The sequence below is a fragment of the Equus caballus genome, chromosome 6 (assembly GCF_041296265.1).
Source record: "Equus caballus isolate H_3958 breed thoroughbred chromosome 6, TB-T2T, whole genome shotgun sequence".
NCBI lineage: Eukaryota > Metazoa > Chordata > Mammalia > Perissodactyla > Equidae > Equus > Equus caballus.
This window is the reverse complement of record NC_091689.1, coordinates 86,831,216-87,100,988: the sequence shown is the minus strand read 5'-3', so window position 1 is coordinate 87,100,988 and position 269,773 is coordinate 86,831,216. Positions and strand designations below refer to the sequence as shown.

Genomic DNA, 269,773 nt, shown 5'->3' with positions numbered 1-269,773 from the left:
TCATCTGTAAAATGAAGATGATTGTACAGTACCTGTCGCTTGGGACCATTGTGAGACTCAGAGTATAATAATGCTGTGAAAGCCTTTTATAAACCAGAGCGCACTAAGAAGCGTGTTAATTTTATTTTTGTACAAATGATTTCCTTTCTTTTTTCTATTATTTTTTTGGGTTGGAGTCCTCAAAAGGGGCTCATTGGTTCAAAGGGTGTGACCTGGGATAATCTGTTGTTTCAAAATTCATTCATTCAGCAAATATGTACTACATGCACACTGTATGCCAAGCCCTATTCTAGGCAGTGAGGAATGCGGAAAAAACAGAATACAGTGAAACCTTGACCTCGTGGGACCTTCCTTCTGTTGGGTTGGTTTATGACTTTTATTATATGAATAGTAGATAAGTGAATGATTCCTAAGTGCCAGTCAGAGGAACAATACTATTTAAAATAATGATATTTTTATCTGTCTGAAGTGAAATGAGAAAAATAAGGACAGTGTACGCAGTTTTCCATAAAGACTTGTTTACGCACCTTAAAGGAAAGGACATAGCTGAGATTCTATCATATATACCTTTTTTTAGTGTTAAACTGTTTCTTTTATGAAACAACAGTGTTAATAGATGTTAGTGGGGTTTTAGAAAAGTGTTTTATTTTTAATATCCCTATTTTTTATATCTTTACCAGTCAAGATAAGATGGTTTCCCTAGTTTGGGGGGACATATACTGGTACATGAAATCATAAAGCATGGGAACCACTGACTTTTACTTCAATTTTTATTATCTATCACTGTTTACAATGTGCTTTCATGTAACTTAATTGGATTCTCACAATACAATAACCGTATAAGGGAGGTGGCGTAGCTATCTGTCTGTTCAGGTCTGCCAAGAAGCGGACACTGAGATGGAGTTAGGGGTACAAGACGCTTATTGAGTAGTGTGCCTGTGGTAGATTAAGGGGGCAGCAGGATTGGGGGCAAGGAGAGCCTCAGACCACAAGGCAGGTCTGAGAGTCTCAGCCAACCCAGTGGGAAATTCTGATGCAAGGACTGCCTGGTAGAGGAGACCTTGTTGGACAGAAATGGCTAGGCCCTAGGCCCCTGTGCTTAGTCATTCGCTGGGGAGCTGCCCGAGAAGAGCAGGGCTGAGGTGGCTCCTGGAGGTACTGTCAGCTAACTGCATTCTTTGCAGCTGAATGGCACTCTCTTTCTCTCTTTTTTTTTCAATTATTTTATTGAGATCATCTTGGTTTATAACACTGTGTAATTTCAGGTGTATATTATTATATATCAGTTTCTGTATAGAGCGGGCTCCTGTATGGCTGCCACAGTATCCTTTCCCTTATCTTTCAGATGAGGAAGCCAGGTCTGACTTTGTGAAGGACAGATGGGTAGACAATGAAGCCAGGACTCTGACCCCACCCTCTGACCATTGTACTGTTCTTTCTGTTGCACCAAGTTGCATTTAACAGTTTTTACTGAATCTCTCCCATATGAAGGAAATTCAGTGCATTCAGAAATGCATAAGACAACATTTAGTAGAAGAGAAAAGATGTATTCTGGATAATTATACTGTAAAAAAGTGGTTCAGTTCAGGAAGAGGAAGTACATATGGAGTGATACGTTCAGTCAGATCCTGTCCTGCTGTGGGCTGTTTGGGAAAGCTTCATGGAGGAGTGGCACTTGAGCTGGATCTTGAAAGTCAGATAGGCTTAAAACTTTTGGAGTTAAGGGAGGGTGGACCTTCCAGAAGGAGGGAATAAACTGAGCAAAGGTTTGGAGAGCGTGAGGGGGCTCTATGTCTTGGGACTCTAATCTTCCTGGGTGGTGAGACTAGATAGCCAGAGGAGGCAGCCAAGCCATGGATCTAAGAAGAAGTGGTGGGTTGGATGGGTATGTATGATGTCGATGTAAAACAAGTAATCAGATTATCAGTGGTCTAGGAGAGGAAGGTGAGGCCAGACAGACTAGGTGAGTAGCTTCTAGTTAACTGAAAGAAAAGAGATGAACTGTAAGTTTTCTGTCCCTGGCTGATTTTTTTAAATAGTGTGTTTCCACCAGAGAGAGCAGAAACTCTTTTATTCCTGTTCTAATGAATAGGCCCAAGACTGCCAGCTTGCCTCATGACCCCTGGCCTGGGAGCTTTACAAAGTAAATCATCTGACCCACTTCTTCCCCTCTTTTGCCTGTTGCTCTCTGGTTTGGTCAAAATTGCAGGAGATTAGAACCTGAAGTCCTAGGTCTCTTACATAATCTCCCTTCTCACGTCTGCAAGGACGGCTCCTTGCCCATCTCCTTGCCCCTCCCCATCTTCCTTTGGTAACCAGGTAGCAGGTAGCTGTTACCACCTGTTATTTTTTCCTTTCAAGTAAAGCGATATGTTGAAAGCAGAGGTTTGAGTACTCTGCTGGGGCCAGTTTTACAAATATTGAATCTTTAGTCAGAATTGGTCCACGATGGAGGAGGCAAGATATGGGAAAGGGCAGCTGGGAGGACTATATGAGGTTATCTGTATGGGAGCCTTCCAGATGTGGCTTTGTCACTGCTGTTAGAAGAAGATCATTTCACACCTTTTAGTGCCAGAATGTCATGCTGTGTCTGGTTTTGAGGAGGACATGCTGACTCCGCATCTTTATAGACAGCTCTGCTGTCTGTTTTTGTCAGCTTCCTAGGCTGCCACTTGGAGAGAGCCGACAGGGAAGCGCTTAAATCTGTGTGTGTGTGTGTGTGTGTGTGTGCGCGTGTGCGCGCCTGTGTGTCTATGTATGTGTGAAAAAGCTGGATTTATCCTTGAGGAGAGTCAGAGATCTCACACACAGCACCTACCTCTCGGGAGCCCAGGGCTCGGGGTCTGCAGGTACCCTGAGAGAGGGCAGCAAGGGGAAGTCTTCTTGGTCATTCAATCAGTGTTTTGCCGGCACACTCCTGTTGGTCAGACAGCGGATTAGCACTGGGCGAGGGTAGAGGGATAGGCAGCCTCGAGAAGTAGACCAGTTACATAAATGCAGGAAGATAACATCAGGCATTAAAGCGTAGTTCTGTGGACACTGCCCATTTCTTGTCGGGGAACAGGGGTGGAGTCGGGGGCTAGAGGTAGGGGTGGAACAGGGAAAGGTCTTTTTAGAGGAAGCTGCCAAGGGCTGAGAGCAGTGTGGCTGAATGTGCTAAGGGGACGAGATTCATGGATATTCCCGATTTTCCACAGGAGCAGGGTAATGAATGTAATGTGTTTGTGTGTGTCTGTGTTATTAGTGTCAGGTTCTGAGACATCCAGGATTCTGGATCTGTGCCTACTTGCTTATCTGATGACGGTTCAGGGATCTTAATAAAAAGGAGCATGCTTCAGAATAAGGAAGATGGTTCCTCCGGGGAGAGTGACAGGGAGTGTAACTAGGTCCTGTTTACTGCTTTTTCTCGCCCATTCTGTTAGATGCTGGCTTCTACTAAGATTACCCAAATTTAAGAGTAACTTTGGGGAGGAGAGAGAAGGAACTTTCTCTCCGCATCCTTGGAGCCTCAGAAGCCTCAGGGCCCTAGGCTTTGTCAGATCCTAGGTGGAACCACTGATGCTCAGAGCTGGGTTTTCTTAATTCCTGTGGCACATAAGAGCTGTGACAGTGTGTGAGGCGGGGCCTGGGTCTGGCAGTTTTAAGGAGAGGGGAGCTCATTCTCTGCTGCCTCCAAAAGGCTGCAGAACTCTCTGAGTGCGAAAGTCTCAGGGTTGATGCCTTTCTCTAACCAACCTTGCTTCCTACTAGGTTATCTTGACTCTGAAACAGACTGTTTCTGCAGCTTCAGACCCAAGTTAGAGATGGGGCAGGTTCTTAATTCTTAGGCTTGGAGCCTCTTTGGTTTTGATCAGGTAGAAACCTTAAATCTTTCGCTGGGCCTGGGAACAGAACTTTTGATTGTGACAAAAGTGAGGCATTCGAGGGTGTTGTTCAGAATACCCTGAGCATTAGGGCCCAGTCCTGTTCCCCTCTCCCTTTGCTGAAGAGGACCCTGCACATGTTATCTTTCCCTGTCTGCAGGCCGCGTCATTTCCGTCTCCACCTAGCTTCTCCCTCTCTTGGCTGGCCCACTGATGTATGGACTTGTACATGATGAATTGTGAACTTCTAGCCACATGTAGTGCCCTTGGGTACTTGGAAGGAGACACTTACCACAAGGAACCAGATTGCTTAGGTGAGTACCTTTTTGAGGAAACAGGTTAAAAACTCGCTTGAGTTGAGGAGGTCTGTTGAATTTCTCAAGCCATGGGTATGACAAGCATGTGGGCCTGGTTGGAGCATCTTCCAGGGTTCTCTGTAAGTGTTTACTCTGTCCCTGAAGAGAGTGTGAAGGATTTGATCCGCTACTTGAGGCATGAGGATGAGACGCGAGATGTGCGGCAGCAGCTGGGGGCAGCGCAGATCCTGCAGAGTGACCTTCTTCCCATCCTTATCCAGCACCGCCAGGACCAGCCTCTCTTTGATGCTGTGATCAGGTCAATTCCCCAGCCTTTTAACCTTTACCCTGTGCCAGCCATTGTTTGAGCTGAAGATTTTGGTGTTTGTGCCTGGTGAGGAAACGTAACAACTTCTCCCTCCTTTACTGTCTCCCAGGCTGATGGTGAACTTGACACAACCAGCCTTGCTCTGTTTTGGCAGTGTGCCCAAGGAGCCTAGCTTTCGGCACCATTTTCTGCAGGTGCTTTCTTACTTGCAGGCCTACAAAGAGGTGAGTTTTCCTTCAGAGTCCCTGGGGCAGAATTTGGAGGTAGTAGGGAAGGAGAGGGTGGATGCTACTTCAGGTCCATTCCCCTACTTTGTAGGCCTTTGCCAGTGAGAAGGCTTTTGGAGTCCTCAGTGAAACCTTGTATAAGCTGCTGCAGCTGGTGAGTGAGTCCCCACCTCACAGGATCCCACGGGACCCTTAGTGCCTTCCTCCTCCTCTGGGCAGAGCCCTGGGCTGGGCGTTGTCGGGACACACTGAGTTTTTAGATATGGTCCCAGTCCTAGTGGATACGTAGTCTGGTCCATTGTCTCTGGCTGCCTCAGGACTGCTGGAACTCTTTCTTTCCTTTCTTTTTAATCCTGACCCTTGTCTGTGCCTCTGTCCTCCAGCCAGAGGAGATGCTGCCTGCCTTCCACAGGGAGTCTCTTCCTCTAACTCTCCTTCTTCTGACTAGGGCTGGGAAGAACGGCAGGAGGAGGACAACTTGCTGATTGAGCGGATCCTGCTGCTTATCAGAAATATTCTCCATGTCCCAGCTGACCTTGATCAGGAGAAGGTGAGAGGGTCTTGAGTTGTCTGAGTTCCTTTGCTTGGTTAGGCTGAGCTGCCCTTTTTTGCTTTTCTGTCCTCTTACAAGTCTGGGGGGAGGAGCCTTGGTCAAGGAATGAGTTGGAGAACCTCAAGGCAGGGCAGTGGAGCTGACTGACCTCCTCTTCTCCCCTCACCTCACACTGCTCAGAGGATTGATGATGACGCCAGTGTCCATGACCAGCTTCTCTGGGCCATTCACCTCAGTGGCCTGGATGACCTGCTCCTCTTCCTGGCCAGCTCGTCTGCTGAGCAGCAGTGGAGCCTGCATGTGCTAGAGATTGTCTCCCTTATGTTTCGTGACCAGGTGAGACCCTGCCCTGTTGCCCTGATCCCCTCATCCATGTAGTTTTCTGCTATTGGGCCAGAATTGCTCTTGTAATAGTGGCTGACTTATGTGGGGAGAGGTGGGTAACAGGTAAAGTAGCCGTGTCTTGAGTGTGGGGTCCCATCAACAGTCCTATTTCGTTCACTCTTTCCGTCCTCAGTAAGAGTGAACTCAGGGGGCCTGCCCTGTGGTGGAGTGATTGGATTCGTGTGCTCTGCTTTGGCGGCTCGGGGTTCGCCAATTTGGATGCTGGGCACAGACCTACACACTGCTCGTTGGGCCATGCTGTGGCAGCGTCCCACATAGAAGAACTAGAATGACCTACAACTAAGATATACAACTATGTACTGGGGCTTTGGGGAAAAAAGAGGAAGATTGGCAACAGATGTTAGCTCAGGGCCAATCTTCCTCGCCCCCAAAAAAACAAAAACAGAATGAACTCAGAATAAGGAATGACTGTCCTTCTGACTCTTCCCTCTTTGTTCTGAATCTAGAACCCTGAGCAGCTGGCAGGAGTAGGACAGGGACGCTTGGCTCAGGAGCGGAACACAGATGTGGCAGAACTGGAGGCGTTGCGCCAGCGAGAGATGGCAGAAAAGAAGACTCGAGCCCTTCAGCGAGGCAATAGGTGAGTGGCAGGGTGCTACTCTACCCGTGTTCCCATTCCATCACTGGAATTCTGAGGGCTTGGGGCAAATTCTAAGACAGTGGTGACCGGAGAGCATTTTGCAGTTACAACACACTCTTGCGTGCTGATGAAAGAGAACAGGGATAAAGCTTCCAGAGAATTGAGGAATCACCCTGGACCTTTTTTTTTGCTGCAGGCATTCTCGATTTGGGGGCTCCTACATTGTCCAGGGGTTGAAATCCATTGGGGAGAGGGACCTCATCTTTCACAAAGGTCTCCACAATGTGAGTGTGCTCCCATCGGGGTGGGAACATTGTAGAGTTGGGGGCCGGAGAAGGGTAAGCATCTCCGGGGGTAAAGCGTCTGTTTTGGGACTTAGAAAGTTGGAGACGGTAGGAGAAATAGAGCCTCTGGCGTTGTCTTCACTATATCTTCACTCAGTTCCAGAGGGAGAGAACCTTCTAAGAGTTTCTTCTGAGAACAGTGTAGCACCAGGGGTGCGGAAAGAGCTGCACGGGGAGGGTGGTGGTTGGGAGTAATTCTAATCCTCCAACCCACACCCCCAGCTCCAAAACTACAGTTCAGATTTGGGAAAGCAGCCCCGAAGGGTGCCTAAACGTCGCCAGGCTGCCCGGGAGCTGTCCATTCAGCGCCGCTCCGCCCTCAACGTGAGACTCTTCCTCAGAGACTTCTGCTCTGAGTTCCTGGAGAACTGTTATAACCGGCTCATGGGCTCGGTGAAGGTGAGAGCCTAGGAAGGAGGGAAGAGAGAGGTGATGGGGAGAGCAGTGGGTGAGAGGGCACCCTGGGAGGAGCCTATGGGAGGCTGAGCCTGGAGTGTGGACTAGTAGGTTGGAGGTGTGTAGGCCACCCCTGAGAGATGGTGAAGATGTCAGGAGGGAGTGGGTTATTCACACAGTTAAAAAAGGCTCTAGCCAAATTGCCCTAGAGGAAGGGGAAAGAAATGTGAAGAGACGTGGGGAGAACAAGAGAAGGTTGGAAATTATGGGTCCTAGAATGTTGTTATAGATTGTCCAGGGTCTACCCCATCATCACAGGACAGGAGAAAGTTGGAAGCCCTGGGGTCATGGTCTTTTTTTCCTGGACATTAGGATCACCTGCTTCGGGAGAAGGCTCAGCAGCACGATGAGACCTACTACATGTGGGCCTTGGCTTTCTTCATGGCTTTCAACCGAGCGGCCTCCTTCCGGCCAGGCCTGGTTTCTGAGACCCTCAGTGTCCGTACCTTCCACTTCATTGAGCAGAACCTCACCAACTACTATGAGATGATGCTGACTGACCGCAAGGAAGCTGCCTCCTGGGCACGCCGGTGAGTGGGATGAGAATTGGGGTCAAAGTGGGCATCTTGGCCAGGCGGGGAATCTGAAGGCCTGCATTCTGGGTGGTATTTTCTTTTCTGTTTCAGGGTTACAGTGGTCAGGCTAGGGAGCAAGGACTCCCTGGGTCATTCTGTTTTTGATGGCACTGTTTTGGGGTGGGTAGGGGTGGTACTGTTTCTATGAGCCAGTCTCCTAAGTTGTCCTCCATTTTACCCCTTTCCCTCATCTCTCAGGATGCACCTGGCCCTGAAGGCCTATCAGGAGCTGCTGGCCACAGTGAATGAGATGGACATGTCCCCAGATGAGGCTGTGAGGGAGAGTAGCCGCATCATCAAGAGTGAGCCCTGGCCTGCTCTCTGATCCTGGCTTTCCCCATCCCTTGACCAGAGTCTCCCTCTTCCCAGTCCCTACTCCATCCATCTCTCCTTTTCCCAAACCTTCCAGACCAGTTCTTCCATTCCTTTCTACTCCTCATTCCCAGACAACATATTCTATGTGATGGAGTACCGAGAACTGTTCCTGGCGCTCTTCCGAAAGTTTGATGAGAGGTGGCAGCCCCGCTCTTTCCTTCGTGACCTGGTGGAGACCACCCATCTCTTCCTCAAGATGTTGGAGCGGTTCTCTCGGAACCGTGGGAACCTGGTAGTGCAGGTACTGGGTGCCCCAGGGTGTGGAAAGAGTTGTGAGGGCAGGGGGAAGTTTAGGGGACTCTCGCCTCACAGTGTCTGCAGCTTAAGCTGATCTGTTAGAACTTCTCTGAACTAGAGGGCACGAGGTTTGTCAGTGTTGCCAGTGTGAGTCTTCTGTTGTTTCCTTCTCCCATTAGGTTAATGCGAGATCTGCCATAAATACCTTACATTATTCAGGAAACATTTATTGCACACCTATGTGCTAAGCACATAAACTCTGGGGATTGATAACTTTAGAGTTGAGCAATTATGCTGTGATATTTCCTGGTACTTTAGAAGCATTGTAGTGAGATGGAAAGAGCCTTAGATTAAAAGTCAGACAGTCTGGGATCTTGTCCTGTATTAGTTACGTTAGACTAGCTCAAGCTGCACATGTCAGTCTCCAGATCCCTAAAGGTAGGATTGTACTATGAGCCTGAAATGAAATAATAGTGTCTAGGACAAGAAGAAAATCGCAAGGAATTTGTATCCTGAAGACCCAGGGATTCTGCTTTTTAAAAATTTTCCTATAATCCTATTTGCTACAGCTTAAATTGGGTCAGAACTAGACTTGGAAGGGGCAGTAGTACCAATGAGACTTTGCTAAAAGATATTTTTACACTCAGGGCTCTATTATCAGAAATAAAAGGTGCTATCATTTATTGAGTATTTACTATGTATCAGGCGCTGTGCTAAGGTTTTCATGTAATCCTCACAGCAGTACTTGGGCAGACGCACAGAGTGGTTACCAACGTGTCCAAGGTCTTCCTAGTAAGTGGCTAGTGTCAATACTTAAATCCAGATCTGGTTGACTCCGAAGCTCATGCCCCTAACCTTCAGTGTGTTTAATTAAAAGTTCCTTGAATAGAGCATGAAGCTGAGGGCATCCAGACAATTGCCCATACCAAAGGCTGGTTCCCAGCTGTGACCTGGGGGAGCAAGGTTGGGGTGTTAATTCTCCTTCTCCTGCTTTTCAGGAGGAAAATTATAGGTTACATTTACATAGTGCTTTGCATTTTCCTGTAGAATTTCTTCACCTTGTAGCAAATGTGTTCATTCTATAGACTTCTGCTTAAGATATCACTGCTTTGGGGAAATCTCTGACCCCAAGAAATGAGTTAAGTGCTGTTCCTATGTTTTGCCGTGGCATTTTATGCTTAGCTATATTCTAGATCTTGGCCCTGCTGTAATTTACCTGTCTACTTACCTGTCTCCCCCACTAGACAGCAAGCTCCTCAATGGCCAGGAAATATGCTGTTCACTGTTGTTTCCTCATTGCTTGGGAGTGGCACATCGTGGTCACTCTGTGACTGTTTAATTAACTCAGACATCTAATTAATTAATTAATAGAGAAGACATTGGTAGGAGAAAGGCCTCCTTAGCTCTCCTGCTATCCTAACAGTTCTTTCTCTATAGAACAAACGAAAGAAGAGAAAGAAGAAAAAGAAGGTCCTAGACCAGCCCGTTGCTTCTGGTAATGTCCCCTCTAGCCCAGAGGAACTGGAGGCTGTGTGGCCATCCCTGGCTGAGCAGCTACAATGCTGTGCCCAGGTAGGTAGTTGCAGAAACCCTATGTTTCTCGAGGGTAGTGCTCTGGGTAGGCTGTCTGGGTTTCCCTCCTCTCTGTTCCCATAGCCTTAATCCCTCTCTAGGATCCTGAGCTCAGTTTGGACTCCATGGTTCCCTTTGATGCGGCCTCAGAGGTGCCAGTGGAAGAGCAGCGGGCAGAAGCCATGGTGCGGATCCAAGACTGTCTCCTGGGTGGCCAAGCCCCACAGGCCCTGACCCTCCTTAGGTCTGCCCGGTAAGAACCCTGCCCGCCCATCCTCCTGGATCCAGCTTCTAGGCCTTTGGGGGCTGGAGGAGCTTTCACTGTGATTCAGGGTTCTTGATCTTCAAGAGAGAGAAGTCCCACCAGGAGTGCTGGGGCTCTGTACTGTGTACTGAGTTCTGGGGAGTTTTGATTGGTGTATTGGTGTTTTGTTGTTTGTTTTTGTTTTATTTTTGAGAAATATCAAAAAGCACAATTAATTGGAGAGAAAAATAAGGATAATTCTATGAGTCAAAGACAGCCATTATTAACTTTTTGATGAGTTATCGTCCAGATTTTTTTCCCCTCTGTGTTATATATATAGACATGTCATATACACCCTTTTACAAAAACGAAATATTGCACATACTGACTTATAGTGTTATTTCACTTCTTGATATATTGTCAGCATCATTTCTCATCAGATGTATTTCTTTACTAGTTAATGGATTTAAAACACCATTGTATAACTATGTACATTTATTCAGCCAAATGTCTATTTAGATTTTTCCATTTTGTTCTTGTATGATTTTCATTGCAATGTGGCTTATGAGGGAACATTTTCTAGAGTCTTTGTTTCATCTCTGAGGTAACAGTTTGCATTCACTTTTCAGTTGACAAATGGAATGTCTAAATTCCTTTTCCCACTTCAAATTATAACTCACATTTTCTCTGGTTAAAGCCTTTTTCTCTCTGTGCTCCAGGGAGGTGTGGCCAGAAGGAGATGTATTTGGCTCTCAGGACATTTCCCCAGAGGAAGAGATCCAGCTGCTGAGACAAATCCTCTGCGCCCCACTTCCCCGTGAGTCTCCATCTCCTTCGCATCTCTGTCCTTCCAGCTCTTCTCTGCTACCAGCCTCCCAGACACCGAGTAACCCTCACTCTTTCTATAGGGCAGCAGGGGCCAGAGGAACGCGGGGCAGAGGAAGAAGAGGAAGAAGAAGAGGAGGAAGAGGAAGAGTTGGAAATGGTCCAGGTGTCAGAGAAAGAATTTAATTTCCTGGACTACCTGAAACGGTGCGGGCCGTGAGGACTGAGTTGGTCCCAGAGTGTACGTTGTGGGGCTGTGAGGATGAGCAGCGACTTTCTTGTGCTGACATCCTCTCCTTCCCTCTCTGTTGGGGGCAGCTTTGCAAGCTCAACCGTCATCCGAGCCTATGTGCTGCTGCTGCGGAACTACCAGCAGAACAGCGCCCACACCAACCACTGCGTTGTCAAGATGCTGCACCGGCTGGCCCATGACCTCAAAATGGAAGCCCTGCTCTTCCAGCTCTCACTCTTCTGCCTCTTCAATCGTCTGCTTAGTGACCCTGCCTCTGGGGCCTACAAAGTGAGGAGACACCAAGGACTGGGGTCCTCAGGTGTGGGGGAGTCCTGGGCTAAAAGGATAGTCTTCAGGAGATGAACGGCACTGGGTGATGTCAGGGCTGAGAGATGAGAGAACGGTGAGGAAGGGGACAGGCAAATTGGGGGACTGCATGGGGAAGGATGGAAGAGCGACTGAGCGAGGAGGGCACAGCTGGGAACAGGTGTGAGGAAATACGTAGGGGGCCAGGTTTATGAATACATTTAGGCCAGCGGCCTCACAGCAGCCTCCCTCTCCCACAGGAACTAGTGACTTTTGCCAAATACATCCTGGGCAAGTTCTTTGCATTGGCTGCAGTCAACCAAAAAGCCTTTGTAGAGCTGCTGTTCTGGAAGAACACAGCTGTGGTTCGAGAGATGACTGAGGGCTATGGCTCCCTGGATGGCGGGTGAGCTTGATGATGGGGAAGGGCGGGCCATAGGGGTGAGTGACAGTCACAGAGTGTCAAAGCTGCAAGAGCTTGCAGATCAGTTAGTCTAACCTTCCTTTCCCTTTCACGGGTGAGAAAACAAGCCCCAAAGGTGAAATGCTTTACCTAAGGTCACCCAAGAGGACCTGGGACTAGAGCCTGTCTCCTGTCTGCCCTAGTTTCTTTCTCTTTCACCAGCCTTCACGGGGGGGTCAGTTGGGAGTGGGGTGGGCCCCCAAGGGAGAGTCTGTATGTGCCCTGTCCCAAAATGTGCTGGGAAACCATATGGATTCATAGAAATTTGTCCTCTTTCCCTTAGTGTCTCAGCTCCTCTCCTTTCATACTTCTCTCTTTTTTCTGTAATACTCTCAGACTCTGCAGTGTCAGGTTCCATAGGCCCAACCTAGAAAACCTCTTAGTCTGACTTTTGGGTTCTTAAGTAGAAGGAGAGTGGGGGAAGGAAGCACACCTTAGGCCTCTCCTAGCCGGTTCCTTTGAGGTACCTACATCATCCTCGTTCCTTTTAGAACTGACCGGAGAGGGCCTTTGGTCTCCTCTTTTTGGGCCAACAACCTACATGCTCCTCTTTCCCTTTCCGCATTTAGATCTTCTAGTCGCAGACCCCCTGTGTGGAGCCCAGAAGAGGAGGCCCAGCTTCAGGAACTGTACCTCGCCCATAAGGATGTGGAAGGTATGAGGCCTTGAGATCAACAGAGTTGATGAGGAGGGCAGCCTGAGCTCTGGGACCTCTCTTCACTGCCTCGCCGCTCCTCCACCTCAGGTCAGGATGTGGTGGACGCCATCTTGGCACACCTGAATGCTGCCCCTCGGACACGCAAGCACATCGTCCACCACCTGGTGCGGCTGGGACTGGCTGACAGCGTCAAGGACTTCCAGAGGTAGAGAGGCACATGCTCTGGAGGGAGCCGAGACGGAGGACCCTCTGTGCACTCCCTGGGCCCCCTCTTCCACTGACACCTCCCTAAACAGGAAAGGAACCCATATCGTACTGTGGACAGAAGATCAGGAGCTGGAGCTGCGGCGGCTCTTTGAGGAGTTCCAGGACTCAGATGGTAAGTGAGGTGGAGGCTCAGGGAATCTGAGATGAGAGCCAAGCTGTCCATTTCTTTTCCCCCCACCTCCTGCTCCCAAGGAAGGCATATCCCATCCCTTCTGTCCACTGACCATATTTCTGGTGTCATTTTTGAGTGAATTGAGCTGGCCTCTTTCCAAAGACCTCTGATTTCCTTTACGAATGCCTCTCCCCCACTGCTCATGGGTATTCACACTTTGCTTCTCTATAGATGTCCTGGGTCATATCATGAAGAATATCACAGCCAAACGCTCACGGGCCCGAATAGTGGATAAACTGCTGGCTCTGGGGCTGGTGGCCGAACGGCGGGAGCTATACAAGAAGCGCCGGAAGAAGTTGGCACCCTCGAGCTTGGTAATAATCTTATCCTGGCTCTGCCAGTATGGGCCCCTCCTCTGGAAGTGCTCCTTAGAAGTAGGCCACCCAGCGTTCTTCCTGCTTCAGGCTGTTCTGATGAGGTCCCCCCGGTGGGGCGGTCAGGAGCCGGAGGACTCCACTCAGTTCCTCATGTTGCCTACTCTTTTATTTCCCACCCCAATGAATTTTAGCCTGATGGAGAGAAGTCCCTAAAGGATTTTTGCCAGGAAGATCTGGAAGAAGAGGAAAACCTGCCAGAGGAAGAGAGTGAAGAGGATGAAGAGAGAGAGGAGGGCTCAGAAACAGAACAAGCCCAGGGAAGCTCCGTCCTTTCAACTGCAAACCTTGGGCAAAGCCTGCATCAGGAAGGTGAGCGTGTGGGCTGGCGGAGATGTCTCAGGTGGAAGAGTTGGGCACGTGGGACAATCATAAGTTTCCCTCCTTCCCTTAGGCTTTTCCACTCCGCTCCTGTGGCTCCAGAACTGCCTGATTCGAGTAGCAGATGATCGGAAAGAGGATGGTGAGTGGAAAAATGATAGTTTCCGGAGGACTGGGGCACTGGAGGCTGCTGGAGACCTGGTTGTGGGATAAGGACCAGCTCTTTCTTCACCATATGGCTATTAAACCTGTCCTAGGCTGCTCCCAGGCAGTTCCATTGGTGCCGCTGACAGAAGAAAATGAAGAAGCAATGGAAAATGAGCAGTTTCAGCAGCTATTGCGCAAGCTAGGCGTCCGGCCTCCTGCCTCTGGGCAGGTAAATAAAAACACCAGTTACAGTGTCAGCTGGGGCATGTTGGTGCTGTTTCAAAACACGTCTCCTCCTCCTCATTGCAGTTGCCCTCTCTGTCCTCATTTCCTGTCACCTCTGACCAACACTCCTGCGGCAGACGTCCTGCTGGTCCTCCTCTCTCCCGTCTCCCCTTCCCCTACATCCATCTTCCACACTGCCCCCTGAGTGTCCTTTCTAAAACAGTGTTGATTACATCACTCCCCTGTCCAGGGCACTTGGTGGTTCCCCACTGTTTGTAGGACAGAGTCCACAGCCTCCGAGTGGCATGCCGGGCCCCTGGCCAACCTTTGCAGCCTCATGGCCACACCAGCACACACTGCCCTTACACTGTAGGCATCTGGGACTGCTCTCCATCCTCCGCACAGTAGACCTTTTCACACCTCCAAACAGTTGGCCATGCCAGTCCCTCTACTGGAAGGCTCCATGCACACACATCACCCATCTTCCTGATGAACCTCCACCCAGTCTTCAGGAGTCAGTTCAGTTGTCACCTCCTCAGAGAAGCAGTCCCTACCACTCTTTCATCCCCTAAGCAAAAGTAACTACGTTGGCAACTGGGACTTGTTCATTCCCTTGATATTGCCCCAGTCCTCTGGCGTTACAGCACAGTGGTTCTCCCATTGGACTATGAGTTCTTTGAGAGCAGAGATCATATCTGATTCACCTTTAGATCCCCAGGATCCATTCGTTTATTTAATTAGCAACTGTATTTACAAGGAACCTCTTACTGTAGCAGGCACTGTGCTAGCCATTAGGAATATATGTTGGATAAGTAAGCAGTAAGTAGATTTCACAACCCTTGTGGATATTCACCAACTTATTCATATTTATTCAATAAATAATATCAAACTCTGGTGAACCTGAGGCTAGCCCTTTCCCATTACTCTCATTTTCAACTTCTTTGCCCCTGTAGGAAACCTTCTGGCGAATTCCCGCCAAGCTGAGTCCCACCCAGCTCCGGAGGATGGCAGCTTCTTTGAGTCAACCAGAGGAAGAGGAAAAGCTGCAGCCAGGGATAGAACCTGAAGTCCCTGGAGAGCAAGGGGCTGAGGAGGAGCACCACAAGGAACATCGAGCACAAGCCCTGAGGGCCCTCCTGTTAGCCCGAAAAAAGAAAGCAGGCCTGGTGTCCCCAGAGGGTAATGGCAGGAGTGCTTATCTATTGAGTATTTACTGTGTGCCAGCCATGTTGATCTAGAGGGCTGATAGAGTGTTTTGGGAATCTGAGGGCCTGTTTCCCTAATTTATGCCTCTTATGGTCATTTCAGAGGAAGAGACTCCTGGTGAGAAAGAGCAGCTGAAAGTGGCACCCAAGAAGCGACAGCTGCTGGACAGCGATGAGGAACAGGAAGAAGAGGAGAGCAGGAGCAAAGGTAGGGAGCCTGATGGGACCTGCCATTTCTTCTAACCTCTAGCACTCTTCTTGTTGATCCTGAAGATAAAGGCTCCCACCGTCCTTCCCGCTTAACATATTTAGATATTCTCTCTCTTCTCCGCCCGTCATTCCCATAGCACCAGAGTTGGGAGCTCCAAGAATCCAAAAGAAGAAACGGTTTCAGATTGAGGATGAAGATGAGAATGACTGAAGAGCCGGAAGCCTGGGGGTAGAGACAGACATGTTTTTAGGTCATGAGTTTAAATCAGAGTAGGGAGGTTTCACACAGGACCCAGAAAATCCTCTTAACTGGACAGAAGCCGCAGAGTCCTGGGCCTCCCCATGGATTTGGGGTCCAGGAAGTTCAGGCAACAGTGTTGGACTCCTCTACAGTCACTTCTTGCTTCAGTAGCTCTCTGGTGACTTACTCCTCTTCTTCTAGGAACCATTTCTTTGGGTTATTCGCATGCCTTAGCAAATGAGAGGAGTGAGTGAAATATAGAAGGCACTTTGAACCCCTCTTACTGGTCTGTTCTTTTTGGCTTTCTGATGGAGTTGGGTCACAGTATCAGATGAGGAGCTTCATGGCATGATGCATGGGGGTGTTGCACCATTTTTAAAAGGCACCAGATGCTCCCATCCTCATTTTCTTTCCTGTGATCACCCCCTAGACACCAGATTGAGCCCAATTCCTGCAGTTGAGGTAGGGTTGGGATGCAATACTCTCCAGATGAGGAATGTATGTGGTGTTGAATTAAACATGTAAAATTACAAGTCACCAGTGTTGATCTTTCTTGCTGTCTCTCTACATACCTCAGCCTTCTACCTGCTACGTTCTTGAAAGAAGAACTTTTAGGGTTAAAAGAGAACATCAGCCTTCCTTTTTCTCTTGCTTTCCTTATAGAAGACACAGAAAAACATTCGCCCCTCAAGATCCTTTGTCTAGGATAAATCTTTAGGGTGACAAGAGTATGCAGCAGGAAGCAGCAGGAGCCACAAAGGGAGAAAAAAGCCAGTTTGTCAGCATGGGACAGAGGGGAGGACAAGTCTGGGCAAGAAAGAGATGGATAAATATTGTCCCTCCGTTTTCTTGGAAACCATCAGCTTTCCGGCTCCCTTGTGTTTCCAGCTGAGGGAGAGTGAAAGTGAGATTCAAAAAACAGCCATTCAGATCAGGGAGAGCCCGAGGTAAAGGATGTGTTTGGACTGTCTTAAGTCTCTGACTTCATTTTTTTTCCTCCCACGGCCTCGTAAGGTAGATGTGAAGCTATATCCAGGGTGAGTGAAGTTTCCAAGGGCTAAGACACCTCCTGGCTCTGACCAGTCTTGGTGTTTCTTCGTCTGTAGCCTTTCCCCACTCCCCAACCTGAGCACTGCTTTTTTTTTTTAATTGAGGTAACATTGGTTTTATAATATTATGTAAGTTTCAGATGCCCAACATTATATTTCAACATCTGTATACACTACAGCATACTTACCACCAGAAGTGTAGTCTCCATCCGTCACCACACAGTTGACCCCATTTACCCATTTTGCCTGCCCCCTGCCCCCGTCCCCTCTGGTAACTACCAATCTGTTGTCTGTTTCTATGAGTTTGTTTTGTTTGTTCGTTTGTTTTGTTTTTATATTCCACATATGAGTGAAATTATATGGTGTTTGTCTTTCTCCGTCAGACTTATTTCATTTAGCATAATACCCTCAGGGTCCATCCATGTTGTCACAAATGGCAAGATTTTATCTTTTTTTATGGCTGAGTAGTATGCCATTGTGTATGTGTGTACATGCCATATCTTTATCCATTTATTTGTCAATGGACACTTAGATTGTTTCCATATCTCAGCTATTGTGAAATGGTACAATGAACATAGGGGTGCATTTATCTTTTTGAATTAGTATTTTTGTATTCTTTAGATAAATGCTCAGAAGTGGAATAGCTGGATCCACTTCTATGCCTAATTTTTTTAGGAATCTCCATACTGTTTTCCATAGTGGCTGCGCCAATTTATATTCCCACCAACAATGTACGAGGGTTCCCTTTTCTCCACGTCTTCTCCAACACTTGTTATGTCTTGTCTTTTTGATAATAGCCTTTTGATAACAGGCATGAGGTGATATCTCTTGTGGTTTAGTTTGCATTTCCCTTAGTGATGCTGAACATCTTTTCATTAGCCTGTTGGCCATTGGTATGTCTTCTGTGGAAAAATGTTTATTCAGATCCTCTACCCATTTTTAAATTAGATTGTTTTCTTGTTGTTGAGTTGTATGAATTCTTTATATATTCTGGATATTAACCTCCATCAGATATATGATTTACAAACCATCTTCTCCCATGGTTTCCTTTGCTGTGTAGAAGCTTTTTAGTTTGGTGTAGTTCCATTTGTTTATTTTTGCTTTTGTTTCCCTTGCCTAAGGAGGCATATCCAAAAAGATATCGCTAAGATTGATGTCAAAGAGTGTATTGCCTATGTTTTCTTCTAGGAGTTTTATGGTCTTACCTTCAAGTCTTTAATCCATTTTGAGTTAATGTTTGTGTATGGTGTAAGACAGTGGTCTAGTTTCACTCTTGCATGTGGCTGTCCAGTTTTCCCATTACCGTTTTATCGAAGAGACTTTCCTTTCACTATTGTATGTTCTTGGCTCCTTTATTGAAAATTAGCTGTCTGTAGATGTGTGGGGTTATTTTTGGGCTCTTAAGTGTGTTCCATTGGTTTGTGTGTCTGTTTTTCTGCTGATACCATACTGTTTTGGTTACTGTAGCTTTTTAGTATAGTTTGGGGTCAGGAAATGTGGTATCCCCGGCTTTGTTCTTTTTTCTCTGGATTGCTTTGGCTATTAAAGGTCTTTTGTGGTTTCATACAAATTTTAGGATTCTTTTTCTTTTTTTTTTTTTTTAAAGATTTTATTTTTCCTTTTTCTCCCCAAAGCTCTCCGGTACATAGTTGTGTATTTTTAGTTGTGGGTCCTTCTAGTTGTGGCTTGTGGGACGCCGCCTCAGCATGGCTTGATGAGCGGTGCCATGTCCGCGCCCAGGATCTGAACTGGTGAAACCCTGGGCCACTGAAGCGGAGTGCGCAAACTTAACCACTCGACCACGGGGCCAGCCCCCAAATTTTAGCATTCTTTGTTCTATTTCTGTGAAAAATGCCATTGGGTTTTGATAGTGATTGTCTTGAATCTGTAGATTGTTTTATGTAATATGGGCGTTTTAACAATGTTAATTCTTCCAATCCATGAGCATGGAATATTTTTCCATTTCTTTATATCTTCAGTTTCTTTCAGTAATGTCTTATGGGTTTTCAACGTATAGGTCTTTTACCACCTTGGTTAAATTTATCCCTAGTTGTTTTATTCTTTTTGTTGTGATTGTAAATGGGATTGTTTTCTTAATTTCTCTTTCTGATAGTTCATTGTTAGTGTGTAGAAACTACAGTAAAGAAAATTGATTTTCAGGGCCAGCCAGTGGTGCAGCGGTTAAGTTCGCATGTTCCACTTCTCGGCGGCCCACGGTTCGCCAGTTCAGATCCCGGGTGCAGACATGGCACCACCTGTCAAGGTATGCTGTGGCAGGCGTCCCATGTATAAAGTAGAGGAAGATGGGGATGGATGTTAACTCAGGGCCAGGCTTCCTCATCAAAAAGAGGAGGATGGCAGCAGATGTTAGCTCAGGGCTAATCTTCCTCAAAAAAAAGAAAGAAAGAAAAACTGATTTTCTACCCTGCAGCTTTGCTACCTTAGTTTATTATTACTAATTGTTTTTTAGTAGAGTCTTTAGGGTTTTCTATATAAAATCATGTCATCCGCAAATAGTGGCAGCTTTACTTCCTCCTTTCCAGTTTGGATGCCTTTTATTTCTTTTTCTTGCCTGATTGCTCTGGCTAGTTGAATAAAAGTGCTGTTGAATAAAAGTGGGAAGAGAGGGTCATCATGTCTTGTTCCTGATCTTAGAGGAAGTTTTCAGTTTTTCAGCACTGAGTATGATGGTAACTGTGGCTTTGTCACATATAGCCTTTGTTATGTTGAAGTACTTTCCTTCTGTGCCTATCTTATTGAGAGTTTTTATCATAAATGGATGTCCAATCTTGTCACATGCTTTTTCTGCATCTATTGAGATGATTGTATGATTTTTATTCTTTGTTAATACATTAACTACATGTATTCTTTGCTAATACATTAACTATGATAACTATAGTGTATCACATTGATTGATTGGCTGGTGTTGAACCATCCTTGCATCCCTGGAATAAATCCCGCTTGATCATTGTCTATGATCCTTTTAATGTATTGTATGCAATTTGCTAATATTTTGTTGAGAATTTTTGCGTCTATGTTCATCAGGGATATTGGGCTGTAGTTTCTTGTATGTGTGTTGTCCTTGTCTGGTTTTGGTGTCAGGGTAATGTTGCCCTTATAAATTGAATTAGGAAGCATTCCCTCCTCTTCAAATTTTTGGAAGAGTTTGAGAAGGATAGGTATTAAATCTTCTTTGGATGTTTGCTAGAATTCACCAGTGAAACCATCTGGTCCTGGACTTTTGTTTTTTGGGAAGCTTTTGATTACTGTTTCAATGTCCTTACTAGTGGTTAATCAAGTCAGATTTTCTGTTTCTTTTTTGGTTCTTTTTTAGAGTTTCCATAACTTTGGGAAAGTAATCCTTCTATTCATTAATTTATTCCTGAGTTCCTTGAACTGTCTTTCTGAGTTTTCTTGTAGCTTGTTGAGTTTCTTCGTGACAGCTCTTTTGAATCCTCTATCACTTAGATGACAGTCTTCTGTGACTCTAAGTTTGGTTTCTAGAGAGTTGTCATTTTCTTTTGGTGATACTGTGTTACAGTAGTTTTTCACCCAGGTTCTTGGGTGATTGATGAGTTGTTCCTGTGCTGGTGCATTTGTGGTAGTGAACCCCTTTCTTATTTAGGTAAGACTTTGTTTACTTTGATTGTAATGATTCAGCAGCTTGGTAATTAGAGGCCTTTCTTTTGTTTTCCAGTAGTTGACTCTATAGCACAAGTTTTTGGTTTCTCTTACCTGAGCTGTCTCTGGTTTTATTTGAGAGCCAGTACTTTCCAGCCTCCACTGTCTCTGCCAGAGGTGGTGTCAGTGCCCTCATTGTCACTGCTTGTGCCTCCAGTGATTCTGGTGCCTTGTTGCTGCTGATGTTACTGTGGTCACAGGTGTCGTCACGACAGTCACCTGGATGGTGAGCATCTCTGCTGCTTCCAGGGTTGCCTGGGTTGCAGGCCTCACCACCACTATGGGGTTGGGGGCGAGGGCTGATGGTGAGACCCAGGGTCCCTCTGCTGCATCTGGGGTTGTCAGAATCACAGGTGCTGCCACTGTGGCTGGGGGGTCAGATTGCCGGTGCCACTGTGGGTGGCAGGTCAGGACTGCTGGTGCCACTGTGGCTGGGGGGGCCTGAGGTTGCTGGTTCTGCTGCTGCTTCTGCCTCGTTCCCTGTGGCCTCGGGTGCTGCTTCTGCTACTGGGTTTTCTGGGGGTGTTGGCACCGCTGCTGCAGGGGCATCAGGTTCGTGGGTGTTGCCTCTGCTGCCACATAAGCTGGGGTCACAGGTGCCACTGCTGCCTCCACAGGGGAGTGGGTACCTGGGTTGTGGGCACTGCCACAGTTCCTGGAGCTTCCAGTCATGGGCGCTCTTGTTCCTGGAGCCTCAGGTCGCAGGTACCACCTTTGCTGTCACAGGCACTGGGGTCTTGGATGCTGCCCCTGCTGCTGGGAGGGTCAGAATCACAGACTCTGCCACCACTGCCAGGAGAGGTGGAGGAGGCTGGGTCATGGGCCCTGCTGTGGTTCCTGGAGTCTTTGGTCACTGGTGCTGCCATAGATCCTAGAGCCTCTAGTCGCGGGCACTACAGTGGTTCCTGGAGCCTCTGGTCACAGAAACCTCAGCAGTTCCTAGAACATCTGGTCACAAGTGCTGCCTTGGTTCCTGATGCCTCTGGTCCGGGAGCCACACTGCTGCTCCCCTGCTTCTACCGCCTCCACTAGGTCCAGTCCACCCCCCTTCGGGTATATAGATGTATGGATCTCTCAGGCATCCTGGTGTACTGTGCAGAGGATAATTTGTTGGGCTATGGATGTCCTATGGTTGCAACTTAAAGAGGAGAGACAAAGGGAACAACTCACGCTGCCATGACGCTGACGTCACCTGAGCACTTCTGCTTTCCAGCAGGGTTCTTCCTGCTGACTCATCGTGAGCTGGGCTGTGCTGCTCCTTTGCTCTCTTGCTGTCCCCTGTGGCCGTGTTTCCAAGACATGCCCTGAAAGGAGTCCTGATCATCCAGTCCTCTTTGAAACTTCCAGTCTCAATTTCTTCTGCCAGTTTCTTTTATTACATACAGACCATTTACTGTGATTAGGTACAAGAAGTATTGCTGTCCTGTGCCATTTATTTACCCTGTACAAAAATTTTTAAATGAGAAAAACAGTAAAAAGCTATTTTTACATATTTGAGTCACAGCCAACAGATTTCTTCTCACTCTAGGTCTCCCTGGGTCTCTGTCTGAACTCGGGTGGGGATGTGGGAGGGGTAGATATTGTTGAAAGAAAAAAATCTCATGCTATTGGAGAGTGTCTGATAACTGGACAAGCTCTGATTGGTCAGTACATGTGTCTGTTCAGGTCCTCCAGGAAAAAGAGACCTAAGTGGATTTATAAATGCAAGAGATTTATTGGGGGAAATGCCTTTGAAGGATAAAGGAGAGATGGAACAGGTGTGAATTGGGAGTGCCTATAGACCATTATGATGGTCAGACACCTATGAAAGGAGAAAGGGAAAAACTGCAGTGCTCTCAGAAAACCTTGGCCAGGCTGATTCAGAGCCCCAAGCAAAAATTACCTGATTGAAGAGTCCCACATCTGCAGACACGAGCTGGCCCTAGCACTCTCCACCAGTCATTGGCTCAGAGCAACCTGGAAAGAGTGATGTTGGTGTGGACACTGCAGAAGATCCTAAAGAGTGGAATCCTAAGGCTGTCGGTTGAACAGACATTTCAGTGCATGTTCTCTTCAAGGGAGATCTGAGCAGAATGCCCAAGTACAAACATGTAATTGTTTGCCACAGTCATGCCCCTTACTGATCATAGAGACAAGCCGCCACTCCCTTTGTTCCCCTCCAATGAGACAGTACTGGCAGTGGAACAGCCTGCTGGGAAGGCTCACATCTCACTAAGTGGTGATTTGGGGCTCTCATATTTAGAAGAAAGTGAAGTGGAGGAAGTCCCTGGTGACCTGGGAATGGAGAGGCCAAGTGAGATCAGTTGGGTTCCATTTCCCATTTCATGCGCTCTAACCTAAAAGGAACAGAAGCCTGGAGGTGATGGATGAATGAAACAGGAAACAGTTTCTTTTCTTTTCTTTTCTTTTTTTTTTTTTTTTTTTAAAGATTGGTACCTGAGCCAACAACTGTTGCCAATCTTCCTTTTTTTTTTTTCCTTCTTTTTCTCCTCAAATCCCCCCAGTACATAGTTGTATATTTTAGTTGTGGGTCCTTCTAGTTGTGGCATGTGGGATGCCACCTCAGCAGGCCTGACGAGCAGTGCCATGTCCATCCCCAAGATCCAAACCAGCAAAACCCTGGGCCACCAAAGTGGAGCATGCAAACTCAACCACTCAGCCACGGGTCGGGCCCCTGGAACAGTTTGTTTTCTAACTCCCACTTCAGCAATAGTCAGATCCTTTATTGCTACATGTTGTACCTTATGGCTGCCATTTCATATGGAACCCATACAAAGGCCCTGATGTCCTTTCTCTTGTCCTTGGTCCCAGTCACCCTCGGCAGACTCCTGGTTCTGCCAGACCTGGCTCCTAAAGTTCCTGCCTGGCTTCATCCACATGGCCTCTCTACCCGGGATCTAATAGGCTTGTCACTGAGGGAAGCCCTGGAGAAGGCTGACTACCAAACTGAAGCCTGGCCCTGCAGCTGCAGCTCTACAGGCTGGCATGTGTGAAAGCCACATAGGCCCATACCCACCAGCCCCAAGGACTCTGGAATGGCAGCAGAACAGGGAGGCGAGTGCCACATGGTACCTTGACCTCTGTTCTGCAGGTGTTGGACAACATTCAGTCAGACTCAGGGAAAGCCGGGTGTGTCCTCCCCACTGAGGACAGGAGCAGCCTGAGCATAACAAGATCCAGTTGTTCCCAGGAGGGGGACCCTACTATAAACTGGGCACAGCTTTGTTCTAGTTGTATATTTTAGTTGTGGGTTGTTCTAAGTTGTAGCATGTGGGACACCGCCTCAGGGCGGCCCAACGAATGGTGTCATGTCTGCCCCTAGGATCCGAAACTGGGCTGCTGAAGTGGAGCGCGCAAACTTAACCACTCGGCCATGGGGCCAGCCCCTGTCTATAGAGTTTTTAAGTATATCTTTTCATATATATTTTTTAGTGGTTGCTCTATCTATTACATTATATATACAAAACCTATCACAATCTACTGGTGCTATCATTTTACCAGTTTGAATAAAATATAGAAATCTTGCTTCCATTTAGGTCCCTTTCCTTTCTTCCTTTATACTATTTGTTTTCTATTTGTCCCCTCTCTTTTTTGTTCCCCTTTCTTTTTCTTCCTACTTTTGGTTTGAGTATTTTTTATGATTCCATCTTATCTCCTTTGTTGGCTTATTAGCTATAACTCATTGCTTTATCATTTTAGTGTTGTTTTAAGGTTTGTAGTGTACATCTTTAACTTATCATGGTATACCTTCATGTGATGTTACATAACTTCATGTACAGTCTAAGAAACTTATCGTAGTCTACTTCTCTTTTCCTCCCTCCCAGCCTTTGTGCAATTGTTGTCGTACATTTTACATCTACATATATTGTGAAACTTATACTACATTATTTTCCCCTAAATAGTCAATACTCTCTTAAAGGGAAAAAACCTGTATATTTACTCATATAATTATCATTTTTTGTATTCTTCATTCCTTTGCATACATCCATATTGCCAGTGGAAGTCATTTTCCTTCTGCCTAAAGACTGCTATTAACATTTGTTATAGTGCAGGTCTGCTGGTGATAATTCTTTCAGATTTTGAATGTCTTTTTTTTTTAGATAAAATTCACCATTTTAGCCATTTTATTTTATTTTATTCTATTTTTTAAGATTGGCACCTGAGCTAACATCTGTTGCCAATCTTTCTTTTTTTCTTTCTTCTTCTTCTTCTCCTCAAAGCCCCCCAGTACATAGTTGTATATTCTAGCTGTAGGTCCATCTGGCTCTGCTCTGTGGGACACTGCCTCAGCATGGCCTGATGATCGGTGCCATGTCTGCGCCTAGGATCCGAACCAGCGAAACCCTGGGCTGCCGAGCGGAGCCCGTGAACTTAACCACTTGGCCACGGGGCTGGCCCATATTTTAGCCATTTTAAAGTGCACAGTTCAGTGACTTTTGGTGTATGCACAATGGTGTGCAACCATCACACTATCAAATTCCAGAACATTTTCATCACCCCAAAAAAAACCCCATACTCATTATTTCGAATAGTCTTTCACTCACTTCCTGAGTTCTTTTTTGCCCCATCCAGCTACTAGCTGCTCCTGATGGCTGAGAGAGAGCTCTTGGGGCTGAGGTTAGGATTCCAGGAAACTAACTGATTCTTGCTCGCTTAAATTCCACCACCCAGGTTCATAGGTCAAATAAAGTTGTTTTAACTGCTGCTGCTGCTGAAGGAGCTTAAGAGAATGAGCCACATACTACATTGGTTCTACCCCTAAAGTACGTTTCCTCATTGCTGACATAGGTTCTTTTTTTTTTTTTTTTTGAGGAAGATTAGCCCTGAGCTAACATCTGCTGCCAATCCTCCTCTTTTTGCTGAGGAAGACTGGCCCTGAGCTAACATCCGTGCCCATCTTCCTCTACTTTATATGTGGGACGCCTACCACAGCATGGTCTGCCAAGCGGTGCCATGTCCGCACCCGGAATCCAAACCGGTGAACCCTGGGCCACCGAAGTGGAACGTGTGAACTTAACCACTGTGCCACTGGGCCAGCCCCAGACATAGATTCTTAACATACCTAGCCCTCTAAAGTTTCTCCCCCAGTTCCCTCTTCCCTTTAATTCATTTTCCATGTTGCCTGCAAAATTTCTTTCTAAAATACGGTTCTGATCATGTCATTGCCCTGCTCAAGAGCATTTGATGGTTTCCTATTTCAGTCAGGACCCATTCCCTGGCCCCAAACTTAAAAGGAACAGAGACTTGGAATTGATGGATGAGCTGTCCTCTAACTGAGCCCTGGGTTCCTTCAGACCACAGCCCAAGGGAAACAGTTTTGAGTGTTGTCTTCCATTCTAGCATAGTCTGATTCAGCTAGGCACCACCTGAGACACATCATGACCTGCTTCATCACTGCTTCTTCCTGCACCCTGTGGTTGTCATTTCATGTGGAGCCCAGAAAAAGCCATTGGTGCCTTTTTCCTCATCTCTGAGGATCTGGTCACCCTCTGCAAACTCTTGGTTCTGCCAGATGGTGCTCCCAAAGTTCTTGCTTGGCCTCACCCATTTTATCCTCTTCCAAGGATCCTGATAGACTCGTCACTGAGGGTTTCCCTGGAGCAGGCTGACCCCCAGCCTGATTCCTAGACCCTGCAGCTTCATCTTTATAGGATGGGGCATGTGAAAGCCATGCAGGTACAAGGTGCCACACGGACAGCAGCACAGGGATGGGCTTCCCAGGGGATGCTGTGGTCTCTGTTCTACAATTAGGCAGGGTTCATCCTGATCCAGGGAAAGCAAGGTGTACCTTCTCTACCCCAGACTGTTGACAGGAATAAGAGCATACAATGTGGTCCACCTATTGCCAGGAGTGGGAGTCTACTACAAACTTGGGCATCGCTTTGTGCTCTGCTGCTCAGAACTACTCCAGTAAACCCAAGGAATGAGGCTGAGATGGGGCCATGGACCTGGGCTATGGCCTTCTGATGATCATGCCAAGGTTGTCAGGGGGACCCATGGGCCACCAGTGAGCTCTGCACTTGAACCTGCAGTGAAGGCTGAGGTTCAGCAGCTGATCCAGTGTTACTGTGACAAAAAAAGGCAAACACCCCTCTGTCTGAGGTCATGGAGGAGGGCTCGGGAGGCATCATAGATGTGAATCGCCCAGGGGTGACAAACAACAACCACAGCCTCAAGGGCAAGACTTCTAAAGAAGTGAACTCAGCTCCCTCCTCACTGTGGGCCTTATTCAAGGGCCATGACTTAGATACTGTTCCTAGGAGTCTTGCGCTTTATATAAAGGGGTTATGCACAGAAGGAATATGTACTAGTTCTTGACAAACTGTATGTGTGGTGTTCAAAATCCAACTAAACGTCTAGTCCAATATCCGTAAAGTAGGCGGTACTTAAAAACTGAACAATTAAAAATGATCACCAACTCTCTTGTCCTAATCCTCAGATATGAAATGGAATATTCAACTGTGATTATGTCAGCCTGCAATTATCCATGCTGGTGAAGAGAATCTTCTCACCCAAAAAAAAAAGATTTTTCCCTTCATAATAAAATCATGTGACTCCTTAAATCACATATATGCTTGCTTTATTCTGTTAGGCACTGGCTCATACAATTTGTTTAGATTTCCCAAAGATCAGATGGCCCTCGAAGCAAGAACGTTGCATAGTTCAGCAGTCTTTCATAGATATGCTAGTCCACACGTTGAAAATCAGAGATGACATAAATCTTACCAGTCCTTGTTGAAATTCCAAATGGCCGGGATGAGGATGATCCTCTGATTAAGGTGGGGAAGAGGGACCTGGGGGTGTATTAAAATAGAGTCAATCACAATCTGAGGGGTTTTAGGACTTCTTCCACAATTTTTAAACCACTGCTATCCTACAGAATTTGGTGGGTTGATGAAAACGTTCTATATATCTGTGCTGTCCAATATGGCGCACGCTAGCCCCATGTGTCTACTGACACGTGAAATGTGGATGTCGCAACTGAGGAGCTGCATTTTTGTCCTTCCATGTTTCAAATTATTATTCATAGTTTTTATTCTCAGTATCACATGATAATGTCTCTAGGTGATACGGACTGAATTGTGTCCCCTCCCAAATTAATAGGCTGAAGCCTTAACCCCCAGTGTGACTGTATTTGGAGAGACAGTCTTTAAGGAGGTAACTAAGATTAAATGAGGTCGTAAGAGTAGGATCCTAATCCAATGGGACTGGTGTCCTTATAAGAAGTGGAAGAGACACCAGGAGTGCATACGCACAGAGGAAAGGCCATATGAGGGCATAGCAAGAAGGCAGCCATCTGCAAGCCAAGGAGAGAGGTCTCAGGACTAACCAACACCTTGATCTTGGACTTCTCGCCTCCAGACTGTAAGAAACAAATTCCTGTTGTTTAAACCACCCAGTCTGTGGTATTGTGTTATGGCAGCCCTGGCAGACGAATACATTAAGTATGAGTCTTTTTTCATCAATTTTCTGCTATCCTGTGAGTCCACTCAATCTGAGAATTTTTTCTTCTTCATTCTAAAAAACCTCTTATAACTAAAGAAGTAATTTTCTCACTTCCTTTTGCTAGTTTTTTTAAATTGTGGTAAAACACGTAACGTCAAATTTACCATCATAACCATTTCTAAGTGTGCAGTTCAGGAGGGTTAAGTGCATTCATGTTGCGCAACCCATTTCCAGAACTTTATCATCCTGCAAAACTGAAACTTTATACTCGTTAAACCATAGCTCCCCCTTTCTCCCTCCCCTCAGCCCCTGGCAACCACCCTTCTACTTTCTGTTTCTCTGAATTTGACTACTCTAGATTCTGCCTCCAAATTGTTCCTTGTCACCTCTCTGAGCAAGGCTTCCGCAGCAGCTGCCCTGCTAGTCTTCCTTGCTCTAATCTCCTCCTCCTCTACGTCCATCTTCCACGCTGCCCGCTGAGTTATCATTCTAAAACATGACGTTGATTGTATCACTTCCCTGTCCCAGCCACTTGCTGCTTCCCCACTGTTTGCAGGACAGAGTGCATGGCCTCTGAGTGGCATGCCTGGCCTTGGCCAAGCTTTGCAGCGTCATGGCCACACCACACACACACCTCCTATATCATAGTCATCCTCATCTTGGACCACTTTCCATCCTCCAAAAGCAGGCTTTCTCATGCCCCTAATCAGCTGATCATGTCAGTCCCTCTACTGGAAGGCTCCAACCACACACACACACCCCACCTGTCTTCCTGATGAACCTCTACCTTCAAGAGTCAGCTCAGTTGTCACCTCTTTTGAAAAGCTGTCCTGGTTACTCTTTGAACCTCTGGAGAAAATTTGGCAGCTGGCCTCTGTTCATTCCACTGCTATAGCACCAATCCTATGGCATTATAGCACATTTGGTACTCTTCCCACTAAACTGCAAGCTCCTAAATAGCATGGGTCCTGCCTTGTTCACATTTAGATCTTCAGGATCCATTCAGCCCAGCCCCAGCGCCACCTGTGCTTTGTCACCTTTAACAGTGTAATAGCTATGATCAAACTTGAGTGTACATCAAAATCACCTGTAGGGCTTGTTCAAACACAAGTTTTAACCCATCCTCAGAGTATCTGATTCAGCAGGTCTGGGTGGGGTAGTACCCTCTTAAAATCCTTTTTGTTTCCGTAAAATAAGTAGTAATGTCCCCACTTTCATTTCCTTTTCTTTTTAAATTGAGTTATAATTGACAAATAACATTATATTAGTTTCAGGTGTACAATGTAATGATTTGATATTTGTGTATATAGTGAAATGATCACCACAAGTCTAGTTAACATCCATCCCTACACATTGTTACAAAATTTTTTTCTTGTGATGAGAACTTTCAAGATTTGCTCTCTTAGCAACTTTCAAATATACAATACAGTATTATTAACTACAATCACCATGATGTATGTTACTTCCCCAGGGCTTTCTTATTTTATAACTGGAAATTTGTACCTTTTGACCCCCTTCACCCATTTTATCCATCCCCACCCCTTGCCTCTGGCAACCATCAACCTGTTCTGTGTATCTATGAATTTGGTTTTTTTTTTTAAGATTCTACATGTAATCTGTCTGTCTGACTTATTCAAGTTGGCATAAAGCCCTCAATGTCCATCCATGTTGTTGCAAATGGCAAGATTTCATTCTTGTTATGGCTGAATAATATTCCATTGTGTGTATGTGCCACAATTTCTTTATCCATTTATCCACCAATGGACACCTAGTTTGCTTCTGTGTCTTGGCTATTGTAAATAACACTGCAATGAACATGGGGATGCATATATCTTTTCCAGTTAGAATTTTCTTTCCTTTGGATAACTACCCAGAAGTGGAATTGCTGGATCACACGGAAATTCTATTTTTAATTTTTCTTTTTTTTCAGGGGAAGATTCACCCTAAACTAACATCTGCTGCCAGTCTTCCTCCTTTTTTCTTCCTTCCTCCAACCAAAGCCCCAGTGCATAGTTGTGTAAAGTTGTAAGTTCTTCTGGTTCTTCTATGTGAGCCACTGCCACTGCATGGCTACTGACAGACAAGTGGTGTGGTTCCATGCCTGAGAAGCGAACTCGAGCCTCTGAAGCGGAGCGTGCTGAACTTTAACTGCTAGGCCATTGGGGCTGGCTATATTTTTAACTTTTTGATGAACCTCCACACTGTTTTCCATAGTGGCGTCACTAATTTACATTCCCAACAACAATGCATAAGGGTTCTCTTTTCTCTACATCCTGCCAACACTTATTCTTTCTTGTCTTTTTGATAATGGCCGTTCTAACAGTTATGAGCTGATATCTCACTGTGGTTTTGATTTGCATTTCTGTGATGAATAGTGATGTTGAGCACTTTTTCATGTACCTGTTGGCTATCTGTATATCTTCTTTGGAAAAATGTCTATTCAGATCCTCTGTCCATTTTTAAATTGTGTTGTTTGTGTTTTTGCTATTGACTATATGAGTTCTTTATATATTTTGGATATTAACCCCTCATCAGATATATGATTTGCAAATGTTTTCTCCTGTTCGGTAGGTTGCCTTTTCATTTTGTTGATGGTTTCCTTTGCTGTGCATCTCACTTTCCTTTCTGATGTTAGTAATCTGAGTCTTTCCTTTTTTTTTTCGTCAGTGTAGCTACAGGTTTGTCAATTTTGTTGATCTTTTTAAAGAACCAGTTTTGGATTCATTGATTTTATCTATTGCTTTTTTATTCTTTATTTTATTTATTTCTGCTCTAATCTTTATTATCTCCTTCCTTATGCTAGTTTTGGGTTTAGTTTGTTCTTCTTTAATGTTTTTGACAATGGTTTGTGGTTTTTAGTGTACAAGTTTTGTACTACTTTGGTTAAATTTATTCCTAAGTATTTGATTCTTTTTGATACTATTGTAAATGGAATTATTTTCTGAATTTAATTTTCAAATTATTCATTACAAATGTATACAAATAATTGATTTTGTATATTGATCTTGTATTCTACAACCTTGCTGAGCTCATTTATTTTAATAATCTTTTGTGGATTCTTTGAGATTTCCTATATACAAGAGCATGTTATCTGCAAATTGAGATCGTTTACTTCTTCATTTCTAATATGGATGCCTTTTATTTTATTTTCTTGCTTAATTACCGTGTCTAGAACCTGCAGTACAATGTTGAATAAAAGTGGCAAAAGTGAGCATCCTTATCTTCTTCCTTCTTTTAGGAATTTTATGTGTTTTTTAAACACCATTTTAACTGGAATTGCTTTTCTAAGTTAACTTTTTAATGTGTCCTCCTAGGATACGGAAATATAATTTATTTGTTTATATTAACGCTTTATCCTGTCACCTTCTGAAATTCACTTATGAGTTCTTGTAGTTTTTAAAAAAAAAATTTGAGGGACCAGCCCCGTGGCCAAGTGATTAAGTTCACGTGCTCCACTGCAGGTGGCCCAGTGTTTTGTCAGTTCAAATCCTGGATGTGGACATGGCACTGCTCGTCAAGCCACGCTGAGGCGGCGTCCCACATGCCACAACTCGAAGAACCCACAACTAAGAACACACAACTATGTACCGGGGGCTTTGGGGAGAAAAAGGAAAAAAATAAAATAAAATCTTAAAAGAAAAAAAAATTTGACTCCTTAGGATTTTTTACATAAACAAGCATGTTGTTTTTTTAATATAGTTCTACTTCTTCCTTTCTAGCTTTATGCCATTAATTTTTTATTCTTTCCTCATTACACTAGTTAGGACTTTGTGTACAATGCTGAAAAAGTGGTAAGAGTAGATATTCTTGCTCTTTGATAGGTCTTAGGAGAAAAGGATTAAATATTTTACCCTTTGCTACATTGTTACACAGAAACCATAGAGTCCTAGGGATTCCCCAAGGATTTAGGGTCTAGTAATTTCAGGTAGTGTCGGACCCCTTTGCACGCAGCTCTCACTTCTTCCAGTTTTGATAGTGTACCCTTACAGACCTCCTCCTCTTCTTTCTTCTGTCTTTGCTCTTAGTTCTCAGGGGCCACTGCTGGGAACTGAGGGAGGTGAAAGAAATAGAGGGAAGGACTGTGGGCCCCTTTCTCTGGCCTGTTCCCTTTGGCTGTCTATCAGAGGTGAGTGATAGCACCGAGGAAACTTTTTGCTGTAATGATATGTAGGAATTTGTACCAGTTTTAGAAGGCATCAGATACTGTCTTCCCCTAATTTTTGGACTAGAGTTACCCCTAAACCCCAAATGAAGTCCAGTTCCTGGAGTTTTGGTTAGATTTGGAAGAGATACTATCCAGCTGATGAACGTTTTATTTGTGTTTTGCACTGGAAATGGAAAAGTGAGAAGAAGTTGGGGCTGGCCCAGTGGCATCACGGTTAAGTTCGCGAGCTTCACTTCAGCGGCCTGGGATTCACATGTTCGGATCCTGGGCACAGACCTAGCACCACTTGTCAAGCCACACTGTGGCAGCATCCCACACAAAATGGAGGAAGATTGGCACAGATGTTAGCTCAGCAACAATCTTCCTCAAGCAAAAAGAGGAAGATTGGCAACAGATGTTACCTCGGGGCCTATCTTCCTCACAAAAAAAAAAAGAAAAGAAAAGAAAAGTGAGAAAGTAAAAGTTGCTCTGATTTGGTTTGACCTTCCAATCTGTCCAGTTTCCCTGCACCTCCACCCAATGTATTCTTTTAATAAGAACTGTTTTTTTTTTTTAAAGATTTTTTTATTTTTTCCTTTTTTTCTCCCCAAAGCCACCTGATACATAGTTGTATATTTTTAGTTGTGGGTCCTTCTAGTTGTAGCATGTGGGATGCCGCCTCAGCATGGCTTGATGAGTGGTGCCATGTCTGTGCCCAGGATCTGAACTGGTGAAACCCTGGGCCGCCAAAGTGGAGCACGCAAACTTAACCACTGGGCCACGGGGCTGGCCCTAGAAGAACTGTTTTAATAAGGAGAACTCTGGGGAAGATCCCTTCCCAGAGATCATCAGCCTTGCTGCCTTCCCCCTTCTCCCCCTCAGAAGGTACAGAGGAACTTCTCTTCATCTCATGTATAGGTCTAGGGACAATAGGGATATGGGGCAAGACCAACAGGGCCGAAGAAAGAAAGGCCTATTTGTCAGTATGGGGCAAAGGTGAGGAGGACAAAGTCTGAGGTGGAAAGAGACACATAAATATTTGCAAATGCTATGTCCTTCACTGTTTTGCAAGTCATTGGCATTCTGGATTTCTCATGATTCTGCCTGGAGTAAGGGAGAAGGTGGGGTAAAAAAAAGAAATCAAAACAGTCATCAGGTCATGAAGATACCAAAGCAAAGGAGATAATTGGACCATTTTGTTTCTTCCTCAAAACACTGAGGATCTCCCACAGCGTTTAAGAGTGGGAGTGAGGTATGTCCAGGGTGACTGAAGTTTCCAAGGGCTAAGACACTTCCTAGCTCTGCCCAGTCTTGGCGTTGCTTCATCCCAAGCCTTTCCACACTTCCGAACCTGAGCACTGCTTCTTTCCAACAGGCCTGTTCCTGCTGACCCACCATGAGCCAGGCTGTGCTACTCCTTTGCTGTGTCTTGTCCTCAGTGGCTGCCTTTCCAAGAAATGCCCAGAAAGGGGTGCTGACCTTCCAGCCCTCTTTCACAGAAACTGGGCATCCTCTGAACACATTCTCCAACCAGATCCCTCTCCCAGACCCCAGGACCTGCCAAGATCTCCTGCACACAGCCCCTCCTTAGCCCCTCTGCCTGAGTACCTATCCACCTTGGTTCTGGAAGTGGCCCTGGAGGAGGCTGGCTGCCCAACTGAGGCCCACATTCTGCAACTTGAGCTTGTGAGGATGGGAGGAAAGGACACCACCAAAACCCTCATCCATGAGAGTAAAAAGCACATCGAGGAAGAAGGTGTCAGCAATACTAAGGTCATTCTGAGGGATCTGGGGGGACCCGCAGGGGAGCTTGGATAAATCCAACACTCAGCTACTCACTCTGAGGGATGTATTGATGGTGGCAAACATACCCACTGGGGTGGCTGGTCTACCGCTGAGTGCAGATAGTGATTGAGTTTGCTGAGAAGCCATCTCCCATGTCACTGGTGATACAATTCAAAGCTTTTGCTGTCAAGTTGAGAGGTTCTCAGTGTCTATGGATGATGACAATATTATTTATCAAATGTCCCACGATTATTTTGAAGTGCTTTACAAGAAATTGATTCAGGAATTTGTCCAGGTTTACTTCAGATATTCAATGTCACCTAGGCGACAAGTCTCTTTTCCCAGGACTGTGTTCAAGGATGGGACACAATAAGTAGTTAGAAATACTGGAGACTACTTAGGACAGATGTATGTTCTTTATCTCATCCCAGTGCTAAAACCCACATGTGACTAGTGTTAGCCTTGCCCCTCTCCACTTAGTAGCTCTCAGTCTCTGTTTATTCTTCCATTTTCCCTTTTTTCTTGTCTTTTTTTCAGTTATCGTATACTGTACATATAATATGTACTAAGCACGAGAGACATTTTAACCTTTTTCCCATTCATCTACCCTGTACTAAATGCCCAACCAAATGCCGTAGCTTGCTAATATTTTTAAACTGAAAAGAGAAATAAAATAAGAGAGAATCATAGGCATCTAACCCCTTCTGATTCTGGGTCTCCTGGCTCCTATTATAAGCTAGAGTGGGAATGTGGCAAGGACCTCTAGGAAATGCGAAAGCACAGGGACTTAGGTATTGAGGTCGAATGTGTGGCAAGGGGACAAGGTTTGAGCAGCCAGTACAAGTGGACAAATATTTGCAGAGATTACGTCTCTTACTGATCATAGGAGAAAGCAATTAACTTTTCTTTGTGGGACAGAGAAGTGGGCAGAACTTCAGGAGCAGGATCGAGGAACTACCAAGCCTATTGAGGCAGTCTCCCTTCTCACCTGGACTGTGTGGTAATTTGGGGCCCCCTATAAATGGGTGGAAATAAGGCAGAGGAAGTTTCTGATGACCTGAAAATGGAGGAAGACAAGTGGAAACAATCGGGTTGCATTTACTGTTAGGCGTTTATCTAAAAAGAACCAGAAGCCTGGAGGTGATGGATGGGGTGTGCCCTGAGTCCTGGGCTCCTCCTGGACCACAGGCCTTAGGGGCATGGTTTGTGTGTTTCTGGTTTCTCCCCTCTCCAGGGCACTCTGTTCCAGATATGCGTGGCCTCAGACTCATGATACCAGTTGAGCTGCTCGTTTGCTACCTCCTGCTAGGCCCTGCTCATGCTGCTCCACATGGAAACCAGACAAATGTCCTGAGGCTCCTTCCCTCAGCTTCGGGATCCTGGCCATCTTCCTCAGACCCTTTGTCCTGCCAGACCCTGCTCCCAAAGTCCCTGCCTGGCTTCACCCACATGGCCCCTCTACCCAAGTTCCTCATAGGCCTCTCACTGATGATCGCCTTGGAGGAAGCTGGTTGCCAGGCTGATGTACGGGCCCTGCAGCTTCAGCTCGTCCGCGAGGGCGGTGTAAACGCTACACAGATCCTCATCAGACATCTTCAAGGGCTGGAGAAAGGAAGAAGCACAGGGAGGGCGGTGTCAGCGGATGCCCTGGTCTCTGCTCTGCAGCTGTTGGCCAGGGAGCAGCCAGGCCAAGAGAGGGCCCGGCGCTCCCTCCCCAACAAGGACTGTGAACACGAGCAGGAGCAAAGTGTGCACAATATAGTTCAGCTGTTGCCAGGAGTTGGAACCTTCTACAACCTGGGCACAGCTTTGTATTACGCTGCTCAGAACTGCTCCGACAAGGCCAAGGAACGAGGTCAAGATGGGGTCATAGATCTGGGTTATGACCTTCTAACGACCATGGCTGGACTGTCAGGAGGGCCCACAGGACTAGCGATCAGTGCTGCACTTAAACCTGCAGTGAAGGCCGGAGTTCAACGCTTGATCCAGTATTACAATGAAAAACAGGCAAACACTCCTTTGCCAGAGACCAGCGAGGAGCGCTTGAGGGGCACCTCAGGTGTGGGTGACCTGGAAGAAACAACTACCATGACCCCTTTGGTGTCAGAAGTAGTAACTCCAACTCCTTACTGGGGGTGGGCTGTACATACAACAAGCAGTGGTTTAAGACTCTGGGATGCGAGTCTTGGGATGTAAAAGAAGGTAGTAAACACAGAGTGAATAAATCTAATATTCTGACAAGCTGTATGTGGTTGTTCAAAAATCCAAATCTCTGATTTGTTATCAAGGAGGAAGGCAGTGCTGGAAAATGTAGGAATTTTAAAGTTTGGGGTTTGGAGTCAGAGGATTTGGTTTTGAATCTATGCTTCACTTGTTAGAACCTCAATGATCACTGACTAATAACTTCTTTCTCTAAGCTCAGTTTTTTAAATTTCTAAAGTGAGGATAATGATTTTCACTTCAATGGGTTTTGTGAAAATTAAAAACGACGGAATGAACCTAAAATGCTTCGCATGGTACCATCAGTAAATAGTTATTATTTTTTTATTACTTCAGCCCTCCCCTTCCTATCCCAAAGTCTCGAAATTCTGGTCCCACCTCTTCCTCCCTTAGTGCCTCCAGGATCCCAAGCCAGTCTCGATTCAGAAGCCGTGGTGCAAGTTCTCGGAAATCAGCTGTTGCAGTCCCCGGCTATTCCGTTAATAGGATTCCTCCCTCCGCAAATATGGGGCGGGGCTTACTTGAGCTTTCTCACCAATCGCTGGAGCTGGAGGCGTGGTTTCGGCTCCGCTTGTCCCGCCCCGCGCGGTGGGGAGGGGCTATAGGACTGCCAATGAACTCACGGCCTGGTGAGGGTCGGCCGCTCACTGAAGTCTGCTCCAAGGGGCGGGCCCGAGGGCGGACCGAAGCCGGGGGTGGGGCTGGAGGTCCTGGTCCCGAGCTCCTGCTGGGAACCGGAAGCCTGGACGAGAACCTCCAGAGCGAGCTGGGCTGGACACCCTAACCAGGTACGGCCCTGCGAGCGCGCGCGGGGGTGCGGGTGGGGGCGCGAGTTCCTCTCTGGGAAGGGCAGCAGGCCCTGGAGGGTGCGCTCCGGAAGGGTCAGCCTCTGTCCCCAGGTTGAAATAAGAGCTGTCGCCTGCTGCATCCTGATCTCCCCATCCTGTCCAGCCTAGCTTCCCAACATCCCCCTCTCAAAACTCCCCTGGCAGCCTCCAAAACCTAGAACCTGGCGTTGTTGCATAGATTCAGTGTCTTAGCCAGCACTTTAATTTCTGGGCTAATTTTGATCCGCACAAAAATACAATGTCTAAAGATAGATAGGGTTTATCATCCTTACTTGTTATGTTAAAAAGTGTAAGGTACAGAACGGTGAAACGATTTGCGTAAGGTCACATACAAAATGCAGTTCATTTCATGAAAGCTTATTGAGCACAAAATATATGCCTAAGAGAGTGGGGGATAAGTGGTCAAAAACTTAAGTGTTACAGCCCTTAGCTTTAGTGTTTGCAATCCATTTGGGAAGACCAGGGTTTGTTTCATATTTAAACCTCAGGGTTTACTTGCCACCTTGCTCTTTTAATACCAGCCCATTAGTTCCTTGAGAACTGGGGCCTTGTCATTTGTTTTTAAAAAGCAATACACGTACATAGTTAGAAAAGTCAAGCACTACTAAAAGGATTAAAATGGACAATAAGGTGCCCGATCCCTTCCTTCCCCTCCTCCTACCTCCCGCAGGTAGAAAGGCAGCTCAGTGATTATTCATACTGATAAAAATAATCTCTTCCACCTCAAACATGTTTCTTTGATTTGTCATAAAATCATGTGACCTCTTTTAGACCACAGATGTGTGCCTTTATTCTTTTCTGTTAGGCTCAGGCAGCAGCAAGAATGTGTTTTAATTTCCTCAACTGACAGATGGCAGTGGGTGGGGAAAGGAAGGGAGAGAGAGTCTCTGCCCAGCCAGCTTGGTGACAAGGAAAAACCAGTCTTGAGTGAAATTTCTGGGTCTCTCCAAAGTTGATAATCCACCTGAAGAATCAGAGACTGACAAAGATAATAAAAGTGTCACAATCTTAGAGATTGAGCGACTCCTTGCACAGTATATAAATATTTTCTAGAATGGAGCTCCTCCTTCCTACATGGAGAGCAGTGTGTAGAGTGTACCTTAACTCCAAGGAAGTTTCAGCCCCTGATAAAGCTTTGGGGCCAGCAGGGATCATGCTGAAATAAATACTTGTAACCCACACTGATCTTTAAATGTTCCAGCAAAAACCAATACAAATACAAACAAATAAATTTAAAATAAATTCATTGGGGGAGATAGATGAAATAAAGATGGTGGAAGTATCATCAATGTTTGTTTAAGCTGGATGATGGGTACATGGATGATCCTTGTACTATTCATTCTGCTTTGGTATGTGTTTGAAAATTACCATTAAATAAAAAGGGCTCAGATATTGGAGCTCTTAAATAGTGCTCCCTGAAAGAATATGCACCAAACTGATAATATTGGTTGCTTCTGGAGAGGAGGGGAAGGGAGCAAGATCGGGAGTGGAGTCAATCTAGACTTTAATTTTTGTTTGTATTTTTTCTTACCTGTATAATTAAAAAATTTTTAATTTGTAATAATAAAAAATCATGAGACTGTGGATGATTTAGTCCAGCAAAATTTCCAATTGAGAACCTGCATCCTTCAGACTCAGACCCCAAATGGCGCAATGGGAGATGCTACAGAATCTCGACAGCCCATTTCAGGATCAACTGTACGAGCTCTACTCAAATATCCTCCTGCCAATGGACATTCGACAGCACTTGGCTGTCTGGATTGAAGACCAGAACTGGTGAGGCCTTCGGGGAGTTGCGGGGGATGAGGAAAGTGGTTTCTTTCTTCTGAGCCCCCAGGATCCTGGAGACACCAAGGGCTGGGAGGGGTTGGAAGGCCTGAACACAGTAGCCAACCTGCAGAGATGCTAATCCTTGTTATTCCCGGTTCCCAGGAAAGAAGCTGTACTGGGCAACGATGATTCCAAGGCTAACATGCTATTCTTCCATTTCTTGGACCAACTGACCTCTGAGTGTGGCCGCTGCAGCCAGGACCCTGAGTGCTTGTTGCTACGGCACAAGTTGCGAAAATTCTATCGGGACATTCAGGTACTGGGAATAACAAAGTAGGAATGGGAACTGAGTGTAGAGCAGTACAGTTTAGGGTATGGAACAGGACCTGGAGGTGCGAGGGACAGAGGCAGACCTGGGGAAAGGAGGACAGAGTCTGGACTTGAAGGATTGCTATCAGAGAGAAGGGCAGAGTCTAGATGACCCTGTTAGGAAGTGGCTAGGGTTTGGGGTACCAGTGGTGAAAAGGGGAAGGGCCCTGAAGGAGGGGGAAGTACTGGGGTCACTGGTGGGGAGGGTCTGGGATGGTAGTTCATTGAAGGCAGTTTAATTCAATCAATCCTTTCTCTTTTCCTACTTACAGGCCTTTCCCCAGGGCCCTACCCAATTGGCTGAGATGATCTTTAATCTTCTTCTGGAAGAAAAAAGAATTCTGATCCAGGCTCAGAAGGCTCAGTTGGTAAGAACAATTTGGTGATGATGTTGAAAACTCCTGGAGTAGAGAGGGACCATGGAAAGGACTCGGGAAATTCGTCTCAAACAAGATCCCCTCACATCCTGTGGGATAATTTCAGGCCTGGATTTCAGAGATGAAAGAAAGGTCAAGAGTTGAAATGTGCTCAGAGCCTCTTATTTCAGGAGCAAGAAGAGCCAGCCCTTGAAGCACCTGTGGAGAGCCAGCAGCATGAGATTGAATCCCGGATCCTGGAATTAAGGGCTATGATGGAGGTGGGTTGATGTGGCAAGAGTCAGGATGGGCAGGGCTCAGCCTGCCTCCTCCCGTGAAAGCAGCCTCATCTGGGTCTCATCCCATCTACAGAAGCTGGTGAAATCTATCAGCCAACTGAAAGACCAGCAGGATGTCTTCCTTTTCCGATATAATACCTCAGGTAGGAAGCACATTGAGGGGTGGGAGAAAGACAGGTGATGCTGGGAGGTATGGGTGGAAGAGAGCAGAAGGGAAGGGCACCAGTAAGCAGTAATTACCTTTGGCTACACCTCACTGGCTCCAGTCCCGCTGCAATGCAAAGGTGGAAGTGCCAGTGTATGTCGTGGAGGTCATCCGGAGGGGTGGCTGAGGGGCAGTAGTGAATGTTGGAGGAGATGCACGGCAAACTGCCTTAGCAGACTGAATGGGCTTCTGGTTCAAGCATGACCATTCAGACTTCACGTGAGGGCCCAGAGGTGCCTATGCTTCCTTGATTTTCCTTCCTCTCCCTTCCAAATCCCCCATCCTGACTCTGACTGAGGTCTGGTCAGGAAGGGAAGGGGCCCTGTCTGAGCACTTGTCTTACCCCTGCCCCTGCCATCCAGTGAAGACACCCTCTTCGGACCCCCGTCAGATCAGACAGCAGCAGCTTCTACAGGAAACTCTCAATGAACTGGACAAAAGGAGAAAGGTGGGAGGCAGAGGACACAGGGAGTGGGCAGCAGGGAACTGGGGACAATGAGGGATCTGGGAGCCCTGGCCTCTTAGCCTTGACTTCTTTGTTTCTTCATCCCCAGTTGGATGGTGGAGGGTGATGGTGAGAGGTGTTCACACTCACTTTGTGTCTTTCCCAGGAGGTGCTGGATGACTCCAAAGCACTTCTGGGCCGATTAACTACCCTAGTCGAGCTACTGCTGCCCAAGTTGGAGGAGTGGAAAGTCCAGCAGCAGAAGGCCTGCATTGGAGGCCCCATGCACGGAGGATTGGAACAACTGGAGAATTGGTGAGAGCACCTCCCCACCCTCATGCTGGCCCAGCCCTAGCCCTAGCCACCCTGCTGTGCTTTGTAAGGTGTAATGCCCTATATATGGCAAGAGGTATTGCTCTCCTTAACCTCTGCTCCCCAGAATGATCCCAGCTCCCTCGTCTGACTGCAGCTACCCTCTGCTCTTCATTGTCACCACCCAGGGAGCCCAGAGCCCAGTCTTTGCTTTGGTGAAAGTAATGGATTAATCCACAGTCTAGTTTCTCCTTTTTTAATCACTCGAGAAATATATTTTCTACTTTTTTTTTTTAGTGCAATGAATATAATGCCAGGAAAAAAAAAAAAAAAGGAAAGAAAATTACCTATTACTTTACTACTCAGATGTAGCTACTATAATATTATTAAACAAAAATTGAATCATACTGTTCAAACTATTTTAGACCTGTGGGTTTGTTTTTTTTGTTAACTTAGCAGTATATTATAGTATGTACCCATGTTACTTTTAATGGCTGCATCATAGTTCCCTATATGGAGGTAACATAATTTAATGGTCTCCTATATTTGGACATTTAGGTTGTTCTTAATTTCTTGCTATTTTTTTCCAGTAAACTCTTTATTTTATATTAATTTTATTGTGGTGTAGAAAAAAATAACTAATGTGTCTTTCAACATACTTGAAAAATACCTACTGTTTTAAGTGTTTTCTCATGAGAAAATTCATTATAATTTAAACTATTAAAAATATACCACAGGGCTGGCCCAGTAGCACAGTGGTTAAGTTCACACATTCCAGCTTGGCAGCCCAGGGTTCACCAGTTCGGATCCCAGGTATGGACCTACACACCGCTTATCAAGTCATGCTGTGGCAGGTGTCCCACATATAAAGTAGAGATGCTAGCTCAGGGCCAGTCCTCCTCAGCAAAAAGAGGAGAATTGGCAGCAGGTGTTAGCTCAGGGCTAATCTTCCTAAAAAAAAATATATATATATATATATATATATATACCACAACTGTTCAGGTAAATTGAAAACAGGTGTATAGGGCTTAGGGTACAGGATCAGGATTTATATTGCAGTTGCAAACGTATCCATCATCTTGTATAGGGGTTGACAAACCATGCCTGTGAATGATTTCTTGCTATTTTAAACAGTGCTGCAGTAAATAATCTCATAGCCACATCTTCATTTACATCCTTAATTCTTTCTATGATGTAAGGTGCCAGGAGTGGTATTTCTAGGTTAAAGTATATACCTTTTTTTGGTGGTGGTGGTGGTGTTATTGTGTTGATCCTCTGTTTCATTGTTAGTTTTTTTGTTTTTATTTATTTATTTATTTATTTTTTCTGAGGAAGATTAGCCCTGAGCTAACATCTACTACCAAATCCTCCTCTTTTTGTGAGGAAGACTGGCTCTGAGCTAACATCCATGCCCATTTTCCTCTACTTTATACGTGGGATGCCTGCCACAGCATGGCTTGTCAAGTGGTGCCATGTCTATACCCAGGATCCGAACCAGCAAACCCCGGGCTGCCAAAGCAGAACATGTGAACTTAACTGCTGCGCCACTGGGCCAGCCCTTCTTTCATTGTTTTTAATAGAAGGAGCTTTATTGCTTTTTCTGATTATAAATGTATACCAATTGAAAAAATTGCAGACAACTTAAAAGAGAAAAGAAAGCAAAAATCATCCACCTACATAATCTGATCATGTAGTGATACCCACTGTTAGGGCTTTTGAATAGATTTTTCCAGATTTTCCCTATGGGTATACACAAGTATACATCTATTTTAAATAGAAGTCAGATCATATCATATGTGTACTGTCTTGTAACTTTTTAAAATTTAATAATTTTGGACATTTTTTCATGTTAAAATTTGAGCCTGTAACTTTTTTTTTCCTGAAGAAGATTCACCCTGAGCTAACACCTGTTGCCAATCTTCTTCTTTTTGCTTGAGGAAGATTCGCCTGGAGCTAACATCCTTGCTGATCTTCCTCTACTTTGTATGTGGGTCACTGCCACAGCATAGCTGACAAGTTGTGTAGGTCCACACCCGGGAACCACACTGGAGAACCTGGGCTGCCAAAGTGGAGCATGCCATACTTATGCAATAGGCCGTGGGGCCAGCCTCCTATATCATTATTTTTAATGGTTGCATCGTATTCCATAATGTTAATGTGCCATAATTTATATACCCAATACTAATTGTTTCTAATTTTTCTATTACAAATAACAAAGCTGTGAACTTCTTCATACATTTGTCTGATTATTTCCATAAGATATATCTTAGAAATGGAATACTGCAAAATGTATGCTCATTTTTTGAGGCTTTTAAAAAAATAGTTCCAAACTGCCATCCCAATCTGTTTGCTTATACGTAGTGTGTGATTGTTTTCCTCTCACTACTTTGCCTATTATTATTATTTTGTATTATGGAGATAGTAAAGGATAGGAGTTAAAAGTACTGCCTGTACAGCCGGACTGCCTGGGCTCACATCCAACTTCATCCCTTACTAGTTTTATGACCTTGAGCAAGTTGCTTAACCTTTCTGTGCATCAGTTTTATGATCTGTAAAATGGGCATAATAATAGTACCTACCTCATAGGGTTGTTGTAAGGATTAAATGCATTAATAGGTGTAAGCACTTAGAATAAATTGTATATATCAAGCATCATATGAAAGTTCGCTTTATTACGTTAATAGATCTTTTACCAGCTTTATATGTGAAAGTAGCTTTGATTTTCATTTTTTGGATTGTGAATCATGTTGAATATCTTTCATATGCTTCCTGGATTCTTTTTTTTTGTCCCAATCAGTTCCTGACCGTCCGCATAGTTAAAGGAGAGCTCTCGGAGCCTGATTCTCTCTCCCTCGGATTCTGTCACCCAGGTTCACAGCTGGAGCAAAGCTGTTGTTTCACCTGCGGCAGCTGCTGAAGGAGCTGAAGGGACTGAGCCACCTGGTTAGCTATCAGGAAGATCCTCTGCACAAAGGGGTGGACCTGCAGAAGGCCCAGGTCACAGAGTTGCTACAGTGTCTGCTCCACAGGTCTAGAGGCCCGGGAGGGACCTCTGGGGAGGGCAGAGGGAAAGAACAAGGGGAGCCATTCTTCCAGATAGTGAGCTCTGTATTCTCTCCATCTCTCCCTAGAGCCTTTGTGGTAGAAACCCAGCCCTGCATGCCCCAAACTCCCCATCGACCCCTCATCCTCAAGACTGGGAGCAAGTTCACTGTCCGAACAAGGTTGGCATTTCAGAACTCATGCCTGCTTCCTTTTTCCAGCCCTGATGCTGTTCACTTTCTGACTTTACACCTTTTCCCACTCTTGGCTGTCTCTTTTCTTTTCCCCTCAATCCACCTACCTCTTCTAATCTCTTCCCTTATCTTTGTCAACATCTGGTCTGTCCAGGAGATTGAGATTGACCACTTTCCCCTATCCACCTCCCTTCCCCGCAGGCTGCTGGTGAGACTCCAGGAAGGCAATGAGTCACTGACTGCAGAAGTCTCCATTGACAGGTAAGATCGCCGGGCAGGTGAAGGGTGGGACCAAGGGGTACCCAGGACATGGGTTAGTGGGTCAGAGGAGATACCTACTCTTCACAATGGAGCCCTGGGGCTGTGTTCTTCCCCCTTCGACTCCTGACTCATAGAAATAATAACTCATCCCTTTTCTTGATTACTTCCTATGTGATAGGCGCTCGTCAAGTACTCATTTCATTGTTATAGGAACCCCATGAGTTAGGTATTATCAATGCACCATTCAAAGGAGGAAACAAGCTCAGAGAGATTATGTGCCTTGTGCAAGGCTGCGTAGCTAGTGAGCTGCAGATTTGTGTTTGAACCCAGGTCTGTCTGATCCCAAAGACAAATTAAACTTCTACACTGTTTTGCTTCACAGTGATTTGTTTTTAATATTTCTTTTCAGGAATCCTCCTCAAACACAAGGGTAGGTGCCTGACGAGGATGCTGCAAACGTTTATTCACTGTGTGATCTGACAACCGCACATGTGGCAGCCCTGATGGGGGCACAAACAAGGATGAGGTTGGCTTGGGTGGTGTATGGACAAAGGGAGAAGGGGAGGTCTGAAATCAAGTGGAACTTTTGTTGTTTTCCTGCTGAGTTTTTAGAATAACTCTGCTCCCGTCCTCCATATATCTTCTTCCTCCTGGAATAGCTTCCGGAAGTTCAACATTCTGACCTCAAGCCAGAAAACTTTGACCCCTGAGAAAGGGCAGAGTCAAGGCTTGATTTGGGACTTCAGCTACCTGGTGAGAAGAGTTCATAGCTTAAGCTTCTAGTCCAACAGAACAGGGGCTGGGGGAAGTTCCCAGGCTTTGGGAAGTGTGGAGGGCAAAACAGGGCTTCCAGGAACTCTGGAGTCCCTACTCTGGCATTCTCTCTCCTTCTCCTTCATTCACAGAGTCTGGTGGAGCAACGTTCCTGTTCAGGAAAGGGCAGCAATAAGGTGAGGCGTGGACAGAGATTGGGGGGCAGGAGGAACTTGCCAAAGGGCCCTCTGATCGCTGTGTCTTTGGCTGCCAGGGGCTGCTGGGTGTGACAGAGGAACTGCATATTATCAGCTTCACGGTCAGATACGCCTACCAGGGTCTGAAGCAGGAACTGAAAGTGAGTGAAAATGAAGGGCAGGGAGAGATGAAGCAGATTTGGGAGAAGGCATAAGGGGGGGCTTAACCAGAAGCCTCTCAGCGTGGGAGACTACCCCTTGCTCCTACCAAATGTCTGCAGCTAGGAACATATCCCTTCTTGGTGACTCCTGTCTTCTCCCCAGACGGACTGCCTCCCTGTGGTGATTATTTCTAACATGAACCAACTCTCAATTGCCTGGGCCTCGGTTCTCTGGTTCAATCTGCTCAGCTCAAACCCCCAGGTAGGAGGAGGGGCCCACAGGTGAAGGGAGGCGAGGAGGGGTATAGCAGCTTGGTGTGAGGGCGCTGCTTCTGAGCCACCTGCCTTCCTCCCCCCCTGCAGAATCAGCAGTTCTTTTCCAGTCCCCCCAAGGCCCCCTGGAGCTTGCTGGGCCCTGCTCTCAGTTGGCAGTTCCTCTCCTACGTCGGCCGAGGCCTCGACCAGGACCAGCTGAGCATGCTGAGGAACAAGCTGTTTGGTACTGACCTCCTTCTTTTCTCTCAGCCTTGCCCTAGCCTTAGTCTGCCCTGGCCCTCCATCCTTTCTACCCCAGGCCCCCGGCCTTGCCTCCTTCCATCATCTGAACTGTCTTTCTGCCCACAGGGCAGAACTGTAAGACTGAGGATGCGTCATTGTCCTGGGCTGACTTCACTAAGGTAACTCCTTGCATCCTGTGCACCTAGATCCTAGCCCCCAGTCCAAACACTAGCCTTTCTGCATCGCTCCTTCCCCACACCAGGGCCAACTCCACATCTCTTCCTGCCTTTCCATTCCTCCTTCAGCGAGAGAGCCCCCCTGGCAAGCTGCCGTTCTGGACATGGCTTGACAAAATTCTGGACCTGGTACATGACCACCTGAAGGATCTCTGGAATGATGGGTGAGGCCTTGGTCAGCCTCGCTCTTCCTACCCCCATCCCCACCCCCAGGCCCAGCTGCCTTTCTGGGCTTGAGAGTGGACTCTGTGCGCCCTCATGTGGCAAACGGGGAGAGCGAGCAAACACTGGTGCAAGGTCACACCCCTTCACATTTGCAAGAATACTCGTCACCACTATTAGTCAAGCATCTAGCATGTTCCAGAGCCTACTGGGTGCTCTTTATGAGTTCTCTCATGTAATCCTTACACCCATGCTAAGTGGTAGACGTTGCCACCCTCAAGTGAGGAAACTAAGGCTCAGAGAAGTTAAAGCATGTACCTAAGGTAGTCAAGCATCTAGCATGTTCCAGAGCCTACTGGGTGCTCTTTATGAGTTCTCTCATGTAATCCTTACACCCATGCTAAGTGGTGGACGTTGCCACCCTCAAGTGAGGAAACTAAGGCTCAGAGAAGTTAAAGCATGTACCTAAGGGACAGAGGTGGGATTCGAACCCAGTCCTGTCAGACCCCAAGCCTATGCCTTTCCACCACACTGCCTACCCATGTGCACAGCACTTGGTCTTTTATAAGGTGCTTATCACCTCTGTGACCTCACTGAATCCTGATACCACTTCTAACCCTGGGAGCTGGATATTGTCAGTAAAGTGAAGTGACTTGGCCAAGATGGAACAGTTTGGAAGGGGCAGAGCCAAAACCCGGTGCGTTCTCTCTACCTAAGGGAGGCAGGAGAGCCTCACAGCTGCTTTCATTCTCCAGCCGCATCATGGGCTTTGTGAGCCGGAGCCAGGAGCGCCGGCTGCTGAAGAAGACTGTCTCTGGCACCTTTCTCCTGCGCTTCAGTGAAACATCGGAAGGGGGCATTACCTGCTCCTGGGTGGAACACCAGGATGATGGTCAGCTGCTCTGCCCTGCTGTTCCCACAGCCTCTCCTTCCTGCCCCTCTGCCTGCCGTTGGCTTCCCTGGCTCTGTCCTGAATCCCTCAGCAGGTTTGGGGGTGGACAGCCAAAGTGGGGAGCTCCCAGGCCCAGCCTCTTCCCTCAAGCCTGCCCGTTCCTACATCCTCTCTCCAGATAAGGTGCTCATCTACTCTGTGCAGCCCTTCACCAAGGAGGTGCTGCAGTCACTCCCCCTGACCAAAATCATCCGCCACTACCAGCTGCTCACTGAGGAGAACATCCCCGAGAACCCACTGTGCTTCCTCTACCCCCGAATCCCCCGAGATGAGGCTTTTGGGCGCTACTACCAGGAGACAGGTGAGAATCACTGACATACTTCACTGGCAGATTGCAGGGATTCTCAGGCATCCACAAATCCAACTTCTTCCTTCCAAACGTGGGAAACATACCCAGAGAAGTTAAGGCATCTGTCCATGGACACTGCTAGTTAGTAGGGGGATATGCCTGTCAGGACCATCTGCAGTAGGGGATCTTTGGGCTGTGTGTCCAATCCACTGACCTTCCCCTGGTCCTGTGTGTGCCCCCTACAGTTAATCTTGAGGAACAGAGGAAATACCTGAAACATAGGCTCATTATGGTCTCTAACAGGTGAGCTCTGAACTGTTTGCCCAACTCCCTAACCCTTTTTAGCCGATATAATGACCCGACCCTGCCCATTTCCAGTCACTCTGGCCTTTTCTCCTACTGAGCCACACTCTCTCGCCCTCCAGGATTTTTCCTGCTCTTCTAGTCTCTCTCTCTTCTATTTTTCTGCTGCCATCCTTAAGTTGTCTCCACAGGGGTTCCCTCATAATAATAGTCATAATCGCTGATGTTAATGGACATCTACTTGATGCTAAGCATGGTACTGGATTTTCTTAGAACATTTTTTTCATTTAATCCTTATGAGAACCCATCTGAGTAGGGTATAGTAACAGCCACATGTAATGGTTCATTATGTGCCAGGCACTGAGCTAAATGCTTTGTGTTTGTTTTATTTGTTGAATCTTCAAAATAGTCCTGGGAGGCAGACACTATTTTTACTATTTTCAGCTGAGGAAACTGAGGCTTATGTCTAAAGTATATGGCTAATAAATGATCCAGGTCTGTCGGATTCCAAAGCCCTGCTTTGAACCATCCCACTGCCTCTCAAATATTATTAGGTATTGTTGTTCCCGTTTTACAGATGATAAATCTGAGGTTCAGAGAGGTTAGGTAACTTACCTGACATCACCTGGCTAGTAAATGATAGGATTCAAACTCTGGCAAGCCTGAATCCAAAGCCCGTGCTCTTAAGCGCTCTGCTCTGTTGCCTTCTTAGACTAGAGAGACAGGCTCTGCTTGCTCTGCCATTCCCCACTTCACCTGAACAACTCCCTGCCCCTTTGTCTGCACTGGGGTATCCAGACAGGTGGATGAGCTGCAACAACTGCCGGAGTTTAAGCTGGACCCAGACATGGAGTCATCAGAGCTGGACCAAGGGCTGGCACCAGGGCCCGCGCCAGAGCTAGGCCTGGGATTAGAGCAACTGCTGGAGGCAGGGCTGGATCTGGAGCCCATGCTGGACTCCACACTAGCCGCAGTATCAGGAGTGCCAGAGCCAAACCTGGGACCAGAGCTGAAGCTGGAGCCTATTCTAGAGCGTATTTCACAGTCTGAGCCCGAGCCTGATTTGCCCCATGATCTGATGCACTTGAACACTGAGGAAATGGAAAGTAAGTGATAAGGTGGGGCTGGGGAAGAGGGGACACACTGCCTTCCCCACCTCTCCTTCCTCACCCATTACAGAAAAGGCCGAGCTCTAAGTTCCTCACTGGAGAGAGGCTCATTTCCTTGTGGTTCCTTCTATTAGGAAATGGATGTACCTCCCTCTGCCCTGCCTAAGTGCCCCCTCAGGCCTGTCTGGGCCTCTGCTGCCATCCTCCCTCACTCTCCCTGATGGGTTGGGAATTCCTTTCCTAAGATCAGGGCCTGACTTCCTTCTCTGGACTACCTAGTTTTCAGAAACAGTACGAAGATTGAAGAAATCATGCCAAATGGTGACCCGCTGTTGGCTGGCCAGAACACCGAGGATGAGGCGTACATCTTCCACCCCAGCCATTTCTACACGGAAGGGCCCTTGATTCCTTCTGACTACTAGGAACTACATTTCCTCTGTTCCTTCCATATCTTTTGCCTCTCCTACCCCTCAAGTCATGATGTTGCTCTCCAAGGATGGGAAGTCAGGCATGGGGCCCTTCTAAGTTGGGTTAACCCCAGGATTTGGAGTGAGAGCTAAAACCATAATATGGGTAAGGAAGGGGTGCCAGTGAAGCAGAACAAGTGTCGACCCTGGCTCTAACTAGGATCCTGTAGGCTGCCTGCTGTGCTGGGTGGTGTAGAGGTTGGGGGCAGGCCAGGACAGTTGGGATGTACTTTGAGAGCTCAGGGCAGTGGCTTCTTTCCAGTATAAAAGGATTTCAACATTTTAATAGCTGGTAGGGCTAACCTGGTGCCCACCAGCATTGGCCCTCGGTGAGGAACAGAGATACGTGCTAGGACTCCATGTCTCTCTTCTGGTCCCTCCTGTCTAGGATAACCTTTTCCTTTCTTCTTCCCCTCACTCCTGCCTCAAGTCCTAAATTTCTTCTTTTCCCACTGGGACTGAGGGCGTTCTGCCCCAGCCCACCATGTGAAGTTCCCCTCTGCAGAAGGGAATAGGAGGCAGACCTCCTCGCCTTACCAATCTCCTCCCCTGCCCCCCAAGCTGGCCACACCCATTCCTCCCCTGAAAGTGAGCCTGCCAATCAAATGTGCCTGTGAGGCTTTGTACAATAACTTATTCTGCCTAGTCTTCACTTCCCCAACTCTTAGAAGACGAATCACTCCTGGGGCCAGGGATGGTAGTAGGGTTGCTGGGAATTTAGGAATTGTTTTTTATAGTCTTGGATAGAATTTTGTATTTTTACAGATGAAGAGAAGCCCTGGGGCTTAGATATTTGTCTATTAAGATATCATCCCCTTTCTTTTGTACAGTATATTGTTTACCTGAAAGGAGGGTTTCTATTCCTTGAGCATAGACCTGGGCAAAGACCAAGTTCCTGGAACTAAAACCCTGAAAGTTTATCATGGGGCTCTGAACAACTTCACACCTTAGCCATTGCCAGAGAACCCCAGGACAACTGCCCTTGCTGTAAGATATGCTTCTAGTATAACTTGAGATGTGAATTCAAGTGAGGTCCTCTACATGTGGCTGTTTCCTGCCTGGTACATCAGAGGAACAGTTCTGGGCAGAAAGAGGCCCTTCTGAGCAGAAGTGGCTAATAAACTTTGTGCTGACCTGGAAATGCTTCCTCTCTGAACTTCTTTACTTCTCTGCTTACAAAGACTAATGTCCTTGGAGACACCAGCAGGCCACGTAGGATTGAAGCCAGCAAATCGTGGCCTGTCTTCCATCCACCCCAATAGGCCCCTCTTGTCATGTTTCTTTTTACCTCCCTGTTGAGAGCAGCTTTTCCTGTCACTTAGATTTTCCAGGGGGAGCTGTGAGCTATAAGTTGGGGGGAGGGTGAGTAGTTATATAACTAGCCCACTGTCACTCACCTGGTTGGTGGCAAAACCAAGATATAAACCTGGGTCCATCTAACTCCAAAGCCCATGCTTTTTTGATCTTGTGACTCTGGAGAAAAGGAAGGGGAATAGTCACTAGCCCCTTCCCCTGCTTGCTTTCAAAGGCAGCTTAACTCCCCTTGGGTAACCAAATCCCCCACTGAAGGGGCCCACAGATGTCCGTTAAAGGAGAATCCCATTAGTTTGTGAGATTTACCTCCATCTTTCTGGAATGCCCTTTGTGCCCAAAACAGCTCTGACTTTCGATCCTTCAGTGATCGGGACTCCTGTCTTTGGCCAAATACACTCTTGGCCAAGAAAGAAAGGAAGGAGGCACTGGGTCAGGGAGCAAGAGAGGGGCCTCACTTAGGGGCCCCACTTCCTAATCTCAACCCCTTGTAGTCCCATTCAACTTGTTTAGCCATACAGCGATTAAGACCAAAAAGATCCCAGTTACTCTGCACACCAGGGGGTGGTGAGGAAATGTCCCTCTGCACTGTAGCCCTGCAGAGCAGAAGGATGCACATTGTAGTCCCTTGGCCCTATTTTTCCATTCTATTCCTTTTTCCCAACCAAGCCTAGAAATTAGACTCAGATATCCACATAAATAAGTATTTATTGAAAAAGTGCATAATTCAGTATAAATATAATAAATAATCCTCCTCCCCAAACTGCTGCCATGAGGATAAATAATCCCAAATTTTCCCATCCCATCTAATAAATACTCAACCTTTTGCTAGGTCAGCATCAGAAGTCAGTCAGTACTGGTAATTTTTCAACATATGCAAGTCCCATTAGAATTAATGGACAAATTAACTTGTTGGCTCGTAGGTGCCTGGGCTGATAGATTCATCTTAGCATTGCTGAGCCATAGATGTGGGTGCCATCCTTAAAGCTGCTGGCTTTAAGGGGTCAGGGTTGCTGCTCCATGGGCAAAGACCCGGGCAGCTACAGCCACAAAGGCCTGGAGGCTGCGAAGGATCTTGGGGCGGAGAAGGAGGCGCTGCCACGGCTGGCTGGGACTGGGGCTTGGAATCTGCTCAGTCTCCCAGTGGTGACCCTCAGGCTGCAAAGACACAGGACACAATCAGAGAGGACTCTAGATCCTTCACCCCTAGTCCCTGTCTCTGATCCCTGCAAGCCCCCATCCTCCAGGCCCCTAGTTCATACCTGCAAGAGTTGCCTGAGGCCCAGGAGGGAGGCGTGAAGCTGGTCCACAGGGCCATTGGGGAGTAGAGAAGGCTCCCCTGTGAAAATGTCTGAGCCCAGCAGCTTCTCGTAAAAAACCAGGCCCTGGTGGATCCTTTGCAAGCAGGGCTGGGGAGAGAAGAAAGCCGTGAAAGAAAATGGATACCCTCTTCCTACTCCATTCACTGAAGACCCACCCAGTTCTTTGCCATTCTTAGATGCTGCCATGGTCTGAATGGTTGTGTCCCCACAAAATTCCTATGTTGAAATCCTAACCCCCAATGTGATCCTATTAGGAGGTGGGATCTTTGGGGGTGATTAGGTCATGAGGGTGGGGCCCTCGTGAATGAGATAGGTGCTCTTATAAAAGAGATCCACAGAGCTCCCTAGCCCCTTCTGACACCTGAGGATACAATGAGAAGTCTGCAGCTGGGAAGAGGGCCCTCACCCAACACGCTGGCACCCTCATCTCAGACTTCCAGCTTCTAGAACTGTGAGAAATAAATTTCTGTTGTTTATAAGCTGTCCATTCTATGGCAGGCCAAACGGACAAGGACAGATACAACTTTTACTAATTTACCATGGTGCCTAGCTATATCTCCAGCCCCTATTTCCAGCCTCATCTTAGTACCTGACTGTTGTCCCTGAGTCCTTCAGGATCACAGCCATCCTCGCACTGGATATGGGGGACATCATTTGTAGTCTCAGCATCTCCCTCTTCTCTTGGTAGATCCTGGAATGGAGCAGGGGGTAGGAAGAGTGAAGAAATAAGATAAATACTTTTGAACCCCACCTGGACCCTCAAGCCCATGACACTCCCAGGAACCCCACTCTCCTGTCCTCTCTCACTCCCTGATGGCCTTCAACCCTCCAGCTTCCACCAAGGCCAAAGGCTTCCAGTGCAGCCTTGGAGGGCTTGGATAGAGTCCTGCTTGGTCCCAGAGGCTGCCACTCACCACATGTCCCATTGGTGGATGTGCACTCCAGGCCAGCGTACAGAGCTTCTGTGAGAGCTGCTGGCACTGAGCCCAGGCAGGGCTACTGCCTCCAGGCACAGCCCGGGCCTGAGCAGTCCGGGGCCACAGGAGCAGCAGCAGCAGCAACACAGCTCTGCTCCCCAGCATCTTGCTGCCTGCTTCTCAAACCTGGCTGGCTCTGTGCCTTGCACCAGTCAGTCCCTGTGGAATCTCTGCCCACTTCCCCTTGCTCTCAGCCTGATTCTGTTCTGTGAGCTCTGGTTTGGTTCCTTCTGTTGTTCACCTCCAGTTTCTCAGCTGCTTCCTGTTGTTTTTCTCCCTTGTCTCTGAGTCTCTTTTTAAGGTCCCTGCATTGTAAGACACGCCCTTTATACCAGCAGGTGACTCACAGCAGGTGGGATTCCCCTCCCTACATCATCCCCCTCCGTGGGGAGCCCAGGTATGCAGCCTCAGTTCCAGGGGAAATGAGTCGTGTGGTTGCTGTGGCTGGAGGCCTGGGATGGGACAGTATGTGTAATGCTCTCCAGGAATGGCTGTGGAAGGGGGTGGGGGTGGGAGTAATGAATATTTAAATGATCTTAGTCTCAAGTTCCTTCCTCTTTAACCTTTCCCTCATCTTTTTGCCTCTCAAAGCTAGCCCCCCACCCCAGTTTCCTCACCTCTTCCTGCCTGAGGAAACACCAAAACAGAAGCATCCATTTATCTCCCAATAGGATAGCAGACTCAGTTTGGAAAGAAGTTTGATTCTCACCTGATGCCTTCTATCTAAGAATAAGGGGGCTTCTTTTTTCCACTGGGAACAGTGTCATTTTCACCGGGAGAGAATGGTCTCAAAGGCACTTTGTGAACAGGGAAGCCATACAAGTGCTGTGTAAAGTATTATTGCTCCCCCACTTCAGGCCTCTCTGTGGACACTAGGAAGGCTGTTGGAGGGAGACAGTTGTTGCTAAGAATCATCTGATTCCTCAACCTTAGTGGCCCAGAGTTTCAAAGGCTCTGTGGAATGCAGGTGATGGTTCTTTTGAGACAGTTTAAGCAAGGGCTAGAAATCCAATTTACATATTCCAGTACCCAACCCCTACCCCATGGCTAGGAAGTCCAGGTAGTCAAAGGTGCACAGTGTCAGTGACCCCAGCCGGTCCTTCAGCCTGTTGCATCCACGGGTAAAATCCACTGACACTGATTTCATCACCCTCCCTGATGCAACATCCAGTGAAACAACTGAGAGTGTGAGGTTGGGTGTGGGAGTGGAGGGTGGTCCAAATCCGGGACTGCCCCAACCCCAGTGGAGGGTCCCAGAACAATGTGGACGTCAGAATGAGGCCATGGGTGACCACACAGATGGCTCCCAAAGCCTCCCCAAGGGGTTGACTTTTCTTCTGAGAAAATGACCCTTGATAGAGGTCTTCCTTCCCTTAGAACTCTTCACAGCTGCCCAATGAAACTTCTGATTCAAATACTATGACTCCGTGATAAATCCACCCTTTGGATAAAACATTTCCAGCATCGGAGAGGTTATCTCAGTTTGAGTGAGAAATGGTTTGCCTCTCCCTACATATGGACTCAAATGGAACAAGGAACTGGGGGAGCGGGCGGGCAGGGGAGCTCACCTCAGTTGTGTATAATGTCTCCTATGCTCTTCCCACTTCTGGTCCCCATCTGGGAGTCCTAAATGATAGGAGTTGACAGGTGAAAAGGAGGAGGAGGAAGTGGAGCCCTGGGGGATGGGATGAGAGGGACAAGGGTGAGCTGGAGACACGAGGCTCTGCCGCTTTGTTTCACTTCCTGGTGCTTCAGGAGTTGAATCGGAAGCAAGATTGGTGGGGTGATTGTGGGACTGCTGTGTGGCAGGAACTACTTCCAGGACTAGATCTGCCCTGATGCTGCAAGGAGCCCTTGATGTCAGCAGGGCCTCAACCGTTATGCAAATCATGTTCACAAGACACTCCCAGGCAGGCCTTTCCTGTTGGATGTCCAGACTCCAAATGCAGTTGAAGTTCCCCCAGATGGTTAATAATGATGGCTAATATATATCCAACTCTCACTTTATGCCAAGTACTTGGTCTAAGCACTTTTCATGTATTAACCCATCTAATTCTCACAACAACCCAGTGAGGTAGGTACTATTTTTGGCCCCACATTTTCAGAGGAGGATACTGAGGTGCAGAGAAGTAACTTGCCCAAGATCAGAGAGCTACTAACTGGCCAGAATACCAGTGCAGACCATCTGGCTTCAGATCCTGCATTTTCAATCATTCCATTATATTGGACACTGTGAGAAGACAGAGCATCTTTATAAAGTAGCTCTTTTAGCCCAGGTATCTCTGGGTAGCTGAAGCCCTGTAATTCTCATGGGTCTATAAAGTCTATCTCAATTTGAGACCTCAATATGGAAATTTCTCAAAGTATAGGTAACCATCTAGATGCCTCAGCACCCATCTTTTTGCAAGATTTCAAATCTAGGGCCCTGTGAAGTCAGATTAGTTTGAGAGACTCTCTGAGTTGAGGTGTTTTTCTCTCGGACTATGACCTCTGGCTGAGTCCTGGAAGTCTAAATCCTGAGGTCTTTTTATGAAGGCCTATTTAACATCCTTCACTGAGAGAGAAATGCTTTAAGACTGTATCCTCTGTGAGGAATTCCTTCCACCAGAGAGGCCCGCTGTGTGGCCTTTAGAAACTGAGCTAAAGTGCCCCAAGAAATTTCACAACCTGGCCCCATTCCAAAGCAGTTCAAGCTCAGAGTCAGGCCCCAAGAATCCCTCTGAATAACTGCTGACGCTAAATCTAACAGTTTGAGGAAGGCAAATGTCTTAATTTGCCGTGCTCATGCCCCTCTGAGAGGTAATGTCCAGTTCCAAGAGGCAGGGGAATTTGATGGCTGAAGGGTCCTGTTCCCTGGGAATATTGCCGGGGCCTCTGGGGTGGGAATCATCACAGATGGGAGTTTCAGATGGACGCCTTTAGAATCCTAGAATATGCAGCTACTGAGGCGACTTAGGAGCCTGCCTCCCGCTTCCTTTTTTTCTCTCCCATATCTGGAAATGATAGGAAATGCCAGCGAGTTTCGGGGGCAACAGGGGCGGAGGTGGCGGAGTAGCTCACAAGAGCACCGCGGGAAGAGGGGGTGGACCGAGCCATGCCGGGAATACCCAACAGTCGAGTCCCAGTGCTTTGCCCTGGGTGCTCCTTATTCTACAGTTTCTAAAGTTACAGAGAGCACAAAATTCTGTTTCCAAGTCTGGCGCTCTCTAATTTTGTTCACAGAAGCCTTAAAAGAGAAGCGGTTACTCTTCACCACGCCAAAGGTTCAGGGTCTAACTGCATTTGTCCTCATCGGCGTTCCGTAACCCTTGCTTTCGCCCAGCCCCTGCGTCACACGTCTTCCCGCGGAGCCGGCCGTAGCTGGCTCCTTCTGATTGGCTGTGGTGAGCCCCAAACCCTTCCTGATTGGAAGCTGCGACTGGGCGCCCGCTGTTCTTTCCGCCGTAGGGTTAGGTTGAGCCTGAGGCGCGGGGGAGAATTGGGGAAACTGGAATTTCCCGCGGAGCTGACGGCGTTTGCTCTCCCCCTACTCGTTTTAATTCCACGCGCTCCAAAATATCCGCCATGGAGAAATCTTGGTAATGACCCAATCCCCGTAAGCATCCCAGGAACACATCTGACCCCTGCCCTAATCCCTCCCCTCCCGGCCGCAGGGGGAGAATTCTGGGTAATTGATTTCTCTGGTTCCCCCAGAGAATTCTGGGTAACTAGCCATTTCCATCACATCCCTCTACCCCCGCCCCAATTGTGGGTAACTGGCCATTCTTATTTCCCCTTAGAGAATCCTGGGTAACGTTGCGGAGGATTCTGGGAAACTGACTTCTCTTGTTCTCACCTACAAACCCCCCACCCCCACTCCTAATTTTGGGAAACAAGCACCTTAGGCCCCTCTACCTAACTCCTACCCCCGCACTTGCTGCTCCTTCCACTGATAGTTCTGGGATGAACCAGGCAAGTGAGCAGGCCTTAAGGGAGGTTAGATAGTGGGATGGTGGGGAGTACAGAGGGCCTAGAGGAGAAAAGGAAGGGACAACACTTTTCTACCCCACTGCCCATCCCTTTCCTGCCTGTTTCATCCCCTGCTTGGCGTTCTCTCATCTTCTCCTTGCCTCATCTCCCTCCTGCCGGTATAACCTAGAACACACTAAATACAAGTACCCCTGACTCAGCTCCCTCTTTCCCTTTGCAGGCCAGGATGTCCATTGTAGGCCCACTGGTGCCGTCCTGCTGAAGTTTGGGTCAGGCATCTAAAGGGGCTGTGGCAAGGCAGGGTGTGACACAGGTCTAATCTGCTGCCATCGTCATCATGAACTTTGAGGGTCTGGACCCTGGACTAGCAGAGTATGCCCCGGCCATGCATTCTGCCTTGGACCCTGTCCTGGATGCCCACCTGAACCCAAGTCTACTACAGAATGTGGAGCTGGACCCGGAGGGAGTGGCCTTGGAGGCGCTTCCTGTCCAGGAGTCAGTGCATATAATGGAAGGTGTCTACTCTGAATTGCACAGTGTGGTGGCTGAAGTGGGTGTGCCTGTCTCCGTCTCCCACTTTGACTTGCACGAGGAGATGCTGTGGGTGGGAAGCCATGGGGTAAGAACTGTACCCCTTTGTAAGGCCTGAAAGAAGATGTTGGAGGTCTTTTATCTGGTTTTAGCCCAAGGACAGCTATTTCTCAGGGAGCCTGAACTGAGTTGAGGTGATGAGAGTTAGCTGGGTCACTAAGTCAAACCAAGAGGAGGGGAGTGGAGGAAGAAAATGGGAGTCATAGGGTCCAGGGATGAGTTGCATAGGTGTTCTTTTTTTCAGAAGGCATCCCGTTTCTACTACAGTTTGCCCATTCATGCTTTGTTTAATCTTGATAACTGTACCCATTAGGTAGTCTGTAGCCATCCAAATCCAGTCTTTAATGCCCTCTTCTCTTTTCCATTTTTATAATTATAGAATGTTTAATGCATGTTTTTGCATATCTTACATGGAATAATTTTGTCTTCTTTGGCTGATTTTAACCTCTCTGAGAGCAGTTATCAATGTTAATTTTTTAAAATGTGTATCCATATTGCCAGTATGCTAGGAAACTGGAAGCTTTTGTAAGAAATAACATGCCATTCTGGTTTTACTAATTTACCTTTGATAGTACATGACTTGTTTCTCTGTTAGAAAGTGAATTTTTTTGATAATACATTCATTGAGTAGGCAGTGTCTACTGCCATGCTAGGCCCAGGAATAAAACTGACTAAACATAATCCTTGCCCTCAAAGACTTCACAGGACAACGAGGAAAAAAGACATATAAACCGGTAATTTCATGGTATGTTAGAAGAAACTAAACTCTTTAACTTATTAATTGTGAATTTAGGTTATAAACTACTAAGTGCCAGTGTGAAAATATGTACTGGGTGCTGATGAACATGGAGGAGGGTCAGAGGGCCTCAAGAAGGAAGTGACACCTGAACTGAGTCTTGAGAGATGAGTAGGAGTCAGGTAAAGAATAGGGAACAATGCTGTGTTGGCAAAAGCAACAGGATAAACAGATTCCCAAGATGTTACATAGCTTGGTGATTGGAGAGTGCAGGAACTACAAGCAATTAGGACTGGAAGCTGAAGCTGAAGCGTTAGACATTTCTTCATTCAACCAGTGTTTTTCGAGCACCTGCCAGGTGCCAGACCTTGCTCTGTGTTCTAGGTTTGTAATAAGCATTAAAAAAGGCAGCAAAAATACATTTATAATATACCAGGTGTTACCTTAAAAAAATCAGGTAGAATAAGGGGGTTGAGGTAATGAAGGCTGGGAGCTGTTGTTATTTTAGATAGTTGTTCAGGGAAGGTCTCTCTGATAAAGTCACACTTGAGTAGAGACCTGGATGCAGGCCAAGGTGTCCATTCCTTTTTTTTTTTTTTTTGAGGAAGATTAGCCCTGAGCTAATATCTGCTGCCAATCCTCCTCTTTTTGCTGACGAAGACTGGCCCTGAGCTAACATCTGTGCCCATCTTCCTCTACTTTATATGTGGGATGCCTCCCACAGCATGGCTTGCCAAGCGGTGCCATGTCCACACCCGGGATGCAAACTGGCAAACCCCAGGCTGCCGAAGCGGAACATGGGCACTTAACTGCTGTGCCACCAGGGCAGCCCCCAAGATGTCCATTCTAAAAGGGAGGGAAGGATCTGTGCAGATATCTGGGAGAAGAACATTCTAGAAAAATCTCATATGCTACATTAAAAGAGCTTAGACTTGATCCTTCAGGCCACTGAAGATTTTTATCCACAGTGACAAGGTCCAGTTTGCATCTTAGGTGGAGTGCTGAGGTAGCATTATAGAGTTTGATTTAAGGGGGACAGGGCAGGACTCAGTGAGATCAGTTTGTAGGCTATTGTAGTAGTTCACATAAAATAGGAAGGCTTGAATGAAGCCCTGTAGATATGTGTACATGAGAACACATTTGAGAAACATTTAGGAAGTAAAATAAACAAGACTTAAGTTGACTACCGGTAACTTAGTCCACTGGGTAGATCATGGTATCATAGGGAATACAGTTAAGAAGAATTGAAACGGAGTAAAAATGGTGAATTTAATTTAGGATGTAATGAGTTTGAGGTTCTCATGGGATGTCTAAGGAGAGATGTTTAGTAGGTGTTTGGATGTGTTAGTCTGAAGCTTGAGCTAGTGTTCTGGGCTAAGGAAAGAAATTAGGATTCATCAGCTTTAGGATGAATGATTAAAACCTTAAGAGTGGATAAGACTGCCTAGGAAGACCAGCAGCGTGAGAAGATAGTGGGCTGGGAATAGCCATGTGTCAAGAGTGGTCAGAAGGGGAGCACATAAGGAGAAAGTATGAGCTCAGAGTCAGGAGAGAAACCAGGAGTGAATGATGTCATAGGAGCCAGGGGTGGAATGAGTTTCGCATTCTCTCTATTCCAGCCTGTGACCCACAGGACACATTTCCCAGATGTCTAGTAGAGATTAAGACTTGACTGTGGAACATAAGAAAGCCAGCTGGCCAGTGAAGGACTGGACCCACTTTTTTTTTTTTTTTGAGGAAGATTAGCCCAGAGCTAACTACTGGCAATCCTTTTTTTTCTGAGGAAGGCTGGCCCTGAGCTAACATCTGTGCCCATCTTCCTCTACTTTATACGTGGAATGCCTACCACAGCATGGCTTGCCAAGCAGTGCCATGTCTGCACCCGGGATCCAAACCGGCGAACCCTGGGCCGCCGAGAAGCAGAACATGCGAACTTAACTGCTGTGCTACCGGGCTGGCCCATGGACCCACATTCTTGATCTTCTGAACACAGTTCTAACCAACTGAGCCATTAGTTATTCAGCAGGGTCATTGTGAGGATAAAATGAGGTAGAATTTACAAAAATACTTTGTAAAGCATTAAACAAACTTGAGATAGTATTATCACTGTCTTTATCACTAATATTGGTCCCTGACCTTATGCCTTAGTTGCTGCTAGCCAGAAAGGCCAGGCAAGAAGGGGAAAAGCTGAGCAACATCCAGTTCCTGACTTGCATCTGGGATGGCCCTGCCCCTCCACTCAGGGTGTATCTCATCTTTTTGCTCCCTACAGGGCCATGCCACTTCATTTTTTGGTCCAGCCTTGGAGCGCTACTCATCCTTTCAGGTCAATGGCAGTGATGACATTCGGCAGATCCAGAGCCTGGAGAATGGTATTCTTTTTCTCACCAAGAACAACCTCAAGTATATGGCCCGTGGGGGCCTCATTATATTTGATTACCTGTAAGTGGCTTCTCAGCTCTGGACTGGGAAAGAGGGTCCCTCATAGGGTGGGAAGGCTAAAGGATTGGAAGTTTTTTGAGACCCCAGCCCCTTAGCCTCTCCTCTCCCCCGCAGGCTGGATGAGAGTGAGGATATGCACAGTCTTCTGCTGACTGACAGCAGCACTCTGCTCGTTGGTGGGCTACAGAACCACATATTGGAGATTGACCTTAACACTGTCCAGGAGACTCAGAAGGTACAAGCCTCGGGCAGGAAAAACCCAGGCAGGGCCTGAGGTTATGGGGGGGTAAGGATATACCTGGGCTGGGAACATGCCTGACTGGAACGTGCGTGTGACCTTTCTGTTCCTTTAGTCTGTGGGAAGAATCATTCTCACCGGTTTTTTCTGCTTCCCTCCCCAGTATGCAGTCGAGACACCTGGAGTCACCATCATGAGACAGACAAATCGCTTCTTCTTCTGTGGTCATACATCTGGCAAGGTGGCTAAGTTCCATTTTTCCTCCCACCACGGGACCCTGTCTCACTGATGTGTGATTGCGCTCTGCTATTTCCTCAATTCTGAGGCTGGAGTTGGAGGGATGGGAGGAGTGAGTTGAGTTCCTCCTCAGCCGTGTTATGCTATGAGATTACTTTTCAACCTGATGTTTTCTGTTGTAACTAGGTACCTTAGAGACAAAAAAGTAAACAAGAGTTCTCTTTGGGGTCCCTTCCAGCTCTGGGCTTCTCTTTTTGCCTTTTCTGTGCTTTAATTGCCCATATCCTGGAGTGTTAGTTCTTTTGGTAGCAGACTCACAGGGTTAGGTAGGTGGCAGGTACTCTTCCTAATAACAGTGTTGGCAGATAACCAAGTTATCTCTTCTTCAGGTTTCCCTGCGAGACCTCCGTACTTTTAAGGTGGAGCATGAGTTTGATGCTTTCTCAGGGAGTCTGTCAGATTTTGATGTACATGGCAACCTGTTGGCTGCCTGCGGCTTCTCCAGCCGCCTCACCGGCCTGGCCTGCGACCGTTTCCTCAAGGTGTATGATCTGCGCATGATGCGTGCCATCACACCACTTCAAGTACATGTGGATCCTGCCTTCTTGCGCTTCATCCCTACATATACTTCTCGTCTTGCTATCATCTCTCAGTCAGGTATGAAGGGGATGGAGGATGGGGTAGGAGGGGCAGATGAGGGAAGGGAAACTAGGCGCCAGAAGGTGTATACTCCCAGGAATCTGTTGGGGGGGAAAAGTAACCTTTCAGTGAGGGCTCAGATTCTCTCTTAGGTTTGGTCAGAGATTAGATCTTCTGTTTTCTCCCTGGGTGTGAACAACACAGAAAAAGATAAAGGTGGAGCAGGCAGTACAACTTCAGAACTGCCCTTTGCTGGGTAGGAGACCTACCTGGGGTTTTTAGAAAGGCATCAGATGGTGTTCTCTCCATCTCTAGGCATGGATTTGGAGCCCGTCTTTCCTTGATACCAGGCTAAGAGGGTTGGAAGGGCATAAAAGGACGGCTCCCTTTCAACTTCCAGGGCTCACTGGGCTTCCTCTTCCCTCCTAGGGCAGTGCCAGTTTTGTGAGCCCACAGGCCTGGCCAACCCAGCAGACATCTTTCATGTGAATCCTGTGGGGCCTCTGCTAATGACATTTGATGTGTCAGCCAGCAAGCAGGCCCTGGCCTTTGGGGATTCTGAGGGCTGTGTGCACCTCTGGACTGATTCCCCTGAGCCTTCCTTTAACCCCTACTCCCGTGAGACTGAGTTTGCTTTGCCCTGTCTCGTGGACTCACTGCCTCCTCTGGACTGGAGCCAGGACTTGCTGCCTCTTTCCCTCATCCCTGTCCCACTCACCACCGACACACTTCTCTCTGACTGGCCTGCTGCCAACTCCGCTCCAGCTCCCAGGTTGTACCTCCCATCTGGGCCAAGAGGAGGGAGGGGGAAAGGGCCAAGATGCCAGGATTCTCTGCGGGCCCTGTCATTATTCTATGTCTGTCCTGATTTTTGTCTCCCTTCAGTATTCTCTTTTTTTCTGACCTCTTGGGGAGTTGGGATTGGATGGGCAGACACAACAGCCTTCAAGCCCCTAGAACTAAATCAAATTGCAGGCGAGCACCCCCTGTGGATGCAGAGATTCTGCGCACCATGAAGAAAGTGGGCTTCATTGGCTATGCCCCCAACCCCCGCACCAGGCTGCGCAATCAGGTATGTTCAGAGGGGAGAGGGTCAGCCCCCACCCCAAACCATTGGCATTTCTCCTGGCTCGTTCCTTCACTAGCCTTCAGTAGTTTTTGTTTTCAGTTAGTCAGTAAAGGTTTTTTCCAGGCCTCCTTAGTTGAAGATACTATGCTAGGTGTTAGGGAGGATTCAGAGACATAGAAGATAGGGTCCTTGCTCTTAAGAAGTTTAATGTTTGGTTGGTGAAGATAAGACCTGTCCATAACAGAAATTATTTATTTTCTATTATTAAATGCTAAAGGAATGTTAGAAGCATTCAGTGGCAGAGCTGTTTGGAGGGAAAATGTTACTCTGGGCTGGAGTGATTGGGGGAGGCACACTGAAAGGGGTGGATATTGAGCTGGAAAGGGGGAGTATATTCAAGATGAGAGATCAGTGTTAGCAAAGGTCTCAGGAAGCATGACTGCAAAAGAAGTGTCTGACGGGGACTATGATTCTGTCAGTCTGGCTGGAGGGGCTGTTAGCACTGGGAAATAGTGAGAGATTAAGGTTGGAAAAGGCCCTGTTCTGAAACCTCGAAAGCCAGTGTATAGTAGAAGTGATGCACTGAAGGGGCATTCTGGGATGGTTAGTTAGGTAGCGGTATGCTGGACAGAGTGTGTGTGGAAGCCACCACAGTTGTCCAGCTGTGATAAGGTAGGGTGACACCCATGCGAATAAAAAGGAAGGAGTGGATGCTGGAAACCCTATGAAATTAGAAGGTTCAGGACTTGCTGGCTGTTTCAGTGTTGGGATAAAGGTAGGGGAAAACCAAAGAGGATTAAGGCATCCAACAAGTTTACCTCTTTTTTTAAAATTCTAGATTCCTTACCGACTCAAGGAGTCAGACAGTGAATTTGACAGCTTCAGCCAGGTCACTGAGTCACCAATAGGGCGGGAAGAGGAGCCACATCTCCACATGGTCTCTAAGAAATACCGCAAGGTGCTGGGGGATACCAGCGGGAGCCCTCTGGGATATGGGGAAAGGTTCCGGGGAAGGTGGTCATATGAGAGAGAATTGAAGGACTCAGGAGGGAGGTTTTGGAGAACGTTATAACTACTGCAGAGATTTAGGGGACTCCGAGGCTGTCTTCATCTTGCTCAGACTATTTCTGCGTCAGGTGACCATCAAATACTCGAAGCTGGGGCTGGAGGACTTTGACTTCAAACACTACAATAAGACCCTGTTTGCTGGATTAGAGCCCCACATCCCCAATGCCTACTGTAACTGCATGATCCAGGTAAGCGTAGGTGTTCCTGCGACTTGGACGTGTTCCAGGTTTCTCCAACAAGCCCACTTTACCCTGGCCTCCTACCATTCTTTCTTGCCCCACAGTCTTCACGTCTCCTCTCTGAGCTCCACTTCAGTGGACTCCTGCTTTTTATTCTCCACTGGTTCACTTAAGCTTCCCTTCTCTCTTCCTCCCTGTACCAGTTGCCTGCCTCACTTTTCCTGCTCTTCCCTCCAGGTGCTCTACTTCCTGGAGCCTGTGCGCTGTCTAATCCAGAACCACCTTTGCCAAAAGGAGTTTTGCCTAGCATGTGAGCTGGGCTTCCTCTTCCACATGTTGGATCTCTCCCGAGGTGACCCCTGTCAGGTCAGTACCTGGAGACCTGGGACAATAAAAGGGGAAGGGAGGTGGACTGTAGGCAGGGACATCACTGTGCAAATGGCCACAAAAGAGAAAAATAACCCCTTTCCACAACACGCTTTCTGGATTCCAGGGCAGTAATTTTCTTCGGGCATTCCGCACCATTCCTGAGGCCTCAGCCCTTGGTCTGATCCTGGCTGACTCAGATGAGGCTTCAGGCAAGGGCAACCTGGCCAGGCTCATTCAGAGGTGGAATCGCTTCATTCTCACTCAGCTGCATCAGGATATGCAAGAGCTGGAAGTACCCCAGGCTTATCGAGGTGCTGGAGGCAGGTATGGAATCGGGACAGGAATAGTGAAAGCCACCATGACAGGCCCCTCTGTGACTTAAAGGATCTTCTGACTCCCTCAGTGTGCATGTGTCACCCTCTCCACTCTTAGCAGCTTTTGCTCTTCGGGGGACTCTGTCATTGGGCAGCTGTTCAGCTGTGAGATGGAGAACTGCAGCCTCTGCCGCTGTGGCAGTGAGACCGTGCGAGCCTCATCCACCCTGCTCTTCACGCTCTCCTACCCTGAGGGTAGCAACAGTGGTATACCCTGCAGCTGGGTTGGGAAGGCTCCCCCAAATGTCCTGTAACATCAAGGAGAGGGTGTTGGGGGGCTAAGGGTGGGTATAAGGGAGAACCTGGAGTGAAGCATCTAGTTTCCCCTCAGATAAAACTGGGAAGAACTGTGACTTTGCTCAGGTGCTGAAGCGAAGCATCTGCCTGGAGCAGAATACACAGGCCTGGTGTGACAACTGTGAAAAGTACCAGCCCACGGTGAGTGGGCTCTTGCACTGGACTCGAGTACTGCCGTGTGGGGGACTCAGCCATGGTCTCATGTGGGGCTGGCTGTGTCAGCACTGCCATCCAGGGCTCTATAGGGAATGGGAAGAATCCCAACTTGAGGATGCAGGTCCAGGTTTCACAGTTCCTGTCCAAGTTTCTCTCCCTGTAGCCCCCTGCCATTCCTTGTTTGTTTTATCTTCTCAGATTCAGACCCGCAACATCCGCCATCTGCCAGATATTCTTGTCATCAATTGTGAGGTGAACAGCCTGAAAGAAGCTGATTTCTGGAGAGTGCAGGCTGAGGTAAAGACCGGGGCTGGAAACAGGGCGTTAGGAGTACTTTCTAGTTTTCTCCCTCTTCTAACTTCCATATGTGATTATTCATGTTCCTGGGGAATTGGATATTTTCCCCTTTGTGTTCAGGTTGCCTTCAAGATGGCAATAAAGAAGCGTGGTGGGGAAATCTCCAAGAATAAAGAGTTTGCTTTGGCTGATTGGTAGGTACTGTCTTGGGAACGGTCAAAGGATTGAACTACCCAGTGGCTCCTCTTGTCACTGGCTAGATCTCCTCAGAACAAATTTCCGATTCTCCTGTCCTGATAGGAAGGAACTAGGGAGTCCAGAGGGCATGCTGATGTGTCCCTCCATTGAGGAGTTGAAGAATGTCTGGCTTCCTTTCTCCATTCGCATGAAGATGACCAAGAACAAAGGGCTGGATGTTTGCAATTGGACTGATGGGGATGAGATGCAGGTTGTTGAAAAACTGGGAAAAGGAAGGGGAATAAGGGAGAGAAGGTTGGGGCAGAAGCAGGACAGGGGGAAGGCGGAAGTTAGTATAGGGAAAAGAAAAGGATTAAGGCCTAGTATTTACTAGTTGTGGGCTCTTCCAGAGTGACTCAGTTCAGTGTTGGGAGCCATAGATGGGTTAGGATGGAGATAACCCACCCTGGTCCCCTATCCCCATACCCCAAACTCCCTGTCCTCTGTCCCCATTCCCCATCCTTCCCCATCCTTAAACTTAGCTTAGCAGCCTGGGTACCCCCCTCACAGTGGGGCCCAGCCAGGGCAGAGGAGGAGCATGGTGTCTATGTGTATGACCTGATGGCTACTGTGGTACACATCCTGGACTCACGCACAGGGGGCAGCCTGGTGGCTCACATTAAAGTCGGAGAGACCTACCACCAGCGCAAGGAGGTGAGTGAGGTAATACAGGGCATGGATGCTGCTAGTGGTGGCCATGATGGAGTCCCAGATCTGTCCTTATCTTGAGTCTGAGCCAGAGTGGTCCAGCCATCACTTTGGCATCAGTCTTTCTCTATTATCTCCACAGGGCGTTACCCACCAGCAGTGGTATCTCTTCAATGACTTTCTTATTGAACCTATTGATAAGGTTAGTTGTAACACATTCCATTCTTTCATCTCCCCCTTTACTGAGCATCCTCATCCTCAGTGCCCTAGAGAATGCCAGGCAGATTTAGGAGGGAAGGATGGGTCCTCAAGAATAAAAAGCATTAGTAAAACTAAAAGTAGTGCCTGAGTCTTGTCTTCTGTCTGACTTGGAGAAAAGGAAAAAGAGACATATACATAGGCCATTAAGTGCTTTTTCTTTTATAGCATGAAGCTGTGCAGTTTGACATGAATTGGAAAGTGCCTGCTATCCTTTATTACATCAAAAGGAATCTTAATTCCAAATACAACCTAAACAGTAAGTGGTACAGAGTAGAACCAAGGGTGTGGGCAGTTGAGACTGGTCTTCATGAAGAGATCTGGGAAATAGCTTGTTAAGATTAGGATCGGTAACCAGTGTTAATATTTTCAGATATACTAAAGAGATTCCTCCTCATCAGGCCTTAAATCTAGAAGGTGGAGATCCTGAGGGTGTAGTGGGGAAGAGGTGATGGGGGAAGTCTGATCAAAGTGGCTAAGGGTATGATTTTGAGTCTAATCATCCTTATCTCCAAGTGAAGATCTTCTTTTGGAGATGAGCTCCTTATTAAGTCCCTTTTTGGTGCCTTTAAACCATAGTTTCTCTGCAACTTTATTTTTCTGGATTTTCTAAGCTAAAGTCCGAAGTGGAAATCTCATTCTTTCCTCTCTTGACTCTCGTTTTTTCCTAGAACATCTCTTTTTTTTATTTTTTGGGTTTTTTAAAGATTTTTTATTTTCCTTTTTCTCCCCAAAGCCCCCTGATACATAGTTGTGCATTTTTAGTTGTGGGTCCTTCTGGTTGTGGCATGTGGGATGCCACCTCATCGTGGCCTAAGTGGTGCCATGTCCATGCCCAGGATCCCAACCAGCAAAACCCTGGGCTGCTGCAGTAGAGTGCATGAACTTAACCACTTGGCCACGGGGCTGGCCCCCCTAGAATATCTCTTGATAATTTTATGATTTGACCTTTCCATCTACCTACTCTGTTCATTAGACATGATCTTTTTACTCACATGCTTTGATTATTGAAGAATCATTGCGTAGCCCGGTCTCTCGTCAGCCACCTTGGGCTTCCCTCCCCTAGTCACTTCCTATCCCCAGCCATCTGTCTTCTGGATTCTCCTTCCAGTCAAGAATCCTATTGAGGCAAGTGTTCTGCTAGCTGAAGCCTCACTAGCACGGAAGCAGCGGAAAACACATACTACCTTCATTCCACTGATGTTGAATGAGATGCCACAGGTCGGGGACCTGGTGGGCCTGGATGCTGAGTTTGTCACCCTTAATGAGGTAACCCAGATCAAAGTGCGGGGTGTTGGGACAGAACTCTGGGGATATTAGGAGTCATAAACATTTCTCTGATTTCCTTATTAACTCTTCTCGTGTAGGAGGAAGCAGAGTTGCGCAGTGATGGCACTAAGTCTACCATCAAACCAAGCCAGATGTCAGTAGCGAGGATTACCTGTGTTCGGGGCCAGGGACCCAATGAGGGTATCCCCTTCATTGATGACTACATCTCAACCCAGGAGCAGGTATTAGGCTATGGAGGTGCAAGTGAGACAGACTCTGTGCTTATTAGAGTGCTCTAGAACCCAGGGAAGAGTAGTGGGGGGAGACTCTGCACCTTGCTTTCTAGACAACTTGTCCTTTTCTCTATCCCTAGGTGGTAGATTACTTGACTCAATACTCGGGGATAAAGCCAGGAGACCTCGATGCCAAGATTTCCTCTAAGCACCTCACAACTCTCAAGTCTACCTACTTAAAGCTTCGTTTTCTTATAGACATTGGAGTCAAGTTTGTGGGTCATGGTCTGCAGAAGGACTTCCGGGTCATCAACCTCATGGTTTGGGCAATACTCTGTTAAGAGTCTTCTTTGAGCATGGGCCCCCAGGGTATACATTGTGCTTTGGAGAATGGGAAATTATGGATCCCCTACCTTCAGTTTCCCCTCTTTTATCCCTGCCAGGTGCCCAAGGATCAAGTCCTTGACACTGTCTATTTGTTTCACATGCCCCGAAAACGAATGATTTCCCTGCGATTCCTTGCTTGGTACTTTCTGGGTGAGTTGCTCCACCTTGTAGGCCCTTATGGTACTCATTAAGAGCAGGAAAAAGTGTTGGAGGGGCCAAGGGGAGTAGAAAGGACCCTGAGTTAGTGGTGAGAGTTACTGATGGACTTAATTAGTTTCAATATCCCTTCTGTACACTAGGGATGGTGTTTGGCTCTTTCCCTTAAGGGCAGCCAGGTTTTTTACTGTTGTTTATTGGGAGTTTAGGATGTGAGTAGGGGATATGTTCTTACCTCCCTTTGCTAGGTTCCAAACTATTCCACCTCTACTTCCCCCAGACCTGAAGATTCAAGGGGAGACCCATGACAGTATTGAGGATGCCCGCACAGCCCTTCAGCTCTACCGAAAGTATCTGGAGCTGAGCAAAAATGGCACTGAGCCTGAGTCCTTCCACAAAGTGCTCAAGGGTCTTTACGAGAAGGGCCGAAAGATGGACTGGAAGGTGCCTGAGCCTGAGGGCCAGACAAGTCCCAAAAGTAAGGCCTGGGATGGGACAAAGGAAACTGGACTGGGTGGGTTTTGATTGCAATGTGAAGATTATACCCACCATAATAACAATGATGATGGTGATGTTAACAGTGGTACTACCCCTACCTTATATATGTAGAGCATTTAACAGTTTACAAAGCACTTAATCCTCCCAACATTCAGTGAAATAGATTTTATTATTGAAACTCTCCATTAGTCCTAACTTCCTCTTGCCCAATTCTAAAACATTTGGGGCAAGTCTGTGCCCTCTTTTCTCTTGCATTTTTCCTTCATAAGAAGTATCCCAGGGGCTGGCCCCATGGCCAAGTGGTTGAGTTCATGTGCTTCTCTTCGGCGGCCCAGGGTTCTGCTGGTTCAGATCCTGGGCACAGACATGGCACCACTCATCAAGCCATGCTGAGGCGGCATCCCACATGCCACAACCAGAGGCACTCACAACTGGAATATACAACTACGTACTGGTGGGCTTTGGGGGGAAGAAGAAAAACAAGAAGATTGGCAACAGTTGTTAGCTCAGGTGCCAGTCTTTAAAAAAAAAGACAAGAAGTATCCCAGGTGCGTTTTCTGCACTGATCTAAAGAGTCAATGCTCTTGGTTTTGTCTCTGACAGGTGCAGCTGTCTTCTCCTCAGTGCTGGCGCTCTGACCTCACCCTCTCCCAACGAATTGCTCCCTCTCCTTTCAGTGTTCTGTGGCCCAAGAACTGGGAGATGGCTTCCCAAGTTGGCTACACCCTGTCCACTTCCAGAATTGGACCTGCTCAGGGTCTACAGATGGTGCTATTAATAGAACTGGAATGCAGCAGAATTGTTGCATAGGATCTAGGAGCCAGATTCCTTTTTCAATCTTTGCAAAATAGTGGGCCAAAAGAAGAGTCTAGAATGGACCCAGATGGCAAGTAATTGGTATTCTTAATAAATATCCTGGGTAATTAATATTCAGGCAGAGAAGCTCCTGGAATCAAAACTCTCAGTTCCTAGTTGGCTAAGGACTGAACTCCTGCACAGTGACAGGATACAACAGGCGCTCAAGACTTAGCTCAAGTCTCTGACTGCTTGAGGGATGCCTGGAGGGGCCAACATGTATAGTCTTGGTGGCTCTAGCAAACCAGTGTTGCCAACACCATCATTGCCAAAAGGGCCTTTGGGTCCTAGACAAAGCTTGGCTGCTAGCTTCACTCCTGCTGACAGCTGAGAAGCATCTGTCTTCCATCCACTTTCCTGTCCCAAGTTTTGTTTTCTTGTTATTTTTTAAAATTTTGTTTTAAAATGCATGTTTTATAAAATAAAAACAAAACTATTATTGGCTGTCATCTGTCTCCTTTGAGACCTGCGAGTGTGGGGTTCTCTCACTTTGGCCCTCTTCTCCTTTCTTTGTGTTGGCTCTGTTACAACTCGAAAAAACCAAGGCTTTCAAATTCCCACCTAGAAATGAAGATAAAGCTCAGGAGTCTCAAGTTAAGGATATTGGAATAGTATAATTATTTCTTTCCTGGACAATATGAGGTCTTTGCTGTGGCTGCCTGGTACCTAAGGTGGGACTGTTAAAAGATGTACAGTATGGTTTCCCCGTTACTTGTGTAAAAGGGGAGTTGGGGAAGCTGACAAACTACAGGTCCCAGGATATCTTAAGACCTGTAGCTATTAACAAAGGACCTGTGTGGTACTGCGGTGCTTCCTGGGATATGTAGTTTCCTGGGAATCGAAAGCTGGGTTTCTCACTGGCGGGCAGCGCACCTTTCTTTTTGAAGGTTCTAGCCCGCCTAGACTGACACTCGCGCCCGCCTGACCTCCTTCATACACCATACCCGGCTCTGTCCTTGCTTCAGGCCACTCCTATTCTTCGGCTGACCCCTGGTGGTCACGTGGAGCAGCTCGCCACGCAAGTTTGGGTCCTTCTGCGATCCACCGGGGTCCTCACTGCCTGGGAGCCGCTCCTAAAGCTGCCTGTTCCCGCGAGAGTTTGGAGGGGCGGGTTTGGGGTCGGTCTCTGGCGTGGGGCTTGCACCGCAGCGCATCGGAGCTCTGCTTGGGCTCCCAGTTAAGGTGCAGGGAGCTGGGTCAGGCGGTCGCCGGGGCACCCCGTGTCTGGAAAGCGCCGGAGCGCTCTCTGGAGAAGCCCGGACAGCCCCGCTCCCCCAGCCAGGTGCTAGGGTCGGGAGCTGAAAGTGAGAGTCCGGCCGTCTTCCAGCGCCTGGGCCACGGCGGCGGCCCTGGGAGCAGAGGTGGGACGGATGCGAGTGGCGCTGAGGGTCGGGGATGGACTGGACTGGCGGGGTCCTTAGAAAGGGGCCTGGTCCTCATGGGAGATAGTTTGTAGGCCGGAGGTGGGAATGCAGTGATCTTCCGTGCTGGGTCCAAACAGGCACTAGTATTGAGTGCTATCTTCGCCGGCCGGCCACCTCGCTGCCTCCTGGCCTGAATCGGCTGCTCTCGTTCCCAGCAGCTCCTCTGTGCCTGTCGTGCTCGCTTAATCGCCAGCCCATTCCATGGCTGCCCTGTGAGTCCTAGGCAGCCAAGGCTGAAGTACCAACATGTAGGGCCTCACCTGTCGACGTAGTGGCTGGGGCTGAGCCCCAAGTCCCCAGCTCGCGCTCTCACCCACTGCCCGGGAAATCCGGGTCTTCAAGCGCCGGAACAGAGGCGCTCCTTTGTGTCCCTGCCATTTCCTGGAAAGTAGAGCCAGAGTCACAGTGGGGCCTTTGTAGGCCTTGGGATGAGGGATGGGTTGCCGGGAGGCGGCGTCGGCAGAATGGAGCCAGCTCCTCACACCTATGATTTATTTCAACCTAAACCCAGGTGGAGCAACCCCATTACGCTAAAGATGAAAGGCTGGGGTTGGCTGGCCCTGCTTCTGGGGGCCCTGCTGGTAACTGCCTGGGCTCGGAGAAGCCAGGATCTACACTGTGGAGGTAAAGGCACAATGAGAAGAAGTGGGAGGAAGGAGGGTGGGGAAGATAGAGCCTTGGAAGGGCATGAGATCCAAGGCCTGGGAGAAGGATGAATGGAAATTCCCTGGCTTGATTCCTTTCTCCCCCGACCTCCCCTTCTCTTCCCTTGCACCAGCTTGCAGGGCTCTGGTGGATGAACTAGAGTGGGAGATTGCCCAAGTGGATCCCAAGAAGACCATTCAGATGGGTTCTTTCCGAATCAATCCAGATGGCAGCCAGTCAGTAGTGGAGGTATCTGTTACTGTTCCCCCAAATAAAGTAGCCCACTCTGACGTTGAATGAGAACTCAACTAAGAAGGACCTTGGTGTAATAGAAATGAAGAAAACATTGACCCAGAGAGGTATCTAAAAGATTGGGCTGTCTCATTTGGAAGAGACTAGAGGCTTATACCCTATGCACTTGCTTCCTGGCTCCAAACCTTAATACTTTGTTTCTGCTGTAGAAGTTGTTAGCAAACAGAGAACCCTGATCAACCCCCTTCTCCACATCCTTAATCCACGTGACTCAGGTTTTCACTATGACAGTATGGTACACATACGAACATTCATTCAAAACAGATGAGCTTACCCTTGTATTTAGGAAACTTTAGTTGCAAACATAACACATGTACTCAAAGCTGTACGTGGTAAACAATATCTAAAGAAATGTTAAGGTTATGATGCTTCGTGAAATACTTTAACAGTTGTTAGCCTCAAAGCCTACACTTCCTCTCTGATGCTCTCCTGTTGAGGGCAGATATTAGTCTCATTTTAATACAAGAAAATAAAATCATCTTACCTCCATAAAAATTAAGAGAATTCAAAGGAAAGGAACACATAGTTGACTAGGATTAATCGAAGAGGTCTCTGTTTATCTATAATATGGAGTTAATGACACCTTTTTTATTTCTTAGGCTTATATTATGAGGTCAAATAAGATCATATATTTGAGAGCACTTTGGAACTATACAAATAAATCATACTGTTTTTAATTAGGGAAGGCTTTTTAGAATAGGTTCGTTCAGCTAGATTTGAAAGGCAAAGTAAGGATATAAATTACTAATGTTCAGAGGTAGAAGAGTGTGACCTAAGGCTGAGGACATTTCTAGGTGCCTTATGCTCGCTCAGAGGCCCACCTCACTGAGCTGCTAGAGGAGGTATGTGACCGGATGAAGGAGTATGGGGAACAGATTGACCCTTCCACCCACCGAAAGAACTATGTACGTGTAGTGGGCCGGAATGGAGAATCCAGTGAACTGGACCTGCAGGGCATCCGAATTGATTCAGACATCAGCGGCACCCTCAAGTTTGCGGTGAGCTACGGGAGTGGGTGGCTGGTTTGCAGAAATTAGGAGAGCTATTGGAGAGCCCAAGTGGAAAGCTGGGTTACTGTCCCTGTCCTCCTCTCTCGAGGCAGAGGCAAGAGGCCTCTTCTTGCTGCCCTCTCACATGTTTCTCCCTTGGGTTGACAGTGTGAGAGCATTGTGGAGGAATACGAGGATGAACTCATTGAATTCTTTTCCCGAGAGGCTGACAACGTTAAAGACAAACTTTGTAGTAAGCGAACAGGTAAATTACTCCCACTTTACTTCCTGTCCTCACAGCCCTGTGGAACCTGGCACATTCCTTAGTACGTACCTGCCGCGCCCCCCACCCCCCGCCCCATCCTCTAATATTAGCTCAAGAGTTGGCTTCCGTTACCCATGGCTTACTAGACTTGGGTTGTTCCTCTCTATTCTCTTCCTGTCATCTTGCAGAATTTCTGGCTCCCTCACTTGAAATACAGGTGAGAGGATAGTGGGAATGTTTTGTCATTTAAAAGTATATGCTCTGAAAAATGGTGTGTGTGCCAGTTTGGTTGGGGGTATTTTCTTCCTTGGGGCATATATCCATATGAGAGTGGCAGTTTCCTTCCAGCTGTTCTGTGCTTTTGCAGATCTGTGTGACCATGCCTTGCACATATCCCATGATGAGCTGTGAGCCACTGGAGCGGCCCAGACTGACAGGCTTGATGGATCACCCCCAGGAGGGGAAGAGAGTGGCAATGTCTTTTATATTATGTTTTTACTGAAATGAACTGAAAAAAATGAAACCAAAAGTATGAACTGTGTTGTCTTTTCATGCCCAGAATCAGCCCTTACATTAGGCTTGAAGATAGGGGATTCCAGACAGGAAAGAAATGGGAAGGGAAGGAAGAGCTTTGGGAATGGTGTAGCACTAAGGGAGGAGGAGCCTAAAACTTTCATTCTTGTGCTGTCTGAGATTCCTGCTGGACTTATAAACTCCATAAGCACTTCTTCAGTGCCTACTCAATACAATGTGTTTAAAGTCTATTGTGGAGAGAAGAGGAACCTCTATGAATAAGCAAGGGAACATAAAAGTGTGGTAGGATAGGATTCTAGAAATTAGTGTATTCATACTGATGAAACATAAAGTAAGATAGAGCTTGATCTTGAAGGAAATAATGAACATACATTACTCCCTCCCCGCCCTTCCAGATGGAGGGATCAGCAAGAGCAGACAGGAAGAGGAAAATGGATGTGATCAACTCAGCTGAAAAGTAAGGGCTTTATCACTTTATCAGATAGGGAGAGATAAGGTAAGGAATGTTATTTAATGAAAGGCCTTGCTTGCTGTCCTAAGCTTTAGATTTGATGCCAACAGCAACACTAAAGTATACCTTTCTCGGCTCCATCACTAGCCATTGTCGATCTGGACTAAAGTCTGTCCCTACTTCCTATATGTAGAGATTCTGTACTAGGTATAGGGCTGAAAACCTAAAAGATACTTTCTTTGGGGAGCTTCTTAAACTGATCCTGAGGTGTGGCTGTCTCAGGGTTTGGAATGGAATGTTTCTGTCCCAGGGAAAGAACACCTGAATAAAGATTTCAAAGACTTTTTAAATTAAGCATTTTAGACTCTAAAGGGATCTTGGAGGCCTAGTTCACCTCTGCCCATTTTTTTTTTTTTTTAATATTGGCACCTGAGCTAACAACTGTTGTCAATCTATTTTTTTTTCTGCTTTTTCTCCCAAAATCCCCCTACTACATAGTTGTATATTTTTTAGTTGTGGGTCCTTCTAGTTGTGGCATGTGGGATGCTGCCTCAGCATGGCCTAATTAACGGCGCCATGTCCACGCCCAGCATCCGAACCAGCGAAACCCTGGGCTGTTGAAGCGGAATGCGCGAACTTAACCACTCAGCCACAGGGCCGGCCCACCTGCACATCTCTTAATTCACATCACAGGTTACCACAAGGAATCTATGAATTTATCTGAACCCTTGTGGAGGCTCACTCTAACAAATTATTGTCCCAGTATTTGGTAGAGCATATACTCAACCTTGCATATCTGCTTACACGGTAAGATTTACATGCCTTCTAAATGAGTTTATCAATAAAATGTTAGAACTTAAAGAAACATTGCCAAAGAGTGTTAAATGAGATCTGGATGTGACTAGGAAAATTTATTATGGGAAAATCTAGTCCTTTGAAAATAAGTTTTAGAGGATTTTTGCTGTTAAAAAGGATTCAGAGCAGGGATAGGATTCCTTTAAATATAGGACAAGGAAGAATAGCAAGTGAAAGGGAACTAGTATATACTGAATACTCATATAATAAGCACAAACACCTCCTTATTTAATCTTTACAACTCCAGGAAATAGATGTCACTCCCACTTTACAGATGAAGAAACTAGGCTCAAAGAGGTGGTGGTAGTCAACGGGGAGCCAAGACTTCAGCCCTAGTGGTCACCTTATCCCTAGGCCAGTGGTCTTTCTGCTATGTCTCACTCCCCGGAGTGGAGCCTCCGTGTAGTCCCTAGTGACTGTGTTAAGTAACACTTTTATTTGTTTGAAAACTGCCTCCAAGTTTGAACATATGCCCTCTGATTCTAATAATCTGTAGTGAAAAAGTATTATATTCTCTTTTCAGCCATTTTTCCAGACTGATTATTGTTTGTAAGAAGCCCATTCTACCCTGGTCATTTTAGGTGTTAAATGTTTGTCTCTCCACCTTTATGTATTCTGAGAGGATCACTGTTTATCATGTATTTCAGCTATGGATGTACAAAGGTTCACAGATGAGTAAGACTATATAGTTCCTTATTTTTTAAAATATGTGTACGTATAGCAACATATTGATCAGATGTGCCCAGGAGACAGTTAACAATGACTCAAAAGTCCCCTTCCTGAGTTGCAGCTAATAATTCATAGTCATCACCATATAAATAATACAGCTTAGTAGTTAAGATACAGCTTCTGGAGTGAGGCCAACCTGGGTATGAATTCTAGCAATGCCAATTACAAACTATAGCCCTGAGCCTTGGTTTCCTCCTTTGTGGAGACAATAATATTACCTACATCCCTTAGAGTTGTTGTGAGGATTAATTAACATGATGCATGTACCACATTTAGGTAGTATCTGGAAATAGTAAGTATTCAATAAATTTTAGCTATTACTCATTAAATACAGGAGTTTGGTTTACTGATATAGACAGTTTAGGCTGCATTCTCCCACTTATCTTAGGCCACCAGGGGGCACCATTGCCTCTGTCCATTTTAAAGAGGTCCTCCCAAGGTCAAGATGACCTTAATGCTCGGCCTTCTTTCCCATGCTCCCTCCAGTTCTCAGGAATTTAGTTGTATTTTGACGTAGAGCTCACTTGGCTGCTTTATTCATGTCAATCCTCCCTTAACTTTCCTCCCACCTCCCAGGTCCCATCCATGTTCAGAAACAGACTAAGCCAGCTCCTGGGAGATACCATTTAGTCCCTTTGATCCCTGGGCTTTCCCATTGGCCTGATAGCAGTGGATCAGGAGTGAACAACTAAACAAGTCCACAAAGTCCTGGTGATGCTACGCTCCAAGACACTGTGTCAAGGGGCTTAGAGCATTACTGTTCTCCATCTTCCTTCCAACCACTAGAGCTCCAAAATAGGTTACCCTTATGGCCACTCAATAATTATCCCTTTGGTAGCCTCACCCTGAGAATGCCTCCTCTCTCTTGGGGCACTGGAGTTCAGTCCTCTGGTATGCTGCCTAGTCTCTGTGGATCATTAACCAGAGAGAAGAAACCAGGTCAGACTATTCTAGGGTTACAAGGAAATCCTCTGTGAGACGCTAAATTGGGAGCAAATATTGACCAGTGGAGCTTTGAAGTCACAGAGGAGGTAGTGAGGTCAGTGCTCCTCTGGGGGACTGCTTGGTTTCTCTTCATGAAGTTCTTTCATAAGACCTACCTATCTGATCCCCAAGCCAGAGGAGCATTGATTGGTAGTTGTGAAGCTGGGTATGAGCAAACTTGGGAAGAGAAATGCTGTTTTTCTTTCTCTTTTTCCAAGTCTAAGCTATAAACTAGGTTTCTTGACAAACTAGGTTATCTAAACCTGGCTTAGAGGGTACTGAGACCTCTGAACTTGATGTCACTGCTATGTGAGGAGATAAATGGACTTCATTTGGGGCTTGGGGTTTGTAGATAAGGCACCCTGGTCCTTGGGTCAGTCCCCCTCTGCCCTTGGGTCATTGACAGTGATAAGCTTAGGAAGGCAGAAAGGTCCTGAGGTCTTGTCTACCCAGAGGAGTCAGTCAACAGTGGTGTGGAAGATCACTTTAGTGCCCTGGTTCATTTCATGGTCGCTGGGGAGCACAGGATAAGCGTGTATAGTAAATAGCAAGTAGGAGAAGGCGTCCAGAGGCCCTATGGCAGCGACAGGAGTGATGTGACAAAAAAGGAGGGTGCCTAATGCCTGATTTTGGATGAAGGGTTAGTCTGCAGTCCTGATCTCATGCCTAGATGTGGGGTGGGCTGGCTATATGGGGTTACGTGAGACTAATGCCTAGGACTCAGAGGCTCTGGCCTGCGCTGTAAACCTTCATGTTAAGGGGAGTGGTTGGAAGACTTGGAAGGCGGAACTGACAGCCCACAAAGAGCACTGGATATTCAGGCTCCTGCCTTTCCTTTCTTTCTCCACATATTGGGGGCTGTTAGTATCTATAATATCGTGGCCTCTGGTGACCTCAAATGATCTACACCAAGCAACTAACTCTGGCATCATAGCTTGTGTCCACATAATGTCACCTCTATGGCCATTAAATCATTGACCAAAGACATTCTTCAAGAAAGCATGCCAAGGTGGTAGGAGGAGTGGGCAATGATCAGTTGCCGTGATAGTATATTAAGGGATTGACTTCCGAGGACGTTCAAAGGTCGAAGTCCTTAGGGCTTTTTCTCTAATATTCACGTCAGAACTAACTCCAAATGTGTTAAGGGCAAGGGAAAAAGCCTAAGAAGGAAGTTAACTGAGTTCTCAGGCACATACTTAGCCACCTACACGCTACCCCCCCGCCCATCCAGCCGTAATTAGCCTGACGCAGGCGGCCCAATCCTGCCCACCACAACTCCTGTCAACGGCTCAGGTCCCGCCCCCCTCCACACCGGACCAATGGCGGAGCCCGGGGCCGGTGCCCTGAGAGGGGCGGGAGCGGGCTCGGGGTGGTAGGCGGGGACTCGCTGAGGACCCCGGGCTGGGCGCCGCCGCCGGTTCGTCTCCCCTTTCCCTCAGCCGCCTCCTTTCAACCTTGTCCACCGGTCGGCGCGGCCTCTAGTGCGGCCGCAGCGGCTCCCGTTCCTGCCGCAGCGCTCTCCCCTTCTTCCCTCCCCACCAGATCCCCGAGTTTGCCCGACATGGCTTTACTCACTGCGGCCGCCCGGCTCTTCGGAGCCAAGGTGAGCAACTACAGGAGGGAGCGCGCCGTCCCAGGGTGGGGCTGAGGCGACTGCAGGCCCTCCGCCGGGGTCTCCCTCCCCTCCCCATACACGCCCCGGCGCGCCTTAAAGGGGCCCTGCGCTTGGCTGGCCGCCGGCCCTGCGTGGAGCTCCGGGCCATGTGCTGCGCTGGCCTTCCAGCCCCGCGGGTGAAGTGAGCGCCGCCCGGCCCGGCACGCGGGCTTGAGCGGGAGGTATGGCCGGACCATACTGTCACCCTGCACGTGTAGGGTGGAAGTGTAGGGGGTGCGTGTCCCTGCAAGAAGGAGGAGCCGCCAGTGGAGAACATCGGTGCCGTGTTCCCCTGGAGTTGGGGAAAGAGCCTGTTTGGAGGAGGGGGCGGGGGTGAGAGGAGTGGCAGGGGTGAACAGATGTGCTCGCTGTCCCTGGGCCAGAGCTGGAGCGGTGCCTGATTTCGGCTTCTGCTTTGTAGGGAAGGCCTTGTCAGTTCCTCAACTGCCCGTTTCCATTTCTCCAGCCCAATTATTTAAGCCTTTAGTGACCAAGCCGTAGCATTTCCTGCTAAAGGACTGGGACTCAGGTGCTCTTTGTCCTTGGGACTCTTGTACTCATTCTTTGTATATAGGAGGAGCTTGGGTGGGGGGGGAGCGCTTCTGTAAAACCTGCATGATTGTAACGTATAATTGGAGAAAGAATCAGAAAGATTGTTCCTCCAAACTAAGTGAAGATACTGGGCAGGAGATAGTAATGCCGAGGTCACATGACCAATCCCACTACTCTCTCGCCAGGGTTTTGCTGTTGCTCTTCTACTCTTCTCAGGAGAGTTTGCTCTCATTCCTTTGCTTGACTTTTGTTGCCATTATGGTTCCTAGGAATGTTGTTGCAGGGGATGGTGCTTTCAATTTCAAAATGCCAGTACTTTTGTCTCTGGGTAACTTGGCCCTTTAAACAGAGAGACTCGCGCTGAGGGAGTCCCATCCTCTAATCCACGCAGGGACAGTCCCACAAGTGACCTTGATTCCTTCGAAGAATTTATACTCTCTTCTGCAGACAGATTAAAGTTGCCAACACCTGAAGGAAAGGAGTCTTAGAATGGTGTTGGCTTGTTGTGCATTATCTTGCATGGTTGGCAAATAAGGTGAAACCTGTAGGATTGACGCTGGAGTTCTTCCAGGCACCCAGCAGCAAGGTGGACGCTGATCATTGGGGAGATACTTGTCTTACTTGACTGTTGCTTCTCCTGCTGCCAGGGAACAGGGTAAGGAAGCCTCTTGGGAAATGAAGCAAGTTCTAGATAGTGTTTTGGCCGAATAGGGGACACTATAATTAGCTCATTCCAGAGTTACTAACCCAGACCGGATAGTCTAACCCTACAGTGTATTTGAAAAAGCCTTTAAAATTTACCTTTTGAATTTATTTTGTCTCTTAAGCCTCCAGGGAAGCTCAGAAAGCTTTTGGGGTGACAGGGCCATGTAATTGTATCATTATTATTTTCTTTAGTTTCCTGTTAGAGATGGATCTGAGGATCTCAGAAACGTGTAAAATGGAAGCCATTAGAAAGCTTTTGACTCTTAAAACTAGCAAAGCCCAACAGACTCAGGAGTAGAAATTTCCTGAGATCTACGCAGTATGACCAGGATACCAAGAAGTCTTTCAGTTTGTCAGCATTGTTAGCACCTACCTGAGCTTTCCAGATTAGCTTGCAGCTTAATTGGTACTCGATTTTACTTTTGCTATTCAGGTAGGCTTTAGAAGGCAAAAATAGTCTTCTAACCTGGGAGAATTGACCCCTACCACTTTGATTCTCAAGGTCAGATGTAGTTTCACTTTTCTGAGGCGAGATTTTTTTTAACCTTGCTAGGAGACACAAATATTAGTCATTGTTCTGTTCCACCCTACCTACTGTCAGGAAATTTAAATGAACACCTAAATTGGAGTGAGAGACTAATTCAGATCCTTGAAATTGTTTAACTGAATTCATGCTAAGCAATGGCATTAGTATTAGCTGTGGGTGCCTTAGTTTTGTGATGTAAATACTGTCTTTTCACAGGTGATCTGGGTTTGATTTTGGGCTGAGAATTGGAGTAGGGCCACCAATTCACTTCTGGACTCTTGACACCAGTGTAATTAACCAATCCTAGTTACTTCTTGTACCGTTGAGAATTGCTTCTCCAAGCTAGGATGTTTGATAACTTTGAGTAAATCAATTCAAAAGCGTTTCTAGATTATTTCTAGACTTTTTGAAGACATTTAAATTAATACCTATGATTCCTTTACAGTAGACCTACACCACTGCACAACATCTCTTGTATAAATCCTAGTCTGAAATTGCTTTCAACAAACCCAAGTCTGGGGCCAGCCCGGTGGTGCAGCGGTTAAGTGCGCACATTCCGCTTCTCGGCGGCCTGGGCTTCACCAGTTCAGATCCCAGGTGCAGACATGGCACCACCTGGCAAAAGCCACGCTGTGGTAGGCGTCCCATATGTAAAGTAGAGGAAGATGGGCACAGATGTTAGCTCAGGGCCAGTCTTCCTCAGCAAAAAGAGGAGGATTGGCAGTAGTTAGCTCAGGGCTAATCTTCCTCAAAAAGAAAAAAAAAAACCAAGTCAGTTTTATCCAATGAAATGTTAGTTAGCCTTAAAGCTCAAAACTTTTACAGGCAAGCGCTTAAATCTCTGTGCCTTCACTTTGAATCTCAGCCTACCCAAAGTAATGACAATTCCTTGATGCTTACTAGATGGACCAAAGATGGAAAGTGCAGAGTAAAGCCTCATCACATGCTAGTGGTGAGATGGTTGCATTTGTTCTTCCTGGTAGGCTTTGGTTTGGTGGCAGGTGAATGCATGGGTGTGGGGAGGCGAGGTGAGCAGTGGTGAAATAGATAATCAGAGAAGGGAAGGCTGGCATTCCTGGTTCTTAGAAGGCAGAAGGAGGCAGAAGGCAGGAAACCAGACTTGGTGGATCTCTCTAAAGCCACACAGTAGTTCATTTTGCCCTGTTTCTGTACTTAATATGATAGTGTTGAGTAGGATGTGAAATTTAAAACAGTAGTAAGGCAACTTTAGGAATAGATCTTTCTTAGGATCTGATTATCTTTCAGTTCTTCCCTCAACTGCCCAAATTCTTTAGGTCCTTGTATTTCTTTTAACATGCTATCATTTTTAAAAGTCTGTAAGTTTGCAGTGGGCGTGATCACCTGGGATACTTGTTCACATTGCACATTCGTGAAGCACGTTCGTGAACTGCCTTCAGATTCTGATTCAGCAAAGAGGGGATGGGATTTGGAAACTTCTATTCAAGTACTTCAGTTGACTGATGATGTTCCGTGGTCCCCTTCTGTTGGACTAGTAAAGCCATATGCAGGCCTTTTTGTTTGCAACTTTATGGAATGTATATATGAAACTTGAGTATTTAGGTATTTTTTTTGCAATTGGTGATTATTTTAAAAATTTACTTCAAAAGTGACTATTCTAAACAATAGTCCATTTTAGGCTATTTTCTCTAGGTTTGTCTTCCTAGGCCTTTTTTCAAATGCCTTGGGAAAAGTTTTTTGTAAATCCCTGGAGCAAGCTGTTAGGAGCTAAAACTTGTAGGAACTAGTAGAATTGGGGGAACAGTTCCTAGTTCCTGAGAAAGTAGTAGGGTGCCAGATCTTATATACTTTATTCACAATCTCTGCTTAGTGTGCACATGATAAGTAGGTGTTCAGCAAATATTAAAGAACAGTAAGGATTTCTACTGAAAGGTTAATTAGGACTCTTGATTCTTTTCTAAGGCTGAATTGGTGTCTTTTGCTGTCTTCCTCAATGAATGCTCAGTGAACCTTTAGCGGAGAGTATGTTAGCAAATGACAGTTAGGTAGAATTAAGGAAACTCCTGTGCATATGAAGGAGGTCAAAGTATGAAATCTGAAGATTACTCTGCTCAGTCTATTAAGTAGCCTGACGAGTAGTGCAGGCCAACTTCTGAAATCACCATTGTGAAACACAGATGTTAAATGACTTCAGTTCTCTGACCTGGTTCTGGGGAGAGAGGGGCCTTTGTCCTATGTGTGTTCTTTTTCCCTTAATGCAAGTTGTTCCTTTTGCACTGGAAGCCTTTGTAGCACAAGATTTTTCCTACCAATTATTAGTGCATTATATTTGCTTCATCAACTAAGCTAGTTCTGCTGGCTTGGCAAGCTCTGATCTTTTGCTGATGAAGGAAAGGGCTCTAAAATCAGGAGCATCTCTTTCAAGCTTTTAATGTTGGAGATCCTGGATATGTGGCAGGACATGTTCTGAATATGCTTACAGTGGAGGATCAAAGAAAATTTGGCTTTTTCTCTGTAAAGTGAGAGTCCTGGGTGTGGACCAGTGATGATAATAGGCTAAGAGGAGTAAGAGAGAAATAACCACATTATTGAGTAAGTGCTTATCCAGATAGGGTTATGATGTTCCCAGAATTTGTGGGGAGAAGGGAGTAGTTTTAGTTGATTTCTGGTAAGTGATTTGGCTAATACCCTATTCCAGAAATACCGTAAGTATTATAGACAAGCCTGGCAGAATTTCTTGCATGTAATATTACTCCTTTTCCTTCCTTGGCCCTTTAGGTTCTTTTAATTATATTTTTCCATCCTAGCACATTTGAGAGCTACAACCCACTTCTATCAATAATAGCAAACTTACTAGAAGAGTTCTTGCCCGAGGTGGCAGCATATGAGGTTTGAAAAAGCCTCTTAGAGATCGTGATGCCCCCGCCCTGTAGGGACTCCCAGCTGTCACACGTGAGCCAGGGCCTTGTCTTTGGAAGCAGTTCTCCATCTCTCCCCGTGAAGGAGCTGACCTATTAAGTGCGGTGACTCCCTGACTGACCTGGCAGCTGCTGTTCAGTAGGGTGACTCTATGCGAGGCATGCAACCAGAAGCCAAAAGCCTGGTTGCCACACCTCCAGAATTGGGGGAGGAGCTAGGAAGTGAAAGTTCAGGGATGACTCAGGTTTGTAATCTGCCTGTCCCATCAGTGAGTATAGCCTGAATGTACTGTACAAAACTAGTCAGCACCTTTCTTTGGCAGCCAGGGGGCAGATGAAATGAGATGTGTAGCCTTGGGTGTGACAGTCCTCCAGTATCTCCTACCTAGAGCCATTTGCTCTGCTGGTGGAGATCATGGTTGTTAGCTAAATTTGTTTCCTCTCTCTGAGACTCCTCTCCTTGTGGTCAGGAGGCCCTTATAAAGGAAATTGGGGCTTTATTTCCTGTTCTACAGCTAGAGGGAATTATCCGTTCACCCCTTCCTCGTGCTTGACTGCCTCTTTCCTGGGATCCAATTCCAGGAGACAGTTGTGACACTTGAAGTGGTAGGTAACAGGCCAACACATTTCTGTTTATTGGACTCAGCTGGCAGAAGGCACTGTTCTAGATGCTTACATGCAAATTATTTTATATAGTCTACTTGTCTGCTTGAATTTGGCATTATTTTTACCAATTTAGAGATGTGAAAACTCAGACTTATAAGTTAGGTCATATAGTGAAAGTATCACAGCGGGATAGCGGCAGGACTGGATTTAGGACTAGATCCTTGATAACTCCACATTTCATGCTCTATGTTCTACACTTCTGCTCCCTTGCTTAACACTTTAGACAGTGGGTGTTTCTCAAACTTCATTGCTCATATGGATCACCTAGTAAGCTTGTTAAACTGCAGATTTGGATTGAGAAGGTCTGAGGTGAGGCCCAAATTCTGCATTTCTAACAAGCTCCAAGTAATGCTAATGATGCTGGCCAGGCAGTCATATTTTAAATAACAAGGCTTTCAAGTACCTTTATGTATGTCCTTATTAGAGCCTTAGAATCAGACTTTGAGCTAAGTAGCTTGAGTGTTATCCTAAATATGGAGAAGGAAAGAAAAACAGAGTCTTAGTTGTTTTGTTTTGGATGTCTCAGTTGTTTAGTAATGGAGCTGGGGCTAGACCCCAGATTTCTTTTCCTAATTCCAAGTCATGTGCCCTGTCTTCTACATCATTAGATAAAGTTGTCCTAACTTAAATTTTTCCTATTCTAGCCTTTTGAGTGGTCATATCAATGAATTGCTACCTTTAAAATCCTTCTGATTTCTTTAGTTTTCTTCCAGCTGCAGGGTTAGCTAAAAATATAATTAAACCTGACACTAAAGAGTACAAGAAAGTGGCCATGCTATTTATTTTTATATATTTATTATATAACAAATACAAAGCACTTGCTATGTGCCAGATATGGCCTTAAGTGCTTTGCAAATATTGACTTAATCCTCATAGCACTTCTTTGAGGCAGGTACCATTATTGTTCCTGTTTTACAGATAAGGAAACTGAGGTGCAGAAAGGTTAAATGACTTGGCTAGGGGTCACACAGCCAATGAATGACAGAGAAGTGTAGTATAAACAGAATATACTAGCTTGATTCTATAGCTACATGACCAAGCTCTCCACAAACTAGCATTGCTTTGCGAATTGGAGATCTGGCTAAGAAGTGTTGCTGACGGAGATTAGGGACAGTGGAGATCAGCTCTCTTTAAGTTACTCCTTAGGCTCCTCATTAAATGGCAAAGATGCTGTCTACAAAGGAAACTAAGACTTTCCTGATGGTGGAAGTAGGGTGCCCTAACCATTCTGGTGAAGTAGGATTCATAGAAACAGATCTGAGAAATGACTGTAACTGAGCAGCAGGCATGACTCATGATTCCTTTGACGTTGCATTCTTACAGCCTTGTTGAGTGACGTTCCACTCTTTTCTTTCTGATCCCCCCCGTTTTTTTTTTAATTATAAATGAAGTAAAAGGAGAGTGCTGCTCATTGATTCTAGCAGTTCTCTCTCACAAGGGGAAAAAAACTTTTTCATTTTATGTTCATACTGGTGGAAGAAACACCTCCAACCTGAAGGAATTTCTATTTTCATCTTAACATCTGGGCTCTCATTCTATCTGTTAAGCTTGGATAGATTTTTTTGGCCTGAGATTTAACCTTAAGCTATTCTTCTTGTAATCTTTCCTCTTGCCAATGAAGCAGCCAGCCATTATAGAACCTTAAGCTTGGTTAGAAGTGGAAAAAGTATCATTATGGAGCGATTTCAACTTCTTTCCTCTCTCAGATGATGTGCTCCCCTGTAGTCTCTTTAAAAACAAAGCCACTGGTGGCCTAGTGGTTAAGTTAGGTGTGCTCCATTTTGGCAGCTTGGATTTGGTTCCCAGGCTTGGACCTACACCACTCAACCAGTCATCTGTCAGTGGGCATACTGTGGCAGTGGCTCACATACACAAAGACGAAGATTGGCAGCAGATGTTAGCTCGGTGAATCTTCCTCAGCAAAATACATACATACGTATATACATACATACATACAAAAAGAGGAAGATTGGCAGCAGATGTTAGCTCAGGATGAATCTTCCTCGGTAAAATAAATAAATAAATACATACATACAAAACAAAAACACCGCAACAACCACCTACCCACAATTAAAAGGTCTACTGCAGGACCAATGTGGTCTCTGTGAGATGGGTCCTCTGTAGCAGGGGATCTGTGGGACCATGGAGCATGGAATAGCTTGAACATGGCTAGCTCTGTAGAACAATAGTTTGAACTTAGTCACAAGTTTTCCCTTGTCCACTTTTTGGTGACTAGTAAGAAAAGGCAAAGTTATTTCTTGAGTGCTGAATCCTGCTTCCATTCGCCCCACGTAGGGTGAAGAGGCTAAGGTCTGTTTGTGCTGCCTGCTTCTTGCCCAAATGGCCCTCAGTCCTCAGTAAGCTAGATGAGACTTTAGGAAGTTAATGAAAGGAGTTACAGACAGCCCTGGTTAACAAGTTGAGGTGTTCCTCCTTTGCTTTAGGGACATATTAGCTTGCCTCATGCTCTCTGAATTTAGCTTTAGATTGATTCTTTTTAAAATAAACTTTTATGAAGGATCTCTTCCCTTTTCACTCCTCCTCTCTGCCCTAACAGAAAGAGGCGTACTAAATTCTAAAAAGCCTCAGATGCTAATAAACTCTGACCCTAGGCATTTAGCGTTTTGGAATTTATATAGTACCTCAGGTTCAAGTGATTTTCAGTGTAACCAGACACAGTGCAGTAATTACTAGAAAAGGTGTCTAGCCTTTTGGCAAAAGGAGGAAAGGTGTAGACTTGCTCTGGGATTTGTTTATTTGTACATGTGCGCATGTGTGTGTGTAATCTTTTTAGTTTGCAAGTGCTTTCACATTCATTCTAATTTAATTATCACAAGACAACTCTGAGATGTGTGGTAGGTACTAACACCATTTTCTACATGAGGAAACAGGCTTTACTTTGATGATCTCATTTTATCTTCAAAATAATTTGGTGCAGAAAAGTTAATCCTATCTAAGCCCTTATAGTTAGTGGCATAAATGGTCATTTTTTCAAGAGGCAGTGTTGAACTTTTTGTTGCGACTCAACATCTTCTCAGAAAGTAGGTTTTTTTGGAGAAAAAAGACCTTTCTCTTAAACATAGAAAACATAGGCTAGCTACACTATTTCTCTTTGTGAGGAGGGATAGCTTTCTTGAATCTCAGACTTATCTTTCTGGATAATTTTCTTCCTGAAGTATATCTTTAAAAATTCCTTTGGTATAGGTGTGTAGGTGATAAACTCTCAGCTTTTATCTGAAATGTCTTTATTTCACCCCTTTTTTAAAGATTTTTTCCTCGCCTGGGTATACAACTCTAAACTTAATAATTATTTTCTCTCATCACTTTGAAGATGATTTTCCAGTTTTCTAGTTTCCATTGCTGTTGAGTAGTCCTCTGTCAGTTGTTATTTTGTAAATATTCTGTCTTCCTGTGCTTTTTCCAGGAGTGTGAAGTAGTGTTGTAAAAGGCTGCCTCTGCCTGTGGGCTCTTCTAGCCTGGAGAGCTGGGGAGATCTTACTAGCAGGGTTAAGTGACCTTTTCTCTCTGCCTATAACAAAGCCCAGCCCTGGAACCCAGAGGGTAGGAAAGAGTCTTTCTTCAGGCAATGCTGATGAAGCTATGGATGCAAGAAGCAGAGTTAAACCTGCTGCTGCTTCTAGGCTGGTAATTCCTTCCAAGCTGCTCAGGGCCTTTTGTAGCTTTCTTATGTCAAACTGTCACTAGAAGCTAGGATGAAGAGTGAGAGGTTGGGTCGCTGTAATTGCTTCTTGTTAATACATAGGAGGGAGGAGTAACTATTGCCTAAGGTTTTGTGTTTTCTTTACAGAATGCATCCTGTCTTGTTCTTGCTGCCCGTCATGCCAGCACTTCCTCCACGGTAAAGTTTGGAAAAAAGAACTGAGGATCATTGAGGCAGCCTGACCCTGGGATTGGGGTGGGAGTGGGGGGTTGGCTAACCCCCAGTCTTTCATCATTATCTTGAGTATCTCCTGGAGGTGTCTTTGTTGTTATAACTATTATTATTACTACTATTTTAAGAAATGATTTACTCAATAGTGTAGTGAAGTAGAAATATCAAATATTTTTGCCTAATCTTTGTTTTTTTTTTTAAATTTTTAAATTCTAAAATACATATAACATAAAATTTACCATTTTAATCATTTTTAAGTATATAGTTTAGTGGCTGTAAGTACATTCACATCATTGTGCAACCATCACCGCTATCCATTTCCAGAACTTTTTCATCTTCCCAAATTGAAAATCTGTACCCATTAAACAATAACTCCCGCATTCCCCTCTCCCTCTGCCTAATTCTTTTACCCTCATCTGTACAGAGTAGCTGACCATACTTCGCTGGCAGATAGAGAAAGCCAAATTCTAAAAAACAGACTTAACATACCTACTTTGCAGGAAATCTAATCATCATTTTGACCATCACTTAGCCTCTCTACTTCTCTTTTTAGAATTTGAAAGACATATTGGCTGACCTGATACCTAAGGAGCAGGCCAGAATTAAGACCTTCAGGCAGCAACATGGCAACACTGTGGTGGGCCAAATCACTGTGGACATGGTAAGGGTTGTAGAGTTTGGGCTGGAAGAAGTAGCCCTGTAATGTGCTTCAACAAAAGTCTCTTTCTCTTCACTGACTATTTGAAACCATTGTGTCCCGTACAAGGAAATGTTGCAGCTTATGGTGTTCACTAGAAATTAGACTATTCTTGGGGGCAGGCCCCATGGCCAAGTGGTTAAGTTTGTGCGATCTGCTTTGGTGGCCCAGGGTTTCACCAGTTGAGATCCTGGGTGAGGACTTAGCACCATTCATCAAGCCATGCTGAGGCAGCGTCCCACATAGCAGAACTAGAAGGACCTACAACTAGAATATACAACCATGTACTAGGGGGCTTTGGGGAGGAGGAGAAGAAGAAAAAAAAAAAGAAATTAGACTATTCTTTTCTACAAATTTAATAGTTGAGCCTAACCTAATTCACTGATGGGAGGGTTGAATGAAGTTTCTATTCCTCTTCCTAACCTGTCAGCCTTTGGGTCTAGGGCTCTCTGTCTTTGAGTTGATGCTGTGTCGACTCTCCAGTTAAACCATAGTTCTAGCAGGGCCTCGGGAACAGCTTTAGGGTGGCTTCTTCTCAGCCCTAAGAGTCTGAGCAGCTCGAATGATAATTCCATAGCAGTGTTTAGCCATTGGTCTCTATCTCTGTTCCCTGTAATAGATCCCATTCTATTGTAGGGAATGAGGGCGTAAGAGTGGGCAGGAGAAAAAAATAAAATACAGTAAGAAAAGAAAGCAAACAGTAATCTTTCTTTTTTTTTTTTAAGATTTTATTTTTTCTTTTTCTCCCCAAAGCCCCCCAGTACATAGTTGTATATTTTAGTTGTGGGTCCTTCTAGTTCATGTGGGATGCTGCCTCAGCATGGCCTGATGAGCGCTGCCATATCCGCGCCCAGGATCCCAAGTGGCGAAACCCTGGGCTGCCAAAGCAGAGCGTTCGAACTTAACCACGCAGCCACAGGGCCGGCCTCAAAAAACTTAATCTTTCTTCTTCTTTTTTTTTTTTTTTAAGATTTTATTTTTTCCTTTTTCTCCCCAAAGCCCCCCGGTACATAGTTGTATATTCTTATTCTTCGTTGTGGGTCATTCTAGTTGTGGCATGTGGGACGCTGCCTCAGCGTGGTTTGATGAGCAGTGCCAGGTCCATGTCCAGGATTTGAACCAACGAAACACTGGGCCGCCTGCAGCGGAGCGCGCGAACTTAACCACTCGGCCACGGGGGCCAGCCCCAAGGAACTTAATCTTAAAGATAGTGATTTATCAACTTAAAAATTTCATTTCCAACCTTACCAGTCTTCCTTGAAAAGTTCCATTCTATAGTAAATTTAGCTCCTCAGAAATCTTCCCCCAAATGAAGTCTTGGAAGTCAGAGATTAAATTTCCTCTCCCAGATCCCATGAAGCACTAACAAACTCTAGCCTGAATTATTCTGATTACTGGTTGCGTTCTCGTCTTTTCTTTAGATGTATGGTGGCATGAGGGGCATGAAGGGATTGGTATATGAAACATCAGTTCTTGACCCTGATGAGGTAAGAAACCATTATGTCAAGCACTAATAATCAGAGTTTACTGACTATTGTGCACACCATGGATTAGACCAGGGAGGGTAAGGAGAGCAAAATGAAGCACGTACCTTCATATTTTGGAAGGTGGAAAATAGGTACATATGGAATAACTGAAGAACAAGTTTACCTTTTTAATATATCAACTAGTAAAACTGAAAATACAGTGCAGAAGTAAATTACGTTAGGATTTAAGCTTTAAAAGTTCTTTTCTAACTTTTTGAAGATAAGAGTGGGACCAGTCAGTTATGTGACTTTCAGGCTAGTAAACTTAAATATTGTAATTCTTACTCTTCTTCCTCAAGGGCATCCGTTTCCGAGGCTACAGTATCCCTGAATGCCAGAAACTGCTGCCCAAGGCTAAGGGTGGAGAAGAACCCCTGCCGGAGGGCTTATTTTGGCTGCTGGTAACTGGACAAATCCCAAAGGAGGAACAGGTAAGGCAGAGGATGTTAGGCAAAGAAGGAGGGTAATGAGAAGGACGTTCTCTAATCTCAGACACTTAATCCTGACCTGGCTGTGGGGGGCAGTTTATAGAGATGTGCAGTCAGGGCAAGGAATCAGAGCAGAGTTCTGCTGTCTAAGTGGATGGGGTTGAATTCTCTTGCATTTTCTTTACTCAGATATCACTGTCTTTTTATTTCTCTTCTTTTTCCTTGCCTAGTGTTCTTAGCAGTGTCTCCCTTTCCACAGGTATCTTGGCTCTCAAAAGAATGGGCAAAGAGGGCAGCTCTGCCTTCCCACGTGGTCACCATGCTGGACAACTTTCCCACCAATCTACACCCCATGTCTCAGCTCAGTGCAGCCGTTACAGCCCTCAACAGTGAAAGTAACTTTGCCCGAGCATATGCACAGGGTATCAACCGAGCCAAGTACTGGGAGGTAGGAAGTTTTGTTGTGGTGATTGATATGTCTTGGAGATTTAAAGCACTTAAGACTGAAGGAAGAAAAAGAAATGTGGAATCTTTAGTAAAATTACTTTTCTGAGTTATGCCAGAAACTTATTTAACAAATTTTTATTGTAGGCTTGCTTTTTGTCAGTTGTTGAGATTACAAAGATAAATGAAGCATTCTTTCTATCACTAAGGTTATTGGTTTGGTTAGGGTGATGTACGTGTAAAAAAGAAACTACAATTCAGTAATCTTGCTATAATAGAGATATGTACACAGGGCTGTTAGAACATTGAAAAGGATGTGAGTTAACTGCAGGGTCCCTTAGGAAGATTTCACAGAATAGTCTCACTCTAGCCCCAAAGGGTCCCTTCTCCTCTTCTTCTTCATATAAGGAGAACCTTAAGAAGTTGGGTGAATGGCAGCTAAGGCAACTCTAGAATCTAGGAGGACTAATGCCAGTCAGCTACAGTTCTGGACTAGCCCATTCAAGAAACCTATCTGGAATGGAAGGGTGGTTAGTATCCTGGAAGTAGAATCTAAAAACAATTGAGCTTTATTTTCTTAAAATGAAATGTGACCTTAATAGGCTCAACTCTGTGGTTGGAATATGAGAGACTGTTGTGGCTTGTCCCAGTGCACAGTGCATAATTCCTTCCGTCCTCTCTAATACTCCACATACTCACAAACACTGGGTAAAGTACAAGTTATCGGGCTAATTTTACAGGAGGGCATCTCATTTTCTTTTGTTTCTTATTCAAGACAGGTAGTATAAGAAGAGAAAAGTTGCTTTTTGCAAAGCAGTTACACTAAGTGATTTTTGACCAGGAGAAGGCCCCCAAAGAGTTCACTATGATGCAAGGCACAGACTAGCGTGACCCACTGGTCTGATGAAATACCCTTGGGATTTTGGCAAATCCTGCTTCATTTGGTTGGTCAATATTTATTCAATGCCAACTGTGTGTAGAGAATTGTGTTTGTTGTTAGGGGAAAAAAAAGGAAAGGAGAGTTTGCCATTAATATTAGTCTGGTTAGCATTGAGGAGGAAGATAGAGAAATGATTCAAATATACACATTCACAAGCACTTGAAGCATTTATAAAGCCTCACATCAGCAGGCTCAGAAGATCCTAAAACCTGAATCTATTGCTTTTCATTTTCTTTTTAAATGCATTCAAGTAACTGATATCTCTGTGGGTTACCATAACAGGAAAGGTTAGATCAAGAACAACAGTTCTGGGGCTGGCCCTGTGGCCAAGTTGGTTGGGTTCGCACACTCCGCTTTGGCGGCCCGGGGTTTCGCCAGTTCGGATTCTGGGCACGGACATGGCACCACTCATCAAGCCATGCTGAGGCAACATCCCACATGCCACAGCTAGAAGGACCCACAACTAAAAATATACAACTATGTACCAGGGGGTTTTGGGGAGAAAAAGGAAAAATAAAATCTTATATAAAAAAAAAAGAACAACAGTTCTACTTTAAGTGAGGAAGATTGGCCTTCAGCTAACATCTGTTGCCAATCTTCCTCTTCTTTTTTTTCCTTTTTGAGGAAGAAAAAGATGTTAGCCTTGAGCTAACATCTGCTGCCAATCCTCCCCCTTTTACTGAGGAACACTGCCCCTGAGCTAACATCCATGCCCATCTTCCTCCACTTTACATGTGAGATGCCTCCCACAGCATGGCTTGCCAAGTGGTGCCATGTCTGCACCCAGGATCCGAACCGGCAAACCGCCAGCCGCCAAAGCAGAAGGTGAGAACTTAACTGCTGCACCACCAGGCCGGCCCCAGTTCTTCTATTTTAAAACTTGTCTTTTATGGGGGCCGGCCCCATGGCCGAGTGGTTAAGTTGGCGCGCTCCGCTTCAGTGGCCAGGGTTTCGCTCGTTCAGATCCTGGGCGAGGACATGGCACCGCTCATCAAACCATGCTGAGGCAACATCCCACATGCCACAACTAGAAGGACCCACTACTAAAAATATAGAACTGTGTACCAAGGGGCTTTGGGGAGAAAAAGGAAAAATAAAATCTTTAAAACTTGTCTTTTAGAAATTGACCACTCAGAAGTGCTTGTTACTACTTACAATGCTGTTGTCTTGACTGTCATGAGGGGGGAGAAAACAGCTTCTTCATACTTTACAAGAGATGCCTGTGAGATATTTCCCAGCCATCCAAACATGCTGCATTGCTCCACACTGTCCTTCATTGAATCACTAAAATGAATCTTGTACTCTTCTACTTGCAGTTGCCTCCGTTTCAGTGTACAGCCATTGACTGATTGTTCTGCCATCATCTCTATGTGAGATGTATTTGTCAGCCTTAGGATTTATGTCTAATAAGTTCACACTGCATAAAAATTAGCACCAATAACTGCTTTAGTTTGGTGGAGCTTGATGCTCTTTTGTTACCACATCTTGTAACTTTCTCAAAGATCACACATGCTATTTCAGTTCACTTCTCTTAATGTGATTAATGTGACTATGGGCTACTTAAGAATTACATAACAGCATTCAGCTGGTTATTTCTGTTTAAAAAATTTAATGTTAAGAAGTTTATATGTGATCTAAGTCTTTACTAGAATCATCCGTTCATACTGTTTTTCTACATATACCTCAAGAGGATGATCTTCTGCCTACAGCATTTCTTCCATAACAGTTTACATGACTTTAGATAAATAGTATCATCTCTTGAGTTGAAAGAGTTAGATCTCCTTCTGATTGACTTAACTTCACTCATAACTGGGAGATTACTACGATGCAACCTGCTGTTTAATTGTGAAGTAGCCTTAAGATGTTGTTGAATTGAGTAAACTTTGAGAAGTAGCTGACAGATCACGTTTTGCTAGTAATGCCACCTTTAATAAGGCCTATACACAGTACATGTAGGTTTTGAAGCTGTTTATAATAAAATCATCATCTCAACACTTAACTCTTGAAAATGTGCTTAATATTACATGCTTTGTATTCATTATCTGATTTAATCCTCAGAACAACCCTATGAGTTAGATGTTATTTATTCCCATTTTACCAAACAGGAAAACTGAGGATTAAAAAAATTAAGTAGCTTGCCCAAGGTCATGCAGTTAGTAAGTGGTAGGGACCAGATTCAGACTTGAGTTTGCTTCACTCTAAGGTCTTTTCACCAGTAATACTGGCTGTCTTCTTAATAATAATGGATAATTAAATACTTGGCCAGAATTTTACTAGCAATAGAGATGCTGGCTCACAGTGTTGATTACGGTCAGTTTTGTTACTTTTATTACAGACAGCTGTGATGGTGGCATGTCTTAATGTCTTTTTTCCAAGCCTTTATAGATGAAGAATGAGTTGGTACCAGTATCTAATAGCACCTGAGTCTTAGCTTATTAAAGAAATAGGAGTTCTCTGTCAGTTTTTGGTTTTGATTTTTTTAATCTCTTCTTGACTATAGCATTGACCACTACAAAAAGGAAGGTAAGGATCCCACACTGTCATACCTGGTCTGATAGTTGTTGCTTTATGAACTTCATCCTCAGTGGTAGGAGTTGAAACAGTCTCCTTTTTGTAGTTTCTTTATGATGTGGCCATTCATAATTTCCAAATGATTTTGAAAGTTAGTATATACTCCACAGACACCAGTTTGCCTAGCCTGGGCTCCTGTTCTTGGCATTCTGCTAATGAATCCAGGTCCCTTAGGACTGCATATCCTTGATGTAGGCTTTTGCAAGTAACCTACTTCCTTAGGGTATGTGAATCTGCAAGGAGGTATAGTTAATAGTATGATTATCATGTAAATAGTCTGAGAATTTGCAAGTCTTGGCTAAGTATTTCTTGCTTCAAGTAGCTTTTTAATTTTGTCAGTATTTTCATTGAATCCTGGTGGCATTGACAAAATTCGCTGAGTACTTAAGTAATCAATGACTTCATTAGGGGTATAGATTTTGCTCTTTGTTCCAGCAGAACTACTGAAACCTCGTGACTTCCTGCAGGAACATTTGGCCAGTTAGCTTGATAGGACAGCACTATGTAATATCAGTGAGCAAGTATTTAAGTTATTATTTAAAAACCCCACTAAAACCCTGTCCCTTCCATAAATTTAGGAACTTAAAATCCCTTTGTGAAGATAAAATTGAGATGTAAAAGTTGAGCAAGGTATTACCATCACAAAAAGACAACCAGATATTATGTTTCTCTTAATAAATGAACACAGTGCTTGCTATTTATCAAATAATCTTGCTAAAAAAATTGAATTTGAATCTGTTCAAGCCTCTAGATCTAATGATCAGCTTGTAGGAAATACAGTGGACAGAGGAACATATTAAATGATATCACAGGTAGATAACCAGCAAAATCTAAACTGTGGGAAATTCTACAGAACAAATGATCTGATTTTCCACAAATAAGTTGCAAAGTAAAAAATGGAGAGCATAAGAAGCAACTTAAATTGAATAAAAAAGACGTTAGAGACATCTCAGACAATTGCACTGTGGCTTATTTTCAGTCCTGAATCAAACAAATGAGGTGGAGGGGGGCTTTGTATACTGAGTAGATATTTAATGATATTGAGGATTTGTTAAATTTTTTTTCAGTGGGATAATGGTTTGTGATTTTGTTTATGAAGGACATTTATCTTTTAGAGGCACATGCTTAAAATATTTACATGTTGAAATATATGGTATCTGGGATTACTCAAAATAATTTGGGAGATGAGAGGGGAAAGTAAGGATATAGATGAAACAGGAGTGGCCATGAGTTACTACTTGTTTAAGCTAGATGATACTTATTAGCTGAGTAGATAACCTTGTACAAGCTACTGAACCTGACCAAGCCCCAGTTTCTTCATTTGTAAAATAAAGGATATGTTACCTTACAGGATTGTTGTAAGAAAAGGAAAAAAGTGCAAATAACATATCTAGCATAGTACCTGTTATATAGTAAGTGCTTAAAAAATGGAAGCTTTTGTTATTAACTAACAATTGAATGCCACTGTTTGACCTTTGGCACATATGGTGAATTTTCTTTAAAAGGTGGAATATAGAATTATTGAAACCTAGTGTCTTAGCACATTCGTTGAGTACAAAGTCATGTGGTAGGAAAGATCATGATTAAATATATAAGGGTTCAAAATCTGACTCTGGCATTTAGCTGAATGCTCTGAACTTCACTTCCCTCATCTGCAAAAAAGAGGGCAGTGTATACTTTGTAGAGTGGTAAAAATTGGGAATAAGCTTTAATGTGCATGAGATAGTATGTGTAAATCACTCAGCGCAGTGCCTGGGTCATAACAGCTATTCAGTTAAATGGTTCTTGTTGTTATACTCCATATATAACCACCCAACATATTATCATCAACTCAAATAGCTCAATCCGTGGAGGATAAATGGTATTCCTGCCTAATTCTTCTTTGTTGATAATTCCTTTTCTTTTTTTTCTCCATTTGCCTCTTCTCCCCATCAGTTGATTTATGAAGACTGTATGGATCTGATTGCAAAGCTGCCTTGTGTTGCAGCAAAGATCTACCGGAATCTCTACCGGGAAGGCAGCAGTATTGGGGCCATTGATTCTAAGCTGGATTGGTCCCACAATTTCACCAACATGTTAGGCTATACTGAGGCTCAGTTCACCGAGCTCATGCGCTTGTACCTCACCATCCACAGGTGAGCTAGACCCAGCAACCATAGCCACCAGTTGCCTGGATTGGTGGGAAACTTTAAGAAAAGCTCCTTAACATTCTCATATTCTGGGAATAGGCAGTAGGCAGTAAGGAGATGAAAAAACAGCATAAGGGATGATACAAGGCAAGAAAGGGGTGTAGTAAAGAAGGTCAAGAGATCTAGGAAAATCACCATAACCATGCTAATAACAAAATAGTGCTTCCAACTGGGAAAAGGTACCAGCTGTTCACATTAGGTGGTTCTTCCGCTTTCCAGGAGCTCCCTCTTCTGGCCATTGCTATGAAAGCTGGAATGAGTCAGGGAGCTTGGCAAACAGGCGTCATCAACCAGTAACCTCTCCAGCTCTGTAGATTAGTGAACAAAGGCTGTTAATAAAATTGGGACATCTCTTACAAGAACTTATGTATAACTGTCTGGCTATAGGCTGGTGTGAGCCAATAACTAGACTAGTATGTGACAAATAAGAGAACAGCAAGGTCTGTATTTCCATAATCTGCCCCTTTTTTCTCGTCTTCCTCTTGGCCTTGATTCTCCTTTCTTACTTCTACACAGTGACCATGAGGGTGGCAACGTAAGTGCCCATACCAGCCACTTGGTGGGCAGTGCCCTTTCGGATCCCTACTTGTCCTTTGCAGCAGCCATGAATGGGCTGGCAGGGCCCCTCCATGGGCTGGCAAATCAGGTAAGACTTCTTTTTCTTTTCCTGCTCCATGTTTTTCTTACTCCCATGCTTTGTTTCTGAACTTGGTGTTCTCGAGAATCCTGGCATATGCATTGACACTCTTTTATTCCCCAAACCTTACCCGTAGGAAGTGCTTGTTTGGCTGACACAGCTACAGAAGGAAGTTGGCAAAGATGTGTCAGATGAGAAATTACGAGACTACATCTGGAACACACTAAACTCAGGACGGGTAAGCAGAGATGCGTAGCAACTAGGGAAGAAGGCAAGACCCAAGTTCTGCAATTTGGAAGAATTAGGGGAAAAAAGAATGAGAGCGGTCCCTAAATTAGAGAAGGAGATATTTTTTTTCCCTCCATTGTCTACCCGGAAGAATTTAGAAAGACAAGAATTTCTACCTGAAAATACAACTGGCTTTTTTCCCTTCACTCTTTGCAGGTTGTCCCAGGCTATGGCCATGCAGTACTAAGGAAGACTGATCCACGATATACCTGTCAGAGAGAGTTTGCTCTGAAACACCTGCCTCATGACCCCATGTTTAAGCTGGTTGCTCAGCTTTACAAAATTGTGCCCAATGTCCTCCTAGAGCAGGGCAAGGCCAAGAATCCTTGGCCCAATGTAGATGCTCACAGTGGGGTGCTGCTCCAGGTAAGTCCTCCCTTCCCTGCTTTCCCTCTAGTTTGTACCAAACCCTACTGTTCTCTGCCATGCACAGAATCAACCCACTAGTCAGAGCAGGACTCTTATGCCTCCTTCCTTACTCTTTTGATAAAGTTGCCTATGGTCGGGGGAGGCGCGGGCAGGAGGAAGAGGGTGCTCTCTTTTCCGAATCCCAATTGCTATACTTTTCCCAGTGTCATTTCTATTTAAGACCGACTGGATTAAGGTTTCTATCACCCTGAACTTGTACATGCTACTACCTCTGGGCCTTTAACAAAACTTTTTTCTCTTTTACCTTATAGTACTACGGCATGACGGAGATGAATTACTACACAGTGCTGTTTGGGGTGTCGCGGGCACTGGGTGTACTAGCACAGCTCATCTGGAGCCGAGCCCTAGGCTTCCCTCTAGAGAGGCCCAAGTCCATGAGTACAGATGGTCTGATGAAGTTTGTGGACTCTAAGTCAGGGTAAAACTGGAGACTGGGGGGAAACTAACTACCAGAAAGTAAGGGAGCTTAAAAAATGTACACTTTTGTTTTGTTTCAGGGGCTTTTAAAGACTTAAGATTAAACTGTATCTGAGGCACTGATAATAAGTTTGAGGTTAAAATATAAATTAAGACTTTAAAAGATGAAAAGTGACCCTTCTTCCCTAACCAGCACCTTTCCCCTGCCTGGTATCAACTGCCCATCAACTGAGGATGACCAGGACTAATGCATGTGGTATGGGTTAGGTTTGGCCCCCCTGCCATCTCTAGAGTAAGAATCTGGCTCCTCTTTCCCTGGGTCAAAGCTGCTTGCAGAGAATCTTCAGTTACTTCAGAGCTTTTGGTTCTACTCTGCCCAGCCCTCAATGGGCCAGCAAACCAGGACTCTGCCCCTTCTATTTCCATAGGAATCATGTTGGATTGTCGGCTGTACTGAGCCCCATTGCCCTCTCCCATGCACACAGGCACTTCCTAGCAAGACCTACTGGTTAGCTGGACATGCTTTGGCATTTTTTTATGCTATCAGGTGACCAAAAAGGCCATGGCATTTGTTGTGACTGGCACCTAGTGTTTTTTATTTCTCTTTAAATTATCCCATGAAAATTAAGATCTGGGAGTGTTCTCTTCCCTCCTACTTTAATACTCACCTCCTTCCAGATTTTCCATACCTGCTGCACCTCAAGCTGAGGATGCACTGGACCTTCCCCTTTTGGTCCCTAGTAGAGACCTCTTTCAGCAGGTTGTATATAACCACTATCTGATCTGTGGTCTTTCCCAGTCATTTGGCTTTATCAGTGCTTAATATGAACTCATCTTTTTACTTCCTCAGAATACAAGCCACTACCCCCTGACTTCCCCCCACCCCTTTATTTTAATGTGCTGTGGGCCATAGAATAAGGGACTTAGGAATGACCAGCATGATATCTTCATGGTCTGGTCTCAGGGTTACTAGCACCTCATTCTGAGCAGGGAAATGATGTAAGATTGGAAATGATCTCCTTTGAATATCAGGTCCTGGGGCTGAGGGCATTAAAAATAGTAGGCCTCTTCATCCCCGGCCACGGGAAAATATCCCTTTATTTATCAAGGTCCTTTTGCCCTCCCCTTCCCCAGGAGCTCTCAGTACAGTTTTTGTTTTAGAAGCCCCATTTGCACAGGTTTTCAGTAACTCAGAATGCTCTACTGCCTTTTCTTTGAGAAAGGATTGAAATACACTCCTGCTGTGCCCCCTTCCTCCCTTGCAACTCCTGCCTGTGTTTGTGTGGATCCCTAATCCCCAAAACCACACTATTGAGATGGACACACTGTAAACCCCTGGGTAACTGTCAAGTCATGATGCAGACTTCAGGTTCTTCTGTATAAAATGCAAAATAAATGTTTTTATTAACAATGTTTAAGCCTGCTATTAAATAAAGCCTGGAAAAATGAGATAAAGAATCCAGCTAAAGATTCTGGACTTAGTGGGTTATAAGTTATCCTGTGCATCCTTTATCTTTAGGCTGGTTGGCATTCATTTACCCTAATCAGAAGACAGGATCCCTGTGAGATTTCCAAAGGGAAACCTCTCCTCAAGGTTATAAGTCCTTGCTCTTTAGTCCCCCATCTTTCTTAATTTTGTTGAAAGATAGAATGCTCAAGGATGATAGCTGAGACCTCACAACTGCTTATGTGAGTAATCCAGGGAAACTGGTCCAGCCCACTGGTGAAAGGAAGAAACTAAACCAAGGACAAATAGGGGAGGACTCTGAGTCCAGACCTGAGCCACTAGGGGGCTCCGGTGCTCTGGAACACCTGTTCTTCTTTGCAGCCTCCCTTAAGGAGGCCCCCAAAATAAGAGGTGGTCCTGAGGGCATCACTTATATGGGAGGTCTGAGACCAGATTATTCTGTCCTGAGACTCCTGCTGCAACTGACCTTCTGAAAAAGTCTATAAATAGGCAAGGGAGTGGGTACTAGGTCCTGGCTTGTAGAATGTGCTACTATAGTTAGCCAGGGACACTATGTCCAAGAGGCCTTCTTGCACCTTCACTCCCCTAGGGAAGGAAGCCATGACTTTCTTCTACTCTGCTATATCTACATTATTCCCCCAAGAAACAATATAAAATAGCCAAATTCACACTGTCACAATTAATTTATTGAAATTTTATAAAAACTCAAGCCAAGTAGAAGAATAAGGTACAGCTCAAGAGTACAACTCTGGTGTTTTCTCCTTGCCCTGTGGCACTGATGGTAAGAAAGCCCCTTGCTCTCCACCAACCAGGCAGCATGGAAATAGTCTTAAAGTGAAGTCATATGGATTTCAAGCTTGGGCCAGATCTCAGACATCTCAAGCAGGCAAAAGTTATTGACTACCCAGTACCTCTGAGTTAGGGGGAAAAGCTCAGTTTATTCCTTAGAAAATTTGCTTTAATCCTTAGAAAAGTTGCTGTCTTCCCCTGGTCAGACACCAAGGCACCTTGACAGGGCCCAGAGACAACCACACAGTCCTGATTATAATTCAGTGTGAGAAGGCTGCAGGCATCAGGCATGTGGGGCTCTCAGGATGAGCCTGACCCTTTCCTAGGCATGTCTCCTTTCCACACCCCTGCCTTTCCTTTCCCCCAGCATTTCCAGCCAGCTTAGAGCCCAATTTCTGGGGAATTGAGAGGGAGAACAGCATCATAAACATAGACTCTTCTCTCAGACTGGGAGCAGGAGCCAAATGAAATAAATAAGAGAATTGGGTGGGGAGGGAGAGTAGAGGGGAGGCTAGGGAATACTCCCTTGCCTCAAGCCTGGTGCACCTCATGGAACATCAGTTCACGGGGGATGGCTGTTTCTGGACCAAACTTGGTGGCTGCCCGGCGCTCGAAGGCAGCAACATTCTGTTTGACAACCTCATCAAAAAACATGGTGGCCAGCTTGGAGTGCAGCAGAGAACGAAATTCAAAGGAAATCTGGGAACGGGTAAGAGACAGTCAGAAACTCTTCAAGACCGTGTTGGATAGTCCCTGGCCAAATGAAAGGATACTGTTGAGTGTCTTTTCTTCCCCTCCCCCTCCAGTTCTTTAGATTCCCCTCAAAAGCCCTAATTTAGGACTGAGCAGAGTACAAGTTTGGTATAAGCTGAGACCTGTGGAAAGTGTCATTGACTTGGGAAATGCTAAGTATTAGCTGTGCTTAAAGAATAACTGTCACAGTACCTCAGCTCTGCCCCAACACCCAGTTGTAGCCCTGTGTTACACAGCCTCCTGACTCACCGAAAAGTCCACAGTGCAAGTTCGGGGGTAGGCAGGAATACCAGGGCTGAATCGCCAAATGGTCTCTAAGTGGTTGAAGAGCTTGCCATCAGTGCAAACAGCCTAGAATAGGACAGCCAGGTAGTTAAAAATATTACAGTGAAATAAAACCTGTACTAGGTATAGGAGGCTATAAGAAGGAACTGAAAGCCATTTTCATTTCCTTCTAATATTTTATTTGGGAAGTATTTGACACATGGAGATAAAATCATTACAAGGAAGGCCAAAGTAACCTGTAAGATGCTAGAGAACACAAAAAAAAACTGATCCATCCCTCCCGGATAGGCCTCACCTTGACCATGTGAGGTTTGACCATGGAAACAGCAGAGGTATAACGTTCCACGACAGGTGGAAAGCCAACCTCCAACTGGGCCTTCAGGTGACCTTTGCGGCTGGATACCACCAAAGACTTCTTACACCAGGGCACAAATTCTCGATACTCCTGGACATTGGACACCACCTCATACATCTCCTGCATTGAATACCTAGGGGAAGGAATCACAGAGGCCAAGGGACTGCCAGCTGGGTCAGGTTCCTCCTTGCCCTAGGTACCCTCCCCCCAATACCTTTGCCCCCTAACCATGTTCCTCCAGGAACTAGAGATCCCAAATAAGCCTGGATGAATGAGTTCCCAAAAGCAAACGTGCAAAATTCCATGATGTTAATGTTACCTTATGTTCTGCAGTTTACAGAATGCTTTTGGCTTTACTATCTATTTTGATCCTAAGAGGGACCATCTAGAGAGATTGAACTGGTGATCACACAAGGACTCAGATCCCAGCTCTAAAAATTTCTAACAATGTAAAATTGTTAGCTAAATTACCTGTGCCTCCATTTTTTTCATGTGTAAATCAGAGGTAATAATAGTACCTGATTCATAGGTTTGTTGAGAGGGTCAAATGAGGAAATATATGTAAAATACCTAAGCAGCCTAACTGTGAACAGTAGCAGGCGCTCAATAAGTGTTACAATACTGCTCAGAATACATAAAAAAGCAGGTCAGCGGAGAAATAATATGCTGTTGTCTAATTATACTGTCCAACTCTTGTCACATTTCACTTAACCAAGCACAGCAACCAAGAAGAAGGGAGAAATTAAGGTTGCAAGGCTGACGGGGCAGGATAAAGTATCAGTAATATAGCTGGGGAGAGGGATGGCCAGGGGTGAATCTTGCCCACTATTGCTACTCTTACAATCTAGCCTGGACATAGTTATTTGTTTGGAGGGGAAGGGAATGTGGAGGACAGGGGAGGATGCTCACCCCATGATCCTACGCTCAGAGTAAGCCTTTCGCTTGTTGGTGAAGGGGGCGGCAAAGCCCATGAAGGAACGGCTTGAGGGTAAGCCAGCCTCAGCCGCCAAGACCTTTGCAGCCCGAGGCAAGAGGAGGCTGCAGGACATCAGAAATCTAAGGCCGAAAGGAAAGGAGAGACAACGTCACCATTCTTTGTGTTCCTCAGCCATTCCCAGGTGAAGGGGAAGACGGGCGCATCCCAGAGGAAGGTCGTCCAGACAAGCTTTGCCCCAGCACCTGCTGCGGCCCGCCAGGCTCCCGGGCCAGGCAGTCACGAGTGCGAAAGGTCGAGGGCGGCTGAGGACAGTGCCGGGGGAGGAGATGGGGAAAAAGCGGAGAGCGTGCGAAGCGCCCGTTGCCTTTGATTGGGGGCTACGCTACTGCTGAACGCTAGGACTCAGGAGCATCACAGTCCCCGGGGCTTCTCCAAGCCCGTCGCTGCCAGGGCGCCTGTGAGGGGCAAGAAGAGCTTGGGTCCCCACCCCAGGGACTTGTCCTCGCGAATAACTTGCAAACGCATTCCGCAAACCTCTACATTAGACCGCAGGGTGCGACCGCTGCCGCCCCCAACCGCGCCTGCATCCCCAGGATTGCAACCCTCCACGGGGGAACTTTAGGGTCCTGGGCGACCCCTTGTCCTCGGGCGCCGTCGCCCGCGCCTCCCTCTCACCTCATTGGTCGCGGCGGTCGCGGCGGTCGCGGAGGGCGGAGTGGGAGGCCGCAGCCGCGCTGGGCCGCCGCGCGCGTCCCGGCCGGGAGCCGCCGCGCGCCCGCCGAGGCCATGCGCGCGACCCTCCCTGGCCCTCTCGGCTCGGGTTCCCGCTGCGCCCTCCTCACTCCAGAGGAAAAGCGGGAGACGGGCAGCCGGGCGGGGTCAGGGCCCCCGGGCGCAGCGGCGGCGCGGGGCTGAGGCTCCTCTCGCCCTACTCCCGCCCGGCAGCAGGGTAGGCTAGAACTGAAGCCGCGACCGCTGCTCCCGGAGCTCCAAGTACCCCCACGTCACGCCGTTGCCATGGCTCGGGACGGGGAGAGGGAGAAGGAAGGGGACCACGCGGCCTGTCGGGAGATGTAGTTTCACACCTGTGGCGAGAAAGGGCGCTGCTGTGTGTTTGAGAAGCTGCAGACGTGGACCGGTGGAGCAAGGTCACCAGGCAAACTACTGTACTTGGCGAGTCTGTGGTCACGGACCTGATGCATAAGCACAGAGGGGACTTTGAGGGTGTATCAACAGCATCTGTCTGCTGATCATTTTTTTTTTTTTTTGAGTTTTCATTAAAAAAAAATTTTTTTTTCTTGCTGAGGAAGATTTGCCCTGAGCTAACATACGCTGCCAATCTTCCTCTTTTTGTATGTGAGGCACCACCACGGCATAACGACTGACAGATAAGTGGTATAGGTGGGAGCCCAGGAGCCAGGCCCCAGCCCTGAAGCAAAGTGGTGCACGAGCTTAACGACTAGGCAACTCTGCCCATCTTGCCTCTCTCAGAGCCTTTATCATATTCTCCTTTGTTTATAGTGGTTAGAAGTTCTATTCATCTTTGTGGCCTCCATGGTGCCTACTGCTGTGCTTTACTTACATCTCTGTGAAAGGAAATTAGCTTTCCAACCTCTGGGCTAAGACTTTGCACAGTTTTCTCTTTTAATATTTCTAGAAAGAAGTTGGGGTGGGAAGAACCAGACATACTTCTAGGGAAGGGAACCATCTTTGAAATAGTGTGCACTTGACGAAGGGTGAGACCTCCTGGGCAGGAAGCCAGGCAATGCAATGTCACTATACTGCTTTCCATCATGATAAAAGGAGAAAAAAATCACTCTCTACAAAAGTGGAGAGAAGAAAAGAAAAAAAAAGAGAAAGGAGAGAGGAATTAACAATTAGGGAGAGACTGGACCTAGGTAGGTACAAGAGCCATTGAAATTCTCCCACTACGGAGTAGAGGAAGGGCATTTGAAGAATGGTGGTGCCTGCTGTTGCATTTAAAGATGTTTATGCCATTGCAGTGCCAGCCCCTCCTCTACTTTCTTTCTAAGTCTGTAGTCAAGCTGTCCACATTCAGGAAAGCTTTGTGTAGGGTGGTGTGGGTGAGGGTGGGGGATAAAATAATTAAAGACTGGGTTGCTTTTTTTTTAAAGATTGGCACCTGAGCTAACAACTGTTGCCAATCTTCCTTTTTTTTTTTCTACTTTATCTCCCCAAACCACCCCTATACATAGTTATATATCTTAGTTGTGGGTCCTTCTAGTTGTGGCAGTGGGATGCTGCCTCAGCGTGGCCTCAGGAGCAGTGCAATGTCCGCGCCCAGGATCCGAACCAGCGAAACCCTGGGCCACCACAGCGGAGCGCGCAAACTTAACCACTCAGCTACGGAGCTGGCCCCTGTGTTGCCTTTTAATAGGTGTGAAAGAGAGACATCTTGCCCAGAAACAGGGGCCTGGAAACAAATATAAATCTTCCAACTCCCCCTTAAGATTGCCATTCATTTTGAGACTTCCACTGGATACGGATTGATTTAAAGTTTGAGCCCATTTTATCTGGACTTCAAGGAGTAGGAGCCTTCCCTTGAAATCTGACTTACATCTAACATTTGGTAAAGAAGGCATTTTCATCCTTATTTTATATTCATATTTTATATACAAGAAGCCCCAAGTTGGGGAACGATCTCCCTTCTTTTTCTCTCCTAACATTTCTCCTTTTTCCCTCAGCACCTGCACCCCCACCCCCAGGATACAGTATCTCCTTCCAGTTCAAAGATGATAATCTGGAGCCACTCTCAGATGGGCATGTGACCTTGAGGGACAGGTTCACTCTTCCCAACTCCATTCTCCTGTCCAGCCTCACTCCCTCTGACTAAGGGCTTACACATGTGAGACAGCTGCTTAGCGTGAGGAGTAAGGATCTGGCTGGATAAAAGACAGAAATTAACTGGGATACATGGTTGAACTGTGACCTCATTAACACTGTGCCTTAACCGAGTTAACTACTGCAGAATTCCCAAGGTACAATAGACCTGCCAAGCCAATTTGCTTGTTGTCCCCCTACTAATTAGATTAGCTAATTACCGCCATTTAAACTTTCCCTAGCTCATTCCCTGTATTTGAAACAACCAATTTCCTGCCATTTCCCTGTCATTCTACATCAATAACTGCCTTCAAGTATTGACTCAAAACTCACCTCCTCCAGGAAGACTGTCTTGACTGAACCCATCCTTCAAGATTACTCTGAACACATAATGTCATGTAAAGTAGCGTGTATCCTATATTCTTTACTTGTTTCATGTGCATATATATATATATGTATGCTCTTCTATTAAGTTATAAGCTCTACAAAAATAGACACCATTACTTATAAGTTTCTACCTCCAAACCAGGTCTTCAATCAACATTTGTTAGAAGAATGAAAACTGAGGCTTGGGGCCGGCCCCATGGCTGAGTGGCTAAGTTTGCGCACTCTGCTTCTGCGGCCCAGGGATTCACTGGTTTGAATCCTGGAAGCAGACATGGCACTGCTCGTCAAGCCATGCTGAGGTGGCATCCCACATGCTGCAACTGGAAGGACCCACAACTGAAAATACACAATTATGTACCAGGGGGGTTTCGAGAAAAAGGAAAAATAAAACCTTAAAAAAAAAAAGAAAACTGAGGCTTTTTTTTTTTGAGGAAGATTAGCCCTGAGCTCACATCTGTGCCCAACTTCCTCTACTTTATATGTGGGACACCTGCCACAGCATGGCTTGACAAGCAGTGTATAGGTCCACACCCAGGATCGAAACCGGGGAACCCTGGGCAGCTGAAGCGGAATGTGCCAACTTAACTGCTGCACCACCAGGCCAGCTCCAAAACTGAGGCTTAAAGACAGACAGACATGTGCCCAGAGTTACCCAGATATGAATTCAGCAGTTGAATCCAGAAGGACTGTCTGCATAAGAGGACTTTGCCACCACTTCCGGCCTTCTCCTCCCTGACTCTGTGCATCTCCCTGAGCCCTGGAAGTATCTGTGTTACCTATATCATATCCTCTTTTTCCCTACTGGGAAATCCTCTTTCTGTGCTCTGAATAATATTAAAAATAACTTTTCTAGCCCTTCCTCCTCTTCCAGCCGCCCAGAGAACCCGGTTGGCAACCTCCCATGTTCACCTCCACTCCCACGCCAGAACCAGGCACGTGACCCCAGCTCAACCCCTGACTCCAATTCCTCAGGTTACCAAGAGCTATTTCGGGCAATGGAGGCCACATAGTCCCCTCCTCCCCATCCTCTGGGTCATATCCTAGCTTAGCCCTTCCTGGAAGGTCCATCATATCCAATAGGCAAATCAACATGTCTGAACACCCACAGCCATCTGATCCCCAGCTACCTTTAGTTTCTACTTCTTCAGCCTCATCTTCATCATCATCATCAAATATTAAGTTCCTGTTCCCATGTGCTGCTCTGCTAGAGCTAGAAAGAATAATTTAATGTCTACCCTTGCCTTCAGAGAGCTCAAAATCCTTTTTACAAAGAAAAAAACCCCAAAACAATGTACAGTCCTGTATTGGAAGACTCCGGTTAACAAGGAAGTTAAAGTCCCTTATGAAATGTTGGACATTTGCATGTCAAAGATGTAAGGTGAAATGAACAAAAGTGTGCAATTTAAACCTGACTACGTAATTAAGCATTACATAAACACAGTGTTAAGGAGACCTCACAAAAGGGAAAGAACCTGTTAACCAGGGAAGACTTCCTGGAAGATGTAAGTCTTAAGTGATATTGTAAATTTTATTTTCAGTGTGGTCAAAATTCAAAAAGTTATTAAACATATATAGTGACAGGTAAATTTCCCTCTCAATCCTCATTCCCTGTTCCCCAGTTTCTCTCTCCAGGAAAAAGCACTGGTACCAGTGTCTTGTGCATCTTGCCAGTGGGAATCAAGATATTGAAGGCAATGAGGGGCATAGATTGTTGGAGAGCGAGGAAGATCTTTTATATGCCTTCACGGGGGGGAGGGGGGGGTCAACACCCTACACTTCTTCCTAAATGTGTTCCCTTCTTAGAACACATATTGAGTTACTGAGGTCTGAACAGGACCCTGAATTACCTTCTAAAAATTGTACCGATTTTTCAATATCCACTTTTCTTCTTCCCTCTTTTCGCCTACCTGGCCTGGGATGACCTCCATCCAGATCTTGCCTGATTGGCTGCTCTCTGGCCTCTTCAATGGAGAAGGGGAAGCACCCTCACCCTTTTCTGGGAAGAAACCGTTGAGCCTTTTAAAGGGTAGCCACCCAACCACCTTAACCAGGCAATGGAGTAATTAGAGAGTGGAAAAACGCCCCTTCTGCTGACCTGGGAGACCTTCTTCAGGTGCCAGCTGTCCTAGCCTCTTTCTGGGGTTTTTCTGCTGCTGGAGAGTCCTTCTTGGGATTTCTCTCTGCAGTTGGAGCACTCCTGCTATTGCCTTTTGACCCAACTCGTGTCACCGCCAGTGGAGATAGGCGCCTTCCCTCCCTCTGGGGCTTTGCCATACGCAGCCCGCAGATCTCCACGCCCCTGCTTCCCCCGGTGGGGCATTTGGGGTGTGGAATCGCCGACGGGAGGAGCTGGCTCCGGCGGAGGCACTGTGGGCCGAATGCCATCTGGCCGGCCGTTCGGTCCTCAGGTGGGGAGGCACCGCAGGACCAAGGCCCGAGTGGCCGCTAGGGTCTTGTGGGGACGCCCCGGGCCGCCCGACTGGAGCCGAGAGCCCGGCGTGGCCGGCCTGGGGACCCGGGCACCAGCGCGCGGCGCGGGCGCCGGGTCTGCTCCGGCGGCCGGGGCGGGGCAGAGGGCGCCGCAGCCCGGGGCCGTCTGCGCGGCGAGCGCCCTGCGGCCGGGCCCAGGACGGCCGCCAGGGAGCGCTGCGGGCTCCCGCTCGCCCGCCCCCCGGTAGGCGGGGCCGCGCTCTCCCCGCAGCCGCCGCCGCAGCCGCCGCCTGGGCCGCCCCGTGTCCCCGGTGGAGCCGCTGCCGCCGCCGCCGGGAGCTCGATGCGGACGGAGCCCGGGCCGGGCCATGGGGATCCTCAGCATCACGGACCAGGTCAGCCCTCTTGCCCTCGCCCGCTTCCTCCTTCCAGGGCCCGGCGCCGGCGCCACGCGAGCCCGGGGATGTGCGGCCTAGGCTGGGCCCGAGCCCAGGGCTCCCGCGGCTCCCGCCCCGCCCCACGCCGCGCTCCCCTCAACCGAGCCGGTGTCCTTGGGGGCCTGGCGACCGGCGGAGACACCGCGGGAGCCCCCTGCAGCCAGGACCCCAGAGCGGGGCCCCTCCAGAGACGCCCCCCCAAAACCTGATGTTTCCCGCACCCGCCCGGTTCCGTTCCGGCCCGCTCCCTGAACGCCGGTTCTCCCTGCAGCCGCCCCTGGTCCAGGCCATCTTTAGCCGAGATGTGGAGGAAGTGCGTTCCCTCCTCTCGCAGAAGGAGAACATCAATGTGCTGGTGAGTTAGGATCAGGGAGGATGACGAGCCGGTAATCTGGGCCCTGGTGTTCTGGACCCCTCCCCATCGGTGGGGCGGCTCCGTGTCTCCTCGGCTCGGATGAGGCCGCAGCTCTTTCCACCCTGGGATAGGCGTCTGCTCTACATTTGGGGATGGAGGCTGGGAGCACGGACCAGTAAGGGTGAGGATGCCCAGAAACGGTGTTCTCTTCTGAACCATCGGTGTCTGCAGCGCCCCCACCCCTCCTGGAAGGAGGAGACTGGTTCGCCGGCCCAGGGGCCTGACTCCCTGACTCCACCCTCCCTAGGTGCTTGCTTTGACCTAGGATTGGGATTTAGGAGGCTGCGGAACCTGTGGGAAGAGGTCGTGGTTCGGAAAGGCCTGGAGCTCTAAGACTTGGGCTGGGGTTCTTGATAGTTCACCCCCACAGCTGCTCCTCTTTTCTGCCTTCCCAGGACCAAGAGAGGCGAACCCCACTGCATGCTGCTGCCTACGTAGGCGATGTCCCCATCCTCCAGTTGCTACTGATGTCAGGTGAAAGCGGGGAGCTGGAAGGTGTGGCACCTAGGGAGGGAACCTGAGGGAGGAGCTTTTTTTTTTTTTTTCCATATCCAAGGATTGTTCTCTGGTGCTTGGTCCAGGAGATCCTCCATCTTCATCCAGATTCCCTGGCCTGATTACTGGCTTCCTTCCCCACCTGCTTTCCACCTCCCACCAAAAGAGGAAATTATATCCCCACAGGTGCTAATGTTAATGCTAAGGACACACTGTGGCTGACCCCTCTTCATCGTGCTGCTGCCTCCCGAAATGAGGTACGGGCCTCCTAACTCCTTTCACCCTTCTAAAGAGGATGGGTTGGTTAAAGGTAGAGAGGAAGGGTTGGAGAGCCTCAGTCATCTGCCCTACAAGCTGGTCGACTCCCAGGTCAGGAGAGCAGAACTTGGCCCCTCCCTTCTACCCCTAGAACTGGCTAGTAAGGGGGGCCGAGTGTTGCCAGCTGACGTGACGTCAGGGGAGAGCTTAACACTGGGCTGGCAGACTGCAGGGGGCCCTGCTGCCAGGCCTGAGTGACTCATCCCTCCCTGGGGGGCCACCTTGGAGTCTGACCCCCACTCTGGGCACTGAGATTTCTTTCCTTGTGATGGAGTGATGGAGGGATGGGGCACGTGATCTGTTGCATCCCTATCCCTCGGGGAGCATAAAAGTTGACAGCACAGAAGTCAGGCGTGCCTCACCAGTTGGGTCCATCAACTCTGAAGTTGGGGGGAGGGAAACCTCCCTCTTGGTTCCACAGTCACTTCCTTCGCTCTAGCCACCAGGGGGAGGGTCTGAGGGCAGTGGAAATGGGGTGGGTGGTGACCAGGAGGGGCATTTTAGCCTGGGTTCTGGAGAAGAACCAGTATCTGTTTGCTTACTGAGGTAATGGAAATGATTTTGGTGCCTATGGAGGGGCTGAAAGGGGATTTGGGGCATTAGGGTAGCAGGAGCATTTGTTTTTGCTAGAAGTGGTGTGAAGGATTGGGATCCTCTACGTGTGGATTTGCTTGGGAGTGGCTGTGTGTGTGTGTGTGATTTTCAGGGTCTGGGTTGGGGAGTGATACCTGGTGGCTTGAGGAAGAGAAGGGATCCATGTTTTCCTCAGCAAGGAAAAGAAGATTTTAAGAAGATCCAGATCTTCTTAGATCCAGAAGATAGGGAATAGGTACTGAGAGGCTAGGCACATTGGAAACATGAGAGGAGACTCTGTGCTGGGGGCGTGGGGAGATGGAGCCACATGTGCCATGTTGACCTACTCTTCCCACCATTTCCTGTTGTTTACCTCCTGCCCCTCCTCTATCCTTTCCCTTATCTCCTGTCCCTCAACAGAAGGTGCTGGGACTGCTGCTGGCACATTCAGCAGATGTGAATGCCCGGGACAAGCTGTGGCAGACACCGTTGCATGTGGCCGCCGCCAACCGGGCCACCAAGTGTGCTGAGGCTCTGGCACCCCTGTTGAGCAGCCTCAATGTGGCTGACAGGAGTGGGCGCAGTGCCCTGCACCATGCGGTGCATAGTGGGCATCTAGAGGTGAGGACTGCTCCAAATCTACCGTGAGCCTTGTGCCTTCTCTTTCCTTCCTTTCCTACCCACCTTCCCTGCTTCTAGGCCGTCAGGCCTGGGGAGAAGCAGCGCAGATGACTATTTTGACACTCGAGCTCAAGCACCAAATGACTGGTTGAGTTAGACTGAAATTCTTGACTTGGCCTTCAAGCGGGTGATACTCTCTGAAGTTACATGGAAAATGTTTGTATACATGCCTTTTTCTGAAGTGAGAGTCCGTGTCTTTCAATACATTTTTGAAGACTCTTCAAAAGAGTTTAAGAACCACCAAGTCTCCTGAAAAGACTTCCTTGAGTTTCGCTCAAACTTCCAAATCCATCTGGGATCTCCTTCTTAGTGTCTGCTTCCTCTCTTCCCTCTAGTTCTCCATATAGTTCTGCTCAAGAACAAAGACATTAGGCTAACTCAGCTTTTTCAGGAGCTGAGGCCTCTGCTCTTAAGTACATTGAGGGCATGAAGCTGGCTCTGAGCCGGTGTTTTTCATGTCCTGATACAGACGGTGAACTTGCTCCTCAATAAGGGAGCCAGCCTGAATGTCTGTGACAAAAAGGAGCGGCAGCCTCTGCACTGGGCAGCTTTTCTAGGTGAGAAAGGATTCGCGGGAAGAGTAGGAATTTGACATTTAGGATTCCTAGGGCAGGGAGAGGGGGTTGCAGCCTTCAAAAAGAGAGGCACTCAGGGCTTTAGAGTTCACCCTGCACCTCCTTGAGAGCATCTTCTCTCTTCCCAGGGCATTTGGAGGTCCTAAAACTACTGGTGGCACGGGGAGCAGACCTTGGCTGCAAGGACCGCAAGGGCTATGGGCTGCTCCACACAGCTGCTGCCAGTGGCCAGATCGAAGTGGTGAAGTACCTGCTCCGGATGGGGGCTGAGGTCAGGGTGCTGAGCGTGGGGGCTGGGAACTAAGGGCAGGGAGCTGGAGGCCAGAGTCTGTTGTGAAGATATGAAGGTGCTGGGATGGTTGGTGTGGTTTGGGGAGGTAGGGAGGATGTGGTGAGGGTCTGAATAATGCTTACCTTAAGTAACACTGCCCTCATCTTTGGGTCAGGAACCTAAAGTGGTCATTGGATTTCTGGGATTCTCTAGGCTATCCGTGCCGGCTTCCACCTTGTTTAAACTGATGCCTCCCTTTTCCCCTTCCCCTCACCCTTGGAAATCCAGATTGATGAGCCCAACGCGTTTGGAAACACAGCTTTGCACATCGCCTGCTACCTGGGCCAGGATGCTGTGGCTATTGAGCTGGTGAACGCAGGAGCCAATGTCAACCAGCCGAATGACAAAGGCTTCACGCCACTGCATGTGGCTGCAGTCTCCACCAATGGCGCTCTCTGCTTGGAGCTGCTGGTCAATAACGGGGCTGATGTCAACTACCAGGTGCCTGAAGGGCTGAGGCTGAGACCAGTGGGAAGAGGAAGCTGGCTCTGGGGGTCCTGACCATATTTTCCTCTCTGGATAACTGGGGAATTGTCCCCTTGCCTCCTGGGTAGCTCAGACCTCGCCAGGGACCCAGGAGAGAGTGGGCTGAGTAGATGCCCATATGATCACTCTGTCCTCAGAGATGTGTCCTTTGGAAGGGGGAACAGGGCATTCTCCATGCTTTGCACTGAAAAAGAAAATGTGCTGTTTCCACAGAGCAAAGAAGGGAAAAGTCCTCTGCACATGGCTGCCATCCACGGCCGTTTCACCCGCTCCCAGATCCTCATCCAGAATGGTATGGACTAAGGAGACTTTGTCCTCTCTTCTCCTCCCCCAGAGAGTTCATCCCTAGAAACCTCTTTTCCTTCCTTATTCCACCTCCCTCCCTATCTTCTAATCAGGATAGGCACCCGTGGAAATGGCCCTGCTCTGCCTGCCCTGTCCCCTAAGGCTTACGAACAAGATAACGGGTGTAGAAGGGGGAGCCAGGTGCCTGGCATGTAATAAGCACTCAAATGGCTGCTAACTAGTGTGAGCAGTTGAAGCCTACGGTCTGCCTGAGTTGTGTGTGCATCCCCTTCTCAGGCAGCGAGATTGATTGTGCTGACAAATTTGGGAACACGCCACTGCACGTGGCTGCTCGCTACGGACACGAGCTGCTCATCAGCACCCTCATGACCAATGGCGCGGATACCGCCCGGTGAGTCAGGGCCACTGACCCTACATCTCGGCTGCCTCGGGTCTGCACAGACTGCTCACAACAAACATGGAGGCATGAATAAGCTTGCCAAAAGGAAGCTCATTATCTCCTAGGCTGGGGGTGGGCCACAGAAAAGAGGTCTGTGACGCCCCGCCTTGGCTCGAGGACTGAGTCCCTCAACTTCTCCCCAGGCGCGGCATCCACGACATGTTCCCCCTGCACTTAGCTGTTCTCTTTGGATTCTCTGACTGTTGTCGTAAGCTTCTTTCCTCAGGTATGTGCTGACTGGTTGGGGGGTTGGGCAGGCGTGTCAGAGGACGGAGGCCTGTTCCACTCTGCTCGGTGCCCTCCGATGGGATCTGTGGCTGTTCTGGCCCTGCAGGTCAGCTGTACAGCATCGTGTCTTCACTCAGCAACGAGCACGTGCTTTCAGCTGGGTTTGACATCAATACGCCTGACAACCTTGGCCGTACCTGTCTTCATGCTGCTGCTTCTGGAGGGTGCGTTCTCTTCTCTCTCTCCCGGGTGTTGAAAGAGGGCTGGGCGAGGGTCTGGGCCCCTCCTTTCCTGCCCAGGTGTCCCCCTCTCACAGTGAGAGCGGTCCAAGCAGAAGGGGCTGTCTAGTTCCATCCTTCCTTAACCCCTCCCTGGGGAGAAGCCTGTCCTTCTTGCGGCTCTCACTCTCTTAACCCTCATCCTCTTTCACTTTAGGAATGTTGAATGTCTTAATTTGCTGTTGAGCAGTGGAGCTGACTTGAGGAGGAGAGACAAATTTGGAAGGTGTGTTAATGTGCAGGGGTGTGTATAGAGAGTGTCTGGAGAGACATGATGGAGGGCGGGGTGGGGAGCTGGAGGCTAAGTGAGGAGAATATTACAAAGCAGCTTTTGGCTGCACATCTTGTTGCGTTTGGATCTGTCCCTGATTCTTGACCCACCCTCCTCCACTCTGCCCCAGGACCCCACTGCACTATGCGGCCGCCAATGGCAGCTACCAGTGTGCAGTCACGCTGGTGACTGCCGGGGCAGGCGTCAACGAGGCCGACTGTAAAGGCTGCTCTCCCCTCCACTATGCTGCCGCTTCTGACACCTACAGGAGGTAAGGCCCCACTCCGGGTTTCTCAGCCCCACTCACCTCCCTGAGCCCCACCTTGTTTTGATTCCACTCTCCCTCCCCCAGAGCGGAAACCCACTCATCTTCCAGCCACGATGCTGAAGAGGACGAGCCACTGAAGGAGTCCCGCAGGAAGGAGGCCTTCTTGTGAGTAGCTGTGACGACCCCAGGAGGCGCTCTCCTGCAGTGCCAGCTCTGGTTCTGTTCTTCCCCCTGCATGCCCATCCCATACCACACTTGCGCCGCTGTGCCATCCGTCACATTTTGAGCACTCTGAGTTTAGTCCTGGGCCAGGCACTGTGGGTGAAGACAAAGTAGAAGACCCCGTTCCTTCCCTTAGGGAACGCATGGTCTTCCTGAGAGGATCAGAAAGACTGAACATGCAAAACCTCCTTGTTTATTCCACAAGTATTAATTATTTACTTATTAGATAGCGGGTACTGTGCTAGGTACCAAGGATAAAAGATGAATTACCCCAGATTTCTGCCCTTTGGAAGCTAATAATCTGTTGGGGAAGATAAATGAAAGGGCATCTATACGTCCTAATGTAAGATGTTAACAATGGGGGAAGCTGGGTGCAGGGGATATGGGAACTCTGTACTGTCCTCACAGTTTTTCTCTAAATCTAAGACTGTTCTAAAATAAAAGGTTTATTTAAAAAAAAAAAGTAAGGGCTGGCCCGGTGGCGCAGTGGTTAAGTTCGCCCATTCCTCTTTGGCAGCCCAGGGTTCGCCGGTTCAGATCCTGGGTGCAAACATGGCACCATTTGGCACACCATGTTGGGGTAGGCGTCTCACATATAAAGTAGAGGAAGATGGGCATGGATGTTAGCTCAGGCTTAGTCTTCGTCAGCAAAAAGAGGAGGATTGGCAGCAGATGTTAGCTCAGGGCTAATCTCCCTCAAAAAAAAAAAAAAGGATACTTACAATCCAAGAGGCTTAGCTGTGTGACCTTTGGCGAGTAACTTAACCTCTCCATGCCTCAATTTCCTCAACCAGGGATAAGAATAGTATTTACCTCATAGGATCATTATGGGGATTAAGTGACTTAATACACATGAAGCGCTTAGAACAGTGCTCGGCACAATCAGTGCTAAATAGTGTGTTACTATTACTACTATTACAACTACCACTAAGCTGTGAGAAGGGTGCTGAGGGAGCACAGAGGGGGCGGCGCCTAACTGGGAAGATGGGGGTAGGCTTCATAGAGGAGAGGGTGCTGGCACTGAGTTGGAGATGAGGAGGACTTCTTCAGGTGGGCTGGGAGGAGAAGGCCTTCGGGGCAGAGAGTCATCGTGGCTGGAGGTGAGGAGTGTTGATCAGCAGAAGGTTGATAACTGGTCATTGTGCTCTCGTTCTCTGGGAAAGCATTCAAAGCATAAAGGAAGGCACTGAAGCCAGGGTGGAGCAGGGTGGACCTGGAGGACCTGGTGGGTCTGGAGTGGGGTCGAATGGGCGGGAGTTAGCCTACCTAGAGCAGAGGACGGGTGTTGGCCTGGAGGGGCCCCCTGGCCCCTCTGCTGTGCCCCTCCCACAACTGTGCCCTCCTGGACTGGGCCAGCCCGCCTCACAGTCTGCCCTGTCCCCCAGCTGTCTGGAGTTCTTACTGGATAACGGTGCAGACCCCTCCCTGCGGGACAGGCAGGGCTACACAGCCGTGCACTATGCAGCCGCCTACGGCAACAGACAGAACCTCGAGCTGGTATGCTGGGACCTGGCCTGGGAGGGGCAGCAGGGGCGGGCCGCAGTCGACCTTTGTGCTTGTGGATTCTGAAGCCAAGAGAGGGTTGCATCAAATGTGGTCTCTAGATCCAGGGGCTTAGGGGTTACTGGAGTAGGGGCAGGGGGTAATACCTTGGGAGTTCCAGAACCTCAGCACCTACTGTCCTGTCCATTGCAGCTCTTAGAAATGTCCTTTAACTGCCTGGAGGATGTGGAGAGCACCATTCCAGTCAGCCCTTTGCACTTAGCTGTGAGTCCCAGGGCTTTTCCTCTTGCCTGCCTTGTCCCTCCCTGCCCCAGGCCCACACAGGTGCCAGCACGTGTGAATCTGTCCATGCTTCTGCCTTCCTGTGGGATGTGACAAGCAGGCAGTGATCTGGATGGGGGTGGGCACAGTGAGGTGAAGAGCCTGAGGTGACTGAGGAGCTCGTGGGGAGGACTGCTCCTGGAGTCTCCCCATGGGTCCCGAGGGCAGAGTGGGGTCCCGAGCTGTGTCTGTTGGTTGCCCGCACCCCTCCAGGCCTACAACGGTCACTGTGAAGCCCTGAAGACACTGGCCGAGACGCTGGTGAATCTGGATGTAAGGGACCACAAGGGCCGGACCGCGCTCTTCCTGGCCACCGAGCGAGGCTCCACCGAGTGTGTGGAGGTGCTCACGGCCCATGGCGCCTCTGCCCTCATCAAGGAGCGCAGGCGAAAGTGGACTCCCCTGCACGCTGCTGGTCAGTGCGCCCGCCCCTGGCCACACCAGGCCTTGGAGACTGGTCCCCAAATCCCTCCTGAGTGGGGTTGGGGTTGGGAGTGGAATAGGGTGAGGAGGATAGAAACTTCAAGTCCTCATTCGTAGCCTCCTTTCCCCTAGACTTCTCACTGCCCCAGGTGTCCAGGAACCTCCCCCCTCAAGTCCTTTATACTTGACCTGGCCTCCCCCTTCCCCTGACCTTGCCCTGACCCAGGCCCCCTTTTCTCCTAGCTGCCTCTGGCCACACTGACTCCCTGCACTTGCTGATCGACAGTGGGGAACGAGCTGACATCACAGATGTCATGGATGCCTATGGACAGTGAGTATGGCCAGGGCTGGGGTGCAGGTGTTCCCACCCCTGCCAGGCCCTCACCTTTTCTCCTGCCCCCCTGTAGAACCCCACTGATGCTGGCCATCATGAATGGCCACGTGGACTGTGTACATCTGCTGCTAGAGAAAGGATCCACGGCTGATGCTGCTGACCTCCGGGGCCGCACTGCCCTCCACCGTGGGGTGAGTGAGCTCCTGGGTGGGGTTGCTCACAGATGGGCCTGAACGTGGGAGCACAGGACCCACCAGCCGTAGGACATCAGTTGTCTAGCAGGTGGGCCAGGATTCTGTGCCCAGGGTCTTATTGGGCCTTACTGTCTTTGCTCCAGAATGAGTACTCGGTATCCGCAGCCAATCTCCCTGACCACCTTGCTTTGTAATCACATTAGAGCTACATGCTCACTACCCAGACTCTGCCCCAGGATACCCTGCTGGCCCAGTCCCTTTGGATAATGATGTCACTAGCCCGGTCCTTCCCCAACATCATTTGTGCTAAAGCTGCCTCCTCCTCATCCCACAGGATTCTTTGATCCCTTAGTCTCTTACTCTGCGTTTTGTCACCCCTCCAGAGCACCAGGATTCAGTCTCGCCGTCCTGATTGTCTATCGGCATAGAGAGAGTCAAGGGCGGAGATGCTGACCCTTAACACTTAGAATCATTGTAAAGACAAGGATTGGAGCCCTTGGAAGTGGTTTCTACTCCTTGGCCAGCCCCAATGACTGGCCATTGGAAAGGGAGTGGCTCCTCACACCCTCATGTCACCCATAGGCAGTGACTGGCTGTGAGGACTGCCTGGCTGCCCTGCTGGACCATGACGCATTTGTGCTGTGCCGAGACTTCAAGGGCCGCACACCCATTCACCTGGCCTCAGCCTGCGGTCACACTGCAGTACTTCGGACCTTGCTGCAGGCTGCCCTTTCCACAGACCCCCTGGATGCTGGGGTGGATTACAGCGGATACTCGCCCATGCACTGGGCCTCCTACACTGGTATGGGTCTGGGACCTTTGCAGGCACAGGAATCTGTGTGATGTGGGGGAGGGCAGACAAGAACAGAGACCAAGGACGAGTGGATTGAGGGAAGGACCTGGGTTGATCTGGATCTGGAAGTGGGATGGAATGTCAAGCGATAGGACCAGACAGATGTAGGACAACTTGTCATTTTTCTCCATTACCATACTTTCTTCCTCACACCCAGGACATGAAGATTGTCTGGAGTTGTTACTTGAACACAGCCCATTTTCATACCTGGAAGGAAACCCCTTCACCCCTTTGCACTGTGCAGTGTAAGTCCCTTCCTACCCCTCAGCCCTTCTCGAGGCCTGTGACCTGCACTTAGGACAGGCAGTCCATTTCTCTTGCTCCTCTTGCTGATGCTTTCTCTTCCCCCAGAATTAATAACCAGGACAGCACCACAGAGATGCTGCTGGGAGCTCTGGGTGCCAAGATTGTAAACAGCCGAGATGCCAAAGGACGGTGAGTGGTGGAAGGTGGGGGAGAAGCCTCAGTTGCCTCTGGCTTCTTTCTGCTCAGGTGACAGAGCGTTCCCCATTTCACTCTGCCCTGACCCCCACCCCACAGGACCCCTCTTCATGCCGCTGCCTTTGCGGACAATGTCTCTGGGCTCCGGATGCTGCTGCAGCATCAAGCTGAGGTGAACGCCACTGACCACACTGGCCGCACTGCGCTCATGACGGCGGCTGAGAACGGGCAAACCGCTGCTGTGGGTGTGTAGGGGCCGCGTGTGGAAGGGAGGCGCTCCCCTGGTTTTTGCAAGATGGGTCAGCCCTGCCTGTGGGGTCAGGAAGCAGGAGGTTTGTCTTTGGATGTTTCTGCCTGTCCAGGTGGGATGCAAAGTGTATGCAGATAGGAGGGTGAGAGCTGGGCTGGCTGCTGCTCTGGAGGGAAGGCGTCAGTCCCTCTCCGTCCCTTTCTCTTGTAGAATTTCTGCTGTATCGAGGGAAGGCAGACCTTACTGTGTTGGATGAGAACAAGAACACTGCCCTCCACTTGGCTTGTAGCAAGGTACTGACCCAATGGTGGGGTGAGGCTGTGTAGGGGGCAGGCTTGATGAAGGGGGATGGATCTTCTTGACTGGACAGAGGACTGGAGTGAAGTCAGGGTTGTCCAGCCTATCTGGCTGGTGGGATAGCTCTCTGTCCCCCTGCCACCCTCCCCAACTCTTACCCTGCGGCCTGTCATGCTTCCACCTCACATGTCTCCATCTTTCTTCCCCTCCCTCAGGGCCATGAGAAATGTGCCCTCATGATCCTGGCAGAAACCCAAGACCTTGGCCTTATCAATGCCACCAACAGTGCGCTGCAGATGTGAGTGCCCAGGGAGGGGGACTCCTGGCTAGGGAGGCAGGGGGGTGAAGAAAGAGCTGCCTGCATCCCGGGTCTCTCTGGAGCGTGGAGTATCCGTTCAGTGCCCTGGCCACTCTGGCGGGAGACGGGGAAGGGCAGCTGGGCATCCCACTGACTGCTCCCTCTTCCTTTCTGCCAAGGCCACTCCACATTGCTGCCCGGAATGGTCTAGCTTCTGTGGTGCAGGCCCTGCTGAGTCGAGGGGCCACAGTGCTGGCTGTGGATGAAGAAGGTGAGTGGGGTCCAGAGCCCCCCGCCTCTCCCAGGTCTGGAGTCAGGGACATTCTCCAGGAGGTGACCTCTTCATCTTGCTATAAATTGGAATTTCTTCCCAAGGGAACACTTCAGAGCAGGGACCCAACACCAATCGGCTAGAGTCTCTGAGTGGCGTCTGAGGGAACTAGGTGGAGCCAGCAGGGTCCTCAGGAAGACCTCCCACACATCCCAGCCTGCTGTCCCCCATGCTCTGCCCTGTACCCCACACTTGGGCAGTCTGCCTGTCAGCCTCCCTGGGCCCTCGTAGCCCTTGAATTCTGGCCGTGTGCGGTGCTTGCCTGCCTGGGCTCCCATCTACAGATAAGGGAGCTCCGGGTCCGGGGGAGGGTGGTTGGGGACCCAAGGATACAGGACCCTGTGGCTCAGGTCTCCCCCCTTGCCCTGCAGGTCACACCCCAGCACTGGCCTGTGCCCCCAACAAAGATGTGGCAGACTGCCTGGCCTTGATCCTTTCCACCATGAAGCCTTTCCCGCCCAAGGACGCCGTCAGTCCTTTCAGCTTCAGCCTGCTCAAGAACTGCGGCATCGCAGCAGCCAAGACGGTGGGTGGCTGCGGCGCTCTGCCCCACGGGGCCTCCTGCCCCTACAGCCAGGAGCGGCACGGCGCCATTGGGTTAGATGGCTGCTACTCTGAGTAGCCCCCCCTCCAGTGTCCCTCCCCCTGCTGGTGGCTTGATATCTTATTCTATTTATTTAGAAAAAGTCTATACATTTAGGGCACTTTAAAGGAGAACACGACTGGGTGGGGGGGGCGGAGGGGGGAAAAAAGCACTGGGGAGCAGCTGCTCACCCCTTGGCCACACCATCCTGGCCTGGCAGGGGTCTGGGACCGACAGGGAGCACCCCAGGCCCTTGGTACCCCCAGGGCAACCCCTTCTGCCAAGTGTCCCAAAATGATTGCTAAATGCCTGGCTGCCCCTCTCTCTGACCCCATCTCTCAGTTCCCCCTTTCTGCTGCCAGCTCCCCCAACTCTTCCCTCTGACTCCTCTGTGTCCTCCTGCCCCCAGCCCCTGCTGCCAGGCAGTCCCTTCCTCTTCTTTCATACCCATCACTGCCTCCCTGCTCGGCTGGCCCCTCCATCCCCGCAGCAGTGAGAAGCCTTAATTTCTGGTACTGTGTGAGCACTCTGGGGGTGTCCCCCTCCCCCTTCAGGGGCAGCTAGTGGACGAGGGGGGAGGGTAATTAGCACTGGGGCCTGGAGCTTCCCCCCCCCTTCTGCACCCCATCACCCCTGAAGTTCAAATGCAGAACACTTGAAGCAGCAACTACTGTACCTGGGCCCCCATCCTGCACTCCCCGGCTCCTCATATGCAAATCAAGGGCTGGTTCTGCCCCCACAGCCTGCCCCTCCCTGCCCCCCTTCCCTCCTGGCCTGGCCCCCTAACCACGCACTTTAACCCTGCTTCTTTGTTTTAACTTTTTTTGGGAGGGCAGAGCCTGCGGCCATTCCCTCCCTGGCTCTCCTCTCCCTTAACTTTGAGGCTTGTCATGAATTTTTAAGTAAGCATTTTATCCTTTAGGGGAAGAAACAAATTAATTTCCTGCTCATTTCAAAACCACAGTCCTAGTGTGTCCTGTGTGTTTCAGGCATGTGTTTGCATGTGTGGGGAGGGAGGGACTGTGTTCTTCCTCCTGTGCCCCCCCAACCCTAGAGTCCTCTGTGCCCCCTGTCTGCCGCCCCCTTCTGTCATGTCCAAGAGTACCCACTGCCCCCAGTCACTCCTGATCTGAAGCCAAAGATGGTGGGAGGGGCAGGGCAGACTGGGGACCATGGCTACTCGGGACGTGAGGATGAAGCTCTGATCTAGGGAGCAACGAAAAGATCCTGAGGCTTGGTCCCTGCCCTCCCAGCAGAGGGAGAGATGGGATTGAGCTAGGGGCTGCACTGAGAAGATTCCTCACAGTCGCACCCCAAAAGCCAAACTGGGCCAGAGTGACGAGGGGGCAGTTTTCTCTCTACATGTAGCATTGAATTTGGCCCTGGTCCCTTGAAACGCCCTGTCCATCCATCTCCCAGCTAAGCCTCCTGGACAGTTGGACCCGCTCCCATAGCCCAGTGTTCCCTTCCTCACACTCAATACCTCAGCCAGGGGCCAAGACACAGAACTTGAATAGAGGTCATGCCCCCTCCGCCCCACAGTGCATCCTTGCCCAGTTTGGCTGCCATCAGTATTGTCCCCTGAGAACTGGACAGGCTTAGTTTACACAGTACAGGGTCTCCCCCCAGGGGTCCCTCAGTCTCCTTCCCCGACCCACGCTTGCTTTATTCATAATCTTACCCACTTTTCAGTTGCGTTCCCTGCAAGTCCTGCCACCCTTGCCAAGGGCGGGCTGAGGGGAGAGGGGGCATCCCAGGGACCCCAGCCTCCCGATCAGACGCCCTTAATCATACCTCATGCTGGTTCCCTGAAGCCTGGGGTGTTTGTCCAAGTCCTTATTCTGTTTGTCACAGTCCCTTTTTATCCTCTCTCTCTCTGTCTTGCTCCCCCCTCGCCCCCCAGTTCCTAAACCATTTCAAAGCTTCCAAATGACCATTATTGGTGAGAAGGATTGTGCAGCTTTTAGTTTTTATTATTGTTTTCAAAGCCAAAGGGCCTTGTGACGCCCCTCTTGCCCACCTCCCTTCGCACCCTGTCCTCCCCTATACGACAATCAATGTGACCTCTCTTAAGGGCTGCAGCCCCCCACCCCCAACCCTGCTGGTTCCGCAAAGCTTGCTCCCTAACTTCAGTTCTCTCTCCTGAAATCTTCCCATTGCAGCCCCTCCCTCTCATTTTGGTGCTGGGAATTAGGTGGTGGGGGACAGGGGGAGCAGGGAGATGTGTCCTCTGGAGAGGACTCGGGTTTCAGTCGTGTTCTCCTTTATCAATGTTTGGCGATGACAGGAAGAATCTATTTGTCGGGAGCCCCGTTGTTCTGCTAGATGAGATTTCTGGTGGCTGCCCATTCCCTGCTGTCCGCACCTTCAGCACACCGTCAGCAGTGCTGGGGCAGGTTGTGGGGAGTCCTCTGTCCCTCCTCATGTGGCTGTGAGGAGGCCTGGAGGACAAGCAGCCTCCTCTCCTTATGCCAAAGGAAATCCCACACCCCATCCCGGGCTCCCCAGCCCCTAGTGTTTTTTGAAGCATTTTGACCATTCTCATGGCCTCTGCATATTTATTTTAATGTTAAGATTTTTTTTAAAACCTCTTTGACTTAAACGGGTGTGGAGAAGTAAAACAGGCAGAATGCCCCCCAATCTTAAGGGGGTAGGGTGGGGAGGGAACGTTTCCTTCCCTTCGCCCTCCCTCTTCCCCTCCCCCTCTCCCCACTGCAGCTCTAAAGCACTTGCTTCAAGTAATAAGCACTTTTGAGAAAGGGCCTATTTTAAGTGAGGACCCTGGGAGCAGCCCCAGGTCCCAGCAAAGGAGATAGAGCGAGGGCTACATTGGAGACAGGGAAACAGACGTGTGAATCGGCGGGCGAGATGAAAAGAGCCAGTTTTTAGTTTCTGATTTTCGGGGAGATGTTTCTGATTGGGCGGTGGCTTTGGGAGGGTTGTGAACTATCCTTCAGAAAAACAAATGGCACAAACTGTGGGTCCCAGGATGGACCAACAGACCCGGGTCACTGCCACTGTCCAACTGAGACTGACGGGCCGCCTCCCCCCGTGTGGCCCCCTGAGCCATAGGACTGCTGAAACCACTGAATGTACAGCCCGGGCTGGGGTGGGGAGCAGCCCCTGGGGGAGGGGGCTTCTCTGTTGTTTGGTGCTGTGGGGGGTGGGAGAGACGAGACTGAGGGACGCTACCCCACTTAGACATGTGTTCCTTGGGGTGGAGGGGCTGAGGGGGCCTGCCTCCCTCTCCAGCCCCGGCCATGGCCCCTCCTCCTTCTTCATCCCTATCCGTTTTGACTGTAAGTCCAGCTCACCTTTGCCTTCAATATGTAACCAAAGGAAAACTCAATACTGTTTCCACCGCTGTCTGCCCACCCGAGCACCTTCTGACTCCCTGGACCTAGATGGGGAGAAGAGGCTGGGGGTGGGGGGTGGCGTGGGGCCAGAGTGAACGGTTCTACAGCTGTACCCCCAAAACCTTCTCTGGGGTCTTGGAAGGGCCCTGAGAGGCAGGGTTGGGGCCAGGCTGGAGGGGCTGGACAGACACACTCTGTGACTTGTGCACATGAGTGTTTCTTCGTCTGAATGACTCCAGTGACTTTGCTCCAGCAGGAAGCCCCTTCCTCTTCCCCTCTCCGGCATTTCTCACCCTCTCCCCACACCCAGTGTTCATCCCCCGCCTCCCCTTCCCACCGCAAAGGAAAATAGCCTTACAGACCCTAGCCCAGAAACCCTCCTCCTGGGGCAACCAGTATGGGGCCCCATCCCGCCTAGTTTGAACCCTACCTTTTAAGAAGGAGGGCCCCTTCCCCTCTGATCGTGGTGGCTCCAGCCCTCCACGGCCTTGACCCAGGTTGGGCAAGGGTGGAGGTGAGGAATCTTTGAGGACCAAGCCCAGTGGTCTGGGAAGAGGGAGGTAGAGAGGGCAGGATCTGACTTGGGGACTCCCTCCTCCTGACCCAACCCCTAGAGAAGCGACCAAATCCCAGAGATGGGAGGAAGCTGGGGTGGGGAGGGTCTGCTCTGTGAATTACTTGAAGGTACTGATTCTGAGGCTGCTGTTGCCCACTTAGGTGTGAGGGGGACACTGTCACTGCATCTGGGAGGGCAGAGGGCGGCGGGTGACGAGAGGATCCGCCCCCGGCCCTTGCTCATTCCCGCTAGGCCCTTTCCCTGGGGAGCCTGGCTTTGCCCCCTGGGAAGTTGGGAGAGCCTTCCCCTCCCATCTCCCCCCCACTCTGGGCACCCTCTCCAATTGCACTAAAGTAGCTGTTGTGCCAGTCTGACCCCACGCCAGGGTGGGGTCTCTGCTTCCAGTCCTTTCTCCCCCTACTGCCTCTGCTCCCATCCCGGACAATCTCCTTGTCCCCTGTATTCCTGGATAGCTCAGCTTTGTATGTGTGTGTTTGGGGGTGGGGTGGGTTCTGGCTGGAGTGGGTTTGGGAGGGGTTTGGGAAGGGCTGGGGGAGAGACGGAGGATGCAGTCTCCTACCCCCTTCCTCAACTCCGAGCCACAGAAGCCTGGGAGGGAGGGAGCCTACTCTCGCTGCCGTGTCTTGCAGATGTGCCAAAATGGGGGTGGGTGGGAGGGGAGGGTGCCTGGCAGAGCAGCCCCCAGGGTGGCTCTCTCAAAGCAATACAGTTCCTCCTGCCTGGGGAACGGCAAGACAGCAGAGAGGGTTGGGTTGGGGACCTGGGTGTTCCCTGTGTACAGCTATGTATATTCAGGGGTGTTCTCTGTCTGGTACCCGCTGTGGGCGTCTCTGTGTGTGTGAACCTCCCCTTCCCCATGCCCTGCATGACCTGTGATGCTGCAGACACCACCATCCTGTGTGCAGGGGTGTGTGGGGGGCACTGAGGGGCATGTTGCATGTCCTGGTGCACCCTCCACCCTGTGACCCATGTACTCGGTTGTAGGAAGTAAAGAGAACTGAGCACAATTCACTGGATTCTAGTTGAATCTTTCTCTAAGCAATTTTCCCGTTCCTGCCCTTCTCCTTGCCCCGGATCCACCTGTGGTGCTAGCGTTGGGGTCGGGGGGTGTTTGATGCTGATGGGCAGCAATAAAGGGCAGATCTGCCCAGATGCCTGTATCCCCAGGGTGCTGAGGGCAGCAGGAAAAAGTGGGGACCTCGGTGCATTTGCCCCCCCCCCCACCCCGGGCTAAAGCACAATGCTCTCCCAGCAGATGGATGCACCCCACACCCTCCAGGCCCCTACTCATGTCCTCCCCCAACCGCTTTGAGCCCTCCCACCACGTCCTGGTTTTCTATGCTGTTTGGTGCAAGTACAACTGTCATAGTCATGGCTTTGGGATGGGTTCTGTTTATTAAAATCCTATTGCTCCTACTGGCCCTGTGTCCCGCCTCCATTCCTGTGGTTGGGGGGAAGGAAGGGCAACCTGGACGCCTTTCCGCTGGCCCCCGTCAGCCATCAGAGACCAGGGGCCATAGCTGCTCCTCCAGCATGGCAATGGTGAGCATGAGGCTGCCCCCCAGCAGCAGGCCCAGCCCCTGCAGGAGCACATCGAGTGTAGGGAGGGGCTCAGGAGGACGAAGCAGAGCTGGTAGCTGAAAGAAAAGAAGAACGTCAGGATCCTGGCTTTGTCTCTGCCCCTGGGACGTGAGAAGGAGGGGTTAGAAAGTATCAGCAGCCCCCGCCCGAACTCTTCCAGGCCTTGTTTCTTAGACTCTGTGGGCCTGTGGTCTAGCACCCTTCCCGGTGGTCGTGGTGGAGGTGGAGGGACTGATGCTTCCTCTCCTCCACACCCACCTCCCCACTTCCCTTGGTTTCTCTGCGCTACCCCACACCTCTCACCATGTCCACGAGGGCCACATAGAGGAAGACCCCAGCAGTGACCCCAAATACCCAGGGAGTGAGGGGGACAGGGCCCAAACTGAGCCCCACCCCCAGGGCTGCACCCCCCAGTCCCAGGGCTCCAGACACCAGGCTCAGCAGCAGCAGCCGCCGAAAGGACAGCCCTGCCTGGAGCAGCATTGCAAAGTCACCTGTTGGGAAGAGAGGACAGGGTAGGAGGGAATAAGCTAGGGCTCATTCAGGGATAAGTGACCTGTGTCACCTGCCAGCCTCCAGGTTCCACTCCTTGTAGTTCTCTCCCTTCTGGAGTCTAACCCCCCCCCACACACACACACACTTCGGCCATTCCTACCCAGTTCGTGGGGCAGCTCATGGCAGAAGACTGCTAGGGTGGTGCTAAGGCCACTGGAGAAGCCATCAGAGAAGGCAGCACCTGGGGTTGGCAGGATTGGAGGTTGTCAGTTAGGAGAAAGCTCTCCCCAAGGGCAGGGGCCTGCATTCCCTCTGTGGTCCTTTCGTCTCCCCCCATTCTGGTAGCCCTCTCCTAGCCCCAGCCAATAACTAGGAGCCCTGACGTCTCCTCTGACCTGCCTCCCTCCATCCCCTCTGCTCACACCTATGGCCAGCCCATCAGTGAGGTTGTGCAGACCATCTCCCAGGAGGACCATCCATGTGATATTAGTGCCACTACCACCCTGCTGCCCGTGACTGTGGCCTTGGTGCCCAGGAGGGGCTGGAGCTGGTGGGGGCTGACTGTCCTGCTCTCTGCGGCCCTGAGCCCCTGGCTCTGCAGGAAGAAGAATGAGAATAGCGTTGGTGGCTGCAAGTGAGAGCTGGGAGCCCGGAGCCTACTCTTCTCTAGTTACCTGGAGCTGCCTGTAAGGGCTGAAGGGCCAAGCCACTGCCATCTTCCGGGTCCAGGTTCAGTGTTCTGACATCCTTTCTCTTCTGCTTGCAGCATCTCTGAAATAGGAGGGTATCCCTCCTGGTGGAGGAGGCAGCAGAGCCAGGCTGAGAAGAGGCCAGGCTACCAGGTGGGAAAATGAACACCTGGTTCCACCTCTGGCATTTGGGGATGGTTTTTGGCCTCCCCACTCTTCCCAGGTTGGCACCTCCCTGTTTCTTGTTGACCTGAGCTCGGGAGAGGAGACTGTTTGGCCAGAAGTCCTGGGTCTATGCTGAGGAGCCCTTCCGGCTCCCTGTTATCTGTCAGGGCCTGCACACTCAGGCAGACATCAGAGAGCCAGGAGCACACTCGGCCCCTCACTTCCTGGCTCATGTAGCCAATTCTCGGCTAGGACTCAGGTCTCAGCAGAAGGAGGAGAAAAGGGTATCACTCACTGGTCTGAGCCCTCGGCGCCGCAAAAGCCCTAGTGTGTTCTCCAGCACGAAGAGCAGGAAGAGGCCTCCGAGCACGGACAGCCCTGGACCCAGGTCCTCCGCTGGTTGCCCGCTGGGTCCAGCATGCTGCCCTCCTTGTGCCTGCCAGAGAGGAGGTCAGGGCAGACGCCGGAGGGAGGCCCCTGCCCCGACAACAGCCCTCTCCTGCGTGGGAGGTGACAAGCCTTCACTCACAGGCTCCAGCAGAAGACCTCAGAGGGCTGGTGGCAGCAGGGTGGGGAGTGGAATGTGGGGGCTGACAGAAAGGGGGAGGGGATGTCCTAGGACTGGGAACACCTTGGATACGAGTGGGCAGGGGAACAAGGAAGGGGTGGCACGTACATGTGGCAGCAGGTGTAGCAGTGCATCCCCACAAAGAGTGCCCACGGCCAGGGCCCCCAGGAAGCCCAGCAGAGGCCGCAGTAGACGAGGTCCCAGGAGCCGCAGCAGCAGCAGGGAGAGGGGAGCTGGGAGGCTGAGCAGCAGGACAGCCAGGGCGCTATGAACCAGGGCTGGGAGAGTCGGGGCTGAAGTTAGGCCAGGGCTGAAGGGAGGGCCTCAGGGGCAAGGTGGGGCAGAGATCTCTTACAAGGGTAGGCAGGACCTCAATGAAGCTGCTTCCTTGGCTTGAGGCCCCCTCCCTACCAGGATTCAGGGTGCCCCACACCCACTCTCACCCACTGACCAGATAATAGGTCCCCTGTAGGGGTTGGGGCTGGGGCCTGGATGCAGACGCGGCTCTCGATCTGATAAAGCAGGGCTGGACACAGCAGAGCAAACTGATGGGGGGTCAGAGGAGCAGCAGGACTCAGGCCAAAGTTGACCAGCAGCTGGGAGCCATTCAGACACTAGGGGAGTTGGGGTGGGAGTCATGCATTGGGGAATCGCCAAGAACTGTGATTCAGATCTGTAATGTCTGCCCTTGCATTGCATGGCTTCCTGGGTCTCTCCCAGGGTCCCCTTTCCTCCCACTGGTGGGTGCATCAGAGACTGGGGACAGGTAGTATAATCAGTGTGTGTTAATTATTAGTTATATTCAATCCAACGCAAATATCCATTTCAATGCAAATTGGGTGCTAGTGAACATTGCTGCTATCTCCCTCCTTCTCAAGCCCCTGATGATTTCATTGATTTGGTGATGGAGTTGATTGGACAACTAGAGCGCTCCATTCTAGAATCTTAGAAGGAAAAAGAATCTGAAATGCCATCCAACCTTCCTCTCAACAGCCCTGTGACATCTTCATCCAGCCTTGGCTTGAATGCTTCCTGCGATGGGGTGCTCACCCTCAATGCGCCTGCTTCAGGTTTAGCTTTGGCTGCCCTTTGATGTACTTGGAACAGATTCTGTCCTTCTGGATGAAGACAGCTACCCACTCCCTGCAGGTCTCCTCTCCAGATAACCTCCCCCAAATCCTACCCTGGCCTGCTTCTCTGGATTCTCTGCTTTGCCAAGTGTGGCCCCTAAACTGGGTCTTGGAGCTCTGGGCGTGGACTTATCTGCTCTGAGCCCAGAGGGAACATATTTCAGTAGTGGAATAACATACCCTAAATCCACACCTGGATTTTTAAAACAGTAACTGTATTAAATTACTGGTCCTTCAAAGATTTCAGGCTGTCTAAATCCCATGACTCCTTCCCCCTCTCGAGAGATCATCAGACTCACATCCTCATTCAGATGGTCAGCCAGCGAATGGTCCAGCAGCAGAAGCCTATGAAAGAGGCCCAGGCCCGAGGGGGCTGGCCCATGGAGTGGTGGTGGGGCCTTTGGCTCCTCCGGGTCACCCCACCCTGAGGGACCCAGAGGCAGCCCTGCCCAGACATCCACACTCAGATCAGGGTCCTGTGGCCTGGAATGGATGGGATAGCAAGTCAGACTCCCTCATGTTCTCTTAGAAACGTCCCTTGAGAGGCTCCCAGGGAGCTTAGGGGAAAGGGGAGGACCAGCCACTGGCTAGAGTTCCTGGGACCCAGAAACCATGGAATGTCAGTCCTGGGAGGTTCTGAGAATTGTCAATTTATAGGAGGACCTAAGAATGGCAGGGAGGGGAGGCAGGTGAGAGAAAACGGGAGGAGGACAGCCAAAAATACTACAAACTGAGAGCCAAGTCGACCTGGAGACATTGAGCGTCGGGACTAAGAGCAAGGAATGGAAGGGCCCAGGGATTTGGAAGAAGAGAGAATTAGAAGCAATAGAGGCAAAAGGGGTCTTGAAGGGAGCCAAGGTGTCATGTTCTGAAAAATTTGTAATTCCAGGAATCTGATTTTAGGAAGCTAGAGCTAGGCAACTGGCAACTGAGCCAAGCCCTGAGAAGAGCTGGACATGTGGCATTTTGGGGTAGGGAAAGGGGTTAGTACCTGTGTGTGGAATTGTCTCCAGCTGGGGGTGCAGCCCGACCAGCTGGAGGCCCGTGGTGTCCCAGGCGAAGGCCCTGGACTCGGCCTAGCCCCAGGCTGTGCAGGAGCCGCGCCAGGCCCCCTGCAGTCAGCGTCCCGTTCTCCCCATACAGGCCAAACAGCTGGGCCAGGTAGTGGTTCTGCTCCTGCTCAGCAGCGCCTAGGTTGGGGGCTGAGCCCCCTACCCAGCCCAAGGCCACCCACACACACAGGCCACACAGAAGATGACTCATTGGGGGCCCCATTATTGGGGGGAACGGGTTAGAGACTCTGGCTTCTATTTCTCCTGGAACATTCTGAGGACTATGCCCTGGAAGAACAACAAGGAAGGGTCAGGGCTCCTGTTCTGCTGTCCAGCTCAGGGCCGGGGGGGACTCACTCCTCGTACCACCCCACCTTGAATCCAGCAGCAGCCCCCACCCTGGCCTCCTTCTTCCCTCCGTATTGCCTCCTCCCAGAGCAGCCTCTTGTTGGCCAGTTCCTAGAGCACCGTCCCTGACCCACAGTGCTCCCCTGACCTGATCCGGAGCTGACCATCTGTCCATCCCATCCCTCAAACCCCACCCCTCAACCTTGTCCCACCTCTCTATCTCCCCTCAATCCCCAGGGCCTCACCCCCACTAGCAGCGTGAGAGCTATCACCGCAGGTCCCCGTCAGGCCTTGCTGTGGACGCTAAGAGGTTCCTGAGTCAGGGAGGGGAGGCAGGCTTAGTCTCCAGGTGCCCAGGTGGAATGGAGGCCACGTCAGGCTGGATGGACACCCCGCCCCAGCCCACCTGCCTTGGGGCGGGGTCAGGGGTGGGGCGAGTGTGGGAAGGTTCACATCAAAGAGGAGTTAATGGTTCACTGATCTCTGGGGTGGGGGGTCAAAGGTCAATCTCGGCTGGGCCCCTGAGTAGGGAGGGGCCACCCTCTGCCCCTGGAACAGCCACATGGCTCAGGAGAACCTGGACCTGGCATTTTCACCCCCTGCCCCACCCCAGTTGGTACCATTCTAGCCTTTCCTTGCAAATACCCCCTCCCCACCTTCTTTACAGCTGGCGCTGGGCTTCAATCATCTCCAACCCCCATCCCCACATTCCCTATGTAAGTTGGACCCAGGTGTCCCTAAGCTGGAGAGGAGGGTGAAGAGGCAGATAAGTGGCAACCCCAGATGCATGGGGAAGAAATTCTTCTTGGCAGTTCCTCACCCCAGAAGAGTACGAGCCAGAATCTGGGAATCGATGACCAAGAAAGGGGAAGCTCTGTGGGAAGAGCAGAGAAGAGTCTGGGCTCCCTCAGATGTCTGACCTGCATTAAGATCAGGGGAGAACAGGCTGATCAGGGCTATTGGTCCAGTTGGTCCAGGGGGTCGAGGTTGGCATTACCTGATAGCAGGAGACCAGGAAGGACGCCAGAGGAAGGGGGACACAGCCTTCTGGGTTCCAGCTGTGGGGGGGGGGGGGGGCAGGCAGGCAGGCAGGCGGGCAAGGGTCACCTGCAGGGAGGGGGCAGGGGAGGGACAATACCTTAAAGGGGCAGGCCTGCTTTGCCCAGGCCTCTTTACCTGTAACCCATCTCCCCTCCACCTCCCAGGGACACCCCACCTTCCCAAATGCCCAGCTGCCAATCTCTTCATTTTCCCACAAAAAGCAAAGGAGTCCAGTACAGAGTGGTAACATTTATTAGGAAGAGGGATTCAATTAGACTTCCACATCACGCACACAAGAAACAGACTGTAACTGTCGTTTCTAAAGAGGAAGTAGGGCAGGCAGAGGGCCTGAATCCCAGGGGACAGGCAGCTTCAGCTGGACAAGGGACAAGTATGGGCTCGGAGTAGATAAGGCCACTGCTCACCACCCCTCCAGTGAAGTTTAGTGGCTAAAATATGGCTACCTCCCCTGACACTCCCCGAAGCCAGCCTCCCAGGAGAAGGCTGTGTTGCTCTCTAGCAGACACTTGGGTTATGGTTGGTGGCAGGAAGGGAGGAAGAATGTCTTGCTATCTTTTGCTGCTCCTCCGGGTTTCTTTGCCGTTACTGACAGGGTTGCTCGAGGGGCCAGGAGGGCCAGCAGCCGTGTGGTTGGGCTGGCTTCGGGTAATTCGGGTGCTGGGGGGGTGGGAAGGAGTGTGAGGGGGGTGCGGACCACCACCAGGACCTGGTGGGGTGCTCAGTCCATTCCCATTCTGGCTCTCAGAGGCTAGATGTGGGAGAAAGGGAAGAAACACAGGAATTAGAGAACTAAGGTAGGAGAAGGGTCCAGCCCCAAGGCCACCCTCCGTGCCCCAGAGAGTAGCACAGTTTTCATCGCACAACTGCACAGTAATGCCAACAGGACCAAGTGCAAAGAATGTGGGTTGTATGAATGGAGCCCCAGAGAAGACGCAAACAATGATTTTGGAAGTTGCTACATGAATGCTAGGAAGATATTTTTCTCTTTTATTCATCTCTGCATCATTGGGAGTCAGACCTAGAGTTAGCTGTTACGTTCTAGGCTCAAGGACTTCTGACAAAATGCCCCTTTGCCAAAACTGATGGTGAAACTGGGGAAACATGAGAAGGGGAAGGGCCTGAAGTTTCTGTGTTAAAATGTAAGAAGCATGGATGTTAGCTCAGGGCCCATCTTCCTCAGCAAAAAGAGGAGGACTGGCAGCAGATGTTAGCTCAGGGCTGCTCTTCCTCAAAAAAAAAAAAAAAAAAAAAAGAAGGATCTTTAAAAGAAAAAAACAAATTGTGGTGTATATCACAATGATACATGTTCATTTTGGAAAATACAGATAAGAATAAGCAAAAAAATTATTACACATACTCTCACTCCTCAAAAATAAGAAGTAACATTTTTGTGTATATGTTAAATGTTTGACTGGAGCCAGGTGTGTGGGATGACTTCCTTGGGCTCCCGCAACTGTGCATGGCACTCTCATTGTGCTGACCAGTGTGATATAATCATCATCTGTCTGTTTCCTTCATAGACTACAAGCTCCTTGAGGCAGGTGCTGTTTTCTTTTTTCCTTGAGGAAGATTAGCCCTGAGGTAACTACTGCCAGTCCTCCTCTTTTTGCCAAGGAAAACTGGCCCTGAGCTAACATCCATGCCCATCTTCTACTTCATACGTGGGACGCCTACCACAGCATGGCTTTTGCCAAGTGGCGCCATGTCTGCACCCGGGATCCAAACTGGCGAACCCCGGGCCGCCAAGAAGCGGAATGTGCACACTTAACTGCTGCGCCACTGGGCCGGCCCCAGGTGCTGTTTTCTTTGTCAGCATTCCTCATCTAAAATGTTTGTTAAATGAAGGCAGAGGACTGTCTCTCACATACACAGGGCGCGCCATGAACCCTAAATGGGGGAGAAGTCATAGGCTAGTAGTTCTCGAACCATATCCTTGCTGAAGCCCATTGCTCCACCAGACTCAGATATCTGCAGCCAAAACTCAAGAATAATGCCCTTCCCTCAATTCACAGAAAAAGTCAGGAGAGGGTATAAAAAGTCAATGTTAAGTTTTTATGCCATACATGTTTTTTTGTTAAGCCTTTTGTACCTGTTAGCAGATGACAAAGTGAGTAAACATCTGGCAAATGAATATTAAGAGCAAACAGGCTTAAATGTACCTTATTTAAAATATTTTTATAAATTAGGGAGTCATGGAGACCGAAAATACATAATAATCATATTTTCAGTTGAAAACACGGATGCTAATTTTTGTGGTAGAATTAAATGTCGTTATTTCATGGTGTTCCCAAAAAACACCATGATCTCCAGTGGCTCCAACACAAACAATTCTGAAAACCATGGTAACTGGGGATGCTGAGGAAGGATGGAGGCAGCCTGAAGCCTAGTGTCACAGGGAGAAACCTAAGGCACAGATCAGAGGCAAGAGAGAGCCAAACACCCAGGGAGCAGAGGGTCAGCTGGAAGGAGGAAAGAGCAGTAAAAACCAGGTTCCTGAGGAGAAGCCAGGGGACGAAGGAGGTGGAGTTGGTGAGTGATTCTAATCAAAAGCTGATGATGTGGGGCCGGCCCGGTGGCGCAGTGGTTAAGTGTGCACCTTCCGCTTCTCGGTGGCCTGCGGTTCGCCAGTTCAGATCGCGGGTGCGGACACGGTACCACTTGGCAATAAGCCATGCTGTGATAGGCGTCCCACGTATAAAGTAGAGGAAGATGGGCACAGATGTTAGCTCAGGGCCAGTCCTCCTCAGCAAAATGAGGAGGATTGGCAGTAGTTAGCTCAGGGCTAATCTTCCTCAAAAAAAAAAAAAAAGCTGATGATGTGCAGTACGGCCCCAATTCCTCAAGAGACCAAAAAGCAGGGGCTTTAAGTACATGAGATGGAAGAATCATAGTCCTGAGAAGCAGGACCTTTAGTTTCAAGAAGAGTGATGACCCCAAAAGGGAACCACTTAGGCCTCTAAAGCTGTGAGCTGTGGACTCCATGTTAAGTCCTACAAGTAACAGTATGTTAGAACTGTGTAATGAATCAAAATGTGCAAGGGGAAAAGGCAAGGTTCTGCCAGGGAAGCAGCAGAAAGAAAGAAGCGAGAATGAAGGGATGCACTCTTTGTGGAGAATTTGTTCTCATTTTTGCCTTTGAGTAGGAGGGGCAAAAGGGTACCAGAGCTCTTTCAATGATAGAAACAGGTCCCCAAATCTTTTTACCACAGGGACTTACAAAAGAACTGGGAGAAGAATTAGGTGGAAGGGGATATATTGAGAGAAGAGAGATGTGGAAAAGGGATGAGGGCAATGCATCTTTCCAGGCTGGAAAGAGTAGGGGAGCCAGGAGGACCAATGGATGGAAGGGAACAGGTTTACCTGGAGAAGTGGCAGGGGGTCCAGTGGTAGGCTGGGGAGCTGTGGGACTGCTGTCATTCTGCACCTGAAGGCACAAATTACATACTCAGACCTTGCTCCCTACCATGCTTCTTGGCCTGACCTGTCTTCTTTCCCCACATCATGGCCATGGGACTCACCGTCTTGTTGGGTGCCTGTTGGGCACTGTACTCTGGGTTTGGCTCACTGAAGTTAGGAACCTCAGAATAAACCATACAGAATCTGCAAGGGGAGAAAATGGCCAAAGCTTCAGACTCATCCTCTAGGCCACTGCTGGAGGCCTTAGAAAAGTCCAGATCCAGGATGGATGGGGACTGCACACCCTTACGCTGCCTCCCTCCAAACCTTAAACTTCCCCTCTTGGCCTGGTGCTTCTACATCCTAATCCCCAACATAGCACTTACTCTCCAATCTTCTGAAGATCGCCCCCACGGCCAGTGTACAGTGTCAGACAACCTTTGAACACTGAAGCGTACCTGTGGGGGCACAAAAAGTAGGATTCAGAGTACTCAGAAGAGTCACAGGGACTGTTAACCCCACCCCCCCTTGACTGTTACTGCTCTTGGATAGCCAGGAGTCACCAGCTGGCTTACCCTTTGGTGAGCCGGATAATGTCCCCAGGCTGAATCAGGTTGCCCACATCGTCCCAGACGGAGATATTGATGCTGCCCGTTTTGTCTGCCACTTTGCAGGTCCGAACCTCATGTCCGTCCTTTGTCTTGGTCACTCGGCCTAGAGGGAACAGATAAACGAGGGTGGGGGATGGTCAAATAAACCGGGGTGGGGATGGTAAGAGGGATGAGATCTAGATGTGGGCGGGGTGAGGGAAAAGATGTACAAACAGGGCAAAGCCGAATCCCTGGGGGAGACGCGGGTGGGGACAGCACCATGGAGAGGGCCCTGAGTGGAAAGAAGCCCGCGTGGCCCTGGAGGCTTGGATCTGGCAAGAGTTCCGTCTACCCTACACCTGGCTGCATCTCTCTGGGCCGGGGTCTCGGAGAGAGGCTCGGCGTGAGCAGCGTCTTGGGATGCCGCCCTGCCATCCCCGGAACAAGTTAAGACCAGAGGCGGTGTTCTCCCCCTCCCGTTCCCAGCCCCGACAACCCGCGCAGGGGGCCCACCACCCCAGCATAGCCACCTGTCTCCAGCACAATGAAGATGAGGTTCAGATTCTTGAGCCCGGGCTTGATATCCTTCACGAAGGTCTCCGTCGTCATGCTGCCCGAGCCTCGGCACCCCACTAGAAGGGGGAAAGGGGGATGAAGGCTCAACCCTGGGAGCCTTCGCCCCCATGCTCCACTTCCCAAGGCCCACCTACCACACTAGGCTGGAGTCAGGCAGCTTCTAACTCTCCTAAAAGGTTAGACACGAACTTCGCGGGAGCCTCCAACTTCAAGATCAGAATTTGGGGGTCTCTGGATAGGCTGTTTGGGCGCTAGAAGGCCTTCTCCCGGGATGCTCTTTCAGTCTGAAGCCCCGAAGTGGGGGAGCCGAGGGGCACGCGGGTAGGGAACCTGGTGCAGTGCCAGGGAATGGAATCTCACTCGCCAAACCTTCCCGAACCCTCATCGGGACAACCCGGCACTCGGTCCATCCCCTCCCCCACCCGGCCCACCACCCACCCAACCAGCTGGCCGGACAGTGCACGCCGGTGAGCTGCCTGTAGGGGGAGCCACAGGTCCCACTGCCGCCGGATGCCGCCCGAAGGAACGCGGGAATGCGGACCTTCCCGGAAGTTTCCTCCGAACTGGCCTCCTCTGGCCAATCAGCAGCGCCCTGGAGCGTCCCACGCCCCGCCTCCGGCCCCCTCCAGCCAATCGGAACCCGAGATTCACGAGCCGCGAAGGGGGCGTATTTTAGGTATTAAAGGAGCCTCTGAGATGGTTGGCTCTGCAGGGAGAAAGATGCACCACCAGGGGACGCCGCGAGTCCCAATTTTCCTTTACTTGGCTGGACAATGAGCTTAGGCTGTAAAATTTTCTCTCCTAGACGTGACACAGTGGAAAAATGACCAAGGGTTTTGGAATACGGCGGACAAAAGGTTTGAAACCCGGCTCAGCACTTCACTTCTTTTCTCGACAATGCCTTACTATGTAATTCCATTTTGCAGACGAGAAAACGGGAGTTATATGAAAAGCAGTGCCCGGCAGTTTCCTCCTCTTCTCTCACTGCTCTAACTCTCATCTTTATTCCTGATTTGGGGTCCTCATCATTAATGCACTACCTAGTGGCATAAACACCAGTAAAAAGTGGCATGTATACCAGAGACAGACAAAAGGCAGACTCATCTGCTTTGGAAAAAAGGGAACCGGGGGCACAGAGAACAACGTTTGCATCAGGCCCTCTCACAGTTCGAAAGATAATGCAATTATCTCCCTAGATCTCAGTGTTCCCCTTCAGAGGTCTGAAAAGAGGCCCGAACCTTGGTTCCCTTTGGGACTTGTTAGTCCACAAAAAGTAGTCAGCTCTATAATATTGTGTATAAACCGATTACATGTACACAATGCACATGTGCATTACTATTTGATTAGCGAATATCCATAACAAATACTACTTAATATCAGATTAGCCTAAGAGGTCATGTAATTGTATTGCCTTGGCTTGCTTAATTAATCCCTGCCTTCTCCTAGAGCGCTTTAGACTCCACCTTGACTCCTCGGAGCGCAGGTTCTCTCCCGCCCACACCCGCAACCCCGGTTCTGTATCTTAAGGAAATCAAACCACAACCCAGGAAGAGGGACACTTTATCTTCCTTCTCTCCTCTTAGGTGTTTCAGAGCACTCTACTACTGTTCGAAGAGCCGATGTGGATATGGCAGGAGTGCAGCTAGGAGAGAAGCGAGCAACCCGTTGGGAACCCTAGATCAAAGCCTTGCGGCCAGACACTCCCCCATTCCCCAACCCGCGGTCGCCCTGTTGACTGCTGTATCCACTCCCATGACGATGAGTCATAGAGTCGCGAGCCTCCGGGATGCTGACCACGGCTCTGGAAAGGAAGAGGGGCCGGGCTGACGGCAAGTCACACTGCAGGCCAGCCTCCTCGCGACGATCTCGCACCACGCCGCATCAGCCTTAGGACATGAGACACGTGCGCCGCTCGGAAGCGAAGTCTCGCCCTCCAGGGTAGTCAAGCCTTCGGCTCGGCCTCTGACGTGCATACGGGGAAGAACATAGAGTTCTCCCTCCCAAATGGCTATACAGTCCTCGTTGGGACCATAAAGACTTCCGGCCTAGAGCGGAGGCCCGGCTAGCCCTCCTCCCTCCTCGTTGGCCGCTCGTGGCCTCTAGTCCAGGTCCGAGTTAAACAAAGAGGCGGGGTTTGGTGACGGCCTTCCGCCTGGTTGCGTAGCAGCGGTGGGCGGGGTAAACGATCCGCCTCACACGGCGACGAGTGGTCGGAACCTTCTTCCTTCTCCTTCCCCTTCCCCTTCCCCTCCCAAGAAAGGCTGGGACCCGGCACCGGGGCTATCCCGTGGCCGCTGCGGCCTCAGCTCCAGCCGGGCGGGGGTACGGAGAGGCCAGACCGCTTCCAGGGCGGTGCGTACTGCGCCTGCGCGGGCTCCCACCGAAAAGAGGGCGTGGGAGGGGAGGGGGCGATGTCCCAGGGGGATTGGGGTAGGGGTTCCAAATATTGGAGGTCAGGAGAAGGGATGGGAGTAAAGATGAAAAATTGAGGAAGGGAGAAGCAATAGGCAGGAGTCGGGAGGTGAGAGAGGGACGCTGGAGGGTGGGCTGTTGGAGAGGTCCATTGGAGTAGGGGATCCTTAAGAAGTATGGGAGGGGGCCCGGGCTGGCTGGAGGACAGGGAGGAGGGGACCTGGGGGAACGACGTGGTGTTTAAATAGGCAATGATTGATGGGCTGGGAGGGGAGGAAGGAAACCTTCTGGGGGCCAGCGTGGGCAGGGGCGGCGGAACCTGAACCCCCGCCCTCGAAGCGCCATAGCTTGGCTCCTCTCCCATGCCTTGTCTTTGGCAGCCTTGTCTTCCTCCTCCATTCCTTCCCCCCTCTCCCCCCCCCCCCCCCCCATGAAAGAATCTCACATTCCTTACATCCCTGCCCTGGGTTTGCAGCCAGGCCCTCTTCGCAGGCTTCACACACCGGAAAGCCTTCCCCAACCCGGGACTCAGCCGAAATTAAGTGGGGAGGAGGGAGCTGGAGAAGGAGCAGAAAGCTAAGAGGGGTGCCAATGTTTTGCCTGAGGGACTGACAGACATCTTCCCCGTTCAGAAACTGACTTCGTTCTACCCAATAGCAAATGTGGCTGTTAAGGAGATCCCTGAGCTACTGTTCTTGGGGACTGGGCTGTGATAGTGATAGTCTCATCTCTTCCTATACAGGTGGTTTTAGTGTCTGACAATAGAGCAAGAAGCTGATAGTATTGCTGGCTGATAGTTTTCCTCCAAGAAGAAATGGGGTAGACTAGTGGTAGGGAATCTGAGTGATGCAATAATGTTACTACCCTGTGTGTCCAGCCGACTTTGTGGTTGGGCCTAGTTCCCAGTAATTTAAAAGAAGGAACAAGCTTCTTTCAAGCATTTCCTTCCTGGCACTCAGGTCTCTAAATTTATTTTGCATTCTGTTACTACAAATACCTTACCTGAGAATAGCTGTATTCAGAATGCTTTCACATTTACTGTGTCGCTTGATTTTTCAGGACAACATATAAGGTAGATAAGGCAGGTATCATTTTCTCTACTTGACAGGTGAAGAAATGGAAAACTACAGAAGGGTGCCATGGCTTATTTAAAGTCATACCGTTGACAGAGCTGGGACTGGAACCCAAGTCTCCTGACTCCTGGTCCTTCTCTCAGTTGAAAAATCCTGTTTTGTTCTGGCCAAGGGAGCATTGAAGTAGGATTGGTTTTCTCAGCATGGGCAACTATTTGCTTTCTGAGTCTGGAACTTGTCTCTAGAAGAAGAATGAGCATAGCCAACAGCACAGCATTTCTTGAGGTACAGGTGCATATGCTAGGCTGTTGGGAAATAGGATATTGTCAAAATGGAAGAAGCATTATACTCTGCTCTGTGTTATGGACAGGAAAGATATCAACTTCCCCCTCACTCCCCAACCACAGGGAAAATGTGTCTGGCATTGCACCTTTATCTATCTGATTAGTTTAAAAATACCACCCTAAACATGTGGCTAACGAGCATAGTAAACTAATGAGCATGTGTACCAGACTCAGAAGATGAAATGGTCTCTGTTTTATGTATGAAAATCATCATCATCCTATTCCTTCCTAACATAGCCCTTAATCTATTGATAGACGTGTGATGGTGAGGAAGGGAGTTTGAATAATCTGCTGTTCCCCTCTAGAATGTTGGATAGATCTCTCAGCACCCTTCGTCTGAAGCCTTGTCTCTCTCTACTTGGTTCCATCCTTTTAGTAATGAGTCTGGTCAGCCAAATCATACTGCTACCTCTAGTCTTCCTAGTCGCCCACCCAGCAATCATCACCTGATTCACTGCCTCTTCATTTTTTTAAAAAGCCTGATCTCGGGAATATTTCCTCACTTGATAAGTAGAATTGCACCTTTACCAACATTCTTGAGTTCTCCAGATGAAATAATATTTTCCAGTTGGACTCTACAAATCCTTTTAAATGAAATAATTTATGTGAAAGCATCGTACTGTGCATGTAGGTGTCATGCACCTCTGCATTGTATACATTTGTACAGATCTCTGCATTCCACAGATGTGGAATCATTGACATTACTTATAGTTGTGTGCACTGAATAAAAGAATCTTTTTCTATCTCAAACAATTCCTCTTCTCTGCCTTTCTTCTTGTCCCTTTCTCTCCCCCCCTCAGCTGTGTTTGAATCTCCTGGGCCATGTGTGTGATTCCTTAGCAGTGATCTTACTCCTTGGAGGGTAGTCCTGTATGCCTAGCCCTGAAACCTGTAGTCCTTAATGGACTACTCATCCTCCTCAACCGACCGCCCGATCCAAGTCTGTCCAGTCTCTCTGCCAAGTGGAGGTAGTTCCCCTGACTCACCTTTTTCTTCCTTGTTCCTATTAATAGAGTGCTCCTGATTGTGACATCACATCCATCCCCTTGGCGATGGAGCTTGTCACTAGGAAGGAAGACTCAGTCGGAGAATAGCCAACAAGATGGGTTACTGGGAGCGTCTCCTGAGTGGCACTGAGTGGAGGCATCAGGGGGTTGGAGCCTTGTGAACAGGGAACCTGCCCCCCAACACTTGGAAGGTAAAGAGCCTTGAATCAGAATCCCATTCCAGGCTTCAACCCTTTTCTCTGCTAATCTGGGTTCCTTCTGCTCTTGAAAACCTGATTCTTAAGACTCTTTTCTGCATAAAGCTTTCCGTGATTAACACTCATCAGTCTGTTCTTCTTTGCATATTTATGTCTTACATTAACTATTAACTTTTACTTGTTGGTAAATTGCTTAGTAAATTTTATGTCTTTTTATGTGTCTTATATCCTGTATACTCACTCATTGGGCTCAAGCCTACACCTTAGTTTGAGGACAAGGATCATGTTTTCTGTTTGTTTTACATGTCTCTCCTGGCAAGAGGGGTATGTATATAGGATGAAGATGAGGTTTGGGGTAACCACACAACAGTGCTTGGAGTTGCTGACCAAGCGGGAGGTCCTTGCTGGCCTTTGAGGCCTGGTTGTCTCACTTTAGGTGTTAGATGAGTTCTTGAAGAATTGTGTGCCCTCTGGATTCTTTTGTAAATTGAACCAGTTGAAATGTACTAAAGAAGCCTAACTTTAAAATTCCCTGTGGTAAATCCAGTATGGACCACAGCATTCCAGAATTAAACGGAAGCTTAGAGGCAGTGTAGCCCACCCTCTCATCTCACAAGTGAGGAAACTGAGTTCCTAAGAGGGAGAGTGACTTCGGTTCAGGTATTCTACTGCTTAAATAAAAAAGACCACTTCCACGGCTGGCCCTGTGGCCAAGTGGTTAAGTTCACGTGCTCTACTGTGGCAGCCCAGGGTTTCGCTGGTTCGGATCCTGGGCGCAGACTTGGCACCGCTCATCAGGCCACGCTGAGGCGGCATCCCACATGTCACAACTAGAAGGACCCATAACTAAAATATACAACTATGTACCAGGGGGATTTGGGGTGATAACGGCAGGAAAAAAAAAAAAAGACCACTTCCTTTCACTTAAAAAATCAAGTAAGTTGCCTAAAGAGAGCAAGGTCAGTTAGTGGAAAAGCCAAAGAACCTTTCATAACATCATTACCCCCTAGTTTACCTATTTTTGTTTTATGTGCTGAATCTTAGAATCCTGGAACTTGTGGGGCACCTTAGAACTTACGTAGTCCAGGATGCTTCATTTCATGTGGAGAAGGGAGCTGAGGCCCAGAGAGGTTAGGTAACTTGTCGAAGGTCACACATTTGGTGAGTAATAGAGCTAGAACTAGGACTCAGGTTTCTGGATTCTTGACTCAGTTTTCTTTTTTCCCAGACCTGTTCCTTCACTGGGAGACAGGGAAATATGACGAAATGTTTTAGGGACACCTGTGAGACCTTTGACCAACTGATTTCTTCACTAGGTTGAAGTTCCCAGGAGTCACTTTCCCCTGGGAGGTTATGGGGCCCTTTCCCTGTGTGCCTGGTGGTTGTAGTACTGGGGCTGGAGTGTCCTCAGCCCTCTGTACCTCTGTGTGGTCAGGGCGTGGAGGGGAGGGAATTGGTGGAAGGGTGACTACAGGCACACATAGCTGGCTTTTACCCTTATGCTCTTGCCAAGAATTGAGACAGCATACCCAGCTACCCTAAAATTAAATGATGAGTTGGGGCGGCTTCTCTAATGTTTCTCTTCGAGTATGTGTGTGTGTGTGTATGCATGGATGTGTGTGTGAATGTGCATGATTCGCACATCTCTACATGGATCCAAGAAACCCTGAGTAAGTGAGGATAAATGTTCAGGCTCCTCAGGAACAATCTATTTTGAATTCCTGGCGCTCTCTTCGGGGAGGACCAGGGAAACAACAGCAGCAGTAAGTTAAAGGGGACAGGAAGGGGTCTGCTAAAGCGCTTGCATTTTTATAATGATGCTGCCCAGGAATGGAGGGAGAGACGCTGGTGTAGCAGTGAGGAAGTAAGGTGACGTAAGGACCTGGCGTGGTTCTGGCCTGCAGAGTGGGAATGCAGTTTTCAGTTTGGGTTCAGGATGTTCAAATCAGGAAGGCTGGCAGAACTCCTAAACCCTGAAGGGCCACTTCTCTGCTACTTTAGTTCAGCGCCCCAACCTGAGTGAAACCTTCCAAGCCCTTTTCCTCTACCACAGCTCAAGGAGAATATTCAGGAAACTGTGCTTCCAGTGGCTGTGGTCACTGGCTGTGACTCTTGAGGTGAGGTCCCTGTGGTTTCAGTTCTATTAAGGCTTCTGCCGCCAGGGCAGTGAGCAGCTGAGTTCTTGTGAGGCATCCCCCTTGGAATGACAACCTGCCCTTCTGACAGCCCCACAGCAGTGCTGAGTCCCAGAGAGTAGGACTAGTCGAGGAACCTGGCCTGTCGGCTTGACTGTCTTCTTAGGGGCAGGGCAAGGCAGAACAAGGAGCTTGCTTCCAAGGGTGTATATAACCATGGCAATATTTGTTTCCCAAAGATAACTAATAGAGAATACCCTAGTCAGATCAGAAATCTAAGTTTCCCCTTAACTCTTGAGGCTGCTCCCCTGAAGCGATGCAGTTGTAGAAGGGGATAAAGAGGAGACTCTAAGCAGATAAAAGGAGAGTTCGATTTGGAGATGCCCAGCATCTCTGCAGAGTTTTGCAAACCGTAACTTTATGGTGGGAACCTTGCAGCTCTTAACCCTGGCTGGTGGCTTCCCACCCCTCTGGCCATCTCTGCACTAACTGAGGCAAGTTCTCTGCTGTTTATTTTGGGAATGTGGGATCTCCTGAGACATTGATAAGCTTTCAGAATTTGTATTTCTCTTTAAGACAACATTGTTAGCATTGGTTTAAAATGAAAGTGCAGTGAGGCACAGTACAAACTCTAGGCCTGTGTCTGCACTACCCCATAGCAATAAGGGAGAAAAGGGCAATGCTATTTTAGTTTTCGCCTCTTGCTCTAAGGATAACTGATTTTTTAAAAATTTAAATCTTGCAGAAATATATAACCTAGATCAAAAGTTCAATCCCAGCATCCAGATTTTAAAAATGTGTATACTACATATGTTACTTTTTATTTTTTAAATTGTCCTTATAAAAATGGCACCATACTACACTATTTTGGCAACTTGCGTTTTTCAATTTGGGAGGCAGTTTTGCACAGTGGTAAAAGCACGGGCCCTGGAGCCCAGTCTGTCTGGGTTTGAATCTGGCTCCACCACCTGTTGGCTGTATGACTTTGGACAAGCTTTTTAACCATCGTGCATCTGTCACTCATCTGAAAATTTTGGATAATGACAGTCCCAACCTCATAGAGTCACTCATAGAGTTGTAATTAGATGAGTTAATATACGAGAAATGCGTAGAATAGTGCCTGGCATATAGTAATGCTCAATAAATATTGACTTTATTATTATTTAATTGTGTAAGTAAAACATGATCATTGTAGAAAAAGTAGGGAAAACCAATAAAGCAAAACTGTGAGTGAAATTAAAAGTACTAAAAGTCTACACCTAGAGATAGCTTCTGTAAGATATATCTTTCCAGATGTTTCCAGTATATGTACACACATAAATATAAATTTACTTTTTAAACAAAAATGGCACTAGAGCATATATATGTATAAATATATTCCTTTATTATATAAGTAATAAATATTTTTAAATAAATTATTATTAATAAGAAATAAATATATCTAAGTCATATTAATGCTATATGATATTCTATTTTATGGATGTAAGAAATTCTACTGGATATTTGTGGTATTTCTGATTTTTTTAATTATGAACAATGCTTAGATAAACAACCTAGTATATTGTTTTGACATCCTTGCGTAATTATTTCCTTAGGCTAAGATCCTGGAAGTAGGATTGCTAGGTAAAAGGGCATATACTTTTTTTAGTACATTTACTTTTTTTTTTGTGATTCAATTTCATCAACTTTTTTTTGCGAGTACATTTTTTCCAGAGTTTGTTCTAGAATACATGTTAAATTGTATGTCATTGACATGTATAATATATGACACATTAAGTGAATATTTTAGCCATGTTTTTTGTTTTAACCTTAATGGCAATTTCCTATGCATCCTTCTGGAGCTCCACACATATGTAAGCGTATACACATACATATTGATTTTTGCATTCATGGTGGCATATTTTATATACACTATTCTATACCTTAGTTTCTTTCTCTTAATTTATCTTGCAAGTCTTTTCATACCTGGTGCATTTTAAAGGCAGCAGTGATTTTTTTTCCTCTCATTAATTTTATAGTTACTGTAGAGAACCCAAATTACAATTTGTTTATTTACTCGAGGTCGATATTGTAAAGTCAGCAGTTCAGTAGATGAATGAAGGATATTTGGGAATATTTTTGCTATTAGGTAGACGCTATCTCAGCTCCTCTTCTTAACTTTGTCTCCTGCCCCTCCCCCTTCCTCCCAGCCCTGTGTGTGTCTGGATGGCAAGAGTGGCACTAGCTGTTATCCAGAACAGCATTAACCAATGTCCATTGCGTTAATTGCAGTAGATAGGAAAGGTGGTAATAGTCCCATTGTATCTATATTGGTCAGTCCGCCTGTGGAGCTCTGGGTACCTGTTTTAGAGGGACTTAGGCATTCTAGAATGCCATGAGAGAAGTGGGTCTGGGCTAGATATTTCTCATCTGTGCTATTGCTACACCCTGTCTTGACCTTTCCCAGGAGTGTCTAAGCACAAGGTGACTGACTATTGGCTGCCCTGGAGAGGATTCCTGCCCTGGGAACTTAAATCAAATGGTCTCTTATGGTCCATTCTAACTCTAAAGGTAAAAGTATGACTATCTTAACCAGGTCAATGGGAAAAACTTCTGGGTATGATCAAATTCAGTAACTTTTTATTCCTGTCCTTCAAAAGTAAAAGCATTCCTGTATTTTTAATTGTTAAGTAATTTCTAAATTTTAAAAAATTTATTCTTTCCCTATTTGTGGAAGATGGTTTAAAGTTGAATTATGACCTTAAAAAAGTGTATACTCGGGCCAGCCCTGTGGCCGAGTGGTTAAGTTCTGGTGCTCCGCGTCAGTGGCCCAGGGTTTCGTCAGTTCGGATCCTGGGCATGGACATGGCAGTGCTCATTAGGCCATGCTGAGGCGGCATCCCACATAGCACAACCAGAGGCACTCACAACGAGAATGTGCAACTGTGTACTTGGGGGCTTTGGGGAGAAGAAGAAGGAAAAAAAAAACATTGGCAGCAAATGTTAGCTCAGCTGCCAATCTTCAAAAAAAAAAAAAAACTATACTCACTAAAATTTTTGGTAATTAAAAATAGAAGCTGGGGCTGGCTGGTGCTGCAGGGGTTAAGTTTGCACATTCTGCTTTGGTGGCCCGGGGTTCACTGGTTCGAATCCTGGGTGCAGACCTACGCACCACTTGTTGGGCTATGCTGTGGCAGACGTCCCACATGTGAGGTGGAGGAAGATGGGCACGGATGTTAGCTCAGGGCCAGTCTTCCTCAGCACAAAAGAGGAGGATTGGCAGCAGATGTTAGCTCAAGGCTAATCTTCCCCCCCAAAAAAAGAAGAAAAACATTATCCTTAGTGCTACACCCAAATAAAACCACTGTTAACATTTTGATATTTCTTTCTGCTCTCTTTTTATGTATGGATTATTTATAAATATATGTTTTTAAACAGATCTTTGTTCAATTTTGTGTCCTACTCTTTTCACCTATTATTATATCATGTTATTGCATATTCCTCATAAACATCATTTAAAATATATTACTCCATCAAATGGGCTTACATTACCATAATCACTTAACTGTACCTCTACTGTTCATTTAAATGAATGTGTTTGTCAGATTTTTGAAAGTTTACTGCTATGATTTTTTTTTAAAGATTTTATTTTTCCTTCTTCTTCCCAAAGCCCCCCAGTACTTAGATGTATATTTTAGTTGTGGGTCCTTCTAGTTGTGGCACATGGGACGCTGCCTCAGCATGGCCTGATGAATGGTGATAGGTCCGTACCCAGGATTTGAACCAGTGAAACCCTGGGCCGCCCAAGCAGAGCGCGCGAACTTAACCACTCGGCCAGGAGGCCAGCCCCAGTATGATCTTTGAAAACCTATCTGGACCTGTCTGTATACAATTCTTCCTTCCTGCTTTGAAGGTGTGTCTCTTCCTGTTTAACACAATTCCAGATCTCCCGACCAGATTCTCTCCTGTCTTTATCTCTTCCTCGTCACTAGTGCTTTCCTCTCAGCACATAAACAAGCTCAAGCCTTTCTCATCGTAAGGAAAAACACCCCCACACAACTCACTCCCTCAACTTCCTGGCCTCCTCTGGCCTCTTCCTGTCCTCCTCCTCTCCCCTTCCCTTCCTTTGAAATCAAGCTTTTGACAGACTTATCTTCAGTCCTTGTCTCTCTCGTTCACTCTGAACCACTGCAGTCTGGCTTCCACTTCCAATGCTGCGCTAAAAGTGCTTTCCATAGTGCCACCCAAGTCCTTGGAACCACTCTCTACTGTGGTAGCCACAGTCCCACATCCTGGCGACTTTTGTTTTTTTTTTATCTGACTTGTCTGTTTCCAGCTCTTGACACTTCTTTTCCTTCCTCTAAGCACTCCACTTCCTTTTCTTTTTATTGTGGTAAAACCCAACACAAAACTTACCATCTTAACCATTTTTGAGCGTACAATTCAGCATTTTTAAGAATACGACACTGTGTGAAACAGATCTCCAGAACTTTTTCATCTTGCAAAAGTGAAACTGCCCCCCGCCACCCTCCAACTTCCTTGACTTTTGTGAGCCTCTTCTCTCCAGAGTTTTCTCTTATCTCTGGCCAACGTTTCTCAATCCTTTTTTGCAGGTTCCTTTTTTTTTTAATGTCATTGTTAAAGTATTCTCATGCACTGTTGGTGGTAGTGTAAATTGAAAAGGGCTTTCTAGAAGATGGTATGGTAGTATCTAGAAAAATAAATAGTAGGCACACCATTCAACCCAGCAAGTCCACCTCTAGGTATCTAGGAGAGAGATTTGTTCTTGAGCTCAAAAAAATCATATTACAAGGGTGTTAATTGCAGCAGGATTTGTTTTAGGGGATAAGTTGGCAACCGGGCAAACTTCAGTCATGAGGGCAATGACAAAATACACTGTAATCAAGGTTTAGCCTGGTGGACTGGAAATTCTTACCAGTATAATATAAACTACATGAGAGCTGGGACCTTGTCTGTATTGCTTGTGTGTGAATCTGTTATAGCAAAGGGCATCCCCATCACTTATCTCATAGGACTAGATTTTGTTAGGCTTACTGATGTATAAATGGTACTCAGTAAAAGTTTATTAAATAAATGTATGTAGGTTGTTTTACAGTAAGGTTTTTCACTAAACTTTTAAAAACCAGGTTTGGAGATTAAAGGAAAAAAACATGGCTCTTAATTTATCTTTCCTTCTCCAGATTTCTGAGGCTAATATGCTATTTCTTTGCTATTGTATGAGCCAGGATTCTTTTGGTGGTAAGGGACAGAAAGCCAACTCAAAGTAGCTTAAACACAAAGAGGATACTTGGGTGACTCACAGAAACCAGAGCTAGGAAGGCACCTGGGCCTAGGGAACGCACCAGCTACCCTGAAGCCTCAGGAGTCTTTCCAGCCCCTATCCTGGCCTTTCTTGCTGCATCTATTTCAGTCTTTTCTTTCCCTCTGTAGATTTCTGTCTTCCTCAGTCCACATGACAGCCAGAGAAGGACCAACTCACTTTCTTGGTGCCAAGCTCAAATTCTTAGGGTAGGATCCATTGGCCCCACTTGGATCTCATGCTCACCCTTGGCCCAAACAGCTGTAGTCTAGGGTAAGGTCTCATAGTTCTAGGGAGGCACCTCCCACTGGAGCCGAATGGATGAAAGAGAAAGGGAGTATAATTCCTAGAGTATGGCTACTGGGTGAACGATACCATGGTTATCCACTGCGGCTCTCAGTGGTCGAGGTACACAGAATGAAGACACTGTGGGGGCCAGCCTGTGGCTGAGTGGCTAAATTCACATGCTGCACTTGAGTGGCCCCAGGTTTTACCAGTTTGGATCCTGGGCGCAGACCTAGCACGCTCTTGTCAGGCCATGCTGAGGCGGTGTCCCACATAGCAGAGCCAGGGGGACCTACAGCTAGAATACACAACTATGTACTGGGGGGATTCAGGGAGAAGAAGGAAAAAAAAAAAGTAAGATTGGCAACAGATGTTAGGTCAGGTGCCAATCTTAAAGAAGACACTGTGGCTGCTCTTGCTCTCTTACCACCATTTCATTGTTCAGCTCAGTGAGTTGCAATGAGGAGAATCACAAGGGCCTTATTTCTGGGCTTTACGTTTCACTTTATTATGTCTTTAATGTCAACGTTCATGTACTTACCCTAATCCATCACTGTTTAAAGCTTGATTATTCAAGGGAATTACATCCTTTGCTTCTATTTTTTTCTGTTATGTTAGCCTAGGAACAGAAGGTCTAAGGTCTGAAGGGAGACGAATATATGATACATGCCCCACTCCCAGCCCCATTTTATAGGAGAGAGCCAGGCCAAGGTGGTTTACAGTGATGGTTTCAGAGGGATTGTTAGTAAGCCCAAGGCCCTCAACTATATGCTCTAGATGGAGTTTATAGAGAAGTGGTGGTGATGGAGGTCAGTGTAATTGTAGCAGTGACCCGGGCTATCATTGTTCCAATATGAAATGGGTAAAGAAAGATAAGTGGTTCCAGTGGGGCCTTGTGATTTCTTGTATCCATTAGCTTTGTGTATTAATCAGAGTTTTTATCAGTTGAAAGAAACAAAAACCCGGCTTAAACCAGCCTGAACATAATAGAGAATTTATTGGCTCACGTAACTGATTTGAAAGGTGATTGTGGCTTCAGGCATGGCTGAATCCGGAACCTCAAATGATCTCATCTGAATTCAGTCTCTCAGGTCTACTTTCTTCATTATTGGCTTCCTTCTGTAAGCAGGCTCTCCTTGTCAATGGCAGAGAGAGTCACCAGCCACTCTGGGTTGTACATCCTACCAGCTATGCAACTCCCGGGGAAAGAGCGCACCTTGAGAGCTCCAGTAGAAGTCCCAGACATCACTCTCACTGTCCTGGGCTGGGTCACATGCCCCATAGGATCCAGGATATGATTCCTAAGAGAAAACTGGTGCTATTAACAGAAAATGGGATGTTAGGGAGGCAAAAAGTAGATGTTCACTATACCCTGGTTGCTGGGAAGCTCCCAGTTAAAGCAACATTTAAACACACCAAACATTTTATTGATTTGTAAGGAACTGTGCTTGGTGCTACACTGTATGCAGAACAGGAGTTTCTGCTCTTAAGGAATTTGTGATCAAGTAGTAGAAATTAGAGGCATACATAAATAATGGTTACTATCATGTACTGAGTGCCTACTGTGTGCCAGCAGGCACTATGATAAATGTTTTATATGCATTATCTCTTTGAGAACAACTCTGAAAGTCACTTCATTATTATTTATACCCATTTTATCTATTTAAAAAAATGTAGGCTTAGGAAGTTTGTGTTGCCTATCCAAGGTCACACAGCTAACGAGTAGTAGAACTGGGGATGAATCTAGGTGATTTTGACTTAATCCAGTGCTGTACTTTAGCTTGCACTTGACCTGTCAAGGCCTCTCTGCATCCCATTCCCTCCTCCCCTTTTAAATTGGACAGCCTGATTCTAAAGTCCCGAGAACTATCGGGTTGACTCAGCTTATCTTGTCTAGGACATCACAGTTGATGGCTGATCTGTGGATTGGCTGTCTGCGTATCAGGTGCCCATCCTTGGTCCAATTAGCCCAGTGGTCAGATATCTACAGGGGAGTTTCAGTCACTGTTCAGTGACCTCTTCTTTGGGTTTGACCCTTAGGATCCCAAAGAAGGAGCATGGCAGCCTCGCTGCTCTTTGAGTCCCTGCTCTCCTGAACCTCCTTTCTTCTTTATCCCCATCGCCACCACCCAAGTTCAGACTCCCACCATCTCTCTCCTGCCTAGATGTTCTTCCTGTCTCTAGTCTCACCCCTATTGACAGAGTGATTCTAAAAGGGAACTTCAATCACGTCATTCCTTTTAAGTCTCTTGGCTTCCCATGGCCTTCTGGATAAAGTCCAAACTCTGTACCTAAGACTTCTCAGGGCCTGGCCCTTGCTGGCCTCTCCAGCCTCGTGTCTTGACACTCCCTCCCTTGCACTCTTCAGGTCAGCCTTTTTCTGAACCACATAGTTCCCCGAACCCATCATATGCCCTCTTACTTCTGGCTTTTGAATGTGCTGTTTCATGTGCCTAGAACCCTAATACCCCACCCTGCCCCCTCCCCAGCACCTAGCTAACTTTTGCTTGTCCTGTTGGTGACACCTAGTCCTGGAAAATTTCTCAAAATCACCCTTTCCTTTCCACCTGGGTTGGGTATCCACATCTCTTGCCTTCATGAGGTCCTGTGCTTACTCTGTCAAAGCATTTATCACTTCCTATTCTAAATGTATGCTTATGTAATGTCTCCTCCCATTAGAATTAAGTTTCTTCAGTCAGCTTTTTTCCCCCAAATGACTGGCACATAGTAGGCTCTCAGTAAATAATTGTTGGACAAATGAGTGGATCTTGGCAATGAGTTCAAGTTGGCACATATTTGTAGGCTTCTTTTGAACTGGCCTCTTTTTCCTCTGTTGTTCCTTCCAGGACCTGGGTTTCAGTGATGAGACATGGGGTATGATGTAACCCGTTTCCAGGGGGATGTTGACGAAGACCTTATCTGTCCTATTTGCAGTGGAGTCTTGGAGGAGCCAGTCCAGGTGAGTCGGTCTGATGGCAGGTTTAGTGGTGCAATAGACAGCAGTGGAGCTCATAGAAAATATTCTTAGGTAATGGGACCAATGGGGAAGTCGCTGTGTTCTGCCCCCTCCCCCAAAAACACAGACACACAGACACACAAGAGGTTTGGTACAGAGGAACATTGGTGGCTACAAGAGGAGAGGGCCTTCCAGAGTCTGTCTAGAGTGGATGCCACAGAAGTCCAGTGCTGCTTATTTTCTTCTGAGGTTGCTCTAAGGTTCTTCTGCTATAAGATGGTCAGCTGTTTCCGCCTTCTGACAGTAGCTCGGGAACTTCCTTTCCTCTGTAGGGGCTCTGACTGGGTTCCATCTTCCTACCCATGATCGAACTTCTAGACTCTCCTGATAAGTTCTCTCTGCATTTGATGATGTAGTGTTTCGTGTGGTCAGCCAGTCTCCATGGTGGCCTCTTCTGCCTGCCTACTGTCTAACAAATAGAAAGGGGGAAACTGTATGTACTGACCTGTTTTCTTCCTGTGATTTATTGGAAAAACCAGTTTTTGATGCAGCCATGTACTCTGCATTTTGATATGAAAGCTGCCACCTTCAATAGGTCATTTCTCTACCAGCCTTGCCAGACCAGAGTCAGTTGTATTTTCCTAGGGCAAGTAAGAGGAGAAGCTCATGATTAACAGGCAAGTATAATGAATGAGATGAATTCTTAACAGTTGTATTCATGGGACATCATCCTACATGGTCCTTATGTCCTGTACTCCATAAATAGCCAGTTAATCCTCTGCCACTTCTGGCTAGCTAGAGATAATCCCATTTTTCAAAGCAGGACACTAGTCAGTGAGGTCTCATGGCCCTTCCTCTACTCGCTGCTTATACACCTCCCAGGGACTCCACCTGATCCTTTGAGTTTATTCTTACTCTAGTTTTCAACCACCCAAAGGAGCACAGATGCCTGAGCTGAATGAAAACCAGACTGCATTCCCATGGCCTGGATTGATGTGCTGTCTAGGCCTTTGCAACCTACTGCCATAAGAAGCAGATCGGCTGGGTATGGAGCAAGCTATCCTGGTGGTGTCAAGAGGTCATAGGGCGTGTCAGTTCCCTCCCCACCCTAGCAGGGCCTTGTCTGTTTTCTGGCACTGTCATTTGAGGTGAGTCACGTGTGAAGTCAGACTAACTCAGAAGCTGCCACCCCCCACCTCCCCGCCAGGGTTTACCTTCTGAGGAGCAGGCCAGGCAGACCTGTGGTGCCAGGTTACCAGGCACATTTCCAAGGGTAGAAGGTCTCTGCTAGGGGTACTGATTTTCCTACATCATATTTATTTATTTTTTGAATAGGTAATAAATTCATATGGTTCAGAAATCAAAACAGTATAAAAAGGTATACAGTGAGAACTCACTTACTTGTCCTAGTCCACCTAATACTGCATAGATAACTATTAGTTTATTTGGTATCCTTCCAGTGTGTATGTGGGCAGATAAAAGCAAGTATGAATATATATAGACAGACAGATATTTGCCCACCTTTCTTATACAGAGGGTAGTACATTCTGTATATTTCTGCAGGGGTGGCAGGTTTAGATCAAGTGGTCACAAAAGAGGTGACAGTTGAGCTGAGATCTGAATGATAAGGGGCCATTCATGCTAAGATTTAGAGGAAGAGCCTTTCAGGCAAAGAGGAGCAGCAAAAGCAAAGGTCCTGAGGCAGGAATGAGCTGGGTGTGGACAAGGAACAGAAAGAAAGCCAAAATGGCCTGAGCACAGTGCTGGGAGCATGGTGTGAGGTGAGGAGAGGTCAGAGGCCCTGGGCCAGATCAAGCAGAATTTTACAGTTCCTGAGTAGGAGTTTGGATTATTTTTAGTATGATGGGAGGCCACTGGAAAGTTTTAAGCAGGGGAGTGATATGGTCTAGTTAGCACTTTTAAATAATCACTCTGGCTGCTGACTGTAGAATGGATTGTAAAGGGGCAAGGCAGATGTAGGGAGACCACTTAGAGACATATTTAACAATATAGGTGAGAGATGGTAGCTTGCACTGGGTCATTGTCGGAATAGGTGGGGAAAAGTGAACAAATTTTGGATTTTTTTGGAGACAGAGTCTGTAAGATTTTAAAAAGAATCAAATATGTCTTTGAGTGAAAAATAAAAATCTACTGACAGTTGGATTAGTGATATTGAGAATGACTTCTTTCCTTACAAAACCTTTCTATGTTTCAGTCTTTGGTGTCTGTGAGCATCTTGAAGGCAGAATCTGTTTATTTTGTTGGTTTTTTTTTGAGGAAGATTAGTCCTGAGCTAACATCTGCTGCCAATCCTCCTCTTTTTGCTGAGGAAGCCTGGCCCTGAGCTAACATCCATGCCCATCTTCCTCTACTTTATATGTGGGACACCTGCCACAGCATGGCTTCCCAAGCGGTGCCACGTCCACACCCAGGAATGGAACCAGTGAACCCTGGGCCACCAAAGCAGAACGTGTGAACTTAACCACTGTGCCACCGGGCCAGCCCCAGAATCTGTCTTTTTTTATCTTAAGTACCTGGGAGAGTGTTTGAGACACAGCATTCTAGTCATTCATTCGTCACCATCTACTAAGCACCTGCTGTGTTTGTCCTGTCCTGGAGGCCAGGAACCCTCTCACTTTGAAGGATTACCTTTAGAGGTTACCTGAGTTAGCAAAGAAGTAGGCTGAAATATGATCTTTGTGAAACTGAAAAGAATGTGATTCTACAAAAAACCAGCCCTGTTTTGGAGGCTGGGCCTGGCCACTGGGCCTCAGGGCAATGCCTCAGGTCAGCCCTCATCAGTAAGAACTTGGGCCCACAGAGAGGACTCCTAACCTCTCCCCAGGAGTTCCAGGCTTTTGTTTTGTTTTGCTTTTTTTTTTTTTTTGAGGAAGATTAGCCCTGAGCTAACATCTGCTGCCAATCCTCCTCTTTTTTGCTGAGGAAGACTGGCCCTGAGCTACATCTGTGCCCATCTTCCTCTACTTTATATATGGGATGCCTACCACAGCATGGCTTGCCAAGCGGTGCCATGTCCACACCTGGGATCCGAACCGGCGAACCCCGGGCCACCTGAGCGGAACGTGCGCACTTAACCACTGCGCCACCAGCCAGCCCCTGTTTTGCTTTCTTACACTGAACTTTTGCCAGTAAATCTCTGTCCCCACTCCTCTCTACTCATCCTTCAAGACCCATATCAAATTCTGTCCTCTCCATAAATACCTGCCCTGATTGACCTCGCCTGGAAAGATGTCACCCTCCTCTGGGATTCTTTGGCAGTTATTGTGTATGCAATCCAGTTGGTAATTAATAATTCACTGCTTTGTGTCATCTCTCCTATTGTCCTAGAATATTATTTGTATCTTATTGTTATATAACTTTTTACTTGTTTGTCTTATGTCACAATCCGTTTGGAATCTCGAGCACAGGACACATATCTGAAGCCTGTCTCCCACAGTGACTTGCCCACGGTACATCTGTACTTTGCCATGACCCCAGGGACATCTGGTCATGGAAGCCGCTCAAGAGCTTGATTGGTTTTGCGGCATTATCCAGTCCAGGCTCTCAGCACCTGCTAATTCTCTTGTGCCCCTTTTGTCCTACTCTCCCTTCTAGGCACCTCATTGCGAGCATGCTTTCTGCAACGCCTGCATCACCCAGTGGTTCTCTCAGCAGCAGACGTGTCCGGTGGACCGTAGTGTTGTGACGGTTGCACACCTGCGCCCAGTACCTCGGATCATGCGGAACATGTTGTCAAAGCTGCAGATTGCCTGCGATAACGCTGTGTTTGGCTGCAGTGCTGTTGTCCGGCTTGACAACCTCATGTCTCACCTCAGCGACTGTGAGCACAACCCAAAACGGCCTGTGACCTGTGAACAGGGCTGCGGGTGAGATTCCGGCCTTCCCATTTATACCCCGTCCCTGATCCCCTGCTCACTAGCTGAGGTCTCCTGGGCATGTAGGAAAGGAGTGTGCTTGGCCTCCCTGGCTCGCTGCCTCAAGACCTCACTTTTTCGTGCTGCTTTTCCAGCTCTGATCCTTTTGCTCTTGCTTTAGTAAAAGAAGGGGGACAGTGATTTGACAGTTTGTGTGATAACACTGAAAACTGGTTTACTTTATCTTTCCTCTCGGTCCAGGACACTTTCTCTTTGTCACATTAACCGCTCTAATTTCCAGCCTTCTCATATTTCCTCTTGCCCTATTTTTTTCTTTCTTTGGGATGTGAAAGATTTGACTAAATGCTAATAGCTGGAGCTGTGAATCTAGGGCCTCTTAGAAGGAGTGAGTGCACAGGCAGAACCTGCAGGAAAGGAGAGCCATGCTGAAAGAGGGAAAGAAGCCTCGAGAAAGTAGAGAGCAGAAGGGTGAGGGGGATGCTGGGGAGAAGGAAGTGAGGGGAACAAACAGGAGGAAGGCCTGAATGAATGTTAGAAATGTAGGGTAGGAGAAGGCCCTCTCAGCACTTTTCTGCCTTGGCCCACGTGTCCCACTGATGCTCCTGTTCTGCTCTTTCCCACCCTGGGTGGCAGGCTGGAGATGCCCAAAGATGAGCTGCCAAACCACAACTGCATCAAGCACCTGCGCTCAGTGGTACAGCAGCAGCAGACACGCATCGCAGAGCTAGAGAAGACGTCAGCTGAACACAAGCACCAGCTGGCAGAGCAGGTGGGGCCCAGAGAACATGGGGAAAGAACATGGGTGAGAAGCACTGTGTGAGTGTGCAGATCTGTGCTGGTGCTTGTGAGCCTGGGTGAGTGGATGCTCTGCCTGTGGCTCAGTAGGAAATCAGATTGGAGCTCTCACTTCCTTTCATCCCAATGTCATCCATTCACCTAACGTTTCTCAAACACCTTCTCTCTGAAGAGGGGATACAGCTATGAATCAGACAGTCCTATCTCTGTCTTCATGAAGCTTACAGGCCGGTTGTTCCCCAGATCTCTCAATTGCCCTCATTCTCTGATAAACTTTTGTCTCATCTGCTGTCTCCTTTACCCATCATCCCTGGTTCTCCTTCCCTCCAACAGAAGCGAGACATCCAGCTGCTAAAGGCATACATGCGTGCGATCCGCAGTGTCAACCCCAACCTTCAGAACCTGGAGGAGACAATTGAATACAACGAGATCCTAGAGTGAGTGTCACTCAGGATGTGGAGTCACTCACTCCATTTCCTGGCACTGAGCCCTGAAAGGAGCACAAGCAGGGGAGTGGCAGGAGGAGGGTAATAAGGGCTGGGCTGGGGCCACCGCTTTTCAGATGTTGGGATGAAGGACAGGGCCAGAGAGGATAACCTTCAGCCCCAATATAGGATCTCTTATTCTTTTGGGTGAATGGAAGGGAAAGCTTACCCAAGGATGCAGTTTACCCAGAATTCAGTGAGTACCCACATGTACAAAGCCCTGTATCAAAGACTGTGGAGTACTAGGAGAGCCAGAAAGAAACAGAAGATATCGTCCCTGTCTTCAGGTAGCTTATACTCCAGAGAAGAGAGAGAGTGCAAATCCAGGAAAGTGATCTAAAATGCAGCAAAAATAAGTGAAGTAGACAGGTGAAGTCTAAGGTCCCTTTCGGGTCTGGAGTCCTGTACAGTTCGCAGCTGATCTGTAGGTGTGACTCGATGCAGTTAGTGCAGCCGTGCTGCGTGGGACCAGTACAGAGAACGATTGCCTCTTCCAGTAAACATCGATTGAGCACTTACACACGTGCCGGGTACCATGTGTGCTAAGTAGGGAGATTTTTTAAGGAAAATAACAGAGACCCTAAACTCATGGAGTTTGATCTGGTGAGTAACATGTGGTGACTCAGATAGGACCAAGCAGGGAAAGATTTGGAATTTCTCACCCAACATTGGAAGGAAAGAAGGAAGAATAGGGTTAAGCTGAGTGCAGAGTGGGTGGTCGTTCCTATTAGGAGAAAAAAGTCAACGCAAGGAAAGGGGATGAGCTGGAATGATCACCTCCATCTCCCTCCACACAGGTGGGTGAACTCCCTGCAGCCAGCAAGAGTGACCCGCTGGGGAGGGATGATCTCGACCCCAGATGCTGTACTCCAGGCGGTAATCAAGCGCTCCCTGGTGGAGAGTGGCTGTCCTGCCTCTATCGTCAACGAGCTGATTGAAAATGCCCATGAGCGTAGCTGGCCCCAAGGTTTGGCCACACTAGAGACAAGACAGATGAACCGGCGCTACTATGAGAACTACGTGGCCAAGCGCATCCCTGGCAAGCAGGCTGTTGTTGTGATGGCCTGTGAGAACCAGCATATGGGCGATGACATGGTCCAGGAGCCGGGGCTTGTCATGATATTTGCGCACGGTGTGGAAGAGATTTAAGAGATCTCGACGGTCTATCAGGAAGAGGTGGAAATCAGAAAATCCCATCACTGCAGCAGCTGGGCCCTGAGTCCTCCCCACTCTCCTTAATACCGTGGCTTACACTAGGGCCACACATCTCCCTGCTCTTCTGGCACAGAAGGGCCCCAGGGCACCTTGCTCAGCCTTTCAGGTGGGAAACCCAGATTCCCTCCTTTTGCCTAATTTCTTCCCTTAAGATGTGTGTAAATGTTCAGGCTGGTTGGGAAAGTCCCCCTTCTATATCTGTTTTCCTGCCTAGAGTCCCTGGTTCCAGATATTTTCAGAAAGCACAAAGATACTCATTTTCTCTAGAGGATCAGGGTGGAGTGAGGAATCTCTCAACTTTCCCCTCCTTCCAAACCAGGGAATCCGAGCAGGCAGGCCTGTTGACTCTCGACAGCAGTGAGAGGGCAGCCCTGGGGAGCAGACATCCTGAAGAAATGGTAAGGGTGGAACCCAAACCCTAGAAATAAATGAGGCCAGGAACTGGCCATCACTGATGGCCTTTAGGGGAGGACTGGACCTCTGTGCCAAGCAATACCCTGTTCAGCCCACCTTAAAGGTGTGCAGGTCTGCAGGTTGGGACGTTGAAAATTTCCAGATGAGCTCTTCTTTCCTACGCTTTCTCATAATTAGGGAATGACAGGGTTGGGGGTAGGGGGGTTAGTCTTGGGGTGAGTATGCTCAGCAGGAAGCAGCTCTGGCTTTTGCTGAAATTGGGTAGGCACTGCCTCTTGTGGCACAGGCCATAATAGTTCCATAGACCCCCCGCCCGCCCTGTGATTGTAACTAGTTATTTTGATAATTTCCTTTGGCCGTTGTTGTTTGTTACATTTCCCTCCCTTCCTCCCTCCCACTTTTTTTTTTTTTAAGAATGGCCCGGTTATAGCTGCCCCACTTTTCCAGCCCAGCCACACTGTTGGCAATTTAATTTATTTACTTTTTTTTAAGAAAGGAAAAAGAAAAAAAAAATTAACAAAACTTAAAGCTTTTCTTTTGCTGTTCCTATTGTGGGGATTCTGGATAGGGTGGGACAGGGATGGGGTCTGTTTTCTATTTTTCCTTTTCAGCACAACCTTTGGCTTTAACATAGGCAGGGCCAAGGGAGTTCTTGGCTGAACTTATGTCTGCCCCAACCCTGCATAAGCCCATCTGAGAGGAGAAGCTTCCTCTGTTCCAGCAGTGGATATGACAGTCCAGCATCAATGCCTGTGTCCTTTGGACAACTTTGCTCCTAGCCCTTCCAGGGTCTCATCGTAAAACTCTGTATTTCACGTATTAATTTTGAAGACATTTCTACCCCCTCCCCCAGTTTCCTTGGATATATATAGCCGGTTTTAAGCTTTCCCAGGCAAGATCGGATACAGGCTGTGCTCTGTCTCACTCATGCCCCCTAAGGGCTTCAGCTCCATTTCAGGGTACCCAGGGCATTCCCTGATCCCCTGGGTGACTGGCAGAGTAAGAGAAGGGGAAGGATAGTGGGTGTGATTATTTTAATATGCAGGTGGGAGTGGGGTTAAAGAGAGATGGCCATATAACAGCTTCTTTTTGGAGTTTTCTTCCAGGCCAGCTTGCTGTAGGTCTGTGTAGCTGGGTCACGGCTCCACTGGGATTGGGGTGGAGGGATACAGCTTGAAGGGAGTAGGGAACAGTCATTTGTTCCAGCTCCAGGACACTGTGCTCAGGAATTTGAAAACGCTGCTATACTTAGTGTGGTTACTGCATTTCTTCCACTCCCCTCTGCCCCTGCCTGCCTTACCAGGGCCCATACCCTCCTGTCGTCACCCTCACTTGGAGCCAGGAAGCTGTTAAGCTTCCCTACCCTTTGCACTAGTGTCTCTGCGGGTTGCGGGTTGTGTTATATGTGCTGTTCCGTGGTGTTGACTGCACTAATAAACCTTTTACTCAACTCTAAATTCTTAATTCAGCATCACTCCCCTTCTTGTGAAGGCTTCTCCTCTGCTTTGGCCTTTCTCTCACCTTAATTTCCCTTACTTCTGACTTTGTAACCTACCCTGATCTTAGAACTAACCTCTGTTTTAGGAGGATGTCTGTCTGGTAGTCGTGTGCACCTGTGCGCCCTCCTCTAACCTTCCCTCTCATCCCCTGTTCTGTAACAGCCAACACTTTGTCTCCAGTGACCTGAACTGTGTTCTTCCCAGGGTCTGCCTTTGCCCCCAGTTCCATGTCTTCCCTGGGGTTTGATGATACTTTCTACAGAAGATATGCATGCACCTTTCTCCCTTGTCCCACGAGACCTTTGCTGTGGAATCTGGAATTCCATTGTAGCCAGGGACACCTCCACGCCAACCCCACCCCCACCCCCTGGTGTCCCCTAACCAAGAAAGTAAACATGAGAAAGGGAACCTGGGACGGCTGTACCTGTGATGGTTGTCAAACCTTGAGAACCCCTTTTGGAGGCATTTGCTGCCATCTTCTCCCTGTCTTGCAAAAAAGAAAATCATCTTTTCCCCCAGTACTGTAGTTTAAATTTGTTGAGCATTTTCCATGCACCTGATGTAAATCTAATAGTATCGTAGATACTCTAATGGGATTAAAAAGGGGGGAGGCATTGGGCATTCCTGTGCCCACCAAGTCTACTGCACTTACACACGAGTCTGATTATACAATGCTGACGACACATCGCCATGCACAGCACACAAGGCACTAGTCACTCTAGTGATACCACCCGTGCACTTTCCCTGAAGCTCCTTCAGAATTACTTTCAGAACTGCTGCTCATTCTTTTGAATGTCATTAATGGTGCCAAATCTTCCTTTTAGGTTAGACTTGGTTTTTGGAAACAATATTCATTAAGTTTCTATTCTGCAAGGAACTCACTGGAGGGGTCAGGGGGTTCATAAAGCAAAATGGCACCTACCTTCAAGAACTTACTCCCTAATGGAGATGAGTACATATACGAGAGAGATGATTGGTGTGGTAAGTGGGTCTACAAGCAAAATGTGAGCCACTGATTCTGATGGGTACCAGGAAAGACTTTTTCAGAAGTGGTGTTTGTTCTAGATCAGAGGTTGACAAACACAGTTTGCATCCTGCTGCCTGCTTTTGTAACAAAGTTTACTGGAACACAGCCATGCCCATTTGTTTGTGTATTGTCTACGCCGTTTTAGATTACAACAGCAGAGCTGAGTAGTTGCCCCAGAACTATGGCCCACAAAGCCTAAAATACTTGCTGTTTGGTCCTTCACAGTAAGTTCGCCAACCCTAGACCTTTACAGTTCAGGAGAATGGGCAGGGAAGTGTACAAAGGGTTGGTGGTTTTAATTTTTTACCTCAGTATATACATTTGCAAAATCACGTTTTTCTACATTGCCACAATAAATGCTTAAAATTAACAGTCTATCCTTAATCTAATATAAACCTGTATTCACATTCCCCCAATTGTCCCAAGAAAAGTACTTTTAGGGCTGAGTTTCCTCTAAGCCTGGATCCAAACCAGGAAGCACGCATTACACCAGGTAATGTGTCTTAACTCTTTAAATCTCTTACTTTGGATTCCTGGAACAGCCTTTCTTTGGTGACACTAATTCGTTGAAGAGTTGGGCCAGCTGTGCTGGAGAGAGGTCTTTTGGATTTGACTGACTCCTTCACAGTGTCCTTTAACTTGTTCCTCTAGCCCCTATTTTTACTAAACAGAATTAGATCTAGAGTCTGAGAGATTCAGTCATACAGTTCTGGAGATAGACGACATCACAGGAGAGAGGTTCTTTATGTTGTGTAACATCAGAGATAGGCCCAGTTGTCACACCATTAGCCTGATCTCTTCATTGTACGCTTGTAATGTTGAGAGATTTTTTTAAAGCTGGCTAGGTGATGAATACGTGCCCTGCGAGAAGGGGGCAGCTGGCAGAGCAGCTCCAGCTGGTTGCTGCTGTACAAGAACAGGGGCCCAATATTGCCAAGTCTTATTTTTCAAGAACCTTTTGTCATCCTAATGTTTATGCAAACATCACAACTTTTAAATGTTGGCTCAATTAAAAACTTCTTGTGGGCCAAAAAGAGGTCCACCAGTGTGCAGCCTGTGTTTTAGCTTGAGATCACAGCATAAATAAAAACAAGTGGAGGGCTGGCCCCGTGGCCAAGTGGTTAAGTTCGTGCGCTCCGCTGCAGGCGGCCCAGTGTTTTGTTGGTTCGAATCCTGGGCACAGACATGGCACTGCTCATCAAACCACGCTGAGGCAGCGTCCCACATGCCACAACTAGAAGGACCCACAACGAAGAATATACAACTATGTACCAGGGGGCTTTGGGGAGAAAAAGGAAAAAAATAAAATCTTTAAAAAAAATAAAAACAAGTGGAGGTGAAGGATATGTTGAAAAAGGAAGAGATTAGTGTAATCTGGAGCATAGACTATGTTGAAGGAAGTAATGGAAGCTAAGACTAGAAATAATTTGGGGCCACTTCTTAGAAGGCTTTGAATACATGGCAGGGAATTTGGACTTTAAGATAATAGGTAAGTTTTTGAGAAGAAGAGTGACTTCCAATTCATTATTCTGATGCCAATGGGAAGACTGAAAAATTGGTGACAATATTAGCTTTGCAGTAATTTATGCAAGAGAGGATTAGAGCTTGAAAATAGAGCAGGAAAGAGGGCAAGAGACACTGACAGGCCTTAGTAACTGACTAGATTCACTCAGCCAACATTTATACCTACCTGTCATGTGCCAGACATGGCGCTGGGTATTTGAAATACACAAATAATCGAGAAACAAGTCTTTAAAGGAATTTACAGCTGCTTAGGTGACATACCCTTGAACAAGTAATGGGAAATTTAGGACAGTGTGTTGCTAATAGATATGGACTAAGTACAATGGAACAACGAGGAGGAAAGAAGTCAAATACCTACCTGGTGGAATGCAAGAGGGAACGCTTCTCAGAAGAATCATTGGAGCTGAGTTCTGAACAGGATCAGATATTGGCAGTGAGGACAGTGGGGAAGAGCCAGATTGAGCATTTACTGTGAGTCAGGCACTATTCTAAATATTAACTATCTAGTCATCCCAACAACTTTATAAAAAGGCACTATTATCATCTTCATTTTCTATGTGGGGAAACAGACAAAGGACAAAATTCACACAGCTAATAATCAGAACTGGGATTTAAACCCAGAAAGTCATTCCAGAGCCTGAGCTCCTAACCGCTGTATGTAACAAGGGGCACGTAACCAAAGATGAGTCACGGATAGACCGGTTTCTAGTCTGTGACTAAAAAAGTAGTGTCATTAACCTGAACAGGGAGGGGAAGAGGATGAGCAGGTTTCAGGGGTGAAGTAATGAGTTCATTTGGAGAACACTGGGTTGGAAGTGCTTCCACATAGAAGTGTTTAGCCAGCAAGTGGAAATGTGGGTCTGGAGCTTAAAAGCAAGAAGTTAGGGTTAAAGATGTGGATATGGGAGTTACCAGCCCAAAGGTGATCAAGAAGTCCTAGGAATGAATACAAACAGTAAAGGAGAGAACGGGAAGAAGGCTAAGAATGGGGCTTTGGGGGAATTCCAGAAGTAATCTGGAACACAAATCTGGAAAATAGATGCATGATAAAGTTGGCTAATGCTTCAGCTTTTTTTTAAAAAGTAATTTTGAAGAAATGACTCATTTAAATATGGCCCATAAACTATCTGTGAAGGACTCTCAGAAATGTTTTGTGCAGTGACAGCATTCCTGAAACAAGTGCAGGTTGAGATCATTTCGGCCGAAGTCCTCTCATGATTTACTTTACTGGATGAAGTGCAGAGATCTGTGCCTCTTAACATTTGGGACACGTCAACAACTTGGAAGGGGATAACATATTCTTGTCTGTTAGATTCCCCCACATTAGCTTTTCAGTCACATGAAAGAAATTTTGATTAAGATCTAAGAATTGGTAGCTGAAAAGACCAGTATAGGGTGGCATTAGCTAGTCGTTGGTTATAAGATGAAGAAACAGAAGGACCCACATGAAAGAAGGAATTAGAGGCTGACACATGGACGCCCAACCCAATTAGATTGGGGGTATCTTACTGGGAAGAATTAAGGATAAAAAAAATGGGTGATTTAGGCCAGTGTGTTGATAATAGGAGCATGTGTTTGATCAGATGGGGCGTTGAAGTTCCTGGACGGGGGAATATGATGAAAGCAGTGTTTTAGAGATTTAAGTGTGGTGAAACTGGGGAACCTGTAAGGTCATTCTAACAAAAGCATCAATTAGATGATGTGATGGACGAAGCAATGATTGATGAATGATGGGCATGGGAGAAAAGAAAATGTCAGATAATTCTTAAGGTTGGAAACTAGAGGGAATTGAGAAAATAGTGTTAACAGAAATGGAAAAAGTTGAGAACGTGATCCTGGGAAAGGAAGAGAAGTTTTGCTTGTGTTTGAGGTGACAATCAGTCTGCTATGGAAACATATACATAGGTAGCTAGAGACACAGCACCACAGTTTGGCTGCAAGGCCATGCCTGGGACAGTGGCTTGGGATTTCTGTCTTGAGAGGAAGGAGAAGAATGAAGCTTTGGTAGAATTCTACAGAAGGAGGGAGAAAACAAATGAAATGGAGAAATAGTATTCTAAGAGAAAAAGAAGAGTATGGTGTCTCTAAACCACAATAAGAAATCAGTGGTTTCAAACATAGCAAAGCTTTCTACAACAAGGTGTTAAGATAGTATGTAGCTGGAGGCAGAGATACATTTTATTCAAAGAATAAAAGGAAGTAGAAAACAACGTGGTGATTTGGAAGTGTCAAGTGAAGGTGTAATTTTGTTTTTTCTGAATTAATTCAGGATTGATCCAGTGGAGTAGGGGAATTTGAGTGTGTTATGGAAGGCTATTTATGGAAGGTTCCTTGGGAGGTTGAAATGAGTAGGATTACAACCTTCAGTGGAGAAGGTAACTTCAAGGCCAAATACTGAACCAGAAACTAAAGAATGCCAGTGGATAGAATGTAATAAACATGTAAATGGGGAGAAAAAGAAGGGGCCTGATGCTGCAATGCAAAGAAAGATATAAGGATGGATAGGATTTTTGGGAATGGAAAGGGAGAGGGTGAAGGAATTCGGGAGTTGGGGTGGGCTGTAAAAATTTGAAATTATCTATTGCATATGAAGGTTCGAAGGCTTGGCCTCCCCCAAAAATTACAAGGGAAGCATTTGAGAGCGAAAGGTTGGATCTCCGAGTATCAAACATCCCCACCACCTTCTTTTCGGTCCAGGGCCTCCATTTTGTAAACCTTGGAGCTTTCTTCCCTTCACAACGTTATTGTCGGTTGCCCTCTGCTGGTCAATTTTGGTCTCGGCTCTCCAAATAGTCAAATCTGAGAGCATGCGCAAAAAGGAGTACTGAGCCTACTAGATTCTTTCATTCATTCCAATACAGATTCGACCACATCTACGTGTAAGGCCTAGAAGAGGCGATACAAACAAATAAAATACACAGTCCTAACTCTCAAGAAGCTTATAGTCCAGTCTGAGTGGAGATTAAAACGTGTACACATAACTACTGTAGAAAATATCCATTTACTCAACAAAGATTTTTTTTTTTTTAATTGAGTGGCTTATATGTGCCAGGATTTATATTCTACAGGGGAAGAAAGACTTCACATAATAATATTAGGACGTAGGATGTGGCGGGCAACAGGTGGTTAGAGAAGACTTCCTAGGAGAGCTGACAAGTAAGTGGAGACTGAGTAGAGGCGAGGATGAGAAACATCATTTCAGGCAGAGAACAGCGTGAACAACGTCAAATACTGTACAAGGAACTGAAAGAGTGCCGGTGGGATGTAGATGGGATGTAGAGAGAGAAAGAAGAGTATGGAAGAGTAGTGAGAGAAGGGGACCAGGTCAGGAAACACAGAAAGCAGTCACGGAAGGGTTTAAGGTCTCTGGCTGCAGTGTGAATGCTTTCGTGCAGCGCCACATCTATTGACTCATGCGGTCCTCTCAGTTACCCCCACTTTCCAAATGAAGGCTCCAGCAAGTGGTGGGTCCAGCCTGCACTCACTCCTGAGAAAAGTGGACAGATCCGAGACATATTTAAGAGGTAGGATAAATATAACTTGTTTTCATTAATTTCTGCAGAGGTGTGTCAAAGGAAATGCCTTGCATGCAACCTAGTGGATGGTGGTGGTAGACTGATAGGTTCCAGGAGGAGTAATCAAGAGCATCAAAGAGCAGGGGTCAAAGGATGTGTGGGATGGAAAGTTTTAAGGGTTGGGGGTGAGGGTGATTTGGAAAGAACAGCATGAGCAATGGTATGAAGGTGGGAGACTCCAAAGGATAAACATGCAGAAAGCTGTATGAATTACCCTTGAAGCCCCTGCCCTTTAGGGCTCCTTCTTGGAGAAGATCCTGCTGTGCAAGAAACAAAATACAAAAAGAACATCCTCAACAAGTACTAGCCTAGATATTCCCCACAATCAGAAACTGGGGGATAGGAAGAATGGGGTGAGGCTAGAGGGCTAGAGCTTGGAGGAGGGTTAGAGTTTGGAGGAGGGATTAACTCCCCAGCTTTGTTCATACACAGAATTTAGCACAGTACTTGACACATAATGAGCACTCAATAAAAAGTGATAGTTATCTTCCCACACTCGAGCTCCAGCTAGATGTGCAGTGTTTATGTTTCAATAGGATCCTCCCCCCAGCCCTGAATACCTGAGGCGCACCTTCTCGACGAAATCCAAATGACAGCTTTAATTTTCTCTCCAGGCCCTGCTTCCTGGGTCTTCACTGTAATGACCTACAAGATGTGACTTCTGGTCATGAAGTACACAGGTGCCGTCTTTACGGCACCTCCATCCCCCGAAATCCAGGGGTGAGACCTTTCAGCTTCTATTTCCAAGACAGAAAGGGAACTGCACGAAAGACACGTGAGAAGACAAGGAGTTCCCTTTACACATCCTCGAAGAAAAAAAAAAAAAACACGGCCGTCACGAACAGGATTCGAACCTGTGCGGGGAAACCCCATTGGATTTCGAGTCCAACGCCTTAACCACTCGGCCACCGTGACTTCCAAAACCGCGCTCCGCCTCGCGCTTACACAGGGGTCCGCAGTGCGCCCGCGGCGGGAGCGCGGCGACGGGACCCGGCCGACTCCCACGCGCGCCCGGTGCCCTCCTCCCGCCCGCTCCTTACCTCCCCTCCACGCCGCTCGCAGGGGACGTCCAGTGGACTAGGGACCCGAGGAGGGAGGGTCTCCGCCCCGCGAAGACTCAGGGTCTCAAGGAGGGCAAAGCTATTTAGGAAGCGATGGCGAGGCCTGCAGAGGAAGCAGTCGGAGGGAAGGGGCTGGGTCCCCAGGGTCGCGGCTGGGCGACTCCTCGGGTGAAGGGGCGAGAGGGGCTGCGGGGACAGGGCGTTAGGGGTGAGGGAGACTCGGGAAGCGTTTACACCGGGAGCTCCCGGGGATGCGTGGAAGGCAGAACTTCTTGGGTAAAGGGGTGTGGGGGTCCTTGGGATTAGGGACTTCGCGGGGTCCGGCATCTGCAAGGTGAGGACCGCTCGGAGCTATGGGCTGGGGGCTCCTAGGGCGACCGGCGTCCTCTTGGAGTAGGATAGAGAAGCCCCCCACTCCCCGGGCTGAGAGGCAAAAACAGAGCGAAGAGGCTTTGCGTCGGGTCAAGAGCGACCTCAGAGAGTGTGCGCCCCCTCCAGGAAGCCGCCGCCTCCCTAAGGCTCCCGCCGCCGCCGCCGCCGCCCCCGGGGAGGCCGCCGGGGTCGGTCCCGCGCCCGGCGCTCCGCCGCCGCCACGCCCGGCAGGCCGGCAGGGGGCGCTGCGCGGGCCGGGGCCGGCCCAGGCGGCGGGAGGCGGCGGCCGCGGCGGCGGGAGGCGGCGGGAGGCGGGCGGAGGAGGAGGCGGAGGAGGCGGGAGCTGAGCTGAGCGGGGCGGGCGGCGGCGGCGGCCCGAGCCCGAGAAGATGGCGGTGCGGAAGAAGGACGGCGGCCCCAACGTGAAGTACTACGAGGCCGCGGACACCGTGACCCAGTTCGACAACGTGCGGCTCTGGCTCGGCAAGAACTACAAGAAGGTACGCGGGCAGGGCCGCGCGGGCCCGGGGGCGGGACAAAGGGCCGCGGCCCCGAAGCCCCCGGCTCCTGCCCACCTCGGCGGCCCGCGGCCCCTCCCCCGCGGCCTCCGGAGCGGCCCCGCGCCCCTCCCCCGCTCCCGCCGCCCCCCGCCGGCTCCGATCGCAGCCCCCGCCCCCGCCGCTGCGCCCTCAGCCCCTGATTTTCTCCCCTGCCCCCTCGGGTCCCGGTGCCAGCAGCCCACCCTCCCCGGAGCCCTGGCCTTCCGGGCTTTTCCGGGAGAGAGGCCGGGGGTGGCCGGGGTGCCGAATGGGCGTCCCCCTCCCCCTCCGAGCGTGCCCGCCGCCGTGCCCGCCGGAGCTCCCCGCGGAGCCAGGTACCAGCAGGGCTGAGGCCTCCCTGGTGCTTTGTGTATGTTCGGAGAGAGATGATGAAAGCCGGCGGGTAAACAGCCACAGAGCAGGCCCTTGGCTGCTCATCAGCCTGAAAGAGGCCCCCACCCTGGGATCACCTGTCTCTGCCGCCCGTCCCCCACGTCCATCCAAGGGGCAACGAAACCTCTTTGGGAGCCAGGGTACAAGAGTTGCTAGGCAGCAACTCCTTCTTAAACCAGTCCTCAGCCTCACGATGAAGTCACCCCGCCACCTGGCCTTGCATTGCCTTGGCTTTGAGGTTCCCAGGCTAGGACACGCTTTATATCTTTAGCCCCCACCGCATAACTGGAGATAACCAGGTAGTGAACAAAGCGTTCAAGACACCTTACCTGTCTTTTCTACCAAAGCTCTTCCTGGTGCTGTCTTTGTCTTTAGGCCTCGTTGAAAGGAACATTTATACACAGCGTTTTTCTCTGGAAAGGGTCTGCCTCTGTCCCTTCTACCACCCCCCAGTTAGGGGCTCTTTTTCTGGCTTTCCTTCAGCTCCCCAGTTCTTCCTGCTCAGCTTTGCAGCCTGTCAGGAGTGTGATGGGTGTTTGAGGAGAACGCCCCTCTGATCCTGGTTATGAGCCTAGCCCTGTTCTCGGAGGTCTCTCTGGGTGTCAGGATCCTGACAAACAGCTGCTGGGTCTGTGCCTTGTCTGTATCCCAGCGTGAGGCTCTGGTTCCCAGGCTTCTACCTTTGACATTTTGGAAAGGAGATCTGTCTAGGGGCTTAGTCTCTGGCCCTGGGGGGATTGACAGCCTGTGACCTGGTTCAGCTTTCAAGCTCCTAGCTCTTTGTCATGTACCTTTTCCTTCAAGGATCTCTTTCCACCTCCCGCTGAGAGGAGCACTCTTCTCTGTGATTAGGGTTGAGGAAACAGGGTCAAAAGGTAAAGAGAAAGTTAGCCTCCTGACTCAGTTTTAAATTAGAACAGAAGGCTGGGATGCTGGGTAGCATAATATGGAAATGTCTAAGAAGCCCAGGGTTACTTGTCTCAGATATAGTTTCCTCTGAAAGGATAGATGTTGTCTTGCTCTTGGCCACAAGGCTGGGTAGTAGCTGGTCCTTCCTTGGGTGAGGGGGGTGCCCGGGAAGACACCTGTGCCGGGTCCTAGCTGAAGCAGAATGCACAAGCTCACTCTCAGTCTGTTTGCCCTACTCACTTCCTTGTACCTTTCTTACTAGGCTACATTACAGGAGAATCTTGACCTTCCACAAAGTTACCTCAAGAAATACACTGTTGTCTCACTTAGAGCCTTGAAACTGTTGCTTCCATTGCCTGAACTCCATGAACCTTCACAATTTCATAACCCTCAGTGCTGTTGGCTAGAGAGATCAGGGTCCTGCACCTCCCGTTTCAGGAAGCAGTCCCAACGCTGACCCGTTAGGCTGGGGGCAGCAGAATTTCAACTTCCTGGTGAGGGGCATTTGGGGCCTCCCTTCTGCCATTTTCCTTTAGAGACTAGATATGTGGAAGAAGAAGACACTATTTTCTCTGCCCCAGATGTTCCCAGAGCTCCCGAGGAAGGAATAAGGGAAATGGTGGACAATTTATCTAGGGTCTGTGTTTCTCTCCTTCCTCTGTCTCCCAGTATATACAAGCTGAACCACCCACCAATAAGTCCTTGTCTAGCCTGGTTGTACAGTTGCTACAGTTTCAGGAGGAAGTTTTTGGCAAACATGTCAGCAATGCACCGCTCACTAAACTGCCGGTGAGTACAAAAGCAAGGGGGCCAATCCACCCAAGTGGAGAGGGAGGGGCTTTTGTAAATTTCATAGTTTTTGAGATTTGGCTCATTTCCTACCATCCCTATCCCTGGCGGGACATTACTGGCTTGGCCTATTCCCCAGTTTACCATCCCCGTTGTCTTAGTAATACTTTGTGCAACAGGTTATCTCAGAGAGTCTGAGCTCTGTACGTGAAAGGCTCATGGCGTGCTTAAAAGGGTATGCGATTTGGATTTGCACAGGCCTGTATTCAAATCCTGGCTCTGCCACTTGATGTCTCTGTGATCTTGGGCAAGCCATTTAAACCTTTTGAGTCTTGGTTCGTTCATCTCCAGTTGGGATTAATATACCTACCTTGTAGGTTTCTGTACTGGTTAATGAGGTAACCCAGTAGAGTGCTTGGCGCAAGGTGGGGCTTTGTGAGTATTGGTTTCTTTCTCTCCTCTCTTCCAGGCCACATGGTACAATGGCACAGGGGTTAAAGAATTCTAGCTTTGAGAGGGAGATCAGTTCAGCATGGGATTTTGTGAAAGGATTGTTAAGTAATAAGAGAATTTAGGGTGTAACTCTCACATACTTCTTCCCTGTCTCAATTTTGTAGATCAAATGTTTCCTAGATTTCAAAGCAGGAGGGTCCCTGTGCCACATACTTGCAGCTGCCTACAAATTCAAGAGTGACCAGGGATGGTGAGATGCCTACTCTCTATGCCTCTTACATTTAGTTTAGAGGAAATCCCCCCTTTATGATTCCCTGGGGTCTTTCTGGAGTGGGAGCACATAGGTAGACATTCTTGCGAGTCTCTTACTTCGCTAGGTCAGTAGGCCTGACTTGCTAGGTCAGAAAAATGGCTGGGACTCTGAGCCAAAATAGTCTCCAAGAGTGAGTGAGTATGTGTGCGTGCATCCGTGTGTGTAGTCTAGAGGAAACAGGATTTGTCAGTTGGCATCTCAAACTTTTATTTGTCCTTTTGGACTAAGTACAAAGTGATTCATGGAGTTGAGATTAGTGAGCCCCAGATCCCAGGTGATTTTGGCAATCGCTGAGAGCAAGATTGCCTCCTAATTTCCCGTATTAAAAAGTCACATACCATAACCTCATCCCCAGACCTGAGCTAAACCACTCACTAGATTATTGCCTCTTCACAAGGCGGCGTTACGATTTCCAGAACCCATCGCGCATGGACCGCAATGTGGAAATGTTCATGACCATTGAGAAGTCCTTGGTGCAGGTAATAGTCAAGAACCTCCCCCATCCATCTCCCTTCCCTCAGTGAGAATCCAAAGCACACCTTCCCCATAATCTCATCCTATCTGTTTCTTCTCCCCACAGAATAACTGCCTGTCGCGACCTAACATTTTCCTTTGCCCAGAAATTGAACCCAAACTGCTAGGGAAATTAAAGGACATTATCAAGAGACACCAGGTGAGTGGATGGGTCAGGAGAGGTTTCAGAAACTCCATGACTCTTTTCCTGCTCTTTCCCATATAAGAAGCACCCTGAAATGCCGTGTTTTCGACTGCAGAGGTGGCTCTGCCTACTTCGAAAAAGACTGGAGTTAAAGCCTCGAGCCTCTCTTTCTCTGTTTCCCAGTCGTGACAGGTTTAGATCACTGTCCTTGGAGACTGCACTGGCCTGGGGGCAAGAAGCATCTGCTTCCACTGAACTAGAGATTGTCTGATTTCAGAGAAATGAAATCTTTGCTCTTTGGAAACTGTAATAACAAGCAGATGTCATTGCTAGGGACTTGCAGTCCACTTTACGTTTCCCATGTAGATTATCTATTCAGAGGATTATCTGCAGCAATTTTTAATTCTTTGATTTGGCAGTTTTTAATTCTTTTCTCCGTTGTTAGTACAATCCCAGCTATTTCCCTCTGCCACTCAGATGATGTGTACTTAGAGAATGCAAACTAACTTTAATGCCATTCCAAACAAAATATGATTAGGAAGGCAGATCTGTGATTAAATCTTCTTTTGGGGGCCGGCCCGGTGGCACAGCAGTTAAGTGTACACGTTCCGCTTCTTGGCGGCCCAGGGTTTGCCGGTTCAGATCCCGGGTGTGGACATGGCACTGCTTGGCACACCATGCTGTGGTGGGCGTCCCACATAGAAAGTAGAGGAAGATGGGCACGGATGTTAGCTCAGGGCCAGTCTTCCTCAGCAAAAAGAGGAGGATTGGCAGCAGATGTTAGCTCAGGGCTAATCTTCCTCAAAAAAAAAAAAATCTTATTTTGGTTTATTTACATGCGTGAGTAATTCAGAGGGGACCATATATACCTGCTTCTCCTTATGCCATCCAGGGAACCGTCACTGAGGACAAGAACAATGCCTCCCATGTTGTGTATCCTGTCCCAGGGAACCTGGAAGAAGGTGAGACCTGGGTTGTCCTGGTCACTGCACTGGATGGCTTAGACTAGGAGATAGAGGACAGCTCAGATCCACTGCCGTGCCTGGGCTCCTCTCGCCTTTCAACCCTTAATCCTCCTACTTCTTACATTCCTATTTCCAGGTCCCCTACTGCAGCAGCACTTGTGTACAGAGTTATTTTTTGTGTACCCCTTTAGCTTATATTTCTCCCCGCTCTGTCTCTATCCCCAGAGGAATGGGTACGACCAGTCATGAAAAGAGATAAGCAGGTTCTTCTGCACTGGGGCTACTATCCTGACAGGTGAGGACGGGTTTCTGGAACAGGTTTAAGACCAAGAGCCAGATTGAGAAGCCCTAGGACATCTAGCACAACAAGAAGGCACTCTTTGGGGTTATTTTTAGGTCTGTTAATTTCCCCTCCCATCTATTATGTTAATCCTCAGTCTTGGTGGAGGTTTGGACTTAGTGGATGAGGCTTAGGCTGAAAGGATTGGGGCTTTAAGTGTGAAATGGTTATTCAAGTATAATATTTGATGAGTAAATGTTAGAAACAATTTAAATGTCTAATAGTGGGAAAATGTCTCAGCAAATATGTGTATCTCGTCAGTGGGCTATTATGCAGCCTTCAAACTGATAGAAATAACATGGATAATTTGTAGATGAATATTAAATGCAAAAGTAGGATGTGAAGTAACATCTAGTATCATTGCAATTACGTAAAAACAAAATTGTACAGAAAAACATTACTGGGAAGAAATATGTACTGAATGTCACAAGTAGTTGTGTTAGGGTGATTCTTGTCTTTCTTTTTCTATTTTTGAAATGTTTTATAATTTTATTATTTTATAGTGAAAAGAATCCTAATATTAATTGGAAAAATAATCATACCTAAAGATAACCCAACAACCCAGTACTTTTTGTACATAGAAAAGGTGGATGATTTGCACTTTTCTTGTCCACTACTCCGTCCCATTGATTCTGCTTCCTGCTCAATTTCCCTTGTCAGTTATGACACGTGGATTCCAGCCAGTGAAATTGAAGCATCTGTTGAAGATGCTCCAACTCCTGAGAAACCTAGGAAGGTGAGCTTTTCCTGTTCCCTCCCCCCCCAAGAAGAGTGCCAGGACCAGACCACTCTGTGCAGGTAAAGCAGAGGCTCCTGTGCCTTTGGGCTTTTCTCTTGAGGGTCCCCAGACAGAGCTGTGGCTTCCAGGATTCTCTCCAGCACAGTCTGCCATTGTACTTTAGGTGCATGCAAAGTGGATCCTGGACACAGACACCTTCAACGAATGGATGAATGAGGAAGACTACGAAGTAAATGATGACAAAAACCCTGTCTCCCGCCGAAAGAAGATTTCAGCCAAGACATTGACAGATGAGGTGAAAATTCCTCTTCTTTCTCCTCGGACCCCTTAGGATAAGTCTCAGAACAAGTTTTCACTGGAGATTGTTGGTTGACATTTGTCCCAATTCTCCAACGTGCAGGTGAACAGCCCAGATTCAGATCGACGGGACAAGAAGGGGGGAAACTATAAGAAGAGGAAGCGCTCCCCGTCTCCTTCACCGACCCCAGAAGCTAAGAAGAAAAATGCTAAGAAAGGGTATGTGAGCCCCTAACCTGCCCCCACCTTCGCCGTTCTTTCTACACCATGTTGAAGGAAGGAAAGACACGTCCTTCTCAGAAGCACGGCTCTGACCTGCAGGTGTTCTGAGAGGGAGGATGGGGAGGTCTTCTTTAGCTGCCGGTTGTTAGTTCTAGTCCCGGCCACTAGTAAACTCAAAGGGAGCTTAATCTCCAAAGGAGAAGCGTTTGCGCCTTCCCCTTACTCTGTGAGTGATCGGTTTCTGTTTTCGCTTAGCTGTGCCCTTGGGATTCTCTCTTCCTTCCCTTCCCGTGAACCTCAACTTTCAAGGACTCCATGTCCAAGGATGACTGAGTTCTCTTTCCCTCTCTTTCCTTCCCAGTCCCTCAACACCTTACACTAAGTCAAAACGTGGCCACCGAGAAGAGGAGCAAGAAGACCTGACAAAGGACATGGATGAGCCCTCACCGGTCCCCAACGTAGAAGAGGTGACACTGCCCAAAACAGGTATGGGCCAGGCCCAGCCCCAGGTCTTGCCTTTCAGTTTAGCTGGTTATTGAAATGATTTTCATCACCACGGACAGTCCTCTAACTTCACATCCAAATCTGAGTGTGGACTGTGCTTGGCGCCTGGCAGTAATTGTCTCCAAACTGTTTTTGATCACGCACCCCCTCAGTAAAATATATTTGAGCACAAATTATATATATGTACTATTTACCACTAGTTTAGGAACATTATAAAACACATGCAAACATTATCTAAAAATGAAAAAGTGTAAAAGATAAGATCAAAAAACAAACATAAGGAGAAGTTCTGATACCCTGTGCCTATGTTCCCATGGACCAGCTTTGCATCCTTATGTGAGAGTCCCGCTTTGGAGACCACTGCTCTCCAACACTGGTTTACAATCTGTGATGCATAGACCAGCCCCAGATATCCAGGAGTGTGTCTCAGGAGTGGGGTTAGGGAGACCACTGAGAGAGAGGAGTTCTGGCTTCACCCCCTCATCAATCAGAGCAGCTCTCCTCTCTATCTGTGTTTACTTCTGAGCTTTCGAGTATGAATTCAGTTGAAGAAAATGTCCTCTGCTCTCAAAAATGTTTAAGATCCAACCACTCCTCTAGAGAGTGATTTGGTCTGACTCTGTCTCAGTCCATTAAGAGTTTCTGGACACATGGATAGAGATAGGGCCTGTCAAAGAGAAGAATGATTTTTTTTTTTTAAAGATTTTATTTTTCCCCCGGTACGTAGTTGTATAGTTTTAGTTGTGAGTGCCTCTAGTTGTGGCATGTGGGATGCTGCCTCAGCATGGCTTGATGGGCAGTATCATGTCCGCGCCCAGGATCCGAACCGGAGAAACCCTGGGCCGCTGAAGTGGAGCACATAAACTTAACCACTTGGCCACGGGGCTGGCACCGAGAAGAATGATTTATGAATGTACACAGAGATGCTTCTTTGTAGGAAAAAAGTTAAAGTTTTGATTGGAGAAGAGGGGAAAGTGGCAAGTGAGTTTCAAGGCCTAGAATAATTGTGACTAGAGGAAGTTACTGCATTTTGTGACCAGATGGAGAAAGTTTTGGGAGAAAGTAAGATCTCTAGAACTGTTAACAGTGGAGAGGTGAGGGCTTGATTTAGGCAGAACCTGTCTGATAAAATGGCTCTCTCTTCTGGCAGTCAACACTAAGAAGGACTCCGAGTCAGCCCCAGTCAAAGGAGGCACCATGACTGACCTGGGTAAGGCGGGGGGCCCCTGGGTGAGGCAGGCAGGGCCCTGCTCTGGAGGGTCAGCTGCCACCTTACCCCAGCCTCCTGGGGCTTCTCAGAAAGCATTCTTCTCTGGGCCCCCAAGAGGTTCCAGCCTTCTATCTTGCTGTCTCTCTCTTTCAGATGAACAGGAGGATGAAAGCATGGAGACCACGGGCAAGGTGGAGCCAGTTTAGAGAGGCCCTACCTCTCTATGTGATTCTGATTTGTGATTATAAAGTTCCTTCTACCCAGAACTTTCTACTGTCCAGACTGTTCCTGCCCTAGACTAATTCTAGCTATTGCTCAAAACTCTGACCTTTTGAGTCCTGAGGTTCATAACTGTTCGTTCCCATATCCATCTTTAGTGCCCACATTCCTTGGGTGTGGAAGAGGCAGAGGGTTGCTAGGGGCAAAGTGGGAATGCTAAGTGTCCAGCAGCCTCCCTGCTTGTAGGATGAGGATGAGAACAGTACGGGGAACAAGGGGGAGCAGACCAAGAATCCAGACCTTCACGAGGACAACGTGACTGAGCAGACCCACCACATCATCATCCCCAGCTACGCTGCCTGGTTTGACTATAATAGGTACTGTGGCTCCAGCTTCTCACTGAATCCTTCTTTCTCTGCCCCCAGGGATCAATGTGTTATCCTCCTTTTGCCTTCAAATGAGTTATTTCTGCCTCAGCCAGATAGACCAGGGTACACTTCAGTTTTAGGGGAGCTCCTGGTCTCTTTGAGTCTTATAGCTGTATCCAGCTGTTTGCCCACCCCACATCTAGGCTTTCGTCTCTTTGGGGCCCCATCTCTCACCAGCGCCTTCTGAATCCACTCTGGCTTCTCTTGCAGTGTTCATGCCATTGAGCGGAGGGCTCTCCCCGAGTTCTTCAACGGCAAGAACAAGTCCAAGACCCCAGAAATGTAAGCAAATCCCAGCGCATGATTCTCTTTCCCACCCTTTTGTCCCCATTCACCTTTCCTGATCCAGCAACATCCAGTTTAGCAAAGATTTCTTGAGCTCCTTCCATGAGCTGGGCACTGTGGGAGGCTTCCCAAAGACATGATTTTTGCCCACAGGCGGCCCCAGCTCAGCACTGTGACCACAGTGGCATACTCTCTAGGATTTGCCCGGGGGTGATATGAAGCTTGCTCTTCTGTGCAAAACAAGAACCTGCTCCAGTGCCTCCAGTTCTTTTAACAGGGTACTGAGCCTTCCAATCTATACCTGCTGATGTTTAAAATGCAGATACCCCCAGCATAAGTAATAGCTTTGACTGAAATGTAAATGGCTATTACCAGGCTGGTCCCTGGGAGTAAGTTTTGATAGGACAACCAGAGGAGGAATTATGAAGACCCAAGACCGTGAATTGAGGGATGGAGAGGGCTCTCTGGGGAGAAATGTTATGTAAAGTGTGGCCTTGGGGCTCAGAAATCTTCATCTCCTTCAAGGTGTTGCCTCAGGCCAAATCTTTGGATAGGACTTGGCCATCTTCTATGGTTAGGGATACTCCAGGATAGATATCGTCATGAGGCCAGGCCCCCCGAGAGCTGAGCAAGATTGCTTCCCAGCTGTTCTTCAGCTTCCCCTCTCTGGGGCATCTTCTCTCCCCATCATGTTTCCTCTCCAGTAGCCTGGTAGGGGTCTCTCCTCCTCTTCTTCCTGGGGAAAGCAGTGTGTGAGAAAAAGCTTGGCAATCGCCAGAGGAAAAAGAAGTAGTGACCAGGTGACACAAGTTGAACGTGATCTGCAGGCGGGGTTGGAACTAGAACTGTCTACACTTTGCTCTTTTGGTATAAAATAGTAAACGATGAGAATTGCCCACATTTATTGAGAGCTTCCTATCTCCCAGGCACTACCCTGGGTCCTACATACATTGACGGATCTAGTCTTCACCTCAGCTTTAGAGGTGGGTCCTGGTATCTCCAGTGGACTGGTTAGGAAACTGAGGTCTACAGGGGTTAAGTCACTTGCTTAAGGTCGCATAGCTAGTAAGCAGTAAAACCAGGATTTGAATCCTTCCCTCGGGCTCATGGTCTCAGCCTTTACACTCTACCACGCAACGGCTGCCATTTTTTGAGCTCCCACACTGTGCCTGGTGCTGTACTGGATCTTTCCGCACCTTCTTAATCCTCAGCAGACACTCCGTTTTATAGATGAGGAAATTGAGGTTCAAAAAATTTGAGTAATTTGCCCAAAGACGTCACAGTAGAACCGGGATTTGAACTTAGATCTTTCTGCCTTAAACATATATTCTTATACCCTGTCATGCTGACTAATTGGATTCGTGGATCAGGACTTCCCGTTATCATCTGTGTTTGAAAATAAGGGCACCTTTTCTTACCTTTAGATTCCTTGTTCAAAAGTTGGATGAAACATCCCCAAGTACAGCTGAGGAAATCATTCGTTTAACTAAAAACCCCATCAAGGATAACATAAGGAATGTTTGAACCCCTTGAGTCTAGCACATAAGAGACCTGCATTGTTTATTGAGTCAAATGATCCACTCTTTTCTTTGTTGCACAGGAGGCATCATTAGCTCTTTTATCATTTTTCCTACCCTTCAGCCTTCAACAGACGTTCATTTTTTTCCTCTCCTTGTTCATCTCTCTCCCTCTCTCTCTCTCTTCTAAGCTACCTGGCCTATCGGAACTTCATGATTGACACTTACCGGCTGAACCCCCAAGAGTATCTCACCTCCACCGCCTGCCGCAGGAACCTGGCGGGTGATGTCTGTGCCATCATGAGGTGGGTCTTGCAGCTGAGGGGAGGCGGGTATGTGGGGATGTCTGCCCACAGATGTTTCTTGGCCGAAGTAGAGATGCCAGCAAGGAGCGTAAGGAACAAGCAGGGGAAAACTCCCCTAGAGAAAGGGGAAGTTCAGGTTCGGGGTATGAGTGACATGAGGGAATGCAGTGGCGTTCTCTCAAGTGTGGAAGAAAGGAGAAAGAGCACATCTGTAGTTGAGGGATCCTGGTTCGATTTTGCTAGCTCAAGGAAGAGATGCTAAGTAGGTGGGCGGGTGTGGAGAGAGATCCAGGCCAGAGATGAGGACTTGGGTGTCACTGGCATTTAGTGGTGAGAGTAGATGGGATTTCCCAGGGAGTAGAATGAGCAGAGAAGAGGCATCTTGTGCACCTTGCTGGCTGTCCCATGTAACCCTGTGTCTGCCTCTCTTCTCACAGGGTCCATGCCTTCCTAGAACAGTGGGGTCTTATTAACTACCAGGTGGATGCTGAGAGTCGACCAACCCCAATGGGGCCTCCACCCACCTCTCACTTCCACGTCTTGGCGGACACACCATCAGGGCTGGTGCCTCTGCAGCCCAAGACCCCACAGGTAGGGTGAGGGGCTATGGGGACAGGGAGGGGTTGGGTAAAATTGGGCTTCTTTGGACTTTTCTTTTTCTGGTTTTTTAGGGTAATGGTTCAGGAGTGTTTTGAGGCTTCTTCCTTTTCCATGGGATGCAAGGGCCACAAGAATCAACCCCGTGTGTTTAGTACCCTCTCTCAGCCTCTGTACATAAGACTGTGAGGACTTGCTGAGGGGGAAGAGATCTTCTTGTCCCTAAGGAGCAGACAGGCGAATGTAGGGGACGGAGCAGATAGAGAAAAATTCTTAAAATTAAGTTGCATGAGATTTTTGAACTTTGTCACATTTCCAGCATTTTTTCATTTTTGCCTCATAATTATTATCACTTTCATTTTTTTTTCCACTTCCATTTCATACATTACAAAAATTAAGAGGAGAAAGGTTATGTGGCTTGCCCAAGGTCACAGAGTACCAAATCTAGGATTAGAACCTAATTGTCCAGCTCCTAAGAGAACCTGTAAAGATATATCTGAATACAAATGGATATCATGCCAACTAGAGATCTGATTAATCATTAAGGGGGACACGCAACAGTGGCATGAGTGCCCCCAGAGCTGGCGGGCCGCCCAGCATTTGGTCTTGAGGCTTCCAGGGCCTTGGCCTGGTCATTTCTTGCCCAGCCTCCATGACGCCAAGCTCTGTCCCCCAGGGCCGCCAGGTTGATGCTGATACCAAGGCTGGGCGAAAGGGCAAAGAGCTGGATGACCTGGTGCCAGAGACGGCTAAGGGCAAGCCAGAGCTGGTAGGTGGGGTGTAGACCCCGCTGGGCTTCTTATTTGCCCCTTTATTCGGGGGCCCCTGCCCGGGAAGAAGAGACGTGAGAGCAGAGGAGCCACAGCAGGAAGGGAGGAAGTCCCGCTCAGGGGTGTCCCTGGCGTTGGGAAGGAAGCTCCTTCTGTCTGTTTTCTCTCTCTGTCTGCCCCCGGCTCCGGCGGTCACTCGTACTCACCTCTTTCTTTCCCCTCCACAAATAGCAGACCTCTGCTTCCCAGCAAATGCTCAACTTCCCTGACAAAGGCAAAGAGAAACCAACAGACATGCAGAACTTTGGGCTGCGCACAGACATGTACACGAAGAAGAACGTCCCCTCCAAGGTATGAGGTGTGGGCTGACTTCAGGGGTGGAGCACTTTTCGCTCCTCAGAGGCCACAGGCTCCTCTGACCCACCTGTGTTTCCCCTGCAGAGCAAGGCTGCAGCCAGCGCCACTCGAGAGTGGACAGAACAGGAGACCCTGCTGCTCCTGGAGGTAATTGGGGCCAGGAAAGGAGAGTTCTACGAAAGCGGAAGTGGCCGGCATGCCACCGCCCTTGTGAGTGGGGAAAGCGTGGTCTTGCCCCAGTTGCACCTTCCGGATGCCCATCGTACCTGCCTCAGGGACCAGCTCCAGGCCAGGGATTTGGGCCATTTCGTTAATGCCATATCCTTTCTTAGTGCTACTTGGAGATTCCCCTTGGACCCAGCAGAGTACACAAATACCACAACCCAGAGAGCTTTAAAGCCAGCTACCCTTAGTAGGCTGGGGGAATTGACCTACCAGGAAAGTGACTAAGTAAGTGAAGTTGTGTCTCCACCCCCACCACCAGGCACTGGAAATGTACAAAGATGACTGGAACAAAGTGTCGGAGCATGTGGGAAGCCGCACCCAGGACGAGTGCATCTTGCATTTTCTTCGTCTTCCCATCGAAGATCCGTACCTGGAGGACTCAGAGGCCTCCCTGGGGCCCCTGGCCTACCAGCCCATCCCCTTCAGTCAGTCGGGCAACCCTGTTATGAGCACTGTTGCCTTCCTGGCCTCTGTCGTCGATCCTCGAGTTGCCTCTGCTGCTGCGAAGTCTGCCCTAGGTAATGTGGAGGGGTCCTGGTCTTAGTTTGCATTTGAAGGGCTGGTTACTCAGGCCTTGAAACCCTCTCAAATTTGGCTGCCCTCCTGGCTTGTCTGCTGTGGGTATCAGCTCAGTAACCTGTGTAGCCCCCTGCTGGTCTAGATGAAGAGATGGGCTCATGAGGAAGCTTTCACAGGGAAAGCCAGGACTGCCTTCCTGCCCCACTCCCAGCCTCATCCTCTCTGGATCTTGCAGAAGAGTTCTCCAAAATGAAGGAAGAGGTACCCACAGCTTTGGTGGAGGCCCATGTTCGGAAGGTAGAAGAAGCAGCCAAAGTGACGGGCAAGGCGGACCCAGCCTTCGGCCTGGAAAGCAGTGGCATTGCAGGAACCACCTCTGATGAGCCTGAGCGGATCGGTAGGGCCTAGCAGCTTCCCACATTTCTCCCCTGTCGCCAAGAGCCAAAGCCACCAGGCCACCCTGTACCATCCCTACCTGGAGTTGGCCTCAGAGCACATGAGCGGAGAGGATTGGTGGGGTTTTTATTTTCCCCAGAACTGTACCTTAGGGACTCTGGCTCCCTGCTGGCCCTGTCACTGAGATTCTGGCTAGGAGAAGGGGCTGTTGGAAAGTGTTGTAGAGACAGATTCTGTATCAGACATTTCCCGTTTCCTCTTCCCACGGGCCCAGAGGAGAGCGGGACTGACGAGGCACGGGCAGAGGGCCAGGCCACAGAGGAGAAGAAGGAGCCCAAGGTATAGCGGGATGGAGCTGGGCTGGGAGGCTGGAGGGCCAGGCTGGCACTTGGTGAGGGGGGAGCTGGCATAGTTCAGCTCAGGCAGCAAGGGCTGGGCCTGGATGGGGCTCTCTTGCAGCCAGATCACCCCGAAGTAAGAGGCGTAAATTCAGTTGGCTGTGTGGGCCCTTCGTGTGAGAACCAGCCACCTGATAGTCTCTACTTTTCTCTCACTGGGACTTCAGGAACCCCGAGAAGGAGTTGGGGCTGTAGAGGAAGAAGCAAAGGAGAAAACCAGCGAGGCTCCCAAGAAGGATGAAGAGAAAGGGAAAGAAGGCGACGGCGAGAAGGAGTCAGAAAAGAGTGACGGGGACGCGATAGGTGAGCCTCCTCACGTGGTGGTTGGGTCCAGGAAAGAGAAGTGAGGCTGTGGGCTAACCCAACCCTTCTCCCGGCCCAGTTGACCCTGAGAAGGAGAAGGAGCCAAAGGAAGGGCAGGAGGAAGTGCTGAAGGAAGTGGTGGAGTCGGAGGGGGAGAGGAAGACAAAGGTGGAGCGGGACATCGGCGAGGGCAACCTCTCCACTGCTGCCGCTGCAGCTCTGGCCGCTGCCGCCGTGAAGGCCAAGGTGAGGCCCGGCAACCCCAGAGACCCCCAGGGGAGAAGGTGCTCCCTTCTCTGATCTCCCTTCACCTCCTTCCTCGCTCATCCCTTAAAGAATGCTGGCCTGCCTCCTTTTGATCCTGAAAGGAGAGGTGGTCATCTCTTCTTCAGGCTTTTTTAAGCTTTACCATCAGGCCTGTTTTCACCCTCTAATTATTTCTCCTTGTCTTCTCCTTTCCACTCTCTCTTTTTCTTCTTGTTCTTTTAAAAATATGAAGCCAGTGCTGCTCTCTGGGTTGTGACCACAGCAAGTTCTTAAAACCTGCCAGCCTGCACTCTTTCTCTGCCCTGGAGTGTCTTCAGCTGGGTCCTCCCGCTGACATGCCCTCCTCCCTCTCCTTCCCTAGCACTTGGCTGCTGTTGAAGAAAGGAAGATCAAATCTCTGGTGGCCCTGCTGGTGGAGACCCAAATGAAAAAGTTGGAGATCAAACTCCGGCACTTTGAAGAACTGGAGACGATCATGGACCGGGAGCGAGAAGCAGTGAGTAGCCTCGCCTAGGGGGTCAGCAGAGCCCGGGGCCCACCTTGACTCTGAGCCATGCCTCAGTTTAGGATGAGGGGGAATGCAGCAGTGCAGAAAGCCTGAGACTGACGGGGCTTCAGAGCAGAGGGGAGTAGCCCAGGCCAGGGCTGGAGAAGCCAGCCCCAGGCAGGTGAGGACACAGGGTCCACAGGTGAGGCCGGGAGACTGAGGTCCCACAGAGTGTCAGCGCCAGGGGCAGAGATTCTAGTCAGCTTTTCAATTGTTGCATCTCCAGGTCCTTGAACAGTGCTTGGCCCTTGTTAGAGTCTCAGTGAATATTTGTTGAGTGATTGAACAGGTTTCAGGGACGCTGAGAGGGTAGGGGCTGCAGACCCAGGTGAACTTGGCAAGGGGATGGGATGGACAAGGTGTTGAACCGTTTTGTCTTTGAGAAGATATAAAAAAATAGAAGACAGGGACCCTACCTTCAGAGAACCTACAGTTTAACTGGAGACATCAAATATATAATATGGAGACATCAAAAGAAGTTAATGCTTAAAGTAGCGGACAAATTCAAATTAAGAGATTTCAGATCAAGTATATAAGTCCTGAGAGAGAAAAAAGAAAGGCCAAAGCTCAGAGGCTAGTGAGTTGATCTCAGATGGCTTCCTAAGAATGGTGAGTTTTTAGCCAATTTTGAAGGAAGAAAAGAACATGAATTGACAAGAGAAACTGGAAGAGTTTTCCAAACTAAAGTAATGACAAGTTCAAAGCTTTGGAGCTGAAATGAACAAGGGCTACCACTGCTTAACTCCCTTGCAATGAGAAGCCATGTCGGCAGCCAGAAGACATGGTCATGGGAATTCGCAAGGGGAGGGCAGGGGAAGATTGAGAAAGTCCAAGTACAAGATTTAGATTTGGGGACCTGCCAGAATGAGAGGCTGGGTTTGTCAGAAGACAAAGCAGGGGGCCAGGCATTTGCCTTTGGGATCTTCTGAACATGGGTAACAGTACTCAATTGGCACTGGCAGCTGGAGTATCAGAGACAGCAGCTCCTGGCCGACAGACAAGCCTTCCACATGGAGCAGCTGAAGTATGCGGAGATGAGGGCCCGGCAGCAGCACTTTCAACAAATGCACCAACAGCAACAGCAGCCACCGCCAGCCTTGCCCCCAGGCTCCCAGCCTATCCCTCCTACAGGCGCCGCTGGGCCACCCACAGTCCACGGCTTGGCCATGGCTCCAGCTTCTGTGGCCCCTGCTCCTGCTGGCAGTGGGGCCCCTCCTGGAAGCTTGGGCCCCTCTGAACAGATTGGGCAGGCAGGGTCAACAGCAGGGCCACAGCAGCAGCAACCAGCTGGAGCCCCCCAGCCTGGGGCAGTCCCACCAGGGGTACCCCCCCCTGGACCCCATGGTAAGTGATGGGTTCTGGAACTCTTGCTGACCAGAGGGATGCAGGTGAATGTTCCAGTTCCCCTCGAAGGGGATACGTGGTAGGCCTGGAGATAAGGATCGGCCTCAGTTTCTACAGATGGGCCCACCTCTGTTATATCCCTGAGCCAGCAGGGATCCCTCCTCAAACCCAGATCTTTGGAATTTTGTCCAAAAATTTACCACTTATCCTAGCGTCAGGAAAAGGGAAGCTGCTGCCTAGGAGTGTCTGGGTTATCCTTGCTCTGAAGGTGAGTTGGTAAGTGAGGTTTTATGCCTCTAACCTTCTTGACCTCTCCTCTTTGTTCCCAGGCCCCTCACCGTTCCCCAACCAACAAACTCCTCCCTCAATGATGCCAGGGGCAGTGCCAGGCAGCGGGCACCCAGGCGTGGCGGGTAATGCTCCTTTGGGTTTGCCTTTTGGCATGCCGCCTCCTCCTCCTCCTCCTGCTCCATCCATCATCCCATTTGGTAGTCTAGCCGACTCCATCAGTATTAACCTTCCCCCTCCTAACCTGCATGGGCATCACCACCATCTCCCGTTCGCCCCGGGCACTCTCCCCCCACCTAACCTGCCTGTGTCCATGGCGAACCCTCTACATCCTAACCTGCCGGCGACCACCACCATGCCATCTTCCTTGCCTCTCGGGCCGGGGCTCGGATCCGCCGCAGCCCAGAGCCCTGCCATTGTGGCAGCTGTTCAGGGCAACCTCCTGCCCAGTGCCAGCCCACTGCCAGGTGAGAAGGGTCCTGGAGGGGAGAAGGGCGAGGGAGGGGTCCACATGCAGGGAGGGAGGGCAGGTGGGGAAGGACTCAGGACCTAGAGCTTCCACAATCCTCTTTGAACGCTCTGGTAAAATTAGAAGACAGGAGGAAGGGCCTCTCTGGCTGTCCTCCACCGTTCCCCAGCCTGGCAGCTGCCACCTCTGGGATGACGTTGGGGCCTTTCACTGGTGGGTCACGGAGGAGTCCTGTGGCACAGAGCAGCTCAGTTGTAAACTTGAAAAGCAGCTACCCGTTTGCATGATTGGCATCCCCTGTGCTTGTTACCATCACGTTCAAATGCCCCATTTAGAGAGTTCTTTTGGGGGCAGGAGAAGGACTTGGGGTTTGTCAGTTTTCCCAGTGTGAGGTGGGGGAGGGTGTTGAAGAAGGAAGTTGTATGCTGTGGGTACCTCGTTCATCTGCCCACCCATTGCATGCCATGCCTGGTTCTGTTTGTCTGGTGGCCTGGGTGCAGAGCCCTCCTGCTCGCTCCCGCTGATTCATCTTCCTTTTCTCCACAGACCCAGGCACTCCCTTGCCTCCAGACCCCACGGCCCCTAGCCCAGGCACGGTCACCCCTGTGCCACCTCCACAGTGAGGAGCCAGCCAGACATCTCTCTCCCTCACCCCCCATGGAGATCAAGGTTCCAGGAACAGCCCTCCCCCCACCGCTGGGCCCTTCCCCAGCCTGGAGAGTTCGTCACTACGTAAGGAAAGCTCCTCCTGCCCCTCCAAAGCCCCCACCGTGCCTGTCAGAGGCGTGCATTTTTATATCGGATTATTCAAGGACTTCTGTTTAAAAGATGTTTCTAATGTCTGGGAGAGAGGATGGGATGGGGGTGCTGCCCTCAAAGGAAGGGCTGGGGGAAGGTGTTTATACAAGGTTCCAATTAACCACTTCTAAGGGTGCACCCCCTCAAAACTACTGCATTTTTTATGGATAAAAAAGAATTAAGCCCTTTAAAAGGAAGTAGAGAGATAACGAAGCCAATTGGAGCTCCCTCCACCCACTAAAAAAATCCACCTTTTACATTGTTTGGAGGAAGGAGGTGAGTTTCAGGAAAGGGGATTCAGGTTCTGGGGAGAGGTCTGGGGATAGACTAGGTGCAGAGTCTGTCTCCTGCCGCCCCTTGTTAGTGACTGAGTCAACTCCCGACCCTCGGCCACCTCACCCCCAGTTTATTCCTACTGCTCTCTCCTGCTGCTTCCTCAGTGTCGCTGTTGTAGACCACCCAGCTCAGCCAATGACCCCTTTCCCCCTGAATGTCAGTTTCGTGTTTTTAAAAGTCACCTGCGTAGTTGATGTCAGTGTATGTGTATTTGGTGGGGAAGCATATTTGGGGGGATTCCTGTGGTAGGTGATAGAGGAAGAAAGGGCACTCCTCCTCCCTGCCCTGGGCTCCTGGAAGACGTGGAGAGGGAGCTGTAAGAGGATGGGAAGTTTTAAAACCCTGAAATTTTCAAAAAGCACTTAAGCACCTCCTTCTTAGGGCTTGGTGGGTCATCCCCCCAACCTCTTTCCTCTCCCACCAAGACCATCAGAACCTTGACTGGTAGCTAGGGGTTCCCTGGGATTGGGGGGCGGGCAGCAGGGGAGAGGGTAACCGACCCCCAGCTTGCAGCTCAGCTCTGCCCCCCGGATTCCAGTGCCTCCCACACCAGCTGTCTCCACTTCATCCTTGATGTGAAGGCAGATGTGATACCAGGCTCTCCACCGATTCTTCCTGGTCCCTCCCCACCAGGCCCCTTGTTCCTCATGTCCCCATGTTTCTCTTCCTCTGCGTCTTGGCACCTTTCTTCTGTTCAAAAGTTTTCTGTAAATTTTCTCTTTTTCTTTTCTTTTCTTTTTTTTTTTTTTATAAATTAATTTGCTTTGAGTTCCATCTTGTGGATGCCTTCCGTGTTCTTACCTGTGGCTGTCAGGCAGGGGATTGGGCTGGGGGCAGCACTCCCGGAGTCCTTCCCAGGGGCATTCACCCGGGCAAGGAGGCACTCAGCAAGCCCTAGGCCCAGACACTGGGTTTCTCTCCATGACAGGCTCAAGGCAGCACAGCTGTCAGTACTGTGCACTGTGCAGGGGCTGGTCAGAGGCTCTTACCTGCCCTAAAAATAGCTGTTTAAGACTTGGAAGGACATCCGCAGAACCTGGGGATTTTGTATATTTATCCTTTCAGAAGTAGTGACTTCATTCCTTCCCTTATTCGGTGGGGATGAGGCAGGCATCTCACCTACTTCTGTTATTACTGGCCCCTAGCTCTGCCAAGGGGACAGACAGGCGCAGGCCGTGCTAGTATGGCCTGGCTTTAGCTCCAATAAACACTCCCGGGGTTTCTCCCACAAAAGGCCTGCAGTGCTTGGGAGGGTGAGAGCTGGGAGAGCACTCAGCCTGATATGGGACAGAACAAGAGGGCCAGCCTTGGTCCTACAGGGATTTATGGCTTCCCTAATCCCCCAGGGGGTAGCCTTTGTAGCATCAATGAGTGGGGCCAGCATTTCTCAAATGAGGCAAAGATGGCTCCTACAGGCCCTTCCCAGCCTTCCCCAGCCCCTGGTCCATTGACCCTGGACTGTCTCACCTTCCCTTTCACCTTGCTCAAGAAGGAAAGCAGAACTGCATTTAGGGCACAGAGAGCAAGTTTATTTGGTGAATGCTGACAATAAACATCATCGAAGAGAGAGCAGCTGGGATAGGTGCTGTGACAAGAGAACCTAGGGAGCCTTCGGCTACACACAGTCTCAAAGGGGAAGGCACGGGGCTCTGGGCACACTGGGACTGTCCTCAGCCATTCAGCACCATGCGGACGAGCTCTGTGGAAAGGAGAGAGGGGTGAACCCGGGAGCGGAGCTAAGGTGGGGATCCACCAGGGGCCAGGAGACCACAAGACCATGAAGGTGGCATAGAAAGGAACACGCCCAAAGCAATCAACCTTGGGGTCGGTTTGCAGAGGAGCCACCTTGAGTCTGACCAGTTCTCTTGGCCCCCAGCTCCCCTCCCACCAGGTGTTAGTCCCCCAGCCCACCCTGAGCAGCAGGAACACAGCAGAGGCAGAAAAGTTTTCAACTACACCTCTAGCTACTGTCAGCCATTGGCAGGAGGAGAGGACAGAGTTCTGGGTTAGGGTACCTCCAAGCTGCCCAGCAGAAGGAAGGGGGAAAGACTTCAGCTACAGCAGCACAAGGGGCAGGCAGCCCACCCGCTCTGCCAACCATCCCTGCTCTGGGGCCAAGGGACCACCCTAAAGCAAGACGGGGAGAGGCTGGTGTGAGTTCCCAGGCACCAGCACGCAGGACCCTATAAGCCAAACCTCAGAGCCCATTCTAGCAGAGGAGGAGGTACCACACGCCCAGCTGTCTTCCTCTTTGAGGAACCCCTCCCCTCCACAGTCAGCTCCATGCAGAAACGTGCCAGGGGGACGTCAATGGTAGCAGGGGAAGGCGCTAGAGGGCAAAGGCCAGAAGAAACACACTGGGGAGGCCAACGAGAGAGGGGAGGCTAGGAGGAGCCGTACCCGCCCCACGGGCCGTCACCCCGACAGGATATGCCTCACAAACGCTGCAGGAAGGAAGAGACATTAATGGTGAAGACAAGACACAGACGTGGGGTGAAGGGCTCAGGCGGTGGGTGATAGACATTCCATTTCTTTTATTTCCCATTCCTTCTCTGCCCTTCCCCCCACATTACCCCTTCCTTTCCTGTCAGACGTCCCTGGCCTCCCGCTCCTGGGCTGGGCTGGGCCCTGCCCCTTGCCTCCTGGCACTTTTTGGAGCCCAAGTCCAGGGATGGCGAAAACCCCAAATGCTGTGCTTGACCTGCTCTGTATGGCTGCTTCCTCCATGAGAGCCCCAATTTGTCCCTCACCTTCATAGTTGATACAACCATTGCTGTCCTCATGCCCTGCCACCAGCATCTCTACTTCTTCCTCTGTCATCTTCTCACCTGCAGAGGGGAAAGAGAGCATTTTTGGAATTCGGTGACAGGTAGGTGTATCAGGTGGCACCTTGGCTCAAGGTGCAAGGGCAGAGCCTTACCCAGGGTGACGAGAACATGCCGGATTTCAGCCCCCATGACAGTGCCATTCCCTTCCTTGTCAAACACCCGAAGGCCTTCAACGTAGTCCTCATAGGTGCCCTGGTCCTTGTTCTTGGCCACAGTCTGCAGCATGGGCAGGAAGTGCTCAAAGTCCAGCACCTTCACATTCATCTCTGCCATAAAGGAGGTGGAAGGAAAGTCACACACGTTCCCAGGGCGGAGGGGATTGCAGGGATCACGACAGAACAGCCGGCTCCCACTCCAAGCAGGGAAAATCCGTGGGATTTGTTAGTCAAGACCTGCTGGAGTTTGGGGCCTACTAAGATAGAGGGATGCTCTTAGCTGAAGAACTGTGGGCTCACTACCACACTGAGGAGTTGTTCTAGAGGCCCCTCACCATCACTCTTGGGGTTCCCCAGGACCTTGAGCACCTCGGCGTTGGTGGGGTTCTGGCCCAGCGCCCTCATCACGTCCCCACACTGGCTGTACAGGATCTTGCCATCCCCTGTTCGGTCAAACAGCTGGAACGCCTCCTTGAACTCTGAGGATTCAGATAAACAGCAGCACTGGGCATGTGGGGTTAACACAAACCCTCCCTCAGAGCCTGGACTGCCCGTTCAACTTTGATCATGCTGAGGAAACCAGATATTGATAGTGCTGTACACCCAAGTCCACTAAGAGGGATCCAGTGTCCCTTCCTCCCAACTCAGGTGTCCCACAGAAAGACAGCTCTCCGCCCACCTGGCGGAGTGGTCGCGCCCATTTACACACACGCACACACCCACTGCCTGCAGCAAGTCTGCCAAGCCTCCTCACACTCTACTCAGGGCAGGAATTTGCCACCGCCCTATCTGGGTCCTGTCCTTATAAGGAAGTGGGAGCAGCGGTCTGAGACCCGGGTCATCCCAGCCTGCCACTTCCCACCGCTCTTGTACAGAAAGAGACCTTTCAGACGGTACAGCTACAAAGAAGTATCCTCAGCAAAGTCCCCTGTCCCCATTTTCTCAAAACACCGGGTCACCGCTTTTTACAATCTTCACAATTACAAGCTGGGGGAGGGGGAGAGTTATCACAGGAGAGAAGAGGCAGAAGTAGCTGATTAAGGGACAGACGAGCGCAGGCAGCTTAATCACCCTCCCGAAATCCCACATACAGCAGGCAGTAGGTGACCGAGTTGTTTCACACACCCACACCCACCTAAAACTCACCCAGTGCTTGGGACTCAGATCTAGAGTGGAAGGGGAGGGAGGAAGAGAGAGTGAGAAAAGAAAATGGAGGATCCGGGAGGGAGAAGATAATCTAGGAGGTACGCCCCTGGGGGTGCTGAAAAGATGACAGGTTGGGGTTACGGGTAGGTAGGTGCTGGAGGGAGTGTCCCTCTCCCTAAGCGAGACTTCAGTAAGGGTCAGAGATTACTTACCTGCAGTCTGGTCCTCGGTGAAGTCACACTGCTCAGAGAAGAGGGGAGCAGTCAGCATCTATCCCTAATCTTCCATCCCAGTCCCACAAACTCGGAACCACAAACTCCTGTTCCATGCTAGGGACTCGCTTCCCAGCAGGACAGGACCCCAGACTTTCCAACCCCACTTGCAACCTTCCAGGCCCTCAGGTTCCCTCTGCCCCCCTACCCTCTGCCTTCTCCTTACTCCCTACCCCCGGCTTCCCGCCTTTCGCCCCAAATCCCGCTCATCCTCCCCGGCCCAGGGCCCCACCATCTTAACCGCTGAGCTCTGCGGGACCTTTTCCTGCAGTAATGGCTCCGACCCCAGGCCCTACCCTAGTCTTAGTACGTCCCAATGACGTCACCCTAAGCTGGCCCAGCCAATAGGAATCCTGGCCTGGGCTTACGCAGAGGACGCTGCTACATTAGTAATGGTGTGGGCGGGACCCAGGGCTGCCGATTTCTCCAGCAGAGCTGGACCCGGGGCACCGGAACCGCAGGAGCTGGGGCGGGGCGCAAGGAATCTGCTCCTCTGAGCAGGAAGATCGGAGGGCATCGGACTAGGGAGAGGAGAACCCTCCCTCCCTCCCCCACCTCTGAGAAAAGCAACAGTCGGAGGCCAAGGGAGGAACCGTGTCTTTATTTTGAAATAATAGGTGGCCTCCTAGTGGCAGGAACGTGCTTCCGCCTGCGGGGGAGCCGGGTGTCCGGTCCACAGCATCTGTGGAAAAAGATGAAAAGTGCCAAGCCCTGGCGCTCGCGCGCAGCAGGACGTGAAAACGCACTTCCCTGCTCTTCCACCCTGGCTGAGGGAAGAGAAGGGAGTTGCCTCTCAGGGCGGAGTGGGAGGGCCCTACCTGTAGAGCTCAGACGCTTAAGATGTGCTTCAGGAAGGCTGCAGAGAGAGGAGGCAAGAGGGCTTCAGAAGCAGGCCCTTGGATAATCCATCTGACTTCAGAGAATCCAGGCTCCAGGGTGCCCCCCTACATACCGCAAGCCTCCCGCCTCCCCTCCTCCCCGGTCCCTTCTGCTCCCCTGGCCCTTCACCTTCATAGTTGATGCAGCCGTTGCTGTCCTCATGTCCTGCCAGAACAGCCTCCACCTCGTCTTCAGTCATCCTCTCTCCTGAGCCCCAGACACAGCGTTTTAACCCTGGCCTCCCTTCCCTCACCAGCCCAGGCCACGCTCTTCTGGGTGGTACTTGCTCTTCTCCCACCCTGGAGACCCGACCATATAGCAACAGACCCCCAAAGGCATCCTCTCCTTGTAATGGTAATGCCATGAAAGCGTTCCTGCATCTCCTTTCTATTTCGCCTGCATTAGCACCTGGGGAAAGCTTTAACAGACATGCAAACTGAACTCCAGAGGGTTAAGAGTGGTACCAGATCACAGACCACAAACACTTCCTTCCCAAAGCAGAAGCTTGGGTCTCCCACCTCATCCCCTTTCCTCTGCCTTTTGGGAGGCATCTACGTGCATCCCCTCACTTTAGCCTCTGCAGGAGGAAGCCCTTCAGATTCTGCCCCCCTAGCTCTGACCTTCTCAGTCTCCTGCCCATGACCTACAGGACAGTAATCCCTCCTTGGCTCTGCCTACTTGGCTAACCTTCTTCTTGGCCCACCCCCTCCTCTCCACCCGACAGGAGTTCTGGTCCCTGACTCACCCAGGGTGGTGAGGACATGTCTGAGCTCCGCTCCCATGACTTTGCCGTCCCCTTCTTTGTCAAACACACGAAGCCCCTCCAGGTAGTCTTGGTATGTGCCTTGGTCCCGGGGCTTGGACACTGCCTGGAGCATGGGCAGGAAAGTCTCGAAGTCCACACGGCGGGACTTCAGCTCTGGAGGTTAGAGAGGTGAGGGAGAGGTCACTACAGTGTCATCTAGGACCCAGCTTCCATCCTTACCAAAAGGCTTCATCCTGTTCAATATTCAGGATGTTTTTCTGCCCCTGCGTTTGACAGTTTTTGAAGTCCTGAGACCCACCCAGCATCCTCTGTCACCTTGCCAACACTCCTCGGTTCCACCACCAAACTGAAAACTCGCATTGTTCCCTCACCATCACTCTTGGGGTACCCCATGACCTTGAGCACCTCGGCGTTGGTGGGGTTCTGGCCCAGGGCCCTCATCACATCCCCACATTGGCTGAACTGGATCTTGCCATCCCCTACTCGGTCATACAGCTCAAAGGCTTCTTTGAACTCTGAAGGATAAGGAGAAGTCAGTGTTGACCAGGGGTTCCCATCACCTCTAGACAGAAAGGAGGTTCAGAAACTACGTGCTAGAGCTGGGCAGGACAGGGGACACAAAGAGGACCAGTGTGGGAGGTTTCATGGTCAGGACTGGAGTTAGGGGACTAGAAAGAGGATCTGACCAGGGGCTCGGGACTAGACAGTGGGCTCAGGGGACCAGTGTCTCCTCACCCTCGAGCTGGTCCTTGTTAAACTCGATCTGTGGAAGAAAAGAGCAGATGAGGGATGACAGGATTCACTCAATCCCTCTCCCACACCCCTCCCACCAACTGGCAGCCACTTCTGGGGAGGGGCCCAAAGGGACCAGGCTGGAAGCCCAGCCACCTCAGTCCCATTCCCAGCTCTGGACTTTGGGAGAATCCCAAGAGGAGGAATTATGGAGGGAAGGTTTCCTGGGAACAGGGTTAATCCCATGCCACCTGTTCCCCTCCCTCCACTGCCCTGAGTCCTGCATCCCTCACATAACTGGGGGCTGAACAAAGGCTAAATTTACCCCTGGCCCCCAGCTGTGATTGTCTAACAAATCTGTCCTCTTCAGCCTTCCCTCCTGGGGTTCAGAACTGTGGCCTTTAGAGTTGAACGGTCAGCCAGGCACAGGCAGCAGCTCCCTCCCTTCACCTTGAAACTGTCCTCAGATCCCAGATGTTCCCCATCTCACAGTCCTTGCCGCCAGCAGGGGGGTCAGTGAGAGTGTTTGTGCGCGTGTGTGAGTGTGTGTATATGTACAAACACATGTTAGACAGGAGAGAACAACAAAGATACTAGCAGAGTCAAAAGCCTGGATGCTTCCAAGTGGGGGACTAAGAGGAACCCCCAATATCATTCCAGTGCTCACTGATTCCCTACCTTCTAGATAGCCCCCAGTCCCCTAGGCTGTATCCCACCCTTGTACTGCCCTCTCCAAATTCTTTCCTCACTTTCCGGGGACTCACCACCACTTTGGAGAGATCGATGGGGGGCTCCTGGGTTTTCTGAGGGGCCGGAGGGACAGGAATAACTGGAGGGACAGCTGGAGCTGGCTCAGGCTTAGGCTTGGCTGGAGGGGCCGCTGGTGCTGCTGGCTTGGCAGCAGGCTTGGAGATAGGGGGCCCCGCTGGTTTCTTCACAGGAATATCCTTCTTGGGAGGCATGATGTCCGGTGGCCAAAGGACAGTGTGCCGATGGGGGCACCCATCTCTGTTTAAATAGCCAGGGAGTCTGGGATGTCAAGGGGCGGGGGCAGGGGCAGGGAGCCAGTTGGCAGTGGGGAGGGTGAGATAGAGGAGAGATATGCTGGCCTGCCCTCACTCCCCTGGCCTCCTGTGGTTCAGTACTCCTGTCCCAAGGTCTTCTCCCTTCTGTCCACCCCGCCCCAAACGCTGGCCAGAACAATGGCCCCTTTGGGGGGTGGGGGAGGAAGCCAGAGACTGCCTAGAAAGGGGGAGTTAAGCTCGGGGTGAGGATAGGATGCTTGCCAGTGACATACACTGAGACAGGGGTGAGGCAAAGAAGGGGATCCAAGCATTCCAGGCTCTCAACTCCCGGACTCAGAGTAGCCCTTTTTTTCTAGCAGCCTTAGGCTCTTGAAGGCTGAGGCAGGGAGGGGGGCCTTGTGAAGTGGGTTTGTTAAAGTGGGGTCTGGGAGCAGTGAAATGTGAAAAAAACAAGCTGCCCCTCCACTCCCCTGACCACGGATGGGGGGAGAGGTAGTTGACCCCCCCCCCCCAGCCTGATAATCCCTGATACTTATAGTCCCTGTCCTCTTCCATCCCAGCCCACAACTGGAACTGTGCACAACGCAGAGAAAGAATAGTGATAGAAAGAAGAGTGTGGGGGCCGCCCCGTGGCACAGCGGTTAAGTTCACACATTCCGCGTTGGCGGCCCACGGTTCTCGGCTTCAGATCCCGGGTGCCAACATGGCACCGCTTGGCAAAACCCATGCTGTGGTAGGTGTCCCATGTATAAAGTAGAGGAAGATGGGCATGGATGTTAGCTCAGGGCCCGTCTTCCTCAGCAGAAAGAGGAAGGTTGGTGGCAGATGTTAGCTCAGGGCTAATCTTCCTCAAAAAAAAAAAAAAGGGGGGGTGAAGAAAAAGAAAGAAGAGTGTGACACCCCAGTGTCGTCTCCTGTGTCCAGTGTTGTTTTAGGGGTGGAGGTGAGGGCAAAGAATGGATTGGGTTTAACCTCCACCACCCATATTCCCAGTGAAGGAACCCTTTTCCACAAACCCGTGGTCATTCAAGTCGGACAAAGGCAGGGTGCCTGCTGAACTCCCTGGTGACACTTGTGGGGGAAGGGCAGGCTCTGAGACGCAAATGGCCTAAATTCTAAAACCTCTAATCCAAAAGGATGTGGCAGGTCCTATGGGCTCCATGAGCATTCATCCCCCAGTCAGAGAGATAATAAAAACCCTCACTCGGCTGCCAGGTAACAAACCTTGCTGAGGGCGCTGGGGAAGGGACGCAGTGGGGGCCTTTGGCAGAGGGGAGGGGTTGCTGGCTACTTTTGATGGGGACAGGGGGAGAAGGAGAGGATCTAGATAGCATTCTGAAGAAGACAGCAGAGATTCCACTTAGGCCCTGGGGTTCAGAGAATTGATGCTGGGTCTCCCACCCGCAAAAAAGCGTCTGAATCCCATTACTGCAAATTGTCCCAATTTAGGAAAATCAGAATCATCCCTCCCCCCGAGAATACATCACACACACACACACACACACACACACACACACACATGCACACCCCTAAGTCTTAAATAAAGGGAAAAGTCCCTCCCTAGCTCCCTAAAACTCACCCTGCAGGGTCCAGGTAAGGGGCGGAGGCGGGCGCAGAGCGGCCGCCGGCGCTAAAGGGTTAACTCCGGCGGCCTCGGAGCATGCCGGGAGTTGTAGTCCCCGCGCGCCCGCGGGCTCACGGGAACGCCGCTCTGCAGCTCCAAGCGGAAGTCAGGGTTGCGGCTTCCGGCCGGTGGCGGCGGTTGGTGACTCAGGTTCTTTCGGGCGCGATTCTTGTGCTGGAACTGAAAGGCGATGAGCCACTTACTGTCCCCACCCCTCACCCTAAAAGTGCGCGCGGCCCCTCAAGGTATCTACCTTGGTGGCCCCGGAGGTCCTCCGTCCGCTGGTGAGAGAAGTCAATCAGGGAAAGACTGCAGCTGCAGCTGCAGCAGGTCGATGGAGGTCAGATGGAAGGAAGCACTTACTGCTCCGGGGAGAGTGGTCTCCTTAGCTTCCTCTCGCGGTTTGGTAGAGAATAGAGGCCATTGAATTGCTGTGTGACTTGGAACAGTGACTCCAAAGATTTTTTTAAAATTTTTTTTGAAATGAGCTGGTAGTTGAAAAATGTTAAGATTTGGAATTAAGCCCGATCACCTGCCCCAGGCGATCTACTTCGATCTACTTTAGAGAGAAGTGGTGCAAGCTCTCCACGTTGAAGCTTCTCCCCACTGCGGCCACACGGGCGCCAGCCCCTCCGCCCGGTCCTCGCAGGTCTCCTCGGAACAGAGGCCTGGGCTCTGCAGCCCTTCGCTCTGAGACGCCCTTGGACAGCACCGGGCCTCCCATTCCCCAAGACGTTTACGAGAGGTGCTGTCTGCTGGGAGGGAACCAGCTTCCCGAGCGGCATCAGGAAATGAGCTGGAGGCTGGGGCCGCACGGGCGGGCGCGGGGTCGGGAGGTGAGGCGCAAGTGGACTTCATGGGCAGTGAGTGACGTTCGCTGGTTGGCGGAGCTTCTCCGAAGAAAAGAGTAGAAATGGGCGGTAAAACAGAAAGAACAATGAGGAAGAACAGGTGGGCGTCAGCAGCGGTCCCGGAGGGGCTAAGTGATCTCAGGGGCGGCGCCGGAGCGTGGCTCAGACCAGCCTGCTGGAATCTGAATCCAGGTTCTGCCGGATATTTGCTGGAAACCTCCAGCAAGTTTTTTTCTCTCTCTCTGACTCAGTTCCCCCATCTGTAAAATAAAGATAATAGTACCCACCTCATAGGGCTGTGGGGAGGATTAGATGTGTTAATATTTGTAAAACAAAATGGGCCTGGCACGGAGAAAGTGGTAGCTGAGTGTTCAATAAATTTCCTTTAATTTTCCCAGCATACGGCGATGTTTTCCCCATTTTATATCTATAAAGGATCAGTAGGCACGAAGAGATGGAGAGCAAGAAGGAATACATTTCTCCTACGTGTTGGGTTACGGGACTGTTTGGAGAAGGGCCGCATCACAGATGACTTTTTTCTGTCTTTCGTCACTTCCACGGAAGTTGACCTTGACGATGTGGTTTATCTGATTTTTTTCGTCCTCCTGCTTTCCTCTACAGCCTTTTTGTGGCACTTTGCCAAGTAGAAGCGGTTATGGCATCATCTGACTTTCTAGCATTTTTGTCTGCTTTAGAGCGAAGTAGTGCAAGGAGAGGAGATGGAAAACACAGATGGAAGGACTATTCTTCGTCTTCTGTACTATCCCTTTCTTTTAATCATAACTAATGCAAACTGGACTGAACATGGTGTTAACTGGGCATAGGGGATTAATACATCATATATGTGGATTTTCTGTGACAAATGCCTATCTCTCCTCTTCCTCCCCCACTTAGCAAGTGACTTGTATATTCTTAGGGATTGCATATTTATTCTAATATCAGTCTCAACATAAAATATTTAGGAAGGGCACATCTGTAAAAGAAAATGCATATGTTAAAAACCTGGGGCTGGCTTGGTGGTGCAGCAGTTAAGTTTGCGTGTTCCTCCTTCGTGGCCTGGGGTTCTCTGGTTCAGATCCCAGGCATGGACCTATACACTGCTTATCAAGCTATGCTGTGGCAAGCATCCCACATATAAAATAGAGGAAGATAGGCACAAATGTCAGCTCAGGGCCAATCTTCCTTACAAAAAAACCCCACAAAAAACCCTAATACAGGCTGGCTCAGTGGTGTAGTGCTGGTTAAGTTCACACTCTACTTCGGTGGCCTGGGGTTCGAGAGTTTAGATCCTGGGCTTGGACCTACACACCACTCATCAAGCCTGCTGTGGTGGGATCCCACACAAAAAATAGAGGAAGATTGGCAACAGATGTTAGCTCAGGGCCAAGCTTCCTCACCAAAACAAACAAACAAACAAAAAACCCTGATAGAATAATTTTTGGAATTATAGAGCACTATAGATCTTCAGTAACTTGAATAATTATGGATTCCCCCTGTACAGTTTAACTAGCTCTTTAAACACTGGCTAACATGTTAAAATGGATAATAGTTGAAGTACAGAGAAGAGAACACTATTTCCTAAGTCAATAGGAAAGAATTGTTAGGAAAGATGTCTTTAGTCCTCTGGCATTTTGACCAGAAAGTCTTACTGGTGGTGACCCATAATAGAACGAAGAGGGAGAATGACAAGGATGTTTTATGGTAGACAGGTAGTTTACAAAGTCCTTTCCAAGTTCCATTTTTATAGGCCCATATAGATGCAAGATAGAAACAGAAAAATAAGTTTTATGGTGAGTAACGCCAGTTTCATTTTTGTAATGTTCTGAAACAGTGGTTCTCAGACTTATCTGTTCTTTACAATCTCCTGGGAGCTTTGTAGGCAAACAGGCTTCCAGACTCTGCCCCCAGAGATTCTGACCAGGTCTCTGTTAGGGCCTGGGAATCTATTGGAAATATTTTTAGCCTACTGGAAAGCAGAGAGAATAAACTAACAAACATAGGTAACCACAGCTTTAACAAAGGGGGTGATCTTTTCAAAATGTACATTTGATCTCTTCGCCTCCCTACTTAAAATCCTTCCATGTGTTTTGATAAAGACTCTTTACATTGGCCCACAAAAGCCAGCAGTTTGAAACACTGCTTTCCCGTACGAGCCACACCTCTGTACCAGCCACACCTGTCAGCTCTCAGACCTTCAAAGGTGTCCTGTGTCCTCTGTGCTTAGGTTTGTTGCCTCTGTCTTTATGTCTCTGCCCCCTCTCTCCACCAAGCCACACTGTTTCCAGTGCCAGGCAGGGCACAGCGCCTGGCATGTACTGGGCACTCACATGTCTAGAGTGAATGGCTATCTGGACGAAAGCGAAGAGTCAAGGGTGGACGCTGATACTAGGAAGTCGATATGGAGATAGGCTGGGGATTCAAGAGATTGAGTTTCCATGTATTGAACTCTTATTTTTACCCTGAAGTGGAGGGTGAGGTGATTTGATTTGCTAAGCGAGGAAGTAGGAGGAGGTGGCTTGAGAAAATAGTGAAGGCTTGAAATAGGTGCTGTGAAAGATGGGAGATGGCTTACTGGGGACCCAGTCGCAAATACTGATTTGACATTCACTGAGGGCCTACTCTGCTCCACCTGTGAGCTTGCTGAGCAGCATGGAGGGCAGTTGCGATGGGAGGTCATGAATTTGAGGGTACCAACACACAAGGCAGTGATTTCCTTCTCCCAGCAGGACGTGGCTGCTTGGATGATGGAGCTAGAGGAAGGAGGCAGCTGGGACGGTGATGGGTTGGAGTTTTGCAGAGCTGGGGTGATGAATGAACGTGGGAGCCAGGTGGTTGAGAGTCTGAGTAAAAGTGTTCGTGGTCCAGGCCAAATGAAGGAGTGAGTGTAGAAGTGGCCTGTTAGGTTGACAAAATATGGAAAGTCACTAAGAGGCTAGCATCTCAGTGAGGTTGGAGAAGTGAGATGTAGATCTCAGGGTAGTAGTTGGAGAAAATAGTGCCTTTGAGATGAAAATATCAAAGGATATAGAGGAAGACGGGAGCTAGGATGAGTGGCCATGGGAGTGAATGGTTGAAAGGGTAGTGAGGGGAAGGGCATTGGATTTGTGGAGAATATCCCTTAGGGCTCTTTCATTGGCAAGTAGCAAAACTCTAATTAAAACTGGCTAAACAGTAGGGGCTGGCCCTGTGGCCTAGTGGTTAAGTTCGCGCGCTCCGCTGCAGGCGGCCCAGTGTTTTGTTGGTTCGAATCCTGGGCGCGGACATGGCACTGCTCATCAGACCACGCTGAGGCAGCGTCCCACATGCCACAACTAGAAGGACCCACAACGAAGAATATACAACTATGTACGGGGGGCTTTGGGGAGAAAAAGGAAAAAAATAAAATCTTAAAAAAAAAAAAACTAGCTAAACAGTAAAGAGGATTTGTTGGCTTATGTAATTGAAAAGTCAAGAGGTAGGCTTGGTTTTAGCTTCATTTGTTTTTCTTTGAGGAAGATTAGCCCTGAACTAACTGCTGCCAATCCTCCTCTTTTTGCTGAGGAAGACTGGTCCTGAGTTAACATCTGTGCCCATCTTCCTCTACTTTATATGTGGGACGCCTACCACAGCATGGCATGCCAAGCGGTGCCATGTCCACACCCAGGATCCGAACTGGTGAACCCCAGGCCACCGAAGCGGAACGTGCACACTTAACTGCTGTGCCACCAGGCCGGCCCCTAGGTTCATTTTGATCCAGAAGTTGACGACGTAACAAAGGGATCCATTCTCTGGTTCTCTTGGCACTGTCCTTTGCCTGTCAGCATCTTCCTTGGGTCCCCTCCTGGAGCCAGATATGGCTTAGCTGCAACAGTTCCAGCTGTCACGCCCTTGTACCACGAGAGGAAGAGAGCGAGTTTCTCTTGACCATTGGAATCAATTCCTGGACTTCATTCTGACTAGACCGACTTAGAAAAATGCTCATCCACCCTTGATAGTTGCTATGACCAGGGAAATCTCATGCCCCGATTAGCTTAGGGATGGGTTATTGCCCACCCTATGGCAAAGAGGATGGTGTTGCTCTGATTCACTTAGGCCACTCGGTGTGTCCCTGTCATTGGAGGTGAATTGGAGTTGATCCAAAGGGAGAGGAGTGGAGAGGACATGGGGAGAAAACCAACAACGTCCACCACAATGAGGAACTATGCGGCTAGTTATTGAGTGACAAGATGCCAGGAAGACAGCAGTATTTGGGGTGCCACACCCTTCAGTAACTATTGAGTGTCCATGTATATAGAGAACGACAGAGATGAGAGAAGGTGGAGACAGTGTATCAGATTGGCATCATCTCCAAAGGAGCTGAGATTTTTCCTGCTCTGAGAATCATGACAGGGAAGCAGCACTGGGGCACAAGGAGAATGCAGACCCCACTTCCCAGTATAAGTGTATGGGGTTCAGGAAAGGGAGCACTGTCCCCTGGAGGCTGCTCCAGGTGAAATGAAGTCTCTTGGAGGGTGAGCCAGGCTTCAGAGGAGGCAAGGTGAGCTTTGTGTAAATAAAGGTAAAGAATTCCAGGGGTGGAGCGGGTGGGAGTGCTCTGTAGAACTAGGTCTGCAGCCAGCACGGGAAAGGTTTGAGAGGGAGGGAGCAGAGACGGTGTGAGGGCCCTTCACACCCTTCGGCTCCTCTCAGCCCTTTATTCTTTGTCCCTTCCTTGTGTTCAGTTATGTGTTATAGTCACTCTGCTTGCCTGATCGCCCTACTCCTTCCTAGGTTTTTCGTTTTTCTGTTTTTATTGCAGTATGATTGACATATAGCATATTACTTTCAGGTGTACAATATGATTTTATATTTGTACACATTGTGAAATGATCACCCCTGTAAGTCTGGTTAACATCCATCACCCTACATATTTACAAAAAAATTTTTTTCTTGTGATAACCCTTTTTTATTGAAGTATAATTGATGTACAATATTCTGTTAGTTTCAGGTATAAATCATAGCAATTCGATATTTATACACATTATGAAATGATCACCACAATAAGTCTAGTGACCGTCCGTCACGCTACAAAGTTATTACAATATTATTGACTATACAGTGTCTTCCCTGTGTTGCACGTTACATCCCCACGACTGACATTTTATAACTGGAAGTTTGAGCCTCTTAATCCCCTTCACCTATTTTGCCTGCCCTCCCAAACCCTCCTCACTCTGGTAACCACCAGTTTGTTTCCGGTAGATTGTTTTAGATTCCACAAATCAGTGAGATCATCCAGTATTTGTCTTTCTCTGTCTGACTTATTTCACTTGGCATCATGCGCTCAAGGTCCCTCCATGTTGACACAAATGGCAAGATTTCCTTCTTTTTTATGGCTAAACAATTTTCCATTGTATGTATATACGACATTTTCTTCATCCGCTCATCTGTCGATGGACACTTAGGTTGTTTCATATCTTGGCTATGGTAAATAATGCTGTGAAATAATAATAACGTTGAGCCTCTTTTCATGTACCTGTTGGCCATCTGTCTGTCTTCTTTGGGAAAATGTCTGTTTCGAAATCTTCTACTCATTTTCTTTTTTAAAGATTGGCACCTGAGCTAACAACTGTTGCCAATCTTCTTCTTTTTTTTTATTCTTCTCCCCAAAGCCCCTCAGTACAAAGTTGTATATTTTAGTTGAGGGCCCCTGGTTGTGCTATGTGGGACGCCGCCTCAATGTGGCCTGATGAGTGTTGCCTTATCTGCGCCCAGGATCTGAACTACCAAAACCCTGGGCCGCCGAAGCAGAGCACATGAACTTAACCACTCAGCCACAGGGCGCCCCCCTGCCCATTTTCTAATAGGATTTTATTTTTATTTTTATTTTTTGCTATTGAGTGTAGGAGTTCTTTAAATATTTTATATATTAACCCCTTATCAGATAAATGATTTGCAAATGTTTTCTCCTGTTCAGCAGGTTGCTTTTTTACTTTGTTGATGGTCTCCTTTGCTGTGCAGAGGTTTTTAGTTTGATGTAGTCCCACTTGTTCATTTTTTCTTTTGTTGCCTTTGCTTTTGGTGTCAGATTGGTTTTTAGTTCTTTATGGCAGCATTACCTTTTTTTTTTGTCCTGAGGAAGATTAGTCCTGAGCTAACTCTTGGCAGCATTACCTTTACATGTCAGTTGTACCTATCTAGCACAATGGTCCACAAACCTTATCTGGATTCCAGTTCAAGATTAGAAAAGAAAATTGACAGGTGGAGGAGATTGCTGCTGGAGAGAAGGCTTTCTGACAGCACCAAGAAATGACAGTTGGTAATCTGACAGCGAGGGAAGAGGCAGGAAAATCTGTAAAAGTAGGTAAAATTTTGCCCATCAGTTGGCAAGGATTTTTTTAAATTATAATATCTAGGAGAGAATACAGGAAAATACATTTTTGTGTAATGCTGGTGGGAGTGTAGAAAATTCATGTAATCTTCTTAGAATGCGGTTTGGAAGAATGTATTAAAAGTCATTAAAGTACAGAAGTACACCCAGCAATTCTACTTTCCCTAAGGAAATTATTTGAAATATATACAAATGTTTTTGTTTGTGTTCCCACAGTGAATAGCAAAACCTTGGTAAATACCTTCATTTCTGACAATAAAGAATCAGTTAAATAAACTATGGTGCAGTCATTCTGTGGAATTATACATAACCGTTATAAATTATATTTTCAAAGAATTTTTGTTTCTTTTTTTATTTAATTTTGTTGAGGTCATAATAGTTTATAACATTGTGAAATTTCAGGTGTACATTATTATTTGTCAGTCACCATATATATGTGCCCCTTTACCCCTTATGCCTGCCCCCCAACCCCCTTCCCCTCTGGTAACCACTAATCTGTTCTCTTTGTCAGTGGATTTGTTTATCTTCCACATATGAGTGAAATCGTACAGTGTTCGTCTTTCTCTCTCTGGCTTATTTCACTTAACATAATACCCTCAAGTTTCATCCATGTTGTTGCAAATGGGACCATTTTGTCTTTTTTATGGCTGAGTAGTATTCCACCATATATATATACCACATCTTCTTTATCCATTCATCAACTGATGGGCACTTGAGTTGCTTCCACGTCTTGGCTACTGTGAATAATGCAGCAATGAACATCGGGGTGCATAAGTCTCTTTGAACTGTTAATTTCAAGTTCTTTGGATAAATACCCAGTAGTGGGATAGCTGGGTCATATGGTATTTCTATTTTTAATTTTTTGAGAAATCTGCGTACTGTTTTTCATAGTGGCTACAACAGTTTGCATTCCCACCAGCAGTGTATGAGGGTTCCCTTTTCTCCACGTCCTCTCCAACTTTTGTTGTTTTTTGTCTTGGTAATTATAGCCATTCTAACAGGTGTAAGGTGATATCTCATTGTAGTTTTTTTAAATTATTTTTTATTTATTTTCATTTATTTATTTATTTATTTTTTGAGGAAGATTAGCCCTGAGCTAACATCTGCTGCCAATCCTCCTCTTTTTGCTGAGGAAGGCTGGCCCTGAGCTAACATCCATGCCCATCTTCCTCTACTTTGTATGTGGGACACCTACCACAGCATGGCTTGTCAAGCGGTGCCATATCCGCACCCGGAATCCAAACCAGCGAACCCTGGGCCGCCGAAGCGGAATGTGCACACTTAACCACTGCACCACCGGGCTGGCCCACATAGTTGTCTACTTTAGTTGTGGGTCCTTCTAGTTGTGGTATGTGGGATGCCACCTCAGCATGGCCATATCAGGGCCGGGGATCCGAACCAGTGAAACCCTAGGATGCCGAAGCAGAGCGTTCGAACTTAACCACTCGGCCACGGGGCTGGCCCCTCATTATAGTTTTGATTTGCATTTCCCTGATGATTAGTGATGTTGAGCATCTTTTCATGTGCCTGTTGGCTAGCTGTAGATCTTCTCTGGAAAAATGTCTGTTCATGTCCTCTGCCCATTTTTGGATGGAGCTGTTTGTTTTTTTTGATGTTGAGTTATGTGAGTTCTTTATATATTTTGGAGATTAACCCCTTGTCGGATATATGATTTGCAAATATTTTCTCCCAGTTGGCGGGTTGTCTTCTCAAAGAATATTTAATGAAGTGTAAAAATGCTTATTATGTGTTAAGTGAGAAAAGGAGGTTATAATATGACCCAAATTTATAAAATGTATATTCCTGTAATCATGTTAGCTTTTCCTCCTTGTGTTAGTCACCTCATGGCCTTAAAGGCTGCTGCAGTTCCAGGCATCACATCCTCCACTAATGACCCAAGCAGAAAGGGAGAAGGCAACGAGGGCTTTCTTCTGTTCATGTGCCAGTCCCCAGTTGACTTCCTCTTATGTCTTGTTGACCAGAGCTGGTGACAGAACCATCTCAAATTGCAGGGGAGGCTGTGAAAGTGAGTATCCAGCAAAGAGGATCATGATTAATCCCTTGGGGCTGGCACACTGCTACCAGGAATGCTCTGGGGTTCTTTTTTATTTTATTTTATTTTATTGAGGAAGATTAGCCCTGAGCTAACATCTACTGCCAGTCCTCCTCTTTCTGCTGAGGAAGACTGGCCCTGAGCTAACATCCGTGCCCATCTTCCTCCACTTTATATGTAGGACACCCGCCACAGCATGGCTTGCCAAGGAGTGCAAAGGTCCGCATCTGGGATCCGTACCGGGAAACCCTGGGCCGAGGAAGCAGAAGGTGCGAACTTAACTGCTGCACCACCAGGCTGGCCCCTCTGGGGTTCTGCATGTAGGGAAGAGGGGGAGATGGCTGTTGGGCAGACAACTGTGTTACCACACTGCTAGCTACAGCACATTGTTCAGGCCAATAAAGCCACATTCCAAGAGGGTAGTATTTGTAAACATTAGTGACAGTCTACCCATGTGCAACTGTATCTGTCTTTCCTGGAAGAGATAGGCCTACGTATGTGTCAGTGTCAAAGGCCAGCTGTTTGAAAAGTAACAGAAGTACATTTGTTTAATTCATGTGATTAAAGACCCTTAATTTGTTTTATCTTTATATATAAGTGCAACAATGTACTGAATTGTGTCTCATCTTGTATTTAATATGTAGATCAGTACCTTCTCCCTATATAGCCTGAACTGGAAATGATTGGGAAAGAATAGGGACCCTTCTGGGATGGGAGAATTTGTGCCACATCCTCTAGTTTTCTGGAAATGTAATTTCTTGAAGTGATGAACTGGGTCAAGAGTGCTTCTTAAAATCACACATTGTAAGATCCCTGGTTATAGTATCTGAAGGTAGCTAGAACAGCAGGCCTTGGGCCACATGCCCAGTATTGAATAATTAGATGAGAGACCTTAGAAATATAAGTTCCTCTGCTATGTGTTTTTGGGGTTTTTCCCCCTTAAGTTTCTGGGTTGGGGGGAGGGGCAACCGAGATGGCTTGTTCATGGCTGCGGCTTGGGAGCCTCTTAAGTTGATGGGAAGGAAGTAGAGATGGCAGAAGAACCAGCAATGAATACAAAAGAGTTATTGAAAAAAATAGCTGAGTTAGTGGATGGCATGGAGTTTAAATTTAGCTTTTGCTAATAAGGTGAATTTTGACAACTCTTTCTGGAACTTCTTTTTTTTTTTTTTTGAGGAAGATTAGACCTGAGCTAACTACTGCCAGTCCTCCTCTTTTTGCTGAGGAAGGCTGGCCCTGAGGTAACATCTGTGCCCATCTTCCTCTACTTTGTATGTGGGTTGCCTACCACAGCATCTCATGACAAGCAGTGCCACGTCCGCACCCGGGATCTGAATTGGCGAACCCTGGGCCAGCGAGAAGCAGAACGTGTGTATTAACTGCTGGGCCACTGGGCCGGCCCCTGCTTGTGGAACTGAGTTTAGTCCTTTCCCCTGAGCCTTTCCTCTCCTCCCTGGGGAAGGGAAGATGATACAGCCCCCCTGAAGCAGTTATGAAATCTCCAGGTTCCTATTCCAGTGACCCTGTTTTAAGTTTTCCACTCTCCCTCCATCTTACCCACCTTTCAGGTGGTGGTTAGAACAGGCGGAGCGCAGCTTCTGCAGCTTGCATTCCAGGAAGGGTCCCCAAAGGAGAATTCAAGGTGAGCGGATCTGAGTGGGTATAAAATGCTTTCCATTTATCTGCCTGTCAGGTAGGCCTGAAGCCTTTTTGGCTATGGCTAAACATGCCATTAGACATTCTCTGATCCTGTGCTGTGGCACAGAGCTTCCAGGTCCACCAGGTTTAGGAACCCTTCCCCTGGAAAGCCCATGAGACGATAATGGTCAGCAGACAATGCCTGGGTGACAGACTTCATCACTGACTGATGATGAGTCTCACCAGAAACTCAACAGCAGCTGACCTTGACCATTCTCAGTGGGACCCACGTTCTCGGTGGCTGCAACCACCGCAGGCTCTGACCACTAATTCAACTGACGTGATTTGTGAATTGAATAAGGGCTTTTTAAAATCTTAACTTTCATTTTAATTAAATATGTATCGATATCTTCTCACATTTTTTTCCTTTAATTTTTTAATTTAAACAAAATTTTAGGGGCCGGCCCAGTGGCCGAGTGCTTAAGTTCACGTGCTCTGCTGTGGCCTAGGGTGTCGCCAGTTCAGATCCTGGGCGCGGACATGGCACCGCTTGTCAGGCCATGCTGAGGCGGCATCCCACATGCCACAATTAGAAGGACCCACAACTAAAATACATAACTATGTACTGGGCGTATTTGGGGAGAAAAAGTAGAAATGAAAAAAAATGATTGGCAACAGTTAGCTCAGGTGCCAATCTTTAAAAAAAAATTTTAATTAAGGTATAATTGACATATAACACACTAGCTTCAGGCATACAACATGATTCAAATATTTGTATACACTATGAAATGATCACCATAATAAATCTAGTTAACATCTGTCACCTTACATATAAAATTTTTTTTCTTGTGATGAGAAATTTTAAGATCTACTCTCTTAGAAGCTTCTGGAATACAGCACTGTAGTAACCACGCTGCACATTACATCCCCATGACTTATTTTCTAACTGCAAGTTTGTACCTTTTGACCCCTTTACCCATTTTGCCCACCCCCTGCCTCTGGCAATCACCAATCTATTCTCTGTATCTGTGAGCTTGGGTTTTTTTTGTTTCTGTTTTTTTAGATTCCACACGTAAGTAAGATCATATGGTATTTGTCTTTCTGACTTATTTCACTTAGCATAATGCCCTTGAGGTCCATCCACATTGTTGCAAACAGCAAGATTTCATTCTTTTTGGTGGCCGAATAATATCCTGTTGTATATATATGCCATATGTTGTTTACCCATTCACACACTGATGGACACATCAGCTTCCATATCTTGGCTATTGTAAATAATGCTGCAGTGAACACGGGGTGCATATATCTTTTCAGGTTAGTAATATCGTTTTCTTTAGATAAATACCCAGAAATGGAATTGCTGGATCATATGGTAGTTCCATTTTTAGTTTTTTGAGGAGTCTCCATACTGTTTTCCATAGTGACTGCCACAGCTTACATTTTCACCAACAGTGCACAGGGATCCTCTTTCTCCACATCCTGCCAACACTCATTTCTTGTCTTTTTGGTAATAGCCATTCTAACATTGTGAGGTGGTATCTTGTGGTTTCAATTTGCATTCCTCAGATGAATAGTGATGCTGAGCATCTTTTCATGAACCTGTTGGCTATCTGCATGTCTTCTTTGGAAAAATGTCTATTCAGATCTCCTGCCCATTTTTTAATTGGATTGGGTTTTGGTTTTCCTTTTTTGCTATTGAGTTGTATGAGTTCTTTATACATTTTAGATATTAACCCCTTATCAGCTATATGATTTACAAATATTTTCTCCCAGTCTTCATTTTGTTAATTTTTGCGTATGGTGTAAAATAGTGATCCAGTTTTCCCAACACTGTTTAAGAGACTGTCCTTTCTGCATTGTACATTCTTGGCTCCTTTGTCGTAAATTAATTGACCATATATGTGTGGGTTTATTTCTGAGCTCTGTTCTGTTCCATTTGATTTGTTTCTGTTTTTATGCTAATAGCATAATGTTTTGATTACTATAGCTTTGTAATATAGTTTGAAATCAGGGAGCATGATGCCTCCAGCTTTGTTCTTCTTTCTCAAGATAGCTTTGGCTATTTGGGGTTGTTTATAGTTCCATACAAATTTTAGGATTGTTTGTTCTCTCTGTGAAAAATGCTGTTGAAATTTTGAAAGGGATTGCATTGAACCTGTAGATTGTTTTGGGTAGTATAGACATTTTAACAATACTAATTCTTCTAATCCATGGAAAGACTCATCTTTCCATTTATCTGTGTTCTTCAGTTTCTTTCATTAGTGTCTTGAGTTTTCAGTGTACAGGTCTTTGACATCTTGATTAAATTTATTCCTAAGTATTTTATTCTTTTTGATGCAGTTTTAAATGGGGTTATTTTCTTAATTTCCCTGATAGTTCATTATTAGTGTAGAAAAGCAACAGATTTTTGTATATTGATTTTGTATCCTGCAACTTTTCTGAATGCTTTTATTAGTTCTAACAGTTTTTTTGTGGGTTTTCTTTATATGTCATCTGCAGTGAGTTTTACTTCCTTTCTAATTTGGATGCCTTTTATTTACTTTTCTTGCCCAATTGCTGTAAGATTTCCAATACTATGTTGAATAAAAGTAGCAAGAGTGGGCATCTTTGTCTTCTTTCTGATTTTAAAGGAAAAGCTTTCAGCTTTTCACCATTGAGTATGATGGGCTTGCCACTTATGACCTTTATTATGTCGATACATTCCCTCTATACTCATTCTGTTGAGTTTTTATCATAAATGGATGTTGAATTTTGTCAAATGCTTTTTCTGCATCTACTGAGATGCTCATATGATTTTTATCCTTCATTTTGTTTATGTGGTGTTATCACATTGATTGATTTGTGGATACTGAACCATCCTTGCATCCCTGGAATAAATCCCATTTGATCATAGTGTGTGATCCTTTTAATGTATTGCTTAATGTGGTTTGCTAATATTTTGCTGATGACGAATACAGGCTTTTGACACTTGAAATAAACATCTGATGGGTAGGTTGGATTCCCTGTCCTTAAGGAAAAGAGCCACAGCTGGTTTGAGTATAATGTTTAATATAAGATATAGTGGATTGGCAGAATTGGTGTAAAATTAAGATTCAGTTCTAGTCAGTGAGTTGACAGCCTAGGAACCTGGACAAAAAATTGCCCTGCTGTCCCAAGTCCTCCAAGGCCCTCTGCACAGCACCAGCTAGAGGCGCCAAGACTGATACCCACTACTTGAAGGCTTGGGTAGAATCCAGGTGTTCCCAATTCCCAGAGTGAATCAAGAGACTGGCCCTAGTCATCATAGCAGGTGTAATTTTCAGAACAGGCTTGAGGAAAGTGGGGATAGAACTGGACACAGGGGCCTGGGTTGCTGTACATTTGCTACATGCAGTAGTCCAAGAGGCTCTTAGCTTGACTGGTCAGCCTATCCACCTTACCACTCATGTATTTACTCTCCCTGACTGTTCATGGTGGGGAAGAAGGTGACCTTCAAATTAAAAGAAAAAAGATCTTTCCAAAAGCTCTATTCGGCATAAGCTAATGCCACTGCTAGTGCTGCCAGTGGCCAGGCACAGATACAGAAGGCCCTGAGTTGGGAGGAAAGAAGAATGTGCAGGCAGAGAAATAGAAATAGCCAGCTCAGGTCTCCACCCCAGGAGCCCAGATGAATAAAGGCCGTGCAGTGAAGGGAAAAGTGGTCCTCCTCTTTGGTCAGGCAGAGGCCCTAGCATGGGCCTGGGAGGTGAGAGGGCTGAGGGGCACAGGCTCTGTCCTCAGGCCCTAGGCCTTAGGCTCATCACATTGACGCGGTGATGCAGCGAGAGGCAAGGCAAGGAGATGGCAGTCAGGCTGGCAATCCCCAGCTTCTAGGAGCTGCCTTTGTCCTTGTCATCCATGAGGTCATACCTGTGGAAACAAGCAGAGAAGGCTCAGAAAGATGACTCCTGTATACTCTTATAAATGAGACATGATCCAAGGGCTCTTATACTTCAGAGAATCAGTGGCTCTCAGCTCAGACTGCATTCTTTTTTCCCTTCCTATGATTAGGATTTCTCCTACTTAAATATCCAGGCCCATCCCCAGCCCATCAGATACTCACCACTGGGCTGCACCCTGGGAAAGGTCTATCTCAGCGAGGTCCAACTGCACCTGTGTTGGAGGATGGTAGGGGCAAGATGTTACTGTGGTCTCCAAAGACCATGTCCCATCACCACACATTCCTGGTCCCAAACCAGTGCAGAGGTGAGTGGGTCACCTGGAGAGTAGTGTCACCTGGGGTGCTTCCTCCCTGCCAGGGACTATAGCCTTGGTACTGGCAGTTTCTTCTGCTGCTTCTCTTTTTTTTTTTTTGGCTGAGAAAGATTACCCTGAGCTAACATCCACTGCCAATCTTCCTCTTTTTGTATGTGAGCCACTGCCACAGCATGGCCACTGACAGGCGAGTGGTGTAGGTCCACACCTGGGAACTGAACCTGGGCCACCAAAGCAGAGCATGCCAAACTTAACCACTAGGCCACTGGGGCTGGCCCTACTGGCAGCTTCTGACTCTCACCTTTGCCCTGCCCATCCTTGCCCTCTTACCTTTCCCAACAGCTCACGTTCTCTTGACATGAAGGAGGAATTAGACTTCACAGAGATGTCCAGCTTTCGCCGAAGAGCCTCATCCAGGGGCAGTTCCCACTCAAACCTGGGGAGGGATAAGTGTTGGGGGCAGGGCTCCTTCCTGAGCCTGCCGTCTCTCCACCTGAATGCCCACTGACTGACCGTTCATTGAATTCAGGATTTAGGGTCCTCTTCTTCTGTGAGGTCTTCCTCTTGGTGCCTCGATTCTTATCTGGCAGTAGCAACAGTGACACGTAGGGGTCAGGGGGATCCCGTCCATTCTGTCGAAGGGCCCTGCAACAGGAGGATAAAGGTGATAAGGTAACCCAAGGGAAGGGATGGAGGGAACCTGGAGGACAGGACAGATGGAGTCTCACCGGCAACTGTGAACAATGCTGACCAGCTTTCGTTCTTCACTGTAGTACCAAACAGTCAGTTTCACCTGGCCCAGAGGCCCAGCTGGGGCCTCAACGGGACTGTGGAGAGATGGAGATAGGTCTGGGAGAAGGGAGTGCCTAGGGAGCCTGTAGCTTCTCCATTATATTCCTCACTGCATCCCATCTTTCTGTCCCAGCCCTTTACCTGTCACCATGTGTTAGGCGCTGCCGGAGCTCTGGGGCTGAGGAGGTGATGTGAGGGAGTCCCCCCCAGAGCTCTAGTTCTTCACTCAGAGACGAGGAGCTGTGGCTATAGGTGTGGCTATGAGCTTCCACTCCTGAGTGCTGGGACACCAGGATCTAGGTGGACAGGAAAGCTGTCAGCTGGGCAGAGTCCTGCTCAGCTCCCTCCTGTGAGGACACAGCCCTCTGTTCCTGCCCTCCCTCCCCCCTGCCCACCATCTCCTGGCACTCACCCCTAGCTGTGCTCTCAGGAGCACCTGCCCTTGACCATTGTTGAGTGTAAACCAGCGGTCTAAGCAGAGCCGGTCAGCCACAAGGAGCTCCGAGAGGGGCAGGGATAATGAGCCCAGTGCACCAGTCCCCTCGCCCCGAACCTGTGGAGCAACAGGACTGTGATCAAGAGATAAATGATTTAATCCTGGTGTTCCAGGTCCAAACGCTTGGACTTGGCTATTTTGGAGAGAGACTCCCTTTTGTGAAGGGCAGGGAAGCCATAGTAACAGTGCTGGTCCTGCCTCCCTCCCTTCCTTCCTTCCTTTTTTTTTGGTGAGGAAGATTGGTCCTGATCTAACAGCTGTGCCGATCTTCCTCTATTTTGTATGTGGGATGCCACCACAGCATGGCTTGATGAGCAGTGTGTAGGTTTGCACCCACGATCTGAACCTGTGAACACCAGGCTACAGAAGTGGAGTGCATGAACCTAACCACTATGCCACCAAGCCAGCCCCTCTTCCTTTCTTTTTTTTTGAGGAAGATTAGTCCTTGGCTAACATCTGCTGCCAATCCTCCTCTTTTTGCTGAGGAAGACTAGCCCTGAGCTAACATCCATGCCCATCTTCCTCTACTTTATAAGTGGGACGCCTGCCACAGCGTGGCTTGACAAGTGGTGCATAGGTCCACACCCGGGATCCAAACTGGTGAACCCTGGGCCGCCAAAGTGGAACGTGTGAACTTAACTGCTGCGCCACCAGGCCGGCACCCCCCTTCCTTTCTCAACTGGGGTAGACTGTATTTTCTTTACTTTCTGAGCTTTCACAAATTATACCAGTAATACCTGTACAGGGTGGAGATTTTTCCATACTCCAAATGTAATGACTTTTCAAACCTTCCTGTTTTCTTTGTTCTGGCATAATTCTAACTAACATGCCTATGTCTCCATTTCATGATTTGCCAACTTAATATCTACTGACTCCCCGCTGTGCAAGGTGAGGAACTGAGCTCATGTGCACCTCTTCTCTACTTCTGCTGGTGTTAACAGTTACATTATTTCAAATTCTGGTTCCTATTCACGTGATTCTCTACTTGTTCTAGCAACTTTAGAAGGTATTTCTTGACTCCTCACTCCCTAAAAAGAGGAAATCAGCACTTCCATGTTACCTCCCACCCAGCCTCTCCCTTCCTCCCACACCTCTTCACTTTTGTTCACCCTCAACCCACTGAAATCTACTTTCTACTCCATTCACGCCACTGAAGTTGCTCCAATAATTAGTGACCTCTTGGTTTCCAAAGTCAGCGAATCATTTTCAGTCATCTGATTTTACCCCTCAGCAATATGTGGCCACTTCCTTTCTTTGGAAACGTTGTTCTTCTTTTGGCTTCTGTAACACACTCTTTCCTGGTGAGGGTCCCACTGCCCTGGCTACACTGCAGGCCCCTGAAGGGCTCTTCTTCCTCCGTCTGCCCTTTAACTGCTGGAGCGCCCAGGGTGTGCATCCTTTGCCTTCTTTTCACACTACACACGCCCTAAGAGATTTCGTTCACACCCAAGACTGCAATTGCTACCTGTTGCTTGCTCATGATGCGCAAACAAGAGGGAGAGGGAAGAACACCATAATGGGCCAGAGATCTCCCGTCTGGGTGGATGTCTCCCCGGATAACCCTCCGAGATCTCAAATGCAAAAACACCTGCTTTGTGCATTCCCTACATAGGCAATGGCACCTTTTTCTGTCCAGCCACCCCATGCCAAAAACCCAGGTGTTAGCATCTGAGCTGCTCCCTGTTCCTCCACCCCCTCCATGTCAAAATCACCACCAAATGCCATCAGGCCTTTGTCATTTCGTGCTTCATTTACTCTAATGGTCTCTTAACTGATCTACCTGCCCCCACTGCTGTCCTCCTCCAGCGCATTCTTTACCTTGCTGTCAGCACAGCCTCCTAAAATGCAAATCTGGATGTGTCACCTTCATTCCTTCAAATGCTTCCCTGTGACTTTAGGATAAATTCCAGATTCTTAGCAGAATATTCAAGAGCCCCTGTGATTTTACTCCTGCTAGCCTCTCGAATCTGTAATCTGCCTTCTTTCTCCTCCATTCTCTTCTGAGCCTGAAGAGTTTTCCTGAGCTTCCTTTCTTGGTCAGAGCCTGTTTACCCTTAGGCTCAGGGGTCACCTAAGGACGCCTTTCCTACTCCCTCCACCTTTTCCCCTAGTCAGAGTCAGACCCCTCCTCTTCCCCACAATGCCTTTTATCTCAGCAGGTATTATTTTGGAAGTATGCTCTGGTTATTTTTATCCCAAAAGAGAGAGTGAGCTCCATAAAGATGAGAACCAGATCTCTTATCTCTGAACGCCTGTGCCTGTGTCAGTGCCTGGCCCATGGCGGGACTCTACAGAATGTTTCTGGAATGAATTTATAGTACCTGCAACTCCAGGCTCTCACTGTTCGGTTTCCTGATGAGAAAGGAGGCAGTCTCGTCCCAGATAGGGGCTGAAGTTTGGGCGACAGTCTGGTGGAGATGAGGGCTTATGATCAGTGGTTGAAACTCCCTCCTCCTCTCAGCTGTCCCACATTTCCTATTACCTTCGTCTTATGAGTAGCATCTCCCACGGTGAGAGTGGCATAAGGGCTGGGAGGCTTGGTGCCCTTTCGGAGCTGCAGAGAGAACATGGTGTTAGTCTTAAATTTGGCCCTAGTTAGACAGATCCACCCCTCCCCTCACAAGTGACATCTACAGCCAGCGGCCATGTCCCCATTATCACTTGACAGCCACCACCCCTGTGGCCACGGACAGACATTTCTTCCCACCACAGCACAACCCTGGGAAAGAGAGGAATTTGGAATTTACTGTTCCCAATATACCAGGAGCACCTAGACCTGAGGGCGGTGGAGGAAGGGCCAGGCGCTACGGGCATGGGGAGCAGGGCTCACCGGCAGATCCTCAGCCCGTTCTAGGTGGACAGACAACAGGGCCGCCGCCAGTTCTGCACTCTTCTGGGTCTGAATCAAACTGTTCACCTGCAGCACCTGGGGAGGGTACACAGGGCTCGGAGTGTGCTGACTGACACCCCGGGGCCTGGCATCTGCCTTGAAGGCTCAGAGACGAGTTCAGCGTGACCCACCTGGGGTCCCTTCCTTCCTTACCTCCTCTAACTCAGCAGCAGTGGGACGGGGGCTCAAACGCTCCAGACGCAAGTGCAGACGGCCAGATGGGACGTCCTCCAGGGTGAGCCACTGCGGAAGTAGGCAGGGTTCAGACTTGGGGATGTGGGGACAGAGGGACCATGAGAGTGAGATGTGGGTCACGACCGGGAGGGACTGTTGACTCTGACCCCATGCTCACCTCATCAAGGAAGCCACTGTTGAGAACTGCGGTGAGACTCACTTTACACCTGTGGAGGAGAAAGGTTAAGAAAAGGCCGATGGTCACAGCCAAACCCCTGTCTCCCCGAGGCCAGACTTCCAGGGCACACAGAGGCCCAGCCTGGTTGCCCCTCTGGAGTCCTATCCTCTCACCTGCCCAGAAAGTCATCCTTGTCCAGGTCCTTGTCAAAAACCTCAACCTCCAGCTCTTGGCCTGGAATTGATGTAACGATCACCTAGTGGGAGGAAATAGTACGGACAAAGGGGATTCCCTTCTTTTCTTCTCCAAATGACTGGACCCCCCCAATCAACTGAGCTCCAGAGGTTTTCTGAAGCACTCTCAGAGCTAGGTGGAAGAACAGGGCGGGACTGGGAGGAGGCCTGGCCACTCGATTCTGACCTCAAAAACCTCATTCCAGCGGGGATTGAGATCTTCCCGAATAACACGGCTCCGGAAGCTTCGTCCTGCCAGCTTTAGTTTGACATAGGGGTCTGACTTGCCCTTCACCAAACCCCCCAAGAAACGGTCTTTGGCAATCAGGTCCTGGGCCTCTAATACATGGATCCGAAGCACATTCTGTAAAAGGGACAGACAGGGGCACCAGAGAGCAGTCAAAGAGAGAGAAACCTGTCAGAACCAGACCTGAAACAGGCTTTATACATCTAGGGGTTGGTGAACGGACCCTAGTCCTTTCTGGATATAAACTCACCTCAGTCCCAAAGTGACTGTCAGGAGTAGTGTGACAGGGTCGAGGTGGGATGTCCACACTGCTGCCTATCTGAGGATTCTCATTGTCCAGGTCCCAAGGCCCAGGAGAATCAGGCATGGCAGGGAAGCGCAATTCTGATGAATCCAAATACAAGATCTGTGAAGGGTAATGCGATTGTCAAATCAAAGAAGTGCAGCTAGCCACCAGCAGGCAAGGTACGTGGGGTGGGGGCAGAGTAGGGGCTTGGACAGGAAACCAAGTCCCTGCCTTGTCTGGGCTCGTCTCCAGAGGGTTCCCTCCACACTTGCCCTGCTCATACACCATTTCTTTCCCCAGTTAGATGAGCAAACATTTTTTATGTGCCTGCTCGGTGCTTCCACATGTACTAGCTCATTTAATCTTAGAGGATTCCCCTTCCTTACTCTTCATACCAAGGAATCCACAAGGCCCTTCCCCACCCTCACACTTCCTCCATCTCCATACCCTCATAACCAGCTTCATGTAGAGCCTGGTGTTCGGGCCAGAGCTGCTGAGCTGGAACCACTGGTCCAGGGTGAGTTCAGGGGCAGTCAGCAGGCGAGCCAGAGGCAGGGTCAGTGCCCCTAAAGTCAGGGCCCTGGAGTCATCCTTCACCTGTAGGCACAGGATTGGGGGATGTAGTGAAGAGATTAGGGAGAAGGGAGACATACTGGGGAAATTTACAACATGGCTGCAGCTTTATTCTCTCTGTGCCAATCACAAACCTTCTGCTCCATCAAGGCCATCTTTCTCCAGTCCTCTGCCCAGTCCATGGTCCCTTCCAACTTTGTTCATTCTGTTCCCTTTACCTGAAAAATTCTCATTCTCCTTCTCTCTGCCTATTGAAATCCTATTTATCCCTTCAAGGCCCACTTAAAATCCTAGTTCCTTCACAAAATCTCTCTAGTTACTCCAGCCTCTATACCTTTCTCTGGCCATCCTTAGCACTGTACTATGGGAATTTTACATGCACTAGTTAATATTTAATCATTCTTGGATATATTATATATATATCATCCTTGGTTTTATATATGTGTGTCTTGTCAGTTATGAAACTAACGAGTAAGTTTTGTGAAGGCAGATACTCTGTTTTATGCTTTTTCTATGAACTTTAAAATGCTAGGTGTCTAAGAGGTACTCAATATGTTCTTTTTTAAAGAAATAATTTTATTGAGGCATAATTTACACACCATAAAATCACTCATTTTGAGTGTACAATTCTTAATTATAAAAAACGATTCTAGAGTGATAAGTGGGGAATAGCAGAGAGAGAGTGGAGGAGGTGGAGAACCTAGGCAGATTGAAAATAGAGTTCAAAGGAGAAGATGGAGAGAAGAAATGATCGAGATCTGGGAAGACCGAACAGGGTACTGAGGAGGGGCCAAAAAGGTGATTATCTCACCTGCACATCAAGCTCCTGGCTTCGAGGGTCTTGCAGGAAGAACCGGAAGGCCTCCTCCCACACTGGGCAGTTGGTGCTGTAGAGTGCCTGGAGATGTGCAGGCTGTGATTAAGGGCACAGTGCCGTTCCTGTTTCTCCAGGACACCTAGCCCTTGCAGGCATTCTAACTGGGAGACTTAATCCCGAGAATGGTCCTCCCTCCCCCTGGCCCACACATGACGTCTTGGCCCTCACCTTGCTCTCCTGGGTCACATCCTGAATTGACAGCTGTACCATGGGGTTAGGTTCCTTGTTCCCCTTCTTCAGCTGTAGGGGGTAAAATTCAGAAGTCACCATCTTGGGTGTTTTGGTTTTGTTTCAGAGAAGGAAGGTGGGCTCTCATCAGAATCTTTTCTCTGACGTGGCTCTGATCCCCTCCTTGGAACCCTTGTGTCACACATTGTTGCTTCAAGAGCAAAGCAGGCTGGGGCAAGGGAGGGTGTGGGAATGTGCATCAGGGTTCCCTGTTCACCTGTCCTCAGAAACCACACTCACAGGAAGATCCTGGGCCCGATCCAGATAGACAGCTAAGATGGCAGCTGATGGGGGCTCTGGTCGGGAGGAGATGCCTCGATTCCACTGTAGAACCTGAGGGGTTGGTAGTAGTCAGACCTTGGTTCCCCCCAGGTCCCTATACTTCCAGCGACCTATTTCTCCCTACAAGCTTCCTGTTTCCCATGTTGGTTACCTCCTCCAGTTTTTCTGCATCTGGCAAAAGCGACAGCCATTCTAGCCTTAGGTGAACTTGGCCTTGCCCGCCTTGAAGAGGGAACCACTGGAAGGAGAGGTAGAAGAGAATGAGGTGTAGTAGAGATCAGACACCCACCTCTCCCCTGCCAGTGCAGCAACTATTGTCTGCTCAGTGGGTGAGACACCCCCCTTCCTCTTCTCTCAACTTACATCATCCAGTACTCCAGCCTGCAATACCTTCCCTACATCCAGCTTCATTCTGGGGGGTGAGGGGAGAGGGAGCGGCAATGAAAGGGAAAAAAGAGGAGTGTTATAATTAGTAGCATGACACTGGCCCTTCACTCACCCACCTAGAAATAACTGGCAGATCTCAGACTCCCTTCAACTTATACTCAGGAAACATTTATGTGTATGTGTGCATGTGAGGACAAGGGGTGGGGAGGTTGGGAAGGAAAATGATACGTGATTCTCAGGCCCAAAAAAGGGTTATAATTACCTCTGGGACCTTGTAGCATTGGGGCTTTAGAATCCTAACAGAGGCAGAGTCTCACCTGCCCAGAAAGTCATCTTTGTCTGGATCCTTGTCAAACACCTCCACCTCAATCTCCTGCCCTGGGACCTCGTGTACTATCACCTGAAGAACACAGAGGGATCAGGGCCTCATGGGCTGCAGTTGCAAGGAGCATCAATCAGCATCTTCTTTCACAACCTCCTGGGGCCGCCCCATTCCACACAGCCCCACTCCTCAGCTCTCCCACCTCATAAGTCTCTCCCCACTGGGGGTTGAGTTCCTCATTGATGACACGACTGCAGAACGTCTGGGTGCCCACTCTCACAAGTGCGTAGGGGTCTGACTTGCCCTCAATCAGGCCCTTGACGTATTTGTCCTTGGAGCTCAGCTGTCGAGCAGCAAGCAGATGAATCCGAATAATGCCCTGAGAGCAGGAATCAGATAATGAGAAACTAAGGACGCAGCACAGGGTCAGAGAGAAGGATCTATCTCCTGGGGGAGAGGCCATACCCTGGGAAGAGGGGAACGCAACTGGGCCACATCTTGAAGGTCAGGCACAAGGGGCACCAATAATCGGTTGGGCAACACGAGAAAGGCAGCGATAGAATCCATTATCATGGTGTCAGAGAGTGAGCTAAATGGGGGAGTAGAAGAGGAAGTGAGTGTAGCCCCACCTTCCAGTATCCCCCCACCCCCAGCTCCGTTCCCACAACCAAGAGAGACCTAAAGCTAGAGGGAAGTCCTGTCTTGAAAATCTCTTTTTGCTACTTCTACCCTAATTTCCCTCCCACCGCTCTGTCCCTTCACTGCCATCCCAGCTCTTCTTTCTCTTACTGCCCCTGCTGAGCAGTCTGCAGCCCTCTTGGTTCTCTACCAAAATGCATGCTGCCCCCACAGAAGAAGAGTTACAGTATGAAACTTTTCAAGGGTATCTGTCTTATCCCTCCAACTAGGGTCAAGGTCCTGCTGGCACCGGCAGCACTCTTTACTGTTTTGTATCCCTTAAACCCCAGGCCAGGGCTGGCACACTTAGCAGGTGCTCAGTAAGTCCCTGATACCTGAGTCCTGGGATATCCAGCAGGTTGGTCATCCCTGTCCAGTTGATATCTAGGGTCTGGAAGGAAAGGGCAGGGGGATCAGCACAGAGCCTATGGTGGTGTGGTCACACCCACCCAACAATTGCCAGACCCCTCAGCCTTCTTGTCAATTCCCTCCAACCATTCCTCATAGCTGGCAGCCTCACCCTCCCAATCCTGTTCCCCCTGCTTCCCCCTCCCCCTCAACGTTTTCCCTTACCGGGCGTCGGATAAAGAACATTGACACAGCCCCCACGATAGGAAGGTCCCCAATGAGTGGCTCAAGGATCACCCGCAAGACACCATGTAGCTGGGGCAAAAGAAGATCAAAGCCTTTCCTCAGAAAAGGACTTCTCCCCCTCCCACACTTCCCAGCCTTGGTTTTTCCAACCTCCCACTTCCCCATGTCCAGTGAAACTTAGGGCAAAGGCTCCTTATTATGGGGGCCCCTGACATCTGCCGCACCTGCATGCCCTTGACTCCTGCTTTGCAGAAATATTTCTTCACTTCCACATCAATCTGTACGTCACCTACATAGCTGGGGATTGGTGAGGAAGAAAACAAAGAGGGTTAGTACTACGCTGAAGTGGGGCAGGGGGAGTGAAGTAGTCAGAGGGACCAGGATCCTGTTGAAGGGGAAGTGGGAAGACTGGTGAGTGGCATTACCTGATGTTCAAGTCCAGCAGGATCTGTTGTTTGCTCTGACCAGTGTGAACTTTGACTCCTAGGATGCGCAATGGCTGGAGAGAGATGAGTTCTTGAGAGAGAGGAGAAGGAACGGGAGGGGTACCCCAGTCCCCTTTTGCCACCCAGCTTCCCTATCCCATCTCTTCCCTTCCATTATTTTACCCCTGCGTATACCTTTTCACCCAGTTCCACTCGTGTAAATGTAAATGTTTGCAGGTGGGTGTTAGATCCTCGAACAGCTGGGGCCACAGTTTCAGCCAAAAGCTTCTCCATATACTGGCCCAGGAAGGGCCAGACCTGGGCCACAATCTGAGAGGAGAGGGAGCCCATCATAGGAGAGCCCAATCCTCCCTCTAAAGGCAAGTTCCTTCAGAATCCTCCCAACAGGGGGCCCTGGGAACTAGGCTAGAATTGAGGTGTGGTAGGGCCTGGCAAGAGGAAGGAACCCCATGCCCCCCTCGTGAAAAATAAAAATCAAGACAATCAACCCTCACCTTATTTAGCCACTCAGCCTTTTCCACATCTGGGAAGCTGACCTGGAGGTGGGGAAGGCAGAGATAAAGATGAGCACACGCTCCACCAGTGATTTCCTACTAAGATGCCAGGTGGGATGCCCACAGAGAAAAGAAAACATAAGTGTGACAGGGCCTCCTCCCACTCAGGGGCTGGGGGAGGGGTTAGGATGTCCTGAGGATTCATTCCTCCCCAGGGCTGGGGGGCACTGTTGTCTCTCCGACAAGGGGAGCTGACAGGGTGTAGGCCACACAGAGCAGTTCTGTGGATAGCTCAGGGATGTGAAATGATGACAGCTGCTGGGGCACAGAAGAGAAGGGAGAAGGACACATTCTTTCTGGAGGGGGAGGTCCTGTCAAATCAGAGTTTGAGGAGGAAATCCTGGGATTGGAGAAGTCCTGGTTCCTTTTTCCAGCCTTCCTTCCTCCCCTCGGACTGGGGCTTGTACACCAAGAAGGTGAAGAGGGAACCAGCTCCTGGAGTCAGGGAGGGGCCAGAAGAGCTACTTGGGCCCTGGCCGTGTTTTTTCTTTCTTTCTTTTTATCAGTGTGACTCCTTTTATAGGAAAGAAGGAAGTGCTTTGAGTGGAGGGGAAGAGATGGGGTAGCTGCTTCAGGAGAAAGATTAGTTTCCATGATGAGTAGGGGGAACAGAGACAGCTGCTGCCTGAGCAATGAGTCCCCTAGGACCGTTTCTCCTCCTTTCTCCTCCCCAGTCGAGGGCCTGGGCACCATGGCTCTGCCTGCCTAGTGTCAACTTTGATTCCTCTCTTCTGCCATCGTCCCCCTAGACCGGCACCTCTGCTAAGGAGAAGCAGGACCGGAGGGGCAGGGAGGGGCCGGGTAACGGGGTGCAGCCTCTGCTAGGTCAGAGAGAAGGCATCCGGCCCCTCACCACAGGAGAGGGGGCGTAGAAATAAGGGTCCTGGCCCCAACCAAGCACGCGCAGCCCACAGTCCGGAAAAGGGTGGGGCCGGCCAGGGGCGGTGGAGTGTGGGCAACGGGCACTGCCGCAGTCGCACTCCCCTCCCCCAGCACCCCCGCCCTTCGGCCAGCAGCTGCCTCCGCTGCGCTGCGGCCCGGCCGCCTGAGGCTGGAAGGCGAGGGCCAGAGGATTGGTCCAGGTGCGGGGGCTTGGCGGGGCAGTGCTCCCGGGGCTGGTTCCCAGCGGGTACCCGGGGATAAGAGGGGGGGGAAAGCAAGAAGAACCCATGGCCTTAAATAGGTACAAAGTCTTGAGAGGACAGGAGAGGAGAGGGAACCCTCAGAGCGGCAGCGGTTTCGGGGATGCCCAGGAGCGGCCGCGGCGCGAGTGGCCCCAGGGCGAGGAGGGGCGCTCGAGCGGCCTGGCGGGGAGGGAGGCGGGCTCCCCGAACATTACTGCTCTTGCCAAGCGGAGAGGAAGGAGGACTGATTCTGTGTAAGGATCCGGATCTGGGCGTGCGGGGGGGCGGGGGAGAGGAGACTGGAGAGCCGGTCCCAAGAGTGGCGCGTCCCAGAGGCTGGCGGCCAGCGGGGTGAGAGGGGAAAGTCTGGGGACCACTGTCCCAAGGGCGGGGCGCTGACTTTAGGGTAGGGAGGGAGAGCCCTAGAACTGAGGGGCTAGAAGGGGACTCTACTGCACTGAGGATCGAGGGTGGTCGCTCACCCAGGCAGGTAGCTCTCGATGGCTCATATAAAGTGTTTTCGCCGTGAGCTGCTCCTCGTCGTCCAGCAGCTGCCGCGCTACTCGAAGACTCCGTTCTTTCTTGTCGCGGACCCGGCGCCAGCCCAGGTAGAGGGCGAGGCCGAAGAGCACGAAACCCACGCTGAGTCCTATTGCCCCGGCCAGGTACACCGGCACCAGCACCAGCAACCGCCGCCCGAACGAAGACAGCACCGCCAGGGCCTCACCGGCAGCACTTGGGGCGGCGGGTTGGTTCCCAGAACTCGGATTCGGCTTCGTGTGAGCAGTGGGGGGCTGGTCAGGGGGGTCAGAAGGAGCAGAGGGCTGCTCCACGGGGCTGGGGCTGGGGCTGGAGTCGTCTCCAGGGGAGCGCTCCATGGTGCCACCTCTGGGAGGATCCGCCCGACCCACACAACGGCTAGAGGTTGCCTCGTCTCGCAACTAGCTCCCGCTGCAAACCGTAAACCCCAGAATGGGGGAGGGGACTTCAAGCCACGCCCCCTCTTTCTGGCGGCTCGGGTTGGTGCGCACCTCACAGACTAAGGTGGAGTCAAAAGATTGAAACCCTGCCTCTCTTCCGCGGGCCTGGGAGAGGCCTCCGGAGAGGCAGGACCTCCTTGATTGGACCAGCGTGCCAAGATGGGAGGTCTGGGATGGCGGGAAAAGGAGGAAAGAGGCTAAAGAGAGGCATTTGATTGGCCAGAAAGAGAAGGAGGCGTGGTGTACCATTTAAAGAAGAGAGCCGGGCCCAGGAGGTCCCCCACGTGGGACTGGAGCGCCTGTGGTATGACGTCATGCAGAGCCGCACCGCCAATTACTGGGTTTTTGAAGGAGTTGGAGTTGCGAGGTTCAGTTGTGAAGGGTCAGGATTGCCTTCCAATCCATTCGGACGGTTTGGCAGGGTTTGGTCGAGATTCCTACATGTTGATTTGTCAGCTTTCCCTAGCTTTTATACTCTAAGCACATTTCTTATCCTTCAATTTTTTTCCTGGCTGTACTTACAAAAAGAAAGGAAGATATGCTATTGGGAATGAAAATGTTCGATGACCAACCCTGTCTATCGTGTCCCCAGTCCTCTACGTTATCTATGCAGTGTAACGACAGACACTAGAGAAAACTGGAGAATCCAAGAATCACAGAGTTGAGACAAACCAGCCTTCAGGGAAGGGGGGCGCGAAGCGGAGTGAAGAGGAAGTGAGACTTGCTTTCTTTTTAGAACTCTCCAAGAGTTAGTCCATTCTATCTCTATCAGAGGGCAGATTAAAACAATGGACTCCAGAAACGAAGGAGCGGGGAGCGGGGAGGGGGGGGGGTACGAGGGTCAGCTGCACGCTGCAGCAGAAATGATTACACTTTCCAAGAATTTCCTGACCCTGAGGAACTGCTAGGACACTAAATTGAGAAACCAAGAGTAATGAGATGATTCTTTTTCTCACTTGCCTGAGTCGGAAGGAAGGTTTGGAATACAGTCAGATGTGGAACTAACGCAGTTCTACATTGTACCGTGCAGGTTTAGGAAGGGAAAAGTGCAGGGTACTGATGATGACCACTGTTACTAGTGAACTGAACTCAGAGGTGGAGTGTTGTCCAGAGACACAGAAACTAGACTGACTGGAAGCCCAGGAGAGAAGAGTTGGTCATAAGATGATTACCTTTTAATGCAGTATATGTGGGGCCTGTTGTGTTACTCTGTTTGATGCAGCAGGAGAAGTAGGGTTGACTGCTGGGGAGAGATTAGGTCTCCAGCTGATAAATTTTATCTGGCTCTGCAGGGCATAGATTTCATCAGGCTGTGTTTCATCAAAGCTGCTTAAAACCAATTGCTGCCCAGCCTTCCTCTTTTAATTTTAAACTTTCTTACTTCCCTTTCTCTACTTCTTTGAGGCTAACAGTGTCTAGACTGCTTCATTCAGTTTGCAGAACTGTATAAAGAACAATTTTCTATCTGCCTCCTATATCCTCCTTATACTTAGAGGTGAGGAGGTAGAAAAAGAGCTCAAGGAGTTTGGAGGAGATAAAAGTGATCGGCTCACCAACTGATGAAGCAGAACTATAGCAGGAAAATAGACGAACCTCCTTAGTGGGAAACCTCTCTATAAACTGAAAATTGCAAAGCACAGGAGTAGGGGGAGGGGCCTCAGACGGGAGGGTGGACAGGGTGACCTATGGAGGTTCCTTTCCAAACTCCTCCTCCCCTTTCTCACCCCATCTAGATTATCAGACCCCCCCCCCCCCCCCCCCCCCACTGAAGATGGTATATGGAGGATGAAAGCTCAGCCTCAGGAAGGTCTCTTCCAAGCTGGGACCCAGGAGCCACAGGATCAACAGCTGCAATGCAGGCACCAGAACAAGTAAACAGGGTGGGTCCCCGCCCATTGCCAATTCTGCTGCCCAGGTGCCACCTGGTGGTGGTAAGCAGTAAGTGGGTAACAGGAAAAGGATGGCCATTTGTTAGAGGAAGTGTCTAAGTGAGGAGAGTACCAAGATTTCCTGGATTTGCAATCTGCATTTATATGTAAACTACAATTGCCCCCTAGGGGAGGCAGAGGGTTGGATGTGGTAATCTGGTCCCAGCCCACTCTCCAAGATGGAAGGGGCAACAGGATTTGAGGAAATTTCCTCTGTATTATTCCTTGCAGGTTACTGCAAAGTAGTGGTCCCATTGTTGGATGGCTCTATCATTAGAACTTTCATACCAAGTCTGGAGTCAGACTGCCTGAATAGATTCCTGGCTCCGTTCTTTAATAGTTGTGGAACCCTCGGTTAATTACCCTCTTTAAGCCTGCTTTCTCCTGGGCAAAACAGGCACAAAAATAGTACCCATCGTGTCAATAAGAGATTGCATGTAAAGTGCTCAGCACAGTGCCTTGGCTTATATTGAGTACTCAGTAAATGTTAGCTATTATTCTACAACTCCGTTTATTTCTTATGCAGCAACGTAGGACCTTTTCTCCATTGGGCAGCCCTTCAAATATCTGAAGACATCTATGGGGTCTCCCCCTAGTCTTGTCAATTTTTCTCACCTATTCCACTGATTTGTCAACGGCCCCCTTTAAAAACTACACTTAGAAGAACACACAATGCTGTAGGAGTGGTTCCACTCAGACATGGTAGAACTGCTATATTTACAATGCATGACTATGGTTACCTTTATGGAGCTCTTAGAAAGGTGCCTAGAACACAGCAGACTCTTTTTATGAACTGACATATTATGAGGACTAAGATTTTAATTTTTTGTAGCCAGTTGGAAGTCCCGTGTTGTTCTCATGTGAATTAGTGCTAATGTAGATCTCTGCATTTGCTCCTCAGACAGGCTCAAGCAATTTTTTAGGGGGAGGGTCAATCAAAATCATCCAAATTGACCCCTTGGATTAGTCAATCCAAGTTACAGACACTTTCAGTATCACCTAGTACTTCCTTGTGTTACTGTTGATAACAGGGCTTCTCATACTTTTATACAAGTTAAAAAAAACAAAACACATAGCCCTTAGCTATATCACGGGAGACTAGAGATTTCTCTAACATGAATGGACTAATCAACATTTACTAGGCACAAATGTTCAGTTTTGATTCCACCAAACTCTACTATTAATTAGCCCATAATTATTCTCATTTCTGCAATGACTTAGCAGGTACGAAATGACCTGGGATCACAGCTAGGAAATGGTGCTCTCTTGTTGGAGACAAACAATCTCACAAAACACCAACATCAGACAAGGGCACTGAGCGACTGTGATGAAGTGAGGCAAAAAGACAAGACCACTTCATAATTTTGTTTAAGCACAAAACAAGGTCAGTATGCAAATTCAAAAATGGCAAACATCCCCCTCTCCCAGCCAAGTGATTGCTGCTTCATTACCAATTACAGCTTCAGCTTCACTTTAGTTGGCCCTTTTCCTAGATAAGATACCCAATCATAGAATTATCCCTGCTTCCCTGACAGCACCGAATCCTTGAACCTTCCCCAAAATCACTTAACCAAAGCCCAAGTCCTGTAAGTTCTCTCTAACACCCTCTTGCTAAGACACCATGGTTCCCCATAGCATGTTCCCTCCATCACTGCAATGAGCATTAAACCCAACTTGTTCAACTACGTGTGCATTCCTGGTGGTCTTTAACAGGAGTATGTTAATAAAGGACATACAATGTCTAGTTTCCCAAGTCTACCTCTTTAGGCAAAGACAAAATAAAGTCAGTCAGGATTTGGCTGGGATGAGTTCACGCTGGTATCTATGATCACATTTTTCTCTAAATGTTCATAAACCATCTCTTTTAATAATGCAAAATTGTGCCAGAAAACCAACATTAAGCTTATCAGTGTGGCTTCTAAAATCCACAAACATTTCAGTATTTGCCCATTTTTGGTCTTTAGGCCCATTCTTTTTTTTTTTTTTAAATGACCGGCCTTGACCTACCTAGCCCATCTCCAACCCCAGGTGTAACCTGAGTGATCAACCAGACAAGAGAGCAAGAGGTAGAAGGAGACATGATGGGGGAGCAAAACCCAGGATCGCTTTCTCTACCCGCACATCCACTGTCTCATTAAACTAGACACCTGAGTTGTTTCCCCTACATCAGCCATGAGCTGAGGAGGAGCTGAAGTTTGGCTACTGGGGCCCTTGGCTTTACTGACTCTTAATTGGATTTAAAACTTCTGTGGTCCTATGTGGAGGCAGAGGGAAGAAAGGGATGAACTCTGAGGCTTGTGTCCCCAGAAGAACTCTCCTTTTCCCAGCACCTCCCAAGCCTTGAAGGCTTAAGGCATTGGTTACTAAGGAAGGGATGGAGTAAGAAGGACATTAACTGCCATCAAGAACTCAGAGAGCAACCACCACCTGCCCTGCTGTTTGAATAAGGGAAGGATCTGTCAATACATATCCCATTCCCATTTCCCAGAACATCCACCCTCCTTAGTACCCGCCCCCCTAAATGACCCTAGGAGCCCTGGTTACTAAGGCAACCTGGGAATAGTACATGCACATAGAAACCAGAACAGATGGGACTATTTTTAAACTAGACTAGATGGCTCCAATGCTTTTACCCCACAAAGTGCCTTCCCCAAAGCCCCATTTGGTCTTGTTCTGGGTCCCTACCCATCTTCACTGGCTTCCATCCAACCTTACCCAAGCTATGTGAGGGTGGGGTCTTTATCCCATTTTGGCATGACATCTATTTACTGCTCCCATATTCCACACAGAATATCTAAGCAAATTTTTACTGCCTCCATTTGTTAAAAATAATTGTTTTTTTATTTCTTTGGAAAGTGGTGGGCCCTGCCCTATGGATTTCCAGGCCAAGCCAAGGTAATGAATGCTCCCCTAGTCTCTGGGCTGGAGTACTATGGTCCCCGCCTTCCCACGGGCCTGGGAGCAGTTCCTGTATTGTCCAACTCAACTAGGCCCCAAATTGTCTGAAGGCTCCTATCAGGCCTTCTCTCCTAGCCACCCACTTCCCAATCTTTCCTGGCTTTCCCTCTAGGCAGGGTATTTTTTTCTTCCAAAGCCAGTGCTGGAACCTGTGCTGTGCAGAAGAGAGGACAATACCAGGGATGTCCCCAACTTCCCATCAGGGGACATACAGCCCCTTAGTCCTTCCTCTCTGCTGGCTTCAGTCTGTACTCCTATGCAAGCCCCCTCTGTGAGGCTTGAAGGAAGATGGACAAGAGGACCCTCATAAAGGGGAGGTGAGAAAAAACACACCAGCCCAACCCTTTCTCAGAAGACAACTCCTTGTAGTCTCTTGTCCTAGTTCTTGAGTGAGCCCTTCAGACAGGGCCTGGGAGGGCTAGGCGAGTGGGTGAGTAAAGGGCCCCTCAACCCCAGCCCTGGGAGGCTATACCAGAGGAGTATCCATTAGGCCCATCAGTGTGGCATGGCTGTGATACGCATGCTCTGGGAAGCGATGGGGTAAGTCACCATGGGAGTGGTGGTATGGCTCATTGTGATTCCTGCCAAAGGTTGGGCCATCGATACAGCCACAGGGGCCACAGGAGCCACAGATACAGCCACAGGAGCCATGGAGACAGGTGGGGGTGCCATTCCCTGGGCAATTGTTTGAGCCAGAGCAGCTGACAGTGGTGTGATCTCTGGGTTCAAGTGTGGGGGTGGGGGTGGTGGAGCAGCAGGAGGTGCAGCATTAGTTGGGGGAGCAGCTGGAGCTCCAGCAGGGGCCACCAGTTCTTGCTGGGACACAGGTCGAGGCTGTAGAGCCTGGCTGCTGAGAGTAGTGTGAGTCTGGGCAATGCCATGGTTAAAAGTGGCAACAGTGCCCACGGTGGGGGCCAGAGTCTGCTCAGTCGCTGGTGCAGTGGAGCTCAGGGTCATGACCTTGGCCTGATTGCGGAACTGAGCATTTTGTTCCAGCAGTACCTCATTGGTGGCCAGCAGGTTGCTGACCTGCTTCTTTAGCTCTTCTACCCGCTTCCTGAGCATGGCATTCTCCTCCTCTAGCAGCCTGCACTCTACCCCTCGGGGTGGAGCCAGGCTATATTCGTATGATTCAAAATGGGGGCCATCTGGGGGGCAGCATCCACCTCGCCGGCGCTTGGGGCCTGGTTCATGATCCTCAAAGCCCCTGTCAGGGAGGTCGTAGATATCATAGAGATCATGACGTCGTCCTGGGGGGACTGGGCCTGTTGAGCCCCCACCACCAGTGCCTCCTCCACCCCGAGCATCAAACTCAAAATCCCGTTGCAGGTGACGGAACTTGCACTTGGCTCCTCTCTGGCAGTCACCCTTGAGAAAGTCACGGCAGATAGGGACCTCCTCCTTGCCATTTGGTAGGTCAGCCGGTGAAAGGCCCAGGCCGGCCGCTACTTTCTGTCTCAGCCGAGGGGGAAGCTCTCCCGTCTTCTTATAGCCATCCTCATCCTCCTTGGAGCCATGGATGAATCGGCAGTTTGGGCGACTACACTCCTTGTTCTGGAAATCATGGCAGAAGATGAACTCATTTTTGCTCACTCCCAAGTTGGACACTTCACTCATGTCTGGATGGCGATAGCGGCAACGCTTGCCTCGCTTGCATACGTTCCTCAGGAAGTCTCTGCAGATGGCATCTGAGCTGGCCCCGCCACTGCCTGCTCCTGTCCCACTAGCTTCCTCGCTGCCACCGCCTCCAGGGCCTCCACTGCTGCTCCCAGTGCCGTTGGCATAGCTGTCCCGGTCAGGCATCCTGGTCCCCCCCAACTCAGGGCTTTCTTCCTTTTCTTGCCACCCTTGGTGACTGCTAGGAAAGAGAGGAACTGTGTCAAACAGGAGTCCTCCAGAGAGGCCACACTCTTCCCAACTATAGAGCAGGCACTCCAGCAAGAGGCAGGCTAAAGGGGCAGTGGCTTTGGAGATGGAGAAATTAAGGGATGAGAATTCTGCCTGGACTGGCTGGCTTCTCAGAAGTCCCTCCCAGGCCCTTGTGCACCTGGCCTGGGGCAGAATGATTCACACTTGCCTGGCTAATGGTGGAGGGAGGGAGCTGGGGTGAAGCCACCTCATCTCACTAACGATGACAGGCCAAGGAGGGGGCAGGGAGAAAATAGCGTTGGATTTTATTTCTCCTTCTGAACTGACCTTATTAAAGGTGTGGAAGTGAAATGAAAACTGCTGTTGGTGTCTGAATACGCTGGAGGAGACTGGGAATAGTGGCCAAGATGGGCTGGTGAGCTACTAGGGCTGTGAGTAATGGGATGCTGGTGACAAAACTTCCCTTAAACCCCTCTTCCATGGGATCTCAGGAGAGGGCTCTGTGAAGCAGCAGATCTTTAGACCTCAGGATATCCTGAGTGAAGAGACTGGTGTCACCAGCTTAAGGGCAGTCCCTAAACTTGTCATTTTTTAGTATTCTCTCCTAGCTCACCACCACTCTCAACCGCAGCATGGGCAGCCCTTTCCCCTGCATTTCAAGGGAACAGTTCTACAGCTGGAATCTCCACTTACAGGCCCCGAAAGGACAAAACCATTTGTGGCAAGGTTAAGGCAGAAGGAAGGAGTTAATTTCACAGAAACAAGTGACCTTTCTTTCTCCATTCTATACATCCCTCCTACCTCTCCCTAAGAAGATCCCACTGACATCAAACCACACCGTTCCTCACCCCCATTGAAGATCTTTATTTATAAACTCTGTAAAAGCTTTTCAAGTCTCCTCTTTCCCAAGAGAGCTCTGGAATATCATCAGCCCACTGCCTGGGTTCTAGCCCTCCCCTCTCTCCACCCCCAACAAGACTCGGAGTCCCAGCTACCACGTGTCTGACCTCTGAAGCCTTTCCTAGACAGTGTTCAGGCTCCCCCTGCTGTTCACATAGGAAAACTTTATACTGTTTCCTCTGGAGCACAAGGGAATCTTTCCAATTTCTTTGGCCTGGATCTCCCCCCAACCTCCACCTCACTACCTTGACTTTGCCTTTAGATTTCCCTACAATGAACCGACCACACAAGAGGCCAGAATTACAGGAGAATCTGTAAAAGAGGGGTCCTCTTCTTCCAAAGGAAAGTAGCAGTCCCAGAATAAGAGAAACAAGGGAAAGAGTGGTAAGAGAGAAGATACAAACTTCTACAACATGGGACGTGAGCCGGTGAAAAATAAATGCCGTCTACTCAAGCCTGACCCATGTTGCAAGTCCCACCAGACGCAGACAATCAGATATGGTACTGTACTCCTCCCCACCCAACTCTCCCAGGATTGTTCGATACCTGAGGTAGCTCAGGTGAAGTCCGGGGCTCCTGTGGGTCTCCACCTCCACATCACTGCTGGGTTCTGAACAGGAAAAAAACAGAGACTTGGGTGGGAGAAGGGATAAGAATGAAGGACCGTGGGGTGGTTGTTAAAGAAAGAAACCTGACAAAACGGCAAGAGCTCTCGGCACATCAAGCTTTCCTCAGGGTTCGAACTGAACTTCACCTGTCAAAGGGACAAGTTGCCAGTAAGAAGAGTAACGGATAGAACTAATTGGAGAGCCTAGGAAGACCGGTCGGAAAATCAGTCCTGAGTGAACAAAAGGTGAGGGGCACCCTGCCCCAAGATGAAGGAGAATGTGGGGATCAGAGCCCGGCCTAGAGTTGGGGTTAGGAACTCCGAATGGGGAGCCTTGCGAGGGCAGCGCCTGACAGTGCAGTGGGATGACAGAGTAGACTTGGGGGCGGTGATTATGACGCTTCGCAACACCCCAGAGTTTGCGAAAAAAGTCCTAGGAGTTTCCCGCGGGAAGTCTTCTAGCTTGGCAGGCTATGTGCGGTGCCGCCGGAGCTCAGCCCGGGCCAGGCGAACAGGACTCTAAGGGAGCACCAAGTGAAGCGGGGAAGGGGACTCCAGGTGACACCACGCTGAGGGGATGGGCAGGGCTGTGACGTCACGGAGCTGGCGTTTGCTCGCGAAGCGGGGTCAGTCAGAAAAGGGTACCGGCCCTGGGGCGTGAGGAAGAACCGTCTCGGCCCTGGGGGGCCTTGTGTAGCCCGGCCGAGCCCAGCCGCTGGGCCGGCCCCGACTCCTCCCCTCCGGGCGCGGCCTCCACCTAAGCCTCCCGCCTCCCTCACCTGCCGCCGCCGCCGTAGTTGCTGCTGCCGCCTGCCGGTCCTCTAGCTTCGACAAAGAGCCGCCTACCCTATCGCCCTTCCGCTTCCTGCGGAAGAAGTGTCGCGCTAGCCACCAAACCCGGAACTATACTCTATGGTGTGCGGAGTACTTGCGCGCCTAGCCGCAGGAAGCTCCCAGCAAGCTTTGCGTGTCACCATGGCAACCCGACCCAACAGCACAGCAGAGCCCAAACTTAGCTTGGTAAAGCAAGCCTAGAAGCGCAGTGGAGATGAAATCACCGTTTGCCGCAACTTGCCCGCGACCACCTTGAAACCTGTCCCCTGGGGTGTGCCACACCCTTTCCCACCCAATGCTCCAACTCCGAGGGGCGGATCCCACACCCCCTGGCTACAGCGCATGCAGCTTGCTCGCCATTCTCTACATGCAGCACCGGGCAGTCAGAGGGCCGACAGTCTCCCAAGAGACTCCCCAGCTTACGGACCCATAAAAACCACAGAATAGACACGACGATTTTTTTCTTCTGCTACGACAGCAGAAGAGATGATTTATTGTACACGTGTTACATTCAGCCACGATCGAGAACGGAACTAGTCCAGAATGTCACAGGTCCAGGGCAAAGGACCAAAGGGACTGCTTGGTAAGAGCAAGGTGGGTCTCTCAGAGGTGGTCGCGGCGATCAGATGGCGATGGATGTTCTACATCCACTGAGACAAGTTCTTGACAGTGGGCATGCAGTCCAACAATTTGTACCAGCGTCCCTGGCCTCTGGCTTCCTTTTTTCTGCTCCTGTGGCTTCCACGGGTGCACAAACTAGCGGTTTACTTGGACCTCTGTCTCATCTTTCTTCTTTTGCGCTTCAGCCTGAAAAGCAGACACGGGAATACACCTCCTGCCCACAAACCCGAGTTCAGTCTTTCCCTCCCCTCTTAAATGTGAATACAGGGGGTGGTAAAATGAACAAGCATAATGGTTTTATCGTCCCTGGCTCTGGCAAGCCAATGCTCATTAAGGATTTTCACTCAAAGTTCTTTTAGATTTCTAAACCAGATGTTCTTCCCAAGTTTTGTCCAAGACGTGCTCCACCTCCCACCTCCTGTGCTGGCAAAGTCTCAACATACCTCCGCATTCGCTTCTTCCTCCACTGGCAAATCAATCATAACCAGACACACAAAATAAGAATAAAACAAGAGATCATCAGTTTTAGTAACAGGTTTAGGTAGAGATGTGAAGAGCATTACTTAGAACCAAGCAGTTGTTGCCCTAGTGTGAGGGCTTAGTTGCAGTAACCTGATCAACAATTTGGACGCTCCCCGCCCCGGCACCCCCGACGTAAGCCCGAATCCCGCGTGCGCTTCTACTTCCGCCCTCTCCCCACAGCACTTACCCACCACCTCGTCCCCAAACTATCCTTCCTCTCCCAGTAGCCCTTGGGCACCCTCGAGAACCCCGCGTTTTGAGAACCATGGCGGAACCCCTTTCCTAGGTCTCCCCGCGAACTCCTACAGTCTAAATTCAATGCCAGGGACTGCTTACCTTGGCTCTCATGGCGTGGAGGTTTCTACGGATAAAGAGAAAAAGACTACAGTTAGTTTCCTGTAATGATGATAAGTGCAGAGATCAGATGTTAATGGATTGTACGCAGCATCCGAACACAACAAGCACTAACACTCACCGAAGAAGATGGCGCTAAGGCCGAGAGAGCGCTCAGGGCCACCTACGGGTATTTAAGAGAGCGCTCAGTGTCGTCACTTCCGCTGTCTCGCCCTTTCCTCGGGGGCGCGGCTGCCCAAGGGAAGTAACAAGGGCCTTCTGCGCCGGTCAGGTACATGATAAGTGATTGAGTTAGGAGTTCTCTTAGAGAATAGTATTTTGAATTTGGGTTACAAAATTCCCCTTTTCCTAGTCTTATTATGAAGACATTATATTACTTAAACGTGAGCACATATTTCTAATACGGAACCTAGAGGTGCAGATGAGCAAAGGATAGCGACTTCCGTTTTCCCTCTCATTGCTCCATGGGAGTCGTAGTTTCCTGACGGCACCCTCCATTTTACTATGGATAAGTGCGGACGGTACCAACATTTCTGACTTGTTTTACCGGTTTACTTATTTTCTAAGTCAAATTGCTGCAGGGAGATTCGATCTTGGAACTTCTAAAGGTCCTAAGATTCCAGAACGTGGAAGAAGGTAAAATAGGAAGTCGAGAAAGCTGTCGTACTACAAAAACCTTTGTGACTGTTTAAGATATTTTTTCCTAGAAAACTGTGGTCTCTCCCTACAATGCCTGCGGCAGAATTTCACTAGATTCCTGGCCACAATGCATCTTGTTCAGAAAATACTTAAGTGATTCTCCCTATACCTAGGGGTAAAGATCAAACCAATGGCCAGAGGGAGAGCAAGATCGTCTGTCTTCTCCAGGGCAAGAATGATATTTGGTGTCACGTTAAAGAACTTCTCAGTCTCACGGTATGGTCAGGTCAGAAGCACCCAGAAAATAAATGCCCACAAATCTGGTTACAAGAAACTTGAGTTGTGAAAGATGAAAAAGAACCCTTAACCATAGACTTCACCTTACTCAATTTAACATAACTGTAAGGCTTTTGGTTATAATCCCTTGTTTGGTGGTTTCCCTTTCTAACATAAAGTATTTCACCTTTTTAACTCAAAAAAACCTTTCTTTAAATTTAGGGCCTTCATTCCAAGTGCTTAAGTAGTTCTAGTATTGTCACCATCAGAATATAACACATTCTGAAAACAAAAACCCTAGCAGAGTTATTTTATATCAAGTCCACCAGGATTTCACCTGTTGATTGCCCACCAGTAAATAAGCTCTTATGAATGGACCTGTGTTGTTTTGTTCAATATAGTATCTCCAAGTCAGCAATGCCTCACACACGATATTCAAATCTAATAAATTATCCATCCAATCTCAGGCTGGCCCTGAAAGATTGGATAACAATGAAGGCATTCTTCCTGGCTTCCTAAATCAAGAAAAACACTTGCGACTTATTTTTGCAGTACACATTCACTGTTCTAGTCCTGAACACAAGTGTCAGCAGTAAGGCGCATTTTTACTGTAGAAAATAAAATGATGGGGCTGGCCCCGTGGCCAAGTGGTTAAGTTCGTGCATTCCGCTTCAGCAGCCCAGGGTTTCGCTGGTTCAAATCCTGGGGGTGGACCTAGCACCGCTGATCAAACCATGCTGGGGGAGCATCCCACAGAGCAGAACTAGAAGGACCTACAACTAGAATATACAGCTATGTACTGGGGGGCTTTGGGGAGAAGAAAAAAAAAAAAGATCGGCAACAGATGTTAGCTCAGGTGCCAATCTTAAAAAAAAAATTTAATTAAATCACAAGCTGCCATAGAAAATTTTAGTATATGTTAATTCAGAAGATTCAGGATTTATGTCTTCCCCAACCCAAAGTGTTTTAGAAAGGGAGAATATGGCAAGATAGAAAAACAGTTCCAAATGGTCACCACTTCCACTAACACTCCCCCACCTCCATCAAATAAGAGCAGCATACAAAGGCACATGATTATGAGCAAATTCAAATTTATTTTAACGCCATGTCATTTCCAATGTGTTTAAAAACCTTATAAGTTAGCAGGAGCCCTAGTTCCCTGGGACAGCATGCCAGAGGTACTGAAATTCGTCACCTTTCTCTCCAAACCCCTAGCAAGTCATCCAATCCAAGTCCATAGCTCCAGAAAGCCAGGAGGTGTCTCTTCAGTCAGTCTGCTCCTCTGGTTCCTGGTCTTTCTTTCAAGGGAGAGGGGTCAAAATACTTCAAACAGGGAACAAAACCAGAGTTGAGCTTCCAGCTCAGGTTTGTAAGATGGAGCAAGGGAAGACCCCATTAACTCCAAAGAAGTGGACAAGGTTGAGATGGATTACTTCTTTACAGCTTTGTGGAAAAAAGAAAAAAAAAGTCCTGTGGAACAAAAATGACTAAAAAGATTTACAAATGAGGATCCATTTGATAGATGAGAATCCCTTGGTAAATGCAGGCTCCAGCTCCTAAAAATGGGAGGGGCCTGATCAGACAGCAGAGATCAGAAAAGGAATCTGTCACATGTGAATAAAAACAATCTGAAGAACAGCTCCTCTCTATTTTGAGGCCAGATAAAATACTTGGGGAGAGTGGGAAAAGAGAACAAACCCCAACAAGATGGGAAAATGCTGACATCGGAGTGGTATAAAAAGATTTCAGCTGAGTTTTTAGGGGTGGTGGCTACTTGAGCCTCCTCCCTGTTCTGTTGTAGGGCCATAAACCTTGACCGAGCAGATAGTAGAAAAAGGCTAGAAAGAGGGGCTTGAAGACGATGGATTTTGACTCCTGATTTTATTATTCAATTTCTCTTTTCTATTTAAAGTAGTCTTCGGTGGCTGGGAAGCCTGGCCTCCCAAGACCAGAGTCAGTTGGAGCTGGTTGTTGTTGGAAGGGGGTTGGGTTGGGGGACTGGGATGGGGGCAGGGAGATCCCGCTCTGCTGGCGGTCCTGGGTGGAGAAGACGAACTGCACTTCACAGAGCCTGGGGTGTGGTGGGAAGGGGATGAGGCAGGAGCAGCAGATGGGGAGACGGGACCCACCTCAGTCCCCAGCTTCATTCTCTTCTAATGTTTCCCCACTGGTGGCATTCTCTGCAGTCTTGGAGGCCTATATTCATGGAAAGGAGAGGAAGAAGACTTGTCAGTTTCCAACTACTTGGGGACAAAACGCCTTAATTTTCCAGGTCAGGGCTGAGAAGGGGGAAATAAGGATATACAGAAATCTATACCCCCACCATGACCCGGGAAGGCAGAATAGAGGGATCACGTTGGTCCTGCCAGAGAGGGATGACTGTAACACACCTTCTTTTTTTTCTTTTTCTGGGTTTTCCGACTTGCAGAACTCTGTAGGAGGGCCTGGAAAACAGGAGGAAGAAGGAAAACAAATTTGGAGGAATATGGAGGAAACGCAAAGTCTCACTCTCAATATTGTAGCTCTTTTCAGGACTTGGCTGACATTCAGTCCTCACTCCCAGGATAGATGCCACTTGCTCACCACTTTCATCCCACACTAACCTTGAGCTCTGCGTCCTGGACCTCCATCTCAGACTTGTAAAGGTCAGGCTCAAAGGGACCACTGGTTATCCGCATGGGGCCATTGGGCATGAGCAGAACTGTAAATTTAAACTGGGCAACAAATTCACCTATGGGAGAGAGGAAATGTTTTGATAAAATGTTCCCTTGTCATACTCTTGTCTGTAAGCTATAGGGAGGAGGGGACCATATAACCAGGGGCTGCGAACTGAAACTCTCTTCTCAGAACTCACCCTCCTTCTCATAGAGAACATTAAACGGCTGCAGCAGTTCGTGTTTGGCGCACTCCACCACGCCCATCCGGGCCTTCTTCTCATCTTCAAACGCTCTGGGTAAGGGAAGACAAATCCAGGTGCCCTTAACTCCCTATCTCGTCTGACCATTTTGCTCATGTTTTTAAATAGCTCCTACCCTCAGGCAGAAATCACGCTTAGGATGGCTCTTTTACATTACCTTTAATGAGAGGGAGATGGGGAGAGGGAGAGAACCTGTGCATGCAGGCTAGCGCTACAAGTCTAGGCAAGGGGCGGGGGGAGAGTGTTCCCGGGTGTGTGGTCTGTGAGTCAGACTGGTTCCAAGTCCAGTCCTTGCTGAGTGCAGTGGTACCTTAAAGTAAATGGCATAGCATCAAAACGCCTTTCGACCTCGCTGAAGAAGGCACGTGAAGTTTTTATTTTCAGGCCATATTGCTTAGAAGGATCTCGTTTGTAAATGGTGGTTCTCTGTCCTGCATCCTTGGCCTAAAAGAGTAAGTTAGGTCACATCTGTTCTGGTGCTCTTGAAATACACCCTCAGTGCCCCCTCTTTTCTAGCTCTAGTAAACTCTCCTCACCTTGCCCTCTCCTGAGCTGATGAGAACATCCACAGCATAGACTTCATGTACCTCAAATTCAGCTTTTTCGTGGTCCTTCCTAAAAGGAAGAGAAAGGGAACCATAAAGAGCAATATGTAGTTCCTGGAGTTTGGAGTAGAAGGTGGACAAGATCAGGCTGGCAGTATGGAAGAATACATTGCTGACTAGTCTGGTATGGTGGAAAGGTAGGGTGGGATTGGCACCTACTTCTGCTGGTCTGTGGGATTCTGGATAATGGTTTTCTCTCCATCGATGACATGCTGCTTCAATTGGTGTGACAGCATACCTGTGGACAAGACAAAGCCTACGGCATCAGCCATCAAGAATCCCAAAAGGTTTCCAAATCCACCCACAGAAGTAGTTTGATGGGGCAGGCTACGGGAGCAAGTGCCTATCTATGGAAACCCAGGGCACTGAGGTTTTTGGCTTAGACTGTGCTAGAGTCAGATGGATTCTCAAGGAAGCAAAAGCCTTAACTCTGCTAGACCACTCATACTTAGACCCTTGACCCTGTCATCTGAGGTCTCACCTTCTATTGGCGTGCAATTAAATGAGTGGGCAACTTTGTTCCAGGCTTCTGTCACTTGTGTGTTCTAGAAGTACAAGATCAAATAAAAGGTGAGATACCAAGGGCTAGTAAGTTATCTACCATGAGAAGAAGCATCAAAGAACTGAGAGTTTTAATATCCTCCATCAAACACAATGATTCTTATTGTTTTTTCATTTCATAGCTCTCTCATCCCTACAACCTAACAATACTTTACACTTGCCTATCATTTTATAAAGCACTTTCACGAAGATTAGACAATTCTGGAAGGTGAATAAGGCAGATCTATATCCAGTCTAGAAGTCGAGGAAAATAAGGCTCAGAAAGGTTAAATGATTTGCCAGAGTTAAACCAGTTAACTGAAAGAAACTGGTATAAACCCAGGTTTTCTGACAAGTCCAGTGTTTATTCCACTACACCTGGCATTCCAACCTATTGAGAGGGAACAGCAAACTCTTATTTTCCCCTTCTTACCTCTTTCAAACATGATCTGATCCTCACCCAAGTTAGAGTTCTTAGACAAAAAAAAAGTGAATAATCACAGCTAATGTTAAACTATATGCTAGGTATTGTGATAATCACTTTACATAGATCATCTTAATTGTCACAACCTCCCTGTGAGAATAAGACACAATTTTATTTTTCCCATTTTACAGATCAGGAAATTTGAACTCAAAGTTATTTTTAAACAGTAAGGGGTGACAATAGGGTGAGAACTCAGAAAGTCTGATGTCACAGATATTCAATAACCACTACACAACACTACCTTCCAGTGAAGATACACAAAAGTATATAAATAGTAAAAAAAAAATCACTGTCCAGGGGGCCAGCCCCATGGCTGAGTGGTTAGGTTTGTCTGCTCTGCTTTGGCGGCCCAGGCTTTCACCACTTCAGATCCTGGACGCAGACGCAGCACTGCTCATCAAGCCATGCTGAAGCGGCGTCCCACATAGTATAGCCAGAGAGACCTACTAGTAGAATATACAACTATGTACGGGGGGGCTTTGGGGAGAAGGAAAAAAATAAAAAATAAAATAAAAATAAGATTGGCAACAGATGTTAGCTCAGGTGCCAATCTTAAAAAAAAAAAAAAATAACTGTGCAAATAGTAGCTAACACAAGTGCTTACTATGTGCCAGGCACTATTCAAAGTGCTCTATGACAGCTCTGTGAAGTAGGTGTTATAAGGAAACAAAGACAGAGGTTTAAGTAAAAATGATGCAATTAAATAACGAGGATGAAGTACAAATTGATGAAAAGTGTGAAGAATAAGAGCACAGGAAAGGAGAGAAAAACGAAGGACAATCTTGGGGCCAGCCCCGTGGCTGAGTGGTTAAGTTCACGTGCTCTGCTTCAGCGATCCAGGGTCTCGCTGGTTCGAATCCTGGGCTCGGATATGGTGCCGCTCAGCAGGCCATGCTGAGGCGGCGTCCCACATGCCAGAACTAGAAGGACCCACAAGTGAAAAAAATACTCAACTATGTACGGGGGGGCGGTTTGGGAGAAAAAGGAAAACTAAAATCTTAAAAAAAAAAAAAAAAAGGACAATTGTTTAGACTGAACCGGTCTTTTAAGTGTAGAAATTTAAGTGTAGAGAAGTGTCTCCACTGATAGTCTAACATGCTAAATTGTATTAGAGCATGAGAAGTTTTTGGTTTTTTAAAAAAATTTTTTTTAAGACTGGCACCTGAGCTAACAACTGTTGCCACTCTTCTTTTTTTTTTTTTCCTGCTTTTTCTCCCCAAATCCCTCCAGTACATAGTTGTATATTTTTTAGTTGTGGGTCCTTGTTGTTGTAGCATGTGGGATGCCACCTCAGCATGGCCTGATTGAGTGGTGCCACTTCCACACCCAGAATCTGAACCAGCAAAACCCTGTGCCACTGAAGCAGAGCACGCGAACTTAACCACTTGTCGACTGGGCGGCCCTCAGCGTGAGTTTATGATCCTTAGACTTCCCAATACTACCTCGCAAGGTACAGAATCAACTTTTGGCCTCTCTTTGCCACCTATTTACTGGTACTGTTATGATTTTTGTTTTATAAGCTTTTAAAGTTGAGTTTTTATTTCTGTGCTTTATTGTAAGCTATCTACCTCAAATTATTCTGGGGAAAGATGCACATCGAAAACATGAAAAAGGAAGGATCTCTATAGGCTCCACGAGGAGGGGACCATATGTCCAGGTGCACCAAGCATGGAACTGTCTATGGTAGGCACTCAGAGTTAACTGCTATTTAGTATTAAGCTTTTTAGCTCCTGCCTCTTCTCTTTCAGAAAATTTTCTAGCTAATTTTAAAATGCTGTTTGTTTTATAAGTGGGCTGTGGGTGAAGCTGGCAGTTCAATATAGAATAGCTATAGATGCCTAATGCATCTTTGGCTCTCTCAAGCTTTGGAGTAGAACTAAACAGCTTACCTGGTTTCCAGGTTTGACCAGGCGTAATGCAGCTTCAGCACAAAGGTGAGCTGCCTTAATGACATCTGCTTTCCGCCCTGTTACTTGGGTCCCCTGTAGATAAGGAAATGCAATCAGTGCCTTCCTGGAGAGCTCTTTAACTCAGCTGGTCATTCGGTTAATATCTCTGTGCCCATTACACAAGGCCGGGAAATAAACAGGAGAGAAAACACCCTTTTTCCTTTTATTTCTCTAAAGACTCTCTCAAAACTTAAGTGGTGGTAGGGGTGGCAGTAAGAAGCAAGCAGCAGTGTACCCTCCCCGACTTCCCACAGGTTGAACAGAGTTCAAAGCAGGCCACCTACCTGAGCTACGTCAACCACAAAAGTGTGAGCCACATTAGCGATGAAGCCATCCACATGGACCCCAAGGTCACTAAAAGGCAAGAGCAGAGCACAGCCATTAGCAACCGGCACTATGTAAATGCTTAGGAAAAAGACAAGTGCTCTAAAGTGGTTTAAGCTTACATTTTTACCAAGTCACCTTCCTTGAGAATGTAGTCCTGGTCGCTCTTCAAAGGGGAGAAGTGACATACACAGTTATTTACTGAAATGCTGGTGGGAAAGGCAATACCTGTAAAGACACAATCATCAGCCTTACTGCCTCGCTCTCTTGAAGCCCTGCTGCCTCTCAGAAAAATGGAAGTATTTTCTTCAGGGTCTCTCCCAAGTTTAATCAGTTTGGACTGGGGAGGAAACTACTTGGATCCCACTTGCCATTCCAAATTTCCAAATATCTCAACCACAGCTTGGGTAGGGGGTGGCATCATTACAATAAAACAAACAGGACTGGATAAGGGTCAAACTTGGGAAATTAGTGGTAACTGTTATTTACCTTTCTTCATTTCTTTTTCTTTCTTGAAAATTTTCCCTGTCTCTTCCATAATCATGGCGTCGCCTTTCTCACACAGGCTCAGTACCGACACACCTGAGCAGGATGCTTCCACCAAAGACCGAAGTACCCCTGGGGACAAAATCCCACCACGTCAGCCCTGCATGTGGCATCTAAATTATCATCCAAGCAATACCGAGAAGTTGGATTCAGAATTTCTAATATTCAGCCATTGCCCTAAGGCTGAAAGAGGGAACAAGTTTTGCCTCTTGGAATGTATCTACCTATAATCTCTAAATTTCTACCTTCCTTTCCTAAAATAAAAAAGTCAACACTCCCTTCCCTCCCTCATATAAGGTGACAACTGGCTACACACAATCTGTCTCCCTAGGCAAGGGAGACTTTCCAAACATGATGCCGCGCTGTGGGAGGACAGAGTTATGAACTTTAATGAGGTTCTCACTGAGGTATCACACTTCCAGGCAAAGCAGACTAGAAGAAATTTATAGGCGTTGGGGACAACAGGAAGGAGACATGGAAATGCTGACTCGAAGCTGATGCACTGTTAAATGCTACCTTCTTCCCTTCTCAGACACCCCAATTATGTTAGTAACTTCAATTTATGTAGACTTATTTCCTCATAAACAAGTGTATAATCCAAGGGGACTTAATCTAAGGTCCCTGGGCTTCAGCAGGCTCATAGCTTAGAGCTTTTAGCAGATCTCAAAGAGGTATTCCACCGAAAAGTTTCAAACTGGTATCTGGGATCACAAGTGCCTCAGAAGCCATAAACTGCAAGAAGAAAAAAAAGTTTTTTCTGATCCAAACCACTAACATAAAATACTAAAAAGTACCAAAAATGGAGTTACTATACTAAATGCCTGCAATGTTATAAAGCGTTGTTCTGTTCACCAGATACCAGATACCCTCTCCATGGCTCATCCTGAAGTTCCGGTTTGATTTCTGCAATCTAAGTTTTGGTGCTTCTTCGGAAGCATGAAAAACTCAGGTTTTCAGCCATAGAACTGAAGGCATCCTACATACTTATCTTTACTGCCAAACCATTTAAAAGCTCAAAGACAAGCATTTTCTGTCCTAACTGGGTTTTAAATTGGAAAGGTGAATTGGAAAGAGAGAAAACACAAAGTGAGACATCTGCTTAGAGTGGCAGGCAGCTGCTGAGAAAGACAGGGCACAGTCCTACTAAGAATGACCTCTAAGATCTAAAAACGAGTCCTCCCTTTTCAGTACTGTTCACAAGTTTGCCTAGTTGGGGTGAGGAGGACCTCAAAACACTCCTAAAGTTGTCAAGCCCCTGAGAACAATCAATTTGATGGCTAGGGTTATCTGCACATTGGAGGCAGTAATTAACTTCTAGAAAAGCCAAACGTATCTCTAAGAGTTGTGTTAGGAGCTCTAGGGGTGCCCGCCATCGGTCCCTGAGCTGGCCCAGGAGCAGAAGAGGGCTCCCATCAGAGAAAGAGTTGATGTACAGAACGAAAGACTACAGCAAAGCACGTGGTAGGGAAGCTGATGTCAGGGACCCTAATGAAGGAAGGGAGCCGGCGATCCGCACGGGGACCTGGCAACACGTGCCGGCTCGGCTCCTGACGCCGGGGAGCCGCGACAAAACAGAGGGGCGCTTCCGTCGCCAACAGCTGGGTGCTGCCTTTCGAGGTGGCCTCGCCGCTGCCAGAAGCAGAGGCGGCAGAGATCCAGACAGAAGGGTGAGGGGCAAGAGATGCGCCTTGCCTCCTTACGAACGGCCTTGGGTCCGAGCCGCCTGGCGGCCCCGCTCTGCGCTCTTCCCGGCCGCCGGCCCGCACCTCCACACGCTCCAGCCCAGGCCTGGCCGCTCAGGTCCCAGGCACGACCCAGCGTCTTCCCACCACGCCACCCCCAGCGGACCGGCGCGGGGCCCTCAGTAGCTCACTCCGCAGGACCCCACCGCTCCAGCCCCTCCAGGGTCAGCCCAGCACCGTCCCCTTCCCTATCCCTCTCAGCCTCGATCTCGGGACCCCTGAGGCCGCACTCACGGTTGGCGATGTCGCCCCCCATCTTATACTTGGTCACGACCAGGTCCTCGGCGATAGTTTGCTCCTGCTGCTCATCCTCGCCCGACATCTTCCCACCACCACCACCACTGCAGCTTCGTTCCCCGTGAGCCGCCGCCTCTGTCTTCCTTCCCAGCCGCAAGCTGTGGCTAGAGCCCCTACAATCCGCGAGGAGAGCGCGAGCAAAAGCGCGAGCAAGCAAGGGAGCGGGCGGGCGAGCGAGCGAGAGCGAGAAGCTGCGAGCGCGCGGGCTGAGGCGCAGGGCACGCTGGGACAACGAGTCCTTTCCACAGGCGGCTGCTAGGCGCCCTTGCGGACTCGTAAACTACAATTCCCAGCCTGCTTTTCGCACCCCTAAACCAGGCCCTGGGGCCTTGCCCTCCGAGGGCCTCGCACGCCGGAATCGCCAGGCACTCTGGGAAGGGTCAGGCTCCGGCGGGAAGGCGGAGCCGTTGGGGAGCGTGAGGCGAAGCGTGGTCTCTCCAAGAAAAAGTGTATCCACCAGGAGCGCCGAGCGAAACCCCGTAACGTAGGGGGGCGGGCTGAGGGAGAAGGGGCGGAGCTACGGCGGGGAAAAGAGTTTGGAGGCGGCCGGGCTGGGTGGAGCAGGGTGGAGCCGAGGCGAGTAGGGAGTGACTACACAAAGGGCGGGGAGGCTGGTCGCGCCCTTCGCCGGACCCCTGGAGCGACTGGCAGGACCGGCCCAGCCGGTCCAATAGTCCTCCGATGCTGGGAGAACCGGGAGGGGCAGAGCGCGTGTAGACCAAGAGTGCAAGGAGCAGGGACTCACTGGGCAACTAGACTCCGGAGGGATTATCCATTTACAGCCTCCCAGTCTAGAGGCTGGACTCCCACTGAAGATGGCACTGTTGGTCCAACAACTGGCTTTGATGGCACCTAAGGGAAGTGTTCAGAGCGTGACTTTTTAAAGAGATTAAGAGTCTTGAAACATGGGAGTTTTAGTATTCCGCCTCTTGAGGGAGTGCATCTCCAGGGCTTTTGCTAACTTCACCAAACTTGTTTTTTTTTTATTATTCCCTGCTGGAATCTCTATTCTTTGTAGATTCTTAGTAAAACCCTTAAGGGAAAAAAGTAGGGCTGAAGAAAGCTGCATGGGACAAGAGTAGGACCGTCAGAAGACAAGCCAAAAGCATGCGATGGTAGCTGTCCACTGCTGAGAAGCAGAGAAAAGGAGTGGTCTCGCACACTAAAGGTTTTCTTCATTTGACAGACAAGAAGCTGAAAAACTGGCACTTTTTATTCAGATATGTATAAAAACAAAACAAAAAAAACAACACATACTCCCCGTTTCGCATCCAAGGGGACAGAGGTCTGAAGCCGGGTCCTCTTTCTATCCCAACTGGAAGCTTCCCACTACGGGATGAGAATAGTTTCTAAAAGTGGCTCTTGGGGGGCCAGCCGGGTGGCAGTGGTTAAGTTGGTGTCCTCTGCTTCAGTGGCCCGGGGTTCGCAGGTTTGGAACCCTGGGTGTGGACCTGTGTACCGCTATCAAGCCACGCTGTGGCAGTGTCCCACATAGACAGAAGATGGGCACAAATGTGGCTCAGGGACAGTCTTCTTCAAGCAAAAACAGGAAGATTGGCAACAGATGTTAGCTTAGAGACAAGCTTCATCACCAAAAAAAAAGAAACAACAAAAAAAAACCCAGCTCTTGGGACCCTTGTGGATCTGCCCCTTAGATAAGAAGTGGAGATCATTTCTAACACATGTAGATTATAGTTTACACAAAGATGTCCAGTTATTTTTCCTTCTGACCACCCCCTTCCCCTTGCTTCCTGTATGAGAAGTCTGGGTGTAGGAGGCTGTGGTTGTAGGAGTTAGACTTGATTCAGTGCAAAAACAAGACAATGCCCATTACAAGGGCTCTGCCTTACACAGGTTTTCCTTGCTATCTTACAGTAAGACCATATGCATTGGAAGATTTTGACCCCTGGACATGCCACTTAATTGACTTAATCTCTTTAAGGCTCAGTTTCCTTATTTGTGAAATGAGATAATACCTAGCTCATAGAATTGTTGTAAAAGGATTAACTGAGATAATGTAGGTAAAGTTCAGCATGATGCTTGGCACACAGTAAATGCTCAATTAATAGTAATTAATATCTACTCCTAACCTCTTTCTTTGTTCCTCAAGATTTTAAGCTTCCCATTCTTTCCAGGGGGTTAAGAGTCATGAGTCAAAATTTTCTTTCCCTTGCGGGTTTTCCCCCTTTCCTCTTCCTTAGGATGCTGACGGGAAACAAAGTCACTCCTTACAGCCTGGTCTCAACAAGTCTGAGAGAGGGGGACATAGGGAGTAATCCTTCATATCTCCAGGGAGTTCCCCTGACGAAGCTGAGGAATGGGATTGGGAAAGAGGAGAAAGTGCACAGCTGGCTACATACCACAAGAATGTTGTGTCCTCCAAGTGTTTAAAAAGCCTCCAAAGGTTGAATGGAATTGTCTAGGACTGGGGAAATGGGGCTGAGACCTGTGGGGGAGAGGGACTAGGGAGAAGAGGGGTACCCTCTAGAGGCACTAGCTGCCATCGAATGCTCCCTGAGTACCTCAGGGAACACGGGTTATGTTCTCTGGGCATTAGCCTTGGGGAAAAGCCTGCTATGCCAGTAATCAGGGTTATCAAAGGCAGAGTCAGTGGCTTCTAAACTACGTAGAGTTTTGAGACGGGCATAATGGACATGGGGGGCATGGTGTCCAGGCCCCTGGAAAGCTCTCATCTCTTCATACCCTTGCTCAGCTGCTGGGCAGGCGCCCATGGCTGCATAATCCCCCCCAGGACCTCCTCCACCACGTCGCCGATTCATATATTCATAGTCCTCATCTGGAGTTGTGCCAGCAGTGGGCATGATGGGCACAGGGTGGAGTGGGCAACTCTGTGTGCTGCCCAGGGAAGCACTGAGGTCTGATCCAACATCCATGTACTCATAACCCAGCTCCTCAAGGGAACTTGGCCTAGGAGGACGAGGAGGACTGCGCCTTCTCTTCCGGTTCATGTATTCATACTCCTCATCTTCATCTTCTTCTTCAGTACCCAGGACAGAACTGAGACCCACTGAAGAAAGGGTGCCTTCCCGGGAGGAGGGAGTACCTGGGGGTTGAGAAGAGAGGCTAGGTATATGGAGAACTTCATGGTAATAGGCAGGGGGGTGGGGGAAAGTTAGGAAAAAATGAATAGGGAGGCATATGATCAGAGAAGATAAAAGGATTAAGAGGAGCCTGAAGAAAGGGGATTAGAGAAAGATTTGAGGAAAGCCCTAGGAAGAGTCAGGCACCTTTGACATGTGCATCTGGCATGACATAACCATTGACATCCTCTTCCTCTAACCCTGGTGGAGAGAGTGGGGTGACAGGAGTGAGCAGGCTGTGGCGCTGGGAATGGTAGGCACTGTCTCCACGTGGCCGTGGGCTCCGGCTCCGGCTTCTACACATTGACACCTTCTCCTGGAGCTCAGCCTCAGAACCGGTCACATGGCCCTCTGATGACTCTGATGCCAGGCGTCCCCGTGGCATTGGGTGCAGAGAGGCTGGACGGGGGCACCGTTCACTACTGCCACAAACTACAGACTCCTGAGGAGGAAAATAATACATGGAGATTTACACAGAGACAAGGAAAGAATAGATATTTGTTTAGAAAGAGATTGTGGGGGCTGGCCCGGTGGTGCAGCGGTTAAGTGCGCACATTCCGCTTCGGTGGCCCGGGGTTTGCCAGTTTGGATCCCGGGGGTGGACATGGCACCGCTTTGCACACCATGCTGTGGTAGGCGTCCCACATATAAAGTAGAGGAAGATGGGCACGGATGTTAGCTCAGGGCCAGTCTTCCTCAGCAAAAAGAGGAGGATTGGCAGCAGTTAGCTCAAGGCTAATCTTCCTCAAAAAAAACCAAACAAACAAACAAAAAAAAAGAAAGAGATTGGGTTGTTCACTGTCTTCTTTTTTGTAGGACACCGATTAAACCTCAGAGGTTTCTAAAGTTTCCCACAACCCCTATAGATCCTAAGACTCTCTGCCACCCACCCTCTCATCAGCCCCTTAAAGAGACAGGCCTTACCTGGCAAGCCTCCCCGAGATTACCCTGGTTCATAGGCATATATCCAGATGATGGGCTTAAAAGGCTCTGGCTCTAGGATGAAAAAAGTAAGCAAGAGTTTTAGATAAAGGGAGGAATTTACTCACCATGGGAGCTTTTGAATAGTTAATCTGGGTATCTGTGGGGTTCATGAGGGTACAGGTGTGCAGAGGGCTCAGGGTGCAATTTCTTGGGTAACTGGAAAGTGACTTACCCCACGTGGCCGATTAAGTGTTCCCACTGGCAGGCTGAGGGCAGAGCCTAGTGTTGTCGCCAGGTTGTCCTCCTCTGCCTCCAGGTCCAGGTCTAGGTCTAGTTCTGGCTCCAGCTCTACTTCCTCCAGTTCCTTGTTTGTCAGAGCGGGAGGTTCTGCCCCAGGGGGAATTCCAGGCCCACTCTCTCTCTATAGGGGCAGGTGATCGTTAAGGTGGATCTCGGTTCCAGCCAAGTCAATCTTTTCTCTGAATCTCTTTGAAACCTCCTAATCCCTACTGACCTTTATGACCAGATACCGTGGTGGGTCTCGAGCCATCCTGGTGAATTCATTGGCTAGTTCTTTAAAGGTTGGGCGAATGTTCTCATCAATCATCCAACCTGGGTAAAATGTAGGTAGCAGAGCCATAAGATAGGAGTGTAGTAGGGAGGGAAGTCAGTTAGAAAATGCCTGAAATCAGCAGGTAACTCACATTTGACCATGACCATGTAGACATCAATGGTACAGATCTGGGGCTGTGCCAACCGCTCCCCCTTCTCCAGAAGGTCTGGTACTTCAGCCAGTCGCAGTCCTGCATAGGGCTCTGCCCCAAATGTCATCAGCTCCCAAACTGTCACACCTGGTATAGGAAGACATGACCAGTTGATGGTAGCATAGTAGACATGGACATGAAGATGAAGGGAAGGCAGAGCTTGATCTGACACAAGGATCTGAAGGGCTTAAGAGATTCGAAGGCGGGGTCTCAAAAGGCAACTGGGCCAGTGATGGTGTGGAGGGCATCCAGATGGACTGACCATAGCTCCAGACGTCACTCTGGTGTGTGTATTTCCCAAAGTGGATACTCTCGAGGGCCATCCACTTAATTGGAGTCTGGGGGATTAAAGACAAAGGTGTTACCAGTTGAGTTCCACAAATTTTCTTTGCATTTCTAACCCCCAAGTTCTTTATCATTCTTCTCTTTGTTGCTCTCTGAACTTATATTTCTGGCATTTCCAGGCTCCTGTCCTTGAACTGACCACGCAACATCTGCTTGCCTCTGAAAGACACCACTGACGGCTCCCTATCCCCATGCTTCACTCCTCCCCCACCTCCTTACCCAGCCTTTTGTGTCACCTCACCTTGGCCTCACTGTGTAGTAGCTGCTTATCATCAGGGGGCAGCAGGTCAGCTACCCCAAAATCCGCCACCTGAACCTGACTGGGTGACTTGAGTAGCACATTTCGGGCAGCCAGGTTCCTATGCACCATACCATGCTCCTCAAGGTAGTACATACCCTATAGGGAAAGGAGGTATTCTCAAAGTCGAGGGAACTGGTCTTTGAGATCCAGAATCACCCCAAACCCTAAAGGCACCTCTTAGAACTTCACCCTCCCCAGCCAGGCAGTTCTATCGTAGAACTCCTCCAGGCTCCTCTCACCTTGGCAATTTGTACTCCCCAGTTGAGCAGCAGCTGTGGCCCCAGTGCCTCCCGGTGTTGCCTCACATGATCCAGCAGGGAACCCAGAGGCAAGTATTGAGTGACGAGCTGCAGAGATGACCCTGGGCAGAGTCCCAGCAGCCGTACAATGTGGGCATGGTCTAGGCTGCCAATGGCCAGCATATGCTAAGACACAGAAGAGGGGTTAGCTAGGGAAGAAATAGCTTCACAGATACCCAGCCCAGGGCTCCCTCCAACATTCATGGACATCAACATTGCTAATCTAGTATCTGCTAACACAGAACCATGCTTCTGCATAACTGTATCTAGTGTATACACAGATACAGAATACCCTTCCTTCACTTACATCTGTCACAGCCTGAAAACTTTGCCGTCCACTCTTGTCCTCAATGACTTTAATGCAGACTGGAATCTTGATTGATTCACCCTCAGGAATCCACACTCCCTGGGAAGTTTGGGCAGGAGTCAGCCTAAGGTCATTCTCCCCAGGCTAGTCGTTTCCCTAAATCTTTTCTCCCCTTTGCCCTAGATCCTTTCCCCACCTCCCCAGACTTCCTGTGGACCACTTACTTTGTGCACAGTTCCAAAGACGCCTGAGCCAAGCACTTTAAGCTTCCTCAGCTCTGTCTCTTTGAAGATTCTGGCCAAGACTTTGTTAGCCTTCTCACTGGGATCCAGCGGCTCTATGCTCTGAGGAACAGATGGGAAGGAGGTACTCAGGCAAGCCCACCCCATGTCCCACTCCAGCCCCTTCCCTATAGGTGGACGCCAAGAGCAGCAAAGCCCAAAGGGTGGGAGCGGGAAGAGGAATTGTCTTTTGGTCTTGGAAAGCACTGCAGGCATAGTGGGGAATAACAGACCCTGAGGACTGAGGAAGTTGTGTTCATGAGGTCAGGAATCAAGAGGGTTGGGTTTTTCCTTTGATGGGGGAAGTGGGGAGAGTCGGTAATACTATCACCTTGAGTACTTTTATACAATTCTGTGCTTTTCAAAGCACTTTCACATGCATCATCCCCTTTCACCCTTACAGCCATCTTGTAAGGGTGAATGTTATTATTTCCTCTGTAAACATGCATAAACTGAGGCACAGAGAATGAAAGGACCTTCTCCCAAGTCATGTGGCAAATTCATGGCAAAATTGGGACTAGAATGCATGTCTCCCATTTCTCTGGCCAGAGTTCTTTCTAGTGGACCATACTACCTCCTTGAAGACAGGGATCAAGTCTCTGAGGAAGGAAGAGGCTCTTAAAGAGTGATGTACAGGATATCTTTCAAGAGGAAGCCAGGCACTCACCTCACCCCGTTCCAAGTAGCGCCTCATAGCCCTCTTATTCTGAATCCGGCGCCCACGCCAGTAGAGAAAAGAGCCACCCAGGATCAGGAAAATCACCGCCAATCCCACTACCAGTGTTAAAGCCATTGCCAGGTGGGTTTTGCTGTGGGATAAAGAAATCCAGCATTATCCTGGGTCTACACCTCCCTTACAAATGTCATCTATAGCTGTACTAAAGGTGTAGTGCAGATCTGGGGCAAGAAATTAACATTCGCACACACATATATCCTTGAGCACTGAAGAAGTTAACCTAAATTTGGACACTCCCCCCCACCCCCGCTACTGCAAGTTAATTTTAGGAAGGGAAGGCCAGAAGCCTGGATTCTTGTGTCCAAGTCTAGTGATAGTGGACTGTATATAGAAGGCCAGAATTAATGCTCAACGCTGCTCAGCAGGCTGCTGCCCTCTACCTAGCTTCTCTCCCAAATATCCCCAGCTTCCTCAATCTCCAGGCCCATCATACCTGATCAGTACCAGTGTTTGGCCCAAACAGTCTTGTAGCTCTGGTCCCTTACACCTGGAGAAGAAAGTCACCTCCTTAAATGGGAGCTGGGAGAATTCCAGCAGCCTCAACATACAAGATTGTTTCAGACCCTACCATGATGTCCTATCCTGGAGCCCAAGGCATATCGCAAAACATGGCCCCATCTCTAGCTCACCAACCCTCCCCCTAAGGCCCTCTCTTGAATGAAAACTCCCCTGAGCTGAGGTGATTCCAGGTTCCCAAAACTGTGGTGTAATTTTGTGCTGTTACTGAGTTTTCCTTTCTCCAGTCCTCCACTACACACTGGGAATGATTTTTTTTGAGGAAGATTAGCCCTGAGCTAACTGCCACCGATCCTTCTCTTTTTGCTGAGGAAGGCTGGCCCTGAGCTAACATCTGTGCCCATCTTCCTCTACTTTTTTATATGTGGGACGCCTACCACAGCATGGCTTGCCAAGTGGTGCCATGTCCGCACCCGGGATCCGAACCGGCGAACCCCGGGCTGCCAAAGCGGAACGTGCACACTTAACCACTGCACCACCAGGCTGGCCCTGGGAATGATTCTTAAATCATAGTTCCTTTCTTCTTTCTGCTCCCTTCACCTTCTTCTTTCCCCCCAGTTCTGTGCTCCTACCCCTCCCCCGAACTCCTCTTATCATCCCATCACTGACCCCTGGGTGCAGTTCTCATGGCAGGGCCGACATTCATTCTGGGCATCTGGGTACTTGTAGATGGGGCCCTTGGCACCGAGGACTCCATTGGGACAGCTGCTCACACAGTGAGGCCCATCACGAAAATGGGCACACTGGGCACAAGCATCAGAGCCCTGGGTGGAAGAGAAAAGGTCAGGAAGAATGAGACCCCCAGGTCAATTCCATACCTCCCAGCAAGGACCAACCCAGCCATTGAGGATCCTCCATCCTCAGACGCTAGCATTTTCTGGCCTCCCTGTGCTGGCCTTGAGATTGGCCATATCATTCCCTAGACCCTTCAGCATTGCCCCACCCTCCCTTAGAGATGCTGGTGCTGCTACTCTACCGAGCCATTGCATGTGGCGGTGCCCTCCATGGGTTGGCATTCCAGGTGGCAGGAGAAGCATTCAGCCTCATGGGCAAACTCACGAGGCTCCCTGCAGTGGGCAGTAAAGGGAGGGGGGTCACTTCCAAGTCCTGACCTTCATGTCCTGATCCCCCAACCTCAGGGTCTCCTACCTCACTCCCACCAAGGCATATGCAGAAAGTTGTCTCAAGGCTTTCAGGTGCCACCTGAACAGCTCCATCCCAGGGTTCCATCTCCCCACCCCTTGATTTGCTCTCCCCTCACTGTACCCATTCAGAAAGTTGCAGTGGGTCACACAGACACCTCCTCGGCTGTAGTTTCGACAGGATAGGCACTGACCAGGGCCTGGGCCCCAGCATCCCCCGGAGGAGCACAGTGGGTCACACACTTTGCCTTCTGCCACTAGAAAGGAAGGGGTAGGTTAGGAGGAGTCTGAGGTCTCCTAACAAGCCCTCTCCTGGACTCTTCCTCATTGCTGCTTCTAGCCTAACATCCCCCTCTCCTTGGCTCCAACCCCACCCCTACTCCCACTTCCAGGGTAGAACAGTCTTATACCCCTCTCCTCCCTGACTCCCTCTTTCCGCCACCCAGTGGGCCCTTTCCCTCACTGCAGTCTCTGCGAGGCCGATTATGCTTGATGTCTAGTCTCTCTTCCGAAGGCCCACGAAGCAGCCTGGTCCAGTTCAGAGAATGGTGGTAGCAGAGCTGCCGATTGGCACTTATGTAGATACGCCCAGCACTAATTTCTTTCAAGGATCGGAGGCCCAGGGATGTTATATTCAAGTTCTTCATGATCAACAATGAGAAGCCCCGGCTGAAAGCAAGGAGACAGGATGAGAGGAGAGACTACAAAGGGAAAATAGACCATGCAGTGGATTCATTTTCATTCAGCAACTTTGCTCTGGGCAAGTCACACCCACTGAGAGGGGTTCCCCACTCCTTTCGCCTTTTCCCCATCAAACTCTCTGACCCTTTGGGCCTGCTTATGAGACAATGCCTTGAATTTCACTCAAGGATGCCTAAGAAACAGTCTTCATTGCCTGGAGATGCTACCAACTCCACACCCTCTACTCACTTGTAGAGGCTTCTGCCCCCAATGGTTGTCAGGTTGGAAAAGACGCTGAAGTTGTGCATGTGGGGAGGCCAGGACTGGATGTTCAAGTAACCTGAGGGGTTGGAGAGAGGCACATGAGCAGGGAGCTTTCTCCCCTTCCTCTTCCTCAGGTTCTCCTGGTCTCTCCCCTGTTGCTTGGGACAAGATTTGCCCAAGGGTTATACCACAGTTTGTGCTTGTGGCTCATCTATTCCTCTCAGAAAGCACAGCCTCTGCTCCCACTCACCTGTGATCTCCCGTACTGTCCGGAAGACGTTGAGCTTCTCAGGGTCCAGGGCAGGGATCTTGTGCCAGGGGTCTCTGGAGGGAATGGTAAAAACCAGTCAACAAGGCAGAGGTACAATCCTGTAGCAATGAGCCTGCCTAGCCTCAGAACTTAGTTTCTAAGTAGCATTGTCCACTAAATGAAAACAGGCCTCCTTGGAGAATGGCAGGGGCAGGAAAAACATAACATGAGCCTACAGCATCTTGTACAAAAGAGTGAGGAACTGCTCAAAGAATTAAGGGTACAAGCCCAAAGAACACAGGAGCCAGCTTGAAGGGGGCTCCAATAGCCAGATCAGGGACAACTGAACACCAACATGATTGTAAGAGATTATAAACCATTGACTAAAACAAGTACCCACACAGATTAAATAAATAAATAGGAAGAGAAGACTCTTCCTAACACTAGAATGCCGACAAATAAATGCAGAAGGAATAACGGAATTAGAAAATCCTCATTTGGCAACTCTGCTTGTAAAAATTGATTCAGGCAAATATCTCCCCACAAGATACTTATTTTCATTGCAAAGGGAAAAACACTAACTTTACAGTAGAAAATCCTGGCAGATAGCACCTCAACCAAGTGACCAGAGATATCACCACCAGTGATGGGGCAAATCAACATGTGCCTCCTTGATAGGCTGCGCTGAGAGTACATCTGTACTAGTCCTATCAAAGATGCATAACTTGGGGCCGGTCCTGTGGCCAAGTGGTTAAGTTCATGCCCTCCGCTTCGGAGGCCCAGGGTTTCACTTGTTCGGATCCTGGGCACGGACATGGCACCGCTCATCAGGCCATGCTGAGGTGGCGTCCCACATGCCACAACTAGAAGGACCCACAACTAAAAATATGTAACTATTGTATTGGGGGGATTTGGAGAGAAAAAGAAGAAGAAGAAGATTGGCAACACTTGTTAGCTCAGGTGCCAATCTTAAAAAAAATGCATAACTTAAATCTAAGTATGAGGAAACATCAGACAAACCCAAATTCAGGAACATTCTACCTATTACCTGACCTGTACTCATCAACGCCATGAACAATTATAGATTAAAAGAGACTGAAGAGACGTAACTAAAAGTAATGTATGATCCAGGACATTGGTAGGACAATTAACGAAATATGAATAAGGTCTGTAGATTAGATAACATTTTGTATCAATGCTAATTTCCTGATTTAAACAATTGTACTGTGGTTATGGAGGAAAACGTTTTTAAGGAATACACATTGAAACATAACTGGGGTAAGGGGTCACCATGTCTGGAAATTTACCCTCAAGTGGTTCAGAAAAATAAGAGTATATAGTGTGTGTGTATAGTGAGAGAGAATTTCTAAAGCATGTGGCATGTGGTATAATGTTAAAATTTGGGGGACTTTACTAAAGAGCATATGGGAAATCTTTACACCATTTTTGCAACTTCAGTGTGGATCTAAAATTCTGTCAAAAGAAAACAGGTGGCCCTAATGTTTCTCTCTCTCTCTCTCTCTCACTCTCTCTCTCTCTCTCTCTCTGTCTCTCTCTCTGTCTCTCTCTCTGTCTCTCTCTCTGTCTCTCTCTCTCTCTTGCGCGCGCGCGCGCACACACACACACACACACAGTTTAAGCACTGTCCTGTGTAGTAGAAAGTCCCTTTGTTCTTTATGGCTCCACTCCAAGGAGCAGAACTAGGAGAAGTCACTGGAAATCATGGGAAGGTAGATTTTTATCTAAATTTAAGGAAGAACTTTTAGAAAACTTTAAGAAGGAGGACACAATGTCCCTGTCCCTTGCCACTCAGCTAGATGCTGGATTGCTTAGGGATGTCTTGGGATTCAAGCCCTGGGTGGAAGGTTGAGTTAAGCGCTGTTAGGTCCTTTGTGAGCTCTAAGATTTCATGATTTAGATTCCTAATCAGCTCCACATATGAGAAGGGTTGAGCCAGTGAAATGAACTGTACAGGGATGGATGGGATGGGGGACCAGAGGGGGAAAGAAGAATCTCTAACCCATTGAGGCCGGTGATAAGAAAGTCTAGGTTGCCCAGGATCTTGGTGCAGTTCACAAATCCATCAATGTTGCTAGAGTCCACAGTCTGGAAGCGGCTCCCAGAGCCTGTCCCCTCACAGGCTGCAAACAAAAACGAGGCTCAGTGGGGGTCAGGGGTTGGGTGCTGAGTAGTCTCAGGGGAAAGGCTGTCTCTCCACAAACTCCTTAGCTTCTCCTACTCACCTTTGGGGCACAGCCCCCCACAAGGTTCACACATCTTGAGTCCATTTTTATCTACCTCCATCTTGTCAGGAGGACAGGCCCTGACACAAGATGTCTGATCCACCACAAAGTTGTCTAGGAAAGAGGAGGGCACCATTAGTGATGCGGGAGGGACACTACCAACTGCCAACCAAACCTTGCTCCCTCCTGCTCTGCACTGGATTTGCCCCAATCCACCACCCAAGGTTCCTCAAATGCTGTCCTATGGATTAGAAAGGCCCTGTGCTGTTTGTTGCTCCAAGGAGCAGAACCAGGAGAAACTGCTGGAAGTCCTGGGGAAACAGATGGGGGACAGGACATATGGGTCATTCATTGGGGGTGGTTAGATGATCACAACCATTTGTCTTCTACGTTCTCTATTTACCAGTCAACTTTATCCCTTTTGCCTCCTAAAATTTTGTCTAAAATCCTGGTTCCACTACCATTGTTCCTTCCCTTCAGACACTTACGGGGACAGCTGGCCACACAAACTCCTCCATACTGATACTTGGTGTGAGGATTGGGTTCTAGCTGGAAAGTTAGCTTGTTGTAGACAAGAGGCTGTGGACACTGGCGTACACAGGCTCCACTGTCATTGAAGAGTCGGCAGGCCTAGGAACATGGGAGGCTCATAAAACTCATGTTACATATGTACCCCGACTTCCTCCCCAAAGCCCACATCCCCCAGAACCCAGGTAAATGGTGGCAATAGTACGTACAAAGCAGTCTGTGTCCTGAGGGCCTGAACAGCCCCCTGCACACTCATCATGGCAACACTGGTTGGGGTTGGGCCCAAAGCAGTGGCCATTACACTGAGGGGCACAGATGGTCTTGGTCACTATGGAAGAAGAGAAAGCACAGTTGTCAGGGCTCTTAGGACTGTATTCTGAGGCCACTGCTCACCCTCTTGCCGTCTAAGCTCAACCCTACCCCAGTGTTGACAAAGGCTGGGGGAGGCAGGGATATGCAAGTGTGTGCATTTGAAGTTTTGTGAGGAAAGTAAACCCACGTGTCTGGCAGTCTTCTGGTCCAGGACCCCAGCATCGCCCCTTGCAGACCTCATGACAGGGGGGACCTGGTTGGGAAGGAAAGCAACACAAGAGACTGTCAGGGCTAAGAAAGGCTTGCTGGAATCAACAGGGTATGATGTCAGCACGCAGGCACCCTAGTCCTGGGAAGCGAAGAGCCAGAGCAGTGTCCCTCGTCACCCTTGCAGGGCAGGGCTGGGCTCCAGTGAACCTGTCAACAAGGGGTGGAGCCACGCCTCCACGCCACCCACAGGGTGGCTCAAGGGAGGGTCCAGGGGAAATGCCAAGCTCAGCCCCAGTCCCACCCAGGAACTTGGCACCTCCTTGGCAAACTGAACCCAGTAAGAATATGTACATGCGAGTGGATAGAGAGCAGCAGACTGTAGTCAGGGGTAGGGAGGTTCCAAGAAGAAAGGAGTATGTCATCATGGAAAGAGAAATGGATGTGGAATTCAAAGATCTGGCTTCCCCACTTGGTACACAGAGATCTTTTGCCGCTTTTCTCGACACACTGCTTCTGCGGTTTAGATTCTAGGGGATTGACCTGCTCCCTCCTGGCGGGCTCCCTGGGTCTAGGGCCTGAGGTGTTTGTTCAGTGGAGAGGTGATTCAATTAGGAATACAAGGATGATGGGAAAGGAGTCACTCTGGTTTGGTGGGGGCAGGGGGAACAGTCTGGATCATGGCCACTCACAGCTCCTGCCATTGTCCTTCACCACTATCTCGGCATCTGGGTCCCTCACGATGTCCCTCCAGTCAATTGTGTCCATGTGACAGAGTTTATCGTTCTTCTCAATATAAACGCCCCCTGACAGAATCTCTGAGGTAGGGAAGAGAAGTGACAGGGTTAAGGGCTACGGCAGACCTCCTCCTCCCTACCTTCCCACCAGTCCAAATGGACACCCGAGACCCAGGAGCAGGGGAAACGGGCTGACGGGTACGTCCAGTTAAATCCAAACTGCAGAGAAAGCTCTCCTCGTAATACAGGAGGAGCCAAGCCAAAAGAAACTCCCGCCTCCTCAGACACCTGTCCAGATCCGGTTTGGCCAGTGGGGGAGGGGAAGGGAAAGAAAGAGAGAAGATCCCTGACTCACCCCCACCACCCTACCAGTCTGTTTTCCAACTGACTGGGACAGGGAGAAGTAGAAGGTGGCCAGGTGGCATTTAACCCCTATATATTCCTTCAGCTTGTGGAGAACTGTGAGGGAGGAGGCGGTAGGATTCCCATTCTCAGGGAGAAGGGACATCAAGGTACACTGTACTTTGAAGTTAGAGGAATGGGTAACAGATCCAGCTCAAATTCCAGCCCCACCAGGACACAAGAACCCTCCTGCTGGGGCAGAAGCCCCAGCTCCCTCCTGGGGCCCTGTGTTATTTCAGTAGTGGACCGTTAGACCACAATGGTCAAAGTGGTGGGCATCTTGAAAGGGACACTGAGAGTGAGCAGTCTTGGGACATCATCAAGGAGGTGCCTGTCAGCAGGCTGGCTGAGGGGCAAGGCCAGAAAGAAGCATCAGGAACTGACCAGTGAGCTGAGTAAAGCGGAGCTCGCGCAGCGCATGGCTGGAGTTGGTGTTATAGTTCAACATGACAAAGATGGCGAACTTCCCATCGTAGACCTGAGTGCCCCGCACCACCCGGAGGTTGGGCAGTGGCAGTGTAGAGAACTCATTCATGGCCACAAGGACATAGCCGGTCACTTCTCGGATCCACTGTGATGGAGGAGATCATGTCAGTGAGAGGAACAGCAGGGGAAAAAGTCTTACTCCCTCTCCCTCCCTAAGGCATTGAGGAATCCTTAACTCCTCTAATTCTTCTAATTCCTACTTTGCAGTAGAGTAGACAGTGTCACACTACTGTGTCCCTTCTGCAAGTGAACACAGGCAGCAGCAATGATGGAGGAATTCCAGCCTTCTACTCTGTCCTTCTCAGAGCTCCTCATGCTAGAGAATCCTTGCACAGTCCCTTTCTCATCTCCCAGCTTCCTCTCAGCCCTCAGTGTCTCTCTACATTAGTTCCTGGTGTGGAACATCACCCCGCCCCTGCCCCCTTCTCATGGCCAGCCCCTCTCTATCCTTGGCTACAGCGACCAGACCATAGTCCCAGATTCCAGTCATTGTCCCATAAACACCTAGGTTTGGATCTTAGGAACTATGGAGTCTTAGGAATGCTGAACTCCAGCAGAGGGTAGCCCCGAGGAAGGGAAGGAGGCTTCTGCAGGGAGGATAAGGGGGAACAGGCTGAGGAAGGGAGTTGGGCCCTCTAACCTGCAGGAAGGAGAGGTCAGCATTGTGTCCTGTGAGCACAATCTCCAGGTTCCCCATCACCACCTCACACCTCTCATAGAGCTTTTGCAGCGTCTGGTATTGGTTCTCGGCATCACCAGTCACACTCAGCCCATTCAGAGTCCCAGGACACACTGTTCAAAGCGGAAGTAAGAGGGGCAGAGGGCTGGACACAAGTTTCCAAGACCACCGCTTTGGTCACCCTCTTCCAGTAACATTCAATAGCATCAGAAGGCAGCTGCCTCCAACCCTCACCCCTACAGACAGACACAAAGGCCCATGTGGGACCGAGAGCCTGAACTTCCTCTTTTCTCAGAATCCCCTCACTATTCCCCTGAACAAGAAGGTGAAACGTTTCCTTTTTCCACCAGGACCTCCTCTGTGTCTCTTTCAGGTACTACTTTGGGTACTAAGAGGTTAATCAAGGAGGGTGTAGGTTTTTTTCCCCCTCCCTACAAAGAAGTTTTAGGAAAGGACCACGACGTGGTTCCCCTCTCCTCTCCCCCCTCCCCCCTGCCAACCAGGGCACTAACTTTTCTACCCCCATCCTGCCTCTCTCTAGATCCCGGAATAAATATCTCTTTGGGGCTAGTACACAGCCCCTATTGTGTCTACTGAGGGTGGGATGGGGGCAGAGGGTGGGGGCACTGCCTGGGGCCACAGTCCAGCCCACAATGAGGCGATTCTATCTAGGAGGAGGGGGCTGCCCCACCCTGTCCCCAGACACCCTGTCCTCAGCACTACCCCCCTTCCACCCTTAAGACTTGGGCTCAGGCAAGTGACCTCACCAGAGGGGGGAGCTCTGGTGGTGGTGGTGGGGTCAATGTGAGCTTTGTCTTCAAGCTGGAAGATAAGGAGCTGGTTGCCTACCAGGTCCCTCCTTCCTAAACTCTGGCTTCCCTTCTCACTCCCTTTCCCCATCCCAGCACACTCCAGCTCCCTCAGCATCACACTTTCCAGGCCTAGAGTATTTTTCAGCAAATGCAGAGAAGCCTGGAGAGAAACAGCAGCAGACTCCCCCCATTCTGAGGCTTCAACTCAATGTCATTGTCAGAAGAGATTAAAAAGCCTTCCAACATGGCAATCCTCACTCGCGTTGGGGGAGCGCCTAGACTCAAGGTTCATAAGGTATGTCGGTCTTGGGGGTTCACTTTACCTTGTCAGTATGGAGGACACAGGGGCTATGGGAAATCCTGGACCCTGAACTCCTACCCTTCTCTTTCCGCTGGCTCAGTGAAAGAGTGTGGGTGGGGGGAGATACCACCTGTTCCAGCCACCCTTCCCTGAGGCAGTGGAGCTTAGTGGGAGGCAGGAGTGGGAAGGGAAGGAGGGAGATTGGTGAGGCCCCAACCTCTCCTCCTAGATACACCCCTACTCTGACCACTTGACTTTTGAGGGCTCCCATTTGCTATCACTCCCCAAAAAGGGAAGGGGGTGGGCTAGACCCAGCAGAAGGGTAAACAGGCCGGGAGCTCCCAGAGGAGCCTGGGAACTCCAGGGTCCTTGGGCTGAAAAGAGAGATTAGGAAGGTTAGTCATTTCTGGACTAGCCCCACCCCAACCCCCTTCCTGGCAGGACACCCCCTCTTCCAAGTCAAGGCGCCAACTCTTCTCCCTAGATAAGGGAGGAGCCAAGATTTCTGCAGAGGGAGGTGGTGTGTGTGTGGTGTACATGTACGCACATACGGAGGAACAAGTACACAGCTCCCCTGCTGGCCCAGAAATTGATACAGGTTCTGTCCTTGGGTTTCCTTGTTAGGAAGTATTGCAGGTGGCCCCGTCCATCCCACCTGCCCATACGTGCATGTGCAGACTTTGTGTCGCTGCTTGGAAGGCTATAGCGTTAGAGGTCCCAGTTCCCTGCCACCCCAGAGGGTAAAGTCCGTATTACACAAACAGGGAGCAAAGGGCCTGGGCGGGAATAGAGTAAGAACAACACCTCTGAGGAGGAACCCGCAGCTTGGGGAGGAGGGCAGGGGGGAGGAAGTTATAAAAATCCCTGCTGTACCCAGGGACCAGGGGCATAGGGAGGGGCAGTGTCACAGGCCCTCCTTTGGTAGAGAGCACTGGGGTGGGTCACAGCAAGAATCTCCGGCCCCTCCTCAACCAGAGGCCTCCTCTCCAACATCCCCCACCCCCATCACAGCCAGGACAAAGGGGCTATAGAAGGACTGAGACAGGGCCGGATGCCCAGAGGCTGCAGGATCCAGATAAAGGGTAAAGAGACCCAACCATGCCTGCCTCCTGGCTCCCTAAGGGAAGGTGGCCAGGATCTGGGACTCCTGGGTTCCCGGTTGAAGATCCCAGGGGTCTGGATGGGACAGTGATACAGTCACTCTACTGGGTCCCTCCCACTCCAGTCCCCAGACCCCCGCCCTCCACCAGCTGGGAGTGTTCACATCTCAAGATCCCAGGGTCTAAATTTAGGCCCAGCAACTGTGGGGGAAGCACAGGTGTTTCTCCCACTCCCACCCTGGGGAAGGGGCCCTGGCTGGGCCAAACCCCAAGCTGAGATCTTGGGGGGAAGGGAAGAGATCAACAGGATTCCCCCAATGCCAGCAATAACAGCACCCCTCAGGTGTCCATTGTCCCAGAGATGCCCCAAAGTGTGTGTGCGTGTGTGTGTGTGTGTGTGTGTGTGTGTGTGTGTGTGTGGCTTAGATGGCATGGGAGTGGGAGGAGGAATAGAAAAGCAATCTGACTCTAGTCCAGACTCCTAGAGACAGTCAGACAATAAACAGAATGGGGGTGGGGGAGAAGCTGGATCTAGGAAAGACTCCCCAGGACAGGAGGCTCAGAAGGTAGGAGAGATGACCTGTTGGCCCTCACGTTGGGGAAAGAAAAGAGAGAGAAATACAGGCTGGAAGTCCTTGACCCCACAGTTCCTGGCCCAGGGCCTTGTACATAGTAGATGCTCAATAAATATTCGTTGACCTGATCTGGGTCTTGACAAAGAGAGGCTCGTCAAGTCGTCAAGGACCAACCAGCTATATTATTTTGAGGGAAAGAGGGCAGTCAGCCTCTGCGTGGCCTCTCACCCTGATGTTACCTGGACTTGGCCCTGTGGTTAATTTCAACCCTCCCCAGGGCAGGCCCACTCACGGAAGAGGAGGTGCCTCTCTTGTTTTTCCAGCATCAGAGAACAACAACCCCCTCCAACCCTTCCATAGCTCCGCCCTGTCGGCAAAACAACGAAACTGGAGTGTGCTGAAACCCGGGGAAACAGAGGATTGGGGAGCAAACTGAGAGCCCCCCCCCCCGCCCTTCCGCCAAGATCTCCACCTCCAATCATCTCCTCACGTTAACAGAACGGAGGTCCCATCTCCCCTCCCTGCAGAGCCCCCTCGGAAGTGTGAGCTGTTTCGGCATCAGCCCTGTCCAGAGAGACAAATTCGAGGGTCGGCGACGCGCTGGGGAGGTGGTGGTGGTGGTCCAGGAATCCCGTCCCCGCCCGGATCACGCCGAGAACCCGAGTCTGACAGTCCCCGCCGAGGTGGTCCCAGCGGACCCAGGGTCAGCACCCCGAACCTAGCACTGCGGTAGCCCCTGCCCTCCAGGGTTCCGCGCCTTCGGCTCGGGATCCCGCGGTCCGAGCTGCCCGTGCTCCCGCGCCGCTTACCTGCCTGCGAGTTGCCCACCTCGGAGCCCCGGGCCAGGCTGAGAAGCAAGCCCAGCACCTGCAGAGCCCGGTTCGCCCTCATGACGCCAGCGGAGGGTGAGGGGAGCCCAGCCGACTCCGGCCCGGGGGACCCCTGTAGGACATCGAAGCAGAGCCACCTGAGCCGCCAGCGAATTGGGAGAGGCGGTAGAGGAGGTTGCAAACTGCAACCGGAGCCGGAGCCAGAGTCCGGGGCGGGATGGCAGGGGAGGGTGTAAGTCTGCGAGCGCGGAGGAGGGAGGCAGGGGGAGGGGGTGAGTCACGGCCGCGCCCCCTCCGGCGCGAGGCTGGATAGGGATTGCCGGAGCCTCCGACGGCCCGCCCCGCGCGCCCCACGCCCCACTGCCCCGCGGCTTGGCCCAGCTGAGCCGGGATGGGTCTCACACTAATTTGTCTTCAGGAGCTGGACTAGGGGGAGGTCAGGATTCCAAACGCCCCAAATGCCTCCAAAGGAGTAAGGTAATGGGGGTGGGGAGAGCGCGTCAAAGCCCAGCCCCCGGAAAGTTGGCCTCGCCCATTAACCAAATCACTCAACTCCCCTAGCCGGTTGGGTCACTTGGGGAGTTTTCTCTCCGAATGTGGATGTTTCTCTCTGTGTGTGTTTTTGAGGGGGAGGGTGTTTTTGCCTCACGCTCAGGCCACCTCAGTTTCCCCGGAAACCCATCGAAACCCCATAAGTCATCCACCCTGCCGAGGAACCCGAGCCCCAGAGGCCGCGTGAAATTGCACTGTCTCCGGCCGCTTCCTCCTCCAGACCGGCGCCGGCCCGGCCTCTCCCGGGGATTTGGTTGAGGGGCGGGGGTGGTTTCCAGCCTGGGAACAGACCCCGAAGCCCGCCTTTTCACTTCCAGCCCGGGAGGGGCTCCCGCACCTGTCGCCGTCCCCTCTGCTGCCCCCCACGGCCGCCTGGGAGAACAGCTGCCTCCCCTTCCACGCTGGAGTCTGACCGCGCCGTCGGGGCGGCTGGAGTTCCCGCCGCTCTTCTGCGGACCCGGATGGGCACACCATCCCCACCGCAGGGGCTGACACCTTCCCAGGCGCCTTCCGAGCGCCGACTCGCGCTGGAAAGGAGGAGGAGGGGGCACTAGAGACTGCGTCCACGAATGACATCGACCCCTGGCACCTCAGCACCAGCTCCTGGATGCTGGCGGGAGGCGGTCGGCGCACCGCGAGCGGCTGCCCTAAACCCTGCGGGCCTCCGAACGGGTCCGACGGGCGCCCCCTGGTGCCCAGCGGGCAGCAGTGAGGCCCCCCGCGGCGTTGCATTTCTAATCTCTTAAATTGGCATTCTGGATCTCGCCCAGAGAGCGTAATTATTTTCCCCAAGAGTTTTACACTAGTTACAACTAGTTACGCCTGGACGAAGAAAAATGTCGCCTGTCACTCTGAACCAAGACTACGGGCTAAAATCCTTGAAACTTGCTCCGCATTGATATGCACCCTAGGGGGCCCGTTCTCTGCTGGAGGCTACCTTCGCCCTTGGGGCGTTGGCCTTGCCTTGACGACTTGCATAATAGTTATAATAGTAATAGCAACCGGGAAACATTAGCATATACGTACATAAACCACTTTATTTGCAAACGTTTCCTCAAACTTAGAGAATGTTTCCTTTACAAAACCTATGTGAGCTAGGCGACATCGCTCTTCATTTTACAGAACTGGAAGTGGGTAGCTTCTCCAAGGTCATCCTCTTGATGACGGTGGATGAGGTGATCAGGTGATCTGCGGAAGGGGCGCAGGGTTTGTTGTTGTTTTTTTTGGGGGGGGGGGGGAAGATTAGCCCTGAGCTAACTGCCGCCAATCCTCCTGTTTTTGCTGAGGAAGGCTGGCCCTGAGCTAACATCCGTGCCTATCCCTTTACTTTATAGTGGGATGCCTACCACAGCATGGCTTGCCAAGCGGTGCCATGTCCATACCCGGGATCGGGGCCGCCAGAAGCGAACGTGCGCACTTAACCGCTGCTCCACCAGGCCGGCCCGGGGCGCAGGTTTTTACGTGGGATTTCTTGTGTCCCACTGAGACTGGAGTTTCATCTGCTCAGAATCAAATTCCCATCAGGTGACTGAGCTAATACCGCTTCAGGGGCCTTTCATTTTATCACTCATCCACTTCATAGTAGTGTTCAAGGCCCTGGTTCTGAAGGAGGAAACCGTCCTTACTTTCCTTGTTTGTGGAACAATTGTATTTACTTTTAAGTTTGTTGTTTGGATTTAATGAGAAAGGGTGGGTAGAGCTCTTCCTTACCTCGTTGTTCTTGACCTTTAAGAAGCATTCCCTGAATTCTAGCAGTATTTCTTCCTGTTATCACCAACCCCACCCCACCCCTCCCCAGCTGGATCCCAGGGTGTGCTTGCTGGTATTCATTCTTCAATACATCAAGCTGAGCATCAGGGCTATAAACACTGGATAAAGCTGACGAGTAAAGGGCCATCTCTGTTGGGTGCTGCCCTGATTGAATAAATGAAGGGAGATAGGCTTTATTTACGAAAGCTCTCTGCAGTTATCTGCCATCCCTTTATCTTTCCTTTCTCTTAGCTGATAATTTGGGTTCTTATTTTACTGTGAAAATAAAAGTAATCAAAAGAAAGCACCCTTATCTTTCTGCCACCAATTTGGCCAATTTACCTCGATCCTCACTTCTATGCTCTGACTTCCATCCTGTTACAGTGAATTGCCCTTGCTGCTCTTTAAGGCAACTGTCACTCCCCCATCCCTTACCCTACCCCAGCCTCAGTTCTGCACCTCAGTCCATTCCCTGATGCCCTTCTCCTGCATCATCCCCTTTCTCTTCTATTATCGATTTTCCTCTCTACTAGAGCATCCCCGTTAGCATACAAACGTGCTGTGATATCTGCCATCTTAAAGAAAGAAAACAAAACAAATTAACTTTCTTTGACTCCATGTCGTCTATTCCTCTGCCCCTAACTGCTGCAAGATATTCTGTTAGGTGGAGCTCTGTGCTTTATTTGTTCTCCGTCCAGTGATGGCCTCCAGCTTCCTGCCAGCATGAGCTGTCCTGCACTGAAAATCCTCCTACATGTCTCCTTTGCTTCTGGGATCATTTCTTGTGCATATTGAGCTCCACGCTCTCTGGACTGTCACACCATCGATGGTGGGATTTCTATATCCCAACTTCCTTGCCAATACTTGACATTATTCCGGTTTCCAATTTTTCAATTTGCCGTGAATTCAAAATGATACCTCATTACATTTGTTTAATTATGAATGTTTGAGCATCTTCTCAGATTTCTTCTGTTGGTTTTTCTCTTTTATGAATTGCCTATTCATTTCCTTTGCCAATTTTTCCATGGGGATTCCCGTATTTTTATATTGATTTGCAGCAGCTTATTGTATATCTCAGATATTACTCCATTGATTTTAGACATTGCAAAGATCTCTTCCCAATTTTCATCGTTAACTCTGTAAGTGATATTATTTATTGAACCGAAAGCCTTAATTTTGGTATAATCTAATTAATCATTTTACATATGGTTTGTGATCGTGACATTTTTAAAGACTTTCTTCCCCACGCTTGCAGTGCCTTTAATGAGGTGTAATTGAGATATAATTGATATACAACAAACTGCACATATTTAAAGTCTACAGTTTGATGAGTTTTGACATATATATTTAACCATAACCACAATCAAGATAATGAACATATCCATCACCCAGGAAAGCTTCCTCATGCCACTTGGTGATTCCTCCTTCCTCGTCCTCGTAATCTCCCCCTGCCCCACCCTAGCATGTGTATATCCAGTTATCCAGCACCATCTGTTAATAGTAGTAGATTTTTAATGCAAAAAAAATACTAGTAGTACATAGTAAAAATGGGCATTTGTTTTTAGTTATTTTGGGGGGGAGAACATTTCAAGGGAGGTATTTTACATACAGAATCCTTTGAACTGGACCTTGTCAAATAAATATTTAGAAGAGGTAAAAGGTATATGTCAAGTAAGTTTCATATAACATAAAACCCCTGCAAAAGGGATTAATGCAAAAAGCAAACAAAAAAACACATATGCAATTAGAACTAATAAGAACATTAAAAAAGATTTCTGAGTACAACAATATTACCCAAACAGTAGTCGTTATCTTGGTTCTAAAAGTGGATAATGAAAACGTGTGAAATGAATATTATTGGTCCATCTCACTTACGTATATATATACAAATATCCTAAGTAAAATACTAATCACACGATGTATTAAAAAATAATCATCTGCACACTTTTTCTAGTTTCTGAAAAACTTGCATAAAGTAGTAAGAAGCTGTTCTTGAAAGTCAGTAGCACGTATCTGTCAAGTCATCTGGGTCGAGACTTTCGGTAGGAAAGTCTTTGATTAACATTTTAATTTCTTTAATGCTTGTTGGCATTTTCAAGTTTTTAATTTTTCTTGGCCCATTTTTGCTGTTATTCGGATCTTCTATATCTCTACATATTGTTTGCTTGATCCATCTATTTCTAAGAGAGCTATGCAGATATTTCCGCTTCCAATAGTTGATTAGTTGATTTATTTTTTTCTTTCCTTTCTTTTTTTTTTTTGAGGAAGATTAGTCCTGAGCTAACTACTGCCAGTCCTCCTCTTTTTGCTGAGGAAGACTGGCCCTGAGCTAACATCCATGCCCATCTTCCTCTACTTTATAAGTGGGACGCCTGCCACAGCATGGCTTGTCAAGCGGTGCCGTGTCCGCACCTGGGTCCGAACCCAGAACTGGCGAACCCAAGAACGTGCAAACTTAACTGCTGTGCCACCGGGCCAGCCCCTATTTTTTTCTTTCCTAAATTTGTTGACTGCTGTTTTATAACTGCAAAATGGGAAAAGAAGAGTACTTTCTCACAGGATTGTAATGAAGAGTATGAGTTAATGCATGTGAAGACTGTGGAGCATGCCTGGCCCATGGAAGGGACTGAGCAAAGTTAACTATTGCTGTTTATATATTTTAAGCCTACATTGCCAAACACATTTATGATGGTTCTATTTTCTGGCTCTCTTGTTTATTTTATTGTTATGTAACACTCTCTCCTTTGTCCTGTAATTTTTCGCCTTGAATTTCATCACATATTCAAATCTCAATTTACTTTTAGTTTATTTTTGCCTGGTAAAGTTGTTCCTTTTATCACAGACTGAGTTTCCAGGGAAGCCGAGTCTAAAGTGGAGACTGGAGTGCAGGCTGTTTAACGGTGGTCGCTCTTGTCGGAAAGGAAGGAAGCAGCATTGGACAGAGGAGAACTGGACTGCTGGGTGGCCCCGATGCTTCAGCTCATTCTGAAGGGAACTCAGAAAAGGTTAATATCCCATCCTCTGGAGAGCAAGTGTCTTACCAAAGCATCTGGCATACTTGCCACTTCCTGCTCAACCAGCCCAATTTGCATGATGTTACCATTATAGCAGATCAATATAGTGAAGTTCTGAAAGATGTCCAGCCGGTCAGGTCTCTTCAGATTATTTTATGACAGAGGGCAGGAGAGTTAACAAATCCCTGGGGTAAGACCATAAATGTATATTGTTATTTTTTCCAAGTGAATGTAACTTTTCTGTTCTTTTTTTTTTTTTTTTTTGAGGAAGATTAGCCCTGAGCTAACATCTGCTGCCAATCCTCCTCTTTTTGCTGAGGAAGACAGGCCTTGAGCTAACATCCATGCCCATCTCCCTCTACTTTATATGTGAGATGCCTACCACAGCGTGGCTTGCCAAGTGCTGCATGTCTGCACCCGGGATCTGAACCGGTGAACCCCGGGCCGCCAAAGTGAAACGTGTACACTTAACTGCTGCGCCCCCAGGCCAGCCCCTCTGTTCTTCTTTTTGATAGAGATGGAAAAGAACGTATTTGTCAGATCAATGGTTGCATACCATGTACTTGAGGCC

General features: G+C 48.6%; 20 protein-coding genes, 5 long non-coding RNA genes and 2 other non-coding genes across 87 annotated transcripts in view; 12 read left to right on the top strand and 15 right to left on the bottom strand.

Moving 5' to 3' along the window:
* Positions 1-16,234, top strand: part of TIMELESS (timeless circadian regulator) — a 22,665-nt gene extending 6,431 nt beyond the window's left edge. Inside the window, exons 1-29 of one of the 2 annotated variants that reach the window (XM_014741005.3) lie at positions 3,046-3,204; positions 4,024-4,177; positions 4,325-4,478; positions 4,597-4,711; positions 4,806-4,868; positions 5,163-5,264; positions 5,448-5,603; positions 6,119-6,252; positions 6,449-6,536; positions 6,819-6,995; positions 7,365-7,582; positions 7,826-7,929; positions 8,074-8,243; positions 9,677-9,811; positions 9,913-10,064; positions 10,775-10,872; positions 10,964-11,087; positions 11,199-11,400; positions 11,679-11,824; positions 12,451-12,536; positions 12,627-12,744; positions 12,836-12,918; positions 13,150-13,292; positions 13,487-13,664; positions 13,747-13,815; positions 13,931-14,049; positions 14,999-15,224; positions 15,354-15,458; positions 15,598-16,234. In XM_014741005.3, the coding sequence (XP_014596491.2) occupies positions 4,081-4,177; positions 4,325-4,478; positions 4,597-4,711; positions 4,806-4,868; positions 5,163-5,264; positions 5,448-5,603; positions 6,119-6,252; positions 6,449-6,536; positions 6,819-6,995; positions 7,365-7,582; positions 7,826-7,929; positions 8,074-8,243; positions 9,677-9,811; positions 9,913-10,064; positions 10,775-10,872; positions 10,964-11,087; positions 11,199-11,400; positions 11,679-11,824; positions 12,451-12,536; positions 12,627-12,744; positions 12,836-12,918; positions 13,150-13,292; positions 13,487-13,664; positions 13,747-13,815; positions 13,931-14,049; positions 14,999-15,224; positions 15,354-15,458; positions 15,598-15,671 (3,636 nt within the window). In that variant the 5' untranslated portion in view covers positions 3,046-3,204; positions 4,024-4,080 and the 3' untranslated portion in view covers positions 15,672-16,234. Of the gene's footprint in view, positions 1-3,045; positions 3,205-4,023; positions 4,178-4,324; positions 4,479-4,596; positions 4,712-4,805; positions 4,869-5,162; positions 5,265-5,447; positions 5,604-6,118; positions 6,253-6,448; positions 6,537-6,818; positions 6,996-7,364; positions 7,583-7,825; positions 7,930-8,073; positions 8,244-9,676; positions 9,812-9,912; positions 10,065-10,774; positions 10,873-10,963; positions 11,088-11,198; positions 11,401-11,678; positions 11,825-12,450; positions 12,537-12,626; positions 12,745-12,835; positions 12,919-13,149; positions 13,293-13,486; positions 13,665-13,746; positions 13,816-13,930; positions 14,050-14,998; positions 15,225-15,353; positions 15,459-15,597 lie in introns of those variants that run through there. The other variant, XM_001504843.6, reaches the window with a different exon arrangement.
* Positions 16,235-26,994: 10,760 nt separating this feature from the next.
* On the bottom strand, positions 26,995-36,507 carry LOC111774006 (uncharacterized). Its single transcript, XR_011440133.1, has 2 exons — positions 36,405-36,507; positions 26,995-27,225 (listed from the first exon to the last, which is right to left on the bottom strand). It is a non-coding gene; the product is annotated as an uncharacterized lncRNA (long non-coding RNA).
* APOF (apolipoprotein F) lies at positions 33,714-36,053 on the top strand. Its single transcript, XM_070269219.1, has 2 exons — positions 33,714-33,777; positions 35,041-36,053. The coding sequence occupies exons 1-2, from the start codon at positions 33,714-33,716 to the stop codon at positions 36,000-36,002; spliced, it is 1,026 nt and encodes a 341-aa protein (XP_070125320.1). The 3' UTR covers positions 36,003-36,053.
* STAT2 (signal transducer and activator of transcription 2) lies at positions 36,451-50,395 on the top strand. Its single transcript, XM_001504841.5, has 24 exons — positions 36,451-36,814; positions 38,507-38,650; positions 38,807-38,960; positions 39,286-39,381; positions 39,561-39,650; positions 39,742-39,811; positions 40,236-40,321; positions 40,485-40,633; positions 43,501-43,659; positions 43,762-43,854; positions 44,068-44,127; positions 44,537-44,557; positions 44,787-44,880; positions 45,033-45,077; positions 45,155-45,238; positions 45,402-45,500; positions 45,602-45,737; positions 45,863-45,915; positions 46,042-46,136; positions 46,890-47,026; positions 47,205-47,387; positions 47,621-47,678; positions 48,477-48,784; positions 49,067-50,395. Exons 2-24 carry the CDS (start codon positions 38,520-38,522, stop codon positions 49,207-49,209), a joined length of 2,544 nt encoding a protein of 847 aa, XP_001504891.1. The 5' UTR covers positions 36,451-36,814; positions 38,507-38,519; the 3' UTR covers positions 49,210-50,395.
* A 1,117-nt stretch (positions 50,396-51,512) lies between these two features.
* On the bottom strand, positions 51,513-53,036 carry IL23A (interleukin 23 subunit alpha). Its single transcript, NM_001082522.2, has 4 exons — positions 52,802-53,036; positions 52,477-52,578; positions 51,828-51,974; positions 51,513-51,723 (listed from the first exon to the last, which is right to left on the bottom strand). The coding sequence occupies exons 1-4, from the start codon at positions 52,967-52,969 to the stop codon at positions 51,562-51,564; spliced, it is 579 nt and encodes a 192-aa protein (NP_001075991.1). The 5' UTR covers positions 52,970-53,036; the 3' UTR covers positions 51,513-51,561.
* A 3,200-nt stretch (positions 53,037-56,236) lies between these two features.
* Positions 56,237-70,505, top strand: PAN2 (poly(A) specific ribonuclease subunit PAN2). 14 transcript variants are annotated; one of them, XM_005611308.4, is made up of 26 exons: positions 56,237-56,442; positions 57,054-57,452; positions 60,433-60,602; positions 60,717-60,837; positions 61,004-61,081; positions 61,467-61,734; positions 62,146-62,488; positions 62,692-62,788; positions 63,624-63,743; positions 63,922-64,041; positions 64,270-64,398; positions 64,526-64,725; positions 64,834-64,982; positions 65,107-65,213; positions 65,427-65,525; positions 65,646-65,719; positions 65,826-65,973; positions 66,273-66,416; positions 66,553-66,612; positions 66,837-66,927; positions 67,780-67,937; positions 68,036-68,179; positions 68,311-68,490; positions 68,614-68,707; positions 68,994-69,191; positions 69,815-70,505. In XM_005611308.4, exons 2-26 carry the CDS (start codon positions 57,171-57,173, stop codon positions 69,847-69,849), a joined length of 3,609 nt encoding a protein of 1,202 aa, XP_005611365.1. In that variant the 5' UTR covers positions 56,237-56,442; positions 57,054-57,170; the 3' UTR covers positions 69,850-70,505. The 14 variants fall into 14 exon arrangements, with proteins under 14 accessions (XP_005611365.1, XP_005611367.1, XP_014596366.1 ...); XM_005611310.4 differs by having other exon boundaries at positions 56,259-56,442; positions 64,837-64,970; XM_014740880.3 differs by having other exon boundaries at positions 56,259-56,442; positions 64,837-64,970; positions 66,273-66,425.
* A 377-nt stretch (positions 70,506-70,882) lies between these two features.
* Positions 70,883-74,233, top strand: CNPY2 (canopy FGF signaling regulator 2). Its single transcript, XM_001504833.6, has 6 exons — positions 70,883-71,427; positions 72,002-72,114; positions 72,269-72,384; positions 73,242-73,445; positions 73,605-73,701; positions 74,069-74,233. Exons 2-6 carry the CDS (start codon positions 72,027-72,029, stop codon positions 74,110-74,112), a joined length of 549 nt encoding a protein of 182 aa, XP_001504883.1. The 5' UTR covers positions 70,883-71,427; positions 72,002-72,026; the 3' UTR covers positions 74,113-74,233.
* A 153-nt stretch (positions 74,234-74,386) lies between these two features.
* CS (citrate synthase) lies at positions 74,387-100,125 on the top strand. Of its 3 annotated transcripts, none has more exons than XM_070269175.1 (11): positions 74,387-74,692; positions 88,063-88,113; positions 88,700-88,807; positions 90,265-90,330; positions 90,669-90,800; positions 91,057-91,245; positions 96,688-96,887; positions 97,458-97,587; positions 97,715-97,816; positions 98,023-98,232; positions 98,547-100,125. In XM_070269175.1, the coding sequence occupies exons 3-11, from the start codon at positions 88,805-88,807 to the stop codon at positions 98,715-98,717; spliced, it is 1,203 nt and encodes a 400-aa protein (XP_070125276.1). In that variant the 5' UTR covers positions 74,387-74,692; positions 88,063-88,113; positions 88,700-88,804; the 3' UTR covers positions 98,718-100,125.
* On the bottom strand, positions 94,089-109,141 carry COQ10A (coenzyme Q10A). 8 transcript variants are annotated; one of them, XM_023643781.2, is made up of 6 exons: positions 108,623-109,141; positions 103,975-104,492; positions 103,272-103,418; positions 102,303-102,495; positions 101,972-102,073; positions 100,845-101,668 (listed from the first exon to the last, which is right to left on the bottom strand). In XM_023643781.2, the coding sequence occupies exons 2-6, from the start codon at positions 104,085-104,087 to the stop codon at positions 101,501-101,503; spliced, it is 723 nt and encodes a 240-aa protein (XP_023499549.1). In that variant the 5' UTR covers positions 104,088-104,492; positions 108,623-109,141; the 3' UTR covers positions 100,845-101,500. The 8 variants fall into 8 exon arrangements, with proteins under 8 accessions (XP_070127755.1, XP_023499550.1, XP_023499549.1 ...); XM_070271654.1 differs by lacking the exons at positions 100,845-101,668; positions 108,623-109,141 and adding an exon at positions 94,089-97,249 and having other exon boundaries at positions 103,975-104,284; XM_023643782.2 differs by lacking the exons at positions 100,845-101,668; positions 108,623-109,141 and adding an exon at positions 94,089-97,249 and having other exon boundaries at positions 102,303-102,525; positions 103,975-104,255.
* A 48-nt stretch (positions 109,142-109,189) lies between these two features.
* ANKRD52 (ankyrin repeat domain 52) lies at positions 109,190-129,932 on the top strand. Of its 2 annotated transcripts, XM_070271645.1 has the most exons (29): positions 109,202-109,352; positions 109,666-109,749; positions 110,205-110,283; positions 110,491-110,561; positions 111,616-111,816; positions 112,346-112,433; positions 112,580-112,722; positions 113,011-113,223; positions 113,482-113,560; positions 113,851-113,965; positions 114,157-114,239; positions 114,348-114,465; positions 114,677-114,745; positions 114,921-115,061; positions 115,143-115,223; positions 116,666-116,777; positions 116,976-117,047; positions 117,318-117,519; positions 117,771-117,858; positions 117,935-118,052; positions 118,638-118,857; positions 119,066-119,153; positions 119,260-119,343; positions 119,449-119,594; positions 119,810-119,892; positions 120,112-120,194; positions 120,374-120,465; positions 120,897-121,051; positions 129,533-129,932. In XM_070271645.1, the coding sequence occupies exons 1-29, from the start codon at positions 109,326-109,328 to the stop codon at positions 129,809-129,811; spliced, it is 3,414 nt and encodes a 1,137-aa protein (XP_070127746.1). In that variant the 5' UTR covers positions 109,202-109,325; the 3' UTR covers positions 129,812-129,932. The 2 variants fall into 2 exon arrangements, with proteins under 2 accessions (XP_023499544.1, XP_070127746.1); XM_023643776.2 differs by lacking the exon at positions 129,533-129,932 and having other exon boundaries at positions 109,190-109,352; positions 120,897-126,457.
* SLC39A5 (solute carrier family 39 member 5) lies at positions 126,418-132,178 on the bottom strand. Of its 8 annotated transcripts, none has more exons than XM_001504828.5 (13): positions 132,067-132,178; positions 131,890-131,989; positions 131,315-131,383; positions 130,661-131,009; positions 129,969-130,152; positions 128,991-129,153; positions 128,648-128,817; positions 128,267-128,407; positions 127,792-127,888; positions 127,542-127,712; positions 127,278-127,358; positions 126,926-127,116; positions 126,418-126,678 (listed from the first exon to the last, which is right to left on the bottom strand). In XM_001504828.5, the coding sequence occupies exons 4-13, from the start codon at positions 130,942-130,944 to the stop codon at positions 126,535-126,537; spliced, it is 1,626 nt and encodes a 541-aa protein (XP_001504878.1). In that variant the 5' UTR covers positions 130,945-131,009; positions 131,315-131,383; positions 131,890-131,989; positions 132,067-132,178; the 3' UTR covers positions 126,418-126,534. The 8 variants fall into 8 exon arrangements, with proteins under 8 accessions (XP_001504878.1, XP_005611362.1, XP_070127749.1 ...); XM_005611305.4 differs by having other exon boundaries at positions 131,890-131,943; positions 132,067-132,174; XM_070271648.1 differs by having other exon boundaries at positions 131,890-132,015; positions 132,067-132,167.
* A 168-nt stretch (positions 132,179-132,346) lies between these two features.
* On the bottom strand, positions 132,347-138,810 carry NABP2 (nucleic acid binding protein 2). Of its 5 annotated transcripts, none has more exons than XM_070271637.1 (8): positions 138,488-138,810; positions 136,828-137,023; positions 136,648-136,749; positions 136,103-136,241; positions 135,914-135,985; positions 135,650-135,731; positions 135,492-135,555; positions 132,347-132,879 (listed from the first exon to the last, which is right to left on the bottom strand). In XM_070271637.1, exons 3-8 carry the CDS (start codon positions 136,724-136,726, stop codon positions 132,680-132,682), a joined length of 636 nt encoding a protein of 211 aa, XP_070127738.1. In that variant the 5' UTR covers positions 136,727-136,749; positions 136,828-137,023; positions 138,488-138,810; the 3' UTR covers positions 132,347-132,679. The 5 variants fall into 5 exon arrangements, with proteins under 5 accessions (XP_070127738.1, XP_023499554.1, XP_005611361.1 ...); XM_023643786.2 differs by lacking the exon at positions 138,488-138,810 and adding an exon at positions 137,132-137,494; XM_005611304.4 differs by lacking the exon at positions 136,828-137,023 and having other exon boundaries at positions 138,488-138,797.
* An 87-nt stretch (positions 138,811-138,897) lies between these two features.
* Positions 138,898-162,102, top strand: RNF41 (ring finger protein 41). Of its 2 annotated transcripts, XM_005611300.4 has the most exons (7): positions 138,898-139,045; positions 141,536-141,720; positions 152,292-152,404; positions 156,017-156,288; positions 156,931-157,066; positions 157,426-157,529; positions 158,375-162,102. In XM_005611300.4, exons 3-7 carry the CDS (start codon positions 152,315-152,317, stop codon positions 158,724-158,726), a joined length of 954 nt encoding a protein of 317 aa, XP_005611357.1. In that variant the 5' UTR covers positions 138,898-139,045; positions 141,536-141,720; positions 152,292-152,314; the 3' UTR covers positions 158,727-162,102. The 2 variants fall into 2 exon arrangements, with proteins under 2 accessions (XP_005611357.1, XP_005611358.1); XM_005611301.4 differs by lacking the exons at positions 138,898-139,045; positions 141,536-141,720; positions 152,292-152,404 and adding an exon at positions 153,339-153,549.
* LOC102147946 (uncharacterized) lies at positions 150,424-168,496 on the bottom strand. 11 transcript variants are annotated; one of them, XR_011440125.1, is made up of 7 exons: positions 168,366-168,496; positions 167,872-167,995; positions 167,559-167,637; positions 167,392-167,476; positions 163,615-163,666; positions 152,907-153,042; positions 150,424-150,763 (listed from the first exon to the last, which is right to left on the bottom strand). XR_011440125.1 is itself a non-coding variant. In XM_023643784.2 (6 exons), exons 1-5 carry the CDS (start codon positions 168,217-168,219, stop codon positions 153,029-153,031), a joined length of 558 nt encoding a protein of 185 aa, XP_023499552.2. In that variant the 5' UTR covers positions 168,220-168,381; the 3' UTR covers positions 150,424-150,763; positions 152,907-153,028. The 11 variants fall into 11 exon arrangements, 2 of the variants coding, with proteins under 2 accessions (XP_023499552.2, XP_023499553.2); XR_011440128.1 differs by lacking the exons at positions 150,424-150,763; positions 152,907-153,042 and adding exons at positions 160,224-160,378; positions 161,130-161,188; XM_023643784.2 differs by lacking the exon at positions 167,559-167,637 and adding an exon at positions 161,130-161,188 and having other exon boundaries at positions 167,872-168,381.
* Positions 167,665-167,746, bottom strand: TRNAS-CGA (transfer RNA serine (anticodon CGA)). Its single transcript has one exon. It is a non-coding gene; the product is annotated as a tRNA-Ser (tRNA).
* A 35-nt stretch (positions 168,497-168,531) lies between the features above and the next one.
* On the top strand, positions 168,532-187,157 carry SMARCC2 (SWI/SNF related, matrix associated, actin dependent regulator of chromatin subfamily c member 2). 8 transcript variants are annotated; one of them, XM_023643774.2, is made up of 29 exons: positions 168,532-168,764; positions 170,775-170,894; positions 171,512-171,597; positions 172,058-172,139; positions 172,241-172,333; positions 173,211-173,280; positions 173,509-173,578; positions 174,284-174,359; positions 174,526-174,657; positions 174,763-174,878; positions 175,243-175,367; positions 176,536-176,595; positions 176,749-176,786; positions 177,061-177,191; positions 177,453-177,524; positions 179,236-179,349; positions 179,787-179,940; positions 180,623-180,715; positions 180,948-181,067; positions 181,158-181,220; positions 181,558-181,816; positions 182,053-182,214; positions 182,488-182,552; positions 182,779-182,914; positions 182,994-183,160; positions 183,543-183,677; positions 184,691-185,072; positions 185,402-185,485; positions 186,376-187,157. In XM_023643774.2, the coding sequence occupies exons 1-29, from the start codon at positions 168,654-168,656 to the stop codon at positions 186,450-186,452; spliced, it is 3,393 nt and encodes a 1,130-aa protein (XP_023499542.1). In that variant the 5' UTR covers positions 168,532-168,653; the 3' UTR covers positions 186,453-187,157. The 8 variants fall into 8 exon arrangements, with proteins under 8 accessions (XP_023499542.1, XP_070127733.1, XP_023499539.1 ...); XM_070271632.1 differs by having other exon boundaries at positions 168,560-168,764; positions 180,951-181,067; XM_023643771.2 differs by having other exon boundaries at positions 168,560-168,764; positions 180,951-181,067; positions 185,402-185,827.
* Positions 187,158-188,470: 1,313 nt separating this feature from the next.
* On the bottom strand, positions 188,471-191,764 carry MYL6 (myosin light chain 6). 2 transcript variants are annotated; one of them, XM_003365264.5, is made up of 7 exons: positions 191,597-191,732; positions 191,305-191,332; positions 190,282-190,425; positions 189,884-190,057; positions 189,714-189,791; positions 189,364-189,407; positions 188,471-188,662 (listed from the first exon to the last, which is right to left on the bottom strand). In XM_003365264.5, the coding sequence occupies exons 1-6, from the start codon at positions 191,597-191,599 to the stop codon at positions 189,379-189,381; spliced, it is 456 nt and encodes a 151-aa protein (XP_003365312.1). In that variant the 5' UTR covers positions 191,600-191,732; the 3' UTR covers positions 188,471-188,662; positions 189,364-189,378. The 2 variants fall into 2 exon arrangements, with proteins under 2 accessions (XP_003365312.1, XP_001504865.1); XM_001504815.7 differs by lacking the exon at positions 189,364-189,407 and having other exon boundaries at positions 191,597-191,764.
* A 181-nt stretch (positions 191,765-191,945) lies between these two features.
* Positions 191,946-196,783, bottom strand: MYL6B (myosin light chain 6B). 2 transcript variants are annotated; one of them, XM_001504816.6, is made up of 9 exons: positions 196,644-196,783; positions 196,346-196,570; positions 194,506-194,749; positions 193,745-193,772; positions 193,381-193,524; positions 192,989-193,162; positions 192,373-192,450; positions 192,183-192,220; positions 191,946-192,046 (listed from the first exon to the last, which is right to left on the bottom strand). In XM_001504816.6, the coding sequence occupies exons 3-8, from the start codon at positions 194,701-194,703 to the stop codon at positions 192,192-192,194; spliced, it is 651 nt and encodes a 216-aa protein (XP_001504866.2). In that variant the 5' UTR covers positions 194,704-194,749; positions 196,346-196,570; positions 196,644-196,783; the 3' UTR covers positions 191,946-192,046; positions 192,183-192,191. The 2 variants fall into 2 exon arrangements, with proteins under 2 accessions (XP_001504866.2, XP_070127736.1); XM_070271635.1 differs by lacking the exon at positions 196,644-196,783 and having other exon boundaries at positions 194,506-194,770; positions 196,346-196,401.
* On the top strand, positions 196,499-198,090 carry LOC138924830 (uncharacterized). The gene is made up of 2 exons (XR_011440132.1): positions 196,499-197,341; positions 197,640-198,090. It is a non-coding gene; the product is annotated as an uncharacterized lncRNA (long non-coding RNA).
* Positions 198,091-210,306: 12,216 nt separating this feature from the next.
* ESYT1 (extended synaptotagmin 1) lies at positions 210,307-225,339 on the bottom strand. 2 transcript variants are annotated; one of them, XM_001504811.6, is made up of 31 exons: positions 223,355-225,339; positions 221,689-221,730; positions 221,369-221,503; positions 221,174-221,247; positions 220,973-221,045; positions 220,728-220,817; positions 220,490-220,545; positions 219,942-220,065; positions 219,679-219,855; positions 219,472-219,554; positions 219,131-219,179; positions 218,919-219,005; positions 218,726-218,818; positions 218,426-218,497; positions 218,192-218,278; positions 217,255-217,404; positions 216,772-216,927; positions 216,462-216,638; positions 216,215-216,297; positions 216,042-216,090; positions 215,843-215,932; positions 215,630-215,725; positions 215,282-215,353; positions 215,121-215,207; positions 212,716-212,856; positions 212,445-212,599; positions 212,240-212,338; positions 212,025-212,156; positions 211,842-211,947; positions 211,360-211,409; positions 210,307-211,166 (listed from the first exon to the last, which is right to left on the bottom strand). In XM_001504811.6, the coding sequence occupies exons 1-31, from the start codon at positions 223,748-223,750 to the stop codon at positions 211,127-211,129; spliced, it is 3,321 nt and encodes a 1,106-aa protein (XP_001504861.2). In that variant the 5' UTR covers positions 223,751-225,339; the 3' UTR covers positions 210,307-211,126. The 2 variants fall into 2 exon arrangements, with proteins under 2 accessions (XP_001504861.2, XP_023499533.1); XM_023643765.2 differs by lacking the exon at positions 215,630-215,725 and having other exon boundaries at positions 223,355-223,863.
* A 1,791-nt stretch (positions 225,340-227,130) lies between these two features.
* ZC3H10 (zinc finger CCCH-type containing 10) lies at positions 227,131-233,235 on the bottom strand. Of its 4 annotated transcripts, none has more exons than XM_023643768.2 (3): positions 232,894-233,017; positions 232,054-232,117; positions 227,131-230,593 (listed from the first exon to the last, which is right to left on the bottom strand). In XM_023643768.2, exon 3 carries the CDS (start codon positions 230,539-230,541, stop codon positions 229,234-229,236), a length of 1,308 nt encoding a protein of 435 aa, XP_023499536.1. In that variant the 5' UTR covers positions 230,542-230,593; positions 232,054-232,117; positions 232,894-233,017; the 3' UTR covers positions 227,131-229,233.
* Positions 233,236-233,404: 169 nt separating this feature from the next.
* LOC100059294 (uncharacterized) lies at positions 233,405-234,677 on the bottom strand. Its single transcript, NR_197798.1, has 4 exons — positions 234,567-234,677; positions 234,428-234,452; positions 234,013-234,035; positions 233,405-233,755 (listed from the first exon to the last, which is right to left on the bottom strand). It is a non-coding gene; the product is annotated as an uncharacterized lncRNA (long non-coding RNA).
* On the top strand, positions 234,587-238,090 carry LOC106783314 (uncharacterized). Its single transcript, XR_001381017.3, has 3 exons — positions 234,587-234,716; positions 235,258-235,360; positions 237,883-238,090. It is a non-coding gene; the product is annotated as an uncharacterized lncRNA (long non-coding RNA).
* PA2G4 (proliferation-associated 2G4) lies at positions 236,435-245,410 on the bottom strand. 2 transcript variants are annotated; one of them, XM_070271630.1, is made up of 14 exons: positions 244,702-245,410; positions 242,669-242,797; positions 242,302-242,407; positions 242,140-242,209; positions 241,796-241,888; positions 239,364-239,427; positions 239,042-239,120; positions 238,814-238,892; positions 238,588-238,721; positions 238,215-238,309; positions 237,964-238,091; positions 237,751-237,804; positions 237,490-237,556; positions 236,435-236,916 (listed from the first exon to the last, which is right to left on the bottom strand). In XM_070271630.1, the coding sequence occupies exons 1-13, from the start codon at positions 244,787-244,789 to the stop codon at positions 237,491-237,493; spliced, it is 1,185 nt and encodes a 394-aa protein (XP_070127731.1). In that variant the 5' UTR covers positions 244,790-245,410; the 3' UTR covers positions 236,435-236,916; position 237,490. The 2 variants fall into 2 exon arrangements, with proteins under 2 accessions (XP_070127731.1, XP_070127730.1); XM_070271629.1 differs by having other exon boundaries at positions 236,435-237,556.
* Positions 237,933-238,053, bottom strand: MIR8973 (microRNA mir-8973). The gene has a single exon (NR_127979.1). It is a non-coding gene; the product is annotated as a microRNA mir-8973 (primary transcript).
* A 549-nt stretch (positions 245,411-245,959) lies between the features above and the next one.
* Positions 245,960-264,100, bottom strand: ERBB3 (erb-b2 receptor tyrosine kinase 3). Its single transcript, XM_023643764.2, has 28 exons — positions 263,867-264,100; positions 260,231-260,382; positions 259,489-259,675; positions 258,658-258,783; positions 257,946-258,011; positions 257,656-257,774; positions 257,407-257,548; positions 256,919-257,032; positions 256,696-256,816; positions 254,676-254,749; positions 254,411-254,501; positions 253,944-254,149; positions 253,605-253,737; positions 253,315-253,405; positions 252,948-253,102; positions 252,256-252,309; positions 251,754-251,895; positions 251,030-251,149; positions 250,806-250,904; positions 250,439-250,624; positions 250,140-250,295; positions 249,816-249,891; positions 249,494-249,640; positions 249,304-249,401; positions 249,022-249,210; positions 248,790-248,861; positions 248,013-248,307; positions 245,960-247,828 (listed from the first exon to the last, which is right to left on the bottom strand). The coding sequence occupies exons 1-28, from the start codon at positions 263,946-263,948 to the stop codon at positions 247,302-247,304; spliced, it is 4,020 nt and encodes a 1,339-aa protein (XP_023499532.1). The 5' UTR covers positions 263,949-264,100; the 3' UTR covers positions 245,960-247,301.
* Positions 261,089-267,497, top strand: LOC111774001 (uncharacterized). The gene is made up of 5 exons (XR_002808813.2): positions 261,089-261,376; positions 263,585-264,119; positions 264,306-264,364; positions 264,757-265,622; positions 265,774-267,497. It is a non-coding gene; the product is annotated as an uncharacterized lncRNA (long non-coding RNA).
* The last annotated feature ends 2,276 nt before the right edge of the window (positions 267,498-269,773 follow it).

Excerpts from the sequence above, each read along its gene's own strand:
- MYL6B (XM_001504816.6), bottom strand. The coding sequence starts at position 194,703 with ATGCCTCCCAAGAAGGATATTCCTGTGAAGAAACCAGCGGGGCCCCCT. Across the intron at positions 192,451-192,988 it reads ACATGTCCTCACCACCCTGG|GAGAGAGGATGACTGAAGAC; the intron begins GTGAGTCAGGGA and ends TCTGGGGCTCAG. Across the intron at positions 192,221-192,372 it reads CGGCTGCATCAACTATGAAG|CCTTCCTGAAGCACATCTTA; the intron begins GTGAAGGGCCAG and ends CTCTCTCTGCAG.
- PA2G4 (XM_070271629.1), bottom strand. The coding sequence starts at position 244,789 with ATGTCGGGCGAGGATGAGCAGCAGGAGCAAACTATCGCCGAGGACCTG. Across the intron at positions 242,798-244,701 it reads GGGGGGCGACATCGCCAACC|GGGTACTTCGGTCTTTGGTG; the intron begins GTGAGTGCGGCC and ends TTTTGTCCCCAG. Across the intron at positions 241,889-242,139 it reads TTGTGGTTGACGTAGCTCAG|GGGACCCAAGTAACAGGGCG; the intron begins GTAGGTGGCCTG and ends CCTTATCTACAG.
- PAN2 (XM_014740877.3), top strand. The coding sequence starts at position 57,171 with ATGAACTTTGAGGGTCTGGACCCTGGACTAGCAGAGTATGCCCCGGCC. Across the intron at positions 61,082-61,466 it reads GTGGTCATACATCTGGCAAG|GTTTCCCTGCGAGACCTCCG; the intron begins GTGGCTAAGTTC and ends TCTCTTCTTCAG. Across the intron at positions 64,399-64,525 it reads CCCGAGGTGACCCCTGTCAG|GGCAGTAATTTTCTTCGGGC; the intron begins GTCAGTACCTGG and ends TCTGGATTCCAG.
- CNPY2 (XM_001504833.6), top strand. The coding sequence starts at position 72,027 with ATGAAAGGCTGGGGTTGGCTGGCCCTGCTTCTGGGGGCCCTGCTGGTA. Across the intron at positions 72,385-73,241 it reads GCAGCCAGTCAGTAGTGGAG|GTGCCTTATGCTCGCTCAGA; the intron begins GTATCTGTTACT and ends GGACATTTCTAG. Across the intron at positions 73,702-74,068 it reads ACTTTGTAGTAAGCGAACAG|ATCTGTGTGACCATGCCTTG; the intron begins GTAAATTACTCC and ends GTGCTTTTGCAG.
- IL23A (NM_001082522.2), bottom strand. The coding sequence starts at position 52,969 with ATGCTGGGGAGCAGAGCTGTGTTGCTGCTGCTGCTGCTCCTGTGGCCC. Across the intron at positions 52,579-52,801 it reads ATCCACCAATGGGACATGTG|GATCTACCAAGAGAAGAGGG; the intron begins GTGAGTGGCAGC and ends GCTCCATTCCAG. Across the intron at positions 51,975-52,476 it reads GACTCAGGGACAACAGTCAG|CCCTGCTTGCAAAGGATCCA; the intron begins GTACTAAGATGA and ends TTCTCTCCCCAG.
- ESYT1 (XM_001504811.6), bottom strand. The coding sequence starts at position 223,750 with ATGGAGCGCTCCCCTGGAGACGACTCCAGCCCCAGCCCCAGCCCCGTG. Across the intron at positions 219,180-219,471 it reads AAAGATGACTTTCTGGGCAG|AATGAAGCTGGATGTAGGGA; the intron begins GTGAGACTCTGC and ends CTCACCCCCCAG. Across the intron at positions 211,410-211,841 it reads AACGTGAGCTGTTGGGAAAG|GTGCAGTTGGACCTCGCTGA; the intron begins GTAAGAGGGCAA and ends CCTCCAACACAG.
- SLC39A5 (XM_070271647.1), bottom strand. The coding sequence starts at position 131,995 with ATGCAGGTCAGACATCTGAGGGAGCCCAGACTCTTCTCTGCTCTTCCC. Across the intron at positions 130,153-130,660 it reads GGAGACAATTCCACACACAG|GCCACAGGACCCTGATCTGA; the intron begins GTACTAACCCCT and ends CATCCATTCCAG. Across the intron at positions 128,818-128,990 it reads TACAGGGGACCTATTATCTG|CCCTGGTTCATAGCGCCCTG; the intron begins GTCAGTGGGTGA and ends CGACTCTCCCAG.
- STAT2 (XM_001504841.5), top strand. The coding sequence starts at position 38,520 with ATGGCGCAATGGGAGATGCTACAGAATCTCGACAGCCCATTTCAGGAT. Across the intron at positions 44,128-44,536 it reads GCAGAAGTCTCCATTGACAG|GAATCCTCCTCAAACACAAG; the intron begins GTAAGATCGCCG and ends ATTTCTTTTCAG. Across the intron at positions 45,078-45,154 it reads CAGGAAAGGGCAGCAATAAG|GGGCTGCTGGGTGTGACAGA; the intron begins GTGAGGCGTGGA and ends TTTGGCTGCCAG.
- COQ10A (XM_023643780.2), bottom strand. The coding sequence starts at position 104,087 with ATGGCCTCGGCGGGCGCGCGGCGGCTCCCGGCCGGGACGCGCGCGGCG. Across the intron at positions 102,526-103,271 it reads TCTGAGCGTAGGATCATGGG|TCCCTTGGCCTCTGTGATTC; the intron begins GTGAGCATCCTC and ends CCCAGCTGGCAG. Across the intron at positions 101,669-101,971 it reads CTTGCACTGTGGACTTTTCG|ATTTCCTTTGAATTTCGTTC; the intron begins GTGAGTCAGGAG and ends ACCCGTTCCCAG.
- RNF41 (XM_005611300.4), top strand. The coding sequence starts at position 152,315 with ATGGGGTATGATGTAACCCGTTTCCAGGGGGATGTTGACGAAGACCTT. Across the intron at positions 152,405-156,016 it reads TCTTGGAGGAGCCAGTCCAG|GCACCTCATTGCGAGCATGC; the intron begins GTGAGTCGGTCT and ends TCTCCCTTCTAG. Across the intron at positions 157,067-157,425 it reads AGCACCAGCTGGCAGAGCAG|AAGCGAGACATCCAGCTGCT; the intron begins GTGGGGCCCAGA and ends TCCCTCCAACAG.
- MYL6 (XM_001504815.7), bottom strand. Across the intron at positions 190,426-191,304 it reads CACCGAGGACCAGACTGCAG|AGTTCAAGGAGGCGTTCCAG; the intron begins GTAAGTAATCTC and ends CTGAATCCTCAG. Across the intron at positions 190,058-190,281 it reads GGGGAACCCCAAGAGTGATG|AGATGAATGTGAAGGTGCTG; the intron begins GTGAGGGGCCTC and ends CCTTTATGGCAG.
- ANKRD52 (XM_070271645.1), top strand. The coding sequence starts at position 109,326 with ATGGGGATCCTCAGCATCACGGACCAG. Across the intron at positions 113,224-113,481 it reads GGGCTGATGTCAACTACCAG|AGCAAAGAAGGGAAAAGTCC; the intron begins GTGCCTGAAGGG and ends CTGTTTCCACAG. Across the intron at positions 118,858-119,065 it reads GCACTGGGCCTCCTACACTG|GACATGAAGATTGTCTGGAG; the intron begins GTATGGGTCTGG and ends CCTCACACCCAG.
- ERBB3 (XM_023643764.2), bottom strand. The coding sequence starts at position 263,948 with ATGAGGGCGAACCGGGCTCTGCAGGTGCTGGGCTTGCTTCTCAGCCTG. Across the intron at positions 253,738-253,943 it reads TCGGCCTCGCAGAGACTGCA|TGGCAGAAGGCAAAGTGTGT; the intron begins GTGAGGGAAAGG and ends CTTCCTTTCTAG. Across the intron at positions 253,406-253,604 it reads CACTGCAACTTTCTGAATGG|GGAGCCTCGTGAGTTTGCCC; the intron begins GTACAGTGAGGG and ends TGCCCACTGCAG.
- NABP2 (XM_070271637.1), bottom strand. The coding sequence starts at position 136,726 with ATGACGACGGAGACCTTCGTGAAGGATATCAAGCCCGGGCTCAAGAAT. Across the intron at positions 136,242-136,647 it reads CTTCATTGTGCTGGAGACAG|GCCGAGTGACCAAGACAAAG; the intron begins GTGGCTATGCTG and ends TGTTCCCTCTAG. Across the intron at positions 135,986-136,102 it reads ATTATCCGGCTCACCAAAGG|GTACGCTTCAGTGTTCAAAG; the intron begins GTAAGCCAGCTG and ends GTGCCCCCACAG.
- APOF (XM_070269219.1), top strand. The coding sequence starts at position 33,714 with ATGGGAGGAAAGGACACCACCAAAACCCTCATCCATGAGAGTAAAAAG. Across the intron at positions 33,778-35,040 it reads AAAGCACATCGAGGAAGAAG|GGCACTCTGTTCCAGATATG; the intron begins GTGTCAGCAATA and ends TCCCCTCTCCAG.
- SMARCC2 (XM_023643770.2), top strand. The coding sequence starts at position 168,654 with ATGGCGGTGCGGAAGAAGGACGGCGGCCCCAACGTGAAGTACTACGAG. Across the intron at positions 179,941-180,622 it reads TGCAGCCCAAGACCCCACAG|GGCCGCCAGGTTGATGCTGA; the intron begins GTAGGGTGAGGG and ends TCTGTCCCCCAG. Across the intron at positions 181,068-181,157 it reads AGAAGAACGTCCCCTCCAAG|AGCAAGGCTGCAGCCAGCGC; the intron begins GTATGAGGTGTG and ends TTTCCCCTGCAG.
- CS (XM_070269175.1), top strand. Across the intron at positions 90,331-90,668 it reads CAGTTCTTGACCCTGATGAG|GGCATCCGTTTCCGAGGCTA; the intron begins GTAAGAAACCAT and ends TTCTTCCTCAAG. Across the intron at positions 96,888-97,457 it reads TTGTACCTCACCATCCACAG|TGACCATGAGGGTGGCAACG; the intron begins GTGAGCTAGACC and ends ACTTCTACACAG.
- LOC102147946 (XM_023643784.2), bottom strand. The coding sequence starts at position 168,219 with ATGCCGGACCCCGCGAAGTCCCTAATCCCAAGGACCCCCACACCCCTT. Across the intron at positions 167,477-167,871 it reads GCGAGCGGCGTGGAGGGGAG|GTCATTACAGTGAAGACCCA; the intron begins GTAAGGAGCGGG and ends CACATCTTGTAG. Across the intron at positions 161,189-163,614 it reads TCCCTCTTGCATTCCACCAG|GGAGAAGATGGCAGCAAATG; the intron begins GTAGGTATTTGA and ends TTTGCAAGACAG.
- ZC3H10 (XM_023643768.2), bottom strand. The coding sequence starts at position 230,541 with ATGCCTGACCGGGACAGCTATGCCAACGGCACTGGGAGCAGCAGTGGA.